At 43.9% G+C, this 242,507-nt stretch overlaps 5 protein-coding genes across 10 annotated transcripts; 4 read left to right on the top strand and 1 right to left on the bottom strand.

The window, feature by feature from the left end:
• Positions 1–20,173: 20,173 nt before the first annotated feature.
• LOC110527437 (rho GTPase-activating protein 6) lies at positions 20,174–111,109 on the bottom strand. 3 transcript variants are annotated; one of them, XM_036982861.1, is made up of 13 exons: positions 110,297–111,108; positions 57,878–58,037; positions 39,211–39,282; positions 32,832–33,109; positions 32,463–32,658; positions 31,056–31,111; positions 29,197–29,347; positions 27,092–27,240; positions 25,834–26,013; positions 24,118–24,209; positions 23,698–23,930; positions 22,672–22,743; positions 20,174–22,584 (listed from the first exon to the last, which is right to left on the bottom strand). In XM_036982861.1, exons 1-13 carry the CDS (start codon positions 110,813–110,815, stop codon positions 21,992–21,994), a joined length of 2,751 nt encoding a protein of 916 aa, XP_036838756.1. In that variant the 5' UTR covers positions 110,816–111,108; the 3' UTR covers positions 20,174–21,991. The 3 variants fall into 3 exon arrangements, with proteins under 3 accessions (XP_036838756.1, XP_036838758.1, XP_036838757.1); XM_036982863.1 differs by lacking the exon at positions 110,297–111,108 and adding an exon at positions 78,388–78,793; XM_036982862.1 differs by lacking the exon at positions 22,672–22,743 and having other exon boundaries at positions 110,297–111,109.
• A 2,957-nt stretch (positions 111,110–114,066) lies between these two features.
• Positions 114,067–131,192, top strand: LOC110527435 (male-specific lethal 3 homolog). Of its 4 annotated transcripts, none has more exons than XM_021608701.2 (13): positions 114,067–114,307; positions 115,043–115,125; positions 115,657–115,752; positions 115,855–115,952; positions 116,079–116,179; positions 116,333–116,452; positions 116,731–116,891; positions 117,166–117,324; positions 117,589–117,914; positions 118,222–118,431; positions 118,549–118,633; positions 120,160–120,230; positions 129,503–131,192. In XM_021608701.2, exons 1-13 carry the CDS (start codon positions 114,209–114,211, stop codon positions 129,577–129,579), a joined length of 1,686 nt encoding a protein of 561 aa, XP_021464376.2. In that variant the 5' UTR covers positions 114,067–114,208; the 3' UTR covers positions 129,580–131,192. The 4 variants fall into 4 exon arrangements, with proteins under 4 accessions (XP_021464376.2, XP_021464375.2, XP_036838754.1 ...); XM_021608700.2 differs by having other exon boundaries at positions 116,330–116,452; XM_036982859.1 differs by lacking the exon at positions 129,503–131,192 and adding an exon at positions 124,740–124,774 and having other exon boundaries at positions 114,068–114,307; positions 116,330–116,452.
• Positions 131,193–132,539: 1,347 nt separating this feature from the next.
• Positions 132,540–200,447, top strand: LOC110528806 (FERM and PDZ domain-containing protein 4-like). Its single transcript, XM_036982858.1, has 16 exons — positions 132,540–132,778; positions 179,838–179,954; positions 182,248–182,411; positions 185,804–185,906; positions 186,773–186,818; positions 186,944–187,048; positions 190,550–190,657; positions 190,887–191,018; positions 192,531–192,650; positions 193,038–193,174; positions 193,507–193,633; positions 193,992–194,081; positions 194,255–194,437; positions 194,850–194,985; positions 195,102–196,148; positions 196,406–200,447. The coding sequence occupies exons 1-16, from the start codon at positions 132,669–132,671 to the stop codon at positions 199,822–199,824; spliced, it is 6,144 nt and encodes a 2,047-aa protein (XP_036838753.1). The 5' UTR covers positions 132,540–132,668; the 3' UTR covers positions 199,825–200,447.
• Positions 200,448–203,868: 3,421 nt separating this feature from the next.
• Positions 203,869–215,472, top strand: LOC110527434 (ribose-phosphate pyrophosphokinase 2). The gene is made up of 7 exons (XM_021608699.2): positions 203,869–204,179; positions 208,490–208,673; positions 211,948–212,046; positions 212,279–212,403; positions 212,735–212,908; positions 213,400–213,559; positions 213,821–215,472. Exons 1-7 carry the CDS (start codon positions 204,058–204,060, stop codon positions 213,911–213,913), a joined length of 957 nt encoding a protein of 318 aa, XP_021464374.1. The 5' UTR covers positions 203,869–204,057; the 3' UTR covers positions 213,914–215,472.
• Positions 215,473–217,798: 2,326 nt separating this feature from the next.
• Positions 217,799–218,345, top strand: LOC100170202 (thymosin beta). The gene is made up of 2 exons (NM_001129982.1): positions 217,799–217,898; positions 218,317–218,345. The coding sequence occupies exons 1-2, from the start codon at positions 217,799–217,801 to the stop codon at positions 218,343–218,345; spliced, it is 129 nt and encodes a 42-aa protein (NP_001123454.1).
• The last annotated feature ends 24,162 nt before the right edge of the window (positions 218,346–242,507 follow it).

Genomic DNA, 242,507 nt, shown 5'->3' with positions numbered 1-242,507 from the left:
GGCAGAGTCAGACAGGTACAGAATGGCAGGCAGGCTTGGGGTCAGGGCAAGCAGAGGTCAGTAATCCAGGGCAGTGTCAGACAGGTACAGAATGGCAGGCGGGCTCAGGGCAGGCAAACTAGAAAAACAAGGGCTAGTGCTAAACAGGAGTGTGGGAAAAACACGCTGGTCGGCTTGACAAGATGAAATGGCAAAAGACAAACATAAAACACAGATATAATTGCACATAGGATAATGGGGAAAATGTGCGACACCTGGAAGGAGGGGGAGACAAGCACAAGAAAGGTGAAACAGATCAGGGTGAGACATACAGTATATATATATATATATATATATATAGAGAGAGAGAGAGAGAGAGAGAGAAAGAGAGAGAGAGACAATGAGAACTTTTCCCTGATTATATTAGCCTTTCAGCCAACAGTGACTGCTGAGCAGGTAACAAGACATCTTTTAAAATAAATCTCCTTGCCGTGTTTGAGAATGTCTGTCATCCTCTCATACTCAACCACATTTGACAAACATGTGTCTTGTATTTATCTCATTGATTTCATCACATACCTGCACCATACATATGTTCACATACAGTATAGTACATGCCAAGACATTGTTCACCTCTCTGGAGAAGCACACAAATCATCCATTCTATGTTTCATTGTTTCGTCGGTATAGGGAAGTTGGTTTATAACGTTGTTTAGGAACACAACAGATGTCAGCACATACCAGTGGTTGTTTTATATGGAACATTTCTTATGATTGGACAGCACATTGAGTTGAGCTGGATCATCAAAGATGGAAGGACTACATTTAGGGAAATTGAGAGTAAACAATGTTGTGAAACATTTGAAGAGGGACTGTCATTCCAATTGCAAGATCTGAGCAAAGAGACCTACAATCTGAGGATTTCCAATTTCAATTCATTTGGTGTTCTTGAAATATCTTTGAAACTCTTGTCGTTCAAAGGTAACCACCCGAGTTCAATCACTGCTCATGAATAGTCCACCGCTGATAAACTATTTTCATCTGGGTATTTCCGAAGAGAACATAGACAGATTGTGTTTTCTGAACCCCACAAAGAGCATAAAGAGCCTTTCTGTATCGTCTCTATCAGATGCATGTATTTCTCCCCAAAGAGATCATGTCGCCTCTTCGAAGAAAAGGGGAAACCGCAGCATCCACTTTTGTTGATGTATATTTTATAACCTCTCATTTTGTATATAAATATATATTCTTATTTGGCCAAGTGGGTCCCTGAACAATGCAGTCGTAGCTCTTAGGAGGCATTAAGAAGAAGCCTTGTGCTCTCAGACGAAGAGTAGCAATCACGCTTTGAAGGAATGAAGGGAATTGAAGGCTTTTAGTGCCACATGAAAACTTAAACACATCTCTGGCACATGTTTCGTTTAGTGACTAAAGCCAGCTCTCAGAACAAGGTTTACAGAGAGTTTCAACACCTTAGATTTGTATTCGTTTTTGAATGTAATCAATGTATTTATTTTTCCACTGTGTGTTACCTGCGACGTGTGTCATCAACTACAAAAGTGTATACGTTAACACAAATGTCCCACTGGGCACACACTGGTTGAATCAACATTGTTTCAACTTAATTTGTCCTCGCATTGTGACGTCGAATCAACGTGGGAAATACATTGGATTTGAAAAAAGTATTCACCCAGTATTGTTTTCATCTCATTTCAAGCAGGGTTGCAAACATTGAAATTAGGGTAACATTTCAACTTAAATACATTGACTTAAAGAGATACTTTGGGATTTTGGCAGTGATGCCCTTTACCTACTTCAGATGAACTTGTGGATACACTTTTAATGTCTCTGTGCCCAGTATGAAAAAAGTTAGAGGTAGTTGCTAACTAAAGTTAGAGGTAAATGCTAACTAGCATTAGCACAATGACTGGAAGTCTATGGTTATCTACTAGCATGCTAGCCAAAAACAAAATGGTATCTACAAGTTCATCTAACTCAGGGGAAGAAGATAAAGGGCCTCAGTGACAAAATCCAGAAGTATCCCATTGAAGGTAGACTCAGTGATATGACGAAGATGCAGAAAGCAAACAGCATAGTGGGTCACTTTCTGCACCAACTAAGAGCATTGAAACGCGAGGCTCGTCTTCTCTGCTGTTTTGGTCCCGTGGCTACCACACATTATGACAACTGACTATTTCATTGACTTTTGGACAAATCATTATTTTCGTTCATTCATTTATTCCTTCCTTCACTTGTCTGTTGTGGTTGCCATAGCTGTTAATCATCGAAACACAATTTACCCTATTTTTGTTTTCACAATTCCCTGGCAAGATGGCTACACTGCATATCAAGTGTCAGTCTGGGCAAGAAATGTGTTTTCGTGAGTTAAGTTACAGAAATTGCTTATGGCAGGCTGAGACTACTATACTAAAACAACATACCATAAATGCACCATCAGATGTATAGAGATTCAGCCAGCTGAGATTTATGGTAATCTTGTACACACACACACAGAGAGCGAGAGAGAGCGACAGAGAGAGAGAGAGAGACAGACAGACAGACAGACAGACAGACATCCAAGTAAATTATGTTTACAAACATGTTGTGAGAGTGCATAAGTGGATTAACATAAACTGATTTTAGTTCAAAAGGAAAGTTGTAAGTGTCAATCAATGTTTGCCTGGTATTTTCCACTAGATAGTCATTGGATGGTCGTTGGTGCGGCTCGCTCTAGACAAATTGGAATGGCATGGTGGTAGTTACAAACATTCTGCAATCAACCTTATCCACCAGCATCTACAGGGCTGTAACTGTATATTGTTACCTCTACTGTGCACTTGAATTAATCAAATTATACTTGTAAAAAGCTCCCAGTAAAGAATTAGATTTTAACAAGCCGAAGATGTGTGTATTTTCAACTTCACATGGAGATGTAATTCTCAGATGTTCATTGGAACATGTTGCACTCTCGATAGAGGCACGAAGACCCAGGCCTGGTATGACACGGTGCACTCCAACTCTAATCTGAGACATGACATCAGAGTTAGCATCGAGGGCAGCTGGGACTCGTCATACTGTACTGTAGGCTGGAGCACTGGAGCAAGGCACATGAACTAATCCAGGGATGATGCTCAAATCTGTTTGTTGAGAACGAAGCAGCTGTTAACCAAACTAATTACCACGGATTAAGACTCTCAGTTTTCAGAACAAACTCTGTAATTTGTAACACATACACAAACCCACGCGCAAACAGTGGACTGGCTGGAGTCACAGTTTCCACTGTCTGTCCAGGCATTATGATATGGTTCCTCAGCAAAGTTCCACTGTCTCAAATGGAAGGAGATCCATGGAACTCCACCCTGGACTCCACCCTGCTGTTGGACCTGGGCACAGCTTAGCGCTGTGTCTGGGATTGCCCACGGAGAGGGCAGGGCAGGAGAGGAGAGGACCAGATGTCGATGAAGTTATTTCTGGCTTTGGCCACCGTAATCTTGTAATTTGTGTTGGCAATGTTTCCCTTTGTAGTTTTGTGTTTCCCTTTGTAGTTCATCTCTGTTTTGACTTTGGATCATTTAGAAAACAACACAACCAACAATATTGCTGACTATGAAGTAATACTACACCCAGTGCTTGACTAGGGATGAAATAAGTGCACGAGTTGTCTTTTTCCAACTCAGTCCATTAGACTATGTTCACCGAAATTCACAGATGACATTATAATATAGAGACCTCTGATTATTCACTGGTAAAGGTTCACACACCTTTTCCATGACTTCTCAATGACTTTTAACCACATTTCCATGACTATTGTTATTATTAAAGCCTACACGAAAAAGTAAGCATTATTGACACTGGACACTGCCGTGTCTGATTCCATGTAGGCCTACCATCTCCTGCCATTGTGGCCTTGATTAAGGCACTTAACCCTCCACAAAGTAGAACTGCACTGGAAGTCACACATTGACAACATGTGATCAACCCTCCATCTGGAGAGCTCCTAGGTGTGCAGGCTTGGCTTTTGATCCAGCCCTGAAACACCGCTTATCAAGGTCCAGTTGAGCAGCTGATGTTAAAGCTACAATGTGGTTAGATCAGGGCTGGAACAAAAGCCTGCACATCCAGTAGCTATCCTGGAGGATGGTTGCCACCCTGGATTGAAATAGTGCAACATTATGCCTACAGACAAATACTTTTGTCTTTATAAAATGATTCCCTCATTCAATGACTCGGGGATCAGATGGATAAGGTAGGCTGCTTCAAAAGTGATTTGACTAATTTTCATGACTTTTCATGACCTTACAAACCCTAATTTGACAATTTGGGCCAGCGCATCATGCGCATTCCGGCTGGTGTATTATCAATCTGTGCAATCTCGAACAGCCTACTGTCACGCCCAGATTCACAGACTATCGGAAAATAAACTTGAACAAAAGCAGAATCAATAAATAAAATGCCCACTCTCCGTTGCTATTTAATGCAGATCCTGCCTTCATTCTGCTTTAATCAACCTTTTTTGCCTGTGTGAATCAGGGCTGGTGATTATAGAGGAGCCGGTAAGCAATTCCCCAAAAATGTGAGGTGCTGGTAAGGCGCTCAAGACAGCTCTGGGCCAAAATCAAGCACGGTCTACACCTTAATCAAAGTTGACAGTAAAGTGCCAAGACAAATTCCTGTAATCCATTATCCCATGTCAAACTGTGCCACCAAGCCCATTACCTTTGTATCTGTTGTGCTAGATGAGGGCTTATTCCCAGCCCATATATTTGGGAGTAAAATATGCCATATATTCAAAGGTAGGTGTACAATAACTGTATAAAAAAGTAAATATGTGTCAGTGTTTAATTTGTATGTTTTACAATGTATTCGGGAAGTATTCAGATTCTTTGACTTTTTCCAAATTTTGTTACGTTAAAGCCTTATTCTAAAATGGATGAAATTGTTTTTTTCCCTTATCAACCTACACACAACACCCCATAATGGCAAAGCAAAAATAGGTTTTTAGACATTTTTACAAATATATTACATGTAAAAAAAGTATTCAGACCCTTTACTAAGTACTTTGTTGATGCACCTTTTACGGCGATTACAGCATTGAGTCTTCTTGGGTATGACGCTTGGCACACCTGTATTTGGGGAGTTTCTCCTATTCTTCTCTGCAGGTCCTCTCAAGCTCTGTCAGGTTGGATGGAGAGCATCGCTGCGCAGCTATTTTCAGGTCTCTCAAGAGATGTTTGATCGGATTCATGTCCGGGCTCTGGCTGGGCCACTCAAGGACATTCAGACTTGTCCCGAAGTCACTCCTATGTTGTCTTGGCTTTGTGCTTAGGGTGTTGTCCTGTAGGAAGGTGAACCTTTGCCCCAGTCTGAGGTCCTGAGCTCTCTGCAGCAGGTTTCCATCAAGGATCTCTCTGTACTTTCTCCGTTCGTCTTTCCCTCGATCCTGACTTGTCTCACAGTCCCTGCTGCTGAAAAACATCCCCACACCATGATGCTGCCACTACCATGCTTCACCGTAGGGATTGTGCCAGGTTTCCTCCAGACGTGACACTTGGCAATCAGGCTAAAGAGTTTAATCTTGGTTTCATCAGACCAGAGAATATTGTTTCTCATGCTCTGAGAGTCGGATGGTCGTGTGCGATAAGAGCTACAATGCTAATATTTGCGTAAACTCTTCACAATGGTGTTCTGTGGGTGTCACCAAGTAGACTGATACCCCATTTCATTGCTTCATATTCCAACCTTATTTAACATGATCTAGTCTAAATATGGCATGATTCCAACAATTGTAACCTTTTGCATCACTTTCAAAGAGGTACTTTTATTTTGAAGGCAAACCGCAAATTACAAATGCCAAATCCTTATTGTGGCTAGCTTCACAACACAAAACCCGGTCCGGTCGAGCCTCACTAGCCAGATTAAGCTAGCTAGCTGCTTATAACGTTAGCTTTGGGCAACAGGGTTAAGTACAGTGCCTTGCGAAAGTATTCGGCCCCCTTGAACTTTGCGACCTTTTGCCACATTTCAGGCTTCAAACATAAAGATATAAAACTGTATTTTTTTGTGAAGAATCAACAACAAGTGGGACACAATCATGAAGTGGAACGACATTTATTGGATATTTCAAACTTTTATTAACAAATCAAAAACTGAAAAATTGGTCGTGCAAAATTATTCAGCCCCTTTACTTTCAGTGCAGCAAACTCTCTCCAGACGTTCAGTGAGGATCTCTGAATGATCCAATGTTGACCTAAATGACTAATGATGATAAATACAATCCACCTGTGTGTAATCAAGTCTCCGTATAAATGCACCTGCACTGTGATAGTCTCAGAGGTCCGTTAAAAGCGCAGAGAGCATCATGAAGAACAAGGAACACACCAGGCAGGTCCGAGATACTGTTGTGAAGAAGTTTAAAGCCTGATTTGGATACAAAAAGATTTCCCAAGCTTTAAACATCCCAAGGAGCACTGTGCAAGCGATAATATTGAAATGGAAGGAGTATCAGACCACTGCAAATCTACCAAGACCTGGCCGTCCCTCTAAACTTTCAGCTCATACAAGGAGAAGACTGATCAGAGATGCAGCCAAGAGGCCCATGATCACTCTGGATGAACTGCAGAGATCTACAGCTGATGTGGGAGACTCTGTCCATAGGACAACAATCAGTCGTATATTGCACAAATCTGGCCTTTATGGAAGAGTGGCAAGAAGAAAGCCATTCTTAAAGATATCCATAAAAAGTGTTGTTTAAAGTTTGCCACAAGCCACCTGGGAGACACACCAAACATGTGGAAGAAGGTGCTCTGGTCAGATGAAACCAAAATTGAACTTTTTGGCAACAATGCAAAACGTTATGTTTGGCGTAAAAGCAACACAGCTGAACACACCATCCCCACTGTCAAACATGGTGGTGGCAGCATCATGGTTTGGGCCTGCTTTTCTTCAGCAGGGACAGGGAAGATGGTTAAAATTGATGTTAAGATGGATGGAGCCAAATACAGGACCATTCTGGAAGAAAACCTGATGGAGTCTGCAAAAAACCTGAGACTGGGACGGAGATTTGTCTTCCAACAAGACAATGATCCAAAACATAAAGCAAAATCTACAATGGAATGGTTCAAAAATAAACATATCCAGGTGTTAGAATGGCCAAGTCAAAGTCCAGACCTGAATCCAATCGAGAATCTGTGGAAAGAACTGAAAACTGCTGTTCACAAATGCTCTCCATCCAACCTCACTGAGCTCGAGCTGTTTTGCAAGGAGGAATGGGAAAGAATTTCAGTCTCTCGATGTGCAAAACTGATAGAGACATACCCCAAGCGACTTACAGCTGTAATCGCAGCAAAAGGTGGCGCTACAAAGTATTAACTTAAGGGGGCTGAATAATTTTGCACGCCCAATTTTTCTGTTTTTGATTTGTTAAAAAAGTTTGAAATATCCAATAAATGTCGTTCCACTTCATGATTGTGTCCCACTTGTTGTTGATTCTTCACAAAAAAATACAGTTTTATATCTTTATGTTTGAAGCCTGAAATGTGGCAAAAGGTCGCAAAGTTCAAGGGGGCCGAATACTTTCGCAAGGCACTGTATATAGGTATGCACGTCATCTACCTACTTTATATAGGTATGCACGTCATCTACCTACGTTATATAGGTATGCACGTCATCTACCTACGTTATATAGGTATGCACGTCAGCTCTGACACCGGTTTTTCACATCGGCGTTAAACTAGACATCGGGCCGATAACGATGTTGCCATTTTTATCTGATATCGTCCGACTCTGATATGTTCACCGATAGATATATCATCCATGCACTTGCGCTCAATTTCAATTCTCATAGCAAAGGGTCTGAATATTTCCGTAAATGAGGTATGTCAGATTTTTATTTTTGAAACATTTGCAAAAATGTCTAACAACCTGTTTTCACTTTGTCATTATGGGATATTGTGTGTAAATTGATGAGGATTTGTTTAATTTAATCAATTTTAGAAAATGGCTGTAACGTAACAAAATGTGGGGAAAGTAAAGAGGTCTGAATGCTTTCCGAATGCACTGTATATATATAATAATTTATATATTATAATATATTTCTGCTATTTGATTCAATATGTTTTCTACTACTTCTGTCCCAAAACTGACAAAACAAACAAGTACTGGGTTAGAGTGTTGTATTGAGTAGTCTTGGCCAGCATGCTTAAGTCCACTTTGCTCTCCTATCATTCATTGCCTTTAGATAAAACATTCAGTTTGAAATAATGAACACAAATTAAAGATAAGTAAACCGTTTGTCAACTACGATCAGTCAACCAGAGTAGACAGGACGCTTAGCTCGCCCCTGAGAAAAATCCATCAGCATCTGCTGAACCACGATTGTCTGAACCACTTTCCTCCCAATTCAATTTCAATGCAAATCATGCCCAAAAGCAATATTCAAGCCAACCAAAATACAGAAATAAATATTCTGCATTAAATTCATACAACTGGCCCCTAGTGTATTAGTTGCTTCGTGTATTTTGATAGGATACAATCATTACATAACCAATGCACTTTCATTATTATAATGATGCATTATTCAAACATAAAGCCTGGGCAAAACCAAGTCCCGATCTTACCTTGTACACCTGTAACATTAGTAAACAGATTTGTGGGTTGCAGCAAATGATCTTAAATATTAATCCATGCTGAATATTTCTTTGCCCTGGACAGGAGAGGATTATGAGTGAAAATAACCCCAACAACTGAAGTTCTATGGCGACGGACGAAACCTACTGTACATAAGCCTTAGCCCGCCTACGCTATAGACATAAGTAATTCATAAGAAGTCTTTATTTCAGTATAGCTATGAGAGGGAAACTGAGAGAAGCAGTGAGGGAAAAGTATTTGGAACTTTGTCCTGGGACACAAAAGGGGGGGGAAAAAAGCACCAGCTCTGAAACATTCATGTGGACAGGAAGGAACGTGGTGATGCCTCGCTCTTTTAAATGAAACCGATTTCCTAAAGGGAAAGAATTAAGTCATGCTTACACTGCACTGTGTACATCAATTATACACCAACTAGGTTGCATACAGTATTCACACACTGTAACCATTCCTGAATGATGGGTGGCTTTAGAAACCTTTATTACATTTTGAAGAAAAATTATTTTTTTTCCACTGAAATTAAGAAGTAGGATGAATCCTTGGGGAACTTCCAATGAAGCCATCCACTTAACGACTGAGAAGTTAATTGCCATGTTTAATGATGCTGGGTTTCCTTCCAGCTCTACGCACAGTAGCTATGAGAACCACATAGAGAGAGATCAATGAAGAAGAGGAGAGGGAGGAGTAGGGTGGGACGGAGAAGAGGCAATGAAACGGGGAGGAAGAAAATATAAAGTCATTGCCTGACCCGTCCAAGATGGTAGACTAGAGAGGCAAGATGCACACTTGTGTATGGCCGATAAGTCCTGACCTCATGTGTCTTTCCAGAAAATCCCCCCAATCTATCTTGCCTTTACACCATGGTTCAACTCAACAACTGCCAGGTACGGAATCAATATTTCACAGAGACAGCTGAAGCTCAGACGTCTCCAAACAATAGAATAATAGATGCCCATTAGGCATTGACCTTGCATTAGCCATTCATTATCTCCTCTCCAAGTAATACATATCGCACAAGGGGATGCAACTTTTACCAAACTTCAGGTAAGTGAATCTCAACATCCATCTTTCCTATCCACAAAAGCTCTGCGGCGAAGTATGATGTTTCAGGCCATCTACGATCACTAGTCTTACCCAGTGGACTGAGTGCGAGGCCTTTGAAAAACATCACAACTCTGAAAATATTTTTTCTGAATCTTATTTATTCATTCTAACAATAGATGTGGAGTGGCATACAACTACAGAATTGGCATCCATGCCAAAGATGCACAGTGGACCACGGGACCAAAATACATTCCGCTCGTCTCTTCAAGTGGGATGAAATGAAAGTTTCTTTTTAATATGCAATTCAAAATGGGCAAGCGTTAAACTCGTCTAAGTAGAGCAGATCTGTATCTCTCCAGAAGCTCAACAAGACCATATAGCATAGCATTCTCATTAATATGGGAACGAGTTATCTAAATTAGAAATGGACTAATTATAGTCTAGTACGGCAGTCAATCTGAGCGAGTGTTGAGCCTCGACATCAGGCAGAGCAAGAGAGTTATTCTGTAAAGTGGAAGAAAGAGGGAAAGACAGAGAACATAACACCTGTTGGACTATATTGATTAGTATAGGGTTAAAAGTCAAGTTGGTTCTATCACTTCAACCCGGTTACCTGCACAAATTTGCCTGTGTTTTGAGAAAAACATACATTAGTGACTATACCTATGTCTGGTCTATATAGCATACGATAGCTGATCCTTAAACAATTTGCCTGCTGCTGTCTGCTGTGCAAAGTGAGTTCTCACAGTAAATGGTGCATACCAGTCCCAGCAGTCTTTTTACAGACAAGCTCACTGTGAGGGAGGTACAGTGAGAGCGAGGACAGAGGAATGTGGAGGAGAGCCAAAGGTTCTGCTTTTCTATTACTGCTCATAGTAACGAGGCCAAATTCAGTTCGGCCACCTCTCTGCCCCTGCTCTCACATGCTCAGGAATGTTCAGTGAATGGTTTACATTGACATTGTGCGTGTGTGTGTGTGTGTGTGTGTGTGTTCATGTGTGCTCCTGTCTATGTGCCTGTGTGTGTATAGGCCCAAGATGACCCTGCCTGTCCTCAGAGTCTTCTCTTCAGAAAATACACAGCCTACTTTATCATCAGGACTTCTGCTTCAGCATAATTACTACCTGATCTGAGAGCCCATAGTTATGTGTTTAAAGGCGGTCTCTACACTCTTCGGAAAAAAAGGATATATCTAGAACCTTAACCTCAGCTGTACCCTTTTGGAAGCCTTTTTTCTAAGAGTGTATAGTGTAGTTTAGCTTTGCCTCATAGACACACACTGAGGCAAGATCCGGTTTGACTAACTGCAAGGTCAGCAGGAGTTACCACATTGTCCTCCAAAGCAGTCCTGTCATTTGAAATTATCTATGTTCACTTTTAAATGATATGTTACTTGCCAGAGAGCTGTGGTTTAAATGTTTCTCAAGCCTCCAAAAACAACCATCTCTCAACCTATTCTAAAAATGTTTGGAGAGCGAAGCCACTACTGCGAGTTCAATGAAGAAGGGGGGGGGTGGGGGGGTGGGACTGTATTGATGGTCTATCTTAAATCCATGTAGACATAACTGAGATTTCTTTCACAACCATTTTCCACCTGCAATACCAATGAGAGTTGAATTCAAAATTACATGTTGAGTGACATCATTTCCTGTCAAGATGGTGACAAGTGATCCAGAACGTCACTCTGGACGCTTCTGCTGTCCTACTGTTACTTACTTTCCACTGAACCGGTCACATAAACTAAGTTATGAAAAAACCTGCATCTTGAAACAACTGGTTTCCCTTCTCCTGAAGCATGCTGGGATTAATATCATCTCTGAAACAGTGTTGCCTCTCACCCCCAAAGGTTACTAAGAGCAAGGGGAGCACAATCTGTCATAACACCTTACTCTTCCTGTACTTCCCATGTGGGACTATACCATCATTGCAGAACTCCCCTCACCTCCCCTGAAATAACAGAAAGGTGTTGTGAAGTCATGAAGTACAATACCAGCCCGGGGACAATATGCCTGCTGCTGCTACGATGCAGTTCCGCTTGATTTTCCATCTCTACAATAGTTTTTGCAGACGACGTGGTAAAAATGTATGTGGAATATGTTTTGACAGCTATTACATGTATTACAAAGCTGTTCTTTAGAAATATGAGTTTAGAATGGTTTCAGAGGGAGAGAAAACCCTAAACACCCCTCAACGTATTACATAGATTTGATCTATATCCTGAGTGAAATGTAATATGGTATGTGCCTTATCACGTCTTTTCCGGAAGCTAGCCTGGGTGCAAGAGGAGAGGAGAGGAGAGGAGAGGAGAGGAGAGGAGAGGAGAGGAGAGGAGAGGAGATGAGAGGAGAGGAGAGGAGAGCTTATCAAAAGTCATTTCACCAAGCTTATTGAAACCTGGTAACGTGGGGATATTTAGTTGATATGCTTCAACGGTGAGTGATGCCTTTATTGGAGCCAGGTGATGAGGCATAGAATGTTGCAGGAGGTTTTAATAACCATTTAAACAGATAGCTGACTGTACCTGTCTATAGTTACCCTGACCTTCCTGTACCCATACACTTCCATTCGCTCATATGTCAACATAGGTATGCGAAACATTTCACCGAGTATGTCTTCACATAAGGGCTGCATCCCAAATGGCAGCCTATTCCCTACATAGTGCACTACTTTTTACCAGGGTTCATAGGGAATCGCCCACTATATAGGGAATAGGCTGCCATTTGAGATACACACATGTAGTCACAGTTCTTATAGGAGGGAAACAATCTGTCTGTCTCAGGTCCGTTCGCACCACGAGCCAAACTGTCTCCATTTGCTTCACTGCCAGTGCAGCTAAAATGGAAAAAAAGGACATCTTACTCATAACAGTCTGTTCGCTCTGCATGCAACCATCTGGATAAATGAGTTGCGTTAGAGTTGATAGCCCTTTCTTTCACAGATGTAGTTGATGTATAGATTTAGTGGGTTTTGGCTGTTGGATGGCATGTCCTTTTCACATTGTCCGACTTGATTACCCCATGGTGAAAATGTCACGTGAGACATTCCACTGTAGATTAACATCATATTAAGGTCATACACAACATGTATGAGTATGTGTTGACATATACATACAGTAGATGAATGTATGAAGACATGTTTGTTAAAACCAAGAGCACCGGCTCTACAGTCACAGGCTAGAATTCCTCCAGAAACTAAAAGAATAGAGACATTGGTTGTAGGACAAATTTCATCTTTGCAAACAACATGCAGACACTTCATGAAGGGCAGATCCCAGCTGTAACACATCACATTGGCAGTTGGCATAGTGTTTGCATTGGGGGATGTTAGTTAGCGCCATCCTCCCTGCCAGAAGTAACCATCTCCTGCTGCTGCCCCGCTGGAGGGACCATTCAACCTGATTGTCACAATCAAAACAAAACAGGAAATTGCACTCAGCCAGTCAGAAGCAGCAAGGCTGTCGCCTAGGAAACCGGTGGTGCAGTGAAACAGAAAGATACTGTATGTGCCCCTGATGTGATGAGGTGCTTATCAAATTGGCTTATCACATCTGTTCATCCAACAGACTACATGGGACCACCCTTGAGAGTGTCAAAATGATTGAGGAATGTTTTCTATCAGCGGTTTCCTCTACAATATCATGCTGGCATGTTTCATAGACTTGACTGTGAACTGGAACGGTGTAGAGGAGAGATTGACTGCATCACTACTTGTCTTTGTGAACTGTCTGTTCAAACAGCTAACACACAGCTCAGACATCTTCCACATCAAGTAACTCAAGCGAGCCGTAAAATCGAATTTTTAAAAAGCAAATAAAACAACACCTCACGGCACAACGCGACAGTGAACACACAGCTCAGACACCCGTACAAGACATGCCACCAGGGGTCTCTTTCCAGTCCCCGAGTCAGAACAGACTCTGAGAAATGTGCAGTCCTACATAGAACTCTCTTCCACATCAAGCAACTCAAGCGAGCCGTAAAATCCGATAAAAAAACTAACAAAACAACACCTCATGGCACAACGCGAACTGTGAAGGGACACACACACAAACACACACACACGAATACACACACACACATATTGTAATGATATGGTATTGTGGATTTTATATTGTAATTTGTAGTAATAGAGTAATAATGTAATAATGTCTTGTGTGATTTATTGATTTATTTAGTGATGGATGCTGTTGTTTTTTGTTGTAATGCAATTGTTCTAATCCTGTTTGGACCCCAGGAATAGTAGCTGCTGCTTTGGTAGCCGATAATGGGGACCCTAATAAATACTAACTATGATTGATTGTTGCAAAATGCAAAAATAGCCGCATAACTTCGTTTTTTGAACTTCAATTTTTTGACCGTTGCATAGTTGCATCTGAATGTTCGACATCTGTTTGCATATACTTTGGCTGTCGACAATGGCTGCCAGAGACTACTACGCTTTGTAGCTCTAGGCTACTTCCAAGCATCTAACAGTTCTTCCTTCTCTCTGTTTCAGTACAGTAAATGCATCGAGAAGGCTAAAGGAGGTTTGAGGGTTATACCTCCACTTCCTCATTTCAGCACTTACTGGGTAACATCCATCATACAGCGCCGAGCTCTGGGAAACACCTCCATGGAGAACGTGACCATGACGACCAAGGCCTGAAGTCACTATTGTTACGCTTCACGGCTGCTGACTTTGAGTGGTCAACGACTGAGAAATGATCAACGACTGAGAAATGTGCATGACATGTATGACATACTGTATATGATCTATGTCTGTCAGCCCACTTATTTGAGGAGAACCCTGGCATCGCGACCATATCTTGGCTTTGAACTTTTGAAGTGGGCACTTCCTATTTGGGCACTTTAATTTATGCGGTATTTCCCTGGACTCTCGGGATAAATATGAATTATTCCCGGTATTGAAACTTGGTACCATTCTCTGGAAAATATGAATCCCTACTGTACACAGACCCTATTAAATGGCTTTGATATAATTCCATTCCTCTGTTTTCTGTCTCTCTTGTTGTTTGACTTGTTTCCTCCAGTGCACTTTTCTTTCCTCCTTCGCCAGCTAGCACAGTGGATCTGGGCCGAACCGGCTGAGAGTCGGGTCACTCGGCTGAGAGTCAGACTCTGCCGACGTCACGTGGCCCGAGTCTGTTCGGCAGTATTACTTATGGCTAGGATGCGGGGATTGAGTTCTATGTCATCTGTCATAGTTCTGTCATCTCTTATTGTCAAAGTTCTATGTCATCTGTTTTATAGCATGTTGAGCGTTTGGGTGCTTTGTTTGTTTGCCACCTAGAAGAATGTAATTTATCTTATTGTTTCTCAGATCCAGAATCTTGTCAGACCTACTGTATGATCCAGGTACACTAGATGTTGCCCCAACCTACTCTTACCATTGGAGGTAAAGAAAATACAAATCTGACCTTAGATCAGTTCTTTAGGTAAAATTGAATTGAGTCAAATGACCAGGTACAGCAGATCTTTCTCCAACCTACTCTTACTATAGGGAGATAAAATTAAATTGTGACCTTAGATTAGTTTATAGGTGTGAATCAAAGCCAAATTATATTATAACCCACTGAGCCAAGAACGACACAGGATACCGTCCCACAACATTGATTGCACCCAGAACATTCAATATGTGTTCAGGTAAGAGAGACAGGAAGGACATATCTGAGTTGGCCTTTATTTTCAGCGGGCTCAGACAGGCCTGTTCCATACTGTAAGGGCCCGCGGCAGGCTTCGATCGGACAGAGCAGGATATGGAACACATGTGCTTTCACATGGGGAGGGATCACAGCTGTTTCAGGGCTATCGGTGTTGAGTTGGACTCTTACTCATCAAGGGAGTGGGTGTGTGTGAAGAGTAAGCAGGGTGTCTGTGTGTGTTGGGGGGGGAGGGGGGGTCAATGAATGGTTTGATGAGCATGAAAACAATGTAAACCATATGCCATGGCCGTCTCAGTCACCGGATCTCAAACCAATTGAACACTTATGGGAGATTCTGGAGCGGAGCCTGAGACAGCGTTTCCAACCACCGTCAACAAAACACCAAATTATGACATGTCTTGTGGAAGAATGGTGTCACATTCCAGACACTTGTGGAATGTATGCCAAAGCACATTGAAGCTGTGGTGGCCCAACGGCCTATTAAAACAGAAGAAAGGAAGAAGGGGAGCGCTGCTAAGGTACACAATTGTAGGTATTGGTAGACAGAAGGTGCTCTTTGGTAAAATAGGTAAATTGGTCATCAAAAAAAAGGAGGACCAATGCACTCTTCATATAATGAACGGCAAGTTCAATGGAAAGAGTTTAAAAACTCAGACGTGTTTCGGCTGCTGCGTACTCCCTGATGAAAAACATGAAGCCGAAACGTGTCAGAGTTTTAAAACTCTGTTTCCATTGAACATGCCATACAAATAAAGGCATTTTAATTCATTATATGAAGAGTGCCTTGGTCCTCCTTTCTTTTTAATGACCTATTAAAATACTTCATGTTGGTGTTTCCATTATTTTGCCTGTATGTTGCTCTCTTTTCTCCCATCATCCTTTGTTGTGCATGGTAGAAGAACATTGATGTAGTTGACTGGGAACATTTACGGCTTTTCTTTTCATATATATTGATGTGTCATCAAAATGCTGTCAAAAACATGGACACGTTTTGTGTGTGTGTGTGTGTGTGTGTGTGTGTGTGTGTGTGTGTGTGTGTGTGTCTGTGTGTGTGTGTGTGTGTGTGTGTGTGTGTGTGTGTGTGCATTTGTGTATGTGCACGCTTCTGCTCGTTCGTGTGTGTGTGTGTGTGCTTCCATATCTACAATACAGCATGTTTGCATCAGTGTGAACATGTGTGGTCCATGTTTGCTCCCTATCCCCTGTGGACAAATCTGACAATGTTACGGTTGGATGGAACACTTCCTCCTCTTCCTCCCCTCATTCCTCCTCCTCCCTCCTCCTCCTCTTTCTCCTCCTCCTCCTCCTCCCGTCCTCCCTTTCTTCCTCATCCTCCTCTTCCCCTTCCACTCCTCCCCTCCTTCCTCCTCCTCCTCCTCTTCTTCCTCCTCTTCCTCCTCCTCCTCTTCTTCCTCTTCCAACTCCTTCCTCCTCCTCCCCTCCTTCCTCCTCCACCTTCTCCTCTTCCTCCTGTTCCTCCTCCATCCCTTCGGCTGCTAACAGAGCTAACAGAGCTCTGAATCCCCCAACTTCCATCCTCCTTGCATCCCAGCCCCCCTGATGATGTGCCCATCCACTCTGGGCACTGTTGGCATCCAGTCAAATCAGAGTCCCTCCCTGTCCCGACCACCACAACCTCAAACATGATGCAGATGAGCCAGTGGTAAAACACATCTGGATGATTATTTACTAAGTATACCAGCGTTCTTGACTCACAACTGTCTTAGGGTTGAATCAAGAAGCTGGCCCAAGCCGCACAGCGTTATGTAGGCTATTTAGTTCATGTGTAAAACGTCAGTGGGTCTCCGTGGGCAGAACCAGTACCAGATCACAAAGATCCAGGAAATGTAGAATTTTCTCACCGCGCGATAACAATGACAGGGAAATTAGGTCAGAAATCTTGATTATAAACAGACAGCTAGCTGCTGGTCCTTTTTGCTAATGAGGCTCTCAGGGGCACAAAGACCCGACACGTACACACTAATGCATGAACGCACACACACACACACACACACACACACACACACACACGGTGATGGTGAGAAAAAGAAAAGTGATGAAAAAAAATAAACATTGAGGATAAGAGGCTCGTGAATGCATTGGGCACCAAAGCACGTGCAAATACTGTGTTGAAAAATAGAACCACACATTCTACATCTAACTAACTAAACACTCCAGTACATCAAAGGTTTGTTGACCTCCCACAGCTCACACCAACCAACTGTTTAACCCCCTGCAGCAAGAAATCAAAGGCCAGTGAAAGGGACAGATTTCTCTTCCATTGCCAGACGGCTTATATTATTAGGAGGCATGTCATTAGGCTCAGAAAGAAAGCTGCTTTGTATTTTCTATGTTTGTTTTCACGGTCCATGCAAAGGCTATTGAGAACAAAGCTCCTATCCAGAAAACATGTCCTACGGGCCAAAAGACACAAAAGACAAAAGAACCGGGCCTAATAAACACATCCCATTGGGCACACACTGGTTGAATCAACGTTGTTTCCACTTCATTTCAATGGAATGACGTTGAACCAACGTGGAATGGATGTTGAATTGATGTCTGTGCCCAGTGGGATAGTCAAGCATCAGTCCCGATCGCTCTCGCGTTACTAAGGCAGATTGAAAAAAGTGAGTGTTGCCTGGCTTCAATGCAGTATTTCTCATATCACACATACTGTAAGTAGTCAGCAGCATAGCGACTTTTCACGGTATCCTTTGGTGGGCTGATTTGAATAACTAGAACATTGAAATTAAACAGAAACAATGCATGGGCAAGCATTCAGTAACAGACGAAAGCTTCTAAGGAGAAAAGTAATTGTGTGCCGTTGTTTGGAGTCATTGTTTGGGCTTCAATCGTACTGGGCTTGTCTGTTTTTGGTCACAAAAGAGTTTTGTTGTACAGCTCCTTTCTAGTTGTGATAGATACCAAACAGTTCACATTACTTCTGGAGTGGGAGAAATACTCAGGAGAGAATACAGAGTCAGTCAAACCTTCTCCCTGAAGGCACAGGAGTGTGTGTGGTCATCTCTTTGAAGAAGCGTACTTTCACTTGTTCTCTCTCCTCTGTCTCTCACAGTCCCCCTCTCTCTCTTTCTCTCTCTCCCTCTCTCTCTGTTCTCTCTGCCTCTCCTCTCCTCTCCCCTCCACCCCCCCCCCCATATCTCCCTCCCTCCCTCTCTCCCTCCAGGAGTGTTTTCCATGAACCAGGGCTGCGTGGGCAGGGTAGCAGAGTGGAGTCGGATCTCAGAGAAAGAACAGAACCTCAGACGGGCGTGTTCCTTCTCAGAAACAGAACCAGTCCTCCTCCACTGGGCTAGGGATTGAGGTCAGTCTTGAGTCCGGCTCCAGAACCATCTGGTCCCCATGGTTCCACTTTGCAAGAAGCCAAACCGGAGAAGGAGGGAATTACTGTGGCCTGCATGCGATCATGTGCCTCCACTGTATCTGCTTGTTCTGCAACACTGACAATCTATTTCAATACATGGTTAATGTCAGATGGACAAGGGAAAATAGCTACACTGGTCCATACCTGTAGAGTATGATCACTGCTTTCCCGTAGACTAAGATATCCCCTGTAAACTAATAGAAAAATATATCCCTTCAGTGGTTGATGTCAGTAAGATAGTATGTACTCAATAATCCTATGGTCCTAGTGACGTAAATGGATTCATTATGTCTTGTATCCTTTCTCTCCTTGTGTCTGTGGTTACACCATGCTAAGGGAAAATTGAGCTCATATTGAGTAAGAACGGTAGGCCTACCACTGCCTGCTCGGAAATATTCAGTGGTCTACAGATAGACAGTGATTGGAATTCCGATTGGGTGAACCACAGACTTTAAAGGAAGTACTTTAATCACATGCTTTGACTGCTGTTTTGGATGCTGAACTAGGGGGGGATTCTGAACAGTCCATGGGACACTGCACCATTGAGTGTCAACTATCTTTGAGGAAGTCCGTTTTCAGATCATTATGCAGTCTGATTCCACAAATCACAATGATTTTGTTTTATGGAAGCTATTTTCCACAGAAAGCTTAACATCCCTTTTAACTATTTTAAGCTAGGGGATTTTATTCATTTTCAAATGTTCAAAATACTTCTAGTTGATGGTTTGCAAATAATTGCACAAAATGACCTACCAAATAGCTTAATCAATCATCAAGTTATCAAATAGTAGACCACATGTTTTTATGATGCTCGGAAGTCAGTGGAATCTTTGTGTCTTCTGACCACATCTCTCTGGCTGTACTTACACACGCAATTGGCAGGACATTACCGATTTAAGATGTGGGTAATGATCTCCTGGAAGTTCATTTTCAGCTCTGTCCTGTGCCGTAAACAGATGCAGGACTACTCCTGAGCTCAGATGGAATTAAAGCCGCCAGCGTGGAACGTTCTTACGGAAGTCTTGGTCTTCACTCTTACCCCTCCTCCCTTCCACACTCTCTCTGTTGCTCTCTCCTCCTCTCTCCTTTCGATTATTTTTCCTCTTTCAAGGTGAAGAATTATCAAATCGTCCAAAACTATCCAAATTGTTTTAAGAACGTTTAAGAACGTATCTTTAGAATGACCTGTGGACAAAACGACTAAGCAAAAAGATCTAGGGTCCCCTCTTTTGGTTCTACACTGTTATTACATCGTCAAACATTCATGCGTTGTCGAAATCGGTTACATCGTCACTGGTAAAAGGTGTATAAGACAAACCAAGTACACGAAACACCTTCTTCCACGTTTAATTCCACAATGGCATATTTAAGACGACACACAATACAAAAGCGGACATCAGATCAAAACTCGGGCCATATACATGTGTTTGTTGATTTTTTTTTTTTTTTGTTGGGGGGGGGGGGGGGGTAAAATCAGTTATTTCCACATATTACAATACTGAACGGACATAATAGTTGTAATCCTTTTCAAAGAGCATGGATCCATGGCATACTTGACTCCAAACACACAGGCATTGAGAATAGTGCATAGCAACACAAGCTGTTGAAAGCGTTTTTTATAGAAGTGAAGATGGGACGCGTATTCGACATGTCATTTTAGGGACACTGTGAAGATATGTAGAAATGTGAAAATCCTTGTAAATAATTCAAATGTCTCTCACACTTCAAATTCCTCTCGACATGCAGACGGATTGAAATGAACCAACAAACAAACTACCATTTAGAAAGTGTGCAGTATTTGCCAGCAAATATCCACAAAACTAGGAAATGATTGTAGACTACTGGTGTATTTGGGCGCAAAAAGCATCAGGTAAATTATAGAGTATCAAGAGCTGTATCACATAGGGCGGCGCACAATTGGCCCAGCATTGTCTGGGTTCGGCCGGGGTAGGCCGTCATTGTAAATAACACTTCGTTCTTATCTGACTTGCCTAGTTGAATAAGGGCTCAAACATTTTCTTTAACCATTTTTACATTTACAAAAAAAATAGAGGCAGACAGTGCATGTAATGACAAAAGCAAGAGACGTGTTTGTTTTGTTGCTGAAAAGGAGGAATCAAAAAAGCTTTGGCAATTCCCAGAGTCCAGTAGAGTACTGTAAGTGCAAATATCTCGTAAAATCCCATATCAATCGGACAAATACAGTGAGAGAGAAAGCAATGAATCTGTCAGGCCAGCAATGAACTTGTCTTTTTAATATTCCTATGCAGCCATAACCTTGACATCAACCACCTAATGGAATGAGAGAATCATTGGAATGAATTATGTTGATATGAGCTTGTAAGATAAGCCATGCTGTGGCAACCATGGTGAAGTGAATTCCAATAGCTAAAAGAACAATGTCAACTACGGAAAGAGAGAAAGCAGATGAGACTTTATAGACGCCCAGAATAACATGTGATGAAAAGAGAGTCAAGGAATTAAAGAACTTTAACACAGTTCTGTTCTTTTAGAACCCAACTTAGTAAAGCTTTGACAGACGTTATCTTTTTAAACCGAGTTAAAACCACACGACACAAACATTTAGACAGCCTGTAAAAAAAAAAATGTTAGCTAGGCCCGACATAAAATACATTATAATGCTTATATACAAACTGTTGCAAAACTGTACTATGGGCTCTGTTACTTGGTGACTGACATTGAATAAAACTCTGCTCATACAAACGTGTGCGGTACTTATCGGGATATAATCAGCAAGTAAATACCCTCTGAATATTAGCAGCGATCACTAATATAGGTGACGACTTCAGTAAATATATAAGGGTAGGATTGGTCATGTAAATTGACTGTAGCTTATCAAATTGTTGTCATAAACGTTAAACCTTCCTGTCTTCAAAAGTCACCTGTACATATTACATTCAGTTCAATTTAAACTGGGGCCTTATCGAAAAGTGGACATGCAATTGTGAATCAAATTGATAAACTTGACGTTTGAGGTATGTTTTGCTGACAGTTTCATGTTGATCCTCTCTGAAACAGCTCAGAGAGAATATTTAATAACATGCAAAGGGATGACCAGGATACAACATCAATCGCGGATCAATACATAGCAAACAGGAAACACTAGTGACTTTGTACCAAGTCCGTAGTATAGGCAGCAGCTGCACATGTAAACAACGCCATGGCGCCCATGTTTGGGGGGAAGGACGGAGGGGAGGACAGAGGGGAGGGATGGAGGGAGGGATGGCTAACACTATCCCACGGTCCTATGGTCCAGCTTACACCAGTGTCTCTGGGAGTGTGTCTGCGTTTTCCGAGGACAGGAGTTGCCAGATCTGCCATCTGTCCCTCTGCCAGTCCTGCCACTCTTGGCTCATGGGTACCATGCTGTCCGTGGTGGGGGAGGCTGAGTTCAGTGGCACCATTGGCCTCCCACCCTGCAGGGGGTGCTGGTGAGGGGGTGCTGCGAGGGAGGGGGAGACAGGCTGGGCTGGTTTAGAGGCAGCGGGGGAGAGCCTGGAGGACAAGCCGCCGTAAGGGGGAGGGGGAGGACCCGAGTGGGCGGAGTTAGGGCTGGGGTTAGCCTGGTGTCTAATGCCCTGGGGGAGGTTCTCTGCGCTGCTGGCTGCTGATTGGCTGTTGGGGTACGGTAGGGGTGGGGTCACAGGGTTGAGGCTCAGCAGGAGGCGCGGCCGTCCCGCCTTGCTGTGAGGGCTGCTACAGACCCGTGTGACAGGGGGATGGGGCCTGCATTCGGCCACGCCCAGTGAGGTCTGTGTCCGTCGTACCACCTGCCTGGCATCGCCTTGGAGACAGTCAAGTCCTTCCTGGGAGCTGCGTGAGCTGCCCTCTGACATGTTGCTATGGGAACCTGGAGATACAGATGTCAATGGAAAAAGTCAGAAAATTAAGATAAGTAAAAGTCCAAAAATGTGATTGTTACATTTCAACAGCTTACCTGCATAAGACTGGTCCATCAGCCCTGGTTTCAGAGTGGAATGCCAAGCTCCCCAGATATTAGCATGCTCCTCTGACGTATAGGACATAATGGACATGACCGTGTTTAGGGACCATCATACCCATCATCATCATCGTCATTATTATCAAGATTATAATCATCATCATCATCATCATCACCTCCACCACCACAATCATCATCGTCATCATTATCAAGATTATAATCATCATCACCTTCACCACAATCATCATCATCATCATTGAGATTATCATCATCACCTCTACCACAATCATCATCATCATCATCATTAAGATTATCATCACCGCCTCCCAGGTGGCGCAGTGGTCTATGGCACTGCATCGCAGTGCTAGCTGTGCCACCAGAGACTCTGGCCGGCCGCGACTGGGAGGTCCGTGGGGCGACGCACAATTGGCCTAGCGTTGTCCCGGTTAGGGTGTGTTTGGCCAGTAGGGATATACTTGTCTCATCGCGCACCAGCGACTCCTGTGGCGGGCCGGGTGCAGTGCACGCTAACCAGTGTCGCCAGGTGCACGTTGTTTCCTCCGACACATTGGTGCGGCTGGCTTCCAGGTTGGAGGGCGCTGTGTTAAGATGCGGCTTGGTTGGCTTGGTTGGGTTATGTTTCAGAGGACGCATGACTTTCGACCTTCGTCTCTCCCGAGCCCGTACGGGAGTTGTAGCGATGAGACAAGATAGTAAATACTAATAATTGGATACCATGAAATTGGGGAGAAAAAGGGCGTCAAATTCAAAAATAAATACAAAAAAAAAGATCATGGTCATCGTCATCATTAAGATAATCATCATCATCATTAAGATAATCATCATCACCACAATCATTACCATCATCATCATTAAGGTAATCATTATCATCATCATCATTAAGATCATCATCATCACCTCCACCACAATCATCATCGTCATCATCATCATCATAATTTTCACCACCCTCACCACGATCATATCAACCACAGCTTAAGTAAGACTGGACAGTAGTCCCCTCACCTTTTGAGACCCAAGGATTGGACCCATGGGTGTCCCGTGTCCGTCCTGCCACCTGCCTCACCAGGGTGTATTGTTCTGACCCTGGGCTGGTCCCTTCCCCCTGGTGCTCAGACAGAATGGGGGAGTTGTTGTCATAGGGGGACAGCTCTCCACTGGAGACCTTGTTGGAGTCACTGGAGGAGCGCCTCTCGCTCAGGGAGAAAGGATCCTCTGATCGCAACACGTCTGGACTCCTGTGGAGTGGAAGGAGGGATGGATGAGGGAGAGAAAAGGATGGGTAGAGAGAATAAAAATATATTGCCAAAGATGATGGGTTCTTCACTTTCTCTCAACAGACATGAACACCAGGCTAAGCAACTACTTTCCATGAGTACTCAAAATGTGTGACTGTGATATGTGCAGTGGAACCAATGTACTCACTGTGATGCCTTTCTCCTGAGCAGATAGTCTACCACATCAGGATCAGTCTCTAGTAAACTCATTAGGACCTCATTCTGCAGGTCCGGGGGCACCTACACACAGACAACAGCAGACATGACCAAACAAGTACAAAAAACATGGTTTATGTATGTAATGGCACAAGATGGAGCACTAGGGGGTGCTATTGACCAAGACAACCTCATGGTGAAAGTGAGTCTAACTTTGTCCATCTTCACGTTTGGTGATCACAAGCCAGTCAATACATGAACACATTGAATACTATTAAATACCAGTCTATGGATCCATGTATAGCAGGGAAGGGCAACTTGGTGGCCCAAGGACTACACGCTTTTGTTGGTCCGTGGACCAATTTCACACCAAAAACAAACAAACAAAAAATGTTTGGGGAGAGGGAAGAATAATAGAATACACAAGGTTAAATTTAGAAACTTGGTTGTGCATCCAAATTCACTCAATTAGCCCATTTCAGCATTTTTTTATTTTTTTATTTTATTTAGATTGGTAAGTTAGTCTAGCGGCCAGCTATCTAAACTTATTGTCAGCATGGTTGAATTACCGACCGGGTTGGGGCCCATTGATGATCAGTTATCATATTAAAAACTGCAAACATTTGCCTCCATCCTATGGCAAAATATGTAGAATTGCGGGAAATGAGCTGTAAAACTGCAGATTTTTTTTCTCCGCCCCATGGCAAAATTATTAGAATTACATGAAATGAGTTAGAAAACCTCAAAATCATCTCTATGCTCCATGGCAAAAAAATGGACTAAAGTTATACTGTTACACTAACAATACCTCTTTCCAGCATCCCGCCACTACCCTGAATTACACAGTCTGAGCAAAGGGAAAAACAACCTCTGCAAAGTTCAAAGAATATGACTTCTGTTCAGGGAAATAGTGGTGGTGGTGTCAGAACAATCAGTGCAAGGGATTGGCCCATAAGTCTCTCTGCCACCGTCTCAAAAGCCTGATATCTGTAGTGGTATGGAACTGGGCCCTAAGGCATTTAATCAGGTCCAGGATCAGCACTAACAGCACTAACAAAGGCCCACAGAGCTTTGTTTTCATTCTATAAGACAGAACCATTGTCTGGTAAAGCCTGGAGAATCTATAACTTAAACACAGGCTGCATCCCAAATGGCACTATTCCCTATGAGCCCTGGTCAAAAGTAGTGCACTATATAGTGTACAGGGTGCCATTTGGGATGCAAATATATGTTACTGAGTGGCACCGCTAACCCGGGTCGAGGGAGGGAGGGAGGGAGGGAGGGAGGGAGGGATGTGTGATGGCAAGAAAGAGGACAGGCAGAGGTAATGGAAATGGTATGGCTGTATACAGACCTAGGACATAGAGAGTTCATCAAATGTGTCAGTGCTAAACCCATGCATTTGACATGGTAACTACATAAACAGATTGAGTTTACACAATGTAGGTTATGTAGTTGTTGCAACTTCTCTACAACTGCATCACCTCACCTGTGTACAGTGTATACAAGGAACTCACAAGGGAGTCTTACTTACTGGCCAATCTAAAGTGATCATTTATTGTAGCTTGTTTGCTGGCTATTAGGAATACATTACTGTAATTACACAGTACCTGCCTGTCCAATTACCATATACGTGCAAGGTTGTATTATAAAGAGGGACTAAACAGGAGAATGGGTAGGATATCAACACACACACACACACACACACCATGAAGAGGGAGTGGAAGGTTGCGATCATCCTTTGGAGAACAGCGATAACAGCGGTGCTCTCCTCTGCGCGGGCCGGACTCTGCACACTGAACTCCTTGTCTGAACTCTTCTGCTTGTGGAGCAGGTTGGGACCAAAGATGGTGGCCAGGTTCAGAGAGGTCATCTTGTTCCCCGTCACCTGGAGGAGATGAGGACATAGGAATAACAATAATGCCCGCTGCTTAGCAAATGGTTTTATCTAAAGCCACTGACAGTACAGTGAGCGCATACAGTTTCGTGTGTCCTGTATGTGATTCCTGCATAGCATGGAATCACATACAGCCACACTAGACTAGGCAAACATGTGCAATTGACTGTCATTAACACAAAGAGATACACTTCATTATACTTCCTGATTTAAAAATAATAATTTGACCAGATATAATACAATATTGACCTCATAGAATGCCATATTGACCTCATGGAATACCATATTGACCTCATGGAATACCATATTGACCTCATGGAATACCATATTGACCTCATAGAATACCATATTGACCTCATAGAATACCATATTAACCTCATAGAATATGATATTGACCTCATAGAATACCATATTGACCTTATAGAACACCATATTGACCTCATAGAATACCATATTGACCTCATAGACTACTATATTGACCTCATAGACTACTATATTGACATCATAGACTGCTATGTTGACCTCATAGACTATAATATACCTCATAGACCACAATATTGACCTCATAGACTACTATATTGACCTCATAGTCTATAATAGACCTCATAGACCACAATATTGACCTCATAGACTATAATAGACCTCATAGACCACAATATTGACCTTATAGACTACTATATTGACCTCATAGACTACTATATTGACCTCATAGAATACTATATTGACCTCATAGAATACTATATTGACCTCATAGAATACGATATTGAGTGCTTCTGGAAAATTACTAGCTAAACAGATTGGACAACTACCGTGAAGAACACGCAACAATGGCTAAACTGAGACTTCACCATGATGTCACAGAACAGCATCCCCCCCCCCCGAGAACCCGAGAACTAGTCTCAGTGCGAGTTAGGGAGGGAGGAAGCTATGCTGTTGAAGCTTGACGCCGGTTACACACCGATCCAATCCTCTCAGATCTAGTTTATAGGGAGGTCTAGGGGTAGGGGCATGTGGTTGTTTTGGGAATCATGGGGAGTGGTGGGGGTAACGGAAGGGGTCTTCGCCTCACCTCCTGTCCGTCTTTGTCATGGCTGTCGTGGGCGTGGTTCGCCACGGTAGAGAGGAACTGCAGGAGGCGGTGCAGGGTGTCGCTGTTACAGGCTGGCAGCAGGTAAACCAGGAGCTGGGTGGCACTCCGCTGCTCCTTACAGTCCAGCACTACAGAGGAACAGGACAGGGGTCAGGGGTTAGAGGTTAGAGGGCAGGGTGTCACTGTTACAGCCTGGCAGCAGCTAAACCAGGAGCTGGGTGGCACTCCGCTGCTCCTCACAGTCCAGCACTATAGAGGTACAGGACAGGGGTTAGATGTCAGAGGTTAGAGGTTAAGAGTGAGGATTCAGTCTAAATCATTTGAAATATGTCACACTCTCACATATATACACATAGGCAAATGTACATACACATAGACATACAGTCATTGCCAAAAGTTTTGAGAATGACACAAATATTAATTTTCACAAAGTTTGCTGCTTCAGTGTCTTTAGATATTTTTGTCAGATGTTACTATGGAATACTGAAGTATAATTACAAGCATTTCATAAATGTCAAAGGTTTTTATTGACAATTACATGAAGTTGATGCAAAGAGTAAATATTTGCAGTGTTGACCCTTCTTTTTCAAGACCTCTGCAATCCGCCCTGGCATGCTGTCAATTAACATCTGGGCCACACTGATGGCAGCCCATTCTTGCATAATCAATGCTTGGAGTTTGTCAGAATTTGTGGGTTTTTGTTTGTCCACCCGCCTCTTGAGGATTGACCACAAGTTCTCAATGGGATTAAGGTCTGGGGTGTTTCCTGGCCATGGACCAAAATATTGATGTGTTGTTCCCCGAGCCACTTAGTTATCACTTTTGCCTTACGGCAAGGTCATCCATCATGCTGGAAAATGCATTGTTCGTCAAAAAAACTGTTCCTGGATGGTTGCTCTCGGAGGATGTGTTGGTACCATTCTTTATTCATGTCTGTGTTCTTAGGTAAAATTGTGAGTGAGCTCACTTCCTTGGCTGAGAAGCAACCCCACACATGAATGGTCTCAGGATGCTTTACTGTTGGCATGACACAGGACTGATGGTAGCGCTCACCTTGTCTTTTCCGGACAATCTTTTTTCCAGATGCACCAAACAATCGGAAAGGGGATTCATCAGAGAAAATGACTTTACCCCAGTCCTCAGCATGCCAATCCCTGTACCTTTTGCAGAATATCAGTCTGTCCCTGATGTTTTTCCTGGAGAGAAGTGGCTTCTTTGCTGCCCTTCTTGAATACCAGGCTATCCTCCAAAAGTATTTGCCTCACTGTGCGTGCAGATGCACTCACACCTGCCTGCTGCCATTCCTGAGCAAGCTCTGTACTTGTGGTGCCCCAATCCCGCAGCTGAACTTTAGGAGACGGTCCTGGCGCTTGCTGGACTTTCTTGGGCGCCCTGAAGCCTTCTTCACAACAATTGAACCGCTCTCCTTGAAGTTCTTGATGATCTGATAAATGGTTGATTTAGGTGCAATCTTACTGATTCCAAGCACCCCCTCCTTTCTTTTGAAGCTTCCAGTCTATTATTCGAACTCAATCAGCATGACAGAGTGATCTTGTCCTCGTCAACACTCACACCTGTGTTAACGAGAGAATTACTGGCATGATATCAGCTGGTCCTTTTGTGGCAGGACTGAAATGCAGTGGAAACATTTTTTGGGGGATTCAGTTCATTTGCATGGCAAAGAGGGTCTATGCAAGTAATTGCAATTCATCTGATCACTCTTCATAACATTCTGGAGTACATGCAAATTGCCATCATACAAACTGAGGCAGCAGACTTTGTGAAAATGAATATTTGTGTCATTCTCAAAACTTTTGGCGACGACTGTACATGTAGACAATGACATTCACAACACTTGGCACAATGTATGCACTCTGGTAGGCTAAATCCCAACCTTTACAGTGCATACAGCCTGTGTGTCATTGACCCAAGTATACACTCTTAAGTGTGGGTTTAGTGCAAACTGAAGGTGTGTCCTACTAAAAGAGGCCAACGAAGGTGATTGGGCCTAGGGCAGAGACTGACTCTACTACTGCACACACAGAGGGTAGTATTCATAAGTAGTGAAGTTGATGTTTCCTCACACATGGTGTTTATGAAGGCAGTGTAGAGCTCCTTGGTGAGGAGAGGGTCAGGCATATCTCTGAGGAACTCCTTGAGCAGCGCGGCCACGTCGTGGACACTGTGCTCCTCATCCAACTGGACGTCCACTCCCCGGTCAAACTCCTCCCTCAGCTAAGAGACAGAGTAAAACAGAACATGAGATATACCATGTAGTCCACGTACTTTACTGTTTACAGCGACTACAGTTAGAAAGTGAACTCAGAGAAACACTCAAACATATTCGCATCACACGCATGTGAACACATTCCACTCACATTACGGGGACACACAGATATACACACACCAGGTGTGACCTTGGTGGTGAAAACATTCTCACAGGTAGTCCTGGTCCAACCGGTTCTGTTCCCATGCTGTGTCAACCTGCTTCTTCCACAATCTGACCCCTAGCATTACTCAGAGTTAAAATGGGTCCACTTAGTCCAGTAAGATAAGCATTATAAGCAAGTATTGTGTTTGATCAAGCATTATAGCGAAGTTTGATTATAGCTTGTGTTTTAGATAAAAACCTGGTTACAGATCTAAATGTTGGCAGGAAGTAGCCTAATCATATAGCTACTTCCTTAAAGTGAGAGATGGTTGAGATTTAAGTAACTTTGAAAATACGATCTGTTAGTGATGTCGATGATATGGTCCGTTCTTTTTCAAGTCAGCAAACGGGGGATTACAGTGAGAAGTCATGTAAATTGTCTCACATGGTGACATTTTGATTCAACGCGCTGATAGCATTGTATTCCCTCAAGCGGTGAGATGTTGAAAATAGCAATAAACTCCCCATCTCAGAACGGAAACAACACCATTTAAGACAGGCTGAAACTGGCTGGCACCAGTGCTTGTGTTTTTGCTGACTTGAACGAAAGATTAGGATCTGCCATTGTGAGCGTTGCGTATGAGCTACGCATACAGAGAAGACGGAGAAGTCCAAACTTGGAGAACACAAGTCAGAAAACACTCAAATCTCCTTAAAAAAACAGAGACATTGTCCAAAAACAACACTTCAACGAATTGAGTTTTCTGTCATGATAACCAAAAGCAAACGTTCAACTGACATTAAAAAAAGGAGGGGGAAAAATTCACGGCGAGCAAAAAATACTTAAAACCACACTATGACTATGACGATATAGGCAGAACATACATGTCCATGTAATCTGATTAATTATGATATAAAAGGCGAACCTGATCCTAGATCAGCACTGTGATGGAAATTGAATACAAGGCCCTGGGATGGAAATTGAATACAGGCCCTGGGATGGAAATGAATGCTACAAGCCCTGCTTGAATTACAATATGGCATTAAGGCTCGACTGCGTCCCTTTGTAGACTAGGGCCACGGCTACAGAGGAGCCTGGCTCTTCAGCCGGGGCCAAGTTCATCCGCTCTGCTTCCTTTAATAACGGACGCTGAACTAATGCTAAGTGGGTGTGCATTCTCCGCAGCGGCGGCAATATCAAAATCAATGCATGAATATAAATATATTGTGTCAACATATCAGAATTTGAATAGCTTCTATCTATATACATTCATTTCAACAGCTTCTATCTATATCACAGTATACATAAATATAATGCCATTAGCATTGGTCCCTGTTAAAAAAAATTATAATAAGGTCTTATAAAACCATATTGTCAACCAGAACAGTCAATTAATAAAATGTGTAGTTCATTTCAATCGATGCTTCAACTGAGTTAACGATACAAGATCCTCTATTAATAAGATCGATTAAGTTTAAAGGGGTCGCCAACCACTCGCGGTGGGCTGAAAACAACAGCTTTGTGCAGCAACGTGCGAGAGGTATCAAAAAGTGCCTCTCCCAGGTTCTCACCTGCCTCACTCTCTTCTTGGAGCTTCCCACTCGGAATATCCCCACCGTCTGAAGACCTGTCGGAAGAAACAGCGGAGGACATAAGTGAGCGTCATCCTCCACTGGTAAAAGAGACACTCGGGCCGAATAATCACAGATGGAAGAGACGTGAAGACGCAGCCGCCATACGCCTCCTTTCAACACAGAGATTATAAACCAGCAAACCTAAACCAACGCTACTGTGGCCCATTCCCGCCGAAGTGGACTTTAGCTCCTAACGCTCAGTCCGGCAAGTGAGGATTTAAAGACTGCGGGAGAGCGGGGGGAGTAAACCCAGGGGTCCACGTTGAGAAGGAAGTGTCGGGAATGAATGGCCAGACACTACTGCCTTGTTTCTACATCATCTTGGTTGGGCAGTGCAGGGCGGGGTAAAGATCTGGGGCTGGTTGGGCAGTGCAGGGCGGGGTAAAGATGTGGGGCTGGTTGGGCAGTGCAGGGCAGGGTAAAGATGTGGGGCTGGTTGGGCAGTGCAGGGCGGGGTAAAGATCTGGGGCTGGTTGGGCAGTGCAGGGCGGGGTAAAGATGTGGGGCTGGTTGGGCAGTGCAGGGCAGGGTAAAGATGTGGGGCTGGTTGGGCAGTGCAGGGCGGGGTAAAGATGTGGGGCTGGTTGGGCAGTGCAGGGCAGGGTAAAGATGTGGGGCTGGTTGGGCAGTGCAGGGCGGGTTAAAGATGTGGGGCTGGTTGGGCAGTGCAGGGCAGGGTAAAGATGTGGGGCTGGTTGGGCAGTGCAGGGCGGGGTAAAGATGTGGGGCTGGTTGGGCAGTGCAGGTCAGGGTAAAGATGTGGGGCTGGTTGGGCAGTGCAGGGCAGGGTAAAGATGTGGGGCTGGTTGGGCAGTGCAGGGCGGGGTAAAGATGTGGGGCTGGTTGGGCAGTGCAGGGCAGGGTAAATATGTGGGGCTGGTTGGGCAGTGCAGGGCGGGGTAAAGATGTGGGGCTGGTTGGGCAGTGCAGGGCGGGGTAAAGATGTGGGGCTGGTTGGGCAGTGCAGGGCAGGGTAAATATGTGGGGCTGGTTGGGCAGTGCAGGGCGGGGTAAAGATGTGGGGCTGGTTGGGCAGTGCAGGGCAGGGTAAATATGTGGGGCTGGTTGGGCAGTGCAGGGCAGGGTAAAGATGTTGGGCTGGTTAGGCAGTGCAGGTCAGGGTAAAGATGTGGGGCTCGAATCAGATCAGGTGAGCGATCCCTGACAAAGACGAGGATTTTGACCACAGGAATAGAGCCGTGTCCAACACATAGGAAACGTTTTGAAACAGGGAGGTGCTACCTGCGCTCGTTTTCGTTTTCCGTTGCAAAACCTTTTGCTACATTGTGCCCTACTGAACAGGCCCCAGGTGTGATCAGTGAGAGGGGCTGTATTAACTCGTACCATACTTCTCCAGGTGCTGGCAGCAGCTGTCCACCAGGCGAGGCACCTGTCTGTAGATAGGGTTGAGGCTCAGCCTCTTGTCCCGGTGCTTCTCCTTCTTGCTGGGTGCTTCAGCGGGCAGAGACAGCTGCAGCGCCTCCAACAGGCGGGATTGGTTATCATCCAGGTCTGTGATGGAGTCCACCGACATGCCCCCCTGCAGACCACAATGAGAGCATTATCAAGCCGACGTCTACTTGATGTCACAGAAACACGCACACAAACACACACGCACACGCACACACACACACACACACACACACACACTCACACGGCGATGGAGTGTGTGTATGGAGTTGGTACAGTAGGCGTGTGGGGGGAGACCCTCACCCTCCTGCGTGCCCGCGGGGCAGCCTCGGGCGTATTGGGCGACGTGGACTCATTAGCTGTCTCCGAGGTGGAGCTGAGGGAGGAGTTACTGCTGGACAGCTCCTTATTGGTGGACCTCTTGGTGGCAAACTGCAAGATGGACGACACCAGGTCCGACGGGTCCTTATGCTCCTCCCTGTGAGGAGGGTCCTGACGCAGGCTATCCTGGCGCTGCCTCTGGGTCCGGTCGTTGGCGATCACCTGGGACAGGGCCATACCGAAGGCCTGGGGTATGCATTCTGGAAGGGGAAGGGAGGGGAGGGAGAGAGAGGAATGTAAATACCATATTCTTAGCAGAGAGAGAGAGAGAGAGAGAGAGAGAGAGAGAGAGAGAGACAGAGACAGAGACAGAGACAGAGGGAGCGAGAGAGACTGAGGGAGAGAGAGAGACTGAGGGAGAGAGAGAGACCGAGGGAGAGAGAGAGACCGAGGGAGAGAGAGAGACCGAGGGGGAGAGAGAGACCGAGGGGGAGAGAGAGACAGAGGGAGAGAGAGAGACAGAGGGAGAGAGAGAGAGACAGAGAGCGAGAGAGAGAGCGAGAGGCAGAGATCGAGAGACAGAGCCCGAGAGAGAGAGACAGAGAGCGAGAGAGACAAAGCGAGAGGGAGAGACAGAGAGAGTGAGCAGGAGAGAGAGAGAGAGAGAGAGAGAGAGAGAGAGAGAGTGTGGTTGTGTATGCATGAAAGACGTGTGTGGTCCTCCATGTGAATGTGTTGTGAGCGATAGAGATCTTTGGATTATGATTGTTACTGTATTGATTGTTCAGTGAGTATTAATTCCCTCATTGAATATTTGGACGCAGGTGTTGTTGCGCACGTATCCACATATTCGACTACATCATATTTACTTTGAGGCATTGGTAGGCCCGCGAGAGAAAAAGGAAACATTCTGTGCTATAATAGTATAAAAAATGTAAAAAAAACATAACAAATGATGTTTTAAAGGTTTCCTGATTCAGCGCCAAATCCTAACTGGAGAAGTGCGTGTGTAGCTCAGACGTTTGTGTAAATCATGCATTGATGTCAATGGGAGCTTGGCACGGAAATTCAAGTTACGTACTTGGATCTCCAGTGAGGAACTCAGCCATCACTGTCTACCCAGCTTCTAGCGGACTAATGAAAAACAACAGAGGACTAATGAAAGAAATACCAGAAGATCGTTTTTGGGTGGTATTTTCCTTTAACAGGATGAATCAATTCCCCTAACAGACACAGGTCCCTGACAGTAAACTCTTAGAAAAAAAAACTACAATCTAGAACCTAAAAGGGTTGTTCAGCTGTCCCCATAGGACTACCATTTGAAGAACCCTTTTTGGTTCCAGGTAGAATCTGCATTTTAGTCTAAATGTTGTTATTGGCATAGCTTTGTTCTGGTCAATGTTCTCTACCTACAGTATATAGTAGTCTAAATATCCCAATTCCTATTTAGTTCAAAAGAATACAAGACACAAATTGCTGGCACAAATGAGTCTTTGGAACTTTAAAGCCAATTATCTCAGAATCCTCTTTTTGCAGATAGAACCTTATAGTCCCAAGCTCTCGATATATAAAAACAATATTAACAATGTATTGTTATCATGGTGACCAAGACACAGTGCAAGAGACATGACCGACATGTATGAGACAGAGTGATAGAGATGAAGGGAAGGAAGACAAGGGAGAAAAAGAAAGAAATTCAATTCACACAATGGAAAGAGAAGGGATTCATGGAAATTCAATTCACACAATGGAAAGAGAAGGGATTCATGGAAATTCAATTCACACAATGGAAAGAGAAGGGATTCATGGAAATTCAATTCACACAATGGAAAGAAAAGGGATTCATGGAAATTCAATTCACACAATGGAAAGAGAAGGGATTCATGGAAATTCAATTCACACAATGGAAAGAGAAGGGATTCATGGAATTTCAATTCACACAATGGAAAGAAAAGGGATTCATGGAAATTCAATTCACACAATGGAAAGAGAAGGGATTCATGGAAATTCAATTCACACAATGGAAAGAGAAGGGATTCATGGAAATTCAATTCACACAATGGAAAGAGAAGGGATTCATGGAAATTCAATTCACACAATGGAAAGAGAAGGGATTCATGGAAATTCAATTCACACAATAGGAAGAGAAGGGATTCATGGAAATTCAATTCACACAATGGAAAGAGAAGGGATTAAGCTAAAAATAGCTGTTTACAGACTTGGTTTATCGCAGCTCAGGATTATCAACGTGAAACAAATCTCCAATTAAACATGTCAAGATACCATCAGTGTTTCGATGAACACGGCGAATAGAGATTACTGCACATGCTACGAATAAAACAGATTAAACTAAATCTCATAAAACTTCTCACCCAGCCTACATTTTGCCATAAATAAGTCAACAAGGAACCATTTCTTAACAGTAAGTCTGTTTAAGACTTCTCTGCACGTAAGCCCACCACATTAGCCAGGTGGTCTTTGATTCCAGTGAACAATAAAGTCCTGCTTACAAGTCATTTTTAGAACAGGCTCATGGCAGTCTCGTAAATTCAATTAACGGCGTCTGTGTGAGCTGGCACTACTCTAGGCCTGTTCTCACTCTCTGTCTAGGAGAGAAACTAAACTATTTTAGTGTGCCCACTCAAAATGAGCACACTAAAATCAACTACAGTCACAACCTTTAGAGCAAGTGCGTCTCCAAACCGGAACCGAGAGAGATACAGACTACAGTAAATGTTAAGCCACATTAGGTTCAATGTGGAAACCGTTGTTCACATTGGATGACAATATATCTTCCGGTCCACAACAAACCCAAGGTCCACCCAATCAGAAGCCAAAGGCATCACCCAGACAGATGTCTGCTTCAGTCCCCAAACACATTCTGTTGTTGCAGTGCAGTGTTAGAAGGCTACATTATAAACAGGTCCCTCTCAGGAGTGAGTTTGATGCAGTGTGTACCCTACTGTAAGTTCATTTACTATGGTTGTCTGAACAGCTGAGAGAGAGGCTGCTCCAGAGGCCAGTACGGCATCACGTCAACCCCTATGGACCACAGCACATGCCACATCATCACACATGTCCCGCTCTGGTGACAGATTGAGCCAGAGCTTTGAGACAACACATGACAGCTGGGATAGAGAGAGGGGGGTGGAAAGAGAGGGAGGGAGGGAGGCAGGGAGGCAGGGAGGCAGGGAATCAGGGAGAGAGAGGGGGAAAGAGGGGAGGGAGAGAGGGAGATGGAGGGAAGCAGGGAGAGCGAGAGAGAGAGGGGGAGAAAGAGGGATGGAAGCAGGGAGAGACAGAAAGAGAGAGAGAGAGGGAGGAGAGAGGGGGAGGGAGAGAGAGAGAGTGGAGAGAGAGGGGGAGGGAGAGAGAGAGGTATTGAGGGAAGCAGGGAGGGAGAAGGAGAGTCATCATGTACTAAACAATCACATATGCTAGGTGACACAGTCCACTCTCTCTACAACCACAAACTTTGAGAATGTTCACTTAAACACACACACACTTATGCACGTGCACACACATACATACACACACACCTTATTGACACAGCATTTGGCAGCCTGCATGTTCACAGCCACTATGTTTCTAACCCAGTACCTCAGGGGAATGTTTCATCGACCACTGATCTCTCACGCAATGAGTTTACATGACATGAGAAACTGAGAATGGGACTGCTGCTGTGATTAATTATTTACATACAGTACCAGTCAAAAGTTTAGACATACCTACTCATTCAAGGGTTATTCTTAATTTTTTTTTTTTTTCTACATTGTAGAAAAATAGTGAAGACATCAAAACTATGAAATAACACATGTGGAATCATATAGTAAAAAAAAGGTGTTAAACAAATCAAAGTAGCCAACCTTTGCCTTGATGAAAGCTTTACACACTCTTAGCATTCTCTCAACAAGCTTCATGAGGTAGTCACCTGGAATGCATTTCAATTAACAGGTGTGCCTTGTTAAAAGTCCATTTGTGGAATTTCATTCCTTCTTAATGCGTTTGAGCCAATCAGTTTTGTTGAAACAAGGTAGGGTTGGTATACAGAAGATAAGCCTATTTGGTAAAAAACCAAGTCCATATTGTGGCACCAACAGCTCAAATAAGCAAAGAGAACAGTCCATCATTACCATAAGACATGAAGGTCAGTCAATCTGGAAAATGTCAAGAACTTCGAAAGTTTCTGCAAGTGCAGTGGCAAAAACCATCAACCGCTATGATGAAACTGGCTCTCGTGAGGACCGCCACAGGAAAGGAAGACCCAATTTCTGAGGCTGGTAACTCTAATGAACTTGTCCTCTGCTGCAGAGCTCTGCTGCGGAGCTTCACAGAGTTCAGGGAACAGACACATCTCAACATTAACTGTTCAGAGGAGACTGCGTGAATCAGGCCTTCATGGTTGAATTTCTGCAAAGAAACCACTACTAAAGGACACCGATAAGAAGAAGAAACTTGCTTGGGCCAAGAAACACAAGCAATGGACATTAGACCGGTGGAAATCTATCCTTTGGTCTGATGAGTCCAAATTTCAGATTTTTTGTTCCAACCGCCATGTCTTTGGCAGACACAGAGTAAGTGAACAGATGATTTCCGCATGTGTAATTCCCACCATGAAGCATGGAGGAGGAGGTGTGATGGTGCTTTGCTGGTGACACTGTCAGTGATTTATTTAGAATTCAAGGCACACTTAACCAGCATGGCTACCACATAATTCTGCAGCGATACGCCATCCCATCTGGTTTGCGCTTAGTGGGACTATCATTTGTTTTTTAGCAGGATAATGACCCAACACACCTCCAGGCTGTGTAAGGGCTATTTGACCAAGAAGGAGAGTGATGGAGTCTTGCATCTGATGACCTGTCCTTCACAATCAGCCGACCTCAACCCAATTGAGATGGTTTGGGATGAGTTGGACCGCAGAGTTAAGGAAAAGCAGCCGGCAAGTGCTTAGCATATGTGGGAACTCCTTCAAGACTGTTGTAAAAGCATTCCAGGTGAAGCTGGTTGAGAGAAATCTAAGAGTGTGAAAAGCTGTCATTAAGGCAAAGGGTGGCTCCTTTGAAGAATTTCAAATATTAAATATATTTAGATTTTTTTTAACACTTTTTTGGTTACTACATGATTCCATATGTGTTATTTCATAGTTTTGATGTCTTCACTACTATTCTACAATGTAGAAAATAGTCAAAATAAAGAAAAACCCTTGAATGAGTAGGTGTATCCAAACTTTGGACTGGTACGTTATACCACTTAGAGTAGTTTTTACCTCCATCTCTATTGGAGAGCTACCTTCCATCAGATCTGTAGTTAGCACGTTGCCAAACATGCCGTCTGTGATGCAAGCACAGTGGCTGTATTTCAGCCCAGTCCCCTTAGAAGGAGTTGCTACACTTTGCTAAATATATCCCTGCTCCTCCCCTAGTAAATATGTCTATGTTTCATAGCCACTCTGCTATTCACCTGGGCCTGGGGCTACACTTTAAAAAAAGGTGCTATCTAGAACCTTAGAGGGTTATTTAGCTGTCCCCATAGGAGAACCCTTTGAAGAACCATTTTTGGTTCCAGGTAAAAGCCTTTTGGGTTCCATGTAGTACTCTTTCCACAGACGGTTCTACATGGAACCCAAAAGGGTTCTACCCGGAACCAAAAAGGGTTCTACTATGGGAACAGCCGAAGAACCCTTTTTAAACTCTTTCTTCTAAGAGTGTAGGGCTGGGGACGGACAAGTTTTTGTTCCCTCTGGAAACGAAATGTTCAGGACTGGGAAAACGTCTTCATAAATGTGACAGCGTAAAAAGAAAAAAGTTAAACCCAAAGAAAAAAATCAAACAAGAGCACTCCCCTTAACCCCTGGTTCTAGTTTGCATCTGAAAATACACCCAATCCTTATCTTTCCAATATTTCCACTATCCTTATGCCTCCCGAGTCCCTTTTGAAGCACCAATAGTGAAGGGACTGCTTTCAATGTCTGCCTTGTTAAACAGTGTTAATTGTATTACCAAGGAGGACACTGCTTGCATAGCCTACAGATCTGTTATATTAATTTGACCAATTTGTCACAGCAGGAAAATGTACAGTACAAAGCACTTAGTCTTTCCATAAAATACCATGCTGAGGGGTTTGCACTAGTTACCACAGCTACAAAGTCATTTTGGCTATATAAATAAAATAAAAAAAATTAAATGACTTTTGGTTCATTTAAAGTTAGGGTTAGGCATAAGGTTAGCAGTGTGGTTAAGGTTAGGGTTAAGTTTAAAATACAATTTTAACAAGAGAAACTGAAGAAATGGGCAGGCTTTCTGACTTTGTGGATGTGGTAACTAGTGACAACCATGTTGAGGGCTTCACATCAATGTACCTTTATCTTTGTTTTTCTCTTTCGCCAAAGAGTCCAACTTCCTCCTCAGTGACTTCTTCCTTTTCTGTCCATCTGAGAGAAAAAAATAAAGAAAATCATGAAAAACGGTCAGTTATCTGTAACACACGGATAACAATCCACACAATGACATGCTGTCTGTCACATTGGCTGATCTCTTCCATTATCTTGTATGTCGGCCATTTTGGAGATGATCAGGCTTCAAAGAGCATTGGTTATCAAAACACTGCAGCGATAAAGATGACAAATGACTGTCTCCAGCCTCTGGTCCAGTGATTTCATCAATAGTAAAACCAAATGCATGCTTTTCAACCGTTCGCTGCCCGCACCCGCCCCCCCCGACTAGCATCACCACCCTGGATGGTTCCGACCTAGAATATGTGGACAACTATAAATACCTAGGTGTCTGGCTAGACTGTAAACTCTCCTTCCAGACTCATAATAAACATCTCCAATCAAAAATCAAATCTAGAATCGGATTCCTATTTTGCAACAAAACCTCCTTCACTCACGCTGCGAAATGTACCCAAGTAAAACTGACCATCCTACCGATCTTCGACTTCGGCGATGTCATCTACAAAATAGCTTCCAACACTCTACTCAGCAAACCGGATGCAGTCTATCACAGTGCCATCCGTTTTGTTACCAAATCACCTTATACCACCCACCACTGCGACCTGTATGCTCTAGTCAGCTGGCCCTCGCTACATATTCGTCGCCAGACCCACTGGCTCCAGGTCATCAATAAGTCTATGCTAGGTAAAGCTCCGCCTTATCTCAGTTCACTGGTCACGATAACAACACCCACCCGTAGCACACGTTCCAGCAGGTATATCTCACTGATCATCCCCAAATGTTACGGTGCGTGAATGAGGACCCAAAAGCGAATCAACTTAAACAGAGCTTCTTTAATTACCAAACATAGGTAGGCTCAGATGGACCGGCAGATTCCGACAGGACAGGACAAGGTTACAGCAAACATGACGACAGTCTGGTTCAGGCATGAATGACACAAACAAACAAGAATCCGACAAGGACAGGAGCAGAAACAGAGAGAGATATTGGGACCTAATCAGAGGGAAAAAGGGAACAGGTGGGGAACGGGGTGAATGGGTAGTTAGAGGAGACAAGGGACAGCTGGGGGAAAGCGGGGGAGAAAAGGTAACCTAACACGACCAGCAGAGGGAGACAGGGTGAAGGGAAAGGACAGAGACAAGACAACATGACAGTACATGACAGTACCCCCCCACTCACCGAGCGCCTCCTGGCGCACTCGAGGAGGAAACCTGGCGGCAACGGAGGAAATCATCAATCAGCGCACGGTCCAGCACGTCCCGAGAGGGAACCCAACTCCTCTCCTCAGGACCGTACCCCTCCCAGTCAACTAGGTACTGATGACCACGGCCCCGAGGACGCATGTCCAAGATTTTACGGACCCTGTAGATAGGTGCGCCCTCGACAAGGATGGGGGGGGGGGGGGGGAAGACGAGCGGGGGCGCGAAGAACGGGCTTAACACAGGAGACATGGAAGACCGGGTGGACGCGACGAAGATATCGCGGAAGAAGAAGTCGCACTGCGACAGGATTAATGACCTGAGAGATACGGAATGGACCAATGAACCGCGGGGTCAACTTGCGAGAAGCCGTCTTAAGGGGAAGGTTCTGAGTGGAGAGCCAAACTCTCTGACCGCGACAATATCTAGGGCTCTTAGTTCTACGCTTATTAGCAGCTCTCACAGTCTGCGCCCTATAACGGCAAAGTGCAGACCTGACCCTCTTCCAGGTGCGCTCGCAACGTTGGACAAAAGCCTGAGCGGAGGGGACGCTGGACTCGGCGAACTGAGATGAGAACAACGGAGGCTGGTACCCGAGGCTACTCTGAAAAGGAGATAGCCCGGTCGCAGACGAAGAAAGCGAGTTGTGGGCGTATTCTGCCCAGGGGAGCTGTTCTGACCAAGACGCAGGGTTGCGAAAAGAAAGACTGCGTAAGATGCGACCAATAGTCTGATTGGCCCGTTCTGCTTGACCGTTAGACTGGGGGTGAAAGCCGGAAGAGAGACTGACGGAAGCCCCAATCAAACGGCAAAACTCCCTCCAAAATTGAGACGTGAATTGCGGAGAGTTACCGGACTTAGTCTGCGCGCAGACCGAACAAGCAGCCACGAAACGACGCGTGTCATGCTCCCGGGTGGGCCACCAGAAACGCTGGCGAATGGAAGCAAGCGTACCCCGAACGCCAGGGTGACCGGCTAACTTGGCAGAGTGAGCCCACTGAAGAACGGCCAGACGAGTAGGAACGGGAACGAAAAGAAGGTTCCTAGGACAAGCGCGCGGCGACGGAGTTTGAGTGAGTGCTTGCTTTACCTGCCTCTCAATTCCCCAGACAGTCAACCCGACAACACGCCCCTCAGGGAGAATCCCCTCGGGGTCAGTGGAGGCTACTGAAGAACTGAAGAGACGAGACAAAGCATCAGGCTTGGTGTTCTTAGAGCCCGGACGATAAGAAATCACGAACTCGAAACGAGCGAAAAACAGCGCCCAACGCGCCTGACGCGCATTAAGTCGTTTGGCAGAACGGATGTACTCAAGGTTCCTATGGTCAGTCCAAACGACAAAAGGAACGGTCGCCCCCTCCAACCACTGTCGCCATTCGCCTAGGGCTAACCGGATGGCGAGCAGTTCGCGGTTACCCACATCATAGTTACGTTCCGACGGCGACAGGCGATGAGAAAAATACGCGCATGGGTGGACCTTGTCGTCAGAGAGGGAGCGCTGAGAAAGGATGGCTCCCACTCCCACCTCTGACGCGTCAACCTCGACAACGAACTGTCTAGAGACGTCAGGTGTAACAAGGATAGGAGCGGATGTAAAACGATTCTTGAGGAGATCAAAAGCTCCCTGGGCGGAAACGGACCACTTAAAGCACGTCTTGACAGAAGTAAGGGCTGTGAGAGGAGCTGCCACCTGACCGAAATTACGGATGAAACGACGATAGAAGTTCGCGAAGCCGAGAAAGCGCTGCAGCTCGACGCGTGACTTAGGGACGGGCCAATCAATGACAGCTTGGACCTTAGCGGGATCCATCTTAATGCCTTCAGCGGAAATAACAGAACCGAGAAATGTGACGGAGGAGGCATGAAAAGTGCACTTCTCAGCCTTCACAAAAAGACAATTCTCTAAAAGGCGCTGGAGGACACGTCGAACGTGCTGAACATGAATCTGGAGTGACGGTGAAAAAATCAGGATATCGTCAAGGTAAACGAAAACAAAGATGTTCAGCATGTCTCTCAGGACATCATTGACTAATGCCTGAAAGACAGCTGGAGCGTTAGCGAGGCCGAAAGGAAGAACCCGGTATTCAAAGTGCCCTAACGGAGTGTTAAACGCCGTCTTCCACTCGTCCCCCTCCCTGATGCGCACGAGATGGTAAGCGTTACGAAGGTCCAACTTAGTGAAAAACCTGGCTCCCTGCAGGATCTCGAAGGCTGAAGACATAAGAGGAAGCGGATAACGATTCTTCACTGTTATGTCATTCAGCCCTCGATAATCTATGCAGGGGCGCAGAGACCCGTCCTTCTTCTTGACAAAAAAAAACCCCGCTCCGGCGGGAGAGGAGGAGGGGACTATGGTACCGGCGTCAAGAGCTACAGACAAATAATCTTCGAGAGCCTTACGTTCGGGAGCCGACAGAGAGTATAGTCTACCCCGGGGGGGGGTGGTTCCCGGAAGGAGATCAATACTACAATCATACGACCGGTGTGGAGGAAGAGAGGAGGCCCTGGACCGACTGAACACCGTGCGCAGATCGTGATATTCCTCCGGCACCCCTGTCAAATCACCAGGCTCCTCCTGTGAAGAAGAGACAGAGGAAACAGGAGGGATAGCAGACATTAAACATTTCACATGACAAGAGACGTTCCAGGAGAGGATAGAATTACTAGACCAATTAATGGAAGGATTATGACAAACTAGCCAGGGATGGCCCAAAACAACAGGTGTAAAAGGTGAACGAAAAATTAAAAAAGAAATGGTTTCACTATGATTACCAGAAACAGTGAGGGTTAAAGGTAGCGTCTCACGCTGAATCCTGGGGAGAGGACTACCATCCAGGGCGAACAAGGCCGTGGGCTCCTTTAACTGTCTGAGAGGAATGTCATGTTCCCGAGCCCAGGTCTCGTCCATAAAACAGCCCTCCGCCCCAGAGTCTATTAAGGCACTGCAGGAAGCTGACGAACCGGTCCAGCGTAGATGGACCGACAAGGTAGTGCAGGATCTTGAAGGAGAGACAGGAGTAGTAGCGCTCACCAGTAGCCCTCCGCTTACTGACGAGCTCTGGCCTTTTACTGGACATGAAGTGACAAAATGACCAGCGGAACCGCAATAGAGACAGAGGCGGTTGGTGATTCTCCGTTCCCTCTCCTCAGTCGAGATGCGGATACCTCCCAGCTGCATGGCCTCAGCACCCGAGCCGGCAGAGGAAGATGGTAGTGATGCGGAGAGGGAGGCGACGGAGAGCGCGAGCTCCTTTCCACGAGCTCGGTGACGAAGATCAACCCGTCGCTCAATGCGAATAGCGAGTTCAATCAAGGAATCCACGCTGGAAGGAACCTCCCGGGAGAGAATCTCATCCTTTACCTCTGCGCGGAAACCCTCCAGAAGACGAGCGAGCAAGGCCGGCTCGTTCCAGCCACTGGAGACAGCAAGAGTGCGAAACTCAATAGAGTAGTCTGTTATGGATCGATTGCCTTGACATAGGGAAGACAGGGCCCTGGAAGCCTCCTCCCCAAAAACAGATCGATCAAAAACCCGTATCATCTCCTCCTTAAAGTCTTGATACTGGTTAGTACACTCAGCCCTTGCCTCCCAGATTGCCGTGCCCCACTCACGAGCCCGTCCAATAAGGAGAGATATGACGTAGGCGACACGAGCAGTGCTCCTGGAGTAAGTGTTGGGCTGGAGAGAAAACACAATATCACACTGGGTGAGGAACGAGCGGCATTCAGTGGGCTCCCCAGAGTAACACGGCGGGTTATTGATTCTGGGCTCCGGAGATTCGAAAGCCCTGGAAGTGGCCGGTGGATCGAGGCGGAGATGGTGAACCTGTTCTGTGAGGTTGGAGACTTGGGTGGCCAGGGTCTCAACGGCATGTCGAGCAGCAGACAATTCCTGCTTGTGTCTGCCTAGCATCGCTCCCTGGATCTCGACGGCTGAGTGGAGAGGATCCGAAGTCGCTGGGTCCATTCTTGGTCGGATTCTTCTGTTACGGTGCGTGAATGAGGACCCAAAAGCGAATCAACTTAAACAGAGCTTCTTTAATTACCAAACATAGGTAGGCTCAGATGGACCGGCAGATTCCGACAGGACAGGACAAGGTTACAGCAAACATGACGACAGTCTGGTTCAGGCATGAATGACACAAACAAACAAGAATCCGACAAGGACAGGAGCAGAAACAGAGAGAGATATTGGGACCTAATCAGAGGGAAAAAGGGAACAGGTGGGGAACGGGGTGAATGGGTAGTTAGAGGAGACAAGGGACAGCTGGGGGAAAGCGGGGGAGAAAAGGTAACCTAACACGACCAGCAGAGGGAGACAGGGTGAAGGGAAAGGACAGAGACAAGACAACATGACAGTACATGACACCAAAGCCAACACCTCATTTGGCCGCCTTTCCTTTCAGTTCTCTGCTGTCAGTGACTGGAACGAATTGCAAAAATCGCTGAAGTTGGAGACTTTTATTTCCCTCACCAACAGATCAACTATCTGAGCAGCTAACCGATTGCTGCAGCTTTACATAGTACATCTGTAAATAGCCCACCCAATCTACCTACCTCATCCCCATACTGTTTTTATTTTAGTTACTTTTCTACTCTTTTGCACACCAGTATCTCTACTTGCACATCATCATCTGCTCATTTATCACTCCAGTGTTAATCTGCTAAATTGTAATTATTCGCTCCTATGGCCTATTTATTGCCTACCTCCTCATGCCTTTTGCACACACTGTATATATACTTTCTTTTTTCTACTGTGTCATTGACTTGTTTATTGTGTTATTGGCTTGTTTATTGTTTACTTCATGTGTAACTCTGTGTTGTTGTCTGTGTCACACTGCTTTGCTTTATCTTGGCCAGGTCACAGTTGCAAATGAGAACTTGTTCTCAACTAGCCTACCTGGTTAAATAAAGGTGAAATTAAGGAAAGAAACATAGGACATTCTCATCAGATCCTCAGGCTTTCCTGTGAAGAGGGATTATTAAGGAATCAGCCAATCAGCATTCAGGGCTTGAACCATCCACTTTCAAATAAGGAATCAGGTCACCTGAGCTCAATCCTGGAAGTGAAACTTAACACTGAGAAAAGTAGAAAATGAGCACCTTCAATGTAAAATGTATTTTATAGCATATTATTCTACTATTATATCAAGGTTACAGCACACTACTTCACAAGATTAGATATCACCAGCAGATGGACGATATGGATAATTTCACATCATGCTTTGAATTAGGGTGGATCCAAATATGAGTTTCAATTTGGAAACGACTGAATCATTATGAGGAAGGGAAAGAAGTGTTTTGTCAGCTGTCAACAAGATCTATGACTCCTAGCAAGATCTTTGATTAATGCACAGGAAACCTCTGGCAGCGTGGACCAAGGGTTGGAACTCTTATTGAGGAAATACCTCAAAACTGTGTCTATAGCCAGAGCGCCTCTAATCAAACAGTCGATGAATCTGTCTTCAAAACAGTCAAGATGTTATTAACTGGGCACACACTGATTGAATCCATGTTGCTTCCACGTCATTTCAATGAAATTACATTGAACCAATGTGGAATAGATGTTAAATTGATGTCTATGCCAAGTGGGTATGCTCTTTTATGATTGGTTTAAAATCTTAACAAGGATGTTTTTTTCCCCCATTGGCTCAGTCAAATCCCACTGTTCATGGAACAGGTATATATATACAGTATATATATTTATTTTTTCACCTTTATTTAACCAGGTAGGCTAGTTGAGAACAAGTTCTCATTTGCAACTGCGACCTGACCAAGATAAATGGAATAAGCAAACATACGATCAATAATACAGTAGAAAAGTCTATTTACAGGATGTGCAAATTAGTTAGGATAAGGGAGGTAGTAAGGCAATAAATAGGCCATGGTGCCGAAGTAATTACAATAGAGCAATTAAACACTGGAATGGTAGAATGTGCAGAAGATGAATGTGCAAGTAGAGATACTTGGGTGCAAAGGAGCAAGATAAATAAATAAATACAGTATGGGGATGAGGTAGATTGGATGGGCTATTTACAGATTGGCTATGTACAGGTGCAGTGATCTGTGAGCTGCTCTGGAAGCTGGTGCTTAAAGCTAGTGAGGGAGGTAAGAGTCTCCAGCATCAGTGATTTTTGCAGTTCTTTCCAGTCATTGGCAGCAGAGAACTGGAAGGAAAGGTAGAATTGGCTTTTGGTGGTGACCAGTGAGAGATACCTGCTGGAGCGCATGCTATGGGTGGGTGCTGCTATCTTTGTGGCTTGCATGGTCTAAAAAAATAAATTGTCAGCCTGCATGTGAGCTATATAAAAGAAAATTAAAAGCCTTAAGGACCTTGACTATTGTCTGAATCTGGCAAGTAAGAATGGTGTGTTGTGATGGTTCTCCATAGATCTACAGTGTCTGTCCAGTGAGCTGAGATAAGGTGGGGCTTTACCTAGCATGACCTGGAGCCAGTGGGTTTGAAAAATAGTATTTATTATTTTTGTATTTTTTTTATTTCACCTTTATTTAACCAGGCAGGCTAGTTGAGAACAAGTTCTCATTTGCAACTGCGATCTGGCCAAGATAAAGCGTAGCAATGCGACACAAAGAACAACACAGAGTTACACATGGAATAAACAAAACATACAGTCAATAATACAGTAGAGCAAAAGAAAACAAAAAGTCTACATACAGTGAGTGCAAATGAGGTAAGTTAAGGAAATAAATAGGCCATGGTGGAAAAGTAATTTCTATATAGCAATTAAACACTGGAATGGTAGATCGGCAGAAGATGAATGTGCAGGTAGAGATACTGGGGTGCAAAGGAGCAAAATAAATAAATAAATACCAGTATGGGGATGAGGTAGGTAGATGGGCTGTTTACAGAAAGGCTAAGTACAGGTGCAGTGATCTGTAAACTGCTCTGACAGCTGGTGCTTAAAGCTAGTGAGGGAGATGTGAGTCTCCAGCTTCAGAGGTTTTTGCAATTCGTTCCAGTCATGGGCAGCAGAGAACTGGAAGGAAAGACGACCAAAGGAGGAATTGGCTTTGGGGGTGACCAGTGAGAGATACCTGCTGGAGCGCGTGCTACGAGTGGATGCTGCTATGGTGACCAGTGAGCTGAGATAAGGCGGGGCTTTACCTAGCAGAGACTTGTAGATAACCTGTAGCCAGTGGGTTTGGAGACGAGTATGAAGCGAGGGACAACCAACGAGAGCGTACAGGTCGCAATGGTGGGTAGTGTATGGGGCTTTGGTGACAAAATGGATGGCACTGTGATAGACTGCATCCAGTTTGTTGAGTAGAGTGTTGGAAGCTATTTTATAGATGACATCACCGAAGTCGAGGATCGGTAGGATGGTCAGTTTTACGAGGGTATGTTTGGCAGCATGAGTGAAGGATGCTTTGTTGCGATATAGGAAGCCGATTCTAGATTTAATTTAGGATTAGAGATGCTTAATGTGAGTCTGGAATGAGAGTTTACAGTCTAACCAGACACCTAGGTATTTGTAGTTGTCCACATATTCTAAGTCAGAACCGTCCAGAGTAGTGATGCTGGACGGGCGGGCAGGTGCGGGCACCGATCGGTTGAAGAGCATGCATTTAGTTTTACTTGCATTTAAGAGCAGTTGGAGGCCACGGAAGGAGAGTTGTATGGCATTGAAGCTTGTTTGGAAGTTAGTTAACACAGTGTCCAAAGAAGGGCCAGAGATATACAGAATAGTGTCATCTGCGTAGAGGTGGATCAAAGAATCACCAGCAGCAAGAGCAACATCATTGATGTATTCAGAGAAGAAAGTCGGCCCGAGAATTGAACCCTGTGGCACCCCCATAGAGACTGCCAGAGGTCCGGACCACAGGCCCTCCGATTTGACACACTGAAATCTATCAGAGATGTAGTTGGTGAACCAAGCGAGGCAATCATTTGAGAAACCAAGGCTGTTGAGTCTGCCAATGAGAATGTTATGATTGACAGAGTCGAAAGCCATAGCCAGGTCAATGAATACGGCTGCACAGTAATGTCTCTTATCGATGGTGGTTATGATATCATTTAGCACCTTGAGGGTGGCTGAGGTGCACCCATGACCAGCTCGAAAACCAGATTGCATAGCGGAGAAGGTACGGTGGGATTCGAAATGGTCGGTAATCTGTTTGACAACTTGGCTATTGAAGATCTTAGAAGGTCAGGGTAGAATAGATATAGGTCTGTAGCAGTATGGATCTAGAGTGTCTCCCCCTTTGAATAGGGGGATGACCGCGGCAGCTTTCCAATCTTTGGGAATCTCAGACGAAAGAGGTTAAACAGGCTAGTAATAGGGGTTGCAACAATTTCGGCAGATAATTGTAGAAAGAGAGGGTCCAGATTGTCTACCCCAGCTGATTTGTAGGGATCCAGATTCTGCAGCTCTTTCAGAACATCAGCTATCTGGATTTGGGTGAAGGAGAAGTGGGGGAGGCTCGGGCGAGTTGCTGTGGGGGGTGGAGGACTGTTGATCGGGGTAGGGGTAGCCAGGTGGAAAGCATGGCCAACCGTAGAAAAATGCTTCTTGAAATCCTCAATTATAGTGGATTTATCGGTGGTGACAGTGTTTCCTAGACTCAGTGCAGTGGGCAGCTGGGAGGAGGTGTTCTTATTCTCCAAGTCCCAGAACAGGATGCAAATTTATGCTTGAAAAAGCTGGCCTTAACTTTCCTACCTGCCTGTGTATATTTGTTCCTAACTTCCCTGAAAAGTTGCATATCATGGGGGCTGTTTAATGCTAATACAGAATGCCACAGGATGTTTTTGTGCTGGTCAAGGGCAGTCAGGTCTGGAGAGAACCAAGGCTATATCTGTTCCTGGATCTATATTTTTTGAATAAAGGTAAAATAAAAAAAGAATAGATTCAAGGCAAAATGTACAGACAGAGGTATAGTAGGATGTGAGTACATTGGAGGTAAACCTGTGCATTGAGTAATAATGAGAGAGATATTGTCTCTAGAGATGTTTAAACCAGGTGATTTCACTGCATATTTGTGAGGTGGAACTAAATGGTAGGTTAAGGCATATTGAGCAGGGCTAGAGGCGCTACAGTGAAATAAGACACTAACCAGGACAGTAATGGACAAGGCATATTGATATTAGGGAGAGGCATGGTGATCAATAGGGGTCCAGTGAATGGTTGGGCCGGCTGGTGACATGGCAATTCACAGACAGCTAGCAGGCCGGGGCTAGCAAGCTAGCAGAAGGGCCTTAGAGGGACGTCTCGACGGAGGAAAGTCTGTTTAAGTCTCCGCGTACGGTGACGTCAATAGACCAGACGTGATGGATTAGTAGGGTTCCGAGTAGCAGAGGCGTCCAAGTTCAATACTCAGATAGCAACTAGCTAGCTACGATGATCCAGGTGAAAATGTCCAGAGCTTGCGGTAGGAATCCGGTGATATGGAGAAAAATATGTCCGGAATGCTCTGGTTTGAGTAATGTTGTACAAACTGGAGAGAGCTTTCCGAGCTAATGGTTAGCTGATGACTGCTAGCTAGTAGCTGGTGAGCTGGCTAGCTTCTATTGGGGATTCCGGATTCAAGGTGAATAAACATACTTTAGAAAAAAAACAGATCCGCACCACATTGGGTGAGGCGGATTGCAGGAGAGGCGGGTTGCAATTTGAGGTTTAGAAAAAAATATTAAAAAGATATGTGAAGAAAAAGATATATACATGGGACACGACAAGACGAAGGACAAGAGACGTTTGACTGCTACGCCACCTTGGATTAAGTTGATATATATATATACAGTGCCTTGCGAAAGTATTCGGCCCCCTTGAACTTTGCGACCTTTTGCCACATTTCAGGCTTCAAACATAAAGATATAAAACTGTATTTTTTTGTGAAGAATCAACAACAAGTGGGACACAATCATGAAGTGGAACGACATTTATTGGATATTTCAAACTTTTTTAACAAATCAAAAGCTGAAAAATTGGGCGTGCAAAATTATTCAGACCCCTTAAGTTAATACTTTGTAGCGCCACCTTTTGCTGCGATTACTGTTATGGTGCGTGAATGAGGACCCAAAAGCGAATTAACAAACAGAGTACTTTAATGACGAACATACGTGGGCTCAGATGGACAGGTAGATTCCGACAGGACAGGACAAGGTTGCAGCACACACGATGATAGTCTGGTTCAGGCATGAGACACATAAACAAACAAACAAGAATCCGACAAGGACAGGAGCAGAAACAGAGACAGATATAGGGACCTAATCAGAGGGAAAAAGGGAACAGGTGGGGAACGGGGTGAATGGGTAATTAGGAGGAGACAAGGCACAGCTGGGGAAAAGAGGGGGAGAAAAGGTAACATAACAACGACCAGCAGAGGGAGACAGGGTGAAGGGAAAGGACAGAGACAAGACAACATGACAGTACCCCCCCACTCACCGAGCGCCTCCTGGCGCACTCGAGGAGGAAGCCTGGCGGCAACGGAGGAAATCATCGATCAGCGCACGGTCCAGCACGTCCCGAGAGGGAACCCAACTCCTCTCCTCAGGACCGTACCCCTCCCAATCTACTAGGTACTGATGACCACGGCCCCGAGGACGCATGTCCAAAATCCTACGGACCCTGTAGATGGGTGCGCCCTCGACAAGGATGGGGGGGGGGGGGGGGAAGACGAGCGGGGGCGCGAAGAACGGGCTTGACACAGGAGACATGGAAGACCGGGTGGACGCGACGAAGATATCGCGGCAGAAGAAGTCGCACTGCGACAGGGTTAATGATTTGAGAGATACGGAATGGACCAATGAACCGCGGGGTCAACTTGCGAGAAGCCGTCTTAAGGGGAAGGTTCTGAGTGGAGAGCCAAACTCTCTGACCGCGACAATATCTAGGGCTCTTCGTTCTACGCTTATTAGCAGCTCTCACAGTCTGCGCCCTATAACGGCAAAGTGCAGACCTGACCCTCTTCCAGGTGCGCTCGCAACGTTGGACAAAAGCCTGAGCGGAGGGGACGCTGGACTCGGCGAACTGAGATGAGAACAACGGAGGCTGGTACCCGAGGCTACTCTGAAAAGGAGATAGCCCGGTCGCAGACGAAGGAAGCGAGTTGTGGGCGTATTCTGCCCAGGGGAGCTGTTCTGACCAAGACGCAGGGTTGCGAAAAGAAAGACTGCGTAAGATGCGACCAATAGTCTGATTGGCCCGTTCTGCTTGACCGTTAGACTGGGGGTGAAAGCCGGAAGAGAGACTGACGGAAGCCCCAATCAAACGGCAAAACTCCCTCCAAAATTGAGACGTGAATTGCGGACCTCTGTCCGAAACGACGTCTGACGGAAGGCCATGAATTCTGAAAACATTCTCGATGATGATTTGTGCCGTCTCTTTAGCAGAAGGAAGCTTAGCAAGGGGAATGAAATGAGCCGCCTTAGAGAACCTATCGACAACCGTAAGAATAACAGTCTTCCCCGCTGACGAAGGCAGTCCGGTGACAAAATCTAAGGCGATGTGAGACCACGGTCGAGAGGGAATAGGAAGCGGCCTGAGACGGCCGGCAGGAGGAGAGTTACCGGACTTAGTCTGCGCGCAGACCGAACAAGCAGCCACGAAACGACGCGTGTCATGCTCCCGGGTGGGCCACCAGAAACGCTGGCGAATGGAAGCAAGCGTACCCCGAACGCCAGGGTGACCGGCTAACTTGGCAGAGTGAGCCCACTGAAGAACGGCCAGACGAGTAGGAACGGGAACGAAAAGAAGGTTCCTAGGACAAGCGCGCGGCGACGGAGTTTGAGTGAGTGCTTGCTTTACCTGCCTCTCAATTCCCCAGACAGTCAACCCGACAACACGCCCCTCAGGGAGAATCCCCTCGGGGTCAGTGGAGGCTACTGAAGAACTGAAGAGACGAGACAAAGCATCAGGCTTGGTGTTCTTAGAGCCCGGACGATAAGAAATCACGAACTCGAAACGAGCGAAAAACAGCGCCCAACGCGCCTGACGCGCATTAAGTCGTTTGGCAGAACGGATGTACTCAAGGTTCCTATGGTCAGTCCAAACGACAAAAGGAACGGTCGCCCCCTCCAACCACTGTCGCCATTCGCCTAGGGCTAACCGGATGGCGAGCAGTTCGCGGTTACCCACATCATAGTTACGTTCCGACGGCGACAGGCGATGAGAAAAATACGCGCATGGGTGGACCTTGTCGTCAGAGAGGGAGCGCTGAGAAAGGATGGCTCCCACTCCCACCTCTGACGCGTCAACCTCGACAACGAACTGTCTAGAGACGTCAGGTGTAACAAGGATAGGAGCGGATGTAAAACGATTCTTGAGGAGATCAAAAGCTCCCTGGGCGGAAACGGACCACTTAAAGCACGTCTTGACAGAAGTAAGGGCTGTGAGAGGAGCTGCCACCTGACCGAAATTACGGATGAAACGACGATAGAAGTTCGCGAAGCCGAGAAAGCGCTGCAGCTCGACGCGTGACTTAGGGACGGGCCAATCAATGACAGCTTGGACCTTAGCGGGATCCATCTTAATGCCTTCAGCGGAAATAACAGAACCGAGAAATGTGACGGAGGAGGCATGAAAAGTGCACTTCTCAGCCTTCACGAAAAGACAATTCTCTAAAAGGCGCTGGAGGACACGTCGAACGTGCTGAACATGAATCTGGAGTGACGGTGAAAAAATCAGGATATCGTCAAGGTAAACGAAAACAAAGATGTTCAGCATGTCTCTCAGGACATCATTGACTAATGCCTGAAAGACAGCTGGAGCGTTAGCGAGGCCGAAAGGAAGAACCCGGTATTCAAAGTGCCCTAACGGAGTGTTAAACGCCGTCTTCCACTCGTCCCCCTCCCTGATGCGCACGAGATGGTAAGCGTTACGAAGGTCCAACTTAGTGAAAAACCTGGCTCCCTGCAGGATCTCGAAGGCTGAAGACATAAGAGGAAGCGGATAACGATTCTTCACTGTTATGTCATTCAGCCCTCGATAATCTATGCAGGGGCGCAGAGACCCGTCCTTCTTCTTGACAAAAAAAAACCCCGCTCCGGCGGGAGAGGAGGAGGGGACTATGGTACCGGCGTCAAGAGCTACAGACAAATAATCTTCGAGAGCCTTACGTTCGGGAGCCGACAGAGAGTATAGTCTACCCCGGGGGGGGGTGGTTCCCGGAAGGAGATCAATACTACAATCATACGACCGGTGTGGAGGAAGAGAGGTGGCCCTGGACCGACTGAACACCGTGCGCAGATCGTGATATTCCTCCGGCACCCCTGTCAAATCACCAGGCTCCTCCTGTGAAGAAGAGACAGAGGAAACAGGAGGGATAGCAGACATTAAACATTTCACATGACAAGAGACGTTCCAGGAGAGGATAGAATTACTAGACCAATTAATGGAAGGATTATGACAAACTAGCCAGGGATGGCCCAAAACAACAGGTGTAAAAGGTGAACGAAAAATTAAAAAAGAAATGGTTTCACTATGATTACCAGAAACAGTGAGGGTTAAAGGTAGCGTCTCACGCTGAATCCTGGGGAGAGGACTACCATCCAGGGCGAACAAGGCCGTGGGCTCCTTTAACTGTCTGAGAGGAATGTCATGTTCCCGAGCCCAGGTCTCGTCCATAAAACAGCCCTCCGCCCCAGAGTCTATTAAGGCACTGCAGGAAGCTGACGAACCGGTCCAGCGTAGATGGACCGACAAGGTAGTGCAGGATCTTGAAGGAGAGACAGGAGTAGTAGCGCTCACCAGTAGCCCTCCGCTTACTGACGAGCTCTGGCCTTTTACTGGACATGAAGTGGCAAAATGACCAGCGGAACCGCAATAGAGACAGAGGCGGTTGGTGATTCTCCGTTCCCTCTCCTTAGTCGAGATGCGGATACCTCCCAGCTGCATGGGCTCAGCACCCGAGCCGGCAGAGGAAGATGGTAGTGATGCGGAGAGGGAGGCGACGGAGAGCGCAAGCTCCTTTCCACGAGCTCGGTGACGAAGATCAACCCGTCGCTCAATGCGAATAGCGAGTTCAATCAAGGAATCCACGCTGGAAGGAACCTCCCGGGAGAGAATCTCATCCTTTACCTCTGCGCGGAAACCCTCCAGAAGACGAGCGAGCAAGGCCGGCTCGTTCCAGCCACTGGAGACAGCAAGAGTGCGAAACTCAATAGAGTAGTCTGTTATGGATCGATTGCCTTGACATAGGGAAGACAGGGCCCTGGAAGCCTCCTCCCCAAAAACAGATCGATCAAAAACCCGTATCATCTCCTCCTTAAAGTCTTGATACTGGTTAATACACTCAGCCCTTGCCTCCCAGATTGCCGTGCCCCACTCACGAGCCCGTCCAATAAGGAGAGATATGACGTAGGCGACACGAGCAGTGCTCCTGGAGTAAGTGTTGGGCTGGAGAGAAAACACAATATCACACTGGGTGAGGAACGAGCGGCATTCAGTGGGCTCCCCAGAGTAACACGGCGGGTTATTGATTCTGGGCTCCGGAGATTCGAAAGCCCTGGAAGTGGCCGGTGGATCGAGGCGGAGATGGTGAACCTGTTCTGTGAGGTTGGAGACTTGGGTGGCCAGGGTCTCAACGGCATGTCGAGCAGCAGACAATTCCTGCTTGTGTCTGCCTAGCATCGCTCCCTGGATCTCGACGGCTGAGTGGAGAGGATCCGAAGTCGCTGGGTCCATTCTTGGTCGGATTCTTCTGTTATGGTGCGTGAATGAGGACCCAAAAGCGAATTAACAAACAGAGTACTTTAATGACGAACATACGTGGGCTCAGATGGACAGGTAGATTCCGACAGGACAGGACAAGGTTGCAGCACACACGATGATAGTCTGGTTCAGGCATGAGACACATAAACAAACAAACAAGAATCCGACAAGGACAGGAGCAGAAACAGAGACAGATATAGGGACCTAATCAGAGGGAAAAAGGGAACAGGTGGGGAACGGGGTGAATGGGTAATTAGGAGGAGACAAGGCACAGCTGGGGAAAAGAGGGGGAGAAAAGGTAACATAACAACGACCAGCAGAGGGAGACAGGGTGAAGGGAAAGGACAGAGACAAGACAACATGACAATTACAGCTGTAAGTCGCTTGGGGTATGTCTCTATCAGTTTTGCACATCGAGAGACTGACATTTTTTCCCATTCCTCCTTGCAAAACAGCTCGAGCTCAGTGAGGTTGGATGGAGAGCATTTGTGAACAGCAGTTTTCAGTTCTTTCCACAGATTCTCAATTGGAGAATTTTTGAACCATTCCATTGTAGATTTTGCTTTATGTTTTGGATCATTGTCTTGTTGGAAGACAAATCTCCGTCCCAGTCTCAGGTCTTTTGCAGACTCCATCAGGTTTTCTTCCAGAATGGTCCTGTATTTGGCTCCATCCATCTTCCCATCAATTTTAACCATCTTCCCTGTCCCTGCTAAAGAAAAGCAGGCCCAAACCATGATGCTGCCACCACCATGTTTGACAGTGGGGATGGTGTGTTCAGCTGTGTTGCTTTTACGCCAAACATAACGTTTTGCATTGTTGCCAAAAAGTTCAATTTTGGTTTCATCTGACCAGAGCACCTTCTTCCACATGTTTGGTGTGTCTCCCAGGTGGCTTGTGGCAAACTTTAAACAACACTTTTTATGGATATCTTTAAGAAATGGCTTTCTTCTTGCCACTCTTCCATAAAGGCTAGATTTGTGCAATATACGACTGATTGTTGTCCTATGGACAGAGTCTCCCACCTCAGCTGTAGATCTCTGCAGTTCATCCAGAGTGATCATGGGCCTCTTGGCTGCATCTCTGATCAGTCTTCTCCTTGTATGAGCTGAAAGTTTAGAGGGACGGCCAGGTCTTGGTAGATTTGCAGTGGTCTGATACTCCTTCCATTTCAATATTATCGCTTGCACAGTGCTCCTTGGGATGTTTAAAGCTTGGGAAATCATTTTGTATCCAAATCCGGCTTTAAACTTCTTCACAACAGTATCTCGGACCTGCCTGGTGTGTTCCTTGTTCTTCATGATGCTCTCTGCGCTTTTAACGGACCTCTGAGTCTATCACAGTGCAGGTGCATTTATACGGAGACTTGATTACACACAGGTGGATTGTATTTATCATCATTAGTCATTTAGGTCAACATTGGATCATTCAGAGATCCTCACTGAACTTCTGGAGAGAGTTTGCTGCACTGAAAGTAAAGGGGCTGAATAATTTTGCACGCCCAATTTTTCAGTTTTTGATTTGTTAAAAAAGTTTGAAATATCCAATTAATGTCGTTCCACTTCATGATTGTGTCCCACTTGTTGTTGATTCTTCACAAAAAAATACAGTTTTATATCTTTATGTTTGAAGCCTGAAATGTGGCAAAAGGTCGCAAAGTTCAAGGGGGCCGAATACTTTCGCAAGGCACTGTATATATAGAACAGGTTGCTAAGAAACTATGCTTCGACATATCTACAGATCATTATGGAATATCTGAAGACAGAGTATGACAGAACAACAGTGAAAAATAGAGAGGGAGCGGGGAAAGGCAGAGAGATACTATGAGAGAAAGGGAGCGGGAGACAGTATGTGTGTGACAGAAAATAGAAAGAAAGAAAGAAAGAAAGAGAGAGAGAGAGAGGAAATAGTTTGGATTCTTGTCAGTTGACTCGGCAAGTTGGACAGCAATCCCAGGAACCTCCAGTCCTCTCTCTCTCTTCCCCACTCCAATTACTTGTAAAACGATCCAACGAGCCATTTGCTTTTCTATTCTCTATTTTTTCAAGGATCTCTGGGCCTCAGCAAACCACCGGCTAACCCAACCGCAGGCGCAAGATAAACAAAACCCACAGTCGAGGTGCTGAAATATCTCAGTAACACATGCCTGAGGGGTTCTGGAATTCATAAGGAACACAGACGAACACATTAAATCATCCGGGGGAGAGGTAGAACCTTTGACTGGAATGCACACCCTGGCTAATATACAACTCTCCACAGAGCATGACTTAGAGCAGAGCAGCAGGCTATGGCCCTATGGTCCTGAGTGGAAAGGGCTACATCTTCATGTGTAAGTGTCTTACTGACACTACATAAGACAGGAAGTTCAGTCCTGAGTCTTTTAGATGTACCGTATAGGAAATCAGGTGTACTGAGGTTTACATCTCAAATCACAAGTGCTTACAGCTTCCTCAAACACACTCTGTGGAGGGGAAGTTCAAGATTGTCTGCTAGACAGTTTGAGGTTTGTCTCGGAGAGGTCCAAGGCGGATGTTGATGGCAAATGTTTGTGAAAATGCTTGTAGCATTAGCACAGGGACAGACTGACTAGCCACATGAACAGACAGACGGACAGGCGGATGGACGGACTAGAAAGGAAGACAGACAGACGGACGTTTAAACACACACACACACACACACACACACAAAAATACCTCAATACTTTACCTTTGGGGATGGTGATCTGACAGCCCAGGTCATAGTCTTGATGGAGCCTGTTGAAGGCTACCTCCTGTAGCCAGGTCCGTTCCAGCTCCGACAGGCTCTGGATGGCCGTCGGCGTCAGCCGTACACTCCGCCCTGACAGGCTGTTCCAGGTGAAGTCACCCTGGGGAGAGATTTCTATTCTGTCACTTGGCAGAGGAACATTTGTTAGTTATCAGGGCTAGTGGCTAGCACCACTGTTACCCTATCTCAAAGCAGCTGTTCTTATTTAATATTTTTGGGATAAGGGGCATCATTTTCACTTTTGGATGAATAGCATGCCCAGAGTGAACTGCCTCCTACTCAGTCCCAGATGCTAATATATGCATATTATTAGTAGTATTGGATAGAAAACACTCTGAAGTTTCTAAAACAGTTTGAATGATGTCTGTGAGTAAAGCAGAACTCATATGGCAGGCGAAAACCGGAGAAAAATCCAACCAGAAAGTGGTAAATTTGAGGTTTGTAGTTTTTCAACTCAGGCCCCATTGAAGATACAGGGTGATATTAGTTATGTTTCACTTCCCAAGGCTTCCACTAGATGTCAACAGTACTTAGAACCTGTTTTGAGGATTCTACTCTAAAGGAGGGGCTCATAAGGGCTCTTTGAGTGAGTGTCTGGCAGAGTGCCACAGCCTCGGTCTGACGCTCTCACCTGAAAGGTAGCTACGTTCCACTTAATTTGTACAGACAAAAGAATTGTCCGGTTGGAACATTAATGAAGTTTTAAGTTAAAAACATCATAAAGATTGATTCCATACTTAGTTTGGCATGTTTCTACGGGCTGTAACGGAACTTTTTTAACTTTTCGTCCGACGTTCGGCGCGACCTGAACAAGCTTTTGGATTTGTTTACCAAACGCCCTAACAAAAGAAGATATTTGGACATAACTGATGGACATTATCGAACATTGTTGAAGACCCAATATGGCGGGTATCTTTTTGTCTAAAGGCTGTACTCAGATTATTGCATGGTTTGCTATCTCCGTAAAGTGTTTTTGAAATCTGACACAGCGGTTGTATTAAGGAGAAATATATCTAAAGTTCCATGTATAATAGTCGTATCTTTATCAATGTTTATTATTAGTATTTCTGTAAATTGATGTGGCTCTCTGCAATATCACCGCATGTTTTAGAACTACTGAACATAACGCGCCAATGTAAACTCAGATTTTTTATGTAAATATGAGCTTTATCAAACAACACATACATGTATTGTGTAACATGAAGTCATATGAGTGTCATCTGATGAAGATCATCAAAGGTTAGTGATTAATTGTATCTCTATTTCTGCTTTTTGTGTCTCCTCTCTTTGGCTGGAAAAATTGCTGTGTTTTTCTGTGGCTTGGTGGTGACCTAACATAATCGTTTGTGGTGCTTTCGCTGTAAATCCTTTTTGAAATCAGACACTGTGGCTGGATTAACGAGAATTGTATCTTTAAAATGGTGTAAATACTTGCTTGATGAATTTTAATTATGAGATTTTTGTTGTTTTGAATTTGGCGCCCTGCACTTTAAAACTTGTTAAGAATAGGGGGCAGTATTTCCCCTTTGGATGAATTGCGTGCCCATAGTGAACTACATCAAAATCTGTCCTAAATTGCTAATATATGCATATTATAATTATTATTGGATAGAAAACACTCTGAAGTTTCTAAAACCGTTTGAATTATGTCTGAGTATAACAGAACTCACAGGGCAGGCAATCTTGCAAACTAGTTTTGAAATCCTGAAAGTTGGGGCAAATTTGACGTCATCGCCCCCTCCCTTCTCAACAAGTTATGGATCTGGAAACACTTCCTATGTCTTCCACTAGATGTCCTCATTCAGTAAAAAGTGTAATGGAGCATTTGCTGTGAACTTTGACCTAATGGGAAGGAAAGTGCTAGAGTGTCGCAAAAGATTCATGTGCTTGAAGGCGCGTATGCGTTGGAGTGCTTCGTCTGTTCCAATCAGCCCCAGATGAACTAGGATGATCCGGTTGGAATGCTATTCGATCTGTATGATCATAACATCCTGAAGATTGATTCTGCACTTAGTTTGACCAGTTTCGTCGACCTGTAATATATAATTTGGAAGTTTTGATGCAAAATTATCCTGGACCAGAAGTCATTTTTTGGGCATTTGAGCGGAAAGTGGTAGCAGATGCTGCTACATGGACACTAGAATTGAACATGATGAAACAGAACAATTTATTGTTGAACTAGGACTCCTTGCACTACATTCTGATCGAAGATCATCAAAGGTAAGGGAATATTTATGTTGTAATTTTGTATTTCTGTTGACTCAAACATAGCGGAGAAATATTGTTACGTCTGAGCGCTGTCTCAGATTATTGCAATGTTAGGCTTTTTCCGTAACGTTAAAAAAAAATGTGACACAGTGGTTGGATTAAGAAGCAGTGTATCTTTTTAATTATATGTAGAACATGTATCTTTAGTCAAAGTTTGTGATGAGTATTTCTGTTATCTGGCGTAGCTTTCTATAATTCCTCCAGACATTTTGGAGAATTTTCTGAACATGGCGTCAATGTAAACCGAGATTTATGGATATAAAATGCATATTATCAAACAAAACATAAATGTACTGTGTAACATGTCATATGACTGTCATCTGATGAAGACTTTCAAGAGGTTAGTGAATGATTTTTTTAAAATCCTGCTTTTTGTCATTTTTTCTTTTGTGGTACAAAATGGCTACGTTTTCTCTTTGTTTTCGTGGTGGTCTAACATAAATATGTGCTGTGTTTTCGCCGTAAAACATTTTAAAAATCTGACACGCTGGGTAGATGAACAAGGTGTTTATATTTCATTTGAGGTATTGGACTTGTTAATGTGTGGAGGTTAAATATTTCTAAGAATATTTTTGCATTCCCTGCGCCACCGTTTCAGCTGAACGGGGGGGTGTAGTTCCTGTAGGGGAACCCATAGGCTTAACAAGTAACTGGCTGTTGCGGGGGGTTCCGCTAGCGGACGAGTTTCAGAAGAAAGTTCTTTCTTTCTGGCCATTTTGAGCCTGTAATCGAACCCACAAATGCTGATGCTCCAGATTCTCAACTAGTCTAAAGAAGGCCAGTTTTATTGCTTCTTTAATCACAACAACAGTTTTCAGCTGTGCTAACATAATTGCAAAAGGGTTTTCTAATGATAAATTAGCCTTTTAAAATAATAAACTTGGATTAGCTAACACAACGTGCCATTGGAACACATGAGTGATGGTTGCTGATAATGGGCCTATGTAGGTACGCCTATGTAGGTATTCCATTAAAACAATTCCAGCTACAATAGTCATTTACAACATTAACAATGTCTACACTGTATATCTGATCAATTTGATGTTATTTTAATGGACGAAAAATGTGCTTTTCTTTAAAAAACAAGGACATTTCTCGGTGACCCCAAACCTTTGAATGGTAGTGTGCATAGTGGAGCAGACAGTATTGTATATGGTAGGTTAGGGAAAGGGGAGGAATGAGAGTGGATCGCTTGACTAGCAGTCAACTCAAAAAGAGCTTCATGAGGAACTCATAAATCACCTCAATCCCTGGATATATGGTTCTGCATTCTCCTCTGTCATCCCTATGAGCTGGTGAAGAGAGAGGACAGAGCTAGACTACCGATGTTTTAGCCAGAGATCAGAGCAGGTCAGCGTTTCTCATCATGAATCTTGTTCTGTAGGCAGGTCTGCAGAGTGGTCACTAGCTGGCACAGCCACAAAGTCTTAAATCTGACACACACACACACACACATACACACACATGGAGTCCCTCCTTGAACCTGCCTTAATACGTCATAGAACTTCATTTAGCTTATAACTTGTTCTTACGCAAGCCTAGTTTTGTGCACCGACCTTGGATTCACTCCTGCTTAAAGATACAACAATACCCACCTCGTGCTCCCAAAACGCCCCAGCCAGCAGAGAGGAACAACAGCATCATCCACCAGAACAGTGAAAAACAGGAGGTGGAAACAGAAGATCTACACAGTTGTACTAAGAGGACAAAGGCTTCTCACCCGCCCTGCAGAGGAGCAGCCAGATGCACTTGCTCCAATAGTTAGTCATTAGCGTCTAGCCCTGTGTGGATGAAACCGCATCACTGTTGTTGTGAGTTCCCCACCCCACTGGTGATGGCAGAGAGCTTGTTCCATTCCAGTCCCCTCCACTGGTTGCACACACAGGACACAGCCGTAAGGGGTGAAGGGAAGGAGGACCCTGCGGTTGAAGGGGGGTGACAACAGCTGGAAAAGCAGGGGCTGCTTGTCTCTTGAGCTGTTAGGTTTGGCAGGGGGGCTGAATGAGATGGCTAAGCTCCAATTCCCCCGAGTCCATCGATGGAACATGTTTGGAATGGCTATGGAACGCTGGTACCTCAGAAATGCTGCTCCCTCCCCACCACTTCGGAGTTCTCTTCAGACTAACTCTAGTCTCTATGAGCACATTTACAATACAGTAAACAGGAAAGCCAGTTGACTTTGACAGTGCTTAGTGTACACAACTAATTTGATACAAAACAATTCAACATTTTTGTAAGAGCCATGACCCACTGGGTGAATTAAAGGGGTCAAATGTATCTACTATGGCTGCTCCCTTAACAACCTCAGGAATAAAAATAATATTGTCCAATTTTATCCTCTCTTTATCCTCTGTATGTACTGTAAACCTTTGCCAGAGAACCAATCAATATTGGGTAAGTTTGCTTTTCGTAATCACTGTTTTCACACTTGGCTAAGGATTACAGTTGACTAGGGATGACTAGAAACTATCTCCCAAGCCTGTTAGCCATCTCTACTCCTGCTCCAAACCCCCAGCTCTGGGGCCCATACGGTCTTCCACACATGGCCTACTCGTTATATAGAGACAGGATCCGACGAGACTGCCTCCCTCCATCCCCTTAGTGTGTTTTACACATCTCTTTTTCCACTACTCACACATAATATCCACTCTGCGCCTGAAAACATGTTTACCCTTGACACAGGTAGACCTCATGGCCAGAGGTACTGCTAATAGGACTAGTGCAGATTGTCACTCAGAATGAGTTGTCCTCAACACATCAATTCCATTTGATTTCCCAGTGAAATCAGGAAAGGAATTCAACTTCCTTGCCAATTGCATTGAGCTGACATAATAAGCTTACTGTTTGCCTTTCAGTAGCGCATTGTCATAGGTGCCAATCACGTTTGAACTTGATTTAATAGCGGGATTAGAATAGAACTGTTTGTCCTTAAACAGTTGTTTGTTTATCCTATGACCCCATTCCGTTCACATTATAAAATGGTTGTGTACTGCAATCGAGTTATTCCATTTGCTTTGAACATCTCTATTCAACCAATCATCAGATGATGTGCTTGAAAACACTTCCTGTTATCTAACTATAATCTTATTCAGGTTGCCATGCTGCTGTGACTAATCATATCACTTAACAATTTGGCTTATGTAATTCAATTTCGTTGAAAAGTGTGAAAGTCTTGCAAGAAAGGTTAACTGTAGCATACCAATAGGGTAGGCCATGGAGGGTAGGCTATTACTCTACTGTGATATACAGGACAAGTCTTAAATATGCCTTAAGGCAGACTGACGGTTTGTTAAACAAAGTATACCATGTATAGAGGGAGGAACAACATCATGTTACACTAGTAATGGCTATTCCAGACCCTCAAATCCGAACTGAAAAATCTATTGACTCATGACAACATTCAACCTATAGGTTCTGTTCTCTCCAAGACCTCTGTGATGTATTGTGGGGTTTTAATGTTTGTCAGGGCAGCCCTTTTCTAAATAGCTTTGGGATGACTCAGCTAATGAGGTGGGCGTATGCGCCTTTTTAAAATCTGTTCAATGAGCGAGGACAAATTGCACAAATTGAAGCAAAATAATATGTGTGTTTCCATGGTAACATGTACACAGAGCCTCAAGTGTTTCGGGATACGCAGAAAACATCACCATGGCAACCATCGATCGAATGCTCAATCGCTAAACTTGGACAAGCTACTGACCTCACTGAATGGACATATAGTAAAGAAAGTGCATCATCAGTTGAATCAATGCGCATGTTTTCATATTAGAAGACCTAATGGAATGTTCCATCTGCTCTCTCTCATTTCTCAGTCAAATGCAATGACCTAAAACCTTCTTCAACAACTCAGCAACCATCAGCAGTAGCAAACCGCACAGTAACTTCATACAATCATACAATCAAACATTTCATTGTGATTTTCATAACACGCTGTCTGCATGAAAACCAGTGAATTTAAAATTGGGAAGGCACAATAGCCCTGGTTGGCACTCTGCCAAAGACAACATGTTCCTCTCTCTTAGATTCATTCTATTATGACCCTGGCGGGTACAATCCCACTGCTTTAATTGAGAACATATTCATCTGATCCAAAGGACCAGAAGAACCTGGGCCCAGAACTGAGGTGTAGGATGTCACTCTAGGTATCAACACATAGTCATAGACTAAAGGTGAGAGCATGGAAATAGAGGTACCCTCAATATGGCCGCCGGAATGTTGACTTGAATAACCGTTCTAGTCATTCTAATTCAATGGGTGAGAGAGCGTAGAGAAAGAATGTTGACTTGAATGGGAATCCTCTGATATGACTGTATTGACAACACATGTCCATAGCGTTGGTTGCAGGACAAAAGATCATGACATCACCCATTAAAACCCAGCAAACAAACAATGTAGCATGTGCTGAACCTAACTAATCAATTCACCAGTCAGATTAAATTCTGGGCCACAGGAGGTTGTTGGCACCTTAATTGGGAAGGACGGGCTCCCCAATGAAACTTTAGAATGAGAATCCAAACCCTGAAAATGAACCAACCAGTATGCTACAGACCTCATTTGCTCGTCTTATTATAACAACAACCATGTGAATGTGATCGTGAACAGATGAAATCAGTGACAACTGATGACCCTGTAATCAACTATCGCCCCTCTAATTTTCTAAATCCATTGTTGCTGCACGTGTATTCTATGTGATATGATGAAAGAGAATCCAATTCATGTACAAACCAAACCTTGAAACACTCCAAAACTAGCATATCCACACCACAGAGAGAGGACAAGCCCTTGGGCCCTTGGGCTCCAATAATACAAAAATAATTTTCTCAATGGAGGAAAATGCACTCCGTCCGCACATGTAACTAACGGCAACATCTGTTCCGTTTGAAAATGACGGTCGGCTCTTCAACCCTCTCAGAGGAGGATACCACATCGCACATCTGGGGATGAAACATACCAATTCCAAATAGGCCTCCCAATCCCAATTTCGCGTAGGGATACCGCCTGATACCGTGGCCCAGGAAACATTTTTTTTTTTGAAGAGGGAGATATGTTAAGAGATTGCAGCAAAGGAATGTTCCTTTTTACATCATTGTTTTTACTCTTTATGTTTTCGTTTTACAGGTCCCGTTGACTCTGACAGGGTAATGGATTACTCGTGTAGCGTTGGGAACCACACCAAGGTGAACATCTGCTTGTAATTACAGCGCCGCTGGGCTAGCTAAACACTGGTTGGCCTGTCAGAGACAAAGGATTGATGGACCCCTCCACCTGCCGTGGTCCATCCGTCTTGCTGCCTGAGAGAAAATAGCCCGGGGAAAATCCTGGTATGTCAACTAGCAAAGACAACTGGGGGGCTAATGAGGAAGAACATATATCATAAACATACAGTGAGAATGAAAAACATGGCTAACTATCCTAGCACATCAATTGTGAGCCTTCATCTCATCTCGAGCATGACTGTCAGGGAGAGACTATATCCCATGCAAAATAACCACGGTGAAGCAGGTGAGGTTACTACCACTGGTCTTATCAACAATGACAAAATATGTAGTGTTTCAGGGGATGGTGTGCTTCCAATGTACTATTCTAATTCGCAAATATGTGGGACTGTGACAACACACCAGCTCTAACTCATGACAAACATGCTTGTTTGATAATCAAGTGGAGTCATATGAGGTAGGTTATTTTGAAGACATTTGGGTAGCACAAACTCAAAACTGTAACGACATGAGAATGTGTGCATTAGGGTAACTGAGTTCAACCCTTGAGGTTGAGGGTATAGATTACATCATTGTTACATAAGCTATAGAACCAAAACAACTCTGGTATCAAGCAAATCTGACTGTTAAGGAGAGGTTGTAGACATTACCCGAGTCAGGCCAGTAAGACAACATGGGTTCAATTAAATCAGAAACACATTGAGTTTGTCAGTAGAAAAAAGGGCCAATCACAGAATGGTTTATTACTGTAAAGTGTTATTAGTGTAAGTTAAGTACTGTAAAGTTTTCCTTCAGCATGCTATAACTTTATGTGTGTGCGAGTGGCCCGTGTGTGTGTGTCATATATTTTTGTCATATAAACTCATGTGAAACTAAACCACACCTCCTCCCACTGCTCTATTCAGCCTATAGCATGACCCTTGCTCCCCTCTCTCTCCTTCCTTCTCTCTTGTTCCCCATCCCCCTGTCCATCCAGCCAATCAGCCCAAACACTAAGGGTCTCTGGTGCAAGCGCTCCCTGCTCTCCATGCCCCTACAGCCGAGATCACCACCTCTGAAGATTGTGTGTAATCTCCCATGCATGCCAGCAGGTAAATCCTCTACCTTTAAGCGCAACAGTGCAGTGAGCTAATGAGTGCTCGTAATGATTCCAATATCATATGCAGAGCTTTCAATGATTAGTCAATCGTGGGGAAAATGTGTGGAAAAAATGTGCCGCCCCTTGCAATTTGACTTGAGTGCTGCTGCGTGATTACAGCTGGAGAGGAAGGCAGATCTTTATTCGACTCTTGGTGAATTGGTGAATTGGAGCCTTTTGAAGTAACAGTTGCGATCTCCGAATGGGCGCACAATAACAAAAGATGAAGATGTCACAACAAACACGTAAACGTGAGGCAGGATCGTAAAGAAGTGTGTGGCGCTGGATATCAGTTTCAAAACTTGAAAAGTGGTAGCCATAAACATCGAAAATACATAATCATTTTGACTGTATGTTCCCATGTCTCCATATTCACTGTCAATGGTCAATGAATGCATACTCTATGTTTCCCCATTTTCACCAATGCATATACTGTCAGGGGCCTGTGTCTTTAAGGGAAATTGTATTTTTTTTAAATACCACCCAAAAACGATCTTCTGGTATTTCTTTCATTAGTCCGCTGTTGTTTTTCATTAGTCCGCTAGAAGCTGGGTAGACAGTGATGGCTGAGTTCCTCACTGGAGATCCAAGTACGTAACTTGAATTTCCGTGCCAAGCTCCCATTGACATCAATGCATGATTTACACAAACGTCTGAGCTACACACGCACTTCTCCAGTTAGGATTTGGGGCTGAATCAGGAAACCTTTATAACATCATTTGTTATGTTTTTTTAATTTTAAGCTATTATAGCTCACGTGAAGAATGTCTCCTTTTTCTCTCGCGGGCCTACCAATGTCTCAAAGTAAATATGATGTAGTCGAATGTGTGGATGTCATACGCAAAAGCACTTGCGTCCAAATTCTTAAAGACGAATCACAGAACAATCAAAATGATAACGAGCATAATCGAAAGATCTCTCGTGTGCACACACAAAACACATTCACGCGGAGGGCCGCACATCTCTCTTTCATCTCCCCTCAGTTGCTGCTTCTAATCTACACAGCTAGAAGCTCCTGAGTTAAGGCATCATTATAGTAGGATTTACACATATTTATTGACTGGAGGGAGGAAACCCTAAAGTTCTAATAGTCCCCCTTTTAGACTGCTTACGTAGGTTCCCCTGACACATAGGTTGAGTGATTTTGCTTCATACCCAAGCGCTTGTTACTCGAGGTATGCAGGCCACAATGGCACCGCTGTTCTGTGTTTACAACAGAGGATGTTCTCCATTCGTTTTCAATTGTCCTTTGATGTCAAAGCTACCAGGGGTGTCAAACATGTGACCCGAGGCGAAACATGAGGTTTTGGTTAGGTTTAAAAGGGAGTGGCTGATCTCGAATGAAATGACCTTTGTCCAACTTAGCTAATTATTGTGCTGTGAGTTATAGACTATGCCCAAATCAGAGGTGGCAATGACAGTATAGCTGAGGTGTGTTATAAGTATGGCCTTCCAATGTGTGTCAATAACTCTAGGAACTCTAACTGCAAAAGTTAGCTTCAGTAGTCAGCAGCTTCTGGTCTCTTTCCCTCTCTCAGCTTCTTTGTCTGTCTAGGAGGCAGTCGAGCCAGCCTGAGGCAGCGTGTTCGCTAACTAGCCCACTGGGCATTGGTTTCCCATAGAACCCTCCAGAGAACACTCTGCCATACCCACAGCATGAGAGCATATCACTACATTACTACATCACTACATATCACTACATATCACCCATTCCCCAATAAATAATGTGCCACTCAATCATCCTCCTCAGTCGGGACATCTGGAAATAAATAGAGAATCAATCAGGAGCAATCAAGCTGAACAACCATATTGAGCCAAATGATCCACTAGTTGGTTTTGGATTAACTTTGGTTCTTAAGGTGGTTTTCATAGAACCAAGAACTAGAGAAAAACAACAACACAATATTTCACAACGTTACACCATCAAGACTGGAGGTTTTCTGTGGGTGCCAGAAAAGTGAAATGTTTTATTTCCCTCTCTCCTCTCCTCGCCGTTCCCTTTCCTCTCTTCCTTCCTTCTCTCCTCTTCATTCCCTTTCCTCTCTTCCTTCCCTGTCTCCGCTCTCTTTTCAGGAAACCGGTGTTTGTTCGCCAGATAACAAACACCGGGGACCTCCAGACGCACTACACTCGCTGTGACATTTCACACTTCCTGCGAACCAATCGCAACATCCCTCTAGCATGGAGGGACTAAATCTGTGGCCCTTGTGGCCTGTTAATGTGATGTCACGGCAGCTCTGGCTCTTACGAGAGCTTCTTTAGCAAAATGGCTTTAACAACGCTTAAACAACGCTCAAACTAGCCCACTGTGAACGAGCCCCAAGCCACACTGCATTCCATCCACTACCTAGTCTCACTTTGACAGGCGCTGTTAAAAAATAAAAAAAAACAGGGATTACAACACTGCTTGGTTCCACTGGTCTGGTTTAAAGCTTTGATGACAGGGGGAAGGCCGAGCACCAGGCAATGCCCCTTTACGAGACACATGGCACCGTTTACACTCGCTACGCGCTAAGAAGCCATCAGATGTTCATGAGAATGTGATTGATGGTTACAGAGTGTTGTGGCTGTGCTGACTTAAGCAGGCTGAAAATGAAAGCGATTCATAACCAGAACGGTTACGCAGGGCCTGTAAAGGTGTTTCTCAGATGTCCTGATGGAGAGGTTATTACAGTACATTTGTCCTGTCCTGTAATTCTCCTGTCAAATTTTGACGGGAGATTATTCAGTCAACATACATCAGGGTTTCTTTAAACTATGGGTTGGGACACTATTTCTTCTTAGTTTGGGTTGTTGGAGGAGGATTTGGGTCACGGGAGGACGGTCAAATACTTAGTTGGGTCTCGAGATTAAAACGTTTAAGAACCCCTGAACTTTAGAATGGAAGAAGTTGAAAACCCCCACAGATACTTCACACTGGGCACACATTGGTTAAATCGATGCTGTGTCCACGTTATTTCAATGAAATTACGTTGAACCAATGTGGAGTAGACGTTGAATTGATGGCTGTGCTCAGTGCGTTGCTGTTGATGCATCACCACTTTGTCATGAACTGTGTCAAGATTGCCTATGTATAGCTAGTGTTTGTCTTTGAACCCTGCCAACTGTACACTCAGCAGGTGATATGACCAATGGGAAAGGAATTCTTACAGAACTTTCTCTTGGACAAAGAGAACTCCACGGCTGAATCAGAATGCCGGTATGTCGGTATGACTTGAATGATATCTGACCGTGGCACAAAAGGTCACCATTACTTGATGGTTGAACAAGTTAAACACTTTCTTCCACCTCAGAGAAAAGCCTTTCAAAGTTTGTATGATGATGAGGTCACACACTGGGCTGTGTGTGTGTGTGTGTGTGTGTGTGTGTGTGTGTGTGTGTGTGTGTGTGTGTGTGTGTGTGTGTGTGTGTGTGTGTGTGTGTGTGTGTGTGCACCCATACAGGCCTGTGTGTGGCATGTATGTTGAATTTTGTCCTTATAATTTTGTCCTTATTTTGTCCTTATCTAGTTTTGTGCACAATAACACTACTACAGTTTGATTTACCAGTTGGACTTGATTTAACAACGACTCACAATGTCACAAGCTGCCACAGTCAGCCATTGCTGCTAATTTCTCTTAACTCAGGAAGTGTGAGACAAGTGTCACTTCCGGGAGAGGTGTGTGTGTGTGTGCGTGCGTGCGTGCGTGTGTGTGTGCGTGTGTGCGCGTGCGAGCAAGAGAGTCCTTGGCTTTTAAACAACTTCAACACAGAAAAGCCGCCTGGCAACAGTGCCCATTTTTTCCAGAACCAGGGCTGCATATCAGTCAGGTCGGTTCGGTCACAGGGTGGGAGGCTGGTGCTTTATTGATTTTCCTGGCAGATTATTGATCTGAGTTGCCCGGCTCTATACCTCCTCCCTCCAGCACTGCAACATTCAGCTGACCTCTTCGGAGTTCAGCGTTGTGGACAACTTTCCCTTTTAGCAGAGTGTTACCATCGGCATTTGAACTGTGAGTGTAGTCAGTGTTCAATTAATTTGTTCATGATGATGAATGTCGTCCAACAGTTTGAATACTTGTTGATGAGTATTAATGAGGCATTTTTAATTAGCATACTCTACGGTATCGCTCCACTATAAACACAGTCTAACGCTGGTAGGTTGTCATGTCTATACATGTACTGCTTTCCTTTCCACACACACACTTCCACACACGCACGCACGCACGCACGCACACGCACACACACACACACACACACACACACACACACACACACACACACACACACACACACACACACACACACACACACAATAGTTCCCCAGATGGTGATGTACTGGTGTGTTTATAAGACAATTACTTAATTCTGTTCCCCTGCACTCACAACTTCCTCCTCAACATCCCTCACAGTGACAAATGACTCCCAAACTACCTATTAGAAACTATCTTCCACTAAAAGTGTAATTTCATAAATACACAAATCCTGGAGAGACCCGTTCTTCAGTGAGTCATCGACAGGCCATAATACCTGAGAATTAGAGAGCACTTCCGCTGCATATAGAAATCCCTGTTGACAATTTGTGGGGTGAATGAATAAATAATCAATGCATTTTGGTACACACTTTCTAAAAATACAATTTAGTCAGATATTTTGGAGAGTCTTAATCACACCATGTATCTGTATACTTACTTAGCTAGTTTCCTGGTATGATTTCACCTTCGTTTGGGACTTCTTTACCACAGTTCAAAAAGATTCATCTTGGAAAGCAGGAGGTCTGGCCATTAATCCAGCTATCTGCTGACTGTCACTAGAACCACCCAGCCTTTCATACTCTGTAGGACTTGGCAAGGGAAGAGATAAAGTGCTGGACCTTAATGGTCTTCACTGAATGTTTTCTTAGACAAGGACCCTCCAAGCTAAACTGGGCTCTATCCTCCTCAGGGTCTAAGAGAGAGGGGTGGGGAGCAGCCTTTCAAAGAAAAAGAAGGAAAACACTATCGTTTTGTTCGCTTTCTCTCTCTATCTTTCCTTCTGACATCACAGGAACCCTGTGAAGAAAAGTGGGAAGCGCTTTGTCATTTTTACGTTGAGTCTGGAGGGGGTCTCATTGGGGATACACAGCTAGCTCTAGACATGGGATATATACTAACGAGGTGTGATGTGACGTTACTGGCAAAAGGGAAAGAAAGGTCCATCATGGCATCACCTATAGAACAGTGCTTGTACTTAGCCACTGACATTTCCTTCGTCTTGAATACAAAATATGGAACAAGTGACAAACAACTTTTTCTTCCTAAAGGAACTTGCTCGCCCAGTCCGTTGTGAGAGAGTCGCTCAGTCTAACCACACAAGGCTGTCAGACACAAGATAAATGTCCACATGCTGGAGATAAGAGATAAGAGAGACTGAAGGCAGAGGAGACAGCCCTCAAGCCCCACATCACTTCTGACGGATGGTTGTTCGGTCTCCCGCTCATCCCGTTGGTGTTTCCTCTGTGCCATGCACCTCTGACCCTGCCTGTTGGAATCCTCTGATGGAGAGAGGAGCTATCAGCTCACAGTCACAAGACACGACCAGCAAACATGCCAGGAGAGGGGGGGAGACAAGCACGTTCTGCTTTTTTTCAGCCACATACAATGTTTACCGCAACCAGTTGAAAGTGAAGGGTGCAGTAATTCAGCTGTAATGAGGAGGAATGTCATCCTGGTGTAAGAGCTTTGATGTGGTAAATATAACATATTGAGTGGAATTTCAGTGTAGTTGAAAATTCACTAATCAGTGATGCTTAACCTCGTTCGGCCTCCGTGTATGATGATGAGGTCACACACTGGGCTGTGTGTGTGTGTGTGTGTGTGTGTGTGTGTGTGTGTGTGTGTGTGTGTGTGTGTGTGTGTGTGTGTGTGTGTGTGTGTGTGTGTGTGTGTGTGTGTGTGTGTGTGTGTGTGTGTGTGTGTGTGTGTGTGCGCGTGTGTGCATGCCTGTGTGTGTGCCGGTGTTGTATGCGTAGACACACTTGTCGGCCTGACATTCCTCACCTCAGCATGGAAACAATCTACTCTTAAAGGGAAAATCCACTCCAAAACTATATATATATATTTATTTATTTTCATTAGTCCACTGTTGATACAGTCCGAAATGTTTTGCATGTCAGCTGTCATATTTTCACGATACTGGACTTTCAAGAAGCAAAGTGTCACCAGCCACATCAGCATGAGCTAAGAGGTCACAAACTAGGCTTGAATTAACTATGGCCACCCATACACAGATATGTGAATGCCACAACACACACACACACATTCACTCACACAAGCACTCAAGCATAGACACCCGTTTACACATAAAATCAGCACAAGCCCTCTTAGGCCTGTAACCTTCTGTGAATAAGTAGTCTGCAGAATTCTCCTTATATGGTAGAATATGTGCTCTTCATCATCTAGATTGGCAGTGCTTCTGTTTCCAGGAATAGAAATTGAACGTAGAACCATTACACTCACTTTACAGTCTAAAATAAAGTGCTATGTTCGTTCGCTCTTGTAACTATAACTCTTCTGAGCATTCAAGTGTCCATGTGAAATCAAGTGGGAATGTCCTTTCTATCCATTCAATTGTAAGTGTCTTGGGCGCTGCAGGAAATTGGCTCCATGTAAGCAAAGAACATGAATTTGTCAAGGAGTTCCAGGTTTTTGATCAGGGAAAAATATATAAAAAGTGTTTGATATCTACATCATCAAAAGGAATTTACAGGGAAGCAGGGAATCAGGGAGCAGGGAGTTCATTTGGACACTATTTCCATCGGAAGCATATCCCACTATTTTTCCATACATCATCTAAGTTTTTGAGTCTAGCTGCATAAGCTTTTTCTTTGAATGTTCCTCTCCCCTGGCTGGTTGAGTTAGCCTAGCCACACTCCCCCGATCCTGAACATTTCCTTGACTGCAGTTCAGTGAGCTCCATGACCTTTGACCTAACACAGAGAGACATATCAGAAAAGTTAATCAGATGACAGAGATGTGCTGACCCCTGTCTCACCTTTTGACCCTGTGACCTCTGTAACACCACAGGATTTTTCCAGTCCCAGGCTAAATGGGCACTGGAACAAAATAACTGCATCCGATTTTAACGTCCAACATTTGACCCCCGTTGGGCTGTTATGGCGGCTTTAATCCTACAATACTACTCAAATCAAGAGATAAATAAAATAAGAAATCGGTCTGACCTCTTAAAATGTTTTTTGAAAATGATATTAAACAGTACTTGTATTTATATGTGAGGTTCTGGTCAGATTACATAACCGTAAGTAGAGATCCAACACACTGAATCTGTTTCCTCAGAGTCCAATACAATGTGTTATACTGTATCATTAGTTTGACCATGCTGGCTGAAATCACTGAAATTGCCGGTAACAGAAAAAAAGTAAAGCCTTGATAGAAATAGATATGTTAGAACTAGAACAGCTCTAACTCAATCAGAATCAATAGAAATCTACTCAAACACTGTTGGAACTGGGCAACATCCTGGAGGCCATAGGATCCTGGCCATGTTCTGTTATAATCTCCACCCGGCACAGCCAGAAGAGGACTGGCAACCCCACATAGCCTGGTTCCTCTCTAGGTTTCTTCCTAGGTTTTGGCCTTTCCAGGGAGTTTTTCCTAGCCACCGTGCTTCTACACCTGCATTGCTTGCTGTTTGGGGTTTTAGGCTGGGTTTCTGTACAGCACTTTGAGATATCAGCTGATGTACGAAGGGCTATATAAATACATTTGATTTGATTGGTGTGTTTTTTCCCCTATGGCATGGGGTTGTTCAATGACAGTATTTGCTTAAAATCTATCCCTTCATGGTTTCATATCAGAGGGAGAAATAACCATATTATTTTCAAAATGCTTTATGTATGCATCACTCAGAGAAATAAGTAGTTTTGCTATGTTTTACACAGACAAGAAGACAGAAATTGACATCAATATTTAAAATATATATTTTTGTTGATATATATATATATATACAGCACTTTGAGATATCAGCTGATGTACGAAGGGCTATAAAAATACATTTGATTTGATTTGATTTAATCATGGAGTCAGGTGCCTTGAAACAGCCTTCTTTGTGCGGCCGATCACCTGAGTCCTATTTGCAGAGGGAGTGGTTTTGGTTGGGCCAAAGCAAACAGCCTTCAGGAAACAACAAGGACAAGGTGAGCGGAAAACAGGTACGGGGGTCAGACCAGACCCCGTTACGAAACATCTACTTAGTACTAGAACAATGAGAGGAATTTGGAGCCTGTCTGGGCAGGCCCTCAGACTGACGAGGCTCTCTGAGTGTCTCCAGGATAGGGAAAAGGGTGGATGCAGGTTCCTTTTGGCCAGTGATGCCTCGGTTAGGGGGAAAGGCAGGAGGGCGAGAGAGAGCGTGTGGACAGGGGGACAGAGACAGAGGCCCAGCCACTGTGATACAGAAGTCTTTTGAAGGTCAGCTGACAACACCAGCACGTTTGTAATCAGTCATTCAATTAATCAACAATTAAACAATCCGATCTGTAGTCAACGTGTCTGACTTTCTGTCTGCTTCCTCTCTCTGAGTCAGTCACATGCACACAGTAGACAATAGGTATGTTGCTACATCACACAATGTGCCAAATCTGTACCCATTTCCTGCAGTCATATGACCAAAGCACCCTCTAGTGGCCTCATGGGTGGAATGTTATTCATATTTTTCGAAATTAATAACCATTTCAAAAAATGTTTATGTTTCTATGTCAAACAATGTTGTTATATTTCAGTCTTCTCTGATGTATATAACATGTAATATTGGAATGCAAACTCAAAATGTTATACATTTCAACTCTATATCTGACATGGTACAGGGGTCTTGTTTTTTTAAGCCCATAACCATGTGTGTGAGGTGTATACTTTTGTTATAAAGTAGATATGTTTAAGACTACCAAGAAACACTCTGTGTGACCCTGAGTTACCCCACTGCAGTAAAAGGTTAAAGGACACAATTGAGAGCCAGGGGAGAGTAAAGATGCAGCTTTCGTACAACAGTGATACAAGCCGGAGTAGCAGGATCCAGCCTCAGCAGAGTGAGTGGCAGTTGAGGTTGACGTCACTTCCTCTAACCATGCCACAAGCACGTGCCATCCTGTGTAATGCCCTGACACTAAAACCAGCCACCAGATGACATCAACACATCACCATTTTAGTCAAGGAGGAAGCAGGCAGCAGATGTTTGGCCAAATGAGGAAGAGAGAATCCATCATGGATCCTCAAACTCCACCAAGACAAAAGCATTGGAGGAAAGAATCCGAACACATTAGATAACAACCATGTAATAACACCCGTCTGGGAATGGTCCGGAACAAAGGGGCGACCAACCTCGGTGAAAACCGATCCAGTGGCGTCTGATCATTTTTTACATTTGTGTAATTTAGCAGACGCTCTTAGGGTAAAGAGCAATTAGGGTAAAGTGCCTTGCTCAAGGACCTTTTGGTTACTGGCCCAACGCTCTAAACCTGCTAGGCTACCTTCTGCCCCAGTGAAGAGTTGGGTCTTGGTTGAGTATTGGGTCGCCAGCGCTAGTACACCTGGAGGAGTTAGCATCACTCCGAAGCGAGCAGAGCCTATCAGAGCCTATCAGAACCTAGTAGAGCCAAGCAGAACCTAGTAGAGCCAAGCAGAACCTAGCAGAGCCTGTCAAAACCTAGAAGGTTGTAAGTTCAAACCCCCAAGCTGACAAGGTACAAATCTGTCATTCTGCCCCTGAACAGGCAGTTAACCCACTAGGCCATCATTGAAAATAAGAATTTGTTCTTAACTGACTTATCTAGTTAAATAAAGAGCCAAGTAGAGCAGAGCCACATGGCCGCTTACCAGACAGATTCAAAGTTTATGCTTCGGCAACCGGCATGGTGCTGCTCTCTCTCCTCTTCAAATACTCAATATCTCCAATCGGTATAACTCTGGAATATTTATACACAGTGGACAAAATGATAGAATATGGAATTTGTTTATTGGAAGGCTGATGGGGAAAGCTTATGCGGACCTAATCCTCCTTTCCACGCTTTGTCTCCAACTCTTCCTTCGGCAGTGATATTACCCGGCAGTGATATGCCAGAGAGTTCACTACTAACAGCCAACCATAAACCACTCCTACACACTCGAGGCAGCAGCACTCAGGTTGCTGTGTCTAAGGCTAGGTGGAGTCTGCTTAAATAGTTACAATGAAAACCAAGGCACTCTGCAATATGATATGTGCAATGTGTTGCTTACAGTCCACATGACATTCATAACTCCAGAGACAGTGGACGTTGAACAACCAGTTCATTTCGGGAGAGAGATGCGAACATGTTGTTTATCTAAGTAAACTGTGTGTGAGTAATACCACAACTTAAGAGTCTACACACTTGCATAGGCTTTTCATACACGCTACATTTCATACCCCTCAAGAAGAAAATGTCAGTTGGGAGACCACAGTGTTGGCCAGTGGAGCCAAAGAAATCTGTATTGTTTTTCAATCTTTGGTTGCGCTTTTATGAGTCTTCGCCTCAAAAACATAGCTCATAAAGGGAAGTCGACCCACCGAACAGCCTCAGTGGGCAGTAGATTCATTTCCAAGGGGAAAGACAGCAACACGCAATGCTGATCTAACCACCCATGAGGATTTACAAGCAGAAGAGTTCTTTGTCACTCCACGATTTGGTTAAGACTCCACTACGTAAACAAAAGACACCACTCACAATTGCTAAAGATAATATAGCTGCATTAGTTCAGGTATTAGCTGCGATCACCGACAGCATGGATTTGATTTGTCCTTATCTACCACCTCTGTGGTGCCTGATGGAGTCAACCGCATCAAAACACAATTGTGGCAACATGGGGTCATTGGGACACAGAGCTCCTATAATGTTTTATGTAACCCCCCTATCTTTTAAATACCCGAAACGTGTAAATTAACCTGTTTCTGAAGGGTTATCTAATCACGTGTTACTTTGGAATGAGCCCTTAATGCATGCTGGGATTAAGCAAACATGCAACACATTCTGACAGGTGTAAGGCGTGTGTGTGTTTCTCTCTATCCTCTACTCTGCCTCTCTGACCCTTGCATCATTAGACCACCTCTCTCTCTCTCTCTCTCTCTCTCTCTCTCTCTCTCTCTAATAAGAAGTGATATAGAATGTGAAGTTAGCACTAGAGGGAAGACTGTGGGCTGATGGTAGGAAACGACAACATGTTCAGTTCATGAAATACTGGAAACACTGCGGTTCCAAAAGCACAGGGCATTAAAGGCTACACAAAACCTGTTGCTTTCTATGCTCGGAGTTGTATGTGAAGCCTGAGTGCACTCACTGCACTGGAACCCTGAGCTGACAGTGAGAAAAAGAAGACTTATGGCTTTGCTTGTACTGTTCTTTCTTCATCTCTGTGGTAACATCCACTCAGCCAGCCACATAACTCTCCAGAGTCATGAGGCAGCCTACCACTGACCTTAGCTGCCTCTGGCTCTCTCCTCTCCTGTTTTGACATCGGGGAAGGACACTGGATGGCCTATTGTGTGTGAAACTAACAGATTTTAGTTGGCATGGTTCGATGGTAATTTGAATAGCAGCGGAAATGAGGTGAGGCTAAAACACTACTGCCTGGAGGAAGAAGTAAAACAAGTGTGCATATAGCACATAGCCTGGATTCATGTCGATGCTGCACAATGTGTCAGTCATTTCTTTTCAGGAAACAATATCCTTCCATCTCTGTCCTCTAACATAAACAAATTCAGGAGGAAGCCTATGTCTCAGCTACCATACTTCTTAACCACAGTCTGTATGGAGATAAACATAATTAACGCAGAATACTTACAAGGTAAGAATTGTGCCTCTCCAAGAATACGGAGTCGCCCATGATTCAGAACAAGTGTCCACATATAAAGTAGCCTATCCAAAAGTGAACGAGGAAAGAAAATAAATATTCATCGAATCCCTCCAAAAGTAACGGAACGAGCGTTATCCTTATATCCTCACCACTCGCTGTATCATCAGTTTCGATTGAAGAAAAAAGCTACACGAAAAAAAACACTTGTAACAGGTTTACGCTGAATAGTCAAATCCCCGAATAGGACAACACTTGTACGGTTGGAGGTTATGCATGCCACGGATGACAGCAGTGTCAGTGCGCAACAGCTCCCGCTCCATGCTGGCTACTCGGCTCTATAGTGGACCTACTGCTGAAGTTTGCGATGCTGCGCGGCGGTTCTGAACAGAGAGGAAACTAGTAGGGGAGAGGGGCTAAAGGCGGGGCACCTCAAGGGAGCACACGGAGAGCGAGTGGAGAAAGTGAAAGGGATGAACGGCCAGTGCAACAACAACATAAAGATATCCCGTTCATTTTTTTGTGCAGTGATACAATGCATTTCCTGCAATTCTACACATTTTTCCATGGGGTAGTGAGACACTTTTGTCACTTTAAAGCTCATTTCTTGCAGTTCTATATATTTTTTCAGTACTTATGCCATGTTCATGATATCTGTGTGAGAATGACTGGAGGTCAGGGCCCCTGTAACCTAATGTAGCGGTTGTAAAAGAAACGCCTGAGTGGGTCCCCACATTCGGTTTTCAGGGGAAAACATATAGCTAGGTTGAAGATACCTTGTCCCTGAAAAGCGATTGTATATTCAGTTGAGGATGGGGCCCTGAGCAGATGCCCTGCATGTCAGGTAAGGTAAACTGGTGATGATTAGGCCTATTATATATAAGGTCTATATAGCTGGCTAGACTACTTTACCTAGCAATAAAAACAAATGTAAAAAGCTATCTGACATGGGCTAATTGAGTGACTGACATAAAAAGTCAGTCACCCCGACTGAGTTCCCCCAAAACATTTACAAAACGCACACATAGGCGATTGAAAAGGTGCCTTTTCCAGTGCAACCGGGGTCCATTTCATCTAACCCTCTATCAGTGGAACAAACTGTTATAGGCTGTTTACTCAGTCACCCTCCCGTTGTACAATTAGGCTGTATTATGCATGGTTGTCACAACGGTGTGTAGTTGGATTCAAAATAAACAGTTCACCCCATTGCTTCTACAGAAACTTACAAAGATGCAGGAAAATTAATGTGTTGTGACTTCACCACTACGCAAAACCCCTTCTGTACATTGTTATCGGTGGGGAGGGGGGGCTATAGATGAGACCCTCAGACTTCAAAGTTATGCACGATGGCTATGTGTCACACTACTGTTAAAAGGATATTAAAGAGAACTAGTGGCTAAAAATAAAATTAATAAATGAAAAAGTTCATTTGGCCTTTGGGGGACATTGCTGAGTTTGTGCAATGCTTTGTGTGAGACCAGACTTGAGCAATCCTGGCCAAGGTTTGCCTGCAATTTCTATGAACACAAACATGAAATAAAGCGGTTTTGTCAGGTCACAGTGCACAGGGACTAATACTGGCCTCCTGTGAGGGGTTTACAATACATTTTCCAGACTCATATTCACTTGAGTTAATGCAAACCATTTCCCTTGCTCTCTATTGGCAAGTTGGCCAGGGGTTTATTGGGAAACTTTCTTCACTGTCCGTCTCTCATGTACTCATGTACTCATGAGCTCTTATAGGGGACATTAATACTGTACCAGCACGGGGGCATGGTTAAACCTCAGGGGACTCGGGTTGAAAATGACATGCAGCACATGATTAGGGTATGTAGGCTATACGCACATTCATACACACACACACACACACACACAAACAGGCTGAATACCAGTGTAATCAGAACGAGACGTGTAAACATCTGAAGAATGTGTGAGGCACAGCAAAGAGAAATCTGCTGACTAAAAGGAAAGCAGGGTGTTTGCATTACACTACAGTACAGCTATATCAAAGTGCATGATCACGATCAACTGACGTCATCGTTGTTACAATCTGAGTATGGAACCTGGGAAACGTGTTAGTTTGGCCAACCCTGCTCCCTGAAATAAACATAGATCATTAAAAATGAATAGGTCATAGTACTCTAGATGTATTCTTTCCAACTCATTGAGTTCACTCCACTGGGTAAGCATGAGTTCATATCTGAAGGAGCCACTTTGTGATCCCCTGGATAAATCCTTTGTCTCCTAAAAGGGTAGTTTGATAGTCCCGGTGTGACTGTAGCTGACACGCTGACATAGCGGCCTGTGCTGAAGAGGAGGGAGAAGGAGGAGAAGGAGAAGGAGGAAGGAACGTGGCAGAAAATCCCCAAACTCCAGATGTGTTGCGTCACACAACATGGAGCGGTTTGTCCCAACCGAGCAGCGCTCTCAGTGTTCAAACCCTGGCAGTGAGAGAGTTTAACTCAAGAAGGAAAGCTGATCAAAAAAGGTCAGCAGCAGTGGTTTATTAAGTGAAACCGAAGACATGTTTAAGCTCCCACACCTCTCTATTGAGAAAAGGTTGCCAGTTCATATTCCAAACTGGCCACTGCTATGTTATGCTGAGCAATCCACTTCATTCTGTTTCCACACAGCTGTGTGAGTTAGTGAGTAGGATGAGAATGCCCGACACTATACATTCCATCTTCATCTTGCTGTAGAACAAATGCCTCATTAACGTGTCAGGCAAATGTCAACCTAACCAAGAGTCCATACTGAAGCCTGCAAACATATAACATGCATATTATCCTGACCTCTTCTTGCAATATACTCACAGCTCGTTAAAGTGTAGGCCTAATCCAACAAGTGAGAAATCATTCAAAAGTCCAGGTCCCTCCCAGCTTCCTCCCTCACAACGTAAACATTTGAAAGTGTAAGGCTCTGAGATGGGAACATGATAGTCATCATATTCAATCTGACCTGAGTCATCTTGAGCACATACATCTTGAGCCTTGGGATTTTCTCTGTAACCTTTAACATGCTTCTTGTGCTAATGTTCAGCAGCAGGGGCATTTTTTGTTATTGTATTTAGCACTGTGCTTAATTTTTCCACTGTTGATTCTGGCATAGAATGATCCTATTGATGGTCGACATATTTCATAGTCAAGTCATTAATATTTGTGGCAATGAGAGGAGAAAGGTTCAGAGGGGAATAACAAAAAGACTAACAGTTGGACAGAATGTGGAATGTTACTACTCCCCAACACATGAAACATAAACACACATTTCTAATAATATGACTAATTTCTTCTTCACATGCTCCGTTATGCGTCATACCTCTGTTATTGCTGGTTGTGTGTACATTGGTTGTATGGACTATTGCTTTTTGTGACTCAACTATAGTACAACGTACAGTGTATTGTCACACCCTGATCTGTTTCACCTGTCTTTATGATTGTCTCCACCCCCCTCCAGGTGCCGCCCATCTTCACCATTATCCCCTGTGTATTTATACCTGTGTTCTCTGTTTGTCTGTTGCCAGTTCATTTTGTTCATTCAGACCTACCAGCATTTCCCCCCTTGCTCCTGTCCTGTCTATAGTGCCTGTTTCTGACCTTTCTGCCTGACCTGACCCTGAGCCTGCCTGCCTGCCGTCCTGTACCTTTGCCCCACTAGTCTGGATTACCGACCTCTGCCTGACCTGACCCTGAGCCTGCCTGCAGTCCTGTACCTTTGCCTGCCCGTGTTCGATTTAATAAACTTTTGTTACTTCGATATTGTCTGCACCTGGGTCTTACCTTCAAACCTGATTGTATATATAACCCTGACATATTCTACTGTCTGCCATGTGTCTGTTTTTATAACTGGTATTTGGATTGTTTATTCCTATGCCTGATTCCGTGTGAAGTGATTTACTACCTCAGTTATTTCTCCCAGGCTATGCATCTGGAAAATTACAAAAGAATGAAATGCACTCATCTGAGGCCATCCTAATACCTTCTGTCATCGTAAACTCAGAGCGTGGAGCAAAATGAAAATGTTTACATCGCTCAGTTACTACGTGCCCGCTTTCTCCAGTCAAGTGACTACATGTCTCTGCACTGAAATCCCTGAATCGTATGGAAAATAAAAGGATTTACGACAATCTAATAAATGACAAAATATCCCATAAGTGGTCAAGACCTGTCTAATAAACATTCACAGAAATAGATGTTGTGACATCAAACTCGACATTAAATACTTGCACGAGTTCTGTTGTTGCCCTTTCTGTGATCGTTTGGTGGATTCGTTTTGTTTATGTGACTGTCTTTCCTCATCTGAATATCTCCCATGATACAAGAAAAGAGCTAGTGAAACACTGCAATAGAAAAATAATAACATTTAACCCTGGACAAATTTACAGTACTTGTTTGCCCAGTTTTTTCTTTCATTTGAGTTCACGCTCTCCTCTGTGAAAACACCATCTTATGAGATAAGCACGAGAAGGGATCTGGGGAACACAAACGAGAGCGAAGAACAGAAGTGGGGAGGGGGAACGCTGAAGGTTGGGTACACACATAAACAACTTTACTGCGGGAGCGACACAAAGCGACCTGGAGTGATGACCTCAAAGCTGGGGAATGCAGTTTAGACCCTTTTCCAGAGAGGAAAATAGAAAAAAAACAGCCGCTTATTAACCACGGTGTCTCTCGCTGACTTCAAGGACCTCAGATAACGCCACTGTACGAACATGAGCTCTTGCAGAGGAAGAGGGTTAGGGTTAAGACACCCTTCTTCGCATCCACCCCATCCCAAACACACAACACCCCCTGGTCTGGATTCAATCACCAGGCTTCAATCAGCAGGCAACAGGGACCACTTGCCCTGAATCCATTTCTGTCCTGAGGGTGAACAGGACTTCTATACATATTGTTTACTCCAGTTGTCCCATCCAAGAGCTGTTCAAGAGCTATGCTAAAGCTCAAATGGGCAGAATTTATTTTCAAAAACTCGAAGTTAAAAGTAAAGTAGGAAGGAAGTAAAACACTAATCAAATCCAAGTGTTTCAGAAGACAAAAGGCTATGGCAGTGAGATGGAATCCAGACTTGCGTGCTTTTTTTGGGTCAGTGTGTCCTAGTTACACCCTCTTGCCTGAATATCTGGCTGCTGACGGCTGGCTATACTTCATCACATGCCTCCCAGTGATGTCGTCATGAAGTTAGGCTTCTCTGGCGAAACTGCACAGTTTGTACTCTCCAGCACAGTGGTATGGTACAAATTAGGATTAAGTTGGCCTGTGACGGATTGGGAGTGACGTTTACCAGGCTACACGCATAACACTGTGCTCTATTTCTCCCCTTAAGTTTTACATGTAGACAGGGCCACTCACATGAACTATTCCCTGTTTAGCGGCACTTAAAATATGGCGTAATCTATTCCCCGTTTAGCTCACAACACAGTTTAAGAAATGTCTCTGTTGTGGCTTGGCTTTGTGAGGCTTTTAAAACCATGGCAAATTAGGTAGTTGGAATGGCATTCGTGTGAGCTGTTAAGGGCCTCAAAGGTAGCTTGAGAGGACTTTCAGCTTCTGCGACGTGTCCTCAATGTCTCAATGTCAGACTGTCCTTAAGGGGAACAATAGTCCAGAAGAAACCAATGCGGACACAGAGGAACAGAGGAACTGAAGGCAGGCGAAAACCAGACCTAGACAGGGAAATATGATGTGCGGCTCACGCTGCTTTTACACAGCGACAGAGACAGACATCCTCCACCTACGCACCTACATGTTTTCCACTGACCACCGTTGACGACTGTTGCCATGGCGTCGGGGCCTGCCAGATGTAAGAGACAGCACAATGCTACGAATGTCCATACAATGTCAGTGTCACGCGTCACATTGTTTGTCACATGAAACATACAATTAATATCTGATAGAGGACTGACTGAGGGTTACTTGACTAAAGAGAGCAACGGGCATCTGGTACGGACAGTTTCACAGAGATGGTATTTATTTGAAAATTATTTGGTAGAATTACACAAACTACAACTATCAACCACTTTAGACTACATCCCTACCTCCATCCATCCCCTTCTCTCCCTTTCCCTAAACCCTTATATCTGAGTCCTACTGTTGGCACCAATACCTTCCTGTGATGCTGTGTCTCTGTCTAAGAAGAGGGAGAGGCTTGAGGGCTCCTTGATGAATGACTCCTCAATAAAGCCAATGTCTCACCCTACAGTAATCAGAGATGGCAGGTCCAGAGAAAACACAGACGCACTACCGGCTAATGTCTCTCAAGTGACTCCTCTTCTGCACAGCTAAATATCCCTTAATTGTCCTCCCTCAAAAGGAGGGTTGTCTAAATGGGCACACAGCAAGAAGAGGAATGGCTATTTTAAATTAGGTGATTATATTGCCCTGCGCTGTTGTGGATGTAGTACACCGTCTGCTCTGTACTGTCATTGTGTGATCATGGGTGTTCTGGTCCATTAGGAAATTGCAGCTTGAGCATAGCGTTTGGTCTTATGAATTGGTCTCACAGACAGAAATAAAGCCAGAGTGAGAAGACCGGCATCCACACACACGCACACACGCACACACACACACACACACACACACACAAGCAAATACAGATGCATGTACGTGGTCATGGACATGCACTGAATGCTCTCACCCATCCCCAGCTCTCTCCTTGTCTCTCCCCTCTCTCCGCTGGCCTTGACAGGGTCACCGGGCCTCTGAAGCCTGACCTAGCCCAAACCCCGTAGACATAACAGAACAAGTACAGTGACAATGTCTGGAAGGGCTGTTCCGGCGTGACTATCCTCTCTAAAGGAAACACAACCCAGTAAACCCAGTCAACCCACTATAGTATACTGAGAGCTGAGAACAACCCACTATGTTATACTGAGAGCTGAGAACAACCCACTATAGTATACTGAGAACAACCCACTATAGTATACTGAGAGCTGAGAACAACCCACTACTCTACAAAAACATGCAGGACATATTTGGTGACTTCGCTAACAATACATTTATACATTTTTTTTTTTGCTGGTATTTTACGTCGGTCTAATTTCAAAATGTCCAAATCAACAAAGTCGTGATGTTGAACACATCAAAACCCTTATCTGTCGCACAACCGAGAAGCTTCAATTATTTTGAGCTCTCGTCCTAAATATTTATGTTGGATTCTAAACACATGGTTCTGAGAACACAGTCTGAAAGCTGTAAAGACGGGGTCATTGTATGTGTTAGAAGAAGGACCGTGAGCAAGCAGAGAGACGGCAAGCACCGAGTGTATTTTTCCGTTTTGGTTTCATGCCACCTCTTCTGTGTCAGAGTGCCCTAATTGTCAAATATAACGTAGACTGGAACAAGACCTTGGTATCTCACCTCCTACACCACACTAGGCCACTGCAACATATACACACACACTCACACACTCTCAAAGCCCCCAAAAACATTTCATCTTAGCCTACCAATAGTATAGTTTTGTTGTATATGACTTCGTTCACCTGACCTTTTAAAGCAAACACATCAGCTTGTGGGGAATCCCACTACACATCATATTATCGTATTATACACATCCTACTGTATATCCATAGTATGAAGCACGTGGCATTAATGATGAGTGAACACAAACCACCACTGTTTATATAGTCTATTGGCAGTCTGTGTAACTCTACTGTAAATAATATTGAATTCATTGTTTGCAGCATTAGGTCCTAACTGTACTTTTGCAGACGTTCTGTAAACATTTACACTAACCCACGGAGGATTTGACATTTGAAACTACATTTTGGAGAACGATTCTAAAGGTTTATCTCATGAATTGACTCTCCTTCCAAAAGTGGAGTCGTGTTGCGTTTCTACTTGAGCTTTTGCAGGCAATTGTGAGAGGGAGAGAGAGGGATGGAGGGAATGAGGAAGAGGGGAGAAAGATCCATCCCGGCTCCGGTTGAAAGATCCATCCCGGCTCCGTTGCCCTCCCTGGGAGCTATGGAATGCATCTGGAATCCTACCCAGACTCCCCCATGTGCGCCACCCCTCAGCTCCAGCCTCCCTCCATCTCAAACCAGCAGGCTCCTCTAGCACTGCAACAAAACACACCGAGGTGAGATCTTCAACTAACTACAGCGCAAGAGATGGTTCAAACTGATGTGGATGTTACATTGTGAGTTGGAGGTGGTATTCTTGAGAAGGTGGTATTCTTGAGAAGGTGGTATTCACAGTCAGACTTTGGAGGGGTTTATTTGGCCCCTATAATAGCCAAAGGAGGTGAATATGCTTGTTCCTCACAACCAAATGTAACCCCTGTGCATTACAGCCTACATACCTATACTGTGAGCTATTTGTATGAGCCTTCAATATTCTCTGAGTGTAAGCGGTCCACCTTCTGGTTTATAGAACATGTAAAGATGCTGTAACCACTGTGGGACTACATGCAATATAGAGACATCTCAGAGGCTTTAGTTCAGTACCTTTCTTCTGGATTACCTTACCTACTCACCCTCCTACAGACAGGGTCACCAGAAATGTTTACAACACTCCATGGTCGCCATGGCAGCAGCCGTGAAACACGCAGGAGGAAGCAGAGAGGAGTGTGTGGGCAATATCACCGTTGGGATTACGCAATAGCAAAGCGTATATCAGGCAAATTGTACAGTTTTAGCACTGCTTGGCTATTGCAACATTCGATGACCTAACCACATCTAAAATGTTACATTATTATCATTATTATTATCAAATATTTTTGTTGGACGCAACACAATGAATATATATATATTTTTGGATTTCACTACTTAGTCCACCCTTTTCACACTACCATTGTTCCTGGAACCGTACAGTACGGTTGGGGTTGGCATGATAGTGTGAAAAGGGTTTTTAGAGCCATGTCCTGTAACCCTCCATCTATTGAGTCAGAGTGGATGGTCAACCTAGACAGTGGTCACTCACTGGTCAGTCCACTTCCCTGAGTCTTAATGCACCACAGGCCCTCGCCACGAGCGTGCTCTCAGTGAGAGGTTAGCAGTGTGTGTCCTCCTGCTCTGAGAGCTTCCAGCTGCTCTTGGCTCTGTAGGGGTGAGCCGACACCAAGTGTGTGTGTGTGTGTGTGTGTGTGTGTGTGTGTGTGTGTGTGTGTGTGTGTGTGTGTGTGTGTGTGTGTGAGTGAGTGAGTGAGTGAGTGAGTGAGTGAGTGAGTGAGTGAGTGAGTGAGTGAGTGAGTGAGTGAGTGAGAGAGAGAGAGACACTCCAGGGATAAGGTAGAGAGGTCTGTATGCTCAGTTGTAAGATAGGCCTGCCTGTTGTTATTACATGTGTATCCAATGACAACATAAGTAAAAGTAGTGGGAACAGTATCAATTGCTAGTGGTAGTGGTACAAGTAGAAGTAGCAGCATGAAAGTGGTAGTGGGCTAATATCAGCAGTTTCAACATGATAGGAGTAGCATGCAGAGGAGCATACAGTAGCAGGCTGATGAGTTTATTAAGTTACTTGAAACTTGGATGGGCAGCCCCCTGAAGAATGTTGGGCTGCTGGTTGGTAGCAGTGTTGGCCAGTAGAGGGCATATTCTAGTCGCTCTGCTGCTGCACTACAATGGAACAGTGTAGGGACCGTTTGGAATGAGTGAATGCAGTGGTGTGTGTGTGTGTGTGTGTGTGTGTGTGTGTGTGTGTGTGTCTCTGTCTGTCTGTCTGTCTGTCTGTCTGTCTGTCTGTCTGTCTGTCTGTCTGTCTGTCTGTCTGTCTCTGTCTGTCTGTCTCTGCCTCTCTGTCTCTGCCTCTCTGTCTGCCTCTCTGTCTGCCTCTCTGTCTGTGGGTGCAGCACAGTGTCTAACATGAAACCCACCGTCTTACATGGAAGCCATTGTCTCACACTGAACCCAGTAAGACAGTGCTCTGCTCCTCACACAGCGGCAGCAGCAGTAAGTCATTTCAGAGCCTATTAAGTCTCCATTAGAGGGAAGCCCTCCCTGCTGGCTCAGCTAATCCGACACAGGTGTGGCTTCAGACAACCGCAGCTCTCAAACGGGCCTCAGCCTGAGCAGCTTCTACCCAGGACTCCATTTCCCACGCTACCCCATGGGCTTTGAGGCTCAGCTTAGGGCAAATTATGATTAATTAATTGATTGACGACTCAAACGGAGTTCTTCCACTGTCCTATGTTCGCACCATACTTCAGTCTAAGACTGCCATCGTTGAAGTTGTTTGTGGTGATGTCAAAAAGCGGGTTGTTGTACAAAACAAAGTAATCTGCAATTGGCTCAGCTCTAATCAATCAGAGTATCTAGCCCAACCCATCGGTTTCTGGGACCAATCAGAATGGATAGAATGTGTTTGCATTCTAGAAATCGTCTAGAAGGTACTCAGATCCAGACTCATTGCGGAGAATAAATTAACGTTTGGCCTAAGCAAGTTTGGGTAGCCAGGCAAATTAATTCAGCCTTCTGCAGAATATTAGTAGGAGCCGTTCATTTTTACAATCGTATTAAATCCGAGACTAATGTCTTAATATAATGATCTAGACTCCTAGTTAAAGTGTTGGCTCCTCTTTGTTTTAGATTGACCACAAGAACCTCCCCTTTTTGTTTCAATAAGCCTCCCAAATGTATTTCCTTCATTCAGATGATCCAGAGACAGTTAAGCTATTCTAAACTGAAATTCACCCATCATTTGGGCTTCTTAATGTAACTGACCGCATGGGGGTCTTGATTCAAATGACTCTGACTTTTGAATAACGAGAACTCAGCCTTAGCTCAGCGTCCTTTCCCTGTAGTAACAACGTCCTCTCTCTACTCCTTCCCTGCCCCTCCCTCTCCTCTCTCAACCCCTGAAGCCGTCTGCCTCTCTCCCTAATACTCCTCCATTGCCGCGGCAGCTACGGTTTCCCGAGCAGGCCAGAAAGAAAAATGATTATTCCTGTAATGTCTCCATTCCAGCAGCAGACTGTTCTCGTCTGAGGGGAGCCAGTGGGGTGTGGGTGTAGTGATACAACGTGACAAAGGGATGTGGAAGCAGAGAGAGACAGGAGCAGCAGCATGGACAAAGCCAGGCAGACTAGGCACAGTAAAGTGGGCACTAAGGGGACTCTTTCAGTATGTTTATTCTGCACACATTCCCACAGTGCACTGGGCTTTGGGTAGAATGATGACATTTTAGACTCTAGAGCAATCTATGGCTCTAGTCTTTTCTAAAACCATAACAAGGGCATTTAAAGGTTTATCAAACACTTGGCTAGAACATGAGCACATCATCAAGTGTATCCAACTGCTAAAACACACACACACGCATACGCACACACACACAGAACACTGAAGTGCGTCAGCGCTCTTCAGACCCTGCTCTGGTATGACGAGGGTCTATGATCCCTTCCAAAACAGTGTGAGTGCAAGGGAGGGAGGGAGGAAGGGAGGGAGGGAGGAAAAAGAGGAATAGACACAGGCGCTATGTTTACCTCTGTAACCAAGATAATAAAAGGACAGCTTCTTTCTGCCGTGCATTTAATTAGCTACTAACATGGAGACTGTGGGTATGTCCCAAATGTCAGCCTATTCCCTATATAGTGCATTCATTTGTAAAAGGGGCCATGAGGCTTTTGTCAAAAGTAGTGCACTATATAGGGAATAGCGTCCCATTTGGGACACATTCTGTGACTTAAGGAGGACACGCCATCTGAATAAAGTGAGGGATGGGCGATAGAGAGATGAAAGGAGGAAAGGGAGAGATAAAAGGTTGGAGAGGAGGAGGTGGAGAGGGGAAAATGTGGACAATGAAAGGGTGTTTTCAAAAAGATACAATATATTATCACAAATAATATCCCGACATGTAACTGTAGCGATCTTTTCCCATCACTACCCTACACTGCTCTCACATCTGGAGGCCAGGATACACACCACATTTATACACACACATTCTCTCACTCACTCACTCACACACACACACACACACATACGTAACGTCACAGCACCAGGCTTCTGGGAAGGGACCCAGCAGTAGGGTAAAGGATCCATGCCTGGATATGATGTCTATACCCACTGAGTAACTCATTAGTACTTTGTTCTCTGGCCATAGTGTTACCATAATTCACACTCTTATACAATAATATTAACAGCATAAAAAAAGAGGAATAGACACAGGCCCTATGTTTACCTCTGTAACCAAGATAACAAAAGGACAGCTTCTTTCTGCCGTCTATTTAATTAGCTACTAACATGGAGACTGTGGGTATGTCCCAAATGTCAGCCTATTCCCTATATAGTGCATTAATTTGGAAAAGGGGCCATGAGGCTTTTGTCAAACGTAGTGCACTATATAGGGAATAGGGTGCCATTTGGGACACATCCTGTGACTTAAGGAGGACACGCCATCTGAATAAAGTGAGGGATGGGCGATAGAGAGATGAAAGGAGGAAAGGGAGAGATAAAAGGTTGGAGAGGAGGAGGAGGAGAGGGGAAAATGTGGACAATGAAAGGGTGTTACAATTCAATACAATACAATGCAATACAGCAAGGTGACACATCCATACATTATCCTAAGAAAAACAACTAAATATTTCAAGCACCGCCTTGAAATATTAGAATACTTTATAGGGTTGCAGACTAGACCATGCAATGTGCCATATCACTTATTTTCTATGTTGACATAAGAATATAGCCCTCCGTCAGCTTTAGTAAAACAACATACTGAAGGTTGTCAGTTTGTTACCTCAGCTCCCCTGCTCTTCCTGTTTCAACTGACTCCTCCACCGCTCGTTTGTGCAATAATTATAGTCACTCTCCTACAGTCCTCCCATGTTACCGTCTATTCACCCATGGTGAACTCAACCCTAACCCTGGTGAACAACTCTAAGCCTGGGGAACTCGACCCTAACCCTGAGGACCTCGGCTCTAACCCTGGGGAACTCGACCCTAACCCTGGGGAACTCGACCCTAACCCTGGTGAACTCGACCCTAACCCTGGTGAACAACTCTAAGCCTGGGGAACTCGGCCCTAACCCTGGGGAACTCGTCCCTAACCTTGGTGAACTCCTCTAACCCTGGTGAACAACTCTAACCCTGGTGAACTCGACCCTAACCCTGGTGAACAACTCTAACCCTGGGGACCTCGGCCCTAACCGTGGGGAACTCGTCCCTAACCTTGGTGAACTCCTCTAACCCTGGTGAACAACTCTAACCCTGGGGAACTCGGCCCTAACCCTGGGGAACTCGACCCTAACCCTGGGGAACTCAACCCTAACCCTGGTGAACTTAACCCTAACCCTTGTGAACTCAACCCTAACCCTGATGAACAACTCTAACCCTGGGGAACTCGACCCTAACCCTGGGGAACTCAACCCTAACCCTGGTGAACTTAACCCTAACCCTGGGGAACTCGACCCTAACCCTGGTGAACTCAACCAACCCTAACCCTGGTGAACAACTCTAACCCTGATGAACAACTCTAACCCTGGGGAACTCGACCCTAACCCTGGGAAACTCGACCCTAACCCTGGTGAACTCAACCCTAACCCTGGTGAACTCGATTCTAACCCTGGGGAACTCGACCCTAACCCTGGTGAACTCAACCCTAACCCTGGTGAACAACTCTAAGCCTGAGGAACTCGACCCTAACCCTGGTGAACAACTCTAAGCCTGGGGAACTCGGCCCTAACCCTGGGGAACTCTGCCCTAACCCTGGGGAACTCGACCCTAACCCTGGTGAACAACTCTAAGCCTGGGGGACTCGGCCCTAACCCTGGTGAACAACTCTAACACTGGGTAACTCGACCCTAACCCTGGTGAACAACTCTAAGCCTGGGGAACTCGGCCCTAACCCTGGTGAACAACTCTAAGCCTGGGGAACTCGGCCCTAACCCTGGTGAACAACTCTAAGCCTGGGGAACTCAGCCCTAACCCTGGTGAACAACTCTAAGCCTGGGTAACTCGGCCCTAACCCTGGGGACCTCGGCCCTAACCGTGGGGAACTCGACCCTAACCCCGGTGAACTCCTCTAACCCTGGTGAACAACTCCAACCCTGGGGAACTCGGCTCTAACCCTGGGGAACTCGGCCCTAACCCTGGGGAAAAAAGGACAGCTTCTTTCTGCCGTCTATTTAATTAGCTACTAACATGGAGACTGTGGGTATGTCCCAAATGTCAGCCTATTCCCTATATAGCGCATTCATTTGGAAAAGGGGCCATGAGGTTTTTGTCAAACGTAGTGCACTATATAGGGAATAGGGTGCCATTTGGGACACATCCTGTGACTTAAGGAGGACACGCCATCTGAATAAAGTGAGGGATGGGCGATAGAGAGATGAAAGGAGGAAAGGGAGAGATAAAAGGTTGGAGAGGAGGAGGAGGAGAGGGGAAAATGTGGACAATGAAAGGGTGTTACAATTCAATACAATACAATGCAATACAGCAAGGTGACACATCCATACATTATCCTAAGAAAAACAACTAAATATTTCAAGCACCGCCTTGAAATATTAGAATACTTTATAGGGTTGCAGACTAGACCATGCAGTGTGCCATATCACTTATTTTCTATGTTGACATAAGAATATAGCCCTCCGTCAGCTTTAGTAAAACAACATACTGAAGGTTGTCAGTTTGTTACCTCAGCTCCCCTGCTCTTCCTGTTTCAACTGACTCCTCCACCGCTCGTTTGTGCAATAATTATAGTCACTCTCCTACAGTCCTCCCATGTTACCGTCTATTCACCCATGGTGAACTCAACCCTAACCCTGGTGAACAACTCTAAGCCTGGGGAACTCGACCCTAACCCTGAGGACCTCGGCTCTAACCCTGGGGAACTCGACCCTAACCCTGGTGAACTCGACCCTAACCCTGGTGAACTCGACCCTAACCCTGGTGAACAACTCTAAGCCTGGGGAACTCGGCCCTAACCCTGGGGAACTCGTCCCTAACCTTGGTGAACTCCTCTAACCCTGGTGAACAACTCTAACCCTGGTGAACTCGACCCTAACCCTGGTGAACAACTCTAACCCTGGGGACCTCGGCCCTAACCGTGGGGAACTCGTCCCTAACCTTGGTGAACTCCTCTAACCCTGGTGAACAACTCTAACCCTGGGGAACTCGGCCCTAACCCTGGGGAACTCGACCCTAACCCTGGGGAACTCAACCCTAACCCTGGTGAACTTAACCCTAACCCTTGTGAACTCAACCCTAACCCTGATGAACAACTCTAACCCTGGGGAACTCGACCCTAACCCTGGGGAACTCAACCCTAACCCTGGTGAACTTAACCCTAACCCTGGGGAACTCGACCCTAACCCTGGTGAACTCAACCAACCCTAACCCTGGTGAACAACTCTAACCCTGATGAACAACTCTAACCCTGGGGAACTCGACCCTAACCCTGGGAAACTCGACCCTAACCCTGGTGAACTCAACCCTAACCCTGGTGAACTCGATTCTAACCCTGGGGAACTCGACCCTAACCCTGGTGAACTCAACCCTAACCCTGGTGAACAACTCTAAGCCTGAGGAACTCGACCCTAACCCTGGTGAACAACTCTAAGCCTGGGGAACTCGGCCCTAACCCTGGGGAACTCGGCCCTAACCCTGGGGAACTCGACCCTAACCCTGGTGAACAACTCTAAGCCTGGGGAACTCGGCCCTAACCCTGGTGAACAACTCTAACACTGGGGAACTCGACCCTAACCCTGGTGAACAACTCTAAGCCTGGGGAACTCGGCCCTAACCCTGGTGAACAACTCTAAGCCTGGGGAACTCGGCCCTAACCCTGGTGAACAACTCTAAGCCTGGGGAACTCAGCCCTAACCCTGGTGAACAACTCTAAGCCTGGGTAACTCGGCCCTAACCCTGGGGACCTCGGCCCTAACCGTGGGGAACTCGACCCTAACCCCGGTGAACTCCTCTAACCCTGGTGAACAACTCCAACCCTGGGGAACTCGGCTCTAACCCTGGGGAACTCGGCCCTAACCCTGGGGAACTCAACCCTAACCCTGGGGAACTCAACCCTAACCCTGGTGAACTCAACCAACCCTAACTCTGATGAACAACTCTAACCCTGGGGAACTCGGCCCTAACCCTGGGGAACTCGGCCCTAACCCTGGGGAACTCGACCCTAACCCTGGTGAACAACTCTAAGCCTGGGGAACTCGGCCCTAACCCTGGTGAACAACTCTAACACTGGGGAACTCGACCCTAACCCTGGTGAACAACTCTAAGCCTGGGGAACTCGGCCCTAACCCTGGTGAACAACTCTAACTCTGGGGACCTCGGCCCTAACCGTGGGGAACTCGACCCTAACCCTGGTGAACTCCTCTAACCCTGGTGAACAACTCTAACCCTGGGGAACTCGGCTCTAACCCTGGGGACCTCGGCCCTAACCCTGGGGAACTCAACCCTAACCCTGGTGAACTCAACCAACCCTAACCCTGGTGAACAACTCTAACCCTGATGAACAACTCTAACCCTGGGGACCTCGGCCCTAACCCTGGGGAACTCAACCCTAACCCTGGTGAACTCAACCAACCCTAACCCTGGTGAACAACTCTAACCCTGATGAACAACTCTAACCGTGGGGAACTCGACCCTAACCCTGGGAAACTCGACCCTAACCCTGGTGAACTCGACCCTATGCAAGGGCTGGGAATTACTAGGGACCTCACGATATGATATTATCACGATTCTTAGGTGTTGATAAGATACATATTGAAAACTGATTTTATTGCAATTTGATGTTCCAAACATATTGCTCTGCTGCAGAGGGACAAGAGACAGAGCCATGAGAAAACACGTTTTTATCAGTCATGAAAACAAAAGTGCTGACAACGAATTGGCTCCCTATTTAAAAAGAACAAGCCATGAAGAAAAAATACTGTCGTTTTGGTGCAGCTGCAGCCAACTAGCTGAAAAATAATATTGTAATATTGTCAAAAAGATACAATATATCATCAAAATAATATCCCGACATGTAACTGTAGCGATCTTTTCCCATCACTACCCTACACTGCTCATACATCTGGAGGCCAGGATACACACCACATTTATACACACATATTCTCTCACTCACTCGCACACACACACACACACACACACACACACACACACACACACACACACACACACACACACACACACACACACACACACACACACATGTAACGTCACAGCACCAGGCTTCTGGGGAGGGACACAGCAGTAGTGAAAGGGATCCATGCCTGGATATGATGTCTATACCCACTGAGTAACTCGTTAGTACTTTGTTCTCTGGCCATAGTATTACCATAATTCACACTCTTAAACAATAATATTATGTTGTAACAGCATGATCATGTGTAGGGGTTACAATCCAATGAGTCACTACCACCACAATGTTTGAGCAGGGAGAGATATTCATGGCAGGTTAGCCAGAGGAGGGGGGGGGCGGGCAGCTGGGCACAGCTGTAACCACAGGCCACCCGGAAGCTCAGCTCATTCACACTGACTGTGTTCTGCTGGATTGCACCAAATGTCATTGCAGCTGTAGACTCAGCATTCTGTTCAGCTAGCTTTGAGTGAGGCTGCAACAGGGGAGGAAAAAGTCAATAGCACCCCCGTCTGGTTAACACAGCAACCTACACCTATTTCTCAACATCCCATCTTGTTTCTTGCACTCTGGACACGTTCCCGTCAAACTCCCAACTCAGCCACATTGAAATGAATACCACTAGGTGGAGTTAGGGTTACATTGCCAAATGAGACACTCCTTTTGTCCGCATTGTCACAGAGAAGAGACTATTTATCTGGAATATGTTAACCAATTATTGCAGATGGATAGTCTCCTCGAATGTACTTTTGTGTGACCTCACATACAAACCTAAGCAACAATCAAACTACCACGTAGCTGTAGATGCCAATGTAACTCCCATATACATTTTTCCACGGTTCTAGCACTGCAGACACACACACATTGCACTAGAAATTCAATCTGAACATGATCAATAATCAAATCAGCTTCAGGGCATACACACACACACACACAAACACTATAAGGAGGTGTTCTTTCCCTGTCCTACTCACATAGCCTCCAGTGTGTACTGGCCTGAGACATTAGGCCAGAAAACTCTACAAAGAAACACCTACTGTATATTGATACCAACTGCTCCACTACCACGTTCACATGGACACACACACACACACACACACACACACACACACACACACACACACACACACACACACACACACACTCACACTCTAAACCCATCGCCCTGTTCCTCAAACGTAGGCCGCCCGGAGAGCAACAAAATAGTCTGAAGCTATTTTCTATTAATAGCTGCAGAGGCCATGGCTGCTGGGACGAAAATGCCTCTTGCTTCGTGTTTTGTTATGCTTCCTTGCTGTCTGACAGAGTTCAGGGTGAAAGGTCTTCTGGTTGGAGAGTCTGTTTGGCCTACATCTGAGGTGCCATATTTACACAACCATTACTATTTCTGCTGGCAGGCATTCAGGTCAGGCAAAGACCTGAATTAGAAAACCCAAGCAAACATGTGCCTCTTATTTTTAGAATCCCAAACACTTTTGCACATTTCAGTTTCACATCGGACGCCATCTTGCTTGGACACCGCTACTGTTGGATGTTTTAGTAATAATCACAAAATGTACAAGCTACAATAGCTACAATAGCTACTACAAACAATACTTTGTCACGGTCTCTAATGACAATCCTACTAAAGTTGCGAGTTATTTTAAATTATAAACTGGGTGGTTCGAGCCCTGAATGCTGATTGGCTGACAGTCATGGTATATCAGACCGTATACCACGGGTATGACAAAACATGTATTTGTACTGCTCTAATTACATTGGTAACCAATTTATAATAACAATAAGGCACCTCAGGAGTTTGTGGTATATGGCCAATATACCACGGCTAAAGGCTGTATCCTGGCACTATTCGTCGTGCATAAGAACAGCATTTAGCCGTGGTATATTGGCCATATACCATGCCCCCTCGTGCCTTATTGCTTAATTATTTCCAAGACCAAGACTGTACAACAGCAGATAAACCTGTCTCCTCTGAGCTCTGCCGGCCAATGGGAGTGAAGGGGGAACACACTGATAAGGTCCTCTCTCAGGAGCGATAGAGTTAGCTACACTGTAGCCTAGCTGAGTAATGTCTTGTTAGTTCACTAGCTCTGCAACATCCCTGTGATTAAATGTGGATATTCTTCTGCTGCTGGGCTTTGCCTGTCTGACAAACAAGTTCACAGAGTTTCACAGAGTCTCCCAGCATTATTTAGGATGGATAGGCCTCCAAGAACGACAAGCTAGTTAGACTCTGTGATCTGTTCAGGTAGGATATATGGGCGCAATGATTGCTGGGGTCTAGCTATATGTTGTCATACAGGGGTCGCAGTTAGCTTGTTTTGGATTGTACTTGTAGCAGTGGGGTGATTTTAACCGTGTAGAGGTTGTCAGTTAGCCGGACTATTTGATTTTTGACAAAACTGGCACATGGTTGATGAGTAAGGCGGACTCTGATATTTCTCGACCCACAACTAAAGATTGTTTGTGAGCTTCGTCCATGTGATTAAGTGCAGTGAAGAACACTACGATACGGAGGAGGAGGAGGGCCTCAGTTGGCTGCCACGGAAACCAGAGGTCAGGTCACAGCACTGAACAGGCAGAATGGAGAGAGGGAGCGGAGAAGAGAGAGAGAGAGAGAGAAAGATAGCGACACTCCAGGGGTAAGGTCTGTGTGCCTGCTGTTATTACAGATACATGTGTATCCAATGACAACATAAGTAAAAGTAGTGGGAACAGTATCAATTGCTAGTGCTGGTGGTACAAGTAGAAGTAGCAGCATGAAAGTGGTAGTGGGCTAATATCAACAGTTTCAATATGGTAAAGGTAGTATGCATACTGAACCTTTATTTAACTAGGCAAGTCAGTTAAGAACAAATTATTTTTTACAATGATGGCCTACACCGGGCCAAAACCCGGACGATGCCTGGTCAATTGGGTTCTTCACGTGGGCCTCCTCACACTGACTTACCCCTCTTTTGACCCGAGTCAATCAGAAAGCTGTCTAGAACAGTACATTAGATTTTATGTTCACTCGGATGAGAACACACTGAGCCACATCACAGGCTGTCTGTAGAGTTTGTTTAGCTACGAATTGATTCAAAACACCTGAATATGGACTCTGCGACATGACAATGTTACTAGGCATAACTGTGTCACTTATTCCATAAGCTCATTCTGTGGACTTGATTAAATGTCAGCAGGATCCTATATCGGCATAGGATTCAACTGAAGCCACTGTATCCTCCCATCTACATCAAGCACAACATCAATCAAATGGTAAATTCAAAACAATCCATAGGCTCCTATAGACATGAATAGAGGGGACCTAGTAGTTCTACAGCATAAACGTTCGTATGCCATTCAGACTACTGTGTGTTTCTGGCACCAGTGCCTTGGTTATTCTAGGTAACAACAGGCCTGGGAAAGCAGGGTGAAAAAATTGAGCAGAAATAGCTGGAATTTAGCTGAGTGTGAAGCCAGAGGAGAGGATTGGGAATTGTGGGCAGTCACCCTTTTTCATCAGGGTCCCATGCATCAATGGACTGGAATTCCAAACAACTCTTCCACCTTTCTCTGAGGCTGAAGCTAGGAAGAAGCCGTGGACGAGTGAGGCTGAAGCTAGGAAGCAGCCGTGGACGAATGAGGCTGAAGGCAGAAAACAGCCGTGGACGAGTGTGGCTGAAGCTAGGAAGCAGCCAAGGATGAGTGTTGCTGGAAAGCAGACATGGGTCCAGGAAACAGCCGTGGACGAGTGAGGCTGAAGCTAGGAAGCAGCCAAGGATGAGTGTTGCTGGAAAGCAGCCATGGGTCTCGGAAGCAGCCATGGACGAGTTTCTTTCCCTCATCTACTATAAATGTCTACAGAAAAAAACGGAATGATTCGGACACGTAAAACATAACCTACAGCACCCAAGAACGATTTTTCTTTCTCCTTTTTTAGGAATGACTGTATTAGGAATTATTGTATCTCAAAAAGTTAAGTACAAAATATGAAATTCTTGGATGTGGGAGTGGTACTCCCATCCTAAAAGTGATTTATTTCTTCTCCCTCATAGTGATACTGAGTCTCAGTAGGAACGGCATGCAAATGGAAACTAGATGCCAAACTTCATGTTCTCGAAAAACATGCACAAATCATTTCTGCTTATGCCGATCTTATCTCACTTGAGCAGAACTGTACCGATGTTAGAGAGTTTTGACACAGACAAATCCTAGATGGAAATTAAAGCACAAGGTAAATGAAGACTTATAGTTGTAATAATTTGTTAATGACACTTGTTTTCAGTGCTTCTCTCTCCAAATAAGATAGAATTCACATCGCAAATAAATTCACATGTAAAAGGTCATTTTGAAAGAATGTGTGAATCTCAAACAGCAGTAGCCTATTGTGAAATGGAAACATACTGCAGCCGGACACACAACTTGTGTGTCAAATAGAATGTATCTTATTAAACCCTCCTGATCGACTGAAGTAGACCTGGCCTATAAAACACTTCCTTCCTTCAGGCTCATTCTCTAATAGTGACAGGAAATGAAAACTACTCGACTTCCTCGGCCTGATGAAGTCTACAGGTCCCGCTGGCAGAAGGGCCGGCCCGTACGGCCCTCTATTACAGATGGACAGAGGCACAGAGGAACAGCAGCACCTCTAAACTAGTCTTCAGGTGACATGCAAGATGGTAATAACCGTAGAGCAAAATACGTGAGTCCAACTCTCCAAGCTTTGTGATCTTGAGCAAGTGTGTAGGTAGTCTATATGCGTGTTCTACTCAACAGCCACAAACATGGTAATCAGTGATATTGACTTGAGGGGAACAGAGGGCCTCCTGCACAGCCACTATTCCATTTCACATGGGCTGAAAGCCCAGGTCTGTTTGAAATACATTGCTTGTGAATTTCTCCATGTGAAGATTTAGCCTTTGTATAACAGATTGCCACAGTTCATATTCAACTAAATGAATAAATAAATTGAATTCATGAACCCAATACCCAGTACAAAGACTTATATTGGAGCAGTGTGAGGGTTTGAAATGGCTTAAATCATATACATGCTTTTCCCATGACTGACCACATTAACGTGTGAGCCCTTGTAGGAGAGACTTAATTGGCAACAGACACTGAGATTTGGCAACGGAGAATCATGTTCACTTTACATGTGGTTCTATTTCAGTAGATACCCCTTTTCCTCAAAAGGAGAGAACACTTTCCATGTAGACAAATAATAAACCTAAACCATGCCCCAAAATTCCATTTGTTTAGTGAAATGACTGCTAATAAACAGTATACATTTCGCACTACAGTTGTGAAATATAGCACCCCCCAAAAAAGTTTTAAAGCACTGAAAATCGTACTAAAATCCAGCATTCAATATTACAAGCTAACTGAATGATCACCCTCAGCCAGATCGTATGTCATGCAACCCTTTGTGGCATCCAACCCCTGTGTTTGAACAAACCCACGGTTTTGAATGTTTTCCTCTCCTGGCAGGGAGAACAGACGGTTGGTTATTTTCATTTCTCCAAGCTGTAGAACATCATCCTAGTATGATTTTCTACTGCATAAACATTCCACTGTATCTCTCACAGAGACAGCAGGAGCACTTCACTCTGTGGATCACCTGAGGGAGCCATCTTGAGATAATGCAGAAGCCAAAGGTCTGTAGCCTTAGTGGTGATGGTGGGCTAGCACTAGTTGTATAGCCTGACGCATGATCTGTTTGTGCTGTCTTGTCATAGGATAAGAGTCAGAAGAGCACAGAGATCTGGGACCAGGCTAGCAGTTGTAGGAAGGGTGTGCCAATGTGTCTCCTGATAAACCAACAAATAGTCCCCTTCATACACAAATCCAATAACATGCGATCTTCACTTCTAGGATTTTGTTTGTCTTAGGGTCCACTTTTTCAGTCAGATAGCGTCTGTAATTGACGGATAAATAATAGAGATATAAAATGCAAGCAACAACTCTAAAAAACGATCTGACCCAGATAGCATGGTGTCGGTCGATAGTAACAACTACCACAACAAATGACATTCTGATTGAAATTAGATTAGAACTCTAGCGGCAGAGGATTCACAGACCCAAGTCCCCGGTTGATTTCCCCAAGGGGAAGGATGCGAGGGGGAAAAATGCGAACCAGTTATTTCTGCCAGTGTGGCATGCAGACGCACTGTCTTCTTTCTGCAATTAGCTTCATCATTTGATTGAAGTTCGGCCAGGGAACAATAATTGTCAGATGACATTCACCGAGAGTTATTTTCGAGTTAAGACAGAACTGCGATTCAGCACTACGTGAAAAAGCGAAGTGGGCAAAAGGGATGGCAGGTTGAACCAATCCAGCTACTACACACACTGAAAAACATTCCGGAGATGTCTCTGTCAAGGTCGTCACCCCCCTCTTTAAAGAAATGTGCGTGCGTGCGTGCGTATGTGCAGAGTGTAAGGTGGGGTAGCTTTTAGGCAAGGTCGAGTTGAAATCAAAACCCTTTCCTAAAAGATCCCAGTGTGATCCATCACAATGTGTGATCAATCCACTGGACTTGCCTAAACAGCACTGTAGCCTGAAGACAGACCTCACGATGACTATGCTGAGGAGACACGCTCAGAACACGTCCAGAACAGTAATATCTACCTAACCTTCTTTGAACACATGCATCCAGTTAGACCTGCAGTCTGCAGTCTTTGAACAGGTTCGGGCAGTTATCAATGGTCTTTGAAGACATGGTCTTGATTGTTTTGACAGGAGGTCTTCTCTAGGTCACTTGACTTGAGAATGTCTCTCCGTGTGTATGTTTCTGTCTATGCCAGCTAGACTAGAACATGTACATTATACAGTGGAAACTGTCTATAGCAGCACTGAGCATCAACCAACCTGTAGCTCAGAGGAGTTTTCCTTATTCAATCTTACACTAACAGTGATTGCAGAAACTTAACCTCATTGCTAACCCTAACATTAAACATTTGGGATTACATGTCTAAACTTAACCCATCACATTTCTCGCCTAAATAAACCATTCACATTTGTTTCTGCCCTCAAGGCATTATGGCCAAACAGTTCTATTTTGTTTCACCAGACCAAATAGAACTGCTTGGCCATAATGACCATTGTTATGTTTGGAGGAAAAAAGGGGAGGCTTGCAAGCCAAAGAACAACATCCCAACCGTGAAGCACAAAATAGTTGGCATCATGAGGGCAGGAAAATTATGTGGATATATTGACATAACATCTCAAGACATCAGTCAGGAAGTTAAAGCTTGGTCGCAAATGGGTCTTCCAAATGGACAATAACCCCAAGCATACTTTCAAAGTTTTGGCAAAATGGCTTAAGGACAACAAAGTCAAGGTATTAGAGTGGCCATCACAAAGCCCTGACCTCAATCTTATAGAAGATTTGTGGGAAAAACTGAAGAAGTGTGTGCGAGCAAGGAGGCCTACAAACCTGACTCAGTTACACCAGCTCTGTCAGGAGGAATGGGCCAAAATTCACCCAACGTATTGTGGGAAGCTAGTGGAAGGCTACCTGAAACATTTGACCCAAGTTAAACAATTTAAAGGCAATGCTACCAAATACTACTTGAGTGTATGTAAACTTCTGACCCACTGAGAATGTGATGAAAGAAATAAAAGCTGAAATAAATCATTCTCTCTGCTATTATCCTGACATTTCACATTCTTAAAATTAAGTGGTGATCCTAACTGACCTTAGACAGGGCATTTTTACTAGGACTAAATGTCAGGAATTGTAAAAAAAAAAAAACGGAGTTTAAATGTACTTGGCTAAGGTGTATGTAAACTTCTGACTTCAACTGTATATCGGTAATACTATAATAATGTTATTCTGTCAACTTATAGGAGTGGGGAGAAACCATTAGGTAACTGCAGCTAAAAGAGTTGCCAGTATAAATCACAAGTAAGGAGCGAAGGGGTAATGACATGGGGCCAGTTTGAATAACTCTTTGAGATAACGTCTAGTAACTAAATGAATACATACTTATCCTAAAGGAGTATGGTGTGGACGTAAAAAAGTGAAATGCACAGGCGCCAACCAGAACTATATGAAGAGTTTCATTCCAAAACACTATAGAGCAATTTTTCAGAGATGTTGGGAAATTAGCTTTTATTGTTTTAAGACATTTTAAAAGAAATTGGTGCCACAGTGTCTCCTGACCCCTCCTGTCTCAGCCTCCAGTATTTATACTGCAGTAGTTTGTGTGTCGGGGGGGCTAGGGTCAGTTTGTTATATCTGGAGTACTTCTCCTGTCCTATCCGGTGTCCTGTGTGAATTTAAGTATGCTCTCTCTAATTCTCTTTCTTTCTCTCTCTCGGAGGACCTGAGCCCTAGGACCATGCCTCAGGTGTCACGTTCTGACCTTTATTTCCTTTGTTTTGTCATTATTTAGTATGGTCAGGGCGTGAGTTGGGGTGGGCAGTCTATGTTTGTTTTTCTATGATTTGGGTATTTCTATGTTTCGGCCTAGTATGGTTCTCAATCAGAGGCAGGTGTCATTAGTTGTCTCTGATTGAGAATCATACTTAGGTAGCCTGGGTTTCACTGTGTGTTTGTGGGTGTTTGTTTCCGTGTCTGTGTTTTTCACCACACGGTACTGTTTTGGGTTTCGTTCATTCCACGGTTATTGTTTTTAAACTCAGTTGTTCATGTGTACATTTTCATATTAAAAGAACCATGGACACTTACCACGCCGCATATTGGTCCTCTGATCCTTTTCGCCTCTCCTCTTCGGAAGAAGAGGAGGAAATCCCTTACATCAGGACTACCTGACATGACTCCTTGCTGTCCCCAGTCCACCTGGCCGTGCTGCTGCTCCAGTTTCAACTGTTCTGCCTGTGATTATTATTATTTGACCATGCTGGTCATTTATGAACATTTAAACATCTTGGCCATGTTCTGTTATAATCTCCACCTGGCACAGCCAGAAGAGGACTGGCCACCCCACATAGCCTGGTTCCTCTCTAGGTTTCTTCCTAGGTTTTGGCCTTTCTAGGGAGTTTTTCCTAGCCACCGTGCTTCTACACCTGCATTGCTTGCTGTTTGGGGTTTTAGGCTGGGTTTCTGTACAGCACTTTGAGATATCAGCTGATGTACGAAGGGCTATATAAATACATTTGATTTGATTTGATTGGTGTGTTTTTTTCCCCCTATGGCATGGGGTTGTTCAATGACAGTATTTGCTTAAAATCTATCCCTTCATGGTTTCAGATCAGAGGGAGAAATAACCATATTATTTTCAAAATGCTTTATGTATGCATCACTCAGAGAAATAAGTAGTTTTGCTATGTTTTACACAGACAAGAAGACAAATTGACATCAATATTTAAAATATTTTTTTGTTGATATATTATTAAATACAGTAATATGAGATTTGCATTTTAGTCATTTAGCAGATGCTCTTATCCAGAGCGACTTACAGTAAGTGCATTCATCTTAAGATAGCTGGGTGAGACAACATGTCACGTTCACTGTCTTCAAACTCCCTGTCATAGATGAGCCAAAGGCGCAGCGTGCATGTAACACCACATCTTTAATAAAGTGAAACCTTCACACAAAAAAAACGCTTAAACAGAAACCGACCGTGAACAAACCGTGGCGCACGCACACAGAAAATAAATAATTACCCACAACATTAGATGGGGAAAAAGGCTGCCTAAGTATGATTCCCAATCAAAGACAACGATTGACAGCTGCCTCTGATTTTGAACCACACGTGGTCAAAAACAAAGAAATAGAAAACATAGAATATACACCCAAATCACACCCTGACCTAACCAAATAGAGAAATAAAACGTCTCTCTAAGGTCAGGGCGTGACACAACCACATATCACAGTCAAATATACAGGATACGAACATTCCATTCCAGCTAAACAATGTATATATAGCATTTTGGCAAGAATAAGACTATTTCTTACACACATCTAAAATCTATTAATTTAACATTTGAGAATAGTAATATTTTACACACACGTGAAGGCACCCATTAGCGATAATTTCTGATGAAAAAACACAAATGTGAAAAATAGGTGGATATAGCATATTGGAAATAAACTCTTCATATGCTATACTGTACAGAATGTGCATTAAATTAAGTCATATATGCCTGGATGAGTCTCAGGCCTACTTAGCAACAACGGAACATAAACAGTAAACATACAGTATGTCCAGTAATGGCCTTTTCCTGTTATAGCCTGACTGAAGCTTCAAGCTGGTGTCTTTAGTAGAATGACTCAATAAGATAAACTAAGACACCCTAGCTACTGCTTTTCTCCTTCTCTTCCCTCTTTTTCTTCTTTCCACTCGTTCACTCTTAAACCATTAATGGAAGTGATGTCCAAAAATAGGTCCTGAATGTAAACCTGCTAGTTCCTCACAAACTTCAACAAACTGGTTTCACTTCCTGTTCATGGATCACATCGGAAAATAATAATTACTCTACTCTGAATCTCTTAGCTGAGTAGTTGGTTGAAATGTTCAATTCGGTATCTTGTGATTTCATTAGGCCGATCTGACACAGAATCAATACAGAATCAACACCCACTAATCAACACCCAACACCCACTAAGGGAATCCAAAGATAGACTGTCAATGGCAATTTATGACAAGATAAGCAAGCTACAAAGCTATGATATGACAAAAACATGTTCGAAAAAACTGAATACACTACAGCATGTATCCGCTAGTTGTGCTTGCCAGCGTCTGTAGGAATAGACTAGTGGGATACCACTATCCTATCTAAATATTGTGGAGAAGAAGAAGCAACCCTGCTTTATCTCAATGATACATAATGTATGCAGTGGTAGGATATCCAAAAACAGAGTTACGACCTTGTTAGTGTTTAATATGATAGGCCTTGCGAGTGATCCAAAAACCATAAATCCCAAACCACCTTTGCCAGTTTCGGTTTGCAATTAATCTTCCCTGTACTCTCAATAGGTGCCCTTGGGGTTTTAGGCTGGGTTTCTGTATAAGCACTTTGTGACATCTGCTGATGTAAAAAGGGTTTGATAAATACATTTGATTGATTGATGGGTTGTACCGTCCGAGGATTTCGGGATGAGAAATTACACACCCAAGGAGGCAACACCCAATTACACCCAGGTAGCCGATTGATTGTAGACTTCAAAGGAGCCTTCTAGAGATAATAGATAGCAGATCAAACACACTTTTCATCACCATAACTGAATCAGAGACCCAAAATACTTGATGTGTTACATCATATGCTGTTGATGTCAACTAGTTTAGAACGTCTGGTAACGAGGAACTACCTGTCCTTTTGCCATATACCTGACAAACCTAGCAAACCTGACATGTTGGTTTTGGAATTGAGTATTTTAAACAACGTGGCACCGTCATAAGATGCCACCTTTCCAACTAATTTATGCCCTGCTTGAGCTGCCTGTAAGCTGTAAGTGCCGTTATTATGAATTGGAAACGTCTCGGAGCAACAACGGCTCAGACGCGAAGTGGTATGCCACACAAGCTCACAGAACGGGATCGCCAAGTACTGAAAAGCGTAACACTCACTACCGAGTTCCAAACTGCCTCTGGAAGTAATGTCAGCACAAGAACTGTTCGTCGGGAGCTTCATGAAATGGGCTTCCATGGCCGAGCAGCCACACACAAGCCTAAGATCACCATGTGCAATGCCAAGCATCGGTAGGAGTGGTGTAAAGCACGCCGCCATTGAACTCTGGAGCAATGGAAACACGTTCTCTGGAGTGATGAATCACGCTTCACCATTGGGCAGTCCAACGGACAAATCTGGGTTTGGCGGATGCCAGAAGAACGACACCTGCCCGATTGCATTGTGTCAACTGTAAAGTTTGTTTGAGGAAGAATAAAGGTCTGGGGTTGTTTTTCATGGTTCGGGAAAGGCCCCTTAGTTCCAGTGAAGGGAAATATTAAACCTACAGCATACAATGACATTGTAGATGATTCTGTGCTTCCAACTTTGTGGCAACTGTTTGGGAAGGCCTTTTCCTGATCCAGCATGAAAATTCCCCGTGCACAAAGCGAAATCCATACAGAAATGATATGTCGAGATTGGTGTGGAAGAACTTGACTGGCCTGTAAAGAGCCCTGACCTCAACTCCATCGAACACCTTTTGGATTAATTGGAATGCCGACTGCGAGCCAGGCCTCATCGCCCAACATCAGTTCCCGACCTCACTAATGCTCTTATGGCTGAATAGAAGCAAGTACCCGCAGCAATGTTCCAACATATAGTGGAAAGCCGTTCCCAGAACAGTGGATACTGTTATAGCAGCAAAGCGGGGACCAACTCCATATTATTAATGCCCATGACTTGGAATAAGATGTTTGACGGGCAGGTGCCCACTTACTTGTGTAGTGTAGCTCGAAGGGATAATACCAGTCACAGGAAAGATACTGCCTCTACCCCTGCGTCCTAGAGCATCAAAGTCACCATAGTTTAACTGTCAGCAAAAAAGGAAATCATTTCTGTTGCCTCTGTTTAATGGATTTAAATATAAATGTAATTCAATTATATTATATTCAATCACATTCAGGCTTGTAGGAAATTCCCACCATTCACACTGACTGAGTTTCCTGAATCATAGGTCTATGTCACATTCATTGCCCTGTTTTGGGGAACAACAACATAATGGGGAAGGGTCCACAAATCGTGAAACAGCTATTTTTTTTCATGTGTCTGTCTTTGACCCAGTGACAGTTCAGTTCATACTGGTGAGAACCAACTCAGGGCCATCAAAACGCGTTGTCACGTGCTGCCAAAGCATCGCTACATGAACGTAATTCCAGGTTTAGCGCTACACAGGATCCTTGGGATGTCCCAACCCTAACCCTAACCCTAACCCTAACCTTAACCCCTCCATTTACCCTAGGGCTCTCCAACCCTGTTCCCGGAGAGCTTTTGTAGGTTTTCGCTCCAACACCAGTTGTAACTAACTTGATTCAGGTTATCAACCAGCTAATTATTAGAATCAGGTGCGCTAGATTAGGGTTGGAGTGAAAACCTACAGGATGATAGCTCTCCAGGAAGAGGGTTGGAGAGCCCTGCTTTACCCTAACCTTAACCATAACCACAGGATGTTGGTGGAACCTTAATTGGGGAGGGCGGGCTCATTTTAATGGCTGAAGCGGAATCGATGGAATAGTATCAAATACATCAAACACATGGTTTCCATGTGTTTGATGCCATTCCATTAGCTCCTTTCCAGCCATTATTATGAGCCGTCCTCCCTAAAGCAGCCTCCCTTACCTAACCCTAACTTTAGCCCTTAACTTCACCATTTTAAATGTAAACTTCAGGTATGAGCGTCCTAAGGATCCCAGATAGCAAGGGAGTCCACTAGAGATGGAGGGGGGGGGCATCATTACACCTTTCAACTAGACTGGAGCATGTGGACAGCTGCCAAATATGCAGCCATTAAAGCCACAGCTAAAAATAAATCCCAAGTATGTTTTTGTAAGGATTTCATTATGGGTCTGACTGCTGCAGCCACTCTGCAGATGCTGTTACATGCAGGCACTCTCTCCTATTAACTATGAAAATATGAAACAAATCATCTCTAATTATCAAAAGACAAGAAATGGAAATATAAACACGTGTCACCTTCGGGCCTACTCCGGAACGTTGTACAGCGCCTTCAGAAAGTTTTCATACCCCTTAGGTTGTTACACATAAGTTGTTGCATAAGTTGTTACACATTCTGTTGTGGTACAGCCTGAATTCAAAACGGATTAAATCTTCTTATTTTTTTTACACATCTAAACACAATAACCCATCATGACAAAGTGAAAATATGTCTTTAGACATTTTTGCACATTTATTGAAAATTAAATACAGAAATATCTCATTTACATAATTATTCACACCCCTGAGTGTGAATACAATACATGATAGAATCACCTTTGGTAGCAATTACAGCTGTGAGTTTTTCTGGGTAAGTCTAAGAGCTTTGCACACCTGGATTGCACAATATTTGCACGTTTATTATTTGTAGAATTCTTCAAGCTCTATCAAGTTGATTGTTGATCATTGATAGACAGCCATTTATAACTATAGATAGCTATAGATTTTCAAGTCGATTTAAGTCAAAACTGTAACTAGGCCACTTAAGAACATTCAAGGTCGTCTTGGTAAGCAACTCCAGTGTATGTTTGGCCTTGTGTTTTAGGTTATTGACCTAAAACAAATTTGTCTCCCAGTGTCTATCCCTTTTATTTCTATCCTAAAAAAACTCCCTAGTCCTTGCCGATGAGAAGCATATACATAGCATGATGTGGACATCGCCATCGCAGTTTTATTTTAGTGCCTTATTGCTATCAGGATACATGTTTTGGAATATTTTTATTCTGTATTTTATTTTGTATTTATTACACCACTACTCTTTCTGGGGTCCAAACACACCAAGCACCCACATTTTATATAAAACAAAATATAAAACAGTGAACTATGTTTGTACTGAATGAGCTAAATATAAAACAGTAAATGATATAACATCCATACACCACCACATATCCACAACACAAAATGTTCAATACCACTATACAACAATATCACAATGTGTGCGTATGCATGTACCTTGCCTTAATAACAAAGGTATTGAATACTTATTGCCTCAAGACATTTCAGCTTTTCATTTTTTTAAATGTGTAAACTTTTATAAAAACTTAATTCGCGGTATTGTGTGTAGGTCAGTGACACAAAATCTAAATGTAATCGACGTTAAACTCAGGCTGTAACACAACTAAATGGGGAAAAAGTCGAGGGGTGTGAATACTTTCTGAGGGCACTGTAAATCCTCAAAGACAAAAGTATGTTGTCAATATGTCATTTCTCTTGAATACTATGAAGGCTTATTTTTTATTGCGTGGAGTGCACGCATCTTCATATTTACCTCCGACTTCCAAACGATATAGGCGTGAGAACTGGACTGTTGCTGCTTCTTCTGAAGCCATCTCCGCGGTGAGAATAATGTGTTCGTGCTCCCAGTTGGAGTGACGCTGGGGCTCCTCACCAGAAACGGTAAATCCCACGCGGTATTCCGCTTTGTGCCCCTCACAGTCACGTCATAGTTAAAGGGAAAGTTTGATGTCGGGGAGAGGTCCAAGGGTGTGGAGGGACCAGATAAAGACGAAAGGGGTTGTTTCACCCTAAGATTTCTGGACCGGGCATCTGATTTCAACGCAACCGGGTGCTCAAGGGAGCTTGGCGAGGATGAAAACGCACCTGCCTCCTCAACGCGCAAACCAGGTGACCCCAAGCGGTCCCCATGGGTTCCATCTGTCTCTGTGCCACATTTCCTTATAATATCAGGGTCCAGGCTCCGAGTTTGTCGCAACTTCCTTTTAGAGATGGCTTTTGAGGCTGGAGTTGAGCAGGAGAAGACGTTCAGTAGTCCTTGACCAGATGACATCTCTATCTCCCCTCTGCACAAACGCAGCAGCGTTTGAAAAAAACAACCTTCTCTCAGAAGTTTAGTTTAAGCGCCGTAAAGAAACAAACCACGAGATAGGTCCCATCAATACACTCCTACAGTGAACCCTTGGTCCACGTGTTTTTATGCTGTCATCGTTAGAATGCCTTGGTTCAGATAAAGCGAGAGACAGAGAGCGCGCAACTGAATCCAATTCTCTGTGCCGTGTTATTATGCATGCAGCTCAGCTCGTTCCCAAACTGTAGTCAGAGCGGACCGCAGGATGAGAGAAGTTTCGCAGCTGATTACCCTCGCCGCCGCTCCTCTAATGCGCTCCTGTGGCTGTTAAGACTGCGCACTCGTGTTGCTCCAATGAGCAAAACCAGTGCATACTAGTGTCTTCCCCGGGTCTTTACCTGCATCTTTCAAGTTCGTATCATAAATGAATTGTATAGCCTACATATGTTGGGCCTATGTGATGTATAGCTGCATAGCCTAACTTTCACTTTGTTGAAATAAAGCACAACTAAAGCTGGCCGATTGAGGACATGGCATAAAGATTAATCATCGACCTAAAGCCATAATCCATAAATGAGGATTAATCCTATAGTCTAGTCTATTTTACTATAATTCACATTTGTACATTACATTGGGACACATGGCGCTTGTGTCTTACCCTCAAAATAAATATCATGGTCTGATTATCTTGCTCTCTGCATTTTCGCACCACAAGTTTCTCAGAAGTTGTGAGATAGACTGTCAGGCACAATGATGCTATATGTGGGTTAGCTGCTATGCAGCACGTTTGGCCAGAAGGAGCTCAGACTTGGCTCCTTCCTTCCAACTCAACTCTACCAGTGGTGACATTGTAAATGGACATTTCGTAGGTGTCTTTTGAGACGCTCAGGGTTATAGGGGCATGGCTTCCTCTTTCTATAATTCTCCCAGCTTTCACTCTCTCTCAATTCAATTCAAGGGCTTTAATGGCATGGGAAACATATTTTAACATTGCCAAAGCAAGTGAAATAGATCATAAACAAGAGTGAAACAAACGATACAAATGAACAGTAGACATTGCACTCACAGAAGTTCCAAAGGAATAAAGACATTTCAAATGTCACATTATGTATATATACAGTGCTGTAGCGATGCGCAAATAGGTTAAAGTACAAAAGGGAGGAGCCCCAGCGTTTTCAAATTCTTTGTGGATCACTCTCTCTCTCTCTTTATCTCATCCGTTCCCCCTGTCTGTTTTTAGGCTGGTCAAATCTCACTGAGCTGTTATCAGTGTCATGCAGTGCAGCTTCATAAGCAGCTTTATCAGGGCAACCCCCTCCTCCAGTCTCCCATGAGGCACCATTTTCCCCATACCTTCACACACCCATGCATGCATGTACAGGAATGAACATAGGCATGCATGTACGCAGAAAGGCAGGCCTGCACGCATGTACACACACACACACATACACACACAAGCAAGGCAATTATTCATCCCTTCTCATAATTTTGGGGTCCCGAGTGGCGCAGTGGTCCAAGACACTGCATCTGAGCGCTAGAGGCGTCACTACAGACCCTGGTTCGATTGAATGCTGTCTCACAACCGGCCGTGATTGGGAGTCCCATAAGGTGGCGCACAATTGGCCCAGTGTCGTCTGGGTTAGGGTTTGGCCGGGGTAGGCCGCCATTGTCAATAAGAATTTGTTCTTAACTGACTTGCCTAGTTAAATAAAGGCTAAATAAAATTTTTAAAAATGCAAAAATGCTAAAAGCGCAGTAGTGTAGATAGAGGGATAGAGATTGGTGAGAAGGAATCAGAAAGAAGCAATCTATTGCTGCTCTACCTCACGGTTGCAGGGGTTGTAAAAGGGGCCCCAGCACTGAAACCAGACATGGTTGGTGTGTACCAGAGGTAGAAATCATCATCACACATGCATGTGCCTGTAAGCTCCCCCATGTTAACCCAGTGTAACGCAGGCACATTTTGGACTTCTAACACATTTTAAATATTGTTGTAACATTGGATCCGTCTATTTATTCTGGATGTGTAGATACCAACCATTAAACTGTGTGATTAACAGGGGCTGAGCGGTGTTTGTGATGGGTCGGGGACCGGGGCCGGGTCTTTTTTACAAAAACGTCTGTAGTGTCCGAATGGTTTGAGCAACAAACTATTAAAACCACATATTTTATTAATAGAGTAATGGGAGTAAAAGAGCCTGCAGGGGTTAAATTAGGATGAGAGGGGTGCTGGGTAGGGACTAAGTAGAATGGTTTCTAATATATTTTAGTGGGCATCAGCCACTAGAAACCAAATATGATTCTAAAACACTTATATAAAAATGTGTTTATAGATAATATCAGTCCAATTGGCTGTTATAGGAAGAGTAAAGATTTTTTAACAAAGAAACTGTTCTGCTCTAATTCATTATAATTGGAGAACTCTGTTTCTTGTCTAGCCATAAGGCAGGAAACAGGTAGCCTACTTCATCAGTAACCTACTCTGGCCAACAGTAAACATATGTAGTGTTAAGTAGGCTATGACATACAATCCTGACCTTGTGAGTTGACTGAGCTAAATGTATCACTCATTAGAATTGCACTGTGAATGCAGGTCTTATTCATGTCACACATCAGTGTGGTGACAGAAGTGACAGCAGAGATAGCCTGATGGTTTCTGTCAGAATGGAAAAAAGCACACACTTGCACTGATAAGCGGTTCAGCATACAAAGCATCATACACATAAATGCAACTAGGCCATAAGAAGAGGGATTTCCTTCAGAGTCTCTCTCAAACTGTCTCGCTCACTGTTTTTTCATCTGAAAACTGAAATGGTGCTAGTTCCGTCTCCAAATTTAGAAAATAATAAGCCTCATTAAGCTGAGTAAACATTCACCATCTGAACCCTATCAAAATGTTTTTGTTTGCAATATGTAATAAAAAGCATGAGCTGGCACACACCCAGAGAATCACTGTGCCTTCTTCAGGGTGATGTAAACATATATGCCTTGGTTTGAAACAAGCTCAGGTTGGAAAAAGCGTATTTTTGTTGACATAACTTTTAATTGTTACTGGTTGTCCTTTGTTGCGTTACTTACTAGCTACATGGACAAACTTTTGATTTATTGTAGGAGGGGCAACATGTCACAGAAATATTAGTAAGATCATCTTTGAATAACGGCCGCCCTCTGCTGGTCAATTGATGTACTGTTTATTTCTACGGCGTCCACGAAGGACCAAACTAGAAATTCCCTATTACGGATTCGTTTGATGAGTTGTGTCCTAGCGCCATCTCCATATTTTTTTCAAAGACCCCTTTGGATACAGCCCGGCGGGGAAAGGGTTAAGGAGCGGGGGGTCCAGATGCCTCCTCTCCTGCTCGCTATGACGAACAAATGAACTCCCGGGGAATGAAATTTAAATTCCACAAAGGAGAAAAAGTCCTATGTTTCGAACCTGACCCTACGAAGGCTAAAGTACTCTATGATGCAAAGGTAAATGGCTTGTTGTTAAGCCAAGAGTTTGTTTGCGGTCACGAGGGCTGATACTGCATGCAATTCCCAAACATTTTGATTGCCAGTTTTTATGACTTTATCCAATACTGTAGCTAAGTTAGACATCATGTTTATTTGATATATCCGGACAGACCACAGAAGGCCCGACCGAGGTTACCATGCTAGCTAGCTGCTAGGCTAACGTTTGCTATTAGGCTAACATACCGTTAACGTAATATGGTAGGTTTATGGCAAAAACGAGACCATCAACAATGGCTGCAGCCGTGTTATTTGTTGCTATGCTGTTGCTATGCTGTAGCCATGTTGTAGTTGCTATCTCTGCACATGCTGTATCCAGGTTAGCGCGGGTATATTTTATTAGCTAGCTCGTAGCTGCTACATTTAGCTAACGTCAACTGTCATAACAACAACTGTCCGCTAACGTTGGAAGCAACATTAAACACCAACGGTGAATTAACATAGCATGAGTTCACGTTAGCTAGCCTCTGTGCAAGGCCAGGGCAACACATTACAATCAGCCAACCCGTTGTTTACATAACATTAGCTAGTTAGCACCAATTAGTAATGTGTTGTTAGCTAACTAACGCGTACTGATGGCTAACTGTCTATTTGGTGTAGATATGGTGATACATTTGCCTGCTGTCTGTTACACGCTAACTTGAGTTTGGTTGGCTACCGCTAACTATCGTTCATTTCTGGGATTGTATGTTTTAGGTCGTCGATGTTGTAATTGGCAAAGATGAACGTGGAAAGCGAGTCCCAGAATACCTGATTCACTTCAATGGTTGGAACAGAAGGTAAACTCACACACAAGACACAGTCTGGGGTGGTGGGCTTGAAGAAGGGATACTGGGGAGGAGGATGGGTGGGGACAGGTAGCAGGGTTCTTGCTGTGTTCCTGAGGGGTGGGGTGGATGGGAGGATCACCCCCCCCCCCCCCCCCCCCCCCCCCACACACACACACACACACACACACACAAAAGTGCCATCCCCTGTATCTATGAGTGGTTTAGGTTAATTTCCCCATCCTTTGTGGGCTCTGCAGCAAAAGCAGCAAAGGGCTCAATTTCCAACATACATAAGCAAGCTACTGGTAGAAACTTTGTACAGTTGGCTAAAAAATAGTGGTCACATTTATTTAACAATCCTTTGAAAACTACATAGTTGCCAATGATTTTAGCCATCTATATGGTGGAAATCATTGAGTGTGTATAGCAACCTTCAGTGGAGCTTTGTTCTTGATATCACTTTGACAATACTGTCATGCCGACTGCATGCAACTTGAATTGGAAGGGGTGGTATTCATCATCTGTTGCTTTGTGCTACAGTTGGGATCGATTGGCAGCAGAGGACCATGTGCTCAGGGAAACTGACGAAAATCGCAAATTACAACGTAAACTGGCTCGTAAAGCTGTGGCTCGCATGTAAGTTTGACTCCATTGGAGAATATCGGAAAAGTAAGCATTAGGCCTGACTGCAGATTTGGTGCCGGTGTCCTGTCTAACTGTGTCCACTTCAACCCACAGGAGGAGAAAGGGATGGGGGAAGAGACGTCGTCGTCTACCCGGTGTTGAGTCAGCTCTGAAGACACTTCCTGAAGAGAAGGAAGAGAGTGATGACGCATGTGAGTTTGCCTGTTCCATCACACTCAAACTAGTGCTAGTGCAAAGTAGTTTATCGGAATGGCTTTTCGTTGGAAATGGCTTGCAAGCTAAAATTACATGCACTTTTTGGTGGGGTTATCTTTCAGGTTTGATTACGTCTTCAGACAACAGTGACGAGGACGATTCCGAGGATCCTGAATCTTTGAAAAGTGAGGAGAGCGACTCTTCCGAAGATTTGGACAAAATGGTATTGTGTTTTGAATTATAGACTACGACAGACAAATAGGTTATGTATTGAGAAAACATATCAACTCGGTTGTTCTATTGACATTGTCAGAAATACACATTTTGACAAAATGGCTCGATGGATCTGACTGTTTGCCCATCTTATCTCCAGCAGGAAGAGCAGGAAGCTCACGCTAAGATGGAGAGTGAGGACAAGACCATCAACATAGACATCCCTGAGGTTCTCAAGAAGAAACTGGAGGATGACTGCTACTACATCAACAAGAGGAAGAAGGTGTCATTAAACAAGGATAACACCCGCTTTATTGTAGTTCCATATACCTATTCATATCCCTCCAAATTCCTAGATATTGGTCATGTTCAGTAGAGACAAAAATTATAGAAACAGGGACTAACTGAACTAGTCCAATAGGAACACAGATTTGTCATTTTCTGTTGCTAAACTTTTTGCCTCGATGTACCGTACTGAATGCAACTCTTGACTTTTGACATTTCAACATCTCACTGCCAATGAGCTGTGATCATGAAGGGCTTTGTTCTTTTTCTACCCAGTTGGTGAAGCTTCCGTGCCAGATGAACATATTGAACATCTTGGAATCATACGTGAAGCACTTTGCCTTCAACGCAGCCTTCTCTGCCAATGAGAGGTACAGAAGTCACCAGAGCACCGCTCAGACCAGCCTCAGTCCTCACTATGTTCCTCCAGAGAAGAAGTGAGTCCCCAAAGTACAACATTTCCCATTAGCCTTTTCACCTCCCATGAATCCCATGGGCTACATAATGGTTTTGTTTGACATTGCAGCCCGCTGCCAACTAACTGATCTACAAATCACCTTGCATCATAAATAACTACTCAATGTTATTTGTAGATCAAGTATGTCAGTCACAATATTACCAATAAATGTATCACAGATTCGATGCTCTCGAACATGGTTATCGTGGATGAAATTATCTTTGTGATAGCTAAAAGCCACCGTTTTGTTTCAGTGAGGAGCTTTGCAAGGAGATGGTGGACGGCCTGAGAATCACCTTCGACTTCACCCTTCCCATGATCCTCCTGTACCCCAACGAGCACGCTCAGTTCAAGAAAGTCAGCTCCTCAAAGTTCTTCCTGCCTATCCGGGACAACACAGCCAGCTCCAGCAAGTAAGACAGACATCAGGCTATGTCTGCAATCCTCTTGAATAATTAACATCGGGTCATTTTCAGGTCGGAAGATGAAACAAAATGAAGTTGAAAGCGTTTCACTGTTGGAAGACACTAAGTACATCAGGCCTTTGTTCAGTTTGTATATCTGACCTAAGTTGAAAATGTCAGTGACAAATTATTGTACGTTTCTTTGGTTTTGTGGTGTTGGATGTCATTACCAAACTGGTCTTTCTTTGACCATCTCCGCCCTTCCTATCCCAGGACCCTGCGTGAGCGCACCCCCAGCCCCTCTGGCCACAACCCCTCCACCCCCCAGTCCACGGACAGTCAACCGGCCCTGAGCGAGGCCTCCACAACCACGGCAAACCCCACCACCACCACGCCCAAACGCCGGCGCTGTGCCTCCACGGCCGACCCTGACGCCCCCCAGTCCCTGCGGCGCTCCACACGTCACACCTCGGGGGGTGAGCGGATGGCGGGCGAGGGGGGCAGCGGCAGCGCTACAACCTCACCCCAGCCCAAACGCCGCCTTGCCAGCCTCGACACGCCTGCCCAGCTGCCCAAATTCTTCCTCAATCTAGAGAAGAGTGAGTGGCAAGAAAACACACTCTAACATAATAAGCAGTTTATTGTGTAGTGCTTTACTTTATGCAATGTCACCCGTAGCCTCTGTTGTTGTAATGACTAAATCCACCCGCTAGATGGCACTCTTCCCTCTTGTCATACATTACAGTCCGCTCCCAAACACATGGAATATTGTCTGCGCACAGCTTCTCAGTGCTACAGCACACAGTAAATGTCTGTTGTTGTTTCTGAAGTGTCCATGAAAATGTTGTCCTCCACCCACTCCCATCAGTTGATTGACTGCCGTCTGCCCTCCTGTCCCCTTCCCAGAAACCCCTGTCCACAGTGGCTCGTCCTCTCCGTTGCCCCAGACGCCCAGCAAGGAGGACAGCGGCGTCTTCTCTGGCCTGGAGAGCCGACGGAACAACGAGCTCAATGAGGTCCTGAGCTGGAAGCTGACCCCTGATAACTACCCCCAGAGTGACCAGCCTCCCCCACCCTCCTACCTGTACGGTTCACAACACCTCCTACGCCTCTTCGGTAGGTGTCCTCCTAAGCCCTTTCTCTGTGTGTGGGGGAAACTGGGATTGTTGTTTAGTTCAATGTAGCCTCCAGTCACTCGTTCTCTTTCAATCTTGTTTTATTCCCCTTATACAGTGAAGCTGCCAGAGATCCTGGGGAAGATGCAAATCCCAGAGAAGAACCTAAGGGCCCTGGTCAAACACCTGGAGCTCTTCCTCAGGTACCTCCTATCTAATTATAGAATAATGACATGTTTTCTGTACTTTTGTTCTTCTTTTAGTGATCAGCCACACACCATAACTAGGCTAGAACCAGGACTTCAATAATCTCTATTTCGGCTGCCATAGCTCACCTCCATAGAACCTAGGCCTGGAACGTTTCCTTGTGCTGCCAAAGTAGCCAATGTCAGGTGGTTATTTAAGAAGAAAATGTTTTCTCATTAACCTTCCTGGTTAAATACAGGTCATAAATCACGTTTTCTATACTGGGTGGTTTGAGCTCTGAGTGCTGAAAGCTGTGGTATACCACGGGTTTGACAAAAAAAAATACTACTTACTGTTCTAACTATGTTGCTTACCAGTTTATACTAGCAATAAGGCACCTCAGTGATGGGTATATGGCCAATATACCACAGCTAAGATCTGTATCCAGGCACTCCGCGTTGCATCATGCATAAGACCAGGCCTTAACCATGGTATATTGGCGATATACCACACCCCATCAGGCCTTATTCCTTTAATAACTAATAACTCCTCAAGCCACATTAACTCGCAGTGGAACTGAAGATGCACAAATTGCCAGTCTCCAGGATTAGTGACACTGACTGGGAGAAGCCCGTTATCCCCCAGCCAATCACTGCCTGGTGTGTAATTGTGCCGGCCGCCTCGCAGGAAGGGACAGGCTGCCGTTTAGTTGCTGTGCCGACAACAGTTCCATGATTGACTTCCTTTGATTACGATAATGCCCACGTCAGCATTTCTTTGGACGTGCTCACTTAGCTAACCTGGTGTGTGGTTTCCACTTGATGGGCCTCTGACATTGTATTAACGTTAGCTTAGCATGCAGAAATGTTTGGACAATACGGCAGCTTGATGGGCCTCTCCGATAAAGTGAACCTATAAAAAATAATAATTGGACAGCGCAGTGGAGAATAGAGGTGGATTTTTCCCATGAGGCTTTTTGTATATCTTGGAGAGGGATGGGGGGGGTCCCTGTTGGGAGAAATGGAAGTGCAGTCTCCATTGATCTGCTGACACGCAAACACAATCCTCTCCGCCTATCCAGTGTTAGCCCCGTCACCTGAAGTCTAGCTCATTCAACTGGGCAGTTAGCTGTGGTGTAATGCTATTAGGTAGCAACTCTCTGTTTGTGTGATTCATGCAGCTCACTGAGTGGAAAAAGTGCTCACTGACCTGTAAGCTGGCTCTCCCTGCATGCCTGCCACGGTTATTGTAGCCATAATATCGTCTAACAGGATGTGATCAGACGATGATGGCTTGAGATGTTATTTATGCAGAGGGATTGATATGCTGTTTTTGTGTCTGTGCATGTGCTTCTGTGTGTGTGCGCGCGCACCTGCATCTGTCTGTATGTGTATGAGAGACTGTCAGACTACATTCAAGTGAAGGGAGATGAGTCGGCGTTACACAAGCCGGCGATTCTAATCTTTAAATCCTGCCTAGCGATCTTCAGCTGGCCCCAAACCTAGGGGATTTATTCTCTCCTTTATTAATCAAACGCCTGCAGTTTCCCCTCCAGCCACCTCTCTGCGCTGTTGTACACTGAGGGACTTATGACTCCTTTCTTCTCACAGCTGGGTATGTCTCAATATTTTTTTTAATTAAATTAAATTATTATTAACAACAAATCAATACATAAAGCACATGAGGGAACACAAACATATATAGGTTACAAACAATGGACAATCGAGCTAGGGGGTACAATATCACATTACGATTACACAAGGACCTTAAGGGACATGCATATACTTACAATTCTAACAGCTTTTTTGTTAGTAGAGCATTTAACCGTCTTAAAATACAGTTCAATTTCTTTTTTGTAGGGTACGAAAATGTGGTTTTCTGTTTGTAAATTTACATTTATGAATATGAAATTTGGCCAAAAGAATAATGAAATTAGTTACATAATGTTTCAGCTTATTTCTATTGTATGTAAAGAATCCAAACAGTACATCTCTCCACAATAGTGTAAAATCTTCATAAATGTGTTCAATTATAAACCTACTGATGTCTTGCCACAGTTTTCTTACATGAATACAATGCCAAAAAAGATGCACAACTGTTTCTGGGTGGTCATTACAAAAGGAGCCATTTGAGTTGATGTTTTCCTTAAACTTCTTCATATAGTGGTTGGCAGGATAATATTTATGAATCATTTTAAAGGAAACTTTCTTAATTTTGTTAACAAGTAGGTATGTGTGTGGCAACATCCACATTTTTTTCCAGCATATATAATCAATAAATACATTCCAATAAGGCATGACATGAGGTATAGATAGATACAACATCCTGCTGAAACAAGGTTCGTATTGCTCTGTTGTTGAATGGACCAAAAGAGAAACAAATCTTTCCTACTGATGAGTCAACAGGGTCAATAGAAGGTCGGCTCTGAGGGTCCGGTCTTGACACGTTCCTGAATAACAGAGCAACACCTGAGGGAATGGCATCTAAAACAATTGCAAAATATTTAGGTGTTACAGGGACCTTGTAACGTGATAAGAACTCCTTATAACTGAGTAAAAGACCCTCTGCATTTACCAGTTGGCTCACCAATAGGATGTTATTTCGGAACCAATATTCTAAAAACAAAGAAGAATTTGTATACAATATATCCCAATTTATTCCATATATAATATGTGTGGAGAAAAATTGTTTATAAATTAAGGACCATGACAAGAACCTGCCGATGAAAAGCAGAAAGTTTCACTGGAACTTTGTCAATATTATAATTGCAAAACAACATGAAGTTAAGGCCACCAAAAGTAGAGAAGACATGAGGAATAACATTCCAGATAGAAGTGGGTCTTCTTAGGAATTGTTTTATCCAATTGATCTTAAAAGTATTATTTAAGGTAGTAAAGTCCAGAACATTCAGCCCACCATTCTCATAAGTGTTCATTACAACAGTTTTCATAATGTAATGGGTACGGTTTCTCCAAAGACAGACCAGATGCTTTTCAACTATCTCCTTGCTTATTTTACTGTCAAGATATAAAGATAGAGCGCCATATGTTAGTCTAGAGATACCTTCACCCTTGGTTATTAGGACTCTACATTTTAAAGATAAGTCCCTCTGTAGCCATTGATTTAGCTTATTCTAGTTTTTTTTTAATAAGAGGGTTAACGTTTAGTAAGACTCTAGACTTTTTATCCTTTGTAATGGTTATGCCTAAATATGTAAGTCTTCTTTTACTGGAATACCATCATTTGAAGGTGTCACACAATCTTTGACAGCCGAGTTCACATTTATTAATGTTAAGATATAGACCAGACGCTTTGGAAAAGGATTGTATCACATTGATCGATATGGGAATTTGGTTAGCGTCTTTCAGAAAAAGTGTAGTATCGTCAGCCAGCAGGCTTATAATAATTTATTTACCAGCTATGGAAATACCTTGTACAGGACCATTATTTAAAGAATGTGCAAGAAGTTGGGTGATTTAATACAAACAGGTACGGAGAGATAGGACAACCTTGCCTAATTCCTCTCTTTAACTCAAATCTAGGTGAGGTGCCATATTTCAATTTGATAGAGCTGTTACCATTTGCATAGAGTCTTAATAGCCTTACAGAAAAAAAACCCAAAGCCAAGTCTCTCAAGGGAGTGGAAGAGAAACTGATGCTCTACTGTGTCAAATGCTTTATAAAAATCAACAAAAAAAAATATGAAGCTATCCTCAGTTATTAGGTCCGAATAGTCAAGTATGTCTAATACAAGTAGTAAGGCTAATATCTTAGTCATTATTAAGAAGACAAATTGGACGCCAGTTATCGACGAGCAACACTTATTTTTTAGGCTTAGGTATCAGTGTTATTAACCCCTGACTCATTTTAGGAGGGAGAACATTGTTTTTAATACTCTCTAAAAAGACTTCAAATAGGAAGGGTTGTTCAGAAAATAATTTGTAAAATTCTGATGTAATTCCATCAACACCTGGTGATTTTATTGTTCTTTAGATGTTTGATAGACTCTATAATCTCTTCAACTTTGATGGGTTCATCACATTGTTTAGATTCTATATCACTGATAGAGTGGACATTATTCAGTGAGTTAAAAAACATATCTGTGGCTTTCTGACAGTACATAGAGCTATACAATTTTCTGTAAAAATTGCTACAGTATTTAGCGATTTAATTTTTGGTCATCTGTAATAACACCATCAATGTTTAACTTATAGATAGTGTTATTTTTAGAGTGAACTTTCTCAAGTCTAAAGAAATAGGATGAATTCTGTTCTCCCTCCTCAATCCATTTTTCCTAGATCTAATAAAGGCTCCTGCTTTTAATGTGTATATATATTATCCAGTTTATTTTGTGACTCAATTAGTTCCATCTTCTCCTCCCCCGAGAGGCTGGCTGGGGATCTCTGAGAAAGGGAAGTTATCTTAATGATCACCTTTTCCTCCTCAGCTCTTCTGGCCTTAGCAAGATTACTACCATATTTTATAAGCTATTTGGACACCTCAAATTTGAAGAGCTCACAGTTCTTGCAGTAAGATTTTTCTTCACAAGCCCTTTCCCAAAAGTGTTAAAGCAGATCTTTAACCTCAAATTTAACTATATCATTATTTAATAATGAGCTATTTAGCTTCCAGTAAGATGCTCTACCAAGGATAGTATCAGGGGTAAATATTTTGATATCAATGTAAATAGCCCTATGGTCTGTGAGGGGAGTAGTACAAATATTTGTAGTAGCACATTCACTATCAATAAATTTGGATATAAGCCAAACATCTATTCTGGATTGTCTAGAACCTGTTTTGTTACTCAAAGTGAATGATCTTTTGACCGGAAACCCCTCTCTCCATATATCATTAAGATCAAACTTTTCCATAAAAAGTATTAAACCCTAATTTTGATTGGTTGGCCTACCTGAGGGCCATCTATCAGTTGGATTATCTATTGTAATGTTAAAGTCCCCTCCTATCAATAATAATGAATTGGGAAATTTAGATAAGCAATGAAGTATGAATGTTTCTCTATAGATTCAAGCAACTCATCATTCTCATGTTTGGTGTACCCGTAGAAGTCTACAGTAATGAGTGTAATGTCATTGTAACTGATCATTCTCATGTTTGGTGTTGTACCCGTAGAAGTTTAAAGTAATGAGCGTACTGTCATTGTAACTGATCACAAGACAAAGAAAGTGACTAAAGGGGTCACATTCCGAGTGTAGAATATTACCACCAAAGGTATTGTTCATTGTAGTGACACCGGCGGAGCGTTCAGATCCATGGGAAAGCCACATATCGTTGCCCCACTGTGACCTCCAGAAGTTGGCATCAGCCGAAATTGAGTGAGACTCTTGAAAAAAGCAAAACTCTGTTCGAAATTGTTTCGCAAATAAAAATAAGGCCTTGCGCTTCACATTGTTTCGTAACCCCCTAGCATTAAGAGAAACTATAGACAAAGACAAAACAACAAAGATTCTATAAAAGTATAAACTGTAGTAGTATGAGTCAGACGTAGGAGCAGTGAACGTAAACAATAAGGAACCGAGATCTGCACCATTTAAGTCAATTTAAAGTGAAAATAGCTTATTCCATAACCTTTGAGCTAGACGTTATCTGGCTTTGAAATTCAACTCAAATGAAAATTATGTTCAAGACCAAACCAAGGGTTCTCGTAGTAAGAGAGACTAAAAACCTTCTTTAGTGTAATCAGGAACTATTCTGAGAAATAAAATAACAAAAAAGGATACCTTCTATTTTAAGTACATATCAAAACTGATCATAAAATAATTGAATAAAAAATGTTTAACATATAAATGTTCCTGAGACCTTTTTTGGAAATAAGTATTAATAACTAAATAGAGCAATAACCGTGTAAAGTCAGAGCAGACCTGTATGCCCTTTAAAACAGTATCTTAGTTACTGCATACATAAAAAATAAATACAACTTTCAATCTTCTTCGTAAGTTGGTAAACAAAATAGGTCTTCTGGTCATACAAAGAGCAAACTAATACATTTAAATACCTGAGTATTCCTGAAAAATAATCACCTGATGCTTGTTAGGTAAACAACACAAGGAAAATGAGAATACCATGGCTGAAACCATCAATCTGTTTCTTCTGGTGAGGTTTTAGGGAGAAATATGGATTTCTGAACTGTTGATGAAGCCTCGTCCTCCGATGAAGTAAGCAGCCTTCCCCTCATTTCGTGCACATCTTGATCGTTGGCCACAACTTGTTCCTTCTTTCTATGTCTTCCGGGCTGAGATACTCAGCGAAACGCATACCATGGCTCTGAAGGAAGGCGTTCTTCCTAGCAGCTTTCCAGACTGCATTCCTGTAGAATCTGGCAGTGAATAGGATGATGATACCCCTTGGTCTTGAATCGTTTTGCTGTTGCTTCTTGCCGAGGCGATGCACAACGTCGATGGTATCACCAACTTTGTTCTTCTCTGCAGGCAAAACTTCTTGGCAGATACGGATAGCCTCTCCTCACACATCTTCATTCTCTACCTCTGGCAAGCCGTAGAGTCTCAGGTTCCATCTTCTTGTGTATTGTTCCAGATCAGTGAGACGTCTATGGTAGACATTGTTATTCTTCTCCGCCCTTTCCAAATTTTGTTCAACTTTTGCCACTCTCATTTTCACATCCTTGAATTCACCACATGCAAACTCCAGTCTTTTTCAAGCCTTCGATAACCATGGTGTTCGCGCCTACCATTTTCTCAATGGCGTCACACCTGGAGTTGATGAGTAAGGAGAGGGCAGCCACGATGTCAGAGTTCCATGTTGTTGTTTTTTTTTGGGGGGGGGGGGGGGGGGGTTGCACGGAGTAACCGGCAAAGAGGGGAATTCGTCGTCTTCAACAGCATTCGAAAGCATGATATTATCCATAGGCCAAGCGTAGTTATGGCAGTTGTCTATCAGCACGTTTCTCTCTTGTTGATTAGCAATAGAACAGCTAACTTCTTCCTTTTTTTGTCACGACTTTGCATGGACATGCCGAAATAAATGATCCAATTATCATTCCAGTCACAGGAAAGGTCTTATATCTTGAACAAATAAAAATAGTAATGACTGTAAACTTATTTTTTTTCACAATCTGTTTGAAGTTTGGTACAGAGCTCGGTAAAAAAAAGCGTCTGTTCAAGCCGCCATCTTGGCACCTCCTCTTGGGTACGTCTCAATCGTCTATTAGGGCCTTCTTCCGCTTGTGTCATCTTTTTATTGACAGTAACCACGTTTCCATACACAGCTTTTATACAAGTAAAGTCATTTCGTATTTTAAAAAAAATCTCACGATGGCTGTGATATAAACAGGAAGTTTCAGTACAGTTTTATAAATTTGTTTTGACATGGTGGGATCTTTTTGTGTCGGTAAAGTTAACTACGAAATAAATGGCGGTGGAAAGGCCTTTATGCGCAAATGTTGATATAATATCGAAGTAAACGTGGAGTCACGCGATGACATGGTGTGGGGTCCTCCCAATACGACTCGGGAAAACATGCAGTTTATTAAGCAATTATGAACTTCACAGGGTGGTAAAAGTGTACGGTATGAGCTGGATGCACCTTTTCAATACATATCAAAGGTTTTACTCTGGTGACATCGATGCTTGACTGCCGTTTGACAAATAAACATATTCTTATCATGTAGACTAGCCTACAAGCACTATCTGCGAGCTGTTGGCTAAACCACACGTGCCAAGACCAGACTAGGCACATTTGCTATTTAATGCAACAGTTTTGTCATAAAACTATGGGTAAGGTTGAAAATGCGCTGAACTATAGATTTTTATTCGATACATGGAAACGAAAGCGAAAAAGTAAAATTTTGTGCAGTGAATTTTATCCGCGACAATCAGTTTGGTGGAAACGCAGCAATGGTGGGAAAGTACGCATATTGGTTTTGCGCGGATTTTGGAATATTCACACATCTGTTGCTGAAATTACGGGACAGGTCAGAGAAATGCAGGGTGGAGAAATGCATGCCGGGATTGGGCACACGGACGGATCTCTGGAGGAATGGTGAATCGTCTGGTGTGTTTCTGTGATACAGAGGAAGGGATAGTGGTGTAAAGTCAGGGATGCAAACTAGTCACCAAAAAAATTGCCGCTTTGAATCCAGAATAGGTGACCTACGTTATGAAGGCGAGGGGGGCTTGGTGAGATGCCTGACCACAGAGACTGTGGGTGCGGCTACTTTTTTTTTTTTTACCTTTTATTTAACTAGGCAAGTCAGTTAAGAACAAATTCTTATTTTCAATGACGGCCTTGTTCAGGGGCAGAACGACAGATTTGTACCTTGTCAGCTGGGGGATTTGAACTTGCCACCTTTCGGTTAGTAGCCCAATGCTAGCCACTAGGCTACCCTGCCGCCCCATGAGCCATAACCGAAAAACAAGTGGCATTTGGAAAGTTTGAGGTGAGGGAGAAAGTGTGGTGGGACAAGTATTGTTAGCATTAAGTATCTTGCTAGCTGGATCGAATTATCCGTTAGCTAGCCAGAGAAATGTTGAGCAACATTAGCCTACTTAACTGATCAAATAATTGAGTGTTTGGTGTGAAAATTAGCTGGTTAATGAAGTCAGACAGCTCGTTACAACATCAGATGAGCTAACCAATTCGCTATAGTATTAGCTGGTAACGTTATACGACTCCTTGCCGTTCCTCAAGTTATAGTTGCTTTCTGCACCCTGGCAATCTGAAATGTTAACTAGCTAACGAACTAACTATCTGTGAACGAATGTTTTCCCTCTACAGTATGTGGTTCATTTTCAGAATGAGATAATTAGTTGAAAATGAGGCGTTGCTTGTTAAACAAGTGTATTCATGGATCAAGTCGAGCTTGGGCCTGGCTTAAGCTGGATGCCACTAGAGGTGAAAGGAACACCACCCACTTTCCCTCTTTTTCACTTTTTCAATACAGTGGATACAAAGGGGTATGCCAGGTGTACTCTGCCTGAAAGAGATCAATTATGCCAACAACGGGTATCATGCTCTGCTGGCACATTGTAGAACCTACGCCCACAGGCAAAAAGTGTACAATGTAATAATGTGCAGTGTAGCCAAAATATATTGCTTTTGTTGTGTTGAACTTGACAGTAACACTTGTGTGAGTGAGGTGGGGATTATTACAGTTTTTAACTCAGTGAACGTTATTTTGCACACATGTAGCCTTGTGCAGTTGATCGATGTCTACTATAGTGGCCACAATAGTAGAGCAAAAATAGAATGCCTGTTTGTTTCATTTTGTTTCTACTTAAGATGTTTGTTTTTTCCCCCAAGTGCAATATTTAATGTGTATGGTCACAAGCATTCTATAATTGTAAAGGCTGTCATGGCTAACTGTAATATTAGTGTAGTGTATAGTTTATTTTTTTATCAAGACTCATTTGCAGTAAAGTCTAGGCAACAAATAACACTGGATTGCTTTCTTTAATTTTTTTTAGCTGTGAGTTGGGTTCACATGAACCACTTTTTATTTTACACACAGACTGAACAGGTTGATCGTAGTCTTTGTTGTTTAATTAGTTAACCTGCATTTCCCCCTAGCAGGGATTTTCTGCATGTTTCAGTGCAACAAAAAAAGTCACCTTTTTGGGCCCTCACCAGTTTGCATCCCTGAAAGTACTTAATAAAAATACTTTAAAGTACTAATACTTTACTATTTGTTTTTTACAACTTTTACATCACAACATTCTAAAATAAAAAACTGTACTTTTTACTCCATACATTTTCCCTGACACCCAAAATTCCTCATTTAATTTTGAATGCTTAGCAGGACAGGAAAATGGTCCAATTCACACACTTATCAAGAGAACATCCCTGGTCATTCTTACTGCCTCTGATCTGGCGGAATCACTAAACACAAGTGCTTCATTTGTAAATTATGTCTTGAGTGTTGGATTGTGTCCCTGGCTCTCCATAGATAAATAAATAACCATGCAATTGTGCCATCTAGCTTGTTTAATATAAGGAATTTAAAATTATTTTTACTTTTGATACTGAAGTGTATTTAAAACCCAAATAGTTTCAGACTGTTACTCAAGTAGTATTTTACTTGAGTCATTTTCTATTAAGGCATCTTTTTCTCAAGTATGAGAATTGGGTACTTTTTCCACCACTGTGGAGAGTGGCTAATGTGTATGAGAATGAGGATGCCTGTGTTCGCCCAGATGCTCTCCCACAAAAATGTATCCATATCTTATCTAACATCTGCAGAGAAATGTGGTTCAATTTTACAGCTTTTGCTCTACATTTGCATTGACTAATAGATAGGACAAACCAATAAATAATGAAGAATAGCTGCAGCCACGGTCCTGTGGTCCATACAAACTAGTTCGGTACTCCACAACGACAATAATTTGTTGCCGGTAAAGCGCCTCTTAATTTCTCCCTCTGATGAGGATAATTTGTTTGCAGTCAAATTATAAGAGCGGGTAGAGCTAAGATGAGATGGCAAGATTTAGAGGATTTGGCTGAGCAGCGGATACTAAGAACATTCCGGATTATTTTCCCTACTGATTAGACGGGGAGATTTTCCCTTTCCTACTCTGGCGAATTGGGTTATTTAAGGCAAGTTACTAAAAGCACTGACTGACTGCAAGCCTGGAGGGGGGAAGGGGTGTTAACCAGCCCCCTGTTTGAAAACACCAGGATTGGGAGTGCTGAGTAACTAGTCTGGTCTGTGACGTCCACAGTATGCGGGGGAGTAATTGCATTTCCCACGGTGGTCTTTGGTTCAAATGCATTAGCTGTCTGTGGATGGCCATGCTGTGTTAACTAGCCTTAACTTCAGACTTCTACTCAGTGTGGTGAATTAGACCCTGTTATGGTGTTATATCTATTTTCTCTCTCTCTGTCCCTCTTCCTCCATCCCTCTCTCTGCTCCCCAGGTTTTTGGCTGAGTTCCACGAGGACTTTTTTCCGGAGTCGGCGTACGTGTCGTCATCGGAGGCCCACTACTGCATGAAGCACCCGCGGGCCGTTTACTGAGGCCGTTTATCTCACCCTGCCCTGCCTCGCCCTGAACTGCACTGCTGGGAGGGGAGCTCCAAGCTGCTTCCCAAACCATCCCTTTCTTTCACTTCTTCTCTGAGACTGCGCCATTATCCCTCTCCCTCTCTCTGTTCACCCCTTGCCCTCCTAAATCCAACCCATGCAGCTAAGTAAGGCAAGGGTCTTGGCGTCTGATCGACCCAGTACCTCACTCTCCCCAGCCCCAAACCTGGCAGCCTGGCCTAGGAACAGACCCCCCTGGATGCAATGATTACCTAAAGCACGGACGTCTACTTGTTATCCTAGGCTGTAGACCGTAACCCCCTGCTGGGGTCTTTGCCACGATGCTGACTTTGTCTTGCTTTCTCTCGCTCTGCGCTCAAGGACCACGTTTGGCCATCTCTTTCTCTAGCAGCATCTGCATCCGATCCTTCTCTCTCCGTCCGCCTAGGCAAGCAAACACAGGGAGAAGGGCTATTTGTTATGTTCGCTTTATGTGTGACTATTGGCTTCTCCTCGGCTCACCATGCTTGCTGCCCCAAGCCACGCTTCAGTGTGTGTTAAGTTATTTCTAAACTCTTGTAGAATGTCATTACTCTCGTAATGTCTACTATCTGTGTTCCTCTTTCTTAGAGGGGCTGGTGACGTTATGACCACTGTGTGTTCATATTGATATTCGTCATGGCATTAACCCCAATGTTTGAAAAAGGTATTGAATTTCATTGATGTATAAATTCCTTTTCTGTGCTTGTTTTTTAGTTTTTTATACACTGTTAACTTGTAGACTCGAACAGGAACACACTGTGGAGGTGGAAATGTAAGAAGATCAACTTTCAGTCTGTTTTCCATTAGTCTTATCTGAAATAAAAGTTGGAGCAATATTTTTGGCATGTGGTTTATGAATATTGCTGTAGTGTTCGTGCAAGGCGCGTTATATGGCAGCACAATATAAACAGATAATTGACACTTGAGCCAAACTGCGCTATGTTTATCATGAATGCAATCCCTGCGAATGTTGCCTTTTCAAACGGCGTTGTCAGCTGTATAGATCGCTGTGCTATAATGCACTGTGCATTTAATCCTGGCCCTTTTCTCTGCTGTTCTTCTCTCCTTCAAGTTGAGTCCTTTTTCCTTAAGGAAACATTATTCACACTATAAAGGTTGTTCTAAACTACAGCAAGGTACAAGAGCAGATTGTTGGGTTTATCCTCAGGGTGAATCGGCTACGGTTTGAGATTGAACAGGGCCTTTGGTCTCAGAGGTGTGATATCAGAGATTTGAGAAGGGCAGCCCAGGGGAGGGAGCCTGGACCAAAGCCAGTGTTCTTCAGAGGATGACGTCAGCCTCCTTTGATGTGCACACAGCGTTTTGGGTTGTGCCCCGTCTGTCAGTCGCTGGATATTGGTGCCCTTAGACCAGGGATCATCAACTAGGTTCAGCGGAAGCACAAACAGATCTAATATTTGTCTGAAATATAATCATTTCAACCCTTACTTACTGTGTATGTGATTGTATACAAATGTATGTATGTATGTTATGAGTGGGAATAGTTTGGAACAGATTTGAAATAAAATAACTTGAAGCTGATTTTCTGGTGTTTTTACAGTCTTTTTAATAAAACTTTGGGGGCCAAAAAAATCACCCGTGCACCAGTTGGGGAATCCTGCTGTAAACAATGCCTCCCCACTGTCACCTCCTGCCATAGCTGCCTGCTGTAGAATCCCTCTTAACATTGACCAACACACACTGCCTCTGAGTATGGGTTCTTGAGTGTAATGGCCAGTGTTGCAATCAACGTACAGAATATTTTTGTCTCTGAACAACTGCAGCGTTTCTGGTTGTTCTGACTGAAACCCCTCCCTCAAGCTATCACATTGCCTCTAAATCAGGGGTATTCAACTTTTACACACCTGGTGTCCCAGGTGTAAATCAGTCCCTGATTAGAGGGGAAGAATGGGAAAAAAAGAACAAACTGACTTTGAGGCCCAGAGTTGAGTTTGAGGACTCTAGATAGTGTGTTTGGGGGGGGGGGGGGGGGGGGGGGGGGGTTTCTGAGGGAAAATGCTTAGGGTGGCTTTTGACTTACAGTGCTATCATGTGGTCAACATCTCTAGGCCCTGAGGGTCCGAGGGAATAACTAGAGCCTCATCTCAGCACTGGCTAGCCTAGTCCTGACCCTCTTCAGAACAACCAGATAACTACACCAAAGTTCGGGGATCACTGGCAACTGATGGATTGCAATGAAGCTTAACCAACGCAGTTGCCTTGTGGTTAGTGTCTGCCCAGAGATTGGGAGGTTAGGGGTTCAGTCCTCGGTGGAGTCATACTTACAACTCAAAATGTCACAAGTTTGCTGGCTGTCCTCCAGTGATATCTGTTGATGTATTTGTCACCTACATATTTTTCAGATCAGATTTCATTTTGTAAATACACTGCTTTTTTTCATCCCAGTACTTTAAAGGTGTCTCATACATATTGACACTCGCCAATGAAAACAGGGACAGTATATTGCCCACGTTTTGAGTCCCACACATACTGTAGTTTGTCTGCCATGTGGCAGACTATTACATACTTTGACTTTGGCTGCAGTCGGTGCAGTACTGAAGCTTTCTGCTCAATAAACTAGGGGGGGTTTCCATAGCAAAACTATGCTCTTAGCTCCCTCAGCTCTAGGGAGGTTAGCATTGCTACCATTACAGAGGCTAAATGTGTTTAGCGGTAAGCGCTAATGCCTTTTGGATAGAATGTCCTGTAGTCCTGTAATCAACCACTTCAACACCCTGCTTCGGTGCGATCATATGGCCAGATAGAGCTTTGTGTTCAAGAATCTCCGTCTCCCAGCCGCAATAAATCAATTTCTGTTCCACCCTCTCGACATCCACTTACCTACTGATTCAACTGGCTGGAGAGTCGTGTGTGATATCGCCTGTAGAAATTAGCAACGCCCTCACCTCACACAACTCCTCACCTCTTTCTTTAGTTTCATCTCTCCTTTCTTACTCTCATCCCTCCATCTCACCATCATTCTCCAGCGTGGCCATCGGGGCATCATGAAGGGTGGTGATGGAGCGCAGGCCGGAGAGAATAGAGAATATGGACACTAACCCCAGTGTTGACGTGTCAGCGATGGATGTGGGGTGGCAGGAGACAGCTATTACCCAGCAGCCTGCAGAGTGAGTAGCCTCTGGCTAGCACTTGATGTTTGGTTTCTTCTCTAATGACAGAGAGTGAGGACGACCCTACTTTCTTCAGTCTGTTTTCTCACTAGATGCTGGTTCCAAGCAATGCTAATATTTGGGAGTAGAAATTGAGTGTTGAAGGACCTCATTGGTCATTAGGGATGTACTGTACAGCAAGTATTGGTTGAAATTCCTAATGTTGTGATGTCAGAAATAGTTTGGACCTAAATAACTATCAAAGTTATCCACCAAACCATCAAACCTTTTGAATCTCAAAGTATTGTTGTGAATGTTTTGTCCTCTGATTGCCTGCTGTTGTTGCTACTCCTTCTAATCACAAGTCCCTGACTTGATTTTGCTGGCTCAGCTAACTTCTCTCAGGGTGTCTCTTTCTAAATCTCAGATGGGATTTTAAACACTACATCCCCCCCACAAAGACACTGCACAAGTGAAGGGAAGAGGTGAGAGGAGGAGAACGCGTAGATAGCTGCGAGAAAGAATTATATATATACAACGAGCAACGTGATCATGCTGTTTTTATGTGGATCAGGGGTGTATTCATTCCAGGGATAAACATACCTGAATTTGTCCAATAGAAACTCTAATGTGCAACTGTTGGACTAATGATTACATCCTATATGCAGGCAAGCGTGTGCAAGGCAGTATTGAATTTGTAACTCACCTTGATTACTCAAAATTCTCTCGACCTGTGCACCAACATTGTAAACTTTCAGCAATAGGCTAGGTTGTAGGCAACTTCATGATGGGTACAGGGAAAATGTGACTATCATGTAGTAGCCTAAGCCTATCGATGTTACATTGAACTGGGTGAATGGAATAAGAATGACAGTCATCCAATATTCTGTAATAGAATAAGGCCATGCTCATAAAATAAAAAATAATCATCCTCCCTCATCTTAAACGGCACCGACCGCCACTGGATGTGATATGCCCCTGAATAGTTGATGCTGATCCAGAGTCTACTTTGTCTTTTTTCTACTAAATTCCATTCTAAAATGCTTAGATTATTGTGAAGTATTATGGTGGGGATGAAGAGCGTACTGAGTTGGGTGTACGTATGGATATTGGGATAGACTGTAAGAGTTAAGGTTTGGCAGAGTCAAGCAATTAACACTTGTAGGCCTCAAAGAGAAGTCTCGCCAATGACACACATTGTTTTAGTGTAAAGCAACGAATCTGGTGTCAAAATCTGATTTGGGAATCAGATTCCCAAGCCACCTCCTGTAGGTAGTCCTGGACACTTCTACACCACATGCTGCCCCCCCCCTTATTGGGTAAAACAAAGAGAGAAGAGCAAAAATCAACCGTCACTCAACATCCTGCTCTACATTCCAATTTTCATCTTGCTTTAATCACTTTTCACCCCACACTAGTGGGGTGCCAGTGATCATCGTTAGAGAGGCGTGTCCAAGCGTAGCTGGACGCCACGGGGGTTTAGATAGCCCATACATCACGGCGTGCTCTCTATTTATCCACATACGCCCCACTGCCCCATGGGAGGACCCCACTCAGTCCTACTGAGACAGGAAAGCTGATATAGGGTAACGTGTGTGGCGTCGTTGCGTAAAATACCGTATTTCATTGCACTCCAGATTTGACTATTTGTCATCCCTCTGACAGGTTATGAAGCAGTGAGAAGGGTTTCAATGTCAAGTGTGTACAGTTTAAAGTGCTGTGTGGGAACAGGGAGAAAGCAAGTGAGAATAAGGATTGCAAATACCTTGATGGGTAAAAGTGAAGATGTCAATTTGTTCTGTTTACATCACAGTGGTGTATTAATTTCAACATGTGTTGACATGAAGCTTTCAAGAGATGTCTGTGAAGCACATTGCAGATCTAATTTGAACAACAACCTTTTTGGTTGTACTCACCACCTCACCACCACTGCTTATGATCGACAAGGACAGTCATTTTTGACCCCTGAATGTCAAATATCATACATACGTGAATGTAGTACACATATACAGTTGAAGTCGGAAGTTTACATACACGTTAGCCAACTATATTTGAACTCAGTTTTCACTATTCCTGACATTTCATCCTAGTAAAAAGTCCCTGTCTTAGGTCAGTTAGGATCACCACTTTATTTTAAGAATGTGAAATGTCAGAATAATAGAAGAGAAAATGATCTATTTCAGCTTTTATTTCTTTCATCACATTCCCAGTGGGTCAGAAGTTTACATCCACTCAATTAGTATTTGGTAGCATTGCCTTTAAATTGTTTAACTTGGGTCAAATGTTTCGGGTGGCCTTCCACAAGCTTCCCACAATAAGCTGGGTGAATTTTGGCCCATTCCTCCAGACAAAGCTGGTGTAACTTGAGTCAGGATTGTACGGCCTCCTTGCTCGCACATGCTTTTTTCAGTTCAGCACACAAATGTTCTATAGGATTGAGGTCAGGGTTTGTGATGGCCACACCAACACCTTGACTTTTGTTGTCCTTAAGCCATTTTTCCAAAACTTTGTAAGTATGCTGGGGTCATTGTCCATTTGGAAGACCCATTTACGACCAAGCTTTAACTTCCTGACTGATGTCTGGAGATGCTTCAATATATCCACATAATTTTGTGAAGTGCACCAGTCCCTCCTGCAGCAAAGCACCCCCACAACATGATGCTGCCACCCCCGTGCTTCACGGTTGGGATGGTGTTCTTCGGCTTGCATGCATACCCCTTTGTCCTCCAAACATAACGATGGGAATTATGGCCAAACAGTTCTGTTTTTGTTTCATCAGACCAGAGGACATTTCTCCAAAAATTACGATATTTGTCCCCATGTGCAGTTGCAAACCGTAGTCTGGCTTTTTTATGGCGGTTTTGGAGCAGTGGCTTCTTCCTTGCTAAGCGGCCTTTCAGGTTATGTCGATATGCAAATCGTTTCATTGTGGATATAGATACTTTTGTACCTGTTTCCTCCAGCATCTTCACAAGGTCCGTTGCTGTTGATCTGGGATTGATTTTCACTTTTCACACCGCAGTACGTTCATCTCTAGGAGACAGAACGCGCCTCCTTCCTGAGTGGTATGACGGCTGCGTGGTCCCATGGTGTTAAAACTTGCGTACTATTGTTTGTACAGATGAATGTGGTACCTTCAGGCATTTGGAAATTGCTCCCAAGGATGAGCCAGACTTGTGGAGGTCTACAATATCTTTTCTGAGGTCTTGGCTGATTTCTTTTGATTTTCCCATGATGTCTAACAAAGAGACACTGAGTTTGGTAGGCCTTGAAATATATCCACAGGTACACCTCCAATTGACTCAAGTTATGTCAATTAGCCTATCAGAAGCTTCTAAAGCCATGACATAATTTTCTGGAATTTTTCAAGCTGTTTAAAGGCACAGTCAACTTAGTGTATGTAAACTTCTGACCCACTGGAATTGTGATACAGTGATTAATCTGTCTGAAAACAATTGTTGGAAAAAGTAGATGTCTTAAATGACTTACCAAAACTATAGTTTGTTAATAACAAGACATTTGTGGAGTGGTTGAAAAACAAGTTTTAATGGCTCCAACCTAAGTGTATGTAAACTTCCGACATCAACTGTAGCTCCTTCAGATCTCTGATCAATTAGGTCGATTCAACCATTGACCTCTCTTATCCCTTCCAAGTCTGCAGTCATTCATTCCCACGCATCCTCACTTTCCATAACCTTGTAGCAGACTTATCCTCTTCCTCTTTCTCTTTCACTCACCCCTTGTCCCACTCTTATGCTCTCCCAATCCCCCCACCTCTCTCATCTCTCTCGCCCTCTCTCTCTCTCTCTCTCTCTCTCTCTCACTCTCTCTCTCTCTCATTCTGCACACTCATTCACTCTCTCTGAATTTCCTTGTCTTGTATCTAATGCTGAACCAGATAATGTGATGAAGCAGTATTCATCAAAGCCCTTGGTGGAGATAAAATATGACTGACTCTCTCTGGCTCTGTGTCTAAGCCCCAGCACAAGGAAACAGTTAATGTTATTGCACTGTATTTAAAGTCTAAAGAGGTTACAGTGGTCGGGAGAGTTTAAATCTGATTGAGCCATCTGGAATGTGCCTGTACCCGCAGCTGGCTGGGCTGAGCCAGGTGAAACGTTCCCACTCTCTCTCTCGCTCTCTCTCCAGATGTGTCTGTGGAGGGATACCGCCCCGCCTCACACCGCGCCCCTAACTGAATAGTCCCACCTGACTCCCACCTAAGCCCTCCCAACACACCAGAGTCCCATCAGCTCTCACACAAACACACCTACCGCACATTTTTGCGATCATACTCGTGCATTTCTTTTCCAACACTTTTTGACATCCTTTGTAATTACTTCATCTACCTCTTGGGCTCAAGCGGAGTGAATTTGCTGCTGTAGTTTTTTTTTATGTGACGTGGCCTTTTGACCATCCCTGCAGATCAGGGTATAGAAGCCGGGAGCACTGCAGGATGATACTCTGAGTCATGAGGTAAGGATACATCTTTACTTGGAGTGAGGGATTTTTGTTCTTGAATGATGTGAAAATGTGTGTGTCTGTCTGGTTGTGTTGTGTTCAAGACCACCTAAAGCGAGACCGGTTCAAGACCGGAGAAAACCGAGTCCAAGTCAAGACCAAGACTGGAGGGAGGGGCGAGACCGAGTCAAGACCAAGTCGATGTGTCATAAAAGGAGTGTGTATATTTGACCTGGTGAAGCGGTTTCATGCGCTGACTGAATAGGAACTGATAATTATGAGTTTTTGTACTCCGCTGGTCTCAGGACGAAATTAGCAGTCCTCATTGTCTGAGACCGAGTCAAGACCGAGTAAAAATGTATCCAACACCAACACAAGGCCGAGACAATAAATGTTTTGTAGACCTAGAACACTGCTGTCTGTGTGTGTGTGTGTGCATTTCTGTGAATGTGTGCCTCTGCACACGCAGGGCACCCCCCCCCCCCCCCCCCCCCCCCCCCCCTTCCGCTCGTGGTCTTGACTCTATTTTCTCTGGTCCTGGTCTTGACTCGGACTGGATTTGCTCCAGTCTCGGTCTTGACTTGAACCGGTGTGTCTTAATTTTTTTATTGTTTTATTTCACCTTTATTTAACCAGGTAGGTCAGTTGAGAACAAGTTCTCATTTCAAAAGTGACCTGGCCAAGATAAAGCAAAGCAGTGCGATGAAAACAACAACACAGAGTTACACATGGGATAAACAAACGTACAGTCAATAACACAATAGAAAGATCTATATACAGTGTGTGCAAATGTAGTAAGATTAGGGAGGTAAGGCAATAAATAGGCCATCGTGGGCGAAATAATAACAATTCAGCATTAACATTGGAGTGATAGATGTGCAGATGATGATGTGCAAGTAGAGATACTGGGGTGCAAAAGAGCAAAAAAATAACAATATGGGGATGAGGTAGTTGGGTGGGCTATTTACAGATGGGCTGTGTACAGGTGCAGTGATCGGTAAGCTGCTCTGACAGCTGATGCTTATAGTTAGTGAGGGATTGCAATTCGTTACAGTCATTGGCATCTGAGAAGTGGAAGGAAATGCGGCCAAAGGGGGTGTTGGCTTTGGGGTTGACCAGTGAAATATACCTGTTGGAGCAGGTGCTATGGGTGGGTGTTGCTATGGTGACCAGTGAGCTGAGATAAGGCGGGGCTTTACCTTGCAAAGACTTATAGATGACCTGGAGCCAGTGGGTTTGTCGACGGATATGTAGCGAGGGCTAGCCAACGAGAGCATACAGGTCACGGTGGGTAGTATATGGGGCTTTGGTGACAAAACGGATGGCACTGTGATAGATTACATCTAATTTGTTGAGTAGAGTGTTAGAGGCTTTTTTGTAAATGACATCGCCGAAGTCAGGATCAGTAGGATAGTCAGTTTTACGAGGGTATGTTTGGCAGCATGAGTAAAGGAGGCTCTGTTGCGAAATAGGAAGCCAATTCTAGATTTAATTTTGGATTGGAGATGCTTAATGTGAGCCTGGAAGGAGAGTTTACAGTCTAGCCAGACACCTAGGTATTTGTAGTTGTCCACATATTCTAAGTCAGAACCGTCCAGAGTAGTGATGCTAGTCGGGCGGGCAGGTGCGGGCAGCGATTGGTTGAAGAGCATGCATTTAGTTTTAGTAGCATTTAAGAGCAGTTGGAGGCCACGGAAGCTTGTTTGGAGGTTTGTTAACAGTGTCCAAAGAAGGGCCAGATGTATACAGAATGGTGTCGTCTGCGTAGAGGTGGATCAGAGAATCACCAGCAGCAAGAGCGACATCATTGATACAGTGGGGCAAAAAGTATTTAGTCAGCCACCAATTGTGCAAGTTCTCCCACTTAAAAAGATGAGAGAGGCCTGTAATTTTCATCATGGGTACACTTCAACTATGACAGACAAAATGGAGAGAAAAAAATCCAGAAAATCACATTGTAGGATTTTTTATGAATTTATTTGCAAATTATGGTGGAAAATAAATATTTGGTCACCTACAAACAAGCAAGATTTCTGGCTCTCACAGACCTGTAACTTCTTCTTTAAGAGGCTCCTCTGTCCTCCACTCGTTACCTGTATTAATGGCACCTGTTTAAACTTGTTATCAGTATAAAAGACACCTGTCCACAACCTCAAACAGTCACACTCCAAACTACACTATGGCCAAGACCAAAGAGCTGTCAAAGGACACCAGAAACAAAATTGTAGACCTGCACCAGGCTGGGAAGACTGAATCTGCAATAGGTAAGCAGCTTGGTTTGAAGAAATCAACTGTGGGAGCAATTATTAGGAAATGGAAGACATACAAGACCACTGATAATCTCCCTCGTTCTGGGGCTCCACACAAGATCTCACCCCGTGGGGTCAAAATGATCACAAGAACAGTGAGCAAAAATCCCAGAACCCCACGGGGGGGGACCTAGTGAATGAGCTGCAGAGAGCTGGGACCAAAGTAACAAAGCCTACCATCAGTAACACACTACGCCGCCAGGGACTCAAATCCTGCAGTGCCAGACGTGTCCCCCTGCTTAAGCCAGTACATGTCCAGGCCCGTCTGAAGTTTGCTAGAGAGCATTTGGATGATCCAGAAGAAGATTGGGAGAATGCCATATGGTCAGATGAAACCTAAATATAACTTTTTGGTTAAAAACTAAACTCGTCGTGTTTGGAGGACAAAGAATGCTGAGTTGCATCCAAAGAACACCATACCTACTGTGAAGCATGGGGGTGGAAACATCATGCTTTGGGGCTGTTTTTCTGTAAAGGGCCCAGGACGACTGATCCGTGTAAAGAAAGAATGAATGAGGCCATGTATTGTGAGATTTTGAGTGAAAACCTCCTTCCATCAGCAAGGGCATTGAAGATGAAATGTGGCTGGGTCTCAGCATGACAATGATCCCAAACACACCGCCCGGGCAACGAAGGAGTGGCTTCGTAAGAAGCATTTCAAGGTCCTGGAGTGGCCTAGCCAGTCTCCAGATCTCAACCCCATAGAAAATCTTTTGTGGGAGTTGAAAGTCCGTGTTGCCCAGCAACAGCCCCAAAACATCACTGCTCTAGAGGAGATCTGCATGGAGGAATGGGCCAAAATACCAGCAACAGTGTGTGAAAATCTTGTGAAGACTTACAGAAAACATTTGACCTCTGTCATTGCCAACAAAGGGTATATAACAAAGTATTGAGATAAACTTTTGTTATTGACCAAGACTTATTTTCCACCATAATTTGCAAATAAATTCATTAAAAATCCTACAATGAGATTTTCTGGGGAAAAAAATCTAATTTTGCCTGTCATAGTTGAAGTGTACCTATGATGAAAATTACAGGCCTCTCATCTTTTAAGTGGGAGAACTTGCACAATTGGTGGCTGACTAAATACTTTTTTGCCCCACTGTATATACAGAGAAAATAGCCGGCCCGAGAATTTAACCTTGTGGCACCCCCATAGAGACTGATAAGATGTGGCCTAAGAGCTACAGTGTACAGTAGTCCTGGCTTGCAGGCGTAGGCAACACTTAATCACATTTAACATGTGACAAAGGTTAATTTGCCAATTAACCTACAAGCCATTTTTGCCAGAAACTACTGGAGATTCAATTTGAAATGAGGCGTGGAAATGAAATAATTAATACAACAAACTTGGTCACATCCTTAGGCCACATCCTCTCATTAAACATTGTGTGCTTATAAATTATGGAGCAATTATTAAAAAAGAAAACAGTTTCTTTCTGTAATGAAACAGCGGGTTCATAGCTCCTCCGGGTGTACTGCCTTTAGTTCCAGCTGATCCAACAACCCATTACCTTCCATAGAGACGGCAATTAACCTTTTAATTGGTTTTATATAACATGAATATGACATGAATACTGCCAGATCTGTGTCCTGTCCACCAAATCAGGAGTAAGTTACATGCCTATTCTTTGAAACAAGTCATGGGCAATGTCGTATTCCGAGGTAAAATCGATATACCTTTGACTGTGTCTGCATGTAAATATTGATAAACTGTTTTATGGATAGGATAGGGTTTAAGCATGGTTAGTTTCAGTGTTTCTGCATGTTGTCCACACTGTATGGCTCCTCTTGGTCTATGCCATGTAGCAGAGTTCTCTCAGTAGCCTTGTGTGTATTATGCCTATGTTAGCCTGCTGTCCTCCACACACACACACAGACATACACACATATTCAATCGTGTTGTTTGTATGTCATGGGGGGGGGGGGAAATGGGGCTTCTACCTCAGTGGGGATCCCGCCCCAGAGTCCTGTGGCAGGTCACATGACTAGATGAGTTCCGGTTGGAGCACTACATCCTGATGGATAGCATGCTATAGAATTCTGGCTTGTGCCATTGGCTAAAATAGTCAGCTTTCAACGGTAAAGCTGGAGTGCTTGTGGGCTGAGCCCCCTTACCTGAAACTTCACACAATACCAATATATATATATATATATATATATATATATATATATATATATCTCTATATATATATATATATATATATATATATATATATATATATATATATATATATATATATATATATATATATATTTAACAATGTCAAGATGATGTCATGAAGCAGCGATGTCCGATAGTAGAGAAACCTGCATGTATGACATTGGCTATAGACGGATTCGCTAACCTAGCATTTTAGATTAGAGGCAGTCAGCTTACTGCAGAGATGCCCAGCATCTGTCCCCTTAAGACAAAGCCCTGTACTAGGCAGGAGCAGAGCTCATCATACACACAGCGCCATCCACCATGTCATCACATCGAATTAGCATGGGCCATGAACTACAGTGCGTTAATAACACAGTGTTAATGTTATCCACTCAACATGTGAGTCACGGAGAGTGAGGACTTTGAGAAGGTCAAATAGATGTACTTTTTTGACCCTGTTGGAATGAAGATCTGAACAATTAACAATAAATCAAGTGTTGATTGGTCAAGTCTTTTAGGTTGCCGAACGATATGTAAGCCAATCAAGCAAAATCAGGAAGTCCATTCCCAAGCCAAGCCACATTATGTAAAGTAGGCTCATGGTTCAAATAAGTGGATAAAAAAATAAATAGCTTTAACTTACTAGACTCTTCATCTTGTTTTTCCTAGTAAACGGCCAGTTACGTAAGGGCCTAGCGATTCCAGATGGATGCTGCCTGCCACAGACTAGAGGCACAGCAATTTGGTGAACAGTCAATGCGGCGTGTTGCATGGGGCACCGCTGAGCTGCGTTAAATGAGAGCTTTGCTCAGTGGAAGTGGTATTAAGCTACAGAGTCCATATGCAGGGTGGTGATGTTCAGTCATCCTAGTTCACAGATCACAGTTTAGCCCCAGTTAACTGATGCTGTGTTGATCTTTTCACATGCAGATTTGTTTTAATTGGTTTTATACCGTTAGCAATAACGGAAAATAGCCAACCAATTTAGTTGTTTTTCTCTTGTTCCTGGAGGTTTGTCAATACAGTATGATCTATGCTTGGTTATTTTAGGTACTGCGTGTGGGAGGGAGGCAGCGATTAAAAATATTTGACACCCTAACTGTGAAACCAGTTATCCAGTCCCCCCCTGAGACACCTCTGGCATATTCAGGGTTAATAATACTGGCATCAGACAGCTGTCTCTAACTGCCGCTCCTGTCTCTGCCTCTGGTAACGGCTTTGGAGTTCGCTGGCTGGCACACATCTGTTCACGCATTGATCCTCTCCCCGTTTGTGTTGATCTCCCCATCACACTCCCAACGTTCTTTCTCTCTCTCCCTCTGTTTTCATTGCGCTCCCTCGCTGTCTCTCGCGCTCACTCTTTCTCTCTTGCTCTCACTCTTTCTCTATCTCTTTAAGCACTGGCCTGGAATGTGGTGGTGTTGTGTCATTATTCAGGGTGGGGGAGGCTGTCTCCCCAAGGGCACTGGCCCCTAGCTCGCACAGCATGACACTGTGAGTGTGTCTGAATGTGTGTGAGTGTGTGTGTGTCTGTTGAACGGTTTATCCCGGCTAGCCCAGATGCCCAGGCTAAATCCATCACTAACGGTGCTGCACAGCGAATGCTAAGCTGGAACATTTGGCACTGAGCTGAGGACCAATAGGGAGGGAGGTGAACAAAAAACACACAACGTTTTTCTCGCAAACACCAGGCAGTGGAGGAAGTGGATTTTCAGAGGGACTCTCAGGGAAAGGGACTGGAGCACATTCCCCTTTGAGCCTTTAGTGGGCTGGAGTGATCGTCCGTCCGTCTGAAGGGATGGAACGGTGCGATGATGAACTAGGGGTCTTCACCATCATCCAGTAAGTACTCTTTCTTTCTGCTTCACGGGCATGTATTGTTGTCCTCTATGCCTTGAATAATTTTTGTCCAGCTATTATCTTGTTTGAACTACTAGGTAGAGTTATGGAGAGATTTGAAGGCCCTCTGAGGATGTGTGGCATTGGAGACCAAACTGTCGTTCTGTATTCAGTGTATTCAGTAGAAGTATAATTGTTTTTTCCTCCCCTTACAGAAAAAAAACACATGATTTCACATGTGTCAGGATGCACATGATGTGTTTTTGGAAATGTTTCACATGTGCAGGTTCATGTCTTCACATGTTTCTTTACATGTTGTCACTTGTTATCACATTAACTTCACATAAAATCACAGGTTATCACATCACATAGGTGAAATTCATGTGGTCTTTCTGTACGGGTCTTCCCAAAATGTCAGGTTATTGTGTTGGATAGTGAGCCTTCTGTTGTCTGTGTCAAGATGGAGAATGTTCTGTTTTAGCCTTGATTTGGATCTCATAGTATTGCTGAGCTTTTAGAAAGATGGCAGCAGTACTGAGTTGGATCTCATAGTATTGCTGAGCTGTTAGAAAGATGGCAGCAGTATTGAGTTGGATCTCATAGTGTTGCTGAGCTTTTAGAAAGATGGCAGCAGTATTGAGTTGGATCTCATAGTGTTGCTGAGCTTTTAGAAAGATGGCAGCAGTACTGAGTTGGATCTCATAGTGTTGCTGAGCTTTTAGAAAGATGGCAGCAGTACTGAGTTGGATCTCATAGTGTTGCTGAGCTTTGAGAAAGATGGCAGCAGTATTGAGTTGGATCTCATAGTGTTGCTTAGCTTTGGGAAAGATGGCAGCAGTACTGAGTTGGATCTCATAGTGTTGCTGAGCTTTTAGAAAGATGGCAGCAGTTCTGAGTTTGATCTCATAGTGTCGCTGATATTTGAGAAAGATGGCAGCAGTACTGAGTTGGATCTCATAGTGTTGCTGAGCTTTTAGAAAGATGGCAACAGTACTGAGTTGGATCTCATAGTGTTGCTGAGCTTTTAGAAAGATGGCAGCAGTACTGAGTTGGATCTCATAGTGTTGCTGAGCTTTTAGAAAGATGGCAGCAGTACTGAGTTGGATCTCATAGTGTTGCTGAGTTTTTAGAAAGATGGCAGCAGTACTGAGTTGGATCTCATAGTGTTGCCGAACTTTGAGAAAGATGGCAGCAGTATTGAGTTGGATCTCATAGTGTTGCTGAGCTTTTAGAAAGATGGCAGCAGTACTGAGTTGGATCTCATAGTGTTGCTGAGCTTTTATAAAGATGGCAGCAGTACTGAGTTGGATCTCATAGTGTTGCTGAGATTTGAGAAAGATGGCAGCAGTATTGAGTTGGATCTCATAGTGTTGCTTAGCTTTGGGAAAGATGGCAGCAGTACTGAGTTGGATCTCATAGTGTTGCTGAGCTTTTAGAAAGATGGCAGCAGTACTGAGTTTGATCTCATAGTGTCGCTGATATTTGAGAAAGATGGCAGCAGTACTGAGTTGGATCTCATAGTGTTGCTGAGCTTTTAGAAAGATGGCAGCAGTACTGAGTTGGATCTCATAGTGTTGCTGAGCTTTTAGAAAGATGGCAGCAGTACTGAGTTGGATCTCATAGTGTTGCTGAGCTTTTAGAAAGATGGCAGCAGTACTGAGTTTGATCTCATAGTGTCGCTGATATTTGAGAAAGATGGCAGCAGTACTGAGTTGGATCTCATAGTGTTGCTGAGCTTTTAGAAAGATGGCAGCAGTACTGAGTTGGATCTCATAGTGTTGCTGAGCTTTGAGAAAGATGGCAGCAGTACTGAGTTGGATCTCATAGTGTTGCTGAGTTTTTAGAAAGATGGCAGCAGTACTGAGTTGGATCTCATAGTGTTGCCGAGCTTTGAGAAAGATGGCAGCAGTATTGAGTTGGATCTCATAGTGTTGCTGAGCTTTTAGAAAGATGGCAGCAGTACTGAGTTGGATCTCATAGTGTTGCTGAGCTTTTATAAAGATGGCAGCAGTACTGAGTTGGATCTCATAGTGTTGCTGAGATTTGAGAAAGATGGCAGCAGTATTGAGTTGGATCTCATAGTGTTGCTGATCTTTGAGAAAGATGGCAGCAGTATTGAGTTGGATCTCATAGTGTTGCTGATCTTTGAGAAAGATGGCAGCAGTATTGAGTTGGATCTCATAGTGTTGCTGAGCTTTGAGAAAGATGGCAGCAGTATTGAGTTGGATCTCATAGTGTTGCTGATCTTTGAGAAAGATGGCAGCAGTATTGAGTTGGATCTCATAGTGTTGCTGAGCTTTTATAAAGATGGCAGCAGTACTGAGTTGGATCTCATAGTGTTGCTTAGCTTTGGGAAAGATGGCAGCAGTACTGAGTTGGATCTCATAGTGTTGCTGAGCTTTTAGAAAGATGGCAGCAGTACTGAGTTTGATCTCATAGTGTCGCTGATATTTGAGAAAGATGGCAGCAGTACTGAGTTGGATCTCATAGTGTTGCTGAGCTTTTAGAAAGATGGCAGCAGTACTGAGTTGGATCTCATAGTGTTGCTGAGCTTTTAGAAAGATGGCAGCAGTACTGAGTTGGATCTCATAGTGTTGCTGAGCTTTTAGAAAGATGGCAGCAGTACTGAGTTTGATCTCATAGTGTCGCTGATATTTGAGAAAGATGGCAGCAGTACTGAGTTGGATCTCATAGTGTTGCTGAGCTTTTAGAAAGATGGCAGCAGTATTGAGTTGGATCTCATAGTGTTGCTGATCTTTGAGAAAGATGGCAGCAGTATTGAGTTGGATCTCATAGTGTTGCTGATCTTTGAGAAAGATGGCAGCAGTATTGAGTTGGATCTCATAGTGTTGCTGAGCTTTGAGAAAGATGGCAGCAGTATTGAGTTGGATCTCATAGTGTTGCTGATCTTTGAGAAAGATGGCAGCAGTATTGAGTTGGATCTCATAGTGTTGCTGAGCTTTTATAAAGATGGCAGCAGTACTGAGTTGGATCTCATAGTGTTGCTGAGATTTGAGAAAGATGGCAGCAGTATTGAGTTGGATCTCATAGTGTTGCTGATCTTTGAGAAAGATGGCAGCAGTATTGAGTTGGATCTCATAGTGTTGCTGAGCTTTGAGAAAGATGGCAGCAGTACTGAGTTGGATCTCATAGTGTTGCTGAGCTTTGAGAAAGATGGCAGCAGTACTGAGTTGGATCTCATAGTGTTGCTAAGCATTGAGAAAGATTGTAGCAGTATTCTACATGCTTTAGGTTAACGTCTTGAGAAGACAAACCAGCAAACTAAAACGTGTACAACCCCCAACCTCAAACATCTCGAACCTCATTCGGTCTTTGAAGGCGGTGTTAATCAAACTAATTAACAATCCATAAACCAATTAACAATCCATAGGAAGGCAGCATGTAGTGTGGTGTATTGACTTTTGATATCTGAGCGGTAATGGTCAGCATGGGGTACAATCCAACCCCTCACTAGTCAATATGTCCCATATCAACAGTAGCTTGTTTAGAGCTATGCAGTGGCCATCAGTACCCAAACCAATCGGAGCAGGATTGTTGTTGCATGGCATGTTGGGCAAGCGAGATGGTCTGATGGTAAATTCATCTGTCATTGCGCTTTGCTGGATTATAAGTGGCTAATATTGATCAATGACACTCTATGCAGGCAGATGCACACATGCCTTTCCTATTGGAAAGTGAAAGCAAACGATCGGAACTGTAATGGAGTCTCATCTAGCTCCGAGGGACTGCATACTAAAAGAAAGGAAGGTATTCTCAAGTAGAAGAATAATAGTATGTAGTGTGAGGGGTGTTTTATCAAATTCTTAGTGTGAATTTAATAGTTAAATCAAGGTTTTGGTTACATTGTTTAAAGGTTAAAGATGAGTTGGACATCTACAACAACATTGCAGACTACAGAAACACAGATAATCTATTCACCTAAGCCACGGAGGAACAATGACATCAAGGTGTGTAAGTCCAACCTTGCTTATTTTTTGGTCATTCAATTAAATAAGAAATCTCCTTCATGATTTTTATTTCAGAATATTTGTAAAAAAAAAATTACACCCAGGATTGAACATCTTGAACTAATTGTATGCCGAGCTGCCACAGTACCACTAACCAGCATTTCCCAAACTCAGTCCTCGGAACCCAAAGTGGTGCACGTTTAGTTTTTTGCCCTAGCGCTACATAACTGATTCAAATAATTAACTAATCATCAAGCTTTGATCATTTGAGTCAGCTGTGTCGTGTTAGGGCAAAAAACAAAATGTGCACCCCTTGGGGTTCCCTTGGAGTTTGGGAAATGCTGCACTACACATTGCCATGTTTCTATAGTGGGAAGAGTCAGGAGACGAGAATAGTCCATGTTTCTATAGTGGGAGGAGTCAGGGGACAAGAATAGTCTGTGTTTCTATAGGGGTAGGAATCAGGGGAGAGTCAGTTGAGAAAGAACTCTATTCTTTCAGTTGAGCGTACTTCGCCTGTCTACCGGAAGTTGTTTCTGTTGATATATGGAACCTCTTGCTAGCTTGTTAGCATAACAAATTACTACCTAGACATTTTACGACTTCGGTTGTGTTTGTAAATTCAATCTGGAGTGCGCTCTGGGCGTTGTCAGATTGTCCGTTCGTAAATTCAGAGCATTTCGCTCTCAGAGTGCTCATACAACGAGCCTACCTGATGAGCTAAATTACTTCTATGCTCGCGTCAAGACAAATAACACTGAATCATGCATGAGAGCACCAGCTGTTCCGGAAGACTGTGTGATCACGCTCTCCGCAACCGATGTGAGTAAGACCTTTAAACAGGTCAACATTCACAAGGCCGCAGGGCCAGACGGTTTACCAGGACGTGTACTGCGAGCATGCGCTAACCAACTGGCAAGTATATTCACTGACATTTTCAACCTCTCCCTGTCCAAGTCTGTAATACCAACATGTTTTAAGCAGACCACCATAGTGCCTTGTGCCAAAGAACACGAAGGTAACCTGCCTAAATTACTACCGACTCATAGAACTCACGTCTGTAGCCATGAAGTGCTTTGAAAGGCTGGTCATGGCTCACATCAACACCATTATCCCAGAAACCCTAGACCCATTCCAATTTGTATACAGCCCAAACAGATCCACAGATGATGCCATCTCTATTGCACTCCACACTGTCCTTTCCCCCCTGGACAAAAGGAACACCTATGTGAGAATGCTATTCATTGACTAGAGCTCAGCATTCAACACCATAGTGCCCTCAAAGCTCATCACTAAAAATCAAATCAAATCAAATCAAATCAAATCAAATGTTATTTGTCACATACACATGGTTAGCAGATGTTAATGCGAGTGTAGCGATATGCTTGTGCTTCTAGTTCCGACAATGCGGTAATAACAAGTAATCTAACTAACAATTCCAAAACTACTGTCTTGTACACAGTGTAAGGGGATAAAGAATATGTACATAAGGATATATGAATGAGTGATGGTACAGAGCAGCATAGGCAAGATACAGTAGATGGTATCGAGTACAGTATGTACAAATGAGATGAGTATGTAAACAAAGTGGCATAGTTTAAAGTGGCTAGTGATACATGTATTACATAAGGATACAGTCGATGATATAGAGTACAGTATATACGTATGCATATGAGATGAATAATGTAGGGTAAGTAACATTATATAAGGTAGCATTGTTTAAAGTGGCTAGTGATATATTTACATCATTTCCCATCAATTCCCATTATTAAAGTGGCTGGAGTTGAGTCAGTGTCAGTGTGTTGGCAGCAGCCACTCAGTGTTAGTGGTGGCTGTTTAACAGTCTGATGGCCTTGAGATAGAAGCTGTTTTTCAGTCTCTCGGTCCCAGCTTTGATGCACCTGTACTGACCTCGCCTTCTGGATGGCTAATCTAAGGACCCTGGGACTAAACACCTCCCTCTGGATCCTGGACTTCCTGATGGGCTGCCCCAGGTGGTAAGGGTAGGTAACAACACATCCACCACACTGATCCTCAACACGGGGGCCCCCCAGGGGTGCGTGCTCAGTCCCCTCCTGTACTCCCTGTTCACTCATGACTGCACAGCCAGGCACAACTCCAACACAATCATTAAGTTTGCCGATGACACAACAGTGGTAGGCCTAATCACCGACAATGACGAGACAGCCTATAGGGAGGAGGTCAGAGACCTGGCCATGTGGTGCCAGGAAAACAACCTCTCCCTCAACGTGATCAACACAAACTAGATGATTGTGAACTATAGGGAAAAGAGGACTGAGCACACCCCCATTCTCATCGACGGGGCTGCAGTGGAGCAGGTTGTCCACATCACCAACAAACGACAAACAAGACAGTCGCAAAGAGGGCACGACAACACCTATCCCCCTTCAGGAGACTGAAAAGATTTGGCATGGGTCTTTAGATCCTCAAAATGTTCTACAGCTGCACCATCGAGAGCATCCAGACTGGTTGCATAACTGCCTGGTATGGCAACTGCTCGGCCTCCGACTGCAAGGCACTACAGAGGGTAGTGCAAATGCCCCAGTACATCACTGGGGCCAAGCTTCCTGTCATCCAGGACCTCTATACCAGGCATGTCAGAGGAAGGCCCTAAAAATTGTCAAAGACTCAAACCACCTTAGTCATAGACTGTTCTCTCTGGTACTGCACGGCAAGTGGTACTGCAGTGCCAAGTCTAGGTCCAAGATGCTTCTAAACAGCTTCTACCCCCAAGCCATAAGACTCCTGAACACCTAATCAAATGGCTACCCAGACTATTTGCATTGCCCCTCCCCCTTTCCACCGCTGCTACTCTCTGATATCATCATCTATGCATAGTTACTTTAATATCTCTACCTACATGTACATATTATCTCAACTAACCGGTGCCCCCGCACATCAAATTAAATCAAATGGATTTATATAGCCCTTCGTACATCAGCTGATATCTCAAAGTGCTGTACAGAAACCCAGCCTAAAACCCCAAACAGCAAGCAATGCAGGTGTAGAAGCACGGCTCTGTACCGGTACCCCGCTGTATATACTCGCTATTGTTATTTTACTGCTGCTCTTTAATTACTTGTTTCTTTTATTTCTTATTCTTATCCATATTTTTTTAACTGCATTGTTGGTTAAGTAAACATTTCACTGTAAGGTGTACACCTGTTGTATTCAGTGCATGTGACTAATAACATTTTATTTGATTTACTAAAGGACACGATTAAGAAGAAGCGACTTGCTTGGGCCAGGAAAAATGCGCAATGGATATTAGACTGGTGAAAATATGTCCTTTGGTCTGATGAGTTTAAATTTGAGTAGGTGATCTAAGGATCTCTGCATGTGTGGTTCTCACCGTGAAGCATGGGTGAGGAGGTGTGATTGTGTGGGGGTGCTTTGCTGTTGACCCTTTCAGTGATTTATTTAGAATTCAAAGCACCAGCATGGCAACCACAGCATTCTGCAGCAATACATGATCCCATCTGGTTTGCCCTTAGTTGGACTATCATTTGTTTTTCAACAGGATAATGACCCAACACACCTCCAGGCTGTGTAAGGGCGATTTGACCAAGAAGGAGAGTGATGGAGTGCTGCATCAGATGACCCGACCTCAACCCAATTGAGATGGTTTGGGATGAGTTGGACCGAAGGGTTAAGGAAAAGCAGCCAACAAGTGCTCAGCATATGTGGGAACTGGTTGAGAGAATGCCAAGAGTGTGCAAAGCTGTCATCAAGGCAAAGGGTGGCTACTTTGAAGAATCTCAAATATGAAATATATTTTGAATGGATTAACACTTTTTTGGTTACTACAGGATTCCATATGTGTTATTTCATAGTTTTGATGTCTTCACTGTTATTCTACAATGTAAAAAAAATTTACAAATAAAGAAAAACCCTTGAATGAGTAGGTGCGTCCAAATGTTTGACTGGTATTGTATATTAATCACTTTAGAATGAACATTTGATCAGTTTGTAAAAACCATGTTTGTGGATATAGATATTAGAGTAACCCATTTTATATTTTCTGCAAAGGTCATTGTATTTATGAAACATAAATCTCAGAGCTGCATGTATTGGCAATGTCTAGACTTATCTCAGTTCAATGAAGGGATAAAATAGGAATATATGAATATACTGTAGATTATTGGAATAATGCCCCAATATTCAATCATAGCCAGTGACATATTTTGATGTTTCAAGAACATTATTCTTGTGACATATGGTTACATCCGGTAGGATTTTGACTATAGGTTACATAATACAACCAAGACCACAGAGTACAGGCCACACCAGTGTTCTTGATCACATGACTTTGAAAAAGAGATTGCGAGATCGCACATCGTTGTGGAGGATTACAACGATTGGGTGAAGGGTCACTCCCCATGAAACATGTGGCCTAGAAACCAGATAAATGAAATGTGCGTGTGGGAATTGGAATTATTTGTGAGGATATTTTAAAGGTGTGCGAGGGCAGTCACCAGCCATTTCTCTTACTTTTTTCACTCCTCTCTACCATTGCTAGTTTCAACAGGAAATGCAGATATGTGTTGACACATTGATAGCTCCTAATAATAGATTGAGAATTTATCATGAAACGTGTGATACAGGAGGGAATTCAATAGACCCAACTGTTCAGTGCTGTCTCCAGACACGTGGATGTCTCCACAGAGTTGGCAGGCATCTATAGCGCTACATCCTGCATCCCGTAATCCCATGTCTGTCCGGCTCTGGAGCCTGGTGCATTATGGGATGCTGCTTTAGATGTTGCTGGGCCAGGCCGGCGGCCAAAGCGGTCAAGGCCGATTGGTTTACACCACGGAGGCTTCCACTCCGAACACAGTCAGCGTCTCTTTACCTCGAACTCCTCCCCCTGTTTGTGAAACGTCATGGTGTCTGGACCTGACGCGGATAAAGCTGTTGACCACACATTGACCATGCTGACCACTGAATCACTAGGGAGTGCAGACTCTCGCAGAACTGTCAATACTATAGAGCTGGCGTATCCAGACAGGCTGGGTTCAGGTTAGCCCGCTTGTCAGCATGGAACGCTTGTGGTTGTCTGCCCTACCGAGCTTGTTAGCCCAGTTTTGCCTGTGCTAATCCAAACGCTACCAGGGACGAGATACTCTTTATTTCTGGTGTGGCGGCTGTATTTTGACGTAGCGAAAGTCATTTCAACATGGTGATTGCTGTGGGCAATAGAAAAGTGTTGGGAACATCTGACTCGCTCATCATGCCCCAAAAAGAGAAGCGTTCCAAAGTTCATATGCCACAACAAATATTAACAAGTACCCGCTAAAAGGGCAGTCTTCCTCAACAAAAAAAACAGCATCTCTATATACGTCACCAACAACATGATCATTTTAATAATGTGGCAATTGGACAAATGCATGATGTACTCACCTACATTCCCGTGACACTGTGTGTACTCTCATCAGCCAATCACAGTCTTCTCAGTCCCTCATGGATGCAATAAGAGTGCCCATTACAGTTCCCGTGAAAAGTAGGAAATAGAACAGATTGAGGTGAATGACGTTGGGGGAAACACTGTATCCACAACAATGGCAAGCAGATGGGTTCCTGTGTCCCGTGATCATAATCTTTCAGTAAGAAGGATTTTAGCATCCATGTCAGCCTTACGGATGGAGTCAATAGTGTAAATGGGTCTACAACTCATGCTAAGTGGGGATTTACAGTGTCAATCTATGAAAGGCTCCTGATGTTTGCCAACTGTCAGAGATCTTTTCATAAGGCAGAGCAGACCACGTTTAGTCTGGTTCTCGCACAATGGATCATATGGCCTCATTTGCCACCAATAAACCAGATCAAAGGTTCAACTCTTGCCTTAATATACTCTCCTCCAGCTCAAAAAGGTATTTTGTTGGGGTCGTATTTCAATTCATCGCTATCAAATGGGTCCAGCATAAATCCGTCCTTGACTAAGATTTAAATAAAGACATTAAAACATAGTTTGGAGACCCAGCCCCTGGTGTAGAATGCAAAAGGAAGTGCTCTCAAGTGGAGAGCTGACATGCAGAGAGAGCACCTGAATACAGAGCATGTTTTTTTACAGAATTACAATGTCTGACATTCCGATTCTGGTCTGGGGTCAGCATGGAGAGAGAGTGTCCACATGTTTAGTCTGGCATTGGTCTGACATACAGCAGGTCTAGATTCAGTATTTAGGGAATGTCAGTATGTGCACATGTCTTAGATGCACATGTCTTCCATGCATGGCTGTGCACATGTGTGTGTGTACCCTCTCTTCCTCTGCAGTGGTTCTGAATGTGGGGTGACAAACAGACTGTGACCCTCTCATCCAGACTGTGAAGCAGTGATAAATGGCTGTGGCTCTGTGACTCTGTAGTATCTAAACGTGCCACATGGAGCTCTGCTATTGATGAGGTAATTTAGTATTCTGACAGCAACCGTACGTCGCCGATCTACCCTCCTCGATGTCACAGACCGCATGAGTCAGGGGAGAGAGAGAGAGAAGGCCCCGAATGCCAGTAATCCATAAAAAAGATGTACTTTCCTTCCAAGAGGGAAATTCATTAAGTTATAACTTTCGCTTGACTATACTGCAAGTCAGGAATCAAAAGCTTTTCGTTCCCTGCAGGTATAATTTATTGATGTGCATTTGCTTGAATAGAGAGATTGAGAGATGAAAGTTATTCCTTCTTTCAAGACAGGTAGAGGTTTTTAGTGTTATGATGTGTTCGGACTATCAACCCACAGAGACTTAGACAAGAGGCCATAACTGGTAGTGAAACATTGCAGTATAGCTTATTTCTGGAGGGTTTTGTAACTTGAAACGGTCTTAGCGATAGCCTACAATTGCAATCAAAACATACCTCCCATTAGACATTCTTGGTCGTGTTAATATATTCACAGTGCTCTGGACCCAGACATACAGTATGAGCATATTTTTGTGCTCAAACAGAGGTAATGGCATTCATGACCCTCTGCAGTCACAGGCCTATTCTTGAGCCCAGTCTACGTTCTATTACTCTAAAGTCGCTGGCTGGTCAGATTCTGTTAGGCCAAAGACAGGCGAGTTGGTCTTGAATAGGGCATCCGATCTCTCTAGGTAGATAGGTTTCCTCCCACATTTAAAAAGGTTCCAGCATGCACGGCTCCACAGATACAATTGTTGGTTGGGCTAGGTGGAAATGGAGTCTTATCCGTATGTGCTAAAGTTTGTGTTACAAACTTTCAACCACTGACTGGCTGTGGCTATAATAAGTCTAGCTATCTGAATCCGCATTGTCTCTGTCATGTTTTCAATGGGATTATTGTTCTAGAGCACAATTCTTGCTCTAATTTTAAATACCGCCTACCCAAACTCATGATTTGTTGGGAGTTGTCTTTCTGAAGAGCACCCTCCCCATGAGTGTTTTTTTTATCCCGTTTTGAAGTGGTCCAGAAAACCCACCATGTTACCCAAACCCAGTGCTGTTGCCCAGACTACATGAGATCCTTCTTATATCTGTCAGGGGACCAGAGAATCACTGCAGCACTGTTCGGATGCCCCCCTCCCCCCTCTCTCTCTCTCTATTTCTCTCTCTCCATCTCCCTCTCTCTTCCTCCATCTCCCTGGAGGGAATGGCTGCAGTGTTGTCTGGGGGATTAGGCAGCAGGCTTCCTGATAAGGAATGAAGAAATTGCTGCTTGGATTACTGGAGATGGGGTGCGCAAATCTATGATCTTATTGTTTAGACAGGACACAGAAGGCAGACTTGCACTTTATCCCTAATAATTACTGCAGGGTCTTCAGAGAAGCCGGAAAAAACAGTTCCAAAAGGGTTCTTCAGCTTCCCCCATAGGAGAACCCTTTTTGGTTCCAGGTAGAACTCTTTTAGGTTCCATGTAGAATACTTTTGGGTTCCATGTAGAACCCAAAATCTAGGTTTTAGGTTCTAGATGGCACCTACCTTAGGCGGCACCGTAGCCTAGTGGTTAGTGCAAGATCGAATCCCCGAGCTGACAAGGTACAAAATCTGTCATTCTGCCCCTGAACAAGGCAGTTCCTATGCCGTCATTGAAAATAATATTTTTTCTTAACTGACTTGCCTAGTTAAATAAAGGTAAAAAAAAATAAAAATAATAATAAATAGCCGCACCCTCAGCACCCCCTGAAAATATTTATTTTCTAGACAAAAGTAGTGCACTGGGCCTTTAGTAGTCGTGTATTAGGGGACATAGCCGTCTGCAGCAACCCCCACCCCCAAACATCTTCTCACGACTACTACTACTACTAGTATTATGACTACTAAAAAGGGATTTCTAAATTCATTTGATTGATTGACTACTACTGTAGCCTGGTCCCAGATCCATTTGCAAAACATGTTGCTATTCACACAGTCACCCAAACAGATCTGGGCCCAGACTACTAGTACAGCTGCTGCTACTACTTTGGTGGGTTTAGTTGTATAGTTATTCCGGAAGACATTCGAAGTCATTTGAAGTGTATTGTTACTATAAGGTTTAGAAAGCAAAGCAGTTACTCCAATACACTATCTATTATGGACTGTTGATGATCCAACAACAAAGAAACCAGTTAGTTAATGGAGAATTGGTACCACACAGTACCCATCACATTTCCATTGTGTAGAGGTAGGTTGCATCCCAAATAGTACCCTAATCCCTATGTAGCACTTTTCTGGGCCCATAGGTCTCTGGTCAAAAGTAGTGCGCTATATAGGGAACTGGGTGCACTACAGTACAAAGTGTACAGGACACTTAAGCATAAATCACGTCATGTTAATAGTAAAGCTGATTAATCATAAGATGGAGAGATATGTGATATGTACGCTGGGTGAGAGAGCGCTGCCAGCCAGTCATGTAAGAGCAGAGACAAGGCGTCACTGCTGATGAATTAGCCACATGACATTGTGTTGATTCCTTTGTTAACATTCATTATCAGCACTGATTTTTAATTAAATGCCACTATAAAGTCACGCTCTGTAGGATGGTCATACTGTGCCATCCAAAGAGTGGACCACCAACAATGTTGCAAATGCGTCCTCCATGATATTTTCACATGCAAATAGCACTTGACAACCAAAACATGTGAAAATAGGTCCTTCGTCCTTTAGTTATCATAAGTTCATACAGATCCTATTAGTGTATTCATACATCATATTATATGTCCTTAATTGAAATGACTGGAAAGCTTACAGACTGTGTCTTTAAATGTGATTTTCAATACACCCATTTGGAGGGAGAACTGACAGACTATGGATAAGATGCGGGAGCTTGGGGCGTTGTTACGTAATTCTGTACAAGTGAATCAGCCTCTGTCAATCGCATGAGACACAATTACAAAGTCATCCTAGTCAAACAATAGATGTCTCGTTAAGAAATGTTCCAAGTCTCTTTGGCTTTTCAATACCCCCCTCATGAAAAAAAGATTCACAAAAGGAACATTTGTTGCAGCTGACGTAATACGGTATTTGAATAGGTCATCTTGTGGTTGTTCTTTTATCACTCATATTATTGAATTATATTACAATCAAAGTGTAGCTATCTGACCCGGATCCATATCCTCAAAGCATCCGAGAGTAGGACTGCTAATTTAGGGTCAGGTCCATATAATGTTATTCATTATGACATCAAATCTGAAACTGATCCTAGATCAGCACTGCTACTCTGAGAGGCTGCGTTCATATGCATTGCTATAACCTTCCTGTACATCATAGTAAAATATGAACCTGCAGATGCCCTACTACAACTACATACGGTCCCTGTGTGTCGGAGCTGATATAATTCATAGTGCTATGAACACAGCAACCCTACAAGAACATCCAGGTCTTAAAACTCCATCTAACTCTTTTCCCAGGCCCATAGCTGGTTCGTCTTGTGTTCAGTTTTCACCATTCTGGACCATCCCTTGGGCCACATGGAGAATACCAAAGCAAAATACTAATGTGGTTTTTAATAAAACACACACAGTCTCCCGTTGTGACCTTGGGTATATTGGTTTCCCCCTGTGGACAGTGTAGCCGATCACGTCTTCCTTATCTCCCTGCAACACAAAGCATCATTGACGTTCTATCTAGACGAGCACCGCTGAGCACGTCCCTTGGCCCTATAAGGTTTAGAATCAGTGCAGGCGGTCTATTAAACCCAAGTCCAGGGCTTAGTGCTAGAAGGTCTCTTGTGTCTTGTGTAACTTTGATGTGGAGGCTCTTGGCTTACTGTATGGCTGGATTCTTTGGATCGCAGAAGTTCCAATAGCTGAGTTGACTTTCATGGTGTGGTATATGACAGGGACACGACTTTGGTTTTAGAAGTGGGGGGGACATGTTCAAATACATATATATATCCAGTCTGATAAACACTCCAAACAGCCTACCTGACTGTTTTGAGGCATACGCATGGTCCTAAAGCACACCGTTGCCTCGTTTTTTTTCCACATTCCAATGATAAAACTGGGAGGTACAAAAATGCAATTTCAGAATGTGGGGGGGACGTGTCCCCCCGTCCCCAGTGAAAGTTGCGCCTCTGGTATATGGTCTGAATATGGTCTCTAAATATGCTTTTGTGTCTGCATCCCTCCCATTCAACACCTAAAAGATCATCAAGAAGAAAGTTTAACCTCTTGGAATCTACATGACACTCTCTGTGTTGCCTATGTTTGAAAAGATAGGAACAGGCTACAGATGTTAGAAAGAGTTTTAGCTTCAGGCTCATCTCTGAGATGGGTTGTCACGGCGACCCCTGGAGACAGCGCTCAAACACAGGTAGAGCTCTTTAGGAAACGCTGGGGTCCTCATAAAAAATGGATGTGACATAAAAGAGCCCCTCTCCCACACCAAAGCTGTCTTCTCCACTGCTTGACTTAAAGCGCTGTTTAATTTCGCTTTAATTTCGCTTCCTGTTTTTAGAAAAGGGACGCTCCGTTCTTAGTGCGCCTTTGATTCACGGGGGGACGCAGAGAACAGCATACAGCGTTGAGCCATCAACCTCCATGTGATGAACGAAGGGTTCTACAGCTTTGTTTCCAGGAGCAGTTCAAAGTTCAGCAAGTGCTTGGACCTCTTGGCGTAACAAGTCACATTCACCATAGATTCACTATAGACTCCCATACAGGTGTGGGATCAATTTGACTTTGTTGAAAGTAACCCCAGATCAAAACAAGGTATACAGGTCTGGGATCAGGTTGAACATATTAACATAGCCTGTGTTGACTGTGGCTGGAGAATATACACTGACCCCAGGACCGTAGTGGGTGTGTTTTCTGGTGCTGAGGAGATGAGCTGTGAGAGCTGTGTAAAGGAGCCGCTAATATAACTGACACGATACGGGCAGACCTGAACCTGTGCATCTCAGAGTAGGAGTCCTGATCTAGGATCAGTTATGTATTTTAGGTCATAATGAATAATATGATATGGACAGGGGGGACCTGATCAGCACACTGAGATGCTTCATGAATACTATCCTAAATTCTACCTAGGGGTTCCCGGTACGGGGACCTCCTATATGTGCCCGTGCTCTTTAAAGCTTCAATATGTAACTCGTAGGGGGACCCAACCAAATTCACATAGAACTGTGAGTTATAGATCTGTCATTCTCATTGAAAGCAAGTCTAAGAAATGATAGATAGCTTCTATGTGCGCTATTTCTATGCTTCCCATTCTTAAGTTTAGGTTTTGTGCACCAGCTTCAAACAGCTGAAAATACAATATTTCTGGTTATGAAAAATATATTTCACAGCAGTTTAGATTGTACAATGATTCTCTACACTATACTCGCTTATTTTGTCACATAAACTGAAATTAGGCGAACTATTATAATTTTAGCAACCACGGAATAGCTGAGCTATTTCTGCAGAGTGCATCTTAAAGAAATACTAAATGTATGGGCCTAATCATAGAACTGCATAAAGAATCCTTACTAATTTCATGAAAAGCTGTGAAAACGATTCAACATGGTTCAGTTAAACTTGGATGCATATTTTATGTGGTTGAAAATGAAATACTGTCATCTTTTATGTCATTGAAAGAAATGGCATGTTTACAACAGGTCCCTAAGCATCACTCATTCTCTCAAGATGCTGAAAGAAAAAATGTATGTTTCTCCACTCCTGTTCCCGAGACAGAATTAACATTTGGTCTATCATTTTACTGTGAGGAACACTTCATTCTGCAGCAAGTTAATATTATAATAGGCTACAAGTGAAGCTTACAGTCCTTTTCTAGACTTCAGTTAATATTATAATAGGCTACATGTGAGGCCTACAGTCAGTGTCCAGACAGTTACTATTCCAACTATTAGGTTACTTCAATTCTGCCATCCATTCAATTCTGCCATCCATCCATACATTTGATCAATTCAAAGAGACCACTTACAAAACACCACAAAGTGTTATGAATGACATTGTTATTGTCATCCATTAGGCCTGCACAAGTCTTGTAACCTGAATTGATGCGTACACTGCTGCGGTCTCGGCCACTCATCTCTGCCTTATCATCGAACCACACTGCATTTTGGAGCTTAATTCCACAAGTTTTCAAGTCTATTCGCTCATTTTTCATGCGACTCACATCTCACATGCGGCAATGATAAATACTGTAATAGCCTACAGTTTTTGGAGAATCTATGTTCTAATTATTGTGATAGGCTCATGTTTTACTGGTTTATTTTGCCTGTACTCCATAAAAGACCGTTTCAGCTTACTTTCACCCCTGATTCTACCCCTGAACAGGATGACACAGTATAGGGCATCAGAAACAGATCTACACTATTAGTTAATATAGGAAAAAGAGGATATAGGCAAAAAGTAATGATGAAATAATATGGAACAATTAGAATTAGAACAATATCATTTAACACTAGGCTAACCTTGAATGCCAGTCTGTCTGTGCTTTCGTGCCAAAATTGTCACTCTTTGTCATGCCAAAAAACACTTGGCATGACAATTCCATAAGGGGTTGGCAAGTGAGTAGAAACAGACACCCAGGCTAAAATGCAGTAAAACCGTGACCAAAACACCACGGCACAGAAACAATCAGAGCAGAACTGAACAGACTTGCCTTTTGGTTGTGTTGCATTGGGTTTGTGTGTTGAATTGTAGTACATGGTACGGTAAATAGACTTAGGCAGTTTTGCATTCGATTACAGTGTGTTGCGGCTGAGAGACACGTTAATAATGGCTGCCATGTTCTGTCCTTGGCCCCCGTGGGCTGACTCACAGAAGGTAGAGCCTCCTGTTGCTCCCTGGACCATCTGCAGGACCACAGTCACTGCTTCAGGTCAAATGGTGAATGAGGATGGGTCCTAATGGACTTATGCACTCCTGTTTGATGATGGGTGGGTGGGTGGGTGTGCGTGCGTGCGTGTGTGCATGCGTGCGTGCGTGCATGCGAGAGAGAGCTAGTGAGAAAGAGAGACAGAGCAGTGTGCAATCGACGTACATGAAATGCATACAAAGCATGTCAAGGAGTAATTACACAAAACACAAACAGTCCTAACAGCTGTGTCTAGGCTCATATGTAACTACATATATTTCTCTGTTTCAGGTTTGTAATTAGATGAAAGTTAGCAGTGTGCTGGTGTTCTTTTTATATGTCAGTGTGGTTGCTGTGGCTCACTTAGCAAGACAAATAAACCAGAGAGACAGGGTCCTGCTCCCGCCAGCCTCCCTCCCTCCCTCTCTCGTTCTGCAGAGTCAGCGCTCCTCTCCTAACGCTCGTCACATCTCTCTCTCGTTTGTTTCTTTCTCTCTCACTCTTTCTCCCTCTCTCCCTTTCCATTCCTCTGCTGCACTCCCTCCTCCCCAGGCAATCCGAGCACCCCTCCCTATCTCTCTCCACCCCTCTCACTTTCGTAAAGGGGTGAAGACCAGGGGGACGGATGGCTCCTCTCTACTCTGCGGAGGACGTGTGAGTGCTGGGAGCATCCGTCATGTGGATTTGAGTCCCTCCTCCTTTCCTTCCCCTGCCTCTCTTACTCCTCTATCCCCCCTCCTCTTCATCCCCTCCCTCTCCTTCTTCGCTTTTATTCTCCATGTAGCTCTGGACCGGCACAATCTTTCAGCTCAGCTGAGATGGAGACCACCCAGAGAGGACTCAGCGTTGCCCACCGCGGCCAGGGGGAGAGAGGGGTAGAGCGGACTGGCTAGTCAGAGGGGGGTCCTTCACTGGCCCACCCTATACCCTCTCAAGGGCAGTACTCTGGATAGGAAACAGGACAGGTCTTAAGGCTTAGCGCTTTCAGCAAGGAATGACACTTCCTGTTGGACTTCTCCAATATTTTAGCACGGTTACTTACTGAATCCTGATTATGGAGTTTGTGCAAATGTGGTTTTCCCTACTCTGGATTTGAATCTGGATCTAATCGCCATCTGGAGTGCCTGAGTTTTTACAGCCGTAACTGGAACGCATGGACGTCTTTGGTTTCGCAAAGATGGCAAAGCTGTCAGGGTGAGTGTGTGTACCGTGCCGGGATGACGGAAACTAAGCGGGCGCGCTGGGAGGGGTTGAGGGTGGCGGGGGTTGTCTCTGCATAGGAACAAGGTGTGTGTGACCAATGAGCGTGCAGTCTGTTGTGCCTGGGAGCGGAGTGTGGACTGCAACACAAGCAGTGAGTCAGGACTCAGACCACGGCTTTGTGGCTGATCCATAAAGTTCTGAGAGAGAGAGAGAGATATATATATATATATATATGAGCTGAGCAACTGTGTTTGGCCAGATAGTTAGATAAGTTGCAAGAGAGAGTTTGACATAGAGAGAGAGAGAGAGTAAGATAAAGACTAAGGGGAAGTGAAGGTGTGTGAACTAGAGAAGTCATCATTTATGTGAGTGAGAAAGGACAGAAAGCAGACATGGAGATGATGTACCAGAGAGCTACAGAGGGCGGAGGGAAGGAAGAACAGAGTAACAACAAGATAAAGCAAGGTAAGTAAAGTGAAGAAGTAGAAAGAGGAGAAGGCCCAACAGGGAATGTGAGAGAGATAGAGGAAGAGAGGGGGGGGGGGGGGGGGGGGGGGGGCTCTTCATTGACTTGAAGCAAAAGAGGTTCCATAAGTAGAATGTTGTTGTAATGATGAATAGCAGAGAGCACAATTCTTCCTGATCTCTGTTACTTCCTGATCTCTGTGCTTCTAGTCCACACACACACATGCACACACACGCAAACAGAGCCTGTAGCACACACAAACACTAACACAATCACACACACAGACGTTGGGATGATCCCTCACTTGAGTGGGGTCGCAACACTAAACCCACTAAACATGGCTCAAAACAAATATTTTAAACCTCAGCACACAGAGAGAGGTCTACAGCTGGAATGAATCATTCTCTCTCTTGTGAAGTAGTGGGAGTGTGTGGCGTAGCTCGGCACCTCAAGTTTGCAGAGGCCCGGGATATTCTGGGTTCCTTCGAGGGATTCCTTTAAGAGAGATGAGGCAGCTCGTTGGGGCTGTTATTGGCTAGAAAAGTTTCAAACGGGGGTCATTGATGCTTATCGATGTCTCTATATTGTATCCAGGGGCGCAACTTTCACTGGGGACGGGGGTTACATTCTGAAATTGCATTTTTGTCCACCCCAGTTTTATCACTGTAATGTGATGCAAAACGAGGCAACGGTGTGCTGTAGGACCATGCGGATGGCTCCGATTTGGACACATCTATTTATTCCAGGGGTTTTCTTTATTTTTACTATTTTCTACATTGTAGAATAATAGTGAAGACATCAAAACTATGAAATAACACATGGAACCATGTAGTAACCCAAAAAGTGTTAAACAAATCTAAATATATTTTATATTTGAGATTTTTCAAAGTAGCCACTCTTTGCCTTGATGACAGCTTTGCACACGCATGGCATTCTCTCAACCAGCTTCAACTGGAATGCTTTTCCAACGGTCTTGAAGGAGTTCCCACATATGCTGAGCACTTGTTGGCTGCTTTTCTGTTACTCTGTGGTCCAACTCTTCCCAAACCACCTCAATTGGGTTGAGGTCGGGTGATTGTGGAGGCCAGGTCATCTGATGCAGCACTCCATCACTCTCCTTCTTGGTCAAATATCCCATACACAGCCTGGAGGTGTGTTGGGCCATTGTCCTGTTGAAAAACAAATGATAGTCCCACTAAGCCCAAACCATACGGGATGGCGTATCGCTGCAGAATGCTGTGGTAGCCATGCTGGTTAAGTGTACCTTGAATTCTAAGGTCAAGTTTTGCTGGTTCCATTGATAAAAGATCATAACGATAATTTCAAGTTTTACCGCCACAGTCGACCGTTGAGTTATTCTATGAATCTGCTGTTTCTCAGAGCAAGGTGCAAGCAGTGTCACACATATGTTTGAATATAGATATCAGAGAGGCAGCCAGCCAGGAGAAACCAATAGGTTAGCGCAGGAAAACCACACATTTCTTGATTTGAGTCACGCTAATCCTCCCAAGGGATTTTGACGGGTGATCACCACTGCACACACGACCCCCCGCTTCATTCGACTGGATGAAATCGCTGAAGCATGTCACCCTCTGTCCGTGTGTCTGTCAGTCAGTCAGCGAGAGAGAGAAAGAAAGGACAGACAAGAATAGAGGAACAAATAAATACACAACAGTGACCCACAATGCGGCCTTGTATTATGAAAGAAAAGATTGAGGGATTTTATAAGAGGAGGTTGTTGATCGTGGAGGTCTGAGTAGGGACACTGTAAAGACACCCGCATGTTGTGTGGGTAGTTAGTGTTGATTATGTAGAGTCTACGTAAGGGATAATCAACGAGGGGCTATGCGTTCTGTGGAAAATAATGAACGACGTCAAATATTTTTATAACTAAACCAAGATAGACCACAGCTTGTCATTTCCAATGGGAACAAATGAGTCTTAGCAGGCAGAAAAAGCAAGGTGGTAGGTGCCTGTGCAATAACTCAATTTGCCTTTGCACTTCTTCTAAACAGAGCGATTTTTAAAAAACCTTTGCAAAGGGTAAAGTCTACAAAACTTAGTCCACAGTTTTCATAACAGATTCTAGTTTTGGGAACAGAAAGCTGTATTGAGATCAAATATTTAATTGATGAGAACATTTGCAGAATCTCATTCCATCTTCTCCCACTGCCCCACCAGTGGGCTTCCTCTCGCTACCATATTTGGTAGTGAGTAGAAACGCTAATCGGATGCTTCACAATTATACATCCAGTGAAATATCTGTCTCATTGTTCTATCTGTGAAGATGTGGAAGAGAACACATAGAGCCCTGAGTTAATTATCCCTTTTATACCATGGTTGTAATTTAACACATTTGCCATTAGAAATGTGTAAATTTGCCAGTAGAAAAGTGTTCAACATCCACTGAAGTAGCTTGCAAGTTAACTAGATAGCTATACTAGTTCCTGTGGTAACCACACAAGCAGACTTGCTTGTTTAGCTAATCAAACCATCAGTCCTAGCATGCTATTATGTTATGAAAATCGAATTCAACAGCACCAATAAAGTTTTCAATTTAATTTTTGCTTTAAAAAGCAGCTCAAACCAAATGTGTGAGAATTAACTATAACCATTTAATTCTACCTTGCCGATATACTGTGCGTTATAGGGAATTATAAAATGGATGGGTCTAATCCTGAATGCTGATTGGTTAAAACCGCATTCAAGCCGGTGTCTATTCCACAAGTTACCACCGGCTAAATATATGATGTTAAAATGCCTATTTACTCTGTTCCATCAGCCCAGCCAAGCAAATTATAAACGTGATCTCAACAATAAAAAGCATCTCGACATTATCTCACATTTAGTTTTCAACAGCGGAGATTTGTATAAACCTTGCTGTCTGTCTCTCCGACAATAGCAACATTGTTTCAATATTCAAATTCAATCTCCAGCTGTCCCATAGTAATGAACGGGTCGGGAGTCGGGATGAAACAGACAGGCAGGCAGCGTTTCTCAGCCAGTCGAAATCATGAATCAGCTGGCCTCGTTTTTATGGATATGTACAAACAAATGTAAATTGAAAAAAGGTCAAACGAAATGAAGTGCAGCTAGTTTGCAGTCTTTCCAGCGTCACTTTGACATGATTGTGTTCGCTGTGTTGTTGGCTAGCTCCTCTGAACAATGGTGTTCTGCACGTTTTCTCTGCGAGGCGAAATTGCTACAAAACAGCTTAAACAAATGCAAATGCAGCTACTGTTGTTATTCTGGCTGCACTGTTTGACGTAGTTCGCTAGCTAGCAAGCAAGGGATAAGAATGTTGTCAGCCAGTATGTCCATAGATACAAAACAAAAAGACTGAACGACTGGGTCGCGTCTCTGGCAACCGAACCGATAGAACAACCAGCCGGCTTGGGTAGCAACCCTAGATTTGTGTTGGGACTCTATCTTGTAGAAGGATGACATAGTATGAATAAATGTATAAAAATAACATTTTTAATGAAAATATGTCATCATTATTTGAATATGTTGGTAACCCGTTGTATAAAAGTGATAATGCCCTCGAAGCTGGTGTTTGGAGGACATATTGGCACGGTTCGCCGGCCCTCGACTTTGTTTCGGGCCTAACAACACCCGTGCCAATATATCCTCCAAACACCATCTTCTCAGGCATTATCAAATTAATAATGTATGCTCTAGAATGCCCTTCAAGCCTATAAGAAATGAGTATTCAACAATGCCATGGTATAATGTTGGTTATGTAGTTTATACTGTTGTTTATACTGTTGATTATGTAGTTTCTACTGTTGACTATGTAGTTTCTACTGTTGATTATGTAGTTTCTACTGTTGATTATGTCCAAATAGGCATTGTGGAAAATATTAGTCACTGGGTCTCAAACGCCAGTGTAAGTCAGAGGACCGAGTTGGGAAACGCTGGTGTAAGTTATATGTAACTTATTATATTAGAATAGAAAATGGCTACTGGGCTGTTTGGGGTTTTGGCAATATCTTGAAATGAAGCTATTGTAATTATCTGTTCACTTGTTGTTGCTTGGAAAAGGCAAAAAAACAACAAGAAGGAAACTCGTGTTTGATTATCCTGCCCACCTTCCAGTGGTATAGAGTAACATAGTTAGCAACCAAACTTTATCTCATGAACGCGGATCTCCAAAACATTGATTTAAACTAGAAAGTCATCTTCAGCCAAGGAAATTAAGTCCACTGCTTGGAATAAATCAGTTTGCTTGTTTTGTTTTTAGTGGAAGCAACATTCGTCTCGGCGGAAGCCACCTGCATGCACCAAGACTTTATCAGATGTGGTGTCAAAGAGAAAAATACAGCCGAAAACACCATATTCAAAATGATAGCCTGTATAGACAGAGGATTAATCATACAGTAGCATTTCTAACTTCTGGTTACACTGAGGAGATCAAGCACATCCTCTTCTCTCCTCCATTTATCACCAGCGTCCCCCAGATCAATTATGGAAATAAAGCAAGCAAACAACCTTTTTTTGTTTTCAATTTAAATTCTTGCTTACCCCTCTCTGGCAGGAAAATAAATTCGCTTTCAGGGAGAGTTCACTGGCTAACCACTTACATTATGATTTGCACCAAGCGACTGAACGGAACAGAACTGAACTTTGGGTCCCAAGTCCTCTGGTTATTTTTTTTTAGGCCTTGTTTTGACAGCAGTTTGGGTCAAAGTAATTGTCAGATTTTGGTCTGATCCCTACATGCTCTTCGATAGTGCCTTTTAGCAGATGCTATTTCCAACTGCTCTCTGTTTTACTTTCCATGCATTTGTTGAGGGGAGTGTTTCTGCTCCTGAGCACTGATCAACTTAGAGTTATCCTGTTTGGAAAAGGTTTAATGTTTTTAATGTTGACCTTCATGTTTCAATTGGGGGTTCTACAGTTAAGTGGGTGATATCAGCTTCTATGTTAGATTACAACCACAGCCTTCAGTTCTGAGGAACTGAGCTGTTTTAAAAATATATAGCATTTTGTTTTGGAGTATATAGAAAGTGTCTCATCTATAAGGGACATATTGGCACTCTGTGCTCAACCAACCTGGCCTTAGGGCAATTTGTAAGATTTAGTACGTACATTTCTTTCATCCATTGAGTATGATATATTACATTAAGTTACACTATGAATTAAATAGTGGTCGTACACTTTGACACGAATTAGAGAAATTCTAGTGTCATACGTCTTACCCAGTCATACAATATCATTGGAATTGGATGTAGTAATGTATTTTACTTTTAGGGACGTATGGTATTATACATATTTCTCTGAGACCAGGCTGCTTGTTGCTCTGTAACAACAAAGGACAATTCCCGAGGTGAATTTACGTTGCTGGTATGGAGTACTAATGACAAAGGTTAGGAGAATGTACATACAGTGCCTTGCGAAAGTATTCGGCCCCCTTGAACTTTGCGACCTTTTGCCACATTTCAGGCTTCAAACATAAAGATATAAAACTGTATTTTTTTGTGAAGAATCAACAACAAGTGGGACACAATCATGAAGTGGAACGACATTTATTGGATATTTCAAACTTTTTTAACAAATCAAAAACTGAAGAATTGGGCGTGCAAAATTATTCAGACCCCCTTAAGTTAATACTTTGTAGCGCCACCTTTTGCTGCGATTACAGCTGTAAGTCGCTTGGGGTATGTCTCTATCAGTTTTGCACATCGAGAGACTGACATTTTTTCCCATTCCTCCTTGCAAAACAGCTCGAGCTCAGTGAGGTTGGATGGAGAGCATTTGTGAACAGCAGTTTTCAGTTCTTTCCACAGATTCTCGATTGTATTCAGGTCTGGACTTTGACTTGGCCATTCTAACACCTGGATATGTTTATTTTTGAACCATTCCATTGTAGATTTTGCTTTATGTTTTGTATTATTGTCTTGTTGGAAGACAAATCTCCGTCCCAGTCTCAGGTCTTTTGCAGACTTCATCAGGTTTTCTTCCAGAATGGTCCTGTATTTGGCTCCATCCATCTTCCCATCAATTTTAACCATCTTCCCTGTCCCTGCTGAAGAAAAGCAGGCCCAAACCATGATGCTGCCACCACCATGTTTGACAGTGGGTACGGTGTGTTCAGGGTGATGAGCTGTGTTGCTTTTACTCCAAACATAACGTTTTGCATTGTTGCCAAAAAGTTCAATTTTGGTTTCATCTGACCAGAGCACCTTCTTCCACATGTTTGGTGTGTCTCCCAGGTGGCTTGTGGCAAACTTTAAACAACACTTTTTATGGATATCTTTAAGAAATGGCTTTCTTCTTGCCACTCTTCAATAGGCCAGATTTGTGCAATATACAACTGATTGTTGTCCTATGGACAGAGTCTCCCACCTCAGCTGTAGATCTCTGCAGTTCATCCAGAGTGATCATGGGCCTCTTGGCTGCATCTCTGATCAGTCTTCTCCTTGTATGAGCTGAAAGTTTAGAGGGACGGCCAGGTCTTGGTAGATTTGCAGTGGTCTGATACTCCTTCCATTTCAATATTATCGCTTGCACAGTGCTCCTTGGGATGTTTAAAGCTTAGGAAATCTTTTTGTATCCAAATCCGGCTTTAAACTTCTTCACAACAGCATCTCAGACCTGCCTGGTGTGTTCCTTGTTCTTCATGATGCTCTCTGCGCTTTTAACGGACCTCTGAGACTATCACAGTGCAGGTGCATTTATACGGAGACTTGATTACACACAGGTGGATTGTATTTATCATCATTAGTCATTTAGGTCAACATTGGATCATTCAGAGATCCTCACTGAACTTCTGGAGAGAGTTTGCTGCACTGAAAGTAAAGGGGCTGAATCATTTTGCACGCCCAATTTTTCAGTTTTTGATTTGTTAAAAAAGTTTGAAATATCCAATAAATGTTGTTCCACTTCATGATTGTGTCCCACTTGTTGTTGATTCTTCACAAAAAAATACAGTTTTATATCTTTATGTTTGAAGCCTGAAATGTGGCAAAAGGTCTCAAAGTTCAAGGGGACCGAATACTTTCGCAAGGCACTGTAGCAGGTTAGGTGAATTAGGTTAAGGTTAGGGGACGGTTTAGCAAAAAGTGTACAGTTCCCGTCGAACAAGCAACCTTGGTTTGCTAGACGGTCCTTGTAATCCTCCCCGACCCATGGCCGGCGTTATGGGCGGGCCTTAGAGAACTAGCCCGGCCTGCCGTATCTCCTTGCCAGTCCAAATAAAATATTTAAATATTGATCATTTATTTGACCGAGACGCGCGACGACAGAAACACTCATCAATCTCAGCTAATTAATCTGAGCGAGTGACACAGCGCAGCTCTGTCTCAGTATGTGTAGACCATGTATCTGATGCTGTCTGGCCAGTGAAACAGCATCCTCTCTGTCTCAGTATGTGTAGACCAAGTATCTGATGCTGTCTGGCCAGTGAAACAGCATCCTCTCTGTCTCAGTATGTGTAGACCATGTATCTGATGCTGTCTGGCCAGTGAAACAGCATCCTCTCTGTCTCAGTATGTGTAGACCATGTATCTGATGCTGTCTGGCCAGTGAAACAGCATCCTCTCTGTCTCAGTATGTGTAGACCATGTATCTGATGTTGTCTGGCCAGTGAAACAGCATCCTCTCTGTCTCAGTATGTGTAGACCATGTATCTGATGCTGTCTGGCCAGTGAAACAGCATCCTCTCTGTCTCAGTATGTGTAGACCAAGTATCTGATGCTGTCTGGCCAGTGAAACAGCATCCTCTCTGTCTCAGTATGTGTAGACCATGTATCTGATGCTGTCTGGTCCAAAATACCAAAACATGTCATAGTATTTCTGTCCAGACAGCATCAGATACATGAGCTACATATAGAGGGGCACTGTTTCGCTCGCTTGGAAACTTTCTCTGGTGATATGTTTGGGAAGCCCGCAATTTGAGTAGTGCGCGTGACAATAGGTCTAGCTGATAGAGTCGCGGCTGTCAGTTAAAAGCGTCTAAAATATGTGTGAAGATCACTTAAAATGTATAAATTAAAATGTTGCATCAAGAAGAAGGGGAGGGAGTGTGGCGAAGATATGGTGTGTCTCTCTCCATTATGCATGCATATTTGAGTGCCCATTTGGCAATGTCTTATTTCTGATTGTCTTAACTCACCACATACATTTTTTCTTCGCCAAACACAAGTCAACGACTTTCTCCATTGAGAATTACACTTCCTCAGTATTTGAAAAATCTTTCCAACACTCCCAGCCTCGACAATCACCAAGCCTCGATGTGAGTAGCCGCCAATTGATCACCGTGTGTCAATGTGTCCATATGGCAGAGGCTTGTGTTCTCATAGTTGAATTTGAACTTTTAGATTTGTATCATTTTGCTTCAGATTTGTATGATTAACCACGTGACAATGACTTTTAGAAACGTAAACGTTATTGATTAAATGAAACTTGCATATAAGATAGTTCATAACTGTCATTATGATCGGTAGAAATTCTAGGTTCAAATTGTAAGATTTCCCAAACTTGAAACTCACGAGCTGCCTATGGTCTTTACTATAACACCCATTTAAAAAATTGTGTGAATGCGCAAGCACGTGCACACATAGGAGGTCCGGTGAAAAATGACTGGACCGCATATTGCAACCAACTGATTCGTTCTGGCGCCAGGTCTGCACGGACCAACCACCATACTTTCGTTTCTGTAATTTATTTGGTTTCTGCAACCATACCGTTCTTGATGTAACATAACATGACTTAAAACTAGTTAGGGATAGGCGGGACGCAAATGTCTCAACTGGCCAATTGCCAGGGAAAATGCAGAGTGCCAGATTCAAATAAAATACTATAAAATTCAAACTTTCATTAAATCACACATGTAAGATACTCAATTAAAGCTACACTCGTTGTGAATCCAGCCAACATGTTAGATTTAAAAAATGCTTTTCGGCGAAAGCATAAGAAGCTATTATCTGATAGCCTGCGCATCTGCACCAGCAGTAAACAAAGGAGTCAGCATATTTCAACCCTGCAGGCGCTACACAAAACGCTGAAATAAAACATAAAACATGTATTACCTTTGACAAGCTTCTTTTGTTGGCACTCCAATATGTCCCATGAACATCACAATTGGTCCTTTTGTTCGATTAATTCCGTCCATATATATCCAAAATGTCCATTTATAAAGCGCATTTGACCCAGAAAAAAACAGCTTACAAAAAACGCAACATCACTACAAAATATTTCAAACGTTGCCTATAAACTTTGCCAAAATATTTCAAACTACTTTTGTAATACAACTTTAGGTATTTTAAAACGTTAATAATCGATCAAATTGTAGACGGGGCAATCTGTGTTCAATACAGGAATGAAAACAAACCAGCGGCACTTTTCACGTCTTGCGCAACTCACAAAAGTGTACCCAGTTCCTAGTTGGCCTACTTCTTCATTGCACAAAGGAATAACCTCAACCAAATTCCAATGACTGGTGACATCCAGTGGAAGCGGTAGGAACTGAAATAAATAAGAAATATCCATTGGCAATAACAAGTCAGGGAACAGAGAGAGGCAAAAATAATAACAAATTCTGAACAGTTAGTCCTCTGGGTTTTGCCTGCTACATAAGTTCTGTTATACTCACAGACATGATTCAAACAGTTTTAGAAACTTCAGAGTGTTTTCTATCCAAATCTATGAATAATATGCATATCTTATATTCTTGGCATGAGTAGCAGGAAGTTGAAATTGGGCACGCTATTTATCCAAAAGTGAAAATTCTGCCCCCTAGCCCCAAGAGGATTTATTTTAATGGAGGTACACACATTTACGTAAAACAGCCTTTGCCTGTCCAGTGAGTCCAGCTTGGCTCAACAAACAGCTATAAAAGAAAATGATTTATATTATTCATATGTTTTATGCAATTCATTCAAATTGGTAATTTGCATCTCATTAGAATATAGTTATTGTCTCATGCTCTAGTCTAGTGTGTCTGGGACCTGTTTGGTTCAGTACTTTCCAGTCTAGCGTTTAATCCGCTAATGATGTCAACTCACTCAGCGATTTGTTTTACTCTAGATAGTATCACTCACTCACCACATGGATTCACAGTTAACGACAAGCTAAGAGAAAGAGACCAAGACATTAGTGGATGTCAACAGGCACAAGCACATGCAGACCGACAGACACGCAGACCGACAGACACACATACATACACATACCCACCCCCCTGTCCCTTCGCTGAATACTACATTAACGGTGGTAGAAAAAGTACTCAATTGTCATACTTAATAGGAAATGACTCAAGTGAAAGCGAGTCACCCAGTAAAATACTACTTTAGTGTTTAGTAAGTCCGCGTGGCAGTTTAGTGAGTCCGCGAGGCAGTTTAGTGAGTCCGTGAGTCCGCGAGGCAGTAGGTAAGATAACGTATTATATTGATAGGTACGTGAATTCAAATCAAATGTTATTTATCACATGCGCAAATACAACAGGTTAGATCTTACCGTGAAATGCGTACTTACAAGCTCTTAACTAACAATACAGTTCAGGAAATAGTTAAGAAAATATTTACTAAATAAACTGAAGTGAAAAAAATAATCAAAAAGTAACAGTAAAATGACATAACAATAACGAGGCTGAGTACCGGTACGGAGTCAATGTGCGGGGGTACAGGTTTGTCCAGGTCATTTGTAAAGTGACTATGCATAGAATTTGATCATATTGCTGTCCTGCCTGAGCATTCAAAATGTAATGAGTACATTTGGTTGCCAGCGAAAATGTATGGGAGTTAAAACTACAGATTTTCTTTACAAATGTAGTAGTGTAAAAGTAAAAATGATCAAAATACAGATACGGAAGTACAGTAAGTATTTTTACTTAGTTACTTTACACCACTAAAATACTACTGCTGAAACAGCACTGAAACAGCCCTGAAACAGCACTGAAACAGCACTGCTCTTCGGTACTAATGATTATCTTTTGTGGTCTTGTTTGGGATATATTTGTCTTGTATTTAGTGATGCTTGTTCTGTGGGATTTTTATCTGTGGGATTTGTGCTCCAGTGTTTTGCTAATGCAGATGTTGCATTCATCTGTGTTTAACACTGGCGAACGTGATGCACCCCAACCCCACCACAAAATCTGTATGTATGCACACAAGCTGCTACCATCAGCTGGGGCTTTGTCAACCAGAACCTGCACAGACCTCTTAATGATCGCTTCACGAGACTTGTGTTTCCTAATTGTCTAAGAAAGTTGAAGAACCCAATCTGTCTTTCCGGACAATTTATAATAATGACTGAACCCAATCTGGCAACCTGGAGCATTTATTAAAATGGATGAATATCAAACAAGCTTTTATGAGCCATTTAGGAAATCTAGGTCTACAACATCTGACTGCAATATACGCGCTCCCTTTTTCGTATGTGTGTGATATGTTTAGTCAGTTTTCATACTGAAATGAATTATACTATCCTATATGCCAGCCTGGCTATCATGCCAGCTCCCTGTCACACTTTGGCATGCTGAACATGTTTGCACAAACAGGTCTGGGACTAGGGCTAGGCTAGAATCATACTGTCTGGAATGTGTTCTATTTAACCCCAACATCAGTTTGGGCAGAAAAGAGAAGATTTACAAATACGTCTTGTTCTGCAACTGATAATATATCAATATTGGAAACAATGTTATCTAAACAAATCATGTCCACATTGTACTACTAACATACAAGTGATCAGGTTATCTCAGGGTTACCAGTACATTGAAGTGGGAGGAGAACAATGTGAGAAATGGCTGGATTAAATTATTTTCCAACAATTAAAATGACAGTGATTATCTCTAATCTGTGGATTTGAAATATCCCTCTTGAATGACCTACAGAGTTTGTTTTATTCCGAATTAGCATGGCCATTGCAAACTATCACAGATGTGACCTAGCCCTCTGAATCACTTTGTTAATGAGTGAGGTGTGTGTCAGCCGGCCAAATAAGGGGCCAAATAATGGGCTATAATTCAATGTCATAACTTTATGTTAATGCATCCTTTAACTGAAGGACGATGCAGGTTGAAGTATTCAATGGACAGGTGCCTCTAGATTATAGGAAGTCAAACCAAATATATTGAGTGCCCTAGTAGAATATTTCCTTTCCACATCATTCAGTACTCAAGGACACCCCTTGAAGAGGGCATTTGGCCTATATGATTGTTGTTTGAACAAACAATATAGAGAGAGCACTACAAAACACACACACTTGCCAGGGCAAAGGATCAGCTCCCTAGGGAACCATTCTTCAGAACGGAATCTCAAAGGTGTTCAGCTCCAGCCTTTGAGTCATGAGCTGAATACTGATAGTCTCCATCCCTCTGTGTGTGAGTGAGTCTTGCTGGCTGGCTGGCTGGTGGAGCCTACTGAGGATGTACTGTTCTTACTGTTCTGCTGCAGAGGGTCATGCTTTGCTGTGGGCTTCCTGCCAGACCATGTGCCAGGGTTAAAACAACAACTCTCGCCACTACCACCATTACCACCAGCAGCCTCCATGGCAGCCTCCTACAGCGTGCACACCCCCACGACCCTCTCTCTCTTTCTCTTTGCTCTGCCTATGGGTTTCCTGCTACTGTCACTAAGGGACAGGAAGAGGGGCATGGCTTTGTTTTGTTTTGCCTTTCATGTTCTTCTCCTTCTGATCTGTGCTCCCTTGAAGCACAGTGTGATAGGTATGGGGATGTCAGAACAGGTTATGTCATTTATTGTAAGATCAGAGCAATCGGCGTCAATGGAGGTGTGTGTGCGTGCACGTGTGCGGTATACACACACTTGACTTGATGCGACTGTAAACTACACGGAAACGAAGGAGTATCAAGGCGCTACCCAGAGAATGTAGCTGATAGCTGTAACTGTATTATTGCATTCGTTACTGACTACCAAGACTGTTCATTTAGCCAGTTGACGTACATCATTATACATAGCAAAGCCATGAATGAATAGCAATCAAAATAAGCGCATGGGGAGGCCTGTGAGAACCATAGCCTGTCATGGTCTGTGTGTGACGGCAAGGAGGCCAAAAGGCTCAGGGGCTATGTTAGTGTGTGTGAGTGACAAAGAGAGCGAGAGAGAGTCACTAAGTGACAGTGAAGAAAGAGAATTTGCGGGCTTTGTCATTCCAGCAATGTGCTTTTTGACCTTCCATTTGAGTAAATTGCTGCATCAAGGTGATTGCAGTGAGTAGTGCGGCTTCAGCATGGTGGCTGGGTTGAGCACTAGTGCTGTCCATGGTGCTGAAAAATTCAGGGCTACTGGTGGTGCTGAATGGAAACCTAAACCCCTTGTTTTACATAGTGGAACATCATGCTTTTCCCATGCTCTAAAGCAATGAACTCTAAATGAATAGCAATTAACTCTGAGTAACAAAATCCCAATAAAACTGCAAGGTTATCCACTTAAAATGTACACTTTTGATAACTCAAAGCTTTCATACATTGACTTTTAACAACAGCTGCCTCTGCGAAACGCTTGCAGTTTTCATGTGGTCCTCAGCATTCCCTCGTCCAGGCCTATAGTGCATCCTCCCTGGACAAAATGTTCAGAGCAGAGCATGGGTTGTGGTATGGCCGGGTTACATAAAATGTCGCTGTGAGAGCTGAAGCATGTTGTCTTCTTCAGCTCCATGCTGTATTAATAGGGAGCACTTTGAGGGCATCTTTTAAAGACATGGAGGGATGTTTCATTTATGACTCTCTGAAGCACCACAGACCGACATGGGAGGGGAGAGGAATCTCTAGTAGGCTGCTGGTGGTGGAAAAAGTTAATGGGATGCCTTGAGTCACAGCTCTTGGATGGTGATGAAGTCAAGATCATAGATTTACGATGTGTAGAATTTGCATTAAGCGTGGCCGATAGCAACCATATTGGTGGGGCTATTTGTATCTCCAGCTTGACTGATTTTATACCACATTCTGACCTGTGAAGATGTATGCTGTCTAGGTAGGTCTAAGTAGAATTTAAAACCCTCTTCATTCTGCCGTGTCTATTTCTACAGTTTGGAGCAGAGTGCAGAAGTGATAAAATGGCTCCTGGCAGAGTGTTTTAGTCATCCACAGGGAATGTTGCAGAACCACATAGGGACACACTGATGCTCTCTAGCCACTGCCTTTGTGTCATTTTCTATAATTCATGGCAGGGAACCAGACCTCCACACACTTTAGATGGATGATCCCCAGATGGAGGGAGAGTAACCTGAGTTGTTCGTGCAAAAAAAGCCTAAAATATACTCGTCCAGGATCACTTTAGCCTTTGCTCTCTGCAACTGTAGAATTCCCACCGAACAAGGGAGGCCTTTTAGCCAATAAATAATGAAAAACAACTATATTGTGAAAATATGCTGTAAAGAAACACAAAATTGAGGCAGATTTTTCACAAATGTTAATGTTTCCTGTCCCCAAAAGTGCTCGTTTTGGTTCCTTAAAAGCCCAAGGTTGAGACTTGTCTCAATTGTATGACTGAGGTGCTCTCTTGTCGTTGAATATTTCTATGCCCTCCATCCAGTCTTGGAGCGAAGGGGGGTATTAGCCTAGTTATTCCTTAGAGTGTAAAAAGAGAGGCAGGGCCCGGGGAGGGAGATTGTAGCATCTCTTTTTGACATTGTGCTAATGGAGACTAACGCATCATGGAAAAGCTATTAGCATGTGTGTGGCTGGCTGAATGTCTGGGTAGAGACCTAGGTAGTGGGGGGAGAACGGGTTTTTAACCAGGGCTCGCACTCTCTCTCACTGTCTCTCTCTCTCGGTCTAGCCTCTTTACCCCTGCTTGCTGGAGCATGGTGAGTGAGGAGCCGTCCAAGCTGAACATACTGCTGTGTGGAGTGTGACGAAAGCCTGCTAGCACTAACGGCATGAGGTCTCCTCAGCCATCAGAGCTCGACAAGAATGCGATTCTCTGAACCAAGCGATAATTGTTCTGATGATCATAGCTGGCGGTGGTGCCACAGAATAGTCCACAACTAGATGGGTATATGAGGATGGGAGCACTCGGGAAAAGGAAAATGGCTTTTGACACACTTCTTGCTTGAAGAATAGGACAATGCTGGACTCCATCCTCTCGAAAAACCTTTCTGCTCCAACATAGATGGTTTTAGAAATGCTGGAGAAAAGCTAGAGAGTGTGCGTGAGACATGTGATCTGAAAGACCCTTTTCAAAGCATGTAGGTTATATATAGCAAAGATATTTCGCTAGGCAATGCTTGCGCAATGAGTAAACTGTCCAGAGACCAGAATACTTGTTACCTCCCAGTGCGCACACACACACACACACACACACACACACACACACACACACACACACACACACACACACACACACACACACACACACACACACACACACACACACACACACACACACATCCAGTGCAGGGAGATTGCTGATTGTGTAATATGCCACTGTAGGCCATTGTTTGTTTCAAGTGTTTTACAGACCTGTTCAAAAGAAGGGAAAATCAGTGGATGTAATGGCAGGCTTTGAAGGTATAACCAAGCAATAGGATGTAAGACTTCATTCAGGAGGCTATGACCATCATACAACAGACTATGTGTCATCATGAGACTGGCTGTCATTCACATGAGCCCAAATCTTACAACAACTTTTGGAAATGACTCGATTCACCATCATTCTGTTCAGAATGGCCAAGAGATAATCGGTCTACGTTTAGATTTGTTGCTCAGATTTAGTTCTTTGGGACCTTTTTGCAGTTGAATCAGATTGATTCAAGGCCTTGAGTGGTTCTGCTATCTTTGGGGGGGGGGGGGGGGGGGGGGGGTTGCAGCAAAAGCTATTCAGAAATGATTCTACCTCTGAAAGGGAAAGTGCTTTTCGATTTCCTTGAAAAGTGTTGCTACATGGCCCACGTTTCATATTGATTACAGGCTTCATGGGTCAATGGTTGCTTTTTTTTATTCATGCAAAGTACAGCCACTCTGTTTGATGATGATGATGATCATTGAACTGATCATTTGAATCTCTTATTCTCATAGTCTTCTCCTCTTTTTAACTCCCACAACTTTTCCTTCCTGCAAAAACAATTGTCATATTTGCACTGAGACCACAGGGTTCCCACATCAATACCCAAATCCCTTTGCCTTTTGTACATCAACTGTTTTTGAGGAACAGTCTCCCCCCGTCTGCTCCCTGCTAGGCTGTGACATCAGATCTCTAGTGGAATGGCGTTTTTCATACACTCCCTCTCCTCCTCCTCTTCCTTTAAATCCTCTTACTACACACACACACACACACACACACACACACACACACAGTGGTAGATTTGTTTTGGCTCTGATGAGGAGGATTAGGAGATGAAGGCCTCAGCTCGGAATCCGCCACAGCAGTTTGGTTTAGACCAAAAGCCTCTTCAACACAATGAGACACACGCTGAGACACAAGCATGCCGACCGACTGCATAGCTGGCTCTCTGAAACCCACCCCCATGATGGGATAATGGGGTTGATATTGTCCCACTGATGTCCCACTTAATGTAGTCAACCCATTAAGTCTATAAGTATGATATTTTTGAGGGATATTTAAGTATCAGCTGATTAAAATCCACGCTAAATTGTTTTCACTGGGGTTTTGTGTCCATAAAGAAAGGTTATTGTTGAAAACATGTTTTCTGATCTTGTCTTTATTGTTCTACATATTGCCGTATGGTGCCTTATCACGTTGTGCTACCACGTTGTGCTACCACGTTGTGCTTTACATGTGTAAAGTCTTCAGCAGACATCAATGCAGCGTGGCGTGTCGGTGGCTGAAGGCCAGAGTGTGAATGAATACACTGTGACACATCAATCTGTGGGTGTTTGTCACCTACTGTGTGTTTCTGACATGATGTCCTCCGTGTTCTACTGTGCCCTAGCTTGGCGAAGTCATTGAACTGTCACGACAGTGTTATTTCTACCTCAAGGCTTGGAAGCCAATCTTTTGTATGTGATAAAAAATCAACAAATGGTGGCTATTGTATGTTCTGTATGATTTGGCCCTGTGAAGAGTTGAGAATGACAATGATACATTTTGATTCTAGGCACACTTGATGCAAAGTTTATCCAAGAGAGGATGCCAATGTTAGTGCTGTTGATACGCAACCAATTTCACAAATCTCCAAGCATTAGTTTGAAGCCTGTTGTGCCTTGACATCTCGGTTACACCATTCATTTAATTTACGGTGAGCCGTCCGACGGTCGTCTCGGGGTTCTCTGACCGCCTCATGCCTTCACACTCTTAACAGAATTTCATGGCAGGACTTGGCTACAGCGGCTATGTAATGACCGTAGCAGCCAATTATGTTAAGCTATGTAGATATCCAGCTCGAAGGACTAGGAACAATAATGTCCCGTGGTCCAGTAGTGGGTAGGCTCTGAGAAAGGTGTTCCTTACAGCAACATCACATATTAGTAAGACGCCCATACATTCATCCTTACACCTCATTTTCCTCTGCTTCAGCCACAAGACCAAATCATCGGGCTGGCCTCCCCCCTCTGGATCCTGGGGCTCCCTGCCGGGACCCCCCTATGGCTGGGACATGGGCTCTTACAGGGACGGCCGAGACTACTTCAGCAAGTAAGTACCATCCCTCCCCAGGGGGGTGTACAACAACAGTGTCCAGGCACAACCCCCCCCCCCCCCCCCCCCCCAACAGTTGCAAATTCTAGGCCTAATTCAAGTCCACCTCACTCAGCTATTAACATTCAAATCACTTGTTGTAGCATTATAACACGTGACACACTGTTGCTCAGTGAGTGTGCCTTACAGTATAATTAGCGAGTGTGTGTGTGTGTGATCACCTACATTGTTTGATTAACCGTCCTGACTTAAACTTGAAATGAACCTCTGATCAAATTTCCCCCACATGCTTCATAGTGTGATTAGTCAAAACGTCAGTTATGACAGGAGCTAGGGAACACCTGCGCTGTAATGGAGATTCCTAAGGATTATGAGGACTAGTGTAGTGTTTTTCTTTTTAAAGGTCCGTCGTTCAATTTTGACTGGAAATTCCAGACGCGTCATGTTCTCCCGTGTCCTGTATCAACAGTATGCCAATGGAATACTGATCCCCCCCTCCCCCCCCCCCGCACACCTCCATCCCCTCATCCCTGTCTGACGTAGACTGCCTCAGTGTCTTGAATTCTTTCGGAATACTGATTTATTTTACTACCTCTGTGGATACATAAAGCACACCTTTTCCCCACTGAGTGACGCAGGAGCTCTGAACAAGGAAAAGGTGCTGTCTCCTATCTCTAGACGTGCCACTAGCATGGAGGCTTCTTTGATCCCAAGTGAGAATGGGGTGACGTTCACAGAGATGACACCGGAGTGCAGATAAGGGAGCGTGACAATTGGATTTCTAGGCGTGAGAAATAAATGGATGAGGACAGGTAAACCGACGAGATTGTTCTCCTAACCTAACCTAGCACAACCTACTGTTACAGGTTTAGTGAATGTTGCTGTTCTCCTTCGTGGCAAAGGGGAATGTGTGTGCTTGCCTGCCTACGTGTGTGTGTGCACGTGGGCGTGTATGTGCGAGCCGTACCATCGGAGGTATGAGACAGCTATTAGGAGGATAATATATGGCTGGTCTCAGAGCAATATATCTGGCTTTGTGGCGATATTGTTCTCTGATTTGGCCTGAGTGTAATAGATGGGTCTCCCTGTTGGGCATAAAGGACTGAGTGGATTTCAAATACATCACCCTCTCTGTGCGCTTGGGATAATGATAGTACACTGAATCCTGAATCCCAGACAGTCCACACTATTGATATTATCCTTTGATATCCAGGGAATATTAGACATTCCGGTGTTTACTGTGCCCTTAGTATACCCATGTATGGATTACCTGGTCCCGGTCTGTGTGGATCCGCTGCAACATCAGCATTTAACCTTCCATGGCACGGATGCCAGTGAACTCTGAACTCTGACCATTTGCCCAGCTCTTGGAGATGAAACCGTGATCGATATGCCTGCGTGTAGCTCACCTAGGGTACGGGACTGAACACGATTCATCAGAATACAGATTTCGGAGAGGGAGAGCTACAGTAAAGTAGTGAAGCTGTATTGAAACTAGTCCTGAGAAAATGGACCTGAACAGAGAGAGAATGGAGACGCCAAAAAGACGTCATGGATTATATAACCCAGAGATACTTCATATTATCACAGAACCAATAGACATTAGTTTAGAAGGGGGATGGACAGAACCAATTGGAATAGGTAAAGAGAGGGCAAAAAAACACGAACATGGAGGATGTGGACTGTGGATATGGTGCAAGTGGGTACATCAGAAGCACAAATGTAGGATGCCACACCCAATCACATCACTAATGCCAGACAGTGAACTTCAACCTTTGACCCATTGTGCGTACGTGCTTGCATGAGGAAGTGTGTCAGATGGTTTAGGAGTGTTATGTAGCACAGTATAAATTAGATGTGTGAGTTATCTAAGTGGGAAGTGTCTATTTGTAGACTGCTGACCCCACCCAGATACAGGGTGCCAGACTGCTGATTGTTTTTATGAATCAGGTTGTCATTGTAAATAAGAATGTGTTCTTAATTAACTTACCTGTATAAATAAAGGTCAAATAATAATTACTTGAGTTAATAACAGAATCATTCTGGGGCCCAATTCCAAACTGATCCCACTACCCTCTCGCCGGTTCCTCACAGTTTTGGGACTAAAGCCAATTTGTTTTAGGCAGGGAACAAAAGAGTTTGGAGTAAGGCCTACCAAATACTAGGGAAAACACTATTCTAGTCAGGAGAGTCCTATGTCATTAGTCTCCAGTTGGATCAGTTTGAACTGAGAAGCTCCCCTATTGAGTCTGTCTCTGATGATGCGTTGCCTGTTCCTGTTTCCTCTCAGCCACGTGTCCCAGAGCAGCTCCCTGGAGGAGGTGCACCGTCTGGATGGGGTGCAGCTGGTGCCCCCTGACCCCCGGCTGGTGGAGATGAGACGGGACCCTGTCCTGGGGTTTGGCTTCGTGGCCGGGAGTGAGAAACCGGTGGTGGTACGCTCTGTTACGCCTGGTATGCATCAACTGCCTACATCTCCCATGACCCCTCCTGGTATATCCCTCCGCCTACGTCTCCCATGATCATCACTGACCGAATTCACCTGAAGAGCTCTAATTTAAAACCATATCAATATACATGACACGCTCACGTCAGAACAGGGCCATAGCTGTTTCATGGGATCATATCCAGATATGTCCCTACATGAAGTTCAGAAATCTACTGAACATGATATTGGTACAAGTGTAAGTGTTCAAAATACATTTTAGTCAATGCAAATGACATTCTAGTGTATGTGTTATGGATACCTTTACATCCTTGGGTTAATTCTGGCTTTCCCATCGACCTTTCAAGTGTCGGTAACATTATCTGTATTTTGGTTAATAAGAGCAGTTCAATCGTTGTCACATGCTTGTAGTATGACATTGATGCCATAGGGCTTTTCACGCTCAGCACTTTGTAAGCAGTGGTCCTTGGCTCCAAGCACATGTCACGTCTCTATCAGCCTAGGGGGTATATCAATAATCACTGTTTGATCAACAATACAATTCAATAACCACAATTGTCATGATTGAGAATTATTAAGGAATGTGAGGGTCGTGTTAATTCTAATGAGACTTCTGGCCCTGGTGTGATGTCATCTATCTAGTCCCCGCGATATGTCCCCGTGCATTGAATAGTCCCCGCGATATGCAACTTTTCAGGGAAGTCAGGAACCAATACACGCAGTCAGTTAGCAAAGCAAAGGCTAGCTTTTTCAAGCAGAAATTTGCATCCTGTAGCTTTAACTCCAAAAAGTTTTGGGACACTGTAAAGTCCATGGAGAATAAGAGCACCTTCTCCCAGCTGTCCACGACACTGAGGCTAGGAAACACTGTCACCACCGATAAATCCACGATAATCAAGAATTTCAATAAGCATTTATTTACGGCTGGCCATGCTTTCCTCCTGGCTACCCCAACGCCGGCCAACAGCTCCGCACCCCCCGCAGCTACTTGCCCGAGCCTCCCCAGCTTCTCCTTCACCCAAATCCAGATAGCAGATGTTCTGAAAGAGCTGCAAAATCTGGACCCGTACAAATCAGCTGGGCTAGACCATCTGGACCCTCTCTTTCTAAAATTATCTGCCGCCATTGTTGCAACCCCTATTACCAGTCTGTTCAACCTCTCTTTCGTATTGTCCAAGATTCCTAAAGATTGGAAAGCTGCCGCTGTCATCCCCCTCTTCAAAGGGGGTGACACTCTAGACGGTTCTTGGAATATGTGGACAACTACAATACCTAGGTGTCTGGTTAGACTGTAAACTCTCCATCCAGTTTCATATTAAACATCTCCAATCCCAAATTAAATCTAGAATCGGCTTCCTATTTGGCAACAGAGCCTTCTTCACTCACGCTGCCAAACATATCCTCGTAAAACTGACTATCCTACCGATCCTCGACTTCGGCGATGTCATTTACAAAATAGCCTCCAACACTCTACTCAGCAAACTGGATGCAGTCTATCACAGTGCCATCCGTTTTGTCACTAAAGCCCCATATACTACCCACCACTGCGACTTGTCTGCTCTCGTTGGCCAGCCCTCGCTACATATTCATCGCCAGACCCACTGGCTCCAGGTCATCTATAAGTCTTTGCTAGGTAAAGCTCTGCCTTATCTCAGCTCACTGGTCACCATAACACCACCCACCCGTAGCACGCGTTCCAACAGGTATATCTCACTGGTCATCCCCAAAGCCAACACCTCATTTGGCCTCCTTTCCTTCCAGTTCTCTGCTGCCAATGACTGGAACGAATTGCAAAAATCGCTGAAGTTGGAGACTTATCTCCCTCGCCAACTTTAAACATCAGCTATCTGAGCAACTTACCGACCACTGCACCTGTACACAGCCCATCTGTAAATAGCCCATCCAACTACCTACCTTATCCCCATATTGTTTTTATTTACTTTTTTTGCTCTTTTGCACACCAGTATTTCTACTTGCACATCATCACCTGCACATCTATCACTCCAGTGTTAATTTCTTAAATTGTAATTACTTCGCTGCTATAGCCTATTTATTGTCTTACCTCCTTATGCCATTTGCACACACTCTACATAGACTTTTTCTATTGTGTTATTGACTGTACGTTTGTTTATCCCATGTGTAACTCTGTTGTTGTTGTCTGTGTCACACTGCTTTGCTTTATCTTGGCCAGGTCGCAGTTGCAAATGAGAACTTGTTCTCAACTAGCCTACCTGGTTAAATAAAGATTTGATTTGATTTATTTTTTATTTCACCTATCTGCCTGACTAAATAAATGCATAAGGCAGCCACTGCCATGGATTGTATCTCGCCTATAGCAGCCCCTGAGCAATTATGAATTCTCGACAGAACAATTACCTCTTGAACTGAATCTCCGCTAGGCTGTATATGAGCTCACTGAAACACAGTGCTGTAGTGGTGGCTTTTCCCTGTCAATTAGTGTGATAATTAAAATGACACGATGCAATTGGACATGCAGTGACACCAATCAAATTACTTTTTTGTTCTCATCTGACAACTTTGGTGAGGTACAGCGAATATTAGTCGGTGAGAAACACCAATCACTGATGGATTACATGATGGTTGTTGGACAATCGATCCTTTAGGTATTCCATGTTGTTTTAATTTTATCCCAATAATCTTCTGAAAGACTTTGACACATGTAACATTGTCAGTCAACTTATGAGTGTTGCTCATCCGGTGCTTAGTGTGACTACAGACTGAGACGACAAAACAGTAAGGCAGAGGGATTCTCTCTCAGCGTCTCTCTATTCCATTCAGATGTTGGGAGAGTTTCTGAAGCCCCCTACGCTCTCTCCCCACGTCTCCTCTCCTCAGCCAGTGTCATCCATCAATCCGTTTATTCAGAACTTCACTATCACGGGAAACAGGCTTTCTTGTTGGAAAATAATTAGCGCTTTCAGAATCGGTGCAGGCATCGGGAACAAAGGCCCATCTTCATCTCTGCCTCTACATTGTGCCTCTACAACACAAGCAGAGAGATTCAATTGCCAGCGCCGGTTGAGAAGCTCGTAATCTCCACAGGAGAGAGTGGGACGCAGAGAGACTGTGTCACACCTGGGAATTGAGTGAACCTGAGTTGTTGAGAAAAATGTCATGAGTTCATTTTTCTTTGGTGTTAGCGGGTAGGGCTGACGTTTGAACCCAGATTTGAACCGAAGACAACGTGAACACGGAGCCTAAACGTCTCAGTGCATCAGCATTGTTTACGACAAATGTATGTACAAATCCCTGACAATCTGTGTGCATGTGTGTGTGTGTGTGTGTGCTTGTGCATTCATGTGTGTGTGTGTGTGTGTGTGTGTGTGTGTGTGTGTGTGTGTGTGTGTGTGTGTGTGTGTGTGTGTGTGTGTGTTTGCAGGAGGTCCCTCGGAGGGAAAGCTGATCCCAGGAGATGAGATCATCATGATCAACGACGAGGCAGTCAGCTCAGTGCCCAGGGAACGAGTCATCGACCTCGTCAGGTGACCCTGTCTGTCTGTCTTATTGTCTCTGTTTATCTAGGGTATTCAGCATGGGTAACTATGTCCAGTTGTGCCAACAGCTGTTATCTCCCATGGCACTTCAGGCGCCAGACTTTACAGGCACTTTTTTCCTTTTGAGAAAAGAATTTCATAAACCATTATTTCTGTCTCCTTAACAGAGTAGAGACTTTACAAAGTATTCAGTGATTTGATGGCTGTAATTTCCCGGACACATCCGAACCCTTAGGGGGGGGAACATCTTGTGTCCTGTCCTTCACGTTGTAGTTTTTATTTTGTGATTATGCTCTGTGGAGTGTAAACACGGCTGACAGTTGTTGTATTTCTGAAGGATGACCAGACTTTCTCAAAAGGCCTTCGGTCGTTTTTATGTGTTCAATTCTGAAAAGTGAACATTGCATTTTCGTGACTGCATTACTTGATTGGGCATCTCTCACATATTCAGAGCCAATTGTACTGAACAGATCTCAGCCAAAAGCTTGGGTAATTATACTTTCTAACGTAGCAGACATGACATTTCATTTGAAATTGATAAATGTCAGAGTCTGAAGTGAGGCTGTGTTCTTGCCTGTTTGTTTGTGGAGACGTGAACATTTTTAATAACATCTCACCCCCCCCCCCCCCCCCCCCCCCCCCCCCCAGATACCAGAATATGGTGTGTGTATGTATGTCCATGCGTGTGTGTGCCTCCAAACATGTGTGCATGCGTGCTGTGCGCGTCTGTGCCTGTGTGCCCGTGTAGTTCATTATATTGGATTGGAAATCATTGATTTCCTGTTTACGTTGCCATTAAATTGAAGTCATTCACTGTGACTATCAGTCAATTAAATGTGCCTTTCTCCCTGCAGAAACTGTAAGGAGTCCATTATGTTGACTGTTGTCCAGCCGTACCCTGTGAGTATCTTTCTTTTTTGAACTGTTGGTTATGTTGTTTATAATAACAGGATGTATGATTGCTGCACACCCGACGCAGAGATTGTTTTCATCCTGACCTCCATACTCAATCTCTCTGTTCTCAGTCGCCCAAATCAGCGTTCATCAGTGCAGCCAAAAAAGCCAGGCTCAAGTCCAATCCGGTCAAAGTGCGCTTCGCAGAAGAGGTCATCATTAACGGTCAGGTTCCGGTAAGTTCTCCTCCTGTCACATGGTTGACCATTGAATTTATCCCTTTGACCTTTAACCACCAACTGAACTGACAAAAGTTATTTGTGTACAGTTGAAGCCGGAAGTTTACATACACTTAGGTTGGAGTCATTAAAACTCGTTTTTCAACCACTCCACAAATTTCTTGTTAACAAACTATAGTTTTGGCAAGTCAGTTAGGACATTTACTTTGTGGATGACACAAGTCATTTTTCCAACAATTGTTTACAGACAGATTATTTCACTTATAATTCACTGTAAAACAATTCCAGTGGGTCAGAAGTTTACATACACTAAGTTGACTGTGCCTTTAAACCTTTTAAGCTTGGAAGAGTCCAGAAAATTATGTCATGACTTTAGAAGCTTCTGATAGGCTAATTGACATAATTTGAGTCAATTGGACATGTACCTGGGGATATATTTCAAGGCCTACCTTCGAACTCAGTGCCCCTTTGCTTGACATCATGGGAAAATCAAAAGGAATCAGCCAAGACCTCAGAAAAAAATTGTAGACCTCCACAAGTCTGGTTCATCCTTGGAAGCAATTTCCGAATGCCTGAAGGTACCACGTTCATCTGTACAAACAATAGTACGCAAGTATAAACACCATGGGATCACGCAGCCGTCATACCGCTCAGGAAGGAGACGTGTTCTGTCTCCTAGAGATTAACGTACTTTGGTGCAAAAAGTGCAAATCAATCCCAGAACAACAGCAAGGGACCTTGTGAAGATGCTGGAGGAAACAGGTACACAAGTATCTATATCCAGAGTAAAATTAGTCCTATATTGACGTAAGATGAAAGGCCGCTCGGCAAGGAAGAAGCCACTGCTCAAAAACCACCATTAAAAAAAGCCAGACTACGGTTTGCAACTGCACATGGGGACAAAGATCGTACTTTTTGGAGAAATGTCATCTGGTCTGATGAAACAAAAATAGAACTGTTTGGCCGTAATGACCACCATGACCATCATCATCATCATGTTTGGAGGAAAAAGGGGGAGGCTTGCAAGCCGAAGAACCAACTGCTTTTCTGCAAGAGGGGCTGGTGCACTTCACAAAATAGATGGCATCATGAGGAAGACATCTCAAGACATCAGTCAGGAAGCGAAAGCTTGGTTGCAAATGGGTCTTCCAAATGGACAATGTCCCCAAGCATACTTTCAAAGTTGTGGCAATATGGCTTAAGGACAACAAAATCAAGGTATTGGAGTGGCTATCACAAAGCCCTGACCTCAATCCCATAGAAAATGTGTGGGCAGAACTGGAAAGGCGTACACGAGCAAGGAGGCCAACAAACCTGACTCGGTTTCACCAGCTTATTGTGGGAAGCTTGTGGAAGGCTACCCAAAACATTTGACCCAAGTTAAACAATTTAAGGCAATGCTAGCAATGACTAATTGAGTGTATGTAAACTTCTGACCCACTGGGAATGTGATGAAAGAAATAAAGCTGAAATAAATAATTGTATCTACTATTATTCTGACATTTCACATTCTTAAAATAAAGTGGTGATCTTAACTGACCTAAGACAGAGACTTTTTCCTAGGATTAAATGTCAGGAATTGTGAAACTGAGTTTAAATGTATTTGGCTGAGGTGTATGTAAACTTCCGACTTCAACTGTATATTTGGTTCACATGAATTATATCTTTGTATTTTATTTTTTATAAGTAAGGCTCTCTTCCAATATACACATCAGCATATCAGTTCAAATGAAACAATTTATTGGGGATGCATTGTAAATGGTGTGGTAGTATGGATATTGCTATTCACACCCCTTGACTTTTTCCACATTTTGTTACATTACAGCCTTATTCTAAAATCGATTAAACAAAACGTTTTCTTTATCAATCTACACCCAGTACCTCATACAAAAAATACTGTTTTTTAGAATTTTTTGCACATTTATGAAAACCTAAAAAACAGATTTACCTTATTTACATAAGTATTCAGACCCTTTGCTATGAGACTCGAAATTGAGCCCAGGTGCATCCTGTTTCCATTGATCACCCTTGAGATGTTTCTACAACTTGATTGGAGTCCACCTCTGGTAAATTCAATTGACTGGACATGATTTGGAAAGGCACACACCTGTCTATATAAGGTCCCACAGTTGACAGTGCACAAAAACCAAGCCAGTGCACAAAAACCAAGCCATGAGGTCGAAGGAATTGTCCGCAGAGCTCCGAGACAGGATTGTGTCGAGGAACAGATCTGGGGAAAGGTACCAAAACATTTCTGCATCATTGAAGATCCCCAAGAACACAGTGGCCTCCGTCATTCATGAATGGAAGAAGTTTGGAACTGCCAACGTTCTTCCTAGACCTGGCTGCCCCGGCCAAACTGAGCAATAGGGTTCCTCTGTGGAGAAGGGGGAACCTTCCACAAGGACAACTATCTCTGCAACACTCCACCAATCAGGCCTTTATGGTAGAGTGGCCAGACGGAAGCCACTCCTCAGTAAAAGGCACATGACAGCCTGGTTGGAGTTTGCCAAAAGGCACCTAAAGAGTCTCAGACCATGAGAAACAAGATTCTCTGGTCTGATGAAACCAAGATTGAATTCTTTGGCCTGAATGCCCAGCGTCACATCTGGAGGAAACCTGGCACCATCCCTGCGGTGAAGTATGCTCATGGCAGCATCATGCTTTGGGGATTTTTTTCAGCTGCAGGGACTGGGAGAATAGTCAGGATCGAGGGAAAGGTGAACGGAACAAGGTACAGAGAGATCCTTGGTGAAAACATGCTCCAGAGAGCTGAAAACCTCAGACTGGGGCAAAGGTTCATCTTCCAACAGGACAATGACTCTAAGCACATAACCAAGACAAAGCAAGAGTGGCTTTGGGACAAATCTCTGAATATCCTTGAGTGGCCCAGCCAGAGCCCCGACTTGAGCCCGATCAAACATCTCTGGAGAGAACTGAAAATAGCTGTGCAGCGATGCTCCCCATCCAACCTGACAGAGCTTGAGAGGATCTGCAGATAAGAATTGGATAAACTCCCCAAATACAGGTGTGCCTGTAGCTTGTAGCGTCATACCCAAGAAGAGTTGAGTCTGTAATCGCTGCCAAAGGTGCTTCAACAAAGTACAGAGTAAAGGGTCTCAATACTTATGTAAATGTGATATTTCCGTTAGAAATGTTTATAAATGTGCTAACATTAAAAAAAAAAGTTTTTGCTTTGTCATTATGGGGTATTGTGTGTAGCTGGATGAGGGGGGGGGGGACAATTTAATACATTTTAGAATAAGGCTGTAACAAAATGTGGAAAAAGTCAAGGGGTCTGAATACTTTCTGTGTTGATATACACTTGTTTATCTGACTACATCCAGACAGTTCAACAATGCTAGCAAGCAATATAAGGGCATTCCTTTGTAAGTCCTGCTTCCACCTAGAACGCAGTGAAGGACAACTCTGTTCTCTTCATGTAGGCTACTGTATGTCTTCTTGTATGTCATTCTTCTGTGTCTCCTTTCCACCCAGAACACAGTGAAGGACAACTCTCTCCTCTTCATGCAGAACGTTCTGAAGGTGTACCTGGAGAACGGGCAGACCAAGTCGTTCCGGTTCGACTGCAGCACATCCATCAAGGTGTGTGTGGCACTTTGTGGAGGGGGTTGGAGTGGCACTGTTTCTATAATTACTGTGGTGAAATGCGAGGAAATGAATGGAATATGGCGTGGGGACTCAACCTTGACTTGAAATGCAAATTGCATTCTAACCATCTTAGCTACACAGTGGCAGAAAACAAGAAAACAAATAAAAAATGTATAATTTGGTATTAGGACATTGAAATTGACCTTTGGTTATGGTGTGATAGGATGTTATCATGACCTTACAAGAGAAGCTGTCCATCAAGTGCATTGAGCACTTCTCCCTGATGCTGGAACAGCGGACGGAGGGATCGGGCAGCAGGCTGCTACTGTTGCATGAACAGGAGATGCTAACTCAGGTAAGAATTACTGTAGGTATGCTAACGCTAAGTCATTGGTTTGACCTTTACTTATCCAGGAAGTCCCATTGAGGTCAAGCGACCTCTTATGTAAGGTATACCTGGCCAAGAGGGCAATTCATGACAGAGCTCAATCAATGACTCAATCAACCAATCAATTTATAAAGCCCTTTTTACTAGTGCTTTGCAGTATACACTTATGTATTTCATCTAACACGAAGCAAATGGAGCTTCTGCTTTCTGCCATAAGTCCTGATAGTTTGAAAAAGAGCGGAAGAAAGAGAATAATATATGTAACTGAACTAGACATCCCTAGCCCATTTCAGGAAGATAGGTCTCAGTATGGAGCTCTATAGCTACAGGTCCAGGTTATCAACGTCCCAGAGAGAATAGAGAGAATGAAAGTCATTCATCTGTTGCTAGCCCAGAGTCACCCTCAGTGATCCCATTCTGCTTCCTAAACACACTCCCACCTCGGCCTCTTCACTTAGTATCCTATAGATAAGAGGCAATTCTATTCCAGCACTACCGCACAATCACACTCCAAGCTTCTAGCTGAGACAGACAAAGTACACATCCCAAATGGCACCCTATTCCCATTATAGGTCACTACTTTTGACCAGGGCCCATAGAGCGTCCCATAGAGTGCTGGTCAAAAGTAGTGCACTCGGGAATAGGGTGCCATTTGGGACATGCGCAAACACTTCCTGCTCAGTATTCATAGAGCGACTCAAGAACACAGCGTGATTTATCAAGTCCGGCACAGCAGGGCGCCTCTGCTTTCAATGTTTTAATGAAAGTGTACTGCGATCATAGTGAGGATACTTTTAATATGCATCACCATCATCCTGCATAGACAGCCCTTTGGTGGTAAGCAATAACGGGAATAACCGACGAATAACCTATTATTATTCTATTCAAGGATGAAAAGAGTTATGTAATAGGTTTTGTTATGATTCTTGTAAGGGGTTGAAATCTGTAAGCTCAATGCTCAAGACGTTACACTCTTAGAAAAAAAAAGGCGCTATCTACGTAGAACCAAAAAGGGTTCTCCTATGTGGCCAGCCAAAGCACCCTTTTGGAACCCTTTTTTTTCTAAGAGTGTACCTTTGAATAGGGAACGAGGGCAAACTACTGACCAGTGTAGCACTTACAATATATCTCCCTCTGCGTGTCTTAATGAATTCCTGTTCCTTGACAGAGGCCAAGAACCTGTCCAATGGATGTAAATTTGCCTGACTTGTATTTGCAACAATGACTCACCCTGTCCTTAGCACTGACCTTACCATCCCATTATGTCCTCGGGAATGAATTTACCTGACCATTTTATGAAGTTTGACGTAGCACCTTGAGGGATCTTGCATTTTCTGTTTTCCGTTTTGATGTGTCTGTATCTCTTTCACATCAGTATACATTTACAGTGCAGTAAAACGTTTTAATATTTTCTCTATAACACACACTCAATTCCTCCCCCTCATTTCTCACATCCTCTCGTCCCCTTTTTCGTTTCAGGTGACACAGAGGCCGGGGTCTGATAAGATGAAATGTTTCTTCAGAATCAGCTTCGTCCCCAAGGACCCGGTGGATCTGCTCAGACGGGATGCCGTGGCATTTGAATACCTCTATGTTCAGGTGAGAGCACCACAGGAGACCTGGCCCAATCATAGTGGAGCATAACACAAGACCGCACTCCTGTATTCTCAGGTGAACTTGTCTAACAAGCATTGAGACTTTAGCTTGTCAATAATGGCCTTTTGATCAATTACTGTACATGCATATCAAGTTCAAGGTTCCCATCCAAAATTGGTTAGTTGTCCAAGGTTTTAGGCTCATTCAGAACTTCATAATATTTTCTGTTCTCTTGGGATTGACTATTCAAAGCAAAATCGCTTCTATGTTACTGACAACAATGCCCGGTTTCTAGCTTGTCCTTCATCAACTTGTAAATAGAACAAAATGCATCTATTTTGAATGGATTTGAATCCACTGGTTCTAACTGCCCCTCCTGGTCTTCCGTAGAGCTGTAACGATGTGGTTCTGGAGCGCTTCGGCTCGGAGCTGAAGTACGACGCCGCGCTCCGATTGGCCGCTCTGCAGATGTACGTCCTCACTATGACGACCAGGCAGACGCAGAAGGTCTCGCTCAAATACATCCAGTAAGTTCAGCTCCTTACTGTTATTTTTTTAATTTGACCTATTTTATTCAACTAGGCAAGTCAGTTAAGAACAAATTTTTATTTTCAATGACGGCCTAGGAACAGTGGGTTAACTGCATTGTTCAGGGGCAGAACGACAGATTGTTACCTTGTCAGCACGGGGGATTCGATCTTGCAACCTTTCAGTTACTAGTCCAACGCTCTAACCATGGGCGACGGAGCTGCTCAAAAGGAGTCTTTGTACAGGTGCATAATAATCATTGATAAAAAGGTGAACACTAATTTGCATTATTTCCACGACCTTGAATATCAAATGCCTTCTTAATTTCCAGGAAGGAGTGGGGTCTGGCCCTTTTCATCCCACCAGCGGTGATGACCAGCATGAAGGAGAAGAACATCAAGAAAGCACTGACGCACATCCTCAAAACCAATCAGAACCTAGTGCCTCCGGGAAAAAAGGTACAGTACGGATTCCATCGTCGCCTCTCTCTCTCTCTCTTTCTCTCTTCTCTCTCTCTCTCTCTCTCTCTCCTCTCTCTCTCTTCTCTCTCTCTCTCTCTCGCTCTCCCTCTCTCTCTCTCTCTCTCTCTCTCTCGCTCTCTTTCGCTCTTTCTCTCTCTCTCTCTCTCTCTCTCGTATGCTTCGCAGAGCTGCCCTCTAGAGGAGTGTAGCTGTCTGTTTGCTTTCTTTTTTTTCCTTCATCGTCAATGATGATGTCAGTTGTGTATTTGAGACAGAGATACAGTCAAACCTATAAACAGTTAGTGTATTTTTCATAACCCCAAGATATTTTCCTCTGGCTTTTTTCCCCCTGCAGTTGACTGCGTTGCAGGCAAAGGTGCACTACTTGAAGTATCTCAGTGAGCTGAGGTTGTATGGAGGGAGAGTGTTCAAATCCATACTTTTGGTAAGACCACTAGTTGTAGCTGTCCCTATTTCAGTCATTTGTCAAATAGAGAAACAATATTGTTCCAAATCCATATCCTGCCTTCTCTATTTTACACACTCTCTCTCTCACACGCACATACACACCCCTCTTCAACCCCAACACACACACACACCCAACACACACCCTCACAGCAAGGGGAGAAGCAGACAGAGGTGACCTTGCTAGTGGGGCCCAGGTACGGCATCAGTCACGTGATCAACACCAAGACCAACCTGATGGCCCTGCTGGCAGACTTCAGCCACGTGAACCGCATCGAGATCCTCACAGAGGATGATATCAACGTCCGCGTGGAGCTACACGTCATGGATGTCAGGGTAAGGAGTGGGGCCTGAGGTGTCGAGTTGACACAGTTAAGTGAGTGGCTTGAGGCTTGGACCAGTAATCGAAAGGTCGCTCGTTCAAATCCTGAGCCGGCAAGGTGGGAAAATCTGCCATTCTACCCTTGAGCAAGGCAGTTAACCCCCAACAACAACTGGGCGCCGATGACGTCGATTAAGGGGGTTGGGTTAAATACGGAAGAAACATTTTGGTTGAATGCATTTAGTTGCGCAACTGACTAGGTATCCCCTTTCCCTAAAAATGTACAGATACCCATAAGGCAACGTGCCCTGGTCAATATTAGCTGGCTAATAAGTAGAAAAAAACAGTTTGTACACAAATGCTATTCTTGCAAGACCACATCCTTGTGTTCTGTAATGTTTGTATTTCTTCATGTTTGATCTGAAGCCCATCACATTGATAATGGAGTCCAGTGATGCCATGAACCTGGCGTGTCTGACAGCAGGGTACTATCGACTCCTAGTGGACTCTAGGAGATCTATCTTCAACATGGCCCACTGCAACAGCATTGCTGAAGAAATGGGTTGGTCAACCTAGTACTATGCGGTGTGTGTGTGCGTGTGTGCGCTTCTGTATAAATGTCTATTATTATCAGAATTTTGCCAAATTGTTGAAGTGAGTTCTTCTATTAAACAACAGATCAGGACAATCTTCTGGAGTGGCCGTACAGCACTTCGTTAGGCAACTGTGAGGACCCCAATGCTGCCGGCCAGGATGAGCATTACAGCAGTGACATGGACTTCTCTAACAATGGAGGGAGAGAGAACAACATCTCTCCCCACGTTCCCGAACCCCAAAACCATACCCTAACCCTGCAGCAGAACGAGAGGCCATCGGAGGGGCGGAGGAGTCCCCAGCCCCCACCTCTCCCCCCCGCCAGAAACAAACCCAAAGACTCCCCCCGGAGCGCCAAGGTCTCCTTCATCTTCGGAGACCCCCCTTTGAACACTGTGAACCCCCAGAACTTAGGCTACGAGTGCCTGATGGATGAGAGTCCCGAGGTGCCCGAGAACAGGCCCATAGCCTACTTGCACAACAACGTCAACAACACGGGGGACTTCAGGACCCAGGTGACCGTGCCCTATCAGTTCGCCGACGGCAGTCCGCATGTGGTCTACAGCAACATCGGCGAGGAGCTGGTGGAGGAACCGCTGCTCAGGGACCTTTGTTATGCAGACACCACGGACGACGCCGAGGATGAGGACGACGCCAGCTGTGAGGAAGACTCTACTGGGGGGGGAGGGGGGGAGGATGGCGGCAGAGGTGGAGAGGGCGGCTCGACGGTGGCAAGCAAAGCCACGTTCCTCACCCTCTCAGGCTCCAGCGATGACATCATCGACCTGACCTCACTTCCTCCACCCGAGGGGGGCGATGACGAAGATGATGATACTGACGGCGTCCTCCATTCCCTAAATCTCGCCATTGCAGCCCCGCCCCCGGGGTTCAGAGACAGTTCTGATGAGGAAAGCCCCGAGGGTCGCCCTTTGGCCACTGCTGACAACGATGACATGCCCGTGTCGCTGATCGACGCTGTCCCCACGGGGTCGCGTGTCGAGGGGAGCGGCGGGGAAAGGAGGCTGGAGGATGCCATGGTGACAACCCTGCAGGCACTGGAAGCCCTGACAGTGTCCGAGGAGAGGCCACGCCCACCACGCCCACAGCGACCACAGCCCAACAGTAACCCAGGTCTTTAGTTCTACCGTCATTGTGCCAACATCACTTATAGTTTACAGCTGTTGTACATACAGTGTCATGGCCTTGCTCTAGTTTTGGTTTTTCATTGCTCACTGTTGTGCTTGTGGTCAGACCTGACCCAAATTAGGATGTCTTCAAACTATATGTTGAACTTTGTTTAAAGTGATATAATATAATTATATTACTTTTATGTAGTTAAGGTTGAAAGAAGCTCAAATTATAATATTTTTTCTCTCTGGCTCACATAGGTGTGCATATGTCTCGGGCTTTCAGTCCTGAGTCTTCCTCTGACTCAGGCAACGAGACCAACTCCTCAGAGATGACCGAGACCATGGAGCAGGCCGCCGCCCACAAACTCATCCACGAGAACCACAGGCGCCTCCTTATCGCCACCTCCGAGGGCTACCAGCCTCTGACGGAGGAAAAGACAGACTTCCCTGTCTCACCCAGAGTGGCCACCCAAAAGAAAGCCCACAGCCCCTCCCACCATCGAGACAGCGGGCCGCCGTCGTCCACCGCACTCCCTAAACAGACCCTCCATCCAGATGGCATAGAGCTGGATCCAGAAACCACTGATTCTCTGACTAACCTCTCCTCCGGCTTCAGCAAGCGACCCAACTCTGTGGTTGTTGGAGGGAAACGGCTAAAAAAGTTGGCCGACACCAACGGGAAGTTCAACACGTTCAGTACCAGAGACGGCCACAGGGGGAGCCAGCTGGATGTGGAGCGTACCTCGTTCTGTGAGAGGTTGCAGAGAAGGCCGCCTCTTCCTCTACCAGAGAATTCCATCTCCATCATGGCAGAGAACCTGCCGGTGAACAGCCTGCCGAGGAGTCACCGCAGGCTGCCGTGCCCCCCTCCCCCACACCCTGAACGGACAGAGCCTGTGGAGGAACTTGGGGAGGCTGCAGGGGGGGACACTGGGGCGATGGGCGGCCAGGAGGAAGAGTACCTGGGGGGAGCGGCAGGTCCCTTCCCCTCCTCCCCTACCAAGAAGCCCCGGGACCCCCCCGGTGGACAGGGAGATGCCCCAGGGGAGCAGCTGCAGCAAGTCAGGCAAGGAGTTGCCCGGCTGTGTGAGTACCACCTAGCCAAACGGATCTCGTCCCTCCAGAGCGAGGCCCACAACTCCCTGCAGGGCTCCCAGTGCTCATCACTGGACGCGGGCTGCAGCACGGGGAGCAGCGCCTGTGGCACCCCAACGGATTCGCCCCTCTGTGCCCCTGACGGCAACCACCATCCACTCTCTGAATCTTCCACATCCCTCAGGGTTTTCACCTATGAGGACAAGGCTCCCCATGGCACCCCGGGCCAGATCCCTGGGGGCAGAGACCTCCACCCCCAAGCAGACCCCACACTCCTGCGGAAGATGCTGCCCAACATACACCCTCCTGGGTCAGACACCAGCAGAGAGGGTTCCATCCGGTCGGCCAAGATGAAAGAAACCACAGGTAGTACAGCTAGAAGGAGTAACCTTCAAAATGATCTGCATGCCAAGACAGCCTGTGTAAGGGGTGCTAACTCCAAGGAGGGGAATGAGTCCTATAGGCAGCTCATTAACTACCTGACAGTGAGCCAGATGCATCAGGGAGGCAGGTTGCACAGTGCAGGCCTGGGAGGGGGAGTCAGAAAGGACACTAGGAGATATATTACCAGTAATCCCCAACTGATAGAGATGGTTAGGAGTAAAGGGAACACCATTCACCGCTATCCCTGCATGCCCTCCTCGTCCTTCCTCAGCCCGAGTCTAGTGAACCCCAATGCAGCCACCTCACGGGGTGACAAAGGCTCCCGACCATATCACTCCGCCACGCTGCCCACTAAGTTGAAGAGCAATCCTGACTTGCATGCTCAGAGACCTGCTGACAGTCTTGAAGTAAGGCCCAGTGGCACAGAGAGGAGGAGCTCCTTTTCAGGCCTTGAGAGTGAGTTAGAGAGGGGCGCCATCGACCCTGAGGTCGAGCGGTTCCTGTCTCTGAGGGACAGCATCCATGGAGGGGGTGGGGGCAGGCCCCCCTCCAGAGCGCGGAGTGTGATGTCCCAAAGCGGTGCCAGCATCTGTGGCCCAGAGGACTGGCTCAGATCTGACTGCAGGACAAAGCATGCCGTCCGACAGGCTCTTAACGATTCTCTCTGTTTCTCTACTGCCCCTAGTGTAGCTCGCACAGAGCAGCTGGGGACGTCACTGGGAGCGGAAGCAGGAGATCACCCATCAGCTTTCACTAAGCAGGCCCGAGCCTGTGCCACGGCTCCTCCTCCTCCTCCACCACCTCCTCCACCTCCCCTACCAGCCAACATGAGAACCCACAACTCCACTGTGCCAAAGCAGGAGTCCACCGTCACATACAGACAAAACCACATCCAGTCAGTCACAGCCAGCCTCCACCACCAGTGCGAGCCCAATATGAACAGCCTCCAGCGGGGCAGGGACCCCAGTGTGAACAGCCTCCACCTGGGCAGGGAGCCCAGCACCAACAGCCTCCACCTGGGCAGGGAGCCCAGCACCAACAGCCTCCACCTGGGCAGGGAGCCCAGCACCAACAGCCTCCACCTGGGCAGGGAGCCCAGCACCAACAGCCTCCACCTGGGCAGGGAGCCCAGCACCAACAGCCTGCAGCGGGGCAGGGAGCTCAGGCGGAGCACCAGTAATGTAACTGCGGGCTGCGGGAGTGTGGAGGTGCTCTTCGACAAAGGCAGAACTAAGTGCCAGCAGCAACAAAGACCAGTTGACCCCAAACTACAGAGGAGACCGACGAGGAAGAGGCTGTCGAAGAGCTACTCGCAGGGCTCGGTAGCGTCCACCTGCTGGTCGGCTGGGGGCAGAGACAGCCGGAGGGCCTCAGTGATGTTCCCCCTGCAGAAGGACACCAAGCACATGAAGGGCTCGCAGAAGCTGGACTCGGGCAGCCCTTGGAGGTGCCATGGTCCCTTCAGCTACTGCTTCTTCAAGAGGAAGAGCCAGGCGGATGAGGATGAGGTAGAGGGAGACGAGAGGGACGAGAGGGGCGAGAGGTCCAGGCGCAGCCGTGGCGGGGAAATGGAAGAAGCAGCGTCTAGCTACGGCCCGGCCATGGACGCAGCAGGCGACCAGCTCTACAGCGAGGTCCTGACCAACATGAGCTTCAGCGACCGGCTGTCGCGCATCAACACGCTCAAAGACCGCATGTATGTCTTCCCCGTTGGCTTCTCGGATGTACACCGCGACGCCAGCGAGCTCATCGCTCTAGTGCGCTCAAGCGTAGGCAGGGGGGACCGCAGCGGGCAGGTGCCACAGATCACAGCAGACCTGTCCCAATACAAACAGCTGCTGTCCATCGAGTCTAAAGAGCTGGGGCGGGCATGTCGCAGGATGGCCCAGGCCCACGGCAGCCCAGAGGAGATGCTGCTGGCCATCACCTGCAGTTTCCAGGTGCTGTGCTGCCTGTCTGAGGCCTGCATGTGCCTGGTGAGGGGCCTGGGGGCATCAGCCGCCCAACAGCAGAGGGAGGTGGTGGGCAAGGTGGACGAGCTGGTCATGAACTACATCTGCCTGTTGCGCGCAGCCGAGGTGGCGTCCATCGGAGCGCCCAGCGACCACAGCGTCAATGCCCTGGTCCGCCACTCCAGCACCATGTCAGCCATCGCCAACGCACTCACCCGCTCCCTCAAAACGCTGCTTAGCAAGTAGTAGGACGGCCAGCCGGCGGCACCATCTTTTAGTGTTATGTACATTATACAAAGCCATACAAGTCCAGAACTTTGTAATAAGAACTGATGTTATTATAGACACCCTTCTTCCTGTGTACATTTTTTTTCCATGTATATAATGTACATACAGTACATATGATACACTATATGAATATATAAATTACTAAAGATATTTTGAGTGGTCATTGGGAAGACATGTACTCTTTAATGTGATATTGACGATGCAGTTATAGGTTGCAATGTGGAGAGGATTGATGTACCGTAGCACTGAAATTGCACTGCATTTAACACTCCTTAGTGTAATTTCTAAATTATTTTGACATGTTTTTTTTTAAATACAGAGGGCAAAAACATATAATGAAAAGACATAAAATATGTAAGCAACTATCTTATTAAAGCGCTTTTAAGTCAGTGTGTAATGTTTAATAATTTTTAAAAAGTTATTTCATTGTATTTGTTTTAATATGATCCTCTCTGGACTCAATGGTGTCCTTCAACAGCTATAGTTGAAGTCGGAAGTTTACATACACTTAGGTTGGAGTCATTAAAACTTGTTTTTCAACCACTCCACAATATTTCTTGTTAACGAACTATAGTTTTGGCAAGTCGGTTAGGACATCCACTTTGTGCATGACACAAGTCATTTTTCCAACAATTGTTTACAGACAGATTATTTCACTTATAATTCACTATATCACAATTCCAGTGGGTCAGACACTAAATTGACTGTGCCTTTAAACAGCTTGGAAAATTCCAGAAAATGACATTATAGCTTTAGAAGCTTCTGATAGCCTAATTGACTTTTATTGTGTTGTTTTACCAGGTAAATTGACTGAGAACACGTTCTCATTTACAGCAACGACCTGGGGAATAGTTACATGGGAGAGGAGGGGGATGAATGAGCCAATTGTAAACTGGGGATTATTAGGTGACCGTGATGGCCAGATTGGGAATTTAGCCAGGACACCAGGGTTAACAGCCCTACTCTTACAATAAGTGCCATGGGATCTTTAATGACCTCAGAGAGTCAGGACACCCGTTTAACATCCCATCCAAAAAACAGCACCCTACACAGGGCAGTGTCCCCAATCACTGCCCTGGGGGATTGGGATATTTTTTAGACCAGAGGAAAGAGTGCCTCCTACTGGCCCTCCAACACCACCTGGTCTCCCATCGAGGGACTGACTAGGCCCAACCCTGCTTAGCTTCAGAAGCAAGCCAGCAGTGGTATGCAGGGTGGTATGCTGCTGGCTCCAATTTGAGTCAATTGGAGGTGTACCTGTGGATGTATTTCAAGGCCTACCTTCAAACTCAGTGCCTCTTTGCTTGACATCATGGGAAAAATCAAACTAAATCAGCCAAGACCTCAGAAAAAAAGTCTGGTCATTCTTGGGAGCAATTTCCAAAAGGTACCATGTTCATCTGTCCAAACAATAGTCTACAAGTATAAACACCATGGGACAACGCAGCCATCATACCACTCAGGAAGGAGACGTGTTCTGTCTCCTAGAAATGAACAGACTTTGGTGCAAAAAGTGCAAATAAATCCCAAAACAACAGCAAGGGACCTTGTGAAGATGCTGGAGGAAACACGTACAAAAGTATCTAACATCCACAGTAAAACGAGTCCTACATCAACATAACCTGAAAGGCCGCTCAGCAAGGAAGAAGCCACTGCTCCAAAACCTCCATAAAAAAGCCAGCCTACGGTTTGCAACTGCACATGGGGACAAAGATTGTACTTTTTGGAGAAATGTCCTCTGTTCTGATGAAACAAAAATAGAACTGTTTGGCCATAATGACCATCGTTATGTTTGTAGGAAAAAGGGGGAGGCTTGCAAGCCGAAGAACCCCATCCCAACTGCTTTTCTGCAGGAGGGACTGGTGCACATCACAAAATAGATGACATTATGAGGCAGGAAAATTATGTGTATATATTGAAGCAACATCTCAAGACATCAGTCAGGAAGTTAAAGCTTGGTCGCAAATGGGTCTCCCAAATGGACAATGACCCCAAGCATACTTCCAAAGTTGTGGCAAAATGGCTTAAGGACAACAAAGTCAAGGTATTGGAGTGGCCACTACATAGTCCTGACCTCAATCCTATAAAAAAAATGGTGGGCTGAACTGAAAAAGTGTGTGCGAGCAAGGAGGCCTATACATCTGATTAAGTTCCACCAGCTCTGTCAGGAGGAATGGGACAAAATTCACCCAACTTATTGTGGGAAACTTGTGGAAGGCTACCCGAAATGTTTGCTACCAAATACTAATGGAGTGTATGTAAACTTTTGACCCACTGAGAATGTGATGAAAGGAATAAAAGCTGAAATAAATCATTCTCTCTACTATTATTCTGACATTTCACATTCTTAAAATAAAGTGGTGATCCTAACTGGGTATTTTTACTAGGATTAAATGTCAGGAATTGTGGAAAAACTGAGTTTAAATGTACTTGGCTAAGGTGTATGTAAACTTCTGACTTCAGGTGTATGTATCAGATTACATTTTATTTCTCCGACCATAAACGTAAAAATCCACTCAATATTTTTTCAGCTTCTCTGACCCATTAAAACGTTTTACATATCTGTGGGTCATGGTGTGTCTTCACTTGCTATTTAATTTGCTCCACTAATATCTTGTAGACGAACTCCATTCAGTCAAAAAAAGATTAACTTGTGTCTCATTTTTCTACACCCTAGGCCTAGTAGCTTTCTCTATCTACAAAAAATAAATGCTAATGCCATTTTGAACACGAAAATGTTTCATTCCAAACTACGTCTTATTCATTTGGACATAAAATAATCTATTAATTTCAAGTGAACAGGAATGCCCTTCTTTCCTAGCGTGATGCTTCTCGTGTGAGCATAGTAAGAGGGAGTGTATCACCAAGGGTTTGACAAAGGTTTCTGTGTGTGGATAAAATAAGCACTTGAGGTATCAATCTCTCTCAGAGTTAAATCAAGTTAAAACACACAGATCCAAAGGCCTTAAAGGGTAAAGGGGGGGACCCCCTGTAAGAAACCATTCCTTTCTGAATCTCTGGCCAATGTGCTTTTCAAACCAACAGTACATGTAACTATTATGCCTTGATCACACCAATAGTGTCATTGCTCAAAATAGTATGCAGCATCATCTGGATATGCGTGCAACGAAAGTTCAACATTCAACTTCTGCTACCACGTCTGTCAAGCTGTCTACGCATACAGTTTGGCACATACGTTCAATAAATCCAACGTATGCCCCACACAGAACACACTGCAAATGCCTCTGCAACGCAATGCTGCAAGGCAAACGCAGCATTACATTGGAAACGAATGTACTTCTGATGTACCAAAATGCAATGACGCTGTCCGTGTGATTGGGGCGTTAGTCAGTCATAGTAGGCCTGATGTATGTGTGGCAGGACAAGCAAATACATAGTTGTTTTTTAAGGCCCAGTGCAGTCAAAATTAAGATTTTCCGGTTTTATATATATTTCCACAATATGAGGTTGGAATAATACTGTGACATTTTTTAAATTACTATAATGCCCTATTAGTGTAAAAGCTGTTTGAAAACACTGACTGAAATGTCAGCCTGTTTTGGTGGGATGGAGTTTTGGCCTTCCAAATAACATGGACCATAACGTTTAATGCCAACCGCGGGAAAAAAACACCTAAGAAGAAAGGCATCGATTTTTGTCCAATTAGGAAGAGGATGGCAGCCGCAGGGAAATACTTGGGTTTGCGAGGTTTTACTGCAGAACAGTTGCAGGGAGTGTTGATTGGTTGTGTTCTGTCGCCCCAGACCATAGTAGGATTAGATAGGGTAAATAATGGAATACAGTGTTTTTTTTAGTGTTTTTTGGCAGGATACATTTTCCTTTTCCCCAATTGTATAATAATGTATCACAAATAACTTAATGTAGGTTGGCTGTGAATAGCCTCACACTCCAATACAGTAGGTGGCAGTGCATGAACCTGAAATCGGACGCGATCCGCCAAAACAATCCCAAAGAATAAGAATAAGAATTAGGAAGCGACACTTCCGCTATACCATGCAAACACTGTTCTCACTTCCTTTTCAGTTTTTAGGTGTCCTGTCGTGCTGATCTGCTATGCGTGGGCTACAGCGATAATAAGTTAACTTGTTAGCTAACTTGCCCCTTGAGGGATAATTGTTGCATCCAAAATCTCCTACTCACATAACCAAATTGCACATAAATATTTAGGACATGCCAAACATCGTGCTTTTCAGCGGGAGCTCCCACCAAGACCTGTCACAAAAAGTGGCTGATCGCCTAGGACTGGAATTGGGGAAAGTGATAACGAAGAAATTCTCCAACCAAGAAACATGGTAGGTTTCGTTTTTTACGCATTTATCGTCTGCATTTAGATACGTGCATGATTATCTAATTGATCTGCTGAGCTAGCCTATCAAGCTATCTGGTGCTGGACGTTAATTTACTGCAGCCTGGGTCATGCATACACGTGTGCGCAGGAGTAGTAAGTTTGCTACGCTAACGGCACTGAATAACGTTAGCTTGCTGCCGTTATTACATCAACACCTAATTTGGAAAGTTAGTTATGTAATCCCATGGTCACGCGTGCTGGTGTTCATTGTTGAGTCGTAACTTTGCAAGATACACCATGCTAGCTAGTTTGCGAAAAGACTCACGTGACTTAATAATAGCGAACATAGTTCAGGTAAACAGAACCAACTACTGCAGCAACAGAGAACGAGGCCACGTTCAGTAGGAAAACGTCCTGAAACGTTGCAGATAAAGTGGGTAACAGGTTTCTGCCAGTAACCAAAAACCCGCCGGTTTGAACCCCCTGCACCGACTAGGTGAAAAATCGCTCGATGTGCCCTAATTGTACCAGTAAGTCGCTCTGATAACATGTAAAATGTATACATGTGTGTTATCCAAATTGTTTCTATAATTATTCGCCCTGCTGCAACCCCAGATTCAATCTCTGCCTAAATAATGTCATGCACTTAAACCTAATTGCACCTGTCGCTCAGTATAAGATATACATAATTTTCCTGATCTGTATTGTTCCAATATTGTTTTGCCATGCTGCCACCCCTGGTTCCATTTTAGCCTAAATGATGTCATGCACGTAATCTAGGTTCATTTTCAGCAAGCTGACCTAATTGTTCAGTAGCGATGGTAACTACATAAACCCGCTCTGGTGCATGTAGACTTTACAATACTCGCAATATGATGCAATGGGTGTGAGTGAGTACACTGCACTGCCCCATGAACCAAGGTGAGCTACGGTCTCCTATTGATTTTTTAGCCTAGCTTCATTACTTGTCCCCTATGTGCAATAGTGGGTCTTTGTCAGCTATATTAATACAATGATCTGCTTTAGAATTTGTGGGTGCTTTTGGATACGGTTTGGCCTGATAGTGGGAGTGAGTACAAGGACACAGATAAATGAGATATTATTGTGGGATGTCCTCCTTGCAAGGATGAAAAGTGGGAGCAAGTACATAGTATTGAGTAGATGATCTGACATGATATATGATATAGTCTTATACTCAGCTGGCCCCTCCCTGGATTTTGTGTTAAACGCTCAACAACAAAGCTTTCTCTGCCCTTAATCTTGTTCTGAACACCTCCAAAACAAAAATTGTAGAGAGAGAGAGAGAGAATATAGAGTTGGATTTTTTGGCAGGTACATATGCAGGATGCTACTCTCCACAGCATGGCCTTTGTTCCAGATCAAAACTCCTAACCTACAACCTCTTTTTGACCAAAATTAACTGGATAGATTTCTGCTTCCAGTGTTTTCTTTTTCCAAGTCTAGCAAACAAAGAGCAGAGACCTGAGGACACCATCCAACCTGGAACTGCGCTCCTAGACTTGAAAGGACAGACCAGATACAAATTCAATTAACTCGAAGGTTGTTGGGCTTTTGGCCCAACAAATGTCAGGAGTCTTTGAAGCGTCCTCTGAAGCCCCCTCCTGCTGTTCAGTCCATTCACTGGCATTTTCTACAAGAAATCTGCCTCCTGAAATAAAAGCTTCTCCCAAGTGGGTGTGACACCTACTCCTGTTGCCTACTGCACTGCTGCTTGGATTCCACCTGGCGATCTGTTCACCGTGTGCTCTGGCCTGTCTCCCCTGTCTGGTACAGGCAGTTTCACCACACTCACCCCTTTCTCCCGAGCTTTCACTCGCCTCCAGCACACACGCACTGTTTGGGCGAGTGACTCTGAACTTACAATGGCTACCCCCCTCGTTATATTACAAAAAAATATTGTGCATTTTGCAATTTGACTCATGCATACTTTGTTGACTACAAACTTTCTTTACCCAACCGTGGGACAGACTGTTTGTTCCCACACTCGGGACTCTGACTCTCTATTGGTTACACTGACTTTTGGCCTCCCATCCTATTCCATCCACCTCTCGTCGGCTTTGTATTCATGTTACCTGATAGAATTGCTGTACAATATGATCTTGTTGCCATCTGATACACATTCAGATGTCATAAATTAGCGCTGCAGAGCTCTCTCCCTGTGCTATGCCGTGCCTTGATTGTATTGCTGTTGATGATATTTGGAAATGTGCATGTACACCCTGGCCCACCTACTGTTGCTAGCCCCAATTCTGACTTGTGCTCTGATATTTGCTTCACTGGTTGCTGAACTCGTGAAAGCCTGGGTTTTTCGCATGTTAACACTAGAAGCTCATGACCTAAAATGGATAAATTGAAAATGTGTGTTCACAGATCCAATCCAGATGTGTTGGTCATTACTGAGACGTGGTTAAGGAAATGTTTAGCATACTGACTTTCTGGTTATAACCTTTTTTGGCAAGACAGATCTTCCAAAGGCGGGGAAGTGGCAATCTTTACCAAGGATCACTTTCAGTGCTCGGTTGTCTCTACCAAGTCTTTCCCTAAACAATTTGATTTTCTGGTTTTAAGCATTAAGCTTTCAAATAGCTCTTTGTTGGCTGTTGCTGGGTGCTATCGTCCTCCATCAGCACCGGCCTGTACCCTACCTGCCCTAAGATCTCTCCTGGCCGGAATTTGTCCTGCTAGGTGACCTAAACTAGGACATGCTTAAACCACCTGACCAAGTCCTAAAGCTTATGGGACTCCCCAAATCTTTCTTATATTATCACAAATCTCACAAGGTATGACTCCAAACACCCAGAAAGGGCTACTCTCCTCGATGTTATCCTCACAAATAATCCTGATAGGTCTGGTGTTTTCTGTAATGACCTTAGTGATCACTGTTTTACAGCCTGTGTTCGTAATGGTTGCTCAGTGAAACGACCTGTCCTGATTTGTCAGACGCTTGCTAAAAAAATAAATAATGAGCAAGCCTTCTTTCATGAACTGGCCTGTAAAATGGTATAGAAATCAGCTTGATCCCCTTTCGAAGACGCTTGAACCTTCTTTTTTTTATATTTTCAGTGATATTGGTAACAAACACGCCCCCATAAAGAAAATGACAATTAAAAACAGGTTCAGCCCCTGGTTTGACCTTGATCTTGCAGAGTTACTCCACCTCAAGAATTGCATTTGGTGAAAGGCTCGGCACACGCATACTCAGGCAAATGAAAAATAAGTGTACTCGGGCAATCCGGAAGGCCAAAGTTAGTTACTTTAAGGAGCAGTTCTCTCTCTGTGGGTCTAACCCCAAGAAGTTCTGGAAAACGGTTAAACAACGTACTTCTTAATTTTTACTTAGCCTTTTCAAATATAGTTACAATCAGGCCTATTACCGTGAACTCCAGGAGCGTTGCGGCAGAATCTGCGATGGCCAGCAGCGGGAGGAGGGTCAGGAACAGGTCTGTCATAATTATTTCATCAAACAGTGTGCTTAAAGCATCAGACAAGCTCAGTGCATATTGTTGATTTATTAACTTAGGGTGTACCAATATATGGGAAGAATACAAGTTTAAAAATTTTCGCCTAATCGATTGGTTGAAAGAACACGTTCGACCACATTTCTTAAATATACTCTGCGACAGTCCTAGTCTATACAGTAGCGGTGGGTCTCGCGTCTCCTCACGTCGTGCCTCTTCTGGGTGGTTCAGATAGGTAGACCGGCTGTTGCATTAATTGCCTCTCTTGGTCAGATGTGAGCACATGACTCCAGCGGAGGCAGGGAAAGGGGGGTTGTCCTGTCGGGAATGTTTCAGTTGTTGACTTGTTTTGAAGCCTGCAACTTGTGGAGAGATGGTGTGTGTGTGCCCTGATTTCCCAGAAGTCTGCTTTTCCACACGCACTTTCAAATAAGAGTTAGTTTGTCAACGTTAAGCTCGTTCTGGTCACTCCAATTTACTGCACCAGACCTCCATCAGTCCTCCACTGTTGGCGTGCAGTTATGATACTGTGTTGTTGGGAAGTGATTTGTGGTGTTGTATCGTTCATGAGTGAGTAGCAGTTGCCCTTTTTTTCTAAGCATAACTTGTAGGGAGGGATTTGGCCTAGTTAATAAATGTCCATGGCGAGAAGTTTACGATCAGCCTTCTCCGTCAGGGTATACGAGCTATATGCCTAGCGTGGAGAGATAAGAGCAGGGTGATGAGGATGATCTTCTCTACTTCAGTGTGGAGATGAGTGAGCGGTTCCGTAGTGGTAAGAGTTATCCTTTTCCTTAAGGTGACACTAAATTATGCTGCTGCTTCTCTTTGTCAGCGTGGAGATCGGGGAGAGCGTGCGCGGCGAGGACGTCTACATTGTGCAGAGCGGCTGCGGCGAGATCAACGACAACCTGATGGAGCTGCTGATCATGATTAACGCGTGCAAGATCGCCTCGTCGTCCCGCGTCACCGCTGTCATCCCCTGCTTCCCCTACGCCCGGCAGGACAAAAAAGACAAGGTAAGCCTGTTGCCTGCCGGGCTGCTCGCAGGCCCAAAGAAGTCTACGACAATGATTCACCATGTGTGGTGTCCAGTATGTAGTGCAAAACGTAGCATATATACAGTACCAGTCAATAGTTTGGACACAGCTACTCATGCAAGTGTTTTTCTACATTTTGTGCTATTTTCTACATTGTAGAATAATATTGAAGACATCAAAACTATGAAATAACACATATGGAATCATGTAGTAACCAAAAAAGTGTTTTGAGGTTCTTCAAAGTAGCCACCCTTTGCCTCGATGACAGGTTTGCACACTCTTGGCATTCTCTCAACCTGCTTTATGATGTGGTCACCTGGCATGCATTTCAATTAACAGGTGTGCCTTAATAAAAGTTCATTGGTGGAATTTCTTCTTTGTGCGTTGTTGTTGACACGGTAGGGGTGGTATATAGGAGATAGCCCTATTTGGTAAAAGACCAAGTCCTTATTATGGCAATAACATCTCAAATAAACATACGAAAAACTACAGTCTGTTACTTTAAGACATGAAGGTCAGTCAATCTGGAAAATATCAAGAACCTTGACAGTTTCTTCAAGTGCAGTCGCAAAAACCGTCAAGCGCTATGATGAAACGGGCTCTCATGGGGACCGCCACAGAAAGGGAAGACCTGAAGTTATCTCTGCTGCAGAGGATAAGTTCATTTGAGTTACCTGCCTTAGAAATTGCAGCCCAAATAAAAGCTTCAGAGTTCAAGTAACACAGATCTCAACATCAACTGTTCAGAGGAGACTGTGTGAATCAGGCCTTCATGGTTGAATTGCTGTAAAGAACCCACTACTAAAGGACACCAATAAGAAGAGGCTTTCTTGGGCCAAGAAACACAAGCAATGGACATTAGACCGGTAGAAATATATCTGAGGAGTCCAAATTTTAGATTTTTGGTTCCTACCACTGTCTTTGAGACACAGAGTAGGTGAACGGATGAACTCTGCATGTGTTGTTCCCACCGTGAAGCATGGAGGTGTGATGGTGTGTGGAGGCTTTGCTGGTGACACTCCTGATTTATTTCGAATTCAAGGCACACTTAACCAGCATGGCTATCACAGCATTCGGCAGTGATACGCCATCCCATCTGTTTTGCGCTTAGAGGGACTATCATTAGTTTTTCAACAGGACAATGACCCAACACACCTCCAGGTTGTGTAAGTGCTATTTTACCAATAAGGAGAGTAATGGAGTGCTGCATCAGATGACCTGGCCTCCACAATCACCCGACCTCAACCCAATTGAGATGGTTTAGGGTGAATTGGACCGCAGAGTGAAGGGAAAAGCAGCCAACAAGTGCTCAGCATATGTGGCAACTCCTTCAAGACAGTTCGAAAAGCATTCCAGGTCAAGCTGGTTGAGAGAATGCCTAGAGTGTGCAAAGCTGTCAAGGCAAGAGTGGTTACTTTGAGAAGTATCTCTGAATTTGTTTTACACTTTATTGATTGCTATTTCATCGTTTTAATGTCTTCACTATTATTCTACAATGTAGAAAATGGTTTTAAAAAAGGAAAACCCATGTAGTTGTCCAAACTTTAGACTGGTACTGTGTATATAAACATACACACATCTCCTCCTATTGAATGTTTTCCCCAGACACAGTTGATTGGCATGTCATCCAATAACTTCTGTGTTATAACACCAAAAGACATACGAAAAATACAGCCTCGGTCAAATATAGCTGTAGGTTTGAATTAGAGCATGGTTCATCACCTGGGGTGACGTCAGACTTTCCAAGAGGGGAGAAAAGGTTCAGACCACCGCTTATCTGGTAAATGATTCACACACTGTTCCAGTTAATAAAGTAACAAACAGGTTTCCTCATGTAGCAACCCGCAGTTGTTCTGAGGCCTAACCTGTATTCCACCTTTTCTCCCTCTTTCTCTGTCAACCCAAAGACAGTGTATCAAGCACCAGTTACTATCATGAGACCCTAAGCACGCAATCTCTGTTGTGGAGCATATTTAACCTTTATTTAACTAGGCAAGTCCGTTGAGAGAACAAATTCTTATTTACAATGACCGCCTACTCCGGCCAAACTCGGACAACGCCGGGCCAATTGTGCGCCGCCCTATGGGACTCCCAATCATGGCCGGATATGATACAGCCTGGATTTGAACCAGGTACTACAATGACGCCTATTGCACTGAGATGCAGTACCATAGACCCCTGCGTCACTCGGGAGCCTTATTATGTTTTGTAACAAGGTGTAACATGCCAGATCTCAAAGGCCCCTCTAAAGTAATGGCATACTGTAGCCCAGTGTTTCCCTACTCTTGTCCTCCAGTGTAACAGGTTTCAAGGTCATGTCTAGCAGGGATCTTGCTAATGTCAAATTGACGTCATAACTTGCATATTCGAGGTCATGTTGGAGAATCTTTGCAATTTAGCTAACCCTAACCCTTTTCCTAACCTTCATTTAATGTACCTAACCTGCTTTGAAAAGGTCACTTCTGACGTTAGAGGCATCCCATCTAGTCAACCCTGATTCAACTCATTGAGGGCTTGATAATTACTTGACAAGTTGCATCGGGTGTACTTGTCTGAGCCTACAACAAAAATGTGTGCTGCAGGGGTTACTGGAGGTCTGGAGTTGGGAAATACATCTGTAGCCTATACAAACACTCGGATCTACAAGTTCTAGAACAGGACATAACAGATTTCCGACAGAGGGTCTACTTATGTTTGTAAATCAAGTTTAATACAAGGATTTAGACGGGGTATGTTTGCTTATACCAAATGGTGGCTGTTTAATTCCACATGTTGGCCTATCACTGATGTCTTTTCCCCGAGGCATGTTAAATCAATACATGGCACTGTGGAATGTGACCTAGTACAAAATAGATGTTGAAACAAGCGTCCTGCCAGAGTTGAACTTGTGTGTGTGTGTGTGTGTGTGTGTGTGTGTGTGTGTGTAAATAAAGTAACCTGTGAGTTGTGATTTGTCCCCTGAAAACAGAATCTCTACGGTCACCTTGTGCTGCTATTTTGCTACAGATGGCTGTGTGCATTAACCACAGAAGACCGAGATGTCTGTGTTGAACACGCGACAACCTGTAGCCAATCACCATCTGTTGTCTGTCGCCTGACCTGGATTGTGTTCCTTGTGGAGGAGCAAACGATTTAGACTTCACTAGTTATTTAAATCCAGGGCATTTTACTGTATTACAACAATTGTTGTCACACTGAATAATTGAATTGTGTGCTTCGTTTGAAAGAGCCTGTAACTCCCTCTGTGTCCCAGAGTCGTGCTCCTATCTCAGCCAAGCTGGTGGCCAACATGCTGTCTGTAGCTGGCGCCGACCACATCATTACAATGGACCTCCACGCTTCACAGATCCAGGTAGGCAGCATCCAACACATCCCCGTCACAGCAATGCAATTGCAGGGTGCAGTTTCACCTGCCGATAAATTAAGTTATATTCAATTGAAACGACTAGTAGTAGTTGCTACATTTGTTTCATTCCTAGTTAATGCAGTGAAGTCTAAAGTTGTCGCTATGTTTTTGCTCAATATTAGGCTAGTCGAAGAAGGCGGTATATTATCCAAACTTTTTTTTATATCTCTGTCTGTAGGGATTCTTCGACATCGCCGTGGACAACCTGTATGCGGAGCCCGCGGTCCTCCAGTGGATCCGGGAGAACATTCCAGAGTGGAAGAACAGTTGCATTGTGTCCCCTGACGCTGGAGGAGCCAAACGGTAATAACCAATTCCATGTGGCAGGGTCACATGAACCAGGTACGGCTGGTTCTGAGGTCTTCAACAATGTGGCAGGGTCACATGAACCGGATACGGCTGGTCCTGAGGTCTTCAACAATGTGGCAAAGGGACGGGGAAGAAGAAGTGTTTGGACCCGTTCATCTCTCCCTCGTTTAACCCTTTTCATTGGGTGTTTCTTTGTACCTGTCCATCTTCGAGATGACTTATGCCCGACTTCCGGGGGTCATGCCAATGCGGTGCTATTTCAGCTGAGAGCTGACATGCACATCTCATATTTCTTAAATCTTTGTTTTCATTTCCTTGTATTCAGAGTGACCTCCATCGCTGACCGTCTGAATGTGGAGTTTGCCCTCATCCACAAAGAGAGGAAGAAGGCCAACGAGGTGGACCGCATGGTCCTGGTCGGAGACGTGAAGGACCGCGTGGCCATCCTGGTCGACGACATGGCCGACACCTGCGGCACCATCTGCAAAGCTGCTGAGAAGTGAGCCACAGCGACCCCTCACACAGCTCCTAATATCCCCAAAGTTATTCTACCATGGCCTTGCTCTAGGTTATTTGTGTTTGGCTTGTGCTGTCAATAAAAGTCTGTATTTATAGATGGTTGCTATGTAGGTTCATCTGTTGAGCATCTGTTGATCTCAAATCACTGTATGGTTTATTGACCTGAACCCATTCTATCAAACCTAATGAGAGAGATTGTGTAGAGGGTGAGAAGTGATGTGGGGATTGAAAATCATCTCGGGTTGCTTTTTTTTACTGTTTGGACATAGGTGGCCCAAGGGGGGGGGGAAATAAAAATCATTAGCGTTTTCGTTTGTTCCAGTCTCAACCATAGCCCACCTTTCACTCTTCTATTTGATGCTTGTGCCTTTTTAATTTTTCTACTTTGCTCAAATGCATTATTTCAAACACAGTTTCCAAATTACTGTCACTTTTTTAAAAAATTATTACACAACTCATCTCTCTTTCTAGATTGATTGATGCCGGTGCAATCAAGGTCTACGCTATCCTCACGCACGGCATATTTTCCGGTCCGGCCATCGCACGCATCAACGACGCTCCCTTCGAGGCCGTGGTGGTCACCAACACCATCCCCCAGGAGGAGAAGATGAAGTCTTGCCCAAAGATACAGGTACCCCCAGTCCAGATAGGCACTTCCTGTTTTCTCACATGTCCTTCTACCTTTTAGCCAATGAGGAATCCATTTGTTGATACATGCAGCATTTTGCCTCTCCCATGTCTTGAAGCACCTGTAGCTTGCTGCTGTTGTTAAAGCTAACCATTCCAACCAGGATTGATTGGCTGCCCTATAGGTTGCCTGACCTGAGGCACTTGTATATGGCGGTCTGCCATAGAGATGTATATGATGTTGTATTTTTGTGGTCTCCACCAGATCATAGATATAGCCATGATCCTGGCCGAGGCGATCAGGAGAACCCACAATGGCGAGTCGGTGTCCTACCTCTTCAGCCACGTGCCCTTATAAAGGATGGTCACAAGGAAGAGGTCACAATGGCCAATTTAGGCCGTTTCTCTCCTCATGGTCCAATCAGCTCGCACCTTCAGTGGCCACGCCCTCCCGGAAGTCCTTAAACCCTGACGTTTTGGGCCAATTACACGTGAACGGTTCCTAAAGGCCACTCCCACTTTCCCAGCTCCGTTGTTCCGTGTGGAGACCCAAGAAAGAGTATCACCTCTTTGAGACCAGCAAGTTTCTATTTATGCATAATACCATGTTAAGATTTCCTTATTGTTTGTTTTCATTATCATGCTTTGCCACCCAAGGGATCTGGCTGTCATTTTAACCAAAGGTCCATTGCCTAACGATGTTCCTGTTTGTTGTACCTCATTTTTTTGTCCGTTTCACTATAAATGAAAGCATTCCATTGTGTGATGTCACTTCTTGAGTCATCTGACTGTTCTAACCAGCTCTGTGGGGAATCTGCAACGCTGCTGGTTTTAGAGGCAAATTTGTTTCATCAATAGACGCCGATTACGAAATACCAGGGTCCTATTCACTAGACTCAAAACGGTAGCAAACGGGGAGGGACTATCTATCCGATGTTTTGCTACGGTGTGTGCTAATCAATGCCACCCAGGGTTGTTTAGTCATCAACAGCTGATTTTTAATTCCTTTTAACCAGCAACATTTGGTTAGTGTTGGAGTTCAGTTTTTTTCTCAGAAAGATCCAGAGTAGAGGCTGTATTTGTTCAACCAGCAGATACCTACGTAATGTCTATAAGCGTCTAGAATTGTCTCCTTAAAGTCCCAAAATTGTATCATGGAATTCAACTTGCGATATGAGAAAGAATTGTCGTAAGCATTTCCACATGTTCTGACGTTCTAGTTAAAACACTCTACTTTAGTGCCACATAACAAGGCCAAATCTGATTTGCCATTTTAGTTTCCTTCATTTAGTGTGCACCTGGTGGTGCACTCTAGTGACGGACTGGTGTCATTGCAAGGTCTCATGCTCACCTTTTTGTATTTCTGATCACATTTGCTCCATTACAATCTTGAAATTGCTCATTTACTAAAACTCCCAACACCACTTCTAAACTTTTGCAAAACTGGGCAGCAAGAGATATCTGATAGGATTTCGGCAATCGGATAGGATTAAATTAATAGAAGGGGTATCCACATTCAAGTCAACGATACAATTTATATACATTTAATTCGATCCGATAACTTGGAGGAACTGGGGACAGTCCCTCTATCAGGTTTATCCATCTTTTCAAAGGGTGATTGGTCAAACAACCCTCACCCAAAAGGTCACGAATTTCAAAGTTCTACTTTCCCCATGTCTTAAGTGTTTTTTTTTTTGTGTGTGTGTTTTTTCCACCAATTACTTGTAGAGTAAGTTCTAATGTAGGAGGGTAACTCCTCAGTGTTCATTTTCCCCTGTTGTATGCTGAGTGTGCTCCAAAGGCTGTTCAGAATGATTTCGCGGATTGGTTGAAAACTGCTGGCGGACAGGCAGCAACACTTTTGTTTTTTACACCACCCGGGTTTTCATTGACAATAAACGTTGACCGTGACATCTACATAATGCTGACTGTCTTCCTTTCTTTGAGGATCCTCGGATGAATTGTTATAGACAGTACACTGTTGTTTTCCCTATGGGCAGGAGTTATGTGATCCCATTGGAAGATGGGAGTAATTGGGTGGCCATATGAGGAACATGTGTTGCTACTTACGGCACCAGAATCTTGTGGCAGTGCCGTGGGAAAGTAGAGGACCTTGGTTGAACGTTTGTCAGTCACACGTCTTAAAAGGGTGAGTTCACCAAACTAGCCATGCAACACCACCGCCCAACCACCATCTAGGATCAGGTCCTCCTTGACTATGTAATCTTATTAATTGTGATCTAAAATGCAAAACTGGTCCTAGATCAGCACTCCTGGTCTGAGACGCTTTGCCCTGGACTCCCATCCAAGGACCAACCAGGGTGATTATCCTTGTTTAGGCTCAGGCCTAGACACCTGCCAACAAGGGGGATGCGGGATGGTGTGGTTGATGGCTACAGCCATATATAGTATTTCATATATATATGACAGTGACATCTACATACTGCTGACTGTCTTCCATATATATATATATATATAAAATGCCTGCTACCCTGATGGTGGGGGGGGGGTGCTTGCTTGTTACTGCCTTGTCACGTTCTGTATGTGGAGTTAGCAACAGTTAATCAGTAGGCATGAGGACCGTGATGTCAGTTTTGATTTCTTGGTGATGGATAGTGGCTGAAAAGATCCATAGCTGGCATCCACGTGCTTACTAGGTGTTTCATCTGAACCAGGCCAAACTGTCACGTAACCATAACATACTTCACAAAGAGGATAATCGAGAAAATAAGACAAGTGCTATTAGATATTTATTAAGAAATGTGAGTTATAACTACAGATTCTCTTTGCCAGTGGTAATAATCATATGCGTCTGTTTTTATAGAGACCATATGACTACTTGCCCACACCGAGTTAATAGAAGGGACATGTTCTTTGCCCTTTTAGAAATGAGTGCAAGAAAAAGTAACATGATAAATACAATAGGTGGTACATACCTCCGTTTTCCGACAGGTGGCGTCTTGTGCATACTTCTCTCAGCGGTGCCTGAAACTCGGTAAATAAAGTGATTTTAAAAACACATTTGTGAAATTTTGGACACGTATCACGTCTCCATAATTTGTTCAAATTCCCGCCGTTGAAAAAAAAATGAGGTTAAAATGTAATCTAATTTTAATATACCGTTTGTTTAATTTCCAAATCGTTCTTGGATGGGAGCTGTATCGTGACGTCAGACTGTCATTTGCATATTGCTCAGTATATCTCCTATGCTTGCGCAAAGGCGCGACACATTGCTGCAACGCAAAGCCTGGAGAAGTACCACTAGTCAATCAGTCCAACTTTGGTAAGCACTGATATTCATATTCATATCAACTTTAAGGTATTGGTCATATAAAAGTAGGATACCTGATATCTGCTGAAATGCTTCCAGAATAGTGTAACTAACCTGTATTTATCCTTGCGAGAACATTCTAACCTGTACCATGCCAAGGACAAAAGATGCGACTATAAAGATGTTTGGATGGATACAACATCTTAAAAAAAATGTTTTTAAAGAAACATCTAACTAGTAAATAGAAACGAATGGATATGTGTTCTATTTCAGTTTCGCTGTGTAACACTAGCCATATCAATCCATATCCTTTGTTCAGATTAGTTGTGGCGGTGATAGGCTACGGTCAATTGTCTAAATCGTGCGTAATAACATTTGAAATGTGCCTTTTAGATGGTATGTTGTGACATGAATGGGCCTATTTGAGGGAATGTGTACAATTTGGGAGCCGATCTTCGAAGATAAAGCGGATCTGGGCGGTGGTTCTCCAGATTGCGCTGCCCAAGGGAGAGGCGAGTCTTAGACCATACACGTGGAATCAAAGTCTGATAAGCATTGAAGACAAATATAAATACATACAAATACATTTAATATGCTGTATCTTTATACTTTAGCCGTTGATGTGAACGCATGGTTGGTTATGTGTGGCCAACCGCTTTTTCCTCTTTTCGGCGTTCTCAGCATGGGAACGCGTATTGTTATGTAAATGTACATTTTGGGGAATATTAGGCGCCATTCATTGTGGGGTGCGGTTTTGTGCCCCTGTGTGTGACATGGTCCCTGAATTGGGTAACGGGATGTGAGGCAAATTGCACCAGGCTCTGCTTGAGGCGAACAAAAGAATGCAGGCGCACCACTTACACGTTTTGGTCTCGTTGCGCACTTGAGGAACAGCTATTGTGGCTGCAGTGCTGTCTGCGCATATGTTTAATTAAAAATAATGCTTCTCGTTGTGACAGACACTTCGCAATCATGTCTGACAAGCCAAATCTCGAGGAGGTTGCCAGCTTCGACAAGACCAAGCTGAAAAAGACCGAGACACAGGAGAAGAATCCGCTGCCGACTAAAGAAAGTAAGGATGCAGACATTTATGCAATAGTCTGACATTATGATATGACACATGAATACTATATTTTAAACTTAATTAGCATTTTTGAATAGACTTAACCCACTGGGCACACACTGGTTGAATCAACGTTGATTCCACGTCATTTCAATGAAATTCCGGGAACCAATGTGGAATAGAAGTTGAGTTGACATCAGTGCCCAGTGGGATGCATCATAAAAAGGCTACTGTACTGTAGGCCTACTGGTACTCCTATAGAATATAATCCCACCTTTTTCAACGTTAACATTTTGGGTCTAGGCTATGCTACAGTAGACATGATAGGCCTAGGCTAAGTGAAAGACCATTTATACCTCAAGGGTGTTGAGATTTTCATCACTGTTCTTTTGTCTCTCTTTCTCTCTGTCTCTCACTCTGTCCCCAGCCATTGAACAGGAGAAGCAGGCATCGTGAAGACCATCCCTCCGTCATGCACTGTAACCCCCTCCTCCTGCATTGCCTTCTTTTCACTCACTTATTTTTAGCTGTATAACTTGTCAAGAAAATCCACACCAACAACACAAAGCTGCACTGCGATGGATGACCATCCATGTCCAGGCGCTGACCCCACCCCTCCTACCACCTCCACCAATAGAGGAGCAGGCCCTCGCCAGGCCAGGAATGAGGAAGTACTACCAACCAACCAGGGGCGGTATGGTGGACGGGCCCAAAGGTGTGGGTTGTGGTGTCCAAACATCAATACTGGGTAGAGAGGGCTACAGGATGTGGGCGTGGTCTTGGATCTAGGAATTTACATCCCTCGTTCGACATCCAATTTCCTGTGTGGCCTCTTGTCGACCTGGTAACACACGCCTCAATCGTGTCCGGCTTCTTTTATTTCATTTTCGGGAAAAATGCACAACCTTTTTTTGTTTTTACGCTGGTAATATGATTAACATACCCATCGGTTAATACAAGTTTTCTGTCAGATATTTTTTTATCGAACCAAGGATGAAAAAACGGAAACCATCTAGTCTTCGGAGATACTCGTGTGGATTTTATTTACATTGATGTTTTTAAAACGTTATTGTACGATGACCTTTTTTATCAATGTGATTTGGGATAAGCTTTTTTTGTGTTGCACCCTGTCTCTGAATTGTTTAATATTGTAAGGAAAACATATCATTACTGGAAATGAATTCCATGTGTTCTGCGTCGATCAAATTATTTGGAGTTTTCTAAAGTCCCAACTCATGTTAATCTGCCACATACCTTTACCAAGAATGGAAACAGTGAAATGTTGTAATAAAAAAATGTGTTTCTATGAAGTGAATTGCGACATGCTTTCTTTATCCATGCAATTTTTAACATTGAGGGATGCGTACTTAGTGGACCACCCACGTTCTGTGTTTGTCAACTAAGGCCAATTCTCTGGTCTGCCGACGGTAACCCACATTTCGTACTCTACATGACCCATGGGCCTTGAACCTGCAAGGCGATGAGGCTGTTTGCACTGGGAACATCCACTCAAAAACGACTATCTTTGGTTATTTTACTCATTAGTCCACTGTCGATACAGTCCCACATTATTTTGCATGTCAGCAGTCATGTTTTCAAAACGCAACATCATGATGATGTGGCAGGTGACACTTTGCTTACTGAAAATCCCATATCTTGAAAACTTGACTGCTCACATGCAAAACATTTTGGGACTGTATCAACAGTGGACTAGTTCATTTTTTTTTAAAAATAGAGATTTTGAGTAGATGTTCCCTTTTTAAAGGCATATCCAGGACATTTCAGGTAACAATGCAGTACTCTATTAGCAGAAAGATCCACGGGCACGTTGATGATTAAGGCCTTTTATCCCATGTTTATTGGGGAGTAAGATGTCTCAGACTCAGCATTGATTATCACACACATTCAGTATCAGCTCAGGCATTGTAGGCACTTAGAGTTGAGTGGAAAAGGAGTGGCTGCGTTCATATCTATTCTTATTCATGAAATGCACATTGAGTATTTGTTTGCAAGCCAGGTGAACAAGTGTACGGATGTACACATTTCAATGGCACAGTGTAGATATAAACTCTTGACAGAAGACTTTATCTCAAATGTTCAAAGAAATGAAGTAAGCGCATAATAAACATGAGTAAGATTCACCTCTCAATTATATTTTGTATGAGTTAGCAGTTCTTTGTCCTCGGTGTGGTCAATAGGGTGTTGCTTCTAAGTTGGGGATTTATTCAGCCCAACTCCCTTCAGCTTGAATTAGTGTTCACCTGCAAAGCCTAATGGTATTATCATGACATCAGACTCTCCACTTCCTGGAAATAGACAGACAGATGACAAACATACCATACACAAGACAGGACTGTTTCACTTCACTTCCTTATCAATATAAAAAAGACAAGTTGCGGATTGGGCCTTTAATGATCACTGCTCACACTGTATGTTGCGACAGCAATCAATTACAATGACTGAAAATAATGAAGTCTTAAGATGAATCCTGCAGTCTACTCTGTTGACATTTTTGTCCATCGGCCATGTGCTGGTGAAAAGACAAAAGAACACTGAGTACTGTATAAGGATTTCAATCCAGTCCTCATTCCGGCCTGCAGTGTCCACAAAAGATGTCCAAGACCTAACAATAGGTTAATCACACGTCAGTGTAAGGGGATTGATGTTAAATCAGTTACTCTTAATAAGACATTAATCTGCTGCTCGGGCTGGACAAGGCTGAGGACTCTTGAGACAGTCTGAGAGAGAGAGAGAGAGTAGGCCAGAGCCACAGCCTCATTCTCACGCTGCTCACATGCATGGGCACCGTGACCTCCCTGGATTAACCTAATAACTAACTCTCTCTCTCTCTGTGTATGTCTCTCTCTTGTTCGTAGTCAGCAACTGACCAACCCTACTGAAGGACGTTATTTACCAAGATGAATGTACTGTATAATAATCTCTAAATAATATTAGCAATCCAATAGTGTGGTGACTCATATTTTATGTCTTAGTATGTGCATATGTGATATGCCTATGTTCATTTGGGCGTGCATAATGAGGTGGGGGCGGGAAGAGGACAGGGCTGTATATCGGGTCAGATGTGTCACCGGGGCCGGGATGACCTACCCCATAACCTGTGGTAACAGCTGCATGGAACTGCTGCTGAGTCACTTCCTGGTTTATTACCCTGATGCTTGTCATGGATGATTGCAGTGTCCTACCAAACACTTTCCCTGGGTTTGCAGTCTAAATAGAAAAACCAATATTGTTATTTCTACTAATTTTAAAGCCACAATCTGGACTTTGCATTTCATTCCAACTTCAGTCAATGGGTTGGGTTGTCCTATATCATTTATTAAAATGATCCTTGAACAGCAGGAAATATCCCATATTGTTAATATAAAGAGTTCTGTGAGAGAAAAAATACATAGACAAACATTTAGGGCGCCCATCTAGAACGAGCTCATTCCATCTCTTAAATTCATCCCGATCTCCACTGTGGACCGCCTCCTTGGGTTAAATTCCACAGTCATCTATTGTTTGAAACTGGGCACAGATAGAGCGATGGCCACATTCATTGATGGATTGATAGATTGATTAATGGTCCCTGTACAATCATTCCTTCCCTGGCTGCAGACATACCCTGCAGAGGCCAACGGGAGGCCGGTTAGCTCTTCACAGCCGGTTGCACAGGGTCAGTGCTCTTTAACCTCTTACCCACCTACTTTTTTCAATTTCCGCCTGAAGACATACCCAAATCTAACTGCCTGTAGCTCAAGCCCAGAACCAAGGATATGCATATTCTTGGTTTCATTTGAAAGAAAACACTCTAAGGTTTGTGTAAATGTGAATTGAATGTGGGAGCATATAACACAATAGATCTGGTTTAGATAATACAATGAAAAAAAACGTACGTTTTTTATTTTTATTGTTCTATCATCATCTTTAAAATGAACAAGACAAAACAAACATTCAGATAGGATGATGGGGACAATTTCAGTGAAAAACATAAGAGGGCAACAGTACTTGTGCAGAGTTTCAGAATGATAACTTCCAAAATGAGTGTGCTACATGACAATTATCATCAAGTCACCCAGGTGTCCCACACAAGTAGTCCAAATTTACCCAAGTGGCCAAATTGGTGAAGTTATACATTTTGAATGGAATAACTATATACACAATACCAAAATGGTATTCTAACACACGCCCCCAAAGAATGGAGAAAAAACATGAAAAAAATATATACATTTACAAAATAACACTTTCAATATTTGGAAGACCCTCGGTCCTCTACACAATATTGTGCTGCTGATGCCAGGTGCCATAGCAGTCTCTTTCTGCTGTAAAGCAGAGGGTCACCAAGCATGTGGTGCAGGTGATGGGGGACTTCATTTTGCAAAGAACACAGCAACGCCTCCATGCTGTGCCCTTTTGGTCCTGAGGCACATCCATGCCTGCAGAAATACATTTGGGCAGATGAACACCACTTGTGGCAGGAGCAGAAGGGACAGAGGTAGAGGGGCCAGAACGTGGTGCTGTGGTGCTGTAGCCAGCAAGCTCCTGGATGAGCAGCTCTCTGGAGGCTAGCTGTAAGATGGGGGGCTTTCCACAGCTCTTAGCCATTTCCTTGTGTAGGATGAATGCATTCACGACAGCAATGTCGATGAAATGATAGAAGAAAGTCTTGTACCATTTCATCATCTTATGGAGAACATTGTAATAGCCTATCAGCGCATCTGACAGGTCCACACCTCCCATGCTCTTGTTGTTGTCCTTTATTGCAGTTGGAATGGGGACATTTTTTGTGGTCCATGCCCCAGTAGCGCTGAGACAACAGGTGTCCGGCTGGATGAACCAGCTTCAGTGGGGGATGGACACCTTGGCACTGGGGGCTCCCATTCGGAGTCAGTGTCACTGTGAAAGAAAATGTTCAGTTAGAATAGTTTCACATATGAGCCCTGTATCAACAGGTATAATAAACAGATACGTGAAATCAATCTCTCATCTGTCACCGTGTCATTGGTTGTCTGTGTCTTCCACATCAAATTGTATGTAATTTCTAAAACCATGTCGTGGCCTTAAGCAGGAGCCATGAACGACATCTTCATCTCTGCAATCAGTTGTATCTTGACTTGGCTCTGAGATCATACTGTAGATAAGACATATTTTCTGTTTTCTCTGCTCTGCCCCAAGAAATAAAGGTGTGTCAATGCTTGTCTCTGCAGAGTAAGTTGGAGAGAAATGGATCTGCCCTCATATCTATGTGCTGTGTGTGCAGGAGAAAAGGGTGTAGCACTACATAGTTGGCTAAAGTAAAGTGATTGCTGCCAAACTATGGACAGCACTCCTGTAGTCTACACCCTACTCTATTAGACTAGCCTCAGTAGGCTGGAGATCAATGATGGCTAGTGGTGTTGACTGTTCTCCATTCCATGTCTGTACTGTAATGCATTACCCGAAGTAGAGGGGAAATTGATGGGCACTGCTTGGACAGCACGGCTAAGCACAGCATTAGTCCACCCATTGCAGATCGACTCATGGTGGTTTGATAAAGTGGCTAGCTGGTGCTGCTGACAGTAGTTATCGACTCAAAGATATCGACTTTGATGTTGCTATTGACTCAAAGATGTTGACCCCCCCCCCCCCCCCCCGTGTCTGTCTGTGCTTCTATATCAGTATGTCTGTGCCTCTGCATGTAAACGTGCGTATATGATCCAATTTGATGTTCTGCATTCACGTGTGCGTGAATCACCTTTAGCAGCACCTCCATCTAGGAGGGAGGTGTAAACATGGACAATCTCTCTTTATAACTGCAGTATAACTCTGCTCGACTCGCTAAAAACAAGTGTGTGCCTGTGTGTGCCCCCATGCATGTGTGTGTCTGTTAATGCGTCAAACCACAGAGATATCTGAGCCATTTCTCAACTTCTTCTTCCTCTGAGACAATTGCAGCTCTCTTCACTTTCAGATTTGTCTCTGTCTCTGTGAGACTGTGTGTCTGGTGTTGGGTTTGCAGTGAGACTGTGGAGTCACAGTATTAATGATGATGTCACAGTAGGGCCTGAGAAGGATAGAGAGAGAGAGAGCTCTGGTTAATTACCAGCCCTCGTGTCATGTCTACCTTTCGGTTATGCATTAATCAAAGCAACATTATATACAGTGGCTTCAGAAAGTATTCAAACCCCTTGACTTTTTCTAAATGCTGTTATGTTACAGCCTGCATTTCAAATGGTTTAAATGTAGATGTTGTGTCACTGGCCTACACACAATACCCTAAATGGTCAAAGTGGAATTTGTTTTTTTAGAAATGTTTACAAATTCATAGAAAATTAAAAGCTGAGTCAATAAGTATTCAACCCCTTTGTTATAGCAAGCCTAAATAAGTTCAGGAATAAAAAAAAGTCTAACAAGTCACATAATATTTTGCATGGACTCACTCTGTGTTCATTAATAGTGTTGAACATGATTTTGCAATGACTACCTCATCTCTGTACCCCACACATACAATTATCTGTTAGGACCTGCAGTCGAGCAGTGAATTTTAAACACAGATACAACCACAAAGACCAGGGAGGTTTTTCAATGCCTCGCAAATAATTGCACCTATTGGTAGATGGGTAAAAAAAAGAAAGCTGACATTGAATATCCCTTTGAACATGGTGAAGTTATTAATTACACTTTGGATGGTGTATCAATACACCCAGTCACTACAAAGATACAGGTGTCCTTCCTAACTCAGTTGCCGGAGAGGAAGGAAACCGCTCAGCTATTTCACCATGAGGCCAATGGTGACTTTAAAACAGTTACAGAGTTTAGTGGCTGTCATAGGAGATAACTGAGGATGGATCAACAACATTGTAGTTACTCCACAGTACTAACCTAAATGACGGAGTGAAAAGAAGGAAGCCTGTACAAAATAAATATATTCCTAAACATGCATCCTGTATGAGGCAGTAAAGTAAAACTGCAAAGAATGTGGCAAAGAAATGAATATTATGTCCTGAATACAAAGTGTTATGTTTGGAGCAAACACAACACATCACTGAGTACCTCTCTTCATATTTTCAAACATGGTGGTGGCTGCATCATCTTATGGGTATGCTTGTCATCGGCAAGCACTAGGGAGTTTTTTAGGATAAAAATAAACTTAATAGAGCTGAGCACAGGCAAAATCTTAGAGTCAAACCTGGTTCAGTCTGTTTTCCACCAGACACTGGGAGATCAATTAATCTTTCATTAGGACAATAACCTAAAACACAAGGCCAAATATACACTTGAGTTGCTTACCAAGACGATATTGAATCTTCCTGTGGCATAGTTACAGTTTTGACTTACATTGGCTTGAAAATCTTTGGCAAGACTTGACAATGGCTGTTTTGCAAGGATCCACAACCAACTTGACAGAGCTTTAAGAATCACAATCCAGGTGTGCAAAGCTCTTAGAGACTTACCCAGAAAGACTCACAGCTGTAATCACTGCCAAAGTTGTTTCTAAAATGTGTAAATACTGATGTAAATAAGTCATTACTGTATTTCATTTTCAATACATTTGCAACATTTTCTAAAAACATGTTTTCATTTTGTCGTTATGGGGTATTGTGTGTAGATGGCTGAGAAAAAAATGTTGAATCTATTTTGAATTCAGGCTGTAACACAATGTAGATGAAGTCAAAGGGTATGAATGCTTTCTGAAGTGAAGTTGATATATGCCTTAGTTAACATATAACAGTGCATAAAGTCTCATGTGATTGCTTAACGCACAAACTATTACCAGAATATCTCTTGACCATCGGATCAACACAGTGTGGAGATCCTCAACAACTAGTCATTGGGACAATAATAGAATGAGCAGAATTATCATGCTGGTTTGGGAATATGTGAAGGAATAGGTGAGTGGAACTGGAACGTTCCATGTGAATATTTCCAATGGATAAAACTGGGCCCTTTTTCCATTGTATGAGTGCATGTGTGTCTGTCTGTGCACATGAATGTGTGGTGTGTGTTTTGTCTGTGATGGAAAATATTGTGCCAACTCATTGTAGCATTGCTCACCTCAAATGCTACCGTGTCCTTGTGGGAGCATGAGCCCATAGCGCTAACTGGTGATTCAATCTTACAGGATACTCAGTCACTGTTTGTGATTTATAACACAAACTATCTGCCACAAAATGCTAATGTGTTTCCTTATAACACTCTTCCTGTATTAGGATTAAGCATTAGGCATCAATCCGCCTGAATCTGCTGTTTGGGTCCATGTGCTACTTCTTATCCCTTAAAGCTACAGTCTGGGATTTGTTGTATGGCAGAATAGCGAACCACTTGTTTTGGTTGAACAGATTCCCAGATCCCAGACTGTAGCTTTAACTAAAGCAGTGGAACCCAGGAGTGAATGTGATGTTACGTCGTTGGCCCAAACATTGCTCAATGATATGTGTTCATGTTGATCTCTATCTAGGTCGAATATGTTTCAGTTGGTTCTGTCTGCTGCCTCTGGAGATGGTCAATAGTGTAGTGATGACGAATAGGGACACATAAAACTGTCTTTTTTTTTGTTGGCTCATTTTCTATGATTCATCTCTTGCCAGAGCCCTTGAGCCAAAAGGTTGATAGCTTTCTTATTCGCGTGTCAAGTCTGATGTCATCGTTCTCAGCATCTTATTTCGTTGACTAAGACACTAGAAAACTAGACTTGAAAACTAGACTTGTGTGGGCTGTTTGGATGACACAAGTGTTGAAAGACATGTATTGGACAGTATATTATTGGTCTCCGGAAATGTATACATACAACGGACTACAACGCCAGAGGCCATCCATGAGTCATGTGGCTGGAATCCGCAGGAGGGGGAAACAGCGCCACTGACTGCCCCACCACCGTTGTTATAGTTTTGTTGCTGAGCTGAGGAGCGTCGCACATCATAGTACTTTTTTTTTGCAGTACATACAGTACATATTGTGCTCTTCTATCAAGTGTACAATAATGTCAGAGGGGGAAAACTGTGTTTGTTGTTTGCATTACAAGAACTAGGGGTACTTTGCTGTTGTAATATCGTAAACGGACGTGGCTGTTTCACCGTTAAGGATTCCAGCTGTAAGTCACGCACACATGAGAAAGAAAACATTTTCCTTTCTATATTTGAGATGGAAACCCTTAGGAAAACTGTATACAATGACATCACAGTGTCCAAATGAATCTGGGGTTCTCTGCCAGAAGGAGGAGTCAACCACAGAAACCTCCGGATGCATTTGGCTGTGTGTGTTTGTGGGGGGTTCAAAGGTTAATGATGAGATAACTGTCAGTCTGGTTAATACGCATGACTCCTCCCTAACACCTTATAGGGAATGTGTTTGTTCTGAGCTTCCATTTTGAGCGTGAAGGCCGGTGTGGCTGCGATAGCGTCTTCTGGTACGTTGATTATGCAAACAGGTCAAGGTCAGTACAAACGCAGAATCTACAACAGCAGACACATTTCTCCAGCACAAGGTAACCAATCCAGGAAGTTGGTCCATAATCACGGGAGCGGGAACTAGCTGTAGTGGAGTGCATGCAGAGTCAAGGTGAACAGCACGGCTATGCTGTGAATATGGTTATTAGTGTATATGCAGTGAGGAAGCTGTTTTTTTTGCTTTCTGACTAAACCAGGTAGAATTGTGAGAAGGATTGTAGCATTGCAGCAAGTACATAATGTCTCACACACACACACACACACACACACACACACACACACACACACACACATACATACACACACACACACACACACACAGGCTGTGTTGCATGAACGATTTTAAAAGGTGACATTAGCAGATATTTGTCTCATTAACTGTCAGGTTGTAGAGGTTTATTGAAGTTTCACATAAGTCTTGAAACAGGAGACAGGGGAGCCATTGGAAGACAAATAATTATGTAATTTATCTCCTAGTTCCTCTTTCTCATCTCTAGCTACATAAAGGGGATGTTTATGATTATATTCACACATTTATAGAGCCCCGCCCACTCTTCAAACACATGCACACACGCACTTAAGCACGGACACAAACGCACCAACACGCCATGGGTATGCCATGGCAAGGGACCAAGAGGGCCCATTGTCCTCATTACCTCAAATTAAGTCACCAACGGTAGGCTGTACGACAACCTCGGCGCCCAAATAAGGATGGGCCTCCAGACCCAGCTAGCACAGTGGATCTGGGTCGATTCCGGCTGAGAGTCATACTCGGCCGATGTCATGTGGCCCGAGTTTGGGCCACCTTCGGCAGTATTACTTATGGCTAGGATGTGGCGATTGAGTTCGGGGCCAATTCCGGTGTTCGTTATCTGTCCCAAATATATTACTTGGGACTCGGGCCGATTGAGGCTAGTCTCTGGCAGATGATTACACGGGCTGCTTTATATAATTAACATTTCATTATTTGTTTTTCCATATTTTGCTGGTTCGAGACCAGTGTCGGCTGTGCCCAGGAAACCCATGAGGCGATGCATAATTGGCCCAGCGTCGTCTGAGTTAGAGGGTTTGGCCGGCCGGGATGGCCTTGTCCCATCGCGCTGTAGCGACTCCCGTGGCGGGCCAGGTGCATGCACGCTGACACGGTCACACAGGTGTATGGTGTTTCCTCCAACTGAATTTTTTTTGTTTTTGTGGATGGGTATAATTTGTATGTACACAATGTATAATAGTAATATTTAAAATGAGTAAATTGGGTCATTTGTTTACATTTATTAAAGTTGCATTGGGCCGCTTCTGGGGGGATTCTGGTAAGATACCGGTAAAGTGGCTGAATTCTGGTAGATGGAAACGGCCCGATATACTTGGGCCGATTCTGGGCAGTCATTCATTTGGATTCCGGGCCGAGTCCGACATCTGATTCTGGGCCGATTCAATCAGTTCCGGCCCCCCCGGAACACAAATGAAGATGTTGGATTTGTCTTAGACTATGTTAATCTACAGTAAGGTCCTGCTAAGTCAATATTTATCCTGCTTTTATAAGCATAACCAAATTGATAATTGGTATATTTTGTTATCTAGGACAGCCTCTTATTACACTTAAGGACATGTACGTGCGCATGTGCACACAGAACGTACACACAACGTTTATGTACTAGTTTGCAGGCATCTTTTTCAGCCACATGCTGTTTTTTCTTAGGCGAGTGAATTCTCTTATTGATCCACACAGACTTAGTGGGAATTGTCCATAGAGCTGGACCCGACTTAACCACAGAGGACATTCAAGGACATGTTCTCCTTAGAAATGTGTCTGTTGCTGAAATTAAGTTGGAGTTTGCAATTGTTTGAAACACACTGTATGTTAACTTTAATCCATAATGAATGGGGTTTGCTGACTTCATGCTTTTTATCAGGAGGATCAGTGAGAATTGTCTACTCTTGTCTGTCAGAAGGCCGGCCAGTTAATTAAAGTTAATTAAAGTTAAAGTTTTCAAAAGAACCTAAGAAATATGTTTACCAGCATTTGAAAACTGCATATACCCACAAGGCTGCTATATGGTGTGGCTGAAATAATGCACTCTCTCTCTCTCACTCTCACTCTCACTCTCACTCTCTCGACAATCCTTCTGCTGCATGGGCCGGGCACCAATCACAGCCAGGTCTGGTTAAGCTTCCTCCGTTCTCACCAGAGGACTGAATGTTCTCTCTTCCTCCATCACAGATGAATGAGGCCTTTTGTCAGCTCTGTCTAAACAACAACAAGGAAGAGGTCAAGGATTTCACTTCCTCTCAGGGTATTTCAGCTGAACAGTTTAAAAGTAACAGGAGCTATTCGAATACAGTTTGGCAATTGCATTATATGATGTATGTTGTGTCCTCCACTGAAAATGAACACATTGAATGCTGCTTGTTTTAATAATACCCGAGAAGCAAAAGACACTCAATTTCGAAAAGTCAATGTGGGGTCACATCAGGGTGATGGGGTGGAGTCACCCTCAAAGACGCCAGTGTCGTATGAGGCAAAACAGGAAGTTACACAGCAGTGGAGCTCCAAAATGGACTCTTTGTGTCTCTTTTTTTTTTCTTCCCTTATCACTGCCCATCTCCTCTCAGATCCTAGAGTGATTGCCTGGGCCTCAGTGCTGTCTCCATGGCAACAGACCAGCTAGTCCCCTCAGGATGTGTTGATGATGTACATCTCAATCTGATAGCTGTGATAGGCCTGGGGGCAGTAGAGTATTTTGCCTGACCTAGTGGAACAATCATTTCAGGTGTGAAACTGTCTGAATTCTCTTCAATATGAAATTATTGTTAGATCAGTGTAATAGGGTTGTTTGATAGGACAATTCAAGAATTTCCCATCTCTGATATACACCGAGTGTACAAAACATTAAGAACAGCTGCTCTTTCCATGACATACTGTAGACTGACCAGGTGAATCCAGGTGAAAGCTATGATCTCTTATCAATGTCACTTGTTAAATCCACTTCAATCAGTGTAGATGAAGGGGAGGAGAGTTAAAGGAGGACGTTTAAGCCTTGAGACAATTGAGACATGGATTGTGTCTGTGTGTTTTTCAGAGGTTCAATGGGCCAGACAGAAAATGTATGTGCCTTTGAACAGGGTATGGTAGTAGGTCCCAGGCGCAGCAGTTTGAGGGTGTCAAGAGCTGCAACGCTGCTGGGTATTTCTCGCTCAACAGTTTCCTGTGTGTGTCAAGAATGGTCCACCACCCAAAGGACATCCAGCCAACTTGACACAACTGTGGAAAGCATTGGAGTCAACATGGGCTTCAATCCCGAGTGGCACAGCGGTCTAAGGCACTGCATCTCAGTGCTAGATGAGTCACTAAAGTCCCTGGTTTGATTCCAGGCTGTATCACAAACAGTTGTGATTGGGAGTCCCTTAGGGCGGCGCACAATTGGCCCAGCGTCATCCAGGTTAGGGTTTGGCCGGGGTAGGTCATCATTGTAAATAAGAATTTGTTCATAACTGACTTGCCAAGTTAAATCCAAAAATGTAAATACAAATAATCCATGTGGAATGCTTTTGACACTTTGTAGAGTCCATTCGCTGAAGAATTGAAGCTTGTTCTGAGGGCAAAAGTGGGTCTAGTCACTGTATACACCGTACACCATCGCAATATGTTAATTCACCTTGTTAGCAACATTACCATTAGGCCTATCTATGAGTCATTGACTATGAAATTGATAAGGCAATCTACTTTAGGCTGGAACTCATTCTCCCACGATACAGTAGCCATGTAGGCCAATCTGATATCAATGTAGATAAGAGTGGTTGACGGTGCCTGACTCCGTGCACCAGAGGAGGCTGGTGGGAGCAGTATGAAATGGTATCAAACATATGGGAACTACATGTTTAACTCCGTTCCATTTATTCCATTCCATCGCAAGGAGCCCATCCTCCTATAGCTCGTCCCACCAGCCTCCTCTGCCATACACGTATTCAGAACAGTTGTGAAACCAATGATTTACTTGATGTCAGGGTGTGGCTGATACTGAAATCTTTAGATTTGCAACTATTGGTGCTGCACTGATAAGGCATTGCTTAACTTCATGAAGATTGAACACAGGAGGTTGGTGGCACCTTAATTGGGGAGAACGGGCTCTTGGTAATGATTGGGGCGGAATAGGTGTAATGGTATCCAATACATCAATCCCATGATTTCCATGTGTTTGATTCCACTCCATTTACTCCGTTCCAGCCATTACTATGAGCTGTCCTCCCCTCAGCAGCCTCCTCTGTGTTTGAATAATGCACAAGGTGAATCAGATAGGATCTTTCCCATGTGGAAAACCTGCTAGCATGCACGTGTTCACGCTACATTTTCTACAAAACAGGACATTATCTGAATCCTGCCTGCTCATCAAGATTACATGGACACAAAGCGAGTAATGTGATTGAGTACTTTGTTTCTCTGAGAGGTTTTGTTGATTTGAGGTTGGTCCTCCTCTAGACTTCCTGAGCTCAGGTCTGTGTGACTGTGAGCTTGAGAAGCCCCTGTGGTTCCTCTTTGAGTGAATTTAAAACAATACACACTGTGATGTGTCTGAAGTTCTGTTGTCTCTGCACAAGGAAGTCGGCTTCAAGGAGCTGATTATACTTCCTGTTTTGGATGAGATTCTTTGGCCACCTAGCAGCCTACTGTTCTCCTTTTGGACCAGTTTCCTCCTTGTTTGGAATTTGGTATTTTACTAGGATCCCCATTAGCTGTTACAAAATCAGCAGCTACTCTTCCATGGGTCCACACGAAACATGACATAATACAGAACATTAATAGACAAGAACAGCTACATTTTTTTAAAGGCACATGGAGCCTACATATCAATGCATACACACAAATTATCTAGATCAAATAGGGGAGAGGCGTTGTGCCCTGAGGTGTTGCTTTATCTGTTTTTTGAAACCAGATTTGCTGTTTATTTGAGCAATATGAGATGGAACGGAGTTCCATGCAATAATGGCTCTATATAATACTGTACACTTTCTTGCGTTTGTTCTGTATTTTGGGGACTGTGAAAAGACCCCTGGTGGCATGTCTGGTGGGGTAAGTATGTGTGTCAGAGCTGTGTGTAAGTAAGTTGACTATGCAAAAAAGAAGAAGTGATGCAGTCATTCTCCCCTCAACTCTTCGCCGAGAGAGACTGGCATGTATAGTATTAATATCAGCCCTCTGATTACAATGAAGAGCAAGACGTGTCGCTCTGTTCTGGGCCAGCTGCAGCTTAACTAGGTCTTTCCTTACAGCACAGGACCACACGACTAGACAATAATCAAGATTAGACAAAACTAGAACCTGTGGGACTTGCTTTTTGGAGAGTACGTGTCAAAAAGGCAGAGCATCTCTTTATTACAGACAGACCTCTCCCCATCTTTACAACCATTGAGTCCATATGGTAAATATCACAAGGAAAACCACTACAGAGGTGTGGCTTGGTGACTCAGTCGGCTCATGCTGGGAGGAAGACACTGTTGAACGGCTGTGTAGTCGACTGAGCATTGGCCAACACTCTTCGGAACTTCAGATACTTAAGTCTCTTGTGACAGAGTGGGTCAAACATTATAACATTATAATCAAGTAGCTGGTTGTTGGTGCCGAGATAACAAATACTCAATTGCCCCACATGATAAAAAAAAATGGATTTGCAGGGACAAGAGTGGGTCAAAACAAATGGTGCACTCTAGGGTTGCCGATGACAGTACTGCGTGTACCACTACAAACGAGCGTCCAGCATGCATCTGTTAATGTATTCATTTAGCATGTGTTAATTAGTTTAAAAGAAAGTCAACAAGGGTTGCCCGGGGGAAAGGAATCCAAATACATTGAGCTTCGGCGGGTGAAACGGACATGTGTCTCCCTCTTCATCAGAGAGGTCTTTGGATGGACGTGTGCCTGCATTCTCCCAACCCCAGGGGCCGGCCTCTCGCCAAACTCTATGCCCACCCTCTTTGCTTGCTGGCCTGGCGCATGACCCTGTCTGGCACCTGGTCCCACGGGCCGGGCTCCAAACTCCCCCACGAACCCGTGTTCCCTTTTCCCAGCTCCCCCCATGCCCCCCATCAACCCCATTCCAATGTAGGCACAGTGCCAGACTGTCCCCAACTACAATAGGCTACCCACTCAAGCATAGATAGAGAAAGGAGAATGCAGAGCGGACACAGTCGAGTTATGAAGGGTCCGGGCACTGAGAAAATGTTTCCTTGATTGGGTCTTTTGTATAATTACTTTTTCAATCCATTCATATTAAATCAATTTGGCTTGGGGGGGGGACAGAGAGAACAGGGAAGCATCCGGATAAGGTTCAGTGGAGTAGTATAATAGGAATACGGGAGGAACCGGGAATAAGGTGGAATAAGAACAGAGAATGAGGTGGAATAGAGGGAATAAAGTGGAGGAGAGGGAATGTCAGCCATGGAGCATCCTATAGGGAGGCGTTGCAACAGATATTTCAACCCAGGCACCTCATAGCACAAAGGAGATAGATGAGACAGAGGATCAGGTCTGACGGCCTGTCTGTCCCCCTGAAGATAGCTGATGCTGCACCTGTCTGTGCAGTCAGTTGAGTGGAGTGTTGGGAGGCCTCAGCCGTAGGCTACACAGACAGTGTTATAACTATTTCATCTTTCAAGTCCCCCCATGACTTCCGGAGATACATTTTCAATCAGAATAAGCTATTCTGATATTCTAGAGGTCGTATCAGTTGACAACTGAAGTCGACTTGAGTGGTCGGCCGCATACCGACTCATTGAGCCAAACATAATTGAAGCGTTTCAGGTCAACTTTGAGTGAATCCCAGAGAGCACAGCCTTTGCGGATTTCCCCCTTCGGTTCTATAATTAAACTGAGTGTACTTCTCTGTAGACTGGCTGGGGATACGCTCCTTGTTATGAACATTCATTTGCATCCAGTTCATACGGGAAATGTGAGGGGGGAAACAAGAGGATTATCTGAGAGAGAGCGACAGAGAGAGAGAGAGAGAGTTTGAAGAAAGAAAGAACGGCCTCCTTCCCTCCAAACAGCATTCTTCCAAACCCCCAGGTTCTCTCTCAGAGAGGTCAGACTTGGGGTTCCTTCCCAGAAGTGGTCCCACCCTCCACAGCTCTCCATAACAAAGCTCTGGAATACTGATTAGGATAATACTGAATTATAATGTATTTAAGGACAGGATCATACAAACATTTGGGTTATATTACTACACTACGTGTACTATGTGGAAAAGAGGAAGTGTGGACCAATGTTAAATCAAAACAAACATTCTACACTGACAGTGATCTCAACCATCTGGTGAGGATTTGTGATTTTGCAACATGTAGTTGCTACCGCACTAGACTGTCTTCACCCGACTCAATCCAGTTAAACTGGCTTGATTATGAAGGTTTCATCATGTGTTTCATGTCGATTTCATAATGTGTTTCTATGTTTGTGCACACCTATGGGCGTTTATTAGTCTGTTTGAATTCCCAGTAGCCATTTGCAGGTACTTTAGCAAGAGCTATACTCGGCCTTGTCTCAGGATAGTAAGTTGGTGGTCGGTCGTAGATATCCCTCTAGTGGTGTGGGGACTGTGCTTTGGCAAAGTGGGTGGGGTTATATCCTGCCTGTTTGGCCCTGTCCGGGGGTATCGTCGGACGGGGACACAGTGACTCCTGACCCCTCCTGTCTCAGCCTCCAGTATTTATGCTGCAAAAGTTTGTGTCAGGGGGCTAGGGTCAGTCTGTTATATCTGGAGTATTTCTCCTATCTTATCTGGTGTCTTGTGTGAATTTAAGTATTTTCTCTCTCTGTCTCTCTCTGTCTCTGTCTGAGGACCTGAGCCCTAGGACCATGCCTCAGGACTACCTGGCCTGATGACTCCTTGCTGTCCCTAGTCCACCTGGTCGTGCTGCTGCTCCAGTTTAAACTGTTCTGTCTGCGGCTATGGAACCCTGACCTGTTCACCGGACGTGCTACCTTGTCCCAGACCTGCTGTTTTCAACTCTCTAGAGTTGACAACTGACATTTACTCCTGAGGTGCTGACCTGTTGCACCCTCTACAACCACTGTGATTATTATTATTTGACCCTGCTGGTCACCTATGAACATTTGAACATCTTGACCATGTTCTGTTATAACCTCCACCCGGCACAGCCAGAAGAGGACTGGCCACCCCTCAGAGCCTGGTTCCTCTCTAAGTTTCTTCCTAGGCTCCGGCCTTTCTAGGGAGTTTTTCCTAGCCACCATGCTTCTACACCTGCATTGCTTGCTGTTTGGGGTTTTAGGCTGTGTTTCTGTATAGCACTTTGTGACGTCAGCTGATGTACGAAGGGCTTTCTAAATACATTTGAGTGATTGAGCTAGTTTTTAGCAACAGCTAATATGTGCATGTTTCGTGTGTGTGTGTGTGTGTGTGTGTGTGTGTGTGTGTGTGTGTGTGTGTGTGTGTGTGTGTGTGTGTGTGTGTGTGTGTGTGTGTGTGTGTGTGTGTGTGTGTGTGTGTGTGTGCTTTTATTGGTTTGTTTGTTTGTTTGTTTTAGAGCCACAAGCATTCTGAGCCTGTGGGCTGGACTGGTCAGTTAGTCAGGAAGCCTTTTTCCTTTCAGGGAAGTCCCTCCCGTTCACACTTTTCACCTAATGTGTGTAATGGTTAACCTCTTGGCAGGCTGGGTCATACCAAAATTCCCTTAGGTGCTTTTACAGAGCCTTGTGTGGTGTTCCAGTAATGTAAGGTTGTACATCCAGGCTGTATCACATCCGGCCATGATTGGGAGTCCCATAGGGCGGTGCACAATTGGCCCAGCGTTGTCCAGGTTTGGCCGGGGTAGGCCGTCATTGTAAATATGAATTTGTTCTTAACTGACATGCCTAGTTAAATAAAAAAATAACAAAAAATCTAACATACTGATTTTATGAGGTACAACTAGCTTTCAGGGCAAGACCTCATCCAAGATGTCCATAAAAAAATAGATTGTGTAAAACAAATCTCCTTGAAGTTGAGTGCTTTTTGGTAACGGGGTTGAAAAGGCCTCAGTTACAGTATGTTGACACGAGATTCCAATAGCATCACAAAGAGGGTACTTTAAACAGCAGAGAGGTGCTAGACCAACACTGACCAATAGAATAGAATAAAACCGAATAGAATAGAATAGAATGAGAGCTGTGGAAGTGCATTGGCACTTTTATCGTCCCAGGGCCCAAGAGTGGACGTCAACATGTTTATGAGGACTCCGATCTCCATTTATTCTAACAGTCTCATGGCAGATATATAGATGAGATTAGCCAAGTCACAACAAGAGCCAAAACAATACAGTCTCTATCTGTCTCTATCAGATGGGCACTATGAGATATTGAAACAATAGTCTAATGTTATGGGCTAGCTGGCTGGTAGCCAGTCGCCTCTGACATTCCTGCATTGTGCAGTCAGATAGATGGAGATAGACCCACTGACCATCCATTCAGACCCATTAAGAACCCAATCAATTTGCACAGGGACGGGAAGAGCGCTGTTAAATGTGTCCACTCAGTGTCACATTCTGGTGGTGATGGCAGTATTGGGGTGGATGGGTACAGCTAGAAGGCTGCTAGAGCCCAGAGGGGTCATTGAGTCAGTTGAGTGTTCGGTTCAGTAATATAGGGCAACTGGTGTTGCTATAGCTACAATAGCAATGTAATTTCAGTCTGAATATAAGTGAAACAATTCCATGTTTAAACTGAAGCTAAGAGCCTTGTTTTCTACCATGTCTGGGAGTTTGGACGTTGGTGTCTGGAGGTTTACTATCTTTAGTTTTAATATGCTCCTCAAGAGTAGTCTTTAAATATACATGTCCCAGAGTGTTATTATCATCAAATATCGAGACAATGCCAAGTGGTTCTTATGAATATTTCAGATCTAATCAAGGGAATTCGGGCGTGTGTGTTAATTACTTTGCGCTCTTCCACTCATCTGAGCTGGTGTTCAAGCACTTCTATTTTGACATGGCATTCCTTTATGAAGTGTGAAGCGTTTCATCCTGTACCATGACAGATAGACCTACAGCAGGATGCAGGGAGGCACACTTCACACACCATAAATGTCACTCAAGATTCCAAACGTCCTGAGGGTTTAGAATTGGGTGGAAACAGACGGGTTACATAACAGACAGGCTGGATCCAAGAGCCTGAGGCATGGTATGTTAACTCTCCCTAAAGTCAAAATATCCCCCTTCAACTCAGCTATTCTGTGAATAGCATTATAATACATTACACAGTAACATGGACGCTGTAATGTAAAGCGTTACCAAAGTGGAAAATCGTCACCCTTTTGAATGAACTGTTAACCCAAGTTGATGGGCCTTAGTTTTCAACAATATCATATGACTACCTACTTATACAGTATAGCCTGGCTAGGGCCTGGTGTTTTTCTGACCCATTTAAAAAATATATATATTTAACTAGGCAAGTCAGTTAAGAACAAATTCTTGTTTACAATGACAGCCTACCCCAGCCAAACCCTAATAATGCTGGGCCAATTGTGCGCCGCCCTATGGGACTCCCAATCACGGCCGGTTGTGATACAGCCTGGAATCGAACCAGGGTCTGTAGTGACATATCTAGCACTGAGATGCAGTGCCTTAGACCGCTGCGCCACTCTGGAGCCCAAATGACCTGACAGGAAGATAATTGTATTTAAGTCTATAGAAAGACCCTTTGTGAGGAGGAGCATCAGCTAAACATAGTACATCTAGTTATAGCTATAGCTAATCTGACGTTCACATTTTACCAAGCTTAATTTGACAGATGGAAGGGATGTCTATTTTCCACAAACACACACACACACAAAGGTGTTAATTGCAGTGACTGGAGGCCATTCACACCTATGACAAGGTGTGGAGGAGGAACCCTGTAGGAAACAAGGTGTGGAGAAAGGGAAAGGGGGATACCTAGTCAGTTGTACAACTGAATGCCTTTAACTGAAATGTGTCTTCCGCATTCAGCCCAACCCCTCTGAATCAGAGAGGTGCGGGGGGCTGCCTTAATTGACATCCACCTCTTTGCCAAGGAACCCTGTAGGAAAATAAGGTGTGGAGAAGGAACCCTGTAGGAAAATAAGGTGTGGAGAAGGAACCCTGTAGGAAAACAAGGTGTGGAGAAGGAACCCTGTAGGAAAACAAGGTGTGGAGAAGGAACCCTGTAGGAAAACAAGGTGTGGAGAAGGAACCCTGTAGGAAAACAAGGTGTGGAGGAGGAACCCTGTAGGAAAATAAGGTGTGGAGAAGGAACCCTGTAGGAAAACAGGGTGTGGAGGAGGAACCCTGTAGGAAAACAATGTTGTAAAGAGATAAAAGAAGGGAAAGGTCAGAGGAAGTGATGTAATCTCCTTAGGCATAACGAGGACAAGCCTGTTTTCATGGGAACTGCTGTGAGAGTAGTACTGTTTTGGTTTGCCCTGGTAAGGTTCCAATCTTTTATGTCTCTGCCATCTTATTTCCTACCTCACAGGCCAAATGTGACACAAACATCCCTCCTTCCACCCCACACCCCCCTTGGCGCGGTGATACTTCTAGCACGGCCTTGGAGAAAATAATCCCATTGCAAATAGGAATCAAAATACAGTTAAGGTTAGACTACACCTCAAAAGTGTCATTCAATGGATGTGCAAGTTTTCCCTCTACAGTGATAAAGGAGAACAGATGGCCTGTCATCAATATCAGTTCTAAGTTACTAGAGGCCCTGAGGTTTCCCTGACCATGTGACCGGACCAGGAAACCCAAACAGAAGTAACAAAGGAGAGATGGAGACTAACCAGGTGACATGAGACTAACGCTGACTCAGAAACTCACTGTGACTTTCTTCCCCCTATTGGAGATGTGGTTAATCTTCTTTCTCTGCTCAGTGTTTTATCTACTCAGTGTTATCTCAGCTCAGTGTTTACTCTGGCCTGTGGCGAGGAGAGGAGAGCGGTCTCCTTGCCTAATGATCTACATCACAGTGGTTAGGTTATTAATAGCGGAGCGGTCATGGATGATGTCAGTGCAGTGGTGGAAAACATTGTGCTCTCTCTGCTGAGCGAGAGACTCAATGGGGATGGGGTATACGGCATTGGGCGTTGCCACGGCAACCTCAGTGGGCAAATTCATTTCCCAGGTCATCAGGGCAATTGAATTAAAATAAGTTGCTACGAGGGAGCATGTCATTTTGATGACATGAGCATACGGTACGCAAATCAACTATATTGGTCAGTCAGTATGCTGGTAGAATGTTCTGGACTCACAGGGCTCAGGAGTGCAAATCACTGTTGAGGAATTTCGAAGAGGAACTTCCCTCTGGCTTCCCTCCTCTGTTTTAGCTGTCTCTGGCCTAATCTGGGATAGTGTCCACTTTGTAGCAGGCTTTACTTACAATTTTTTTTTGACCGTTGGCATCTTATCATGCAAAGAGTTGGTTAAATAGCTATATATTATCATTGTGAATTCCTCAGGAGGGGAAGAGGGGGAGTACAACCAGATCAGTGTATGTCTTCTATTAAGAAAAACAATGGATAACCAATCCCATTATCAATTACAAATATTTTATTACAAAATATATTTTACAAAGGAAGTGATGGAAATTAGATTTAGTTGTTTAGCGAATAGTGAACAGATTTCATTGGGGTTGAATTAGTAGCCTATATCTTTATATGTATCAACCCGGTGTTGTCATGGAAATTGATATTGAGCCAACATACAACAGATGGCATGTGAAATCAGTGGCATCCTTTCAACACACTAGCTTGCAGGAGTGCGTTACTTTTTTAGGCCTAACTTAGTGGAAATAATTGGACAGTAGTTGTACCAAGGTTATTTTGCTGGACATGCTGGGTCAGTGTTTCCCATACCATTGTACTGTAGAGTCGGGGCTCTCCCTTCCACTACCTAGCTCTGTTCCCCCTGCCTAAAAGTATTTGACTTCAATTGTTTACAATTGAAAAGATCTGTGAATAAAAGGCCCTGGACGTTGGTGTGGGGGGCCTAGGAATGGAGAATGACTGTTGTTGTACAGTACCCAAAACGTCCAATTGTACAGCCCCCTCAATACACACACACATACACACACCCCACACACACACTTTTGCCTGGCTCTGGACACATACCAGATATAATTACTAACATTCCTCCCCAAATCCAGGCCTAAGTCTCAGGTTAAAGCTTCAGCAGGACTTCCACCATTCCACTGACGTCCTCATAGTCCCCTATATGGAAGTGGGAGACTTGTACAATTAAAGTTAGGTCAGCACAATACCTACAGTGGGGCAAAAAAGTATTTAGTCAGCCACCAATTGTGCAAGTTTTTCCACTTAAAAAGATGAGAGAGGCCTGTAATTTTCATCATAGGTACACTTCAACTATGACAGACAAAATTAGAAAAAAAATCCAGAAAATCACATTGTAGGATTTTTTATGAATTTATTTGCAAATTATGGTGGAAAATAAGTATTTGGTCAATAACAAAAGTTTATCTCAATACTTTGTTATATACCCTTTGTTGGCGATGACAGAGGTCAAATGTTTTCTGTAAGTCTTCACAAGGTTTTCACACACTGTTGCTGGTATTTTGGCCCATTCCTCCATGCAGATCTCCTCTAGAGCAGTGATGTTTTGGGGCTGTTGCTGGGCAACACGGACTTTCAACTCCCTCCAAAGATTTTCTATGGGGTTGAGATCTGGAGACTGGCTAGGCCACTCCAGGACCTTGAAATGCTTCTTACAAAGCCACTCCTTCATTGCCCGGGCGGTGTGTTTGGGATCATTGTCATGCTGAAAGACCCAGCCACGTTTCATCTTCAATGCCCTTGCTGATGGAAGGAGGTTTTCACTCAAAATCTCACGATACATGGCCCCATTCATTCTTTCCTTTACACGGATCAGTCGTCCTGGTCCCTTTGCAGAAAAACAGCCCCAAAGCATGATGTTTCCACCCCCATGCTTCACAGTAGGTATGGTGTTCTTTGTCCTCCAAACACGACGAGTTGAGTTTTTACCAAAAAGTTATATTTTGGTTTCATCTGACCATATGACATTCTCCCAATCTTCTTCTGGATCATCCAAATGCTCTCTAGCAAACTTCAGACGGGCCTGGACATGTACTGGCTTAAGCAGGGGGACACGTCTGGCACTGCAGGATTTGAGTCCCTGGCGGCATAGTGTGTTACTGATAGTAGGCTTTGTTACTTTGGTCCCAGCTCTCTGTAGGTCATTCACTAGGTCCCCCCGTGTGGTTCTGGGATTTTTTGCTCACTGTTCTTGTGATCATTTTGACCCCACGGGGTGAGATCTTGCGTGGAGCCCCAGATCGAGGGAGATTATCAGTGGTCTTGTATGTCTTCCATTTCCTAATAATTGCTCCCACAGTTGATTTCTTCAAACCAGGCTGCTTACCTATTGCAGATTCAGTCTTCCTAGCCTGGTGCAGGTCTACAATTTTGTTTCTTGTGTCCTTTGACAGTTCTTTGGTCTTGGCCATAGTGGATTTTGGAGTGTGACTGTTTGAGGTTGCAGACAGGTGTCTTTTATACTGATAAGTTCAAACAGGTTCCATTAATACAGGTAACGAGTAGAGTACAGAGGAGCTTCTTAAAGAAGAAGATACAGGTCTGTGAGAGCCAGAAATCTTGCTTGTTTGTAGGTGACCAAATACTTATTTTCCACCATAATTTGCAAATAAATTCATAAAAAATCCTACAATGTGATTTTCTGGATTTTTCCCCCTCATTTTGTCTGTCATAGTTGAAGTGTACCTACGATGAAAATTACAGGCCTCTCTCATCTTTTTAAGTGGGAGAACTTGCACAATTGGTGGCTGACTAAATACTTTTTTGCCCTACTATAAATGTGCATTACTGATGTGCATAGTTCCTTTTCAATCGTCCAATAAGATAACCACAAAGTACAGTACAGTGGGAATTATCAAGTAACTATTATGTGTCATGCTGTCAGTCCAGTCTCTCGTTTTACTGTATAATTGCTTTTCATTTCTAGGAGTCTTCAAATCTAAATCTAATGCTTTCAATTCTTACTCCCTTCAAGGATAGAATACAGTGAAAATACATCAATATATTATTTTCTCTGTCTCTCCTTGTACAGTATTAGCTTACCCATGGTGGGAAAGTCCAGCATGCCATTTTCTGATTGGGGGCACCAATGCCGAGGAAAACAGCCAACCAATGAAAGGACCCCCTGC

This window comes from Oncorhynchus mykiss, chromosome 7 (assembly GCF_013265735.2).
Source record: "Oncorhynchus mykiss isolate Arlee chromosome 7, USDA_OmykA_1.1, whole genome shotgun sequence".
Lineage (NCBI taxonomy): Eukaryota > Metazoa > Chordata > Actinopteri > Salmoniformes > Salmonidae > Oncorhynchus > Oncorhynchus mykiss.
The sequence above is the reverse complement of the archived record's forward strand: the minus strand, read 5'-3'. Positions and strand labels throughout refer to the sequence as shown.

Coding starts and splice junctions, on each gene's coding strand:
- LOC110527437 (XM_036982861.1), bottom strand. CDS start 110,815: ATGTCATCTGGTCAAGGACTACTGAACGTCTTCTCCTGCTCAACTCCA. Junction 27,241..29,196: donor TGCCTTCATAAACACCATGT/GTGAGGAAACAT, acceptor GTTCCTCTGTAG/TGCTGGACTGTAAGGAGCAG. Junction 22,744..23,697: donor CAATCCTTGGGTCTCAAAAG/GTGAGGGGACTA, acceptor CCTATACGTCAG/AGGAGCATGCTAATATCTGG.
- LOC110527435 (XM_021608700.2), top strand. CDS start 114,209: ATGAACTCCCGGGGAATGAAATTTAAATTCCACAAAGGAGAAAAAGTC. Junction 114,308..115,042: donor AAGTACTCTATGATGCAAAG/GTAAATGGCTTG, acceptor TGTATGTTTTAG/GTCGTCGATGTTGTAATTGG. Junction 118,634..120,159: donor CACCTGGAGCTCTTCCTCAG/GTACCTCCTATC, acceptor AAACGCCTGCAG/TTTCCCCTCCAGCCACCTCT.
- LOC110528806 (XM_036982858.1), top strand. CDS start 132,669: ATGGAGCGCAGGCCGGAGAGAATAGAGAATATGGACACTAACCCCAGT. Junction 185,907..186,772: donor CGAGTCATCGACCTCGTCAG/GTGACCCTGTCT, acceptor TTCTCCCTGCAG/AAACTGTAAGGAGTCCATTA. Junction 194,082..194,254: donor TGTTCAAATCCATACTTTTG/GTAAGACCACTA, acceptor ACACCCTCACAG/CAAGGGGAGAAGCAGACAGA.
- LOC110527434 (XM_021608699.2), top strand. CDS start 204,058: ATGCCAAACATCGTGCTTTTCAGCGGGAGCTCCCACCAAGACCTGTCA. Junction 212,404..212,734: donor GACGCTGGAGGAGCCAAACG/GTAATAACCAAT, acceptor CCTTGTATTCAG/AGTGACCTCCATCGCTGACC. Junction 213,560..213,820: donor AGTCTTGCCCAAAGATACAG/GTACCCCCAGTC, acceptor GGTCTCCACCAG/ATCATAGATATAGCCATGAT.
- LOC100170202 (NM_001129982.1), top strand. CDS start 217,799: ATGTCTGACAAGCCAAATCTCGAGGAGGTTGCCAGCTTCGACAAGACC. Junction 217,899..218,316: donor TCCGCTGCCGACTAAAGAAA/GTAAGGATGCAG, acceptor CTCTGTCCCCAG/CCATTGAACAGGAGAAGCAG.